We start from the raw sequence: 243,882 nt of genomic DNA, 5'->3' as shown, positions 1-243,882 counted from the left end.
AGAAAGTTGCCTCATAGAGGCATCATGATTGTTCTTTCCTGTGGCCTGATTTCCTCTTCAGATGTGTACTGAGCATCATTGTGTGAGTTTAGAAAAAGCCTGTATACAGTTTTAGAAGAATGATAGAATTAACATTTTAAACATTGACTGTGTGTTATTCAGGTTCCTTGTTTATGTAAATTTTAAAGGAAATAAGATTTAAAACAAAATTTACACTGTTCATTATTGCCCATGCTGTCTTGCCTAGTTCTGTTTAAAGCTTGCTTAGTGGTTTGTCACCGTATGTGTTGAAGCTGACTCACTTTCATCCTCACTAAAAAGGTGGTACAAATGAAAGTGTGGACTTTTGCGTCAGCCTATCTGCCCTGGAGTCAAATCCTGAGCGAGAGCTCTTGGAAGAAATAGAAACATATTGGGGACTATTAGTGTAAAATCTTTCCATTTTCTTCTCTTGGATGAAATAAGAAATTCTAATATCTTTACCAGAGATTTGATGAGATGAACACATTTAATTTCTCCTGAGCTGCTTAGGTCACTGTAATTATAGTGCTTACCAAAAGGTAGAGGTATAGTCATTGGAATGCAGGGTCAAGGTGAGCAATTGCATGAACCACAATTAGGAATGATTTTTTTTTGTAGTATATCTATAGTTTGACTTGTTATTTTTAAGTAAGCCCCCAAATAAAAGAATGTGCAAGAAGCAGTGTTTAACATGTGCAACAGCTGTATGATCTTCATTCATATATACCTCAGAAATCATTTTATTTTCCACAAGAAGTTTTCCTTGCTGCCTAGGATTGATGATTGATGCCAAGCAGGAAGCCACATAGCTAAATGGCCTACATGCACTCTTAGATACATGTTTTTAGGTTGTCCTGTGTGAAATCAGGTGTTGGACTCATTGATCCTTGTGGGTCTGTTCTAACTCAGAATATTCTATGTATTACTTGGTTCTGACTGACTAATGAATCTAAGTTTTCACTGAGTGCAGCATTTTTATCTCACTAAAGATATGTTTGGTAGTTTCCATCCTCTGATACGAGAATATTTTATAAACCATTGATTTTTGAGCATCTCTATGCGTCTTTGTTCTCCTCTGCAATAAGCCTCTTATACTGCTTTTTCTGCAGTAGAGAATATAGCTTAAATATCCTTTATGTTTTAGAGGAGTATTTTGCAAAACTTTAATAATAGAAGAAAATTGCCTTCAATTTTCTCCAAGAAGGCTGACCAGCAGTGGGGAGGTGGGCATCTGTCAATCCTTCTTTAGCCTGATGAAGACTCTAAATCCTGGTCCCCAGAAAATAAGTCCTCTGATATTTGTCAAACTCACCTGGAACATAGATGAGCAGTTTTCAAGTCTCTGGTTAGGCACAGCCTGTACCTACACTGATCAGCACACAGCTGGCTTTTCTACTGTCAGCTTCTCTCAGTTATATCTCATGGTGACACTGTTATTCCAAAAAGCAAGGAACTGGGACAAAAATAGCAGGAAGCCAGCTGATTGTTTGTGTGGCCCTGATGTACGATTGAGGTCCTTGCTTTGGTATAGGTTTAATTATTCAAAGCAGATGGGAAAGACCATCTTGGAACAGCAGTGCTGCAGCTGATGGGACAGCGCATGGAGCAGCCCCTGGAGGTGTGAAATCTAATGCTCATCAGGGAAGGCATGTGGATGTTCCGTGATTTCACATTTTCAGGTAATTGACTGTTCCAGGTTCCATTTTTCCCACATGGCTAAGAGTGTTCCCATGTGTACGATAAAAACTTGGCTCGCTTCTGATCTTCAGTGGGAAGAACCAGGCCCTGTCCCGATCTGCTTAGCAAGCCCTGGATGTGGGGTGTAAATTGCAGCTTGTGTTCACTGAAAGAACAGCCTCCCTTCTTTGCCCTTATCCCCTTAGGGGACAAAAGAGGATGAGTGATCAATGGCTGCCTCAAAGCTTCTGTGAAAGGTTTGCACTACCTCTTAATTTTTTCAGATGTGGATGATAAAGGTACGTTTTGTGATAGATACCAAATTCAAAGCTGTGGATGTGAATTGTGCTTGTTATTGTGTATCAGAATGCACACAACTAAAAGGATCCCTTCTTCTTACTGTGAAAGTGATCTACTTGGGGTCTTTCCCTGTTTAAGACCTGCTATATTGTGAATGACACAAATGGAGATGGTCCAAAAAATGCAGATTTATTGTATTTTTGATGGTATCTATTTTATTTTTATCCACTGTTTGAAACTGTGTAGCATAAAGGCTAAACATTGTACCGACAGTGCGATTATGGTGTGAATATGGAAATAATGCAATTTGCAAGCAGCAAGGCTTCTGTGCTTGCTGGCTATTTAAGGATGTTTGTGAGTGTGTATTTTTTTTTTCTCTGCCAGAGCTGGTTTTCATCACAGCAGAGACTTGGTTTTTAAGGATCTCCTGTTCATCCATGAGATCATGAAGTGTTATGTAGAACCGCATCTTTTAGTAATACTCAGGTTTTCACAAACACTTTTTTTTGTTTTTTTTTTTAAAGTAGGCATAAATCAATAGCATGCCATATGCTAAAATACATGTCTGAGAAACAAATGATGACATGAGTAACCTTGGGTTTTGTGTTGTGGATCCAGTGCTTAATTTTGCAGAGTATTCTGTCCAGTCCCAGAGACTTTACATGTATAAGCTAAATTAAAAATGGTTGTATATGAACTAAACTTGAGTCTGCTTGGCTATTTTGCTAAACAAAATCTCTACAGTATACCTCAGCTGTGCTGGTTTGGTCTGGAGCTTTGGATACATATGTGAAAAGAAAATCTACTTTCAGAGTAGAGGTGAGCAGATCTGTGTTACATTTATGGATTATCTTGCCCAGATTTCCATATTGTCAGATTTAAAGTTGTCAAATACCTGTCCAGATATGTAATCTTTGAAAAACAAAATGTGCGAGCAAGCTGAAGATCTAGGGGAAGAGATGTAGGGAGGTATCTCTTGTCACTAAGCGCAAAATGAATGATCAAATGTGCAAAATGACTGCGGGTATTTATGAAGATCTTTTTTACAAATAAATCCAGGGTTTGTACCTGTATGTATTTCCTGCTCTATATCACAAGTAATTTTTATTCATACATAGAAAGTCATCACATTCATTGTATTTCAGTAAACAATAAAAAATAAATGTCACTTGAGCCTTTAAATAAAAAGGATCCTTGCACAGGAAAATTATCCTAGGGCTGCTATCTGAGAGCTGCAGGGATGGCATGTGGAATATGCACCACAAATTTGTGTTCCTTGAAATTCATCCTTATATTATAATGTAAATATACAACACACAGAGAACTTTGTGTGCAATGTAAAGGACTACAAACAAAGAATGGTAAAATTGAACAAAAAGCCACACACTACTGGTTTCTCTGCTGTCATTGACACTGGCGCTGAAGCCTGGGTAGGTAGTGCAGAGGTGTTTCCTTGTGGGAGTAACAGGTGTCCATTGAGGACAAGGTCATAATCTGAGTTGGAATTCTGACCTCGGAGTACACCTGAGTTACCGTTCTGCTCCCTCTGCCACTGCCTGTGTGTGCTGCTGATATGTGGTCTGCAGGAAGCACCACATGTGAGCCTGCTGGAGAGGAGCTCCAGCACAGCCCAAATCATTGAAAGCAGCAAGCTGGATACTTGGTGGAGCATGTTGTTCTTGCCCTTAATGGAAATCTCATGGATAGTCATGCTTGCTGTCTCGACTGCTTGGGGAGGATACATGTTTCAGATGTACAACACTCCTGGGTCAGGGCATGGGGGGATTGAGCTGAAATGCAGTGGAAGGGCAGCCTGGTGAAAATGTAGCTTGCACTGGGACAGCTTGCTGTCCTCTTGAAACCTCAGACCCCAATAAATGCAGGAATTCAGATGCCTGATGCAGTTATTAGCACAGTACTAAGCATCTGTGAGTTTTCAGGACCATTTATTTCCAGATGTGTAGGAAAATGTCATTTATGTAAATTAATTTGACTTGGGGCTAATTCCTGGCCCTGAGCTGCTAGTTCAGCTGTCTCCTCCAGCACAGTTAGAATATTTAAGCAGCCAAATGTTCCAACCAGCTGAGTGGTCATGGGTGGTTTATAACGTGCGGCATTTCACGAGAGAAAATATTTGCCATGAATAGTAGTGTCATGGCTGTAATGCCATTATCTCTTCCTTCCCCCCTTGCAGACGCATCCCAGTGCTGTGCTGGTGTCTCTGCTGTTTGAAAAGGCATTTCCTTCTCAGACCTTTATGCTGAGTTCTGTTTATTTTTAGTGAGATGTTTACTTCTGCCTTTGGTTGCTCAAAATGTCTGTAGTGAGGTGCAGGGCTCTGGGTGATGCACAAGTGCTTTTGCCTTGTGTGCCAGGAGAGCTCTTGGTGTTTGTGGCTCCCCTGGCTGGGAGAAAGGATGCCCTCGTGGGAACACCTTAGAACTACTGCATACCACAGCAGCCAGGTCACAGAGTCGTCCTGAGCTTTGATTCAGGTTCTGCTCTGTCTCAGTGCCTGATGTAGAGAAGTTTGTTATGTTTTCCTGTTCTTTACTCCCCTAGGTATAAAAGAAATTGCATTATCTATAACATTTTGTGAGGTGCTGTTAGGCCATGGTTCCATAGGCACAAGTTGTACTTTTAGCAGCCATTGGTGACTTAACCCTGGAGAAGTTGAAACATGAACTGTTTCTTTCCACAGGGTAACAATAGGCAACAGCCAATGTGGATCACATTTTTATTTTCCTTGAAGCTCAAGTTTTATTTCTTAAGGTACTGTGTTATGACCTAAATACCATAATTAATATGCAAAAATAGCTAGACCGGGAGTTTCAAGGAGAGTGTAGATTAGATTTAAAATCTTGCTTGCTCACAAGAAAATTAGGACATAAAATTATTGGCCATTTATTTTTTTACAAATATTATTATTTTTCAGAGCATATCTGAAACTCATACAAATGAAATAATCAGGTAAAGAGATTGGGGAAATTTTTTTCTGTTCCTATCCATACTTTTTAAGATCTATGTCTTCAGTAATGGGAAATGATGGGATAATATCTCTAGAGACTTTTTTTTAGGCAATAAATTGATTATCTTTGGTTGTCTGGGTGAGTGTGCAGACTATGAGCTGGTGGGCTCTGTTGAACATTCTGTATGATTAGTTCCCATGAACTTGGGTGGAAGTTGGGAACTCCTATCTCTTATCTTGGGAACTCTTATCTCCCGTCTTTAGGTTGTGAGTAATTTCTGCATTAAATTTCAGTTTTCTGTATTTGAAAGGAGGGAATTGTATGAACAATTAAAACATATTCATTAACCTCTAATGAATGGTCAGTAAAGCTAGAAACTGGACTGAGTGACATGCATGTGGGATGTTTTGAACTGTACTCTTTGTAGGAATGAGAAAAAAAATCTTGAAGTAGATAAAAATTTTTCTGGGGGTCAGGACGTGCCTGTATCACAACCTAAAAAATAGAAGTATAATATTCTCTGGGTTTATCTGGTACTTCGTGATGAACCTTTCTGCTCTCACTATTTCATGAGGTCAGTGAAGGATTTTCAGCCTTGCCCTTCCACTCTGTACTCTCACATGTTTTCCTGAAAATGTGATAGTGTTCGTATTTGCCATTTTATAAACATTGATTTCTTAGGAAAAGAAAATTACAAAAAATGCAGAACACAGGACTTCTTTAAATATTTTATTAATATATTTGCCTTGCTTTACTTTTACAGTGTGGAGGAGAATAGATATTAAAGCATTAGCTTCTTTTTGCACATAACTGACAGGTAAATTTTTGGCAAATTTTTTCTTTTGCATTCTACTGTGCACTGCAAGACCAAAAAGAGCATAGTAATGGTCAGTAGCGGCCTGGGGGGGAGCTCTTTCCATGGGCATTACTTCCAGCTTACATGAGTCTTGCCAACAGCAGTCGGGAGCTCCAGTCATGGATGCCATCATCACTCTGCTGGGGTTTCAGTTAAAATAAGGAATTAATGATTTCTGTTGCCTCAGGGGGGCTTGAATATAAGAATAACATAGGTTGCAGCCAAGTCTGGCTAACGGTTGGCTTGTGTATACCCACAGCACAGAATCCCCCTTATCCCTCCTCCCAAAGGGGTGCCAGGTCACCCAGTGGAGATACTTCCCTCCCCAGAGACTAAGCCCGAGAGCACCTTCTGTTGAGACAGCCACGTTAGCAGTGGGGTCAGCAAGGCTGGAGACATCAGCCCTTGGAGTGGAAAGCAGAATCCAGCCTTGCAATTGTTGAGGTGTTGAGCCACGCCTTCATGGGACCTCTGCGACCTGCATTGTGCCACCCATCCTGGCTGTGTGGATTTTCCAAGAAGAGGGCAGGAAGTGGCGGTGGCAGCCAGCCAAAGAAATACTGGGAGAAACTGGGAAAAAACCCCAGGCTGGATGACAAGGATCCAGGGGCTGGTGACCAGAGGACACCTGACTGCCAAGAGGAAGTAATCTGGTTTGTTGTACTGCCTTCCACACACTGTTGAAGCAGAGGAGCAGCCTGGGGGACCACACAGAGGGCTGCCTCTCTCTCATGGGGTCACAAGCTCTCTGTCACAGTGCACAGGGAGGACATTCCTCCTCATGAAATCACCAGCCAGTCTCTGCTGCCTGCCCTTTGTGTTAGTGGAGTTTGAATTAGGGCATCGCTCTGAAACACCAACCTTTGTTTGGTAGGGACAGATGAGGAGATGCAAGTACAGTCAAAGGAGGAAATTAATCTGATCTGATTCATCTAATCTTGGTTTTAATGGAATGCTCCAAGGAGGCAACAGGGACTTGCCTTTCAGCATGTGCTGGAACGTGGGCTCTGGCTACAGAAGCATTTCCATCCAGCCCTGGAGCAAGGCTGACCAAGGGTATCTGCAGGGTCCAGGATGTAGAGTGAGAAGAGTAGCCAGGCTGCAGGCTGAACAGAGTCACCACCTTGCAGAGACCATATTTCCAATATGTTCCTGGGCTGAAGAGAGGAACAAATGGTCAAATTTCCACTACAAAATGGATGACTTTTTATATAGGTTTTGTGGTGATCAGGTTCAGGACTAAAGCAATAAGGGACCACAGAAATACAAAATGCTCTGCACGTTTGACAGAATCTCCCATTATCTACCCCAATAGGAGAGGAATAGGAGGACAACGGAGCTAAGTGGCCTCTCTGTCACCTGCCACGGGGAGGGAACAATAACCCTTCTAATTCCTCCCCTCTGATCTGTTAAGTCAGCCTAATATCTAGTTTTTCATGTTTATCTCTAATCATTATTTCGTATTCAAACAGATTGAATGAAAATGAAGAATATGTTGAACAGTTTCTTCTAGAATGTATGGAAAACTTTGTGCTTATATAAGCAGCCATTCTTCATTGTGCATTAAATACCTGCCTGGATATCAGTGAAAAGTCATTTACAGGCTTGGTGTATGTGTATTGTCTGTTGTTTACAATGCCTATTTTGTGAAAATTAGGCTGGTCCAAATAATTAGATGCAATGGAGTATTTGTGAGCACAATATTTGTGCTATAAAAAGGCTGAATGCACTTTGGAGGAAGAGTTAGAATTTCATTCCTCCCATTGCGGTCTCTAAGAGTAAAATAATCTGAAAAGGAAAGGGACTACTCTGACAAATTGCTTTTATTTTTGCTTCTCACAATAGCTCACGGACAAAAGACAGACCAGTTTTTTGATGCATTGTGTCAGAACATTCTCTCTTCTGACTCAGCCACCCTCCCCCAACCTTCATTTTACCCAAATGTCAATTTGATTGTACATGTATGCATCCCACCATCTTCCTAAATGTGGCCTCAAGGTTTACCTGAAGCACCATGGCCTGTATTTTCCCTGTAAAATTTAAAGGCCCCAAACAGTTCCACATGTACAGGAGGAGAGGTGGGATCAAATAGGTGGTGTTGCCCTTGCAACCAGCGGCCATCAGGCCATTTCCAGTGTCCCCTCGTGGTTCAATCATGTGCGCTTAACTGGAACAGACAAGGAAGAAACCTGAGCAAGGAATAAAGTGTCTGAAAATTGGATGTTTTTAGAACATTGGGGCATTTAGTCCAATATAGAAATGCAAAATGTCAGCCAGAAGCTAAATAATTCTGTCAGCCAGCTTGGAAGATAATTTCCCCTTCCCAAGGGAGAGGATGACCCACAATGTGGAGGGGACAAGAGGAAATGGTGAAGGTTCCAGTTTCCTGCAATTTTGCAAACAAGGTCATTAGGTTTTCTTCACAGCTTTGCTGTGAAGTTAACCATCTGCTGTGACACTATATAGCCTCCGTGTCACTGTGCTGTTTTAGGCTAGAAAGGAATATGACTGAAGCTTTCACAATTTCTCAAAGATGGGAAGGAATAAATCTCAAAATACAGAGGACGCTGTCATGACTGAGATAAAGAGAAGAGAACTGAAGCAATGGAAGCCCAGAACTGTTTCTGCAAAATACCAATGGATCAGACAAGGAGCAGTAAGGTGGCAGAGTCTGGCTTCAGTCACCAAAAAGGCAGTAAGGAAAAACTGACAGTGCAAGGAAGGATTGCCAAGAAACACCCTGAAACAAAATGTTGAAATCGAACCTTCTGTAAAAATATGCTTTGAAATAGTATGTCAAACAGTGAATTCAATTAGATACAAAAAACTCTGAAATAAGCTTTTGAAATGAAATCGATCAGTAAAGTGAGAAGGAAATTATTTCTTCCATAGAAAGTCAAATGTACTTTTTATTCCATAGAGACACGTATGTGCTCAGAGCCATTGCTATATGTGAACTCTCTCAGAAAGACATTTTTCTCCATCATAATCCATTTGCAAATTGAGTCAGTGAAGTACCAATTACCCTTAGGTCACTAACTTTAAATACACTACCCATTTTCTTTCTTTTTTTCCTTGCTTTTTCTTTTTTAAACTTATGTAAAGATCTGTGGGGAGTGTTGGGTCCTTAGCCTTAAACAGATCTTTTTTAATGCACCAATATCAGGGCTGAGATTGCCATTATCCTTGGTCTTAGTGCTGCTGAAGACATTTCTATACCTTTAGTTTTAGTGTTCATCCTCTACTTGCCTGCATGGGGTGCTGTGCGAAGGGCAGGAAATACTTCCAGCCCTTTTCTGTGTTGACAATGTGAGTTTATTTTGGGGTTTTTTGGGTGAACAGAAGAAGCAAGAGTTCAGCATCTATAAAAACAAATTCCTTTTGTTTCTTTAGTCTTATTATTTTATTCATCTTATTATTTTAATGTTACTTCCATATTGTAGGTTTTATATTTCAATTTTAGTTTAAGGTTTTTAAAATTTTTAATTGAAGGCTCAGAAGAATAGAATGTATGCTGTCTTTTATAATGTGCCAAGAGATCCTCTTCTGTGAGCTTCTTAAGCAGAATTGGAAGATTTGGCCATGGCTAAGTTTGCCCTAGGAGGGGCTTAATGAGGTTGACCTGACTGTTCTACCTTTTTTAAGCCCTTAGCAGTACTTTGTTAAGTACTTAGCAGTACTTATAGTAGTGCTGATAGAGGAATTGCTTTGTATAATGGGAAACTACACAATCCTTTGATTAGGCAGAAGCTCTATTTATTACCTTTAGGAGACCCACCCAGTGGGTTTCTAACCACTCAGCCCAGTTGCAAGCATGTCTAACACCATGAGGAGCTTCTCTGTGCAGGTCCTGAGCGCAGTCAAACACAGACCCTATGACCAAAGAGCTGCCCTGGAATGGATTCCTCTGCTTGTGAAAGAAGAATGATGCCCACCTGATTTTACTTCTTTTCTTATTAGCCATTTTAAAAGCCCAGGTGTTTAATCTTAAAAACTGACAACACCAAAATCTGGAAAAACACCATAACCCCAAGACTCTTCCAAAACAGATAAAATCCATATATTCATTCTGGAATTTTACCTGCATTCAATTTAGTAAAATAAATCTCATTCATGGAACAATGAGATAGGGATTAAAACATATTATGTCTAGAAAGGTGGGGTTAAAATGATTAAATTGACTACACCAAGCAGGTGTTGGGGATCCCAGATTTCTGGAAGGTATTGGAATTAGCATGCACAAGATCTCTAATATAGACATGTCTGCATGGGGGCTTTGGCAATCCTGTGCAAATCAAAATGAGTCCCTGTTATCTAAACTACATGTTAACCTCCACTGACTCTTCAATAGCTGTGAAAGAGAGCTGGCTCTGACCTTGCATACACATTTCCTGAAACTATCAGCAAATCCTCTGGATGATCAGGAATGTGTTGTTGTTTCTAAATGAATTTATGTTAGCAGAAGCAACATATGAAATGGATCTACCATTTGATTTAAGAACTTGAAAGATTGTTTCTCAGAAATGTATCTTAGAACTGCTAGTGTCTTTATACCTTGCAAAGGAAGGAGTTCTACTTGCAGTATGGAATTATAGCTTGTATAATTCCAGACTTACATTAGGAGCTGAAGCATGTTGTCTCAGTCAAAAACTGTTAAAACAGTTCTGAATAAAAATACTCCATCAATACTTTGAAATAAGCAGCACTTAAAAAAAATCCCAAATCACTCAATTTATGCATATTTCTTTGCTTCTTGTTTACAGTTTAAACCCCTAAGTTTTATGGTAGAATTTTTGAATTTTTATTAATATTAATTTATATTACAGTTTCCAGTTGCTTGGTAACTGGTGATAGGCTTATGCTTGTCATATTCATGAAGGATGTAGGAGAATATATAACACAAGCATGAGCAAATTGGACTGCCATCTACTCGAAACATGCTGTCCAGGGCAATTCTTCAAACTGCTCTACAGATTATTTCACTGTTGTCTTGATCCTAACCCCTTTTCTTTGTTCTACTTGCATGCTCCTTCTCTTACCTTTCTCCTTTTCTCTCCACTTCTTTGTTTATCAGGAGTAAAACTCCTGAAATGGCCAATTGCACTCAGATCTTGTGTGTGGAGTGAGTAACTCGTAGCTCTGACTTTGACTGCAGTGTGACAAAAGCTTCATTTGCCCAGTGGCTGCCAAGAAGCACCTTTGGCTTTTTCAGACACATTTTCTATGCAGTGCAAATGAGTCATTCTCTGCAATACAGTGGCATTTGAGAGTTTGAGACAACACAAAATAGATCCAATAACAATCTAATAACAGATTACTATTCATAAGACATGCTGCATAATTTGTCTGGGTGGGAGATCAGCTGGGGAAGCAACTTGTGGGCCAGAATGGAAATATTTAGGATAATTTTACTCTTATGCTCAAATTCCTTTTATAAGCAAAAAGGAGAACATACATATATGAAAAAATAAATGAAAAGTTTTTAGAGTCTCATCATAATAACATGATTAGTCTAGTTGCAATATTATATATTTGTATTCCATATATCTCACTCAAATTAATACTGGAGATCCTTGATAATAAAGTTAACATGTGATAAAATAAAATTTCCTTCTCAGTATATTTCTTATGTTCACCCTTGCAATGCTTCTCCAGTTGCCAGGCTGTGAGTTTCAGTGTGTGTACCTTTGGGTGGGTTATGAAGAGCTGCAGCATTCACCAGGGAAGAGAAATGTGTCCTGTCTCCATACTCTTTGCCAGGACAAACACAGTGGTAATTTTTCGTACACCTTTCTGTTGTGTTCCACTTGGGTTTATTTTGTTTGCTTTTTGTAGCAGTTTGTTTCAATGCTATTCACTGCTTTCCATTTACTTCGTTTTTTCTATTCTTTTTTCTTACGGTAAGAACTGTTTTTCCAGTGCAAAGCAAGGTTGCACTCCTGTAGGGACTGCTGACTTTATCAGCATGATTTGTTTTATAATTGGGACCTCCAGTATGATCCTGAACCTACCATCTTCCACACAAATTTCATTCCAGGCAGTTCAGAGGCACTTTGGTCCACACAACATAGGTATTCATTAAATTATAAACTGTAAGTCAACCAAAATAAGCTTAGGCAACAAGTGCCAGACAATTGGACTATTGTCACAGTTAAACAGCTAAATTCAGGCCTGCCCAAGTCAGAGCGTCAGGTTATGCAATTTCAGGCCAATAGAGAGCCTGTAAGTCATAATGGCAAAAATCTCATTTACTGCCATACGTTATTTGGATTCTTGTTCAGTCTTAGCATAATACCTTGACTTTGTTAGAAGCTATGTTGGTAGGCTTAGACAGAGCCAACTGTGGCTTTCAGGCAGGCCTTAATAAATAGGCTGGATAGTTTTTATTGGTGTTTGAGGGGGCTTTTAAATTGTGCATGATATATTGTGCAGCATAATTAGTTGTCAGATGGATAAGAATGGCATGCTCTGGAATCGCATGCAACTTTCTCATACTCACACAACAGACATGGCAAGCATTCTCTTTTACCATAGGAAAAAAAATATAGCTTTTTGTACTTCAGGCATTCTTCTCATAACAACAGCAAGTTTTAATAGAGGGTAAATTTGTATGTGCATAGTGGATTGCATCATTCTATGGGTTACAGTTGCATTTCTTCCCAAGATGGTTATTTATGTGTGCAAGCTGAATGGTAGCTATTGAAACAGGCCCAGTGCCTTGAGCACATAATACCATTAATTCTTCATGTTGATTGCGTTTTAAATAATGACTGCTGGAGTTGATCCGAAACGGAGTCAATGGACATGAAATCTTGACTCCTCAAAGTCTTTGTCTTTACCTGTAGGACACGGGTTCTGTGCGCTGTTTTGGTAATACAGAGAGTTCATAAGAAGGAAGAGCAATGCACCCAGAGCAAGCTCTTGTGGACTGCTCTCTACAGCTGATTCCTATTTTCCTCTCTGCAATCCCAGTTGCTGCTGTTGAAGCAGATATATTGATTCATTTCCTTCAGTAAAAGGATGCTTACTCTTCTGGGTCCATTTCCCTGGCAAGTTGTTTGGCTGTTCTGTGTGTTTACTGAGAGTAGGCAAGTTGGGAGCAGACAGACCATACGATGTTTTATGTTTCTGCTAGCAATGCAACTCTTGTTGGGTTTCAAACTGGAACTTCCCATGGAGCCCCAGAGAGAGAAACTAACCCTGGAAGCTCAGGCATGGCAAAGGCATCAAGCAAAAAATCCAACCCACAAAGCAGCAGATTTGTGGGAAAAAGCCTTCCCAGAAACCTTCCTTATGTAAAAGTCAACATATTGCTTATTTCTCAAATAATAAATGGTTCATTTTAAGACGAAAATTCAAAAGTATAAATTAATTCCAAATTGCTTTTTGATGCTTTGTGCAAAACTGCTTCAAGTGCATACATTTGTATAAAATTTGAATGTTTCATATCATACTATTTTCCTCATTATTGGAGTATATTTTGTCTCTGTTTCCACTTTATGTAAAGAAGAAGTAGCTCTGATGGCCACCGGCATGAAAGCAGCTTTTGCTATTCATTTGCACTTAGCCACGAAGTACTGCAGTGCGTGTTTCAAAATCTTCTGACTTTGTGCTGAAAGAGATGGGATCATTCCAGCAAGTAAATGTTTCTTTAGATACTTTGCTGAATCAGGGTAGGTTTGAATGAAGAAATGTTATATAATGATTGAGCTTCAGAACACTTTGTTGCGAAACACGTAGGCAATGTAAAACACAGCTATATTAAACACAGGTAACCAGTGACCTAGGGTGAATCAGGAGGCAAAACTTGAGTGAGGGCAGTGGCAGCAGCCCAGGTCTTTGGCATTGCTGGGCAGAGCAGCTTCCCTAGTCCTCTACTATGAGTTTTATCTTTATAATGCTACATGCATACAGGATGCCTTAGAGCCCCATAGGGCTAAGCCAGGCAGGAGTAACATGTCGTGGGAGAGGGCTGAACTCAGATGGTAAGCCCTGGGGCCAGTCTTCGCTGTCCTCTTTTTCTTATCGCTGTGCTCCTCTCCTGGTTGTTATGCACCTAATCCAAATTTTTCCATTTATGAAAGGCAAATGCAGAGTGTACTTCATTAAAGGATTCAAATATCAATATGCATTGCATATAAAAGCCTACAGTAATTTATCAGAGAGCATCCTGCAGAACAGAAAGCAGCTCCCCATTCAGGTGAGAGCAGGTCCCTTCAACATGCTTCATCCCAAGGACTTGGAGATGCTGCTGCCAGCACCTGCTGTCAGGCAGGATTTCAGATGCAGTTGTAGCAGGTAACATACAGGGAAAGGCCTGACTGAAGCAGTTGTGGGTAAAAATTGGGTGTAGGTAGATCCTATGAAACACAATGAGAGCACCATGAAGTAGCACAAGAGTCCTCTAATATTAGCTCCCATTGGAATGTTTACCATGGGGGATGGACTTACATGCTGCATTTTGATAACAATTTTCTAAGGTAATTTTTCAGATATAGAAATGTGACACTGCAATTTTGCTAGGAGTCAGAGAGATAATTTCTGCAAAACATGGTCATTTTTTCAACTCATCCTGCATATCCAGTGCATCCTCCCCCTAATGTTGTTTGTTGTCATTCACAGATGCCATTAAAACGTTTTCATTTCATATCTGGAAGTTGTGGGTGTCTTAAAACTATCCTCTTCTATTTTATCAGTCAACAGCAGAAATGAGGCCCTGGGGTCTTGAAGTGTAATTATGGGTGAGATTAGCCCAGCAAATGAAAAACCTGCTTATGCCTTCTGTAAACGGGCACTGCTTTTCTGTGGCAACTTGGATCATAATTGCAAAAATGAACCTCCTGTCATCTAACCAGAGTTTGGTGTGCTGCATGGTGGATTTCATCTCTTTATTTTCAAGATTTTAAAATGATGATTTGTTGGTGTCTCTAAGACCAAAGTGACCATTTTTCATTCATTTAATTTTGCTCAATAGCAGCTGTTAAGGACCAAAATAAAGGGACTTTAATTACATCTAATATATAACTGACAGTAAATGATATCTGAAATAAATTACTCTGAACAATCTAAATAATAGTAAAATCCATCAGGTTCTAAAGTACTAACACAGACTCACTAAAGTGAACTTGTCCAAAAGAGTCAGACACAGCCCACGACCTAAGTTCAGAAATTAGTGAGTGAATAAGAACTAAGTCCAAATCGTTTGAATAAGTCAACAGCAGTTTTTCCTTGATGTGCTTCAAGGCCAGAATTCTTGATTTTCTTCTGGCCCTCCTAAAATCTGCACCAGAAACCCTTTTTAGTCAGTGACTCAAAAACTGAGTCAACTGACCTCAGGCAGAGGTCCTGTTCAAAAATTAAACACAAACTCTTGCCATTTAATTTGGAATAAATATCCAGAAGTAGATGGACAATGAGGATGCAAGATCATGACCACAGCCTTTAGCTTTTAGCAGTTCTTCTGTTAGCAGTTCTTCTTAGATTCTTCTGTTTAATTCACAGCCCTGAAGTGTTGGAAAGGTTTGCTGTTCTGGCTCCTGGGTTACTGTGCACATAAATACTTGAAGAAATGTAAGCTTTTAAAGTAATTTACTGCCAGAAATTCAGTGCGTAGTCATGACAAATCTTCAGGACCAGAAGGGTTTTCAGGTTCTGCACTTTGAACTTAGGTGCTTAAAGTGGAGCTTAAAGAACTGTAGCAAGTTTTATAATTGATGCTTTCCTTTCTTACTGACAGTGGTAATAATATATTCCTTAGTTATTTCATATTTTATTTTGCCTGAAGAAATGCTCGTGTATTGTCATTCAGAGAATTACAGTATGTGCTTATGTAGAACTGTGCATCCTGAGACTCATATTGTAAATATAAATGCTTCTGTCATTGTATCAAACCCATTAAATTTTAAACCTACTGCAATAAAATTAATCAGCAATTTTTATGAGTCATAACATTCATAGTTGCTACAAATATTAATGAAAAAATGGAAGGAAGAAACTGCATGAGTGATAAAATTAATAACTTTTACTGGATTTAATTTCTGCATTGGCTATAAACTCATCCGTTTATAGATTCACCAGTTCTGTCTGCTCTGTTCTGAAAAACTTTTTCGAATGCTGGCATTATTGCAGTACTGCTGCTCCAAACACTGCTACTGCCGTTGTGGGGCCATTCTCTGTGGACATAAAGTAGTTTGGCTCAGACCTGAAGCTGTTAGCAACTGATTAACAAAATTAGAAATCTAAGGGCTCATGCTATTGGAACTGAGAATTCCCTGGGGATAAAAGATGCCCAGACATTTGGGTTGTGTTTTCAGATTTGTGTGTTTTTGAAGACTGTCTCATGTTATGATTCTGAAACATGAACTAGTGAAAGCTGGAAGAAACATCTTGACAATTTAGCCAAATTTTGAATCAAATGACTGGTAAAAGCTCATTGAGAACACCACCAGGCTCAGATTTTTCTTGTCATGGAGCTGAGAATGAAGGAGACGAGTAAGGAGGCTTCTGGGTGAACCTACCAAAGGTGTGTCTGCTGTTTTCTGGAACACTTCCAGGGAAACTTCAGAGTCGCTTTACATGTCTGGAAGTTTTTAGAAGGAAAAACATCCCCAAATCAAGAAAAAATGTCACAGTGCATGAAGTAAAATGGAAATACAGGCAACGTTTCCATGATGTGGAATAAAAGGTATTCATCCTTTTAATTCAATATTAAAATTCAATATAAATTCAGATACACCCTGTTTCTGAGACGTGAGTGCCACATCCTCTCACGGAGGAAGAGAAGTTTCCCTATGTAAATGTGAAGTAACATTCACAGATTTATTTTTAATTTGAAAAGGACTTAACACTAGCTGCCAAATCTCTGATATTTTACAATGACCATCATTTTTGGGATGCACAGAGGGTCCGCTGGTGGATTGGAAGTACCAGCTCAAAGAAAGTGTGGAGAACTTCTCTTTGCTACCTTGCCAGTCAAATGAAAATTTCAAGCCAGGTTTGTAACTTCAGTGGAAGGTCTAATATTTGTGATTTTGATATTTTATGATGTTCTCTCTATTTACAGGACTGTGTGCTGAAAAGTAAGGTGGTGAAGGACAGTCTGGGTTGAAAGAAAATCTCTCCCAGCTCAAAACCAAAGTATTTTCTAGTTCAAATATATTTATATGTTTTATTGTTATAAACTGGTAGGAACAGAAATGACTAGACATTAACAAAGTTAACTGAGTTCTTGTTCCATGAGTTAAAGCATATCTAGACTCTTGCATATTAAGCTTATTAACAGCTTAAGAACTACCAATTACCCACAACTCTACGAAATTGCCCTTAAGGTACTAGATTTGAAAGTCTGATAGGTAAGAATTTAGCTATTGTAAATTAAAATAGCCAAAAAGGGTGAGTCCTGTTTCTGGGAGTTTTGAATGCTTTTGAAACCTCCAGGCTACTTTATGATTAAATATTGGGGAAAAATACTTCTATAAAACTTCTCCATAAATCACTGTGATATGAGAGCTGGCGAGGACTGCTGGCTCTGGCACTGGGTTATTTCATGGCTCTCCAGCTTACTCACCACAGTGCCGAGTTCACCCCGGTTTCACATGGTGTTTCCATAGGTCATTGCTGTGTTTCTCTGGCAATGAAACATCTCAGCAGTGGGCATGAGCCTTGTGTGAGAGCTAGTGCATGCAGAAATGTCCAAGACTGTACTTATCACTACATGCAGCCTACCATTGCCCTGCCAATGCAGTTTGTAGCCATGCTAACCTGTATCAAAACACATCAGCAGTGGCTTTTTAAAAAATGAAATCCCTTTATCCTTTCAGCAGTATTCTCACTTCAGAGTTCAGTCAGTGTAGCTGTGTGGCTCAGGACAGGGTATGTGCAAAATGAGACCCTCACAGCTCTGTCCTAGACCTTTCCTCTGGTGCCAGCATTGACATATGCAAAGGTTTGCAAGGAGGCTCTGTAGTGAGTGGGCAACTTCTCTCTCTCCATCCTTTGCTGTCCCTCAGTCCTCTAAAACATCAAATCTGAATTGTCTGTCTTCACTTTGAGCCCAAGAAGCTCACCGTGACCACAATGCCAGCTCTCCTACTCATATTGACTGAATTTCAAATGACAGTCGTTGTGCTTTCTCCTGCTCTGTGCCTCATGTCTGGGGAAAAATGACTTACCAATAACAGTCTCTTGCTGACCATGCTGCTCTTCTGCAAATTGCTCCTTAAAATTCTTTCCTTTGCTTTCACATTTTCAAAACATAAGAAACTTACACTGTTCTTTATATGCCCTGAATAGTGTCTGTCATGGTGTCCAGCACTGTCTCCCTGGTTTCCTGAACCCCTTGTCTGTCTGTATTTGCCTTTCTATAGTGTTGAGAAGAGTGAATTCTTGTGACACCTACAAAACACAGCAATGCAGAAACAATAATAATTGTAAAATCTAGTAATTCACAACAACATTATAAAATAATGGAAGAACAGTTGAGATAAAAACATCCATTTAGGAGGTTAAGGGAAAAAATGGAAGAGCTTAGCTGTTTAGCTTGATTAAATAGCAAGTGGATAGAGCAGAGAACATAACCTGGGAGTACTTATCAAAGGATGACGGTGTGATGCAGATTAAAGGTCTGTACTTTGCTGGGACAACTGTCACCACCCAGATTCTTCTGGAGGAAGGCAGGTTCTTAAGAATGTTAGGAGCCTTGTTGAATAAGTTCCCTCTTTGTATACCATCCTTTTGCTACAGCTTAGCCACCATTTCTGACTATAAATCTCCCACTTGAGCACCTTGGGGAAGCCACTTTCTAGGTAGACACTGCTATAAGCCCATCTCTGTGCCATGAGCGTAATTGTGCCCTGTGATCCCTCCACCATGGGGGGGACAGGGTTCAGAGATAAATGGAGGTGCTTCATGTCAAGCAGCACGATTGAAGACTGAGTTCAATCTGTAAAAAGGAAATTGCAGATAGAAAAGAAAAAAACCCCATATTGCTGAAAAGGCATGAATGAAATGCATCATCAGAGAGGTTTGTGGTTCCCCAGCAAAACTGAGACATCTGACTGGGTGTGGCAGGGGCGACATGGAATCTACATAAAATCCATGCCTTTCTGGAGGGGCAGTCCCTGACCCCAGCATACCAATTTAGTATCTAACTTAGTATCTAGGTATGACTTTGTGCAATGAACAATAGACTTGCTTTCTTTTTGCTAGACCTCAGTTTTGGGTTTTAAACAAACAGGAGGTTTCACAGAAAAAAACCAAATAATTCTGTGAAATTGCCTTAGTAGTAAGGTTTTCAATCCACCAATATCTGTATGGAATTGTCATCTTTGATGAATGCTGTTTTCATGTGGCAATCATTAAAAGGCAGTTTAAGGATTTTTTGCTGAACCAAATATATATGATACTAAACATAGCTTCCTATGTTTATATGCTAATGTTTATATGTTAATTTTTATGTTAAAAATGCTTTTTGTAGCTTTCTGAATGCTTTTATATTCTCCTAGTTTTTTTTTTTTTTTTACTTTATTTTAAATACTTTTTTACTATTAGATAATTATTTAAATAACTTCACTGAAGCTGCTGAATGTGATAAATGACTTCCAGGACAAATTATAGTACTGTTAAATGCCTGGTTAAGCAATAGCTGTAATAATGAGAAGTTGAGCTTCATGCACGTTTAGGCAGGGGCTTAGGCAGCTGATTGAATAGATTCCTCTAGGACCCTGACACAGAATATTAAGGTAATTAATATTTCATTTTTTTTTACTCTGTGTGTATCAGTGTGTACAGAAGTAGCAGAAGAAGCGGAGAAAGGGCAAGAAGACATACAGAGCAGATGCATTGATGGCAACCTGGAAGCAGATAAAAGACTCAGAGTAAGTAGCTAACTTTTTGTGATAAGATGTTGCTGAAGGAGACATAGAATTAGGCAGAAAGGATCTACCTTGCCATGTCCATAAAAAAAAGGGGTAGGAGCATAGTCAGTCATCTTGCTTTATGAGAATGAACAGAAATTCTTCCTAAACCACATAAGCTGATGCTAGTCTTTTCTAAAGGGAGTGAGGGAATGAATTCTGATCTCCTGGTAATATAAGAAAAAAAAAAAAAAGAGCAAAGTCAGTGTCCTCTAACTTAGCCATGTAAAGTTAAGGGCTATGAGTAACCTCTAGTAACTCTGGAAATCTCTCTTCCCTCACTGTGAATGAAAGCTAGGTGGTTAATTTAGATTAGGTACAAAATAATGTGAACAGAGAGCTGATGTGAGGTGAAGATAGATCTCACATATGCCTCTTGCATGTCTGAAAGGATGATGTAAATCAGTAAGATCCTCTGAGTGGAGGAGTTTTAGTCTCTTCTGTGAGGACTGATGAATTATTTTTCTGTGTAAAGAAACATCACTTTGAATATTTCTTTTTCTTTTCAAGTTTCACTGTTCTCTTTGCAAAGTAAATATATATATGATGAAGTCTATCAGACTAGGCACTATTTGCTCTGCATTGCCTTACTCAGTTTGTTCCTGAGGGGAAGAAAAACTGAGTTATGACAGTACATCCTAAGGCTGTCTTCAACCTTTGTGAAAATGTGCTCATGAAAATGAATTTTAAAGAGCTGGTGGCCATCAGAATGTATACGCTGCAACATGACAAAGTCAGGCAACAACTTGCCATTGTCTGTATGCTGCATGGGGTGCTCTGACAGCTGTAGTAAGTTCATCTGCAGAAAAGGGAGCAATGTGCTCACTATGAGCCATGGGGGACTGAGCAAGGTGGGCCAGAGACATGTCCTGACTGCCACTTTTCCTGCCATGACAGACATCCCTGTGTTGAATATTGGTGAAAGCAGAGTCTGGCTCTGGGGAATTTTCAAGTAAACATTTTTATTTGACTATACAGTCAAACACGGATAAATGTCCAGTCATGTGGCCGTGTGCAAGGCCATAATTCTGTGCGACACAAACAACCACTTTTGTGCACAGGAGTCACTCGCAGCTGGTACAATTTATTTCTGAGAGGAAAGTACATTGCTTTCCCACGTTTTACAGTTACATGCTCAGCAACCTGTGCCCTGTGATGTGCTGCTTAGTTGCACACAGGAAGGTGACCAAGTAAATGTCAGACTTGTTGGCAAGGAGGAGGCAGCACCTGCATGGCCAGGTGGAGTCACACCTTGGTCCCAAACTGTTGCTGCCTTTGCAAATGGGACTGTTGCTGGGTCAGGCATGGCTACTGTGAACAAGGGCACAAAATTTAATTTCGTATTTGAGGCAGTCATCTAGTAAGGGTGTCCTCTATCAGCCTACCCTCTGAGAGGCAGGGAAGAGTTTAGGCAGCTTCTTACTTTCCTCTGGGCACTTGTGCACAGAAATGGACTCACTGCATTAGATAAATCCAAACTAGAGTGGCTCTCCTGTCAAATGGCAGCCCTCCAGAAGAAAGACTTATAAATTTTAGGATATTCCCAGTTAAAGTGATGGAACCAATGAGAGGAAGGCAGATTTAATGGAAAATTAGAAAATGCATCATTTGTCCCTGAGGTAGAAGGAATGGTAAAGGATTTCTCTTAACAAGCTAGAGGCACCTGGGATTTCTTTTCCCCGACATTTAAAAAGAATTATTCTTTCCAAGCCTTTCAACATATGGTGAAAAAATGAAATTAGCAAATATTGCTTTTCACATCAAATTTCTTCCTTTCAATCTACTTTTATAAGAAAAATATTTGATAGGGCAAGCAGTTCTGGAAGACAATTGCATGATTTATATTTCCTTATTTTTATCTACCATTTTTCCTCTGCAGATATCTGATAGATGAAGTGAAATTTTCTCTCATTTCAGCAAATATCTTCTGACAAGAGGATGATGAAGGAAAAAAATCACTGGAGTAATAGCACTCCAAAAAATGCCATAGTTTTAGTGGAGTCACTGTAGATTTGCCGGATGAGTCTTTGGGCAGTTTCTGAGGTGTTTACTCTGCCTTTTTATTAAATCTTTTTTTCTGTTAATTTTGGGAACATTTTTTGTGAGCCATGTGGGCTGCACCCCACACTCAAAAACACAAAAGGCCACTGCTGAAGTCAAGGAGATCTTACTTCCTCTTTGAACTAGGTAAAGACTTCAGGACATGAATTACAGCAATTTCTTTCCCTTGCCTCTAGGCAGGGAAAGTTAGCACATTTTACAGAACAATAGCATATTTAGAAATATAATAATTAGGGCCTCACTTAATTGAAGCACTTGGAAAAGTGCTTAGATAAGTTTTAAACTGAAAAAAAAAGAGTGTTTAAGGGTCACTACATTTGAAATCTGAACCAAACTATTAAATTAGCACCTTCTTTGAGTGGCAGGGTCAGTCTTCAAACCTGTGGCTTCAGATATATTGAATGAAGAACCAAACAGGGTGGGTGTTCCAAGGAACAATTCAGATTTTTGAATTATTGGTTATTATTATTATTATTATTGATTATTTTTCATAAATTACCAATTTTTTTAGGTAAATAAGTATTATTTAGCTTAAGAATTGTAGGTCTATAATTTTTCCTTACAGTCTTGCTGCACCAAGTGAACAGCTTTCCCAGGGTTTAACAGCCCTGGAAGCTGGAAGCTGCCCCCTTGTGCTGTTTGCTGCTAGAGCCATCAATCTTTATCTGAGTTGGCAAGCATACCATGCCTTTGTGCCATTGCCTGAAATAATATTCTGAACTGATTTGGTAACAGAGCCATTAGGGAAAATTTCTTGAGGACAAAATCAACAGCTTTTTCTCTTCGCCCCATTAATTAATATTGTTGCATTCTGCCTGTTAAGATGTTCTTTGAAGGCAATGGACAAATGGAAAGCTGATTTTTGCCCAAGGATGTATTAGATCCAAAAGAAATGTTACTGCACTTGCAGAGTGTTTCAGTCCTAAGGGTCTGTCCATTTGGCTGATTATAGAGTCAGGAAATGGAAATATTTTTCCTACACCTTGTCATTGAGTTTATCTATAAATGATCCAAAGACAGTAAACTTCCCCTATTCTTGGTAACTTTCGTGAAGCATATCAAATTTGCAAAGTTTCAGGGAAAGCCATTACTTGTCCTTAAAATGCCCTTCTGTTTTCATTTATTCTGCTGGTTATGGAATAGTTATTAAAGCTGTTTGTCCTGGTGTGATGTGCTTTTTACATAGGCACCAGAAGATATATGATCCCCTCATGTAAGCAATAAAATAAAAGCAATAAAATGGGCAATTGGATATAAAGCTGATGTAAAATAGGATTTTTTCCCTTTTCCCTGGTAGCATTTCCACTTGGTGCTTTATCCCACTCCACTTTGGTGCCCATGTTCCTGCACCCCTTTGCTTTAGGGAAACCTGTGGTTCTGACTACAGGTGAGGATGAACATGGACATATTACCTTCAAGCAGATCATAGGTCAGAAGGAAATAACAGGGGATGCTAACACAGAGGCAGCTGTAGAAGGGACTGCTTGTGTGTCTGGTGTTTTAGCTACACTCGCTGTTTTGGGAATGAATTGGCACAGCAAGAGCTTCGCTGAACTATTTAGACAACTCTCATTATCATTGTTTTTTCCCTAATATTAACTAACACTAATATTTGGTGCTGAATCTAGTGGATTTTTGAAGACAAGTGTGTTGCAAGGAGCAGAGCTAATTCTGCATGGTAGGACTCTGTGTTTGCATCACTCTTCAGCCCTCCTAGTGTTTGGCCAAATAAAGCCTTCAAAAGTGTATGTTTCTCTCTGCCTAGATATCTGCTTTCATTCTGTCTTTCTCGAGGGATAACATGTTTGTTTCTCTTAAAGGTGGGGAAAGAATGTAGGGTTTTCTTAAGAATAATCGAGCTCTTGGAGTAATGTTAAATGGCCTCAGAAGATTTTTTGCAGACAAAAATGTTCTACTTCTCTTTGATAAAAAGAAAATCAGACAACTGTAAAAGCAAATTTAAATCTATTCTGCTGAAAAAAGCGTAGTGTAGGTGTTCTTGCCATGTCTGCAACAGAAACCTGCACTGACAGTCTGATAATCTCATCCATCTGGTTTTCTGCTCACACTGCTGCACCAAATACCCTCTGTGTCTTTGGCTCCTGAGACCTTGTCAGGTTTATGAGGAGATATTTACTCGAGGTGCATCCAAGAGCTTTCTGGAGATTTTGAGAAAAGCCACTGGATCCTGTGGGGACATTACACTGAAAGGTTGTCTCTTACCTGCTTTCAGAGAAAAGATGGAATGTGCTTCTCAACTTAAATAAAGCTACAAAGACCTGTAACGTCAGGGTGGGTTGTGAATCCAGAGAGCCCATCACTTTAATACTTACTCCTGGAAACCTTAGATGAGAGCATCTTTGCTGAAGCGGCACAATGGGCTCCTGGACTTCACTAACTCCCAAGCAGGGATCTCTTAGCTCTGGACAGATTTGCAGCCCACTGGGCAAAAGATCAAATGTTTTCTTCCTGTTCTGTCAGCCCCATTTCCAAAGCAGGAGATACCACTATGGCTCCTATGTGCCTGTGTGACACTGTATTTCTCTTGTGTAGGAGTAAGGGCTCTGAGTCTCAGAAAAGATAACTTCCTGTCTTTTTCCTGCTCCTTCCTCTCTCCCACCAGATTTTAGAGGCCCTTACTTTTGCCATGGACTATCTGGCACAATGTGTGTGGGTCAGCAGGGATGGGAACAAGTGCTGTCAGTCAAAGATGAACTGTCTTGTTCGTAAATCACAGCGAGCTGGTCGGAGTGCCCTGTGACCATGAAACAGATTTGGGGGTTGTGCAGCACTGCAGGCAAGCTGCTTTGCCATGTCCCCTGATGGGATGTTTCCAGCTCCATACCTAGCCTGGAGTCAGCCCAGCCATCCTCCAGCTTGCTCCTCCCTAGTCTTACATACACTGGAATGAGTCAGGGATCTGCTTGCTCTGCTTTGTTGCAATGAAGCTTTGAGTTCCTGTGAGACGTGACTTTCATCTCAGGTGCAGTGCTGCTATCCAGGTCTCTTCTTTTCCTCTCTTACTGAACTCAATGCATTGCAGTGCAGCTGTAGATATTGGATCCTAATCTAACAATCTCCTCTCAAGCATGTGGAGTATTCACACTCTATCCTTTCTCAGGCTGTTGGAAAACAGGAGTCCATGTGAGGAAGTTAATCTCCAAAGGCCTAGGTGGGTACAGGCAAAGAGAAAGTGGCTTGGATACAACACTTCTCTTCATGTGTTTGAAATGGATTTCTTTCCTATGAGCAATTTATCCTAGATTATTTTACAACACTTCTGCTTCCTGTTCTACTGACTCAATGCTTTGAGGCCATGCCCGTGAAATAAAATACTCTAATTTTTATGTGTGTTTTCATTTCCCCATAAAAACTGCAATACAGATTTACAGACTTTTTCCTCCCCAGTCTCATTTGTGATACCTTTCCCTGGTGGTAGCCAAAAGCCTTACATAAGGCAGTAAAACCCTCCAGGGTTCAGCAACCAAGTAAAGTGCAGATGTTTATTTCCACCTGCTCAGAAACAGCACAGAAATTGCTCATGGATACACTTGTCCCACACGCAGCAAAGCAGGATTTGAGCAGGGAGCTGCTGAGAATGTTGCCAGGTTGCTGAGAGAGCTGCTAGGGCAGAGAGGCTTGGGGGACTGTGGCAAGGCTGGATGGGGTGCTGAGCAACTTGGTCTAGTGAGAGGGAGGTGGGAACTAGATGATCTTTGAAGTCCCTTCCCACCCCAACCATTCTATGATTCTGTGATTCTGGAGGAAATCCTGATTCCCACTTTAATCACAGCTGCTGTTCTTTTCCCTTGGTAGGATGGCTGGTGAATTACTCACTAATTCGCTTATTTACTTTACCCTAGCTCTGCCTCTGAGAATACTTCTCCAAAGTGAAATTCTTGCCGGAATTCAATGAGGGTTTTTTCCACTATATTTGCAAATGTTTGTTCCAAATAGTATGTCCTGTATTATAAATTATGTTATTATAATACATATTAATACTATAATAATGTACACATAGTATAATGACAAATTATATAGTATTCATTATATTTCTATTTCTATTTCTATTTAGTCTTCCTTGTGACACTATTCAAAGCAGATGTACCCAACCCAGACTCTGTTGAGAATTTGACCTATGAAAACCATAGCTCTTTTAAAGTAAAATCCAAGTCTGGGAACTCTATTTGCAGTAATCCAAAGTCACTATAAACTTCTGGAAAAAAACCTTCCTGTTTCTTCCTTTCTAAGACCTGCAGAAATATTTTTCCTTACACAAGGCAATCGTACAAGAATTTTCATTTGTTGTTTAGTTTCATGGTAAGCACATTTTTGTGGTGAATACTGTGTGTTTTGTTACCAAGGATAAAATACTGTTTATTGGCTTCCTTAGATTGATTTCTGAATAAGAGTAGTTGCCACTATTTATTTTCCAAATTATAGACATTTGGAGCATATAACCAAAATAATTATTGTATTAGCCTTCTGAAACAGAATTAAGAGTTTTCCTGTTTGGTTAAATGATTAAAAATATGTCCATAGAATATGTTTTTCTTATAGCATATACTAAACAATGTATAGTTTTATTTCCAAAATTATATATTCTGTTTATGTTATTTATACATGCATCAAGATGAGTGAAAGAAAAATATATCTATACATAGCTTCAGTTTTCTTGAACCTTATTTGAAAGAAAATTAATAGAATACACTTTTATCCCATGTATCACTTAAAGTGTTGACAATAATTTTCAGGCCTAAAGTCTGCAGTCTCTAAATCAGAGACAGTTCTTGCAACTTAGCCTGAGCCCTGAAATTGACAGTAGTTTGATTTAATGGTGACCAGGAAAAGGATATATTGATGTATCAGCTGTGGAGGCAGCCACATCTGCCAGAAGGATGGGTGGGCAACATGGGAATAATCATTTCTAGAGCTCTTCCAACAATCTCCTTAGTTTCAGTGCTTGGAAGCTGAACTAATTTTGGTCCTATCAGTCAGTCTGAATCTTCAGGGAATTTATAACATGGCTGTTACAGGGACACATGTTTCAGTTAATTCAGACTCCTGAAAATGGAGACAGCAGCAAACTGCAGACAGCCAATTAATCAAGTAGGTAGTTGAAAGGGTTATTCAGACTGCGACTCAGCCTTTCAGATAGATCCTCACTGTTTCAGTTATCAGTTGCAGAGACGTAAAATTCCTGTGCATCACTGTTATAGAATCCAATAGTTTTTTATCTCTGAGGCTTGTTTTGCTGAGATTGGCAGCTGTAATTCTTGGCATCAAAGACTTGAAGGCATAACTAACAGATTTGTAATTAGAACAATTGCTAAAGTTTTCATATCAGTGAAATTCTGGAGAGTAAGACCTTTTGCCATAAAGTATAGAACATTTATGTTAGAAATTAACCTAGACAGCATCCAGACTTCATGCTAGTGGGAAATGGAGAATGAGTGGCTTGCTGGGGTTTTCAACGGGACAAGAAATTAAAAGAGAAGCTTAGAAAAAGCAACACATTTTATTTTCAGGGAGAAAAACTTGTTTCCAAGTCCTTAGTGCTAAAATTTATAACCCTGTCTTCCAGATGAGCATGTAACAGGTGTTCCCTTCTGTGGATATTCTACGTTCAGTCAGAGAGAAAAAGAGAGGGTTTTCTAACCAGGTGAGAGCCTGGGAGACAGTTGGGAAAGAATGTAAATTATTGTCTAATCTCTCTTGTTCAAATTGTTCATAGATATGTTCTGCCACCGTGCGTCATTCACTGCACACCAATGGTGTGAGATGTTTTTACTCTAGGACCAATGAAATTAGTCCGCATGATGTTCTCCATAAATAGAGTGGTGCATTTGAAATAAAGAAGTGTTCAATTCTTTGCCTTCTAACTTGGAGTCTTTATGTTCCCGTCCTGCTCAACATCGACTCTTTGCTGCATGGGTTTTCAGTGATGAGAGCCTGTGAAACTCCCTTTCTCTTTGTAGTCTGTATGGTTAGGGTATGAAATACCTTCAAAAGCTGAGCTTGAGGATTAGAGTATTAAACACCAAACAACACGCTTTAACAGAAGCAGAGGTTTCAATTTACTGTGCATTTTTTCTCCATGCTCATCGTTTGTGGCCCCACCTTCTCTTTCACAGGTGGAATCAGCTCTTCTCTTGCTGCCATTCCCCCTGGGTCTGTTGGTGTGAAGTGTGCCTTCCTCTTCCTGACCATAACTGAGGAAAGATGTTCACCAGTTCATTGTTCAGTACAAAGGGAATTAAACACAGGAAGTGGATCTATTTTGCATTTTCTCTGGAAGCAAATCTGATGCCAGGGTCTTACTTTTCCCTCTCCTTCCCCACATTGCATTTTACCATCTCTTCACTACACTGTCCTCTACCACATCTGTCAAATGGCTGAAATAGATAAAGGAAAAAAAAATGGAGTGTGAAATTTATCTATTTATTTTTTTATAGTTAGAGAAAATAGTCAATTTTCTGTGATTCAAACTGGATGTGCAGAAGTGGCTAAAATGTAGAGAGAGGAGAGGAAGCACATCAGGTACTTTTATAATTGCCTTTTAACTGTGTATTAACAAATGATGTTATTTCTAGATAAGAAATCTTGCCTAAGAGGAGGGTGGACTAGTTTAGCACAAACCCAAATTAAATATCCAATATACTTGGAGCTCTAAGACAAAAATAAGATGTTGTTTAATTCATTAAAGACTATACTCCCCTGGCTGAGGCACAGTAAAAAAAAGATAACAGAGAAATTAATTAGGAAGTGAGAGATCTTAGAAAATAACAAAAATGCTTTTTAAAAGTGCCTCTGCTGGCACTTTTGTAAGACAAATCATGTCAGATGGAAAACCACCAAGCTGCATGCTGGGTGGGAGTCTGCGAGTAAGGCTCTCCTCCTTCCACTGCAGGGGCTATGAGCTCCTTGATCCAAGGTGCAGAACAAGTAAGAACAGCCCCAAATAAAAACAACAAAAACAAAAAACCCTCTAATACAATAGTTATTGTCAAAAAAGCTTCATTACATCGAAATACCATTTTAGTCAACACAAACCTCTTTGTTCATTTTGAGGATAGTTGGCTGCATAGCAGCCTAATTGCCTCCTGGTTTCTTCGCCTGCTCCAAACACAGCAGGTTCCTGGCATCCATTATCATTGAGGTGACAGGCACACACATTTAACAGTAAATATACATATATTTGTAACAAAACATGTAATTTTTTTTGGCCTTGCATTACTCCTGTGCTTTGCAGGCTGAATTCCTCAAAGTAGGAAGTACCCCATGCCAGGTCATCAGCCCTTTTCTCACCTGCCCTGTGTAACTTCAGCATGTGCTGTGAAAACAGTGTCTGTGGACAGACTCCTGAGCTCTTCAGAGAGCAGATTCTCCTCTTGACTTTGCCTTGCTGTACCCAGATAATGACACTTCTAGCCATTGCCTAGGATCTTTTGGCAATGAAAACCCTTAAATAAATAATAATCTTAATAAAGATGATGATTGTCTCAATCACAACTTAGAACCTGAAAGATGGCTATGAGCAGTGAAGGACTCTGTGAGCCTCATGTTTGGTAGCAGTACAGCAAATTTCATAATTTTCTATTGCTACTGGCCATCTGTAGAAAGACCCAAACCAAAGCAGTTAAGTTGAGAATAAATCCAAATAACTGCTAAAAAATTTGGATGCACTGAAGTGTTTTCTGGATTCTTTAGAGACATTTCTAAACTCAAACCGAAGAAAACCAGATCAACAGAAGCTTTGTCAACATTGTTTTCAGGCAGCCAAATTTTCTCTAAACAGCAATAATGCTAGTGGGATTTGAAAGATTTCTAGCCTGGCTTTTTTTTTTTTTTTTTTAATTCAAATGTGCTAACTCCTATATGTTCAGTTACAGTTGGATTGTCAGAAAAATTATAACCTTCCAAATCCCTCTATATATGGCTCAGTGGGGTTTTCTCAGCTTTAGAGAGGTTACTTATGACTTCTGCTTTAGCTCTGATGCTCTTTTTATGAAACCCTTCCAAGCCTAAGAAAAGAAGTAACCTCATAAGACATAGTATGGTGCCCCACAGCACACATTTTAGAGCAAGAAAAGCTAGAAAAGTTGTTTGCAATAGAGTTTCCTTCTTGTTTAGTGGTGCTGTAATTAAAGGGGCAAATACCATCTCTAGAGAAACTTGTAGCTTGCAGGGATTTAATATATATCCCCAGCTTTTTTTTTCCTTTCTTTCTTTTTTTTTTTTTTTTTCCTTTTCTTTTTGGCCTAGTCACTCTAATCTCTGTTATTTGGGGCTGAGAGGGAAAGTTTTTGCCTTTCACATTTTCCCTACAGCTGTGTAGGACCAGGACTTTCACCAGCAAAGAAATAGCAACAATCCCAACCCAGTCCTTCCCTTAGGGCAGTGAGAACATGAACCCAGAACCAAGCCAATAGGAAGACACATTTTCTCCCCTTTCAACACCCTCTTTCAATGTCAGAAGAGAAATGAATCTAATAGGGCATGCTTTCAGCAAGAAATCCAAGGAGTGAGGTGACCCTACTCATCATGCATAAGGCCTCCAGAAATCCTGGCACTTTCAAACCACATTTTGACAGAGTCAGTTTTAGCAGAGAATTTGAACAAGAGTGAAAGTTTTCTGAAAGATAGAGATGAAGAAATGAAAAGTTATTCTGTAAGAAAAATGTCCAAAGTGTGATTCTGGTATGAATTTTGCATTTTAAATTCTGTGCAAAAATTCAACTAGAATATGTATATTCTACCACCACAATCCATCATAGCTCCTCTTTAATCCCAGTTTCTTCTTAGTATCAACTGCAACATTGTATTTTGCTTATTGTAGTTTCCATCTTGGAAATTTAGGTTTAATATTTCAGCTGCTTCTAATTTGACCACACTGAAACTTGGCTTTAATCAGGTATGTTTCCTGAGGAATCCAATGAGCTATGTTTTTTGAAGTGTAACAAAAATAGCAAAACTCTGTTGATTTCAGATATATTTTCCAAGGTGCTGCATCTTGGTTTTGAGAAAATAGAAAACTGTAGGAAAATTGCTCTCAATCCATGTCTATTCTGGATCTCTCACAGCACAAAAATGGTGGAGATGGACTCCAAACCTAAAGACAGCTGATGGACATTAACCAAAACTTTTACTGCTGGGGTTCTTGCCAACGAAGGACAAAACCACACTTTCCATCAGAGATAGAATGTCCCCTTCATTTAATGCTGAATTAGCTGGAGAATGGCAAAAGGATGGAGGCTTTCCAGCATGAAACAGTGGCAATTTTTCAAGGCTTTAATGAAAAGGAATAGTTCAGGCTTTTAGGAGAAATAAGGTGGCTATTGGGGGCAGTGGGCAATGGCTGCAATCACAATCTATTATGAATACATTTTGCTATGGCAGATTAATCGGGGGGTTAAATTTAGACTTGCTGAAGTATTTACTGCCTTGTTCCTACACCATTAGGACCAGAGTCTTGGTTTGGAGATTATTTCTCTGACAGAAAGTTGATAAGCTTTTCAAGCTCTGCCACGTGGCATTGTGAAACTGTGATACTTAGCAGAACAAGGAAGAGTACAGACATTTGACCCACCAGAGGCAGAGGGAAAATTTTCTAAGACTGAGATCATCCTTAATGAATTTTAGAAATCCATGGTACTAAAACACCTTTGAATAGCTAGGCTTTCCCTGTTGCTGAAGCATATTAAAGACTTCATGTCCATTCTAAATGTCAGTGTCGTACAGTCTGAATACAAACCATTCCTTACCTATGTCCTTGAAATTCATATGAGCAGAAATGTTTGTTAGGGATTTTTTTGTCATTACAAAATCCATTCACACTCAAGAGCCACGCAGAGAAGAACCTCAGAGCAATATCTGAAAGCAGCAGAGAAATGTACAAAGTTCTGTGTGAAGCAGAGTGGTTTTTGATTTGTAAATGGAAAAAACATTTTTGGCTGTTGCTTTTAAATTGCATGGACACACACCATTATTCTGCATTTCAGCTCAGAACTACAAGCAACATTATGGGAAAGTACCTGTGGGGAGATGAAATCTGTTTTGATGGGCAATGAGTGCTTTGGTACCAGGAGAAATAAGCACCCCTCCAGAAGTAAAGTAAGTGTCTGAAGATTTGGGGCAGAGTTCCCACACTGAAAATGGAACATTGTTAACAAGCAATTACTTTTTTCCACGATATTCTCAAAGACAACAGTTTGGTACTTGTCTATCAGACCTGACTTTTTTTGCCTAATGTCATTAAAACACCTGCCAAGGTAGACACTCAGGTCTCCCTTGGGCCATTGCCCTCCTTGGGCCATTGTCATTCCCCAGATGGGGAAGACTTTCTATTTCTAAGGCAGATAATGTGTAACTGCTAACAGAAGTCCTTTAATCTTGTAATTCGTCTGGGGAATATGAAAATAAAATGGTTTCCCCCTTTTTCCTTGCAGATGTTGTTTAGGTACAGAAGATTCCATTACATAGATACTTAATTGATGCCAAGAAAGCATGTATCTGTAAAAGACATTTGCCAGCCCAATGATAGCAATGGTCCAGACTTTCCTGAGCAGCTTATTAATGCACCGAGCAAAATAACAAATGCAACTATATTTGGGAAGTGCCACTGAAAGTTTTTGTGCCTTGGCTGAATGAAAATATTCTTAGGACACATTTGAACACCACAGTGTCCCTTGCAGGTAGAATTGCCTAATGTTATTTGACTATACTGCTAATTGGTGGTGCTTCCTCTGAAGTGCAACGTTGCTTCAGAAGGAGCTCTCTCCCGGAAGCTTGACAAGCACTTCAGAAAAATTAAATTCTGCTGAAGAGCTGATATTTTTGATATTTGTAAACCAGTCTGGGTTTTGTCTTTCTCAGTGCTGCTGGCATTCACACACAGGTCAGGAATGCCTTGTCTATGTCCATTTTGCCCTTGTACAAACAGAGGCGGGTTCATCGGGTCATTGTGGCACAAAGGAGATTTTAACTTTCTCAGTAAATTGTCACTGGTGGTAGGCACAGGAGAAATTGCTTTGTTGAACAGAAATGGAGAAAATTAACATCAAAAGGTTGATAGCAAGGCCTGCAGATAATACTGTGTGGGTCACATGCATTTGATACACGGTTTTAATTTTTCTTTTTTTTAACATTTATATGGAGATTGATTTTATTCATGGAGAAGGGTTCAGCTCTCTCAACTACATGGACATTTAAAAATATGTCCAATATATCCAGGCTACATATGTACAGCATATCAGCTACACCTCAGCCCGGTAGCCACCCTTCAGCAAATGAGTTGCTGGAGCTCTGCATCAGGTATAGGAGCTGAATCACCTGCCTGCCCAGCAGCACCTGAAATTGCATCACTTAAACCCCAGTCAGATGACTGGAACTACAGGTATGGAGTCTATGTAAGTATTTTGTATTATATGTGAATGTATAAATATATGTATATGTGTGGGGTCTCTCTTAAGACTGGCCTCTTTCAGAAGAAATTGTTGAACGTATTTCCTTCTAACTCTTTGAAATGTTTTAAGTATTTAAAAAAATTCACTAACCAGAGGGAAGAAACTAATTAGTGCTCATGACCGATCACTATTGCAATGAAGGAGATTTTGGTACAAAATTCCTGTCAGAAAGCAGAAAGCAGAAAGCCAGGTCAGTCAGGAATATGTTGTTTGCAGGGATGGAGGGACAGCTTTTCCCCACTGACCTTCATGGGAACATTGATTAGGACTTAGAGACAATTTAGATGCATCTATAATAAAATAGTCTGACAGGTTGGGAATTTTCAACAATGAAAACATGCTTGGAGGAAAAGTCTAAATTTTGAGTATAAGCCCCCTAAATCTGTCAGTGGAAGTTTCAGTGGATTCAGTGAGTCTGGCACCTGGTTTGCAACCATTTTCTTAGGACCACACAGTATGTCTGTGGCAGGGACATGACCCAAACATAAGTCTGCTGAGTCCATGCAGGCCAGTGCCTTAACCACAGGTTTTTGATTGATTTTAGTAGGTATTTATTTAATGCTATTATTCTACTAGCTCATAGCTGTCAGAGATTTTCAGAAAGCTTCTCAGGGAGTGAGGGTTATTGAATTGTTTAAGAACTAGTGATTTGCTATTCATTTGTATCAGAATATCTCAAGAGAAGAAGACATTGCAACAATTTTAAAATGAGTCTGACTGTAATTGCAAGAAGAAGTCTCTCACAAAGCCAAAATTTCCCAAAGGTTCAGTTCTACACCAAGGAAATTGCATCTAATCCACTTCTGTTCAATATAAAATAGAAAGGGTGATTGACTGGCACTCAGCTTGACCAGGATCCCACCAGGCACTTCCTGACCCAAGGGCTGGAGCAGACCAAGATTTCCAAAGTCTCTGAAAACCCTTTCCAGAGCTACATCTTCCTGTATTTACTGTGACAGGAAATGTCAGAGCAAGGCTTAACTTCTGCATTGTTCCCTCCAGCCTTGCTCTTTGATCAACCTCCACAGCTCTTTGGGGGAATGACCTGAAAAGACAACAGCAGCCCCCATTTATTTGCAGCCCCTGTGGGTGACATGGCTGTTACAGATGCAGAACCAAGCCCTCCTTTCCCTGATCCATCCATAGCCTTTAACACTGGGAAAACAGTATCTGTAAAGGATGAAATCCTTCTTACAGCAGAACTCAATCAGCTGATGCTTCTGATTTCAGTAAGGTTGAGATTTCACTTATGTTTTTGCTGTAATTCACCACGTGTAGAAAATCTTCTTACAAAGAGATACTGACCAAAGTGCAGCTTATGTACAGGACACAAGGCTGTACATTATGTAGCAAATACTAAAGCATATAGTGAATTTCTTGGCTTGTATATGAAGAGAGGGATATAAAAAAATATATCCAAGTGTAATTGTCTTTTCATTAATATCAATCATGAACAATGAATTTGTGACTTATGAATGTGCCTCAGATTTGCCAACATGGGAAGTCTTGCTACATTTTCTAACCTTTTCATTTGTGTGAACCATGCATTTCAAGCATCACCCAATAAAAATTGTATAATGTTATTGTATGTGTTTTGATTACTGAAGGAATATTGCCAATTTGTGACGACTATATGTGCTGAGCATCAAATATATTTATTTTATTTCTTTGTCCTGATTGCATTCACTTCTTTTGCCAAAATGCATTGTTGGTAACTGATGCATCATTCTGCACTGAAGAGTTAGTACTTGTGTAATGTAAAACAAATGTCCAAAAAACAGAGCTCTTTGCTCATGACATCCTGATGTATAAAAAAAGTTGATACCAAGTTACTTCTACATGGGCCATAGCTAGAAAGGAGAAACATGATCTATTTTTTGGGGTTTTTTTTGCATTTACCAAAACTTGACAAGTCGTGACAAATTATTCATGGTGTAGGTGATGGTACATCTGGAGTGACTTCTGGACATCTGGAGCATATGTATGCATGCTATCTAGGCTTTCCAGATGGTTGTTTTTTTTTTTTTTTTTAGTGTCTTTTGTATAACTTTCAACTTCACAAGATTTGTTTAGATTTTTTTCTATTTTTAAAAAAATGTATTTAAATAACAGGATTGTATTCTGTCAAAAATAAAAAAAAGATAATGTTACTATGCTTCTGAAGACACTTGGTTGGTGTGCTCAGACTTTTATCCTTAACTTAGTTTTAAATCTGCACCTATCATTTCCATAATTCTGGTGGGTAGTTTTTAAAAGACAGTGTGGGCCAAGCACCTGAATTCTATAATCTGGTTTGGATCAAAATACACATTTTCCAGTCTGATTTTGGTGAGTAAATCTTGGACCAAGAGCAAGTCAGCATAACTTGCAAATTGTAAAAGAAAAATGTTTCTCCTGAAAATGTGTAGAAAGCACAGATTGGGAAATAAACAAGTCTTATGATAGTGATACTGAGGGGGGAGAGAAATGCAAAGCATATGAGGGAAGGAGCTGTATCTCTTTGACCATGTTATGCAAACCAACATCACCAGCACCTGGGTGTGGGAGAGTTGCATGTAGTCACGCATGGGCATGCATTGCATGTCACACAAAGTAACCTCCTGTAGTGTGGTCACTTTTCAAAGCTGCTTTTGCTTGCATTGAGAGAAAAAGGACCAGAGTCGTAAAACCAATGCTGATGTCCTTTAAATATTGGCTGAAGATAATTGTTTCTTTTAAAGAGAGGCTTGTGAGGTCCTGAAATTGGATTATGAAGAAAATCTTAAATGGCATATAAGGAGAGTTAAGTACCTTCCTGCTCCAGCAGAGCACAGTGCCCATCTTTGCTGCTATGAAATAATGGAAAATAAGTTTTGACAGAGATTCAGCAGGTCATCTAAAAGGTTCCTATGCCAAGGCAGGTGAGCTGGGCCTAAATCATCCCCAGTGCTGACTCTGCTGATTTGTGTTTCATGAGACTCATACCACAACCTGGTCAGTCATTTTACCCCAGTGCTTCCTTTTCCTGCAGCAGTAGGACATGCTCAGCAATGGGAGCCTTCTCAGCACTTGATTTCACTGCTAAAAACAGCTGTTCTTTATTAGGATGAGGGCAACATACTGATCTGTATTTGTGATGTTGAGATTTACTTTATTTTCTCAATTACACTCTGAATGCTCAGTAAAGAGGTTCCTAAATACAAATTTGGGATCCATGTGGAAGTACATAAAAAGTCGTGTAGAGGGCAGAGAGGGCATGTTCACACTGCAGGTTCTCATTGGCTTGGAATCAATTACTGTTTCCATGCAAATGACTTTTAGGTTACAAATCCTCAATTTTTTGAGCAGTATTTAGCTTCACAAAGACACCAAATTTTTAAAATTGCTAGCAGTGGAAATGTAGGTACCTTCACATTTTCAATGTTTCAGATTTCCATCTTTGTAAGTCTGCTCATAATTTGTTTATTGGGGCTGACAAAAAAATGGGAGAAGAGAACAGAAATTCACCACTTTTGCAGGGTTGTTCTTATCCCAGAGCAGAGTTATTTTGCTATGTGAGCACTTTGTAGTGTTTTAATTAAGGTAGCATTATTGTTAACAATTTTAATACAGAGAAAATTGCCTGTTCTACTTTTTTTGCTGTTTTATTTCAGATAAAATATATTTATTAGGTAAATAAAATAACAATCAAATCTTACTTTCAACATCCCATGCCACAACAAATATTTTAATTTGTGCTGTGTTTCTGTACCTCATAAAGAATAACAACCAGCATCCATCTAAATCCATCTAAACCTATCTTCCTGATAGATTTGGTTGCTCAGAGCAACCACACAAAACCTTCTGCCAGAGCAAATGCTCACTAAACTGGACTTTCATGTGTTGGGTGTGGTGTTTGAGAGAAAACAGATACTGCAGAGGTGATAAATGTGAGGTTGCTTTCCTCTTAAAATACACCTTGAATCCACTGATTCAAGTGTCAGCTCCTTCCATACTTTTTGATACACCGATACATTAATTATGTGTTTCTGCTGTTCTTGTGAAATCTATTAGAGTCAAATCACCCTAGTGTCGTATTTGGAATTATTGAGGTTGTATCAGCATTCTCAATATGACTGTCACTAGTGTATGGTGCTATTTATAAAGCAGAGAATAAAATGTACCTTATGTGTGCAATTATGGCATTTCAAACCATGTTGAGATGAAGAAAAATAGCATTTCCCATTGGAAAATATTTTTATTAGAAATTACTCAGTAAGTACCTTTGAAACTCAGCCTTTCCAACAAACCTAAGTGTGATGACAGCCCTAAACTCAGTGTGTATGTTATACCAAATTTTTTGTGGCTGGAAATCATCATCCCTTGACTGAAACCAAAGCTTCCATAAAGACTGACACAAGCACATTGAAGCTGCAAACAATATACTAAACCTCAGATCCTGAATCTGACTTTTCAGAGCACTCTACTAAACAGAGCAAGAAAATATCATTATAGAAGAAAGAAAACAATCATTATAATGGTAAAGCATTTCCATTTTGTACATCCACAGGAACGTAACTGACTGTGAAACAACTTGCACTTACATGTTGTAAACTTTACATTATTAAAACCGACATTTTCGTTATTAAACTCTCTATATTATGCACATTTCTTTTACAATCAGCTCATTTGTGTCTTTAGAAAGCAGGAATGCCTTCTTCAGCCCTCCTGGGAAGTGCAGTGTGCCCCAAAGCTATTCAGAATAATACAGATTCATAGCAGAGCCAGAGCCACTTTATTGTCTTTAACTGTTGACTCTTCTATTTCCTATTGTTCATGGTGAAAGTAGAAAGAGCAATATGACAAATACTGTTGTTTGAAAAAATAACTGTATTCCTTGAAGTCTGAAAAATAGATATATGTGGCTTGAACAAATACACATGGTGGTATTTTCCTGTGAGTGTTCCGCTGGATTGATCATGCGATGATCTGCACCGCCAGCAGACAATTCCTTCTTGTTCCCCAGCTCCTCTTTTGTTTTACAATGGCAGAGCTGGCAGCTTCCTCCTCACTCTGGGGACAATGTGTTGTGGTGCACAGCTGGTGGGTGTGCTGGTGGTGAAAACAGAGCAGCCTCCTTCCCTGCAGGCATTGCCTCATGTATGGACAGGGCAAATCTGGTCCGTTCTCATAGTGCTGGCTTTACAGCCCTGCCTCATGAACTCATTCCCGGAAGGGACTTTTCCAGTGAGATGGTGACTCATGTAGCTAGACACATACATTTTTCTCCATTTAAAATCTACAAATTGAGGGTAAAGCTTACAGTCTGGTTGTTTCAGGGAAAGAAAATCAGCCTGGATAAAATATTTAAAAATGGTTTCAAATCACTGTAGAGGAATTGCACTGTATTGCATAACTCATTCCTGAACATTGAAGAGAGTTTTTCATTGTTCATCCAGGTTAACAGGGATTATCGTGCTAATTTCAATTGAAGCAGAAATAGATCATGAAGATTTTTGGCAAGACTATCTAATGATTAGGAACTCAGGAGAGCAACCAGATTCTAAAAGTAGATTCTTCCTGTGCTAAGATATTGGTTCCTGATTTCTTTCATGGGAACATTTCCTGCCATGATCACAAATTTATAACAGAGACAAGCATTCATCTAGCACTCAACTCAGAATGCCTATTAGATAAAACATAGTTCCCAAACAAATCTCACAGCTTATTCAGAGTGAGACAATTGTGTCTCAATGATGAGTTTCTGGGCAAAGTAATAGGGTGACAATTTTTCCTATAAATAAATATTCTTGAACCACCTGCATTGGTAAATGAAATCTATTTTGAGATGCCTTCAGGACTTGTGTCATTAAACCTGAAGAATTGATTTGTTTCTCTGATGGTGTTTGAGATCTTGGTATGCAATGACTATTTCACCTTAATTTGCTTTAAGCCCCTGCCACTGGGATGATAATATTTTGGGATATCCTTTGGGGATGGTATTATTTTGTGGCATTCTTTGGAAAGCATCAAGATTTCAATACTTTGGAATGACTTTCTGCTGTTCATATGTTTGATTTTTATTGCAATGTGCAAAATATTTTAAGCAGTCATCAAGCTCAATAAAAGGGAAAAATAAAGGGCTCCAAGTCAGTTACACTTTGTGAAAGTTAATGATTTAAAATCTAGTGTTAAGGAAAAGTACCAAAAGCAAAAAGTGTTGAAAGTTTCCAATTGCCACATACTGGTTCTTTCTTTCCTGTTTGCTCTTGGCTACCTGGGGCTGTTACAAATGTCAGATGGTCACTTCATACAGGTATCAGGAGATGTGGAGGTTGCACAGCCTGGTGAGCAGGTCCATGTTCACTCTCTGCTGCAGGAAGAAATGCTGTTCCAGGTCTGCATCTCACTCCCTCTACATCACTGTTGTCAGAGCTTGATGTGGTTTGAATAGGATGTGTCCTTCTGCCTGGGCCTACACTCTGACAAAGCATCTTGGACTTCCACACTCTCACCCTTCTCCCCAGTGTTTTCACAAACAGAACATGAATCGATGTGTTTGCAGTGGCTGGTGCTGAGCTAGGCAGACGTGTCTCCAGATTTTAATGCAACGAGTTCAGAGTCCTCTCCGTATCTTCCATTCAACTGTTCATTGTTGGCATCATGATGGTACAGGTAAACAGGGACCTCAGTGATTGACGTGGCCGTGTAGGAGGTAGATCGTGTGGAACAGTGCTCTCGGCGCCTTTGGCCCCACTGGGTTTTGTACTGTGCCCATTGCCTCTTCAGAGCTCCTTGGACCTGCCAGGGAAACACACGGTTAGGGTGAGGCAAATTCCCAAGGAAAGGAAAGGAAAGGAAAGGAAAGGAAAGGAAAGGAAATTTCAAGGAAAGGAAATTTCAAGGAAAGGAAAGGAAAGGAAAGGAAATTTCAAGGAAAGGAAATTTCAAGGAAAGGAAATTTCAAGGAAAGGAAAGGAAATTTCAAGGAAAGGAAATTTCAAGGAAAGGAAAGGAAAGGAAAGGAAAGGAAAGGAAAGGAAAGGAAATTTCAAGGAAAGGAAATTTCAAGGAAAGGAAAGGAAATTTCAAGGAAAGGAAAGGAAATTTCAAGGAAAGGAAATTTCAAGGAAAGGGGAAATTTCAAGGAAAGGAAATTTCAAGGAAAGGAAATTTCAAGGAAAGGAAAGGAAAGGAAAGGAAAGGAAGGAAAGGAAAGGAAAGGGAAAGGAAAGGAAAGGAAAGGAAAGGAAAGAAAGGAAAGGAAAGGAAAGGAAAGGAAAGGAAAGGAAAGGAAAGGAAAGGAAAGGAAATTTCAAGGAAAGGAAATTTCAAGGAAAGGAAAGGAAATTTCAAGGAAAGGAAATTTCAAGGAAAGGAAAGGAAAGAAAGGAAAGGAAAGGAAAGGAAAGGAAAAGGAAAGGAAAGGAAAGGAAAGGAAAGGAAAGGAAAGGAAAGGAAAGGAAAGGAAAGGAAAGGAAAGGAAAGGAAAGGAAAGGAAAGGAAAGGAAAGGAAAGGAAAGGAAAGGAAAGGAAAGGAAAGGAAAGGAAAGGAAAAGGAAAGGAAAGGAAAGGAAAGGAAAGGAAAGGAAAGGAAAGGAAAAGGAAAGGAAAGGAAAGGAAAGGAAAGGAAAGGAAAAGCTGATGCTGCAGCTGGATTATTTCCCCTGAAATACCTAATGCATTTTGATACCTGAAGAAGTTCAGCCTTGAGTAATGAGACTTTGCCATGAATGGCAAAGTACAAGTACACTTCATGAGTTTGCCAGGACTAATTTTGTAGAAAGAGTTAGAGGATCAGGACAGCTAAACAGAGACTTTGTAAACAGGACAGCTAAACAGAGATTTTTGTGTTCTGGTAATTTAACAACAGATTCTGTGCTCACAAAATATAGAATGGTCATAACCCTCTGAATGCCGAGGATTTCAACCTTTGAATAGTCATTTGCTAAGAATAAGATATTTTATTGAACACTTACAGTAAGAGTTGTGTTATACATGGTTCTAGGAAATTATTTAAACTATTGAGTCCTGCCAGGGAATAAGAAGGACTTCTCCAGCTGCATGTCCATGCAAGGCAGCTCTTGATAGTGTTGTGATATGAGCAGAAAGTGGGCAAATCCTGGCTCTTTTTGTTTAGATCAGTGATTCTGAACAACACAAAATGAGAATAGCAGCAGTGTGGCACAATAATCTGACGTAAATGACCCTCTCCTCCAGAGGAAGGCAGGTGCAAGTAAGGTACTGTGATGACAGGAGCCTACAAGTTTCTGTGGTCCTGCTGAGGTGGGCACTGTTTGCCATTTGGAGAATGTATTGTTATTCACCTTCTCCGAACACATAAAGGAAAAAACCACACGGTTCTGTGGAGGTTAATTAGATATCGAGCATAAGAAAGGCATATGGTCCCAATGGAACTTTAATTACTTGGGCTGTGAGTAAGGTTTACTATGCCAGTGGTGAGAATTGAAGTGAAATAGCTGCATGTGGGGATGTTTTATCACACTATCACCCAAGTTTATTACTGAGAAATAATTACTGGGTCAAAGAGTAATGCAGTGGCAGCACTTGATAGACAAATATTACACAAGTTAAACTTTGTAAAGATTTTAGTCACTTTAAAATTGCCTTTTGATGTTACAGTATGAATATAGTAGCTTTGTTACCCCAGAAGCTATGGGGAGGGACTGTAAGAAGAAATCTTCAGAAGTACTAGGACAGTGACTTTCCCCATATCTCACTGGGGTGGTGGCATCTAGGGCAGACACAAGGAGGATAGTGCAGAAACCTTGTGTGTGCACAGCGGCTCTGCCTGCCCACAGCCACCTGTCCCCCAGTGCACCACAGTCATCAGCCATTGTGCACTTCTGGCCTTCACCTCTGCCCCAAGCTGACCACGTTTGCATTTCACAGCACTTCATCCATTCAGATTGATGTCAGCATCTTTAGTGAAGGCAGCAAGAGCCTGCTCTTAGAGACTTTCTGCTCCTTTCCTAGCCCTCTCCTTCCCCTGCCCCCTGCACAGACCCCAAGGCTTTGATCGCTCTTGCATGGGGAGAAGAGCTGCTGTGCAGGTGAGAAGCTCCTAATACGCTCCCCAGCTGCTCTCAGCTGAACTGGAGTCTGACAGTCCACCAGGGCAACCACAGGTCTGGAGATGGTTAACTGGAGAGGGAAGAACAATGTCACTGAGTCTTACAGAGCCTGTCATGAGGAGTTTATAATTTTGTTCTTCCGAGGGATTAATGCTTACATCATACATATAGTGAGTAGACAACAGCCACGACCCTTCAGTTCAGCTCATGGTCAGAAGTGCCATTATACAGGTCTAAAAGGCTCCAAAGAGCAGTGAGAGCACAAGGTTAAAGTGTCTTTTTTTTTCCTCTGCTGAACTGCTTGTTTGTACAAGGATCTGGCTGCAAATGGATAATGGTTTGTACAAGTTGCTGCATTTGAATAGAACTTGCTAATCTAGCTTTCTGCCACGATTCCAAGAATCTCAGATGATCATAACTCAGTGCCAACCAAAACCATTCAGGCATGGATTTTAAATATGTAAGCAGCATTACTGAAAATCACATGCATGGCCACAACATATTAATGACTGAAGAGGCACCTGGGGACCACAAGGCACACGGTGATGCTTGCCATGCTTTCCACTGTGATGGCAGATAAACGAAGGCAAAGACTTGAAGCAGTGAAGAGCCCAAGTTTATTTACTCTAGTCTTCAAGACTTTAAAGGTATTTCTGTTCTCTATTAGCCATTCACACCTCATTGGCATGTAAGATACATCATGGCTGTTTTTTCCCCAAATAGACTTTCCATTCCATTGTCCATCCTTGCAGTCTAGAAGCAATTCCAGGCTTGAAAATGTGGTCTGGTGAGCAGACTATTGCAGAGACCTTGTGTCATCTGTACAAAACTGTTGCTGTTGGACAGAGAAACTGCACTTCTACTGGACACCAAGATTTTATATGAAAATATACAAGAAGATTTTAGATTTCAAAAGTAAAAAAAAATTACATTGTTTATGTGTTCTTCCAGATGAATGAAGACATTAGTACAGCTTTTTATTATTAGATTCCTTTCTATAGATGCTCTCATGGTACTTAAGTGAGATTAGTGAGGCAGTAGTGATGAATGCACTATAAAACACACTAAAGTGATTCTGAGTTTAGCATTGTTTCTCCTGGCTAAGTTCATGTATTTCAGTCTTGAAGTTAAATGTTCCAGTAGGAAAAAGTAAATCCCAGATTAGCCAAGCTTCTGCAGTACTAAAATTAATCTCCTTGCCCCACACTGAATTTTCTCATGAGAAATACTTTTAGCCTCTATGGCAGCAGATGTATGCAGCAGCTTGTAAACAATCTTGTATCATGACTGAAGACTAGACTGTGTCTTTGATCTGTGTAGTTCTGCTTATTCCAGGACTGGGGGAAGTTAGCTCAATTTTCTTGGTCAAACTCAGATTAGTGCTGCCTTTGGAAGGCCCTAATACCAGCTTGGCATTAGTCTGTTGCTGGTTTTCTATAGGTTTTGTGCCTTATATATCTACATGTTGTGTAACTGCAGAGATAAATGGGAGGAAAGGATCACAATCCTTTCATCCTCTCCTGTCCCAGAACAGCCCAGCCCAGCTACTCTAGTGCATGAACTTTGCTGAGTGTTTATGGGTAATGTGCTGCTGCAAGTAGCACCAAACTTCCTTGAGTCTGTATTAGAGAGGTATCATCTTTGACGCTGCTCACCTTAATTGGAAATTCTAAAAAAAGCTTTCCTAAATAAAATTTCCTAGAAGAAAATAATGAGAGGGTTTTTCAGCACTCCTGCCACTGACAGTCTGCAAATCTGAAGCAGATGCAGTGATTTTGAAAATGGGTATAATGGTGAAAAGTACCCAAGTGCCAATAAAATCACTCTCAACAAGTCTGAGAAACCTGCATCCTTACAGTCATTTGTTTTTACTGCCTGACACTGATCCATGTTTCTGATCAGCTGTTCTACCAAGGAGTCATCAATCTTGCATATTGGCAAGCAGATGCTTCAGATGTGCATACCTTGAGAATTGTATTCCTGGGGTTGTAAAGGTGGACATGTTCTTCTGACATTGTACCATTGCCAAAAGTACTTTGGAATTAGAGCTAGTTGATGAAACTAAGAAACTAATGTACTTTAAGATACTTTATGTTTTCAGCACATTTTATTGCAACCTTTCCTCATTTTTAACATTGCTACAACCTTTAATCTAGACAAATCTGGGTATTCTCATTAGAGATGGAGAATCAACCTTTTGCACTAAAGCTATAAAACATTAATGGAATTAGTTTTGCAAAATCTAATCTGAAAAAAATGGAGGTGACACTGGGGGGAGAGAAGAAGGCAGTGTTCAAGACCAGGATTTTGGGGTAACACATTGTTTGGAGTCCAGTGAGGAGACACTGGAGTACTGCTTGTACACAGTGATGCAGCCACTCTTATAGGCAGAGGATGCTTCAAAACCTGCCTGACTGGTCTCTACTTTCTTCACAGTAGGTCCTCCATACTAGGGAGTATCAGAAGTTTTTCTTTGTTTCCAGGGCATGGATATTCAGCTGTGTCAGAGTGATGACAGTAAGGGAGAAGGAGAAAGGTGATAGTAGCCTGCAGATACCAGGGACAGAAATGTGTTAGGAAAAGAGTTCTACATGTCTTCAACTTTGTTTAGTTGCATGAAACCGTGAACTTCTGTAGCGTGATCTTTACAGCTCTCACTTTGTGTTAGGTTCTGATGTGATTAGCTGCACACATTTTGCCATTCTCTTTCATGCCTCCTGAGCCACACTACAGAACTGCAGCTGAGGCTTCTCATCTTTTTTATTCAGTTTCTCTGTACATTTACACAGGGAAAATGTACAGAGATGTTGACAAACTGTGGCAGAATTTAATACTCTCTGCTATCCTGAATGTTATCAAATCAGCCAGTAACACCTTATCAATAAGATAGCCTGCTTCCAGTTTATAGCAAAACATAGTGTGGTCATGTCACTACATGAAATTTATTAGTTTCTAATAATATACAGGGATAAAGAGGAGCACAAATGTCTCTCTAGGTTTACTTACTGAGTGCTAGCATCACAAAGTTTGTTCTGTACCTAATTAATCTGCTCTGGATTGAAAATGAACTTTTTAATGGACTTCCTAGCTTTGCTAAGATATATGGTATTTTATTTCGTTACAGTTGAATGCTCTTGATGTGTTGAAAAAGCTTTTTTCTGCCAACCATCTTTGGAAAATAGCTTACTGCAGGAATTTAAATGGTTCTTGAAGTATTTTAACCTCCTATTTTTTGTAAAAAAAAAAGAAGTAGTAAAGTGGATCTAAAACCCACTGTAGGTGTAAATTAATATATATGATCCAGCTGTAAGAGATTGGGAGAGATCTTTGCCTCAAGGGTTTTTATTTCTCAGTTGCTACACAAGAGACATTGACTGTAAAAAGGCCAGTGCTAATCCTCAAAGGAGGTCAAGCAATCGCACCTCCACCTCTGACAGTGCTACCAGGGATGGATTTGCCGTGGCTCTGGCCTGAGCTCCCCTCTGCATTCTTCAGACAGATCTCTGAATGTCTTCTCTGTTTCTTATTGAGTATTGTGGTCCTTCCTGCTGTTCTGGGGCAGGAAGGGGTTTAAAGCATTTTTCTCCTTTACTTAGACCTCCATCTCAAACTTGCAGATAGTAGGGCAAGAGTGTCATGCCTGTACCTCATTAGCTGCCATCTGCTTTGTAATGGTAACAGACCTGATTAATCTGCTTGGGGATATTCCAGTCACACTCTGTGCAGAGCTGTCAGAAATACACACCACTGCTCGTGTGTAGAGAGTAAAAGCAACTTGGTCTGGCTTCAAAGTTTGTACTGCCACATGCTTCACATCTGCATTAATGAACAGCAGGATGACTATTTTACAAGTTCTGCTCATTTTCTGCATTTCATGTACTTACCTCACCATTGAAGAAGCAGAATATGGTAGCCACAAGTAAGCCCTAAGAGAAGGAAAAGAAAAGAGTTTAGAGATCAGAATATATAGACTTCATCATGTTTTGGAAAATTGGACTTGATGGATACAGGACAAAAACATTACTCCACTTCCTCTGCATCACAGACACTCCCCATCTTTCACAGGTATGCTATTAAATGGATTTTTTGTCTTTTCATAATGTTTTCTGTTCCCCCACCCCGTATTACTATTTCATAGATTATCTGTTATGGTTATAAAGTTATTTATATATAAGAGATGTAGAGAAGGAAAATAAAAGGTAGGTATGTATTTTGCTTACAGAGGAGAACCACACTGCCACTAATTTTGCTGTAGAGATGGTAGAGGAATTTTGTCCTATATATTGCCACTCACTCACCAGAGTGTAGCTATCCAGACAAAAGTGTCAGACACAGAGAACCCAGCTGTCCCAGGAAGGTTTTAAATTGAACTGTATGTCAGGATAAGTGAACTGGTATGTTGGGCATCACAATGGATGGAGAGGATATGAGAAGAGGTGTAAGTGGTCAGAAAAAGGAAAAAACCTACCACAGCACATGAGTTAGAGAGTAGGGAGGCAGAAAAAAAGAGACACTGCATATCACAGCTTGGTTGTAAATGGCTTTAAGTTAATTTCATCATCACCAGAGCTGTTCAGATAGCATTTCACTGCTGCTATAAGATTTAACAGGGCCAAGGCAGGAATATGAGATGGCAAAGTGTGAAATTAATAATATTGCACAGAGAGCCTGCCATTCAGGATTATGTAGTTACACTGGTCCATGTCCTAACTGCATTTGCTCTTATTAAAATAGTGTTACATATCATCACTGGGAGCCAAATGCCTTAATTTTAAATTACTTAAAGTAGTTATTATAAACTAAACATATGGCAGTTTGTGAAATTGAGGGAAAACTGCAATGCAGCTTATGTTCCCAAGGGCTGCTTTGAAGAGCTTTACAGCTGTATCTTTTCCATAAAAGCTTCATTTAAATGATTACCAGTTGAATTGTAGATAATGCTTTGCAAAATGTCTTGGACTCTCAGATGTATATTTTGCACCACAAACAGGATAAACAATAATTTTTAAACAAAATGCTTATATAGAGATACACAGGCTGGTTTGGACAAGTGCTGACCACTTTAATAATGACAATTATTTTTCTGTAATAGGTTTTCTCTGATGCAGAATTTGTAATTCGACATAAATTCAAATATCAACATGAAACAGCACGTAGGAAGAGGATGAAGGGTAGACATAGTGAAAAATAAAAGTTTCCTTTCATATTTTGGCAAAGCAGTGAGTATTCTCAAAAAACTCCAATCACACCATGCAGTAAGCATGTCCACAATAGCTTGTCCATAAGTTTTGGGCTAAGAAGCTCCACAAATTCAAACAAAACCTTACAGCTCTGAAGCAGGACTTTGCCAGACCAGGCACTCCTAAATCAAAATTTTTGTAAAGGTAGAAAATGCACCAGTTCCTTGCAGCCTGCACCAATGCTGTTTGTGCTGTGCACAGTTGGGCACATCCTCTGCTCTTGAACTGCTCTGGGCACCCTTGCAGCAGGGGTCTGCTATTCTGCTAAATGTGGTTTCACTAACAGCAGTCAGCCTCAATGACAAAGCAGATGGATCTTGATCTTCTCTGGGAGCAGGGATGCTCAATGGACAGTCTACATGAGGCATGGAAAATCAGAAGACAGCACGGGGAGAGAAAGAAGCAGGGAATTTTTTTTCAAGTTTACTCTTTAGTGAGAGTGTTTAGGGGGAATGTGGGAACCTCAGTTTGCCTAAAGACAGAAATTGAACCTGAACTATTGAAGTGAAGCCATTTTCCATTTCAATTCCTGCACAGTATTGCAATTCTTCTGTTATGTCCTGCAATTGCTCCACTTTTCTGCTATTCAAGAGTGTTGTTACCTTAATGAATATTTTCTCCTGTCAACTTCTGACAGAAAAGCTAAAGAAGAAGGTGGAGTGATGCCTCGTATCCCTTTCAGTTTCTGTTCTAGTTTAGAGTGAGCTGAAAGCACACCTGGCTTCTTGCTATTTTGAGACTATGCATGTTATACATGTTCTGGCTGAAGAAATTATGTTCTGTAGTCTATTCCATGTATATCCCACTGCTCTTCTTTCACCTGCCACGGCCCTCTGGACTCTGCCATCTGCCTTTCTATTATTTCTATTTCGCTTTCTATTATTCCTATTTCTATTTCTGTTTCTGTTTCTTTTTCTTTTTTTTATACATAAAGTTTTGCCATAGTTCAGAGGGCTATTGTTATCTTCAGCTGTAAAGCCACAGAGATTTCATTAGCAAACACCAGCTTTGTCTCTCTGGAGCCAGGAGGGCTTGGGATGACCATAATTCCACAGCGTATCTATTAAAACATGTGACAGACTACGTGTAGGTTAATTATTTCATTTAAGGCCCATGGGTTATTTCTCATATCTCTTTGACACATATCTTCCAAATTCTAACTGTTACTAGTTTTTGCTCAGTATACAACTCTTGCTGAGGATGAAATGTTTAAGTCAATTATATCTCTCTGCCACTGTGTGGAGTTGTTAAACTAACCTGTGATATATTGTCTACTCCCAGCAAGATAATGTTGGCTGTGGTGTTGAAAGTGGAAATAAAGAATATATTTGTTTTAAGATGAGGACCTTTAATGACTTCATCTGAAATTCCTTATTTCTGAAACAATGTGAAGAACAAATGAATGTGGCTTTCACCTGAATCATGCCATAGGGATTGTCCAGAGACAGCAGCTCTCAGACCTTCACATACCTTACCTTATTAACACTGTAATGAGTTTTTTCCAGTGTTTAAGTGACTAAACTGGTCTAAGTAAATTCTTTGCTTGACAGGTATTTAATTTTTATATCACTCTCCTAGAAGACATGAGTGTGTTGAAGAGAAGTTTGAGTAATTTGCTCAGGTTAAAAATGAACAAATAAAAAATACCAATGCAGATACTGCAAAATTACCTAGGTTTCTCATACCTCTTTTAATTTTTTAATTTGAGCTTATGTCTCCATGAAACCAAGAAAGCATATATAGATACACTTATTCCTGCTGTTCCTGACCATGTCCAGGGCCCTAGTTCCTGTCCTAATCAACCATACACTGTGTTGCTGTTAAGATTTTAGTGGGGTTATATATTCTCTATTGATGGTAGAAGATAATGTACAGATGTACAGGGGGTCATAATATAAAAATCAGTTTTTGATTCTCTATGTGGACTTTGCTCTATGTCCATTCACTTCTAACTTCTCGAGCTGAATGAAAAAAAAAAAAAAAAAAAAAAAAAAGGTTGAGGATGCTATTACCACCTCTCTTATTTTGGCAAAATCAAATGCTTTGAGAAAAAACCAGCAGTGTGTTTCAGTGTGTTTCTCACCACCTTCACTCACAGCACACCCATACAGCATCTCTAAATGACTGCATTATGAATTTTTAATTTATGTTGCATGAAAAAAAAATAAGCAAAGCAAAGAACGTGTCTGTGCAGTTTCTGTTGCCACTGAGGTGGGGAGATTGTCATGAGAGGGCTGAAGACAGCAGCCCACCTGCTGCAAAATGATAGAGACATCCCATCAGCCAAAGCTTATGCTTTGCTTCTCCTGCTCTCTATGGGGATTTCATCACTGTCATTTTTTGCATGAAATTTTCATATAAAATTGGCACTTTATTGTATGCAGCTTACAAAATTGGCTTAAAATATTAAAAAGTTTTTAAACTACTAATAATTCAAAGAGAAAAAAAAAGAACAGAATATAAAGAAAAAAATGCTTGTGTTGTCAAAAACAGTCCTATAACCTGAAGTTTGAACAGAAGGAGAAAATATTTCTGCCTGGTTTGGCATTATAGAGGATATTTATTTCCTTTTAAACTCAGAAACAGATGGAATGAATACCTTCTAAAATACATTGAAATTTCTCACTATTTTTAACAGGCTACTTTTAAATGGGTTAATTTTGTTCTGTATAAGGCTGCATAGAGAGCTGAATTTAAAACTTTGAGGCAGTGTGGATATCTATGCAGTCCAAACCCAGGCTAAAAAGATTCAAAATATCCTTGTACCAGACCAGGCCCCTGTGAGCTGCATCCTCCTGCCTGGCAGGGCGGGTGCTGCAGTCCCGAGGGTGCTGCTTGGAAGTTGCTGAGTGGCACACAAGGGATCTCACTTGTGGAGAAAAAGACAGTGTTTATCCTCTGTTCAGCAGAAAAAACCCTTTTGATTTGCCAATAAAAACCAAGGCTCTTATGCTGAAGAGCATTTTAATTTCTCATTAGAGGTAGACTTACACATTTAGAGCCTCAGTCACCAAGGTATTGAGAGGAGTAGCGTTAGCTGCTTGTGTACTGCTGTTGATTCAGGGGCTGTTCTTCCACCCCTCCCTCACAGATCTCCACAGTGACAGTGCCATTTTATGTAACCTGGCAGACTCTAAAAACCTTGCTTGAAGGTGCTGGAATTCGAATGGGACAGTTGGTGTAGGGAGCTTGAAAGCCAAGGCTTATTCATCCCTGGGCTGGTTTGAGAGCTCTGGGAGGACACATATATATGTGTTTATATATGAGATTAGCTGCTGCATTATGCAGTTAATTTTCTACTCTTCCTTTTTTCTTGTGAGGCTTTCTGACCAATGTCAGAAATCAGAGGCTGGGGTAGTGGTCCTGAGGTAGCAGAACCTCTGACAGAAGCACAGCACCCCAATCTCTTTTCATCCTGGGACTCCTCAAAAGGTTTTCAGAGGTTCCAAGGATGAAGGAAGTGCCAGCTCCAGCCCCAGCACAAGCAGAGGTGCAGGAGGCCCTGCCAGGTCACCAGGCACAAGCCACATCTCTCTTGCTCTATCTTGGAATGGAGATCTGAATGCAGCTACATGCAGGACCAAGGGCTGTTGCTGTGCCACTCTTTCACAGGAGGCATTCCCTTTGCCCAGGTGTACCATTTTGTCTTCACTGGGCAGCATGATGGGGTTTTCAGGCTTATGTGCTTTCATACCAGAGGTGTGCAAGGAGCTGGCATATGCAGTGTCCTAATGCTTTAAAGCCTGAAGGAGTTTGCATCTTTCATGTGATTTCAGCATCACCGACCAAGTTTTGAAAATCAGGTCCTTTAAGGTAGATCTGCAACTCACTGGCTCTTGTGGAGTGCAAATGTTTGCTTTGTGGTGCCTAATTTAGGAGCTCTGTGAAATAGGATAGCTGTGTGTGTTCATCGATGCATCTACAGCATCCCAATCCATGCATTTACAGCATCCCAATCCATGCATGTCATTCCAGTTAAGGTGTGCTGGTTTTGTGTAGGGTAGAGATAATTTTCTTCACAGTAGCTGATGTGGGGCTCTGCTGTGGATGTGTGTTGGCTATAGTTTTGATAATGCAGGGTTGTTTTAGCTATGGCTGAGCAGGATCTCCAAAAGTCAAGGTCTTTGATGCTTTTCATCTCACGCCACCTTGAGAGGGCTAGGAGTGCACAAGGAATTGGGAGGGGACACAGTCAGGACAGCTAAACCCAGCTGATCCAAGGAATATCCCAGATCATATGGCATCATGAGCAGCATATAAAGTGGGAGAAGAAGAAAAAGAGGGATGTTAGGAGTGCTGGCTTTTTTGTTGTCCCAGGTAATTTATACGTGTGATGAAGCCCTACTTCCCTGAGGATGGCTGAACTACTGCCTGGCCACGAGAAGGTGAGAATGAGCTCTGTATTTTGCTTTGCTTGCATATGTGGTTTTTGCTTTATCTACTAAACTGTCTTTATGTCAGCTCATGAGTTTTCCCTGTTTTCACTTTTACCCTTCCAGTTCTCTCCTCCATGCCAGTGCAGGGAGCAAGTGAGTGGCTCTGTGGGGCTGAGTTGCCAGCTGGGGTTAAACCACAACATAATAGTTGAAATGTCTTTCTCTTGCCTGGTGTACTTTTCATTTCAATTTTCTGGAGACTAAAGAGCTGATATTGGTGATGGTGAGAAGATACATGAACCTCTGCATTTAGAGGATTAATGGGAAGTTGGTTAGCTGATCATGAAAAGTGTATGCATTCCCATTTGCAGCACAAAAGCCAGCCTTCCATTTTTTTATCATTTATGTATTTGTTCTTCAGATCTGTTAAGAAGAATTTGGTTGATTGTGTGAAAGACACAGTAGACATTCAGTGTTCATGAATTGTTCATACAACTATATTTGAAAAACCACTTCTGCTTAAAATGGTGAGCATTGATGACACCATCACAAAAAGAGTGGGACAGATCAAAACCAGATTTCTGCTGTTACTCAGAAATGACTTCAGCAGAAAAAACCTAGTTTGCTGATAAATAAAAAAAATGAAATGAAATGAAATGAAAGGAAATGAAATGAAATAAAAATAATAAAATACTGGTGTGTTTTTTTTCAGCCGGGAAAACCATTTTCTAAAAGAAATACCATTACATGTTTTTTTTTTTGTGAAAAAAATCTTTCTTATCTTCAATCCTCTGAGTTTTACAATAGACTGCAGTGTTTGTTTACACCATTTTTGTGTACATGAATTATATAACACATCAATCCTTCATGTTCACTTTAAGAAGTCATGTACTGTGAACACCTGCCTCTCTTTCTGTTCTAGAAAAGGCATAAAATTTTCTCATTTAAGCAGTGCAGAACTGAAGAATGTGTAACATTTTGCACCAAAAAAAGATGGGTAATTTTTCCCAGGATGCTTGCTTGTATATGACTGACATGCCATGAGCTGCAAAACCCCACAGACTCTTGCTGGTGTCTGCACAGGCTGGCTGTGCTGTGGGTCATGGGAGCACGATAGCTAGCAGGGAAACAGCCACTACACAAGCTAATACAGTATCTGCTAAGTACAGAACCAGCCCTAGAAGAAAATGAGCACCAGAGGAGTGATTATACAGCTGGCAATCAATCTTAAATATGCATAGAAGAAATGTTAGGGAAAGGATTAAGAATGCTTATTTTAGGTTACAGTTAAAAATCCAGTCTAAGTGGAAAAGGGAGGATTGCAGTTGGCTGCAGCCAGCAGGACAACTGCACAGCCCTTCCAAAAGGCCAAATTCTAGCAGGAAGCACACCAAGATGATACCACAGAGGTGTCAGGAGTTCTTCTGTGTGAGCAGAAGGAATCCATCAGGGATGAAACTTTCCTGCCTTGGATCCCTCCCTCACCCAACCCCCTTCATCAGTGCAGCCTCCATTTTAACCTCAGTTTGGTGATTTTCTGTTGCATAATGATCACAATTAGAATTTTTAATTTAGACAATTATAATTGGTTTTGAAATTCTCCAACAACTGCATGGAATTTAAAATATATTTTAAGAGTAAAGTGATTATTGTAACACTCTGTCTTATCCTAACTTGTTAGAATTGCAATCAAATAACTTGTCACCAAAAAACTAATTTGGAGATATTCCTTTTTAGCTCTTGTAAATGAAAAAGTAACAATACAGGCAACAATAGAAGAAACAAAGCTGTCATTCCTTTCAAGCAGAACTGTAATATAAGATGTCATACACTTCAAAAGTAGACCTATAACTTCAGTTAATCTACCCATGCAGCAGTAGGAGCACCCACAGTTTTGAAGGGATAAGGACGATAAGCAGGATATATAATCTGACAGGGTGAATAGATTTTGGTAGCCTTATTTATCATTTCATTTAAGGAAAAAGCACTACTGATTTTTAAGCTGTTTCTTATTAAAGCATTAAAATAATTTCTCCACTTACCTTCCATATGAATGGAAGCAAGAAAGTGGTCACCATATTCACTCATGTTCACCACTACTCACAAATGCACTGGAAACCTGCCTTTCCTAGTCAGTATAGGACTGGATATATTCCAGTCAGTCAACCACATAACCCAGCATTTAAATTCATTTTGGTTTGTCTAGTTTATTTTCCAGAGAAAATAAACTAGACTTACTGAATGATGCTGTATTTTCAGAGTGTTTTTGAAATCAAAATGTCAGTCTGATAATTTAAACTGCCTAATAATGGAATTATAACTCCCAAATGAAGCTTAGTTGCCTCTGGTTCTTCTTTTGTGTTTTGGCATTCACTCTGAACAACAGTTTGCTAACACTGCTTATTTTGATATTAAGGTCACAACACTAGTTTTAGTCAATTGGAGCACTTCAACAGAAGTTGTACTGGAACATAACAGCCCTCTGTGAACTCAGTTTTCTCTCCATTGTTTAGAAATACTGTAAACTGATAATTTTGGTGACTTATTACATTGTTTCCCCCTATCTTGTCTCTGTTCTTTACCCAGTGGTGTTGCTTGTGCAAATCCAGATAATCCAATACTGTAAAATGGTTGGAAAAGAATTGAAAACCCAGTTATTTTCAGTTTCAGGGAAAAACGCCTGGCAACAGTATCTTTGAGTAAATTAGCTTAACATCAAAGAATTCAACTGCACTGAAGCTGCTACATACCTGGTAATGCATTAGTATGTGCATAATGTAATCATATATTTCTCCAGCAAGTCGGTTTTCTGGTCTCCAGGGAATAATAACAAACTGAATTCCCAGTAAGGGCACCAAGATTAAAGTAGCTCTGACAGCTTTCATATACATGTTGGACTCAGCACGGTGGGTATCTCTCAGCTTTGTCACCAAAACTCGGACAATGTTCAGCAAAAAGAAAAAATTTACCTGCAAAAACAAAGCTATTCTACGTGAAAGCGTTCAAATTAAACAGACATTCAAAATAAAAATACAAAGCACATAAATGGCAGTAAACTGTAGCTTTCTAGCTTTATTGCATCTTATAATGGGCAGTTCCTTGGCAGTCAGATCTTGGAAAATATTTTGAATATTTTCTGGAAAGATCTGTTAAGCAGCTCTACATGCTTTGGAGCCTGCATGGATTCTTCAGGCAGGCAGGGGTTAGTTCTAGGATGCAATGGATGTTTTGACACTGATGTGGGCAGATTCAGGGTTTCCAGGGAACACTAAATATTATTTTAATATTGGAAGTTCAAATGGGGTGGACAATTTTTCCCCTAGAAATAACTATATCTCTGTCCTGAGTCTGACAGTTGCCAAGCTATCTTGCCAGGTGAGATAAACTCCAGCATGTCCCTGGGCACATGGGACCTACGGGAGCACACAATTTCCCTAAGGAATATGCTCCATGGACTAATGCTTCAGGCTTGTCTGTGAGCAGGGGTGTAAGGCTGTTCTTGAGGAAAACCTAGGTTATCTCTTGCCTCCACCAGGCTGCAGGGACCCTGTGGTACTGTACGCACAGGGAACAGGTAACAACTGCTGTCTCAGGGCAGAAAATTTTGCTGCTGATCCTTATGATCAGTGATACCAAATAGTTCAGCATCTCCTCTCCCCAGTTATTTCTAGAAATCTGATCTCAGCATAGAGTAACCTGCCCTTGACCCTGGCTTCACAGAGAGCTCCTGGTGGGATATGCTGAGAGCCTGCAGGAAGAGGGAGGGCAGACCCAGGCTGGTAATGAGCTCGGTGGTTACCCTGTGGACATCCCTGGATCACAGACCCCTCTGTCTCCAGTGTACCCAGACTGCTCTTTTCCACTCTGCTACAGTAAAAGCAGACACTGACACTTTGGAACTTTAATGTACTTTCTTTTTCTTGCTAATTTTTTGAAATAAGTATGTAAGTGTATAACTTCCATAGATATTTCAAGAGCTCAAATCATATATATATATATATATATATATATAAAAAACTTCCATAGATATTTCAAGAGATCAAATCATATATATATAACTATATATACCAGAAATTTCAGTTGAATTTTTTCAGAACAATGAATCAGCAAGCTCTGATAAAACATTTCATCACTTCTAAACTACACTGGGAGACCTTTCAACTGTTTTACATTTGTGCTCTACTAGAAAAGAGGAATAATAAATTACTTCTGAGGTCCCACTCAACATTAAATCTAAACTTTATTCTCCATCCTATTCCAACTTCACTCACTCTTCTTAGCCTTCACTTTTAGATTTTCTGAAAGAAACTGTGAAAAGTCAAAGAAAGACTACAAAGTTAAAAATCCTCAGCTCTTCTGAATCAGCCTGCCACTGATTTTTTTGTAGCAAATCAGGCAGGACATACTGCAGACATTGACATCTTCATAAGAAAAATAACACTGGAAATGACATAAGCACAACACAGAAATAATAATGTCTTATTTTGAAAACAGCTACAGATTGCTCTTTTTCCATAATAGTTGCTTCTTTTTTATTTGTGGCCAAGATGTACAGACTGGGATCACAATGACAAAAATAAAGGTTAAATGGCCTGTCTCAGATGGTAATTGGCATTACAATAGCAGATACAGCCAAGATTGAACCAACAAACCCAAAATAAATGTGATTCTATGGGACCAACAGACTACCTATAAGGCAGGGAAGGATGGGCTATTTCATATAGCTGATGCTAAAGACTCCTTCTCCAGAAAGGGTAGAAAAATTTTTTTGTTTTTTCAGCTATTATATGGGAAGTTGTTTATTCAAAGCTTTCCAAGTACTCACTGTTCTATTGTTTGATCTCTGAGGCAATTATTGCAGGTATGTCCACGCAGGTGTTTGCAAGTAAGAGGCAGATAAAAAGATGAAAGTGCATCTTGGGTGACACAATGAGATAAGCTTGGGGCTTGGGTTGAGTAAAAGCCTTTCTGCACCTGTCAGGAAGGTCAGGGTTACCCTGCCCGACTGCACGACTGGCATACCAGATGTTACATGTATGCACATTGCCAAGCTGTGCTTTGAATCTCATCCTCCTACTCAAACAGCCCAGTCTGAGTTCTTTCCCTGGACTCTTTTAGCTCCCTACCTTTGGAGCATACAAAGTCAGTGACCTGAATAACCCATGCTGATCAACCAGCTCACCCCAGTTAGGGTGCAGTTAAATGATTGATGTCACATAAATGCAGTGTATTCATCTCAAGTCTCACAGGAAAAAAGTGTTGTGAGCCTGTCCTTTGTAACACCGAGTAGAGAAACCCTCTAGTTACTTCTGGGTTTTGACCAAAATACTTATAGTACAGAAGCTTCTATTTTGTTTGGATTAGCAGCATTTCTAAAATACTTATTATACTGTTGATAGCAAACAATATTCTTACCAATAAAGCTGCCATTACAGGTCCATGAACAATATAAAGCAAGTGTGTGTCAACACTCATCCAGCAGCTGGAGGAGAAATACAGCATTAACATTTGTTATTAACTTGAATAAAATTTGCTGTACAGTTAAATAATTGTCTGTTCCTTCAAAAACAGACATGCTACTCACTTGTCATTGAAGTATCTGGCTCTTGCAGCTGCATGAATGGATGCTGGCACTAAAGGGAACCCTGCAATGATTAAAGTTATAGATCAGTCTTGATATTTGTTTAGCTTGAATTTCATGTGTGTCACACACTAAGTCTGTTGTTCACAAAACATAAAGATGTGAAATCACATCTCTCAGGAAAGAACTTATTCCATCACACCCAGATCCTGGCAACACCTCAATGGTGTTAATCCTCAAAGGGATTATCATTTAAGGCAGGCCAAAAGGAGAAGCAAAACCCACAGACCATGCTCTCCCAGGGTGTCTCAAAGCTGCTGCTAGGCTCCCCTGCACTGTGGCGTTTGCAGGGAAGGGTGTGAGCAGGGACTGTGGGAAGGATGTAGGGATCATTCTGTTCTCAGAGGAGTCTTCCCTCAGGAAACCAGGGACACTTGTTAAAATCATGTAAATAACTGTTGAGCAAGAGAAAGGCACATTGACTCGCATGCCAGGTTATGGAGCAATAAGAAACAGAGTGAAGGGTTTCTCTTTTGGAGCCAGTGGCATGAGAAAGTGTTTGGAGCCAGGAGGTTTTTCGGGGATAGGAATTTGTGATACGTTCTGTAGGTTCTCAGCATCTATGCAGCCAAGACCCCTCCATGCAGCTTTATCTCCACAGGGAGAAGAACTGTGAATACCATAAATCCACATATCCCAACTTATTTGTGACACCTCAGAGGAGGCTTTGACGGGGAGCTGATGGGAGCAAATTTGCACTGGGCTTGACAGCATGCCATGCTTAACAGAACGGAAAGCTCCAGTTCTTATTTCCAGCCTGACACTGAGAGTGACAGTCTGGTCCACTCCTTTTCATTTCCCTTCAGCTTGCTTAAATGTCATATCCTGTTGGGGAAGATGAAATAGGAAAACCTTATAAATATGATTGCCTGGCAAAAGATTTGGAAAATACAGACATTGAGATGAGAACTAGATTTGAAATAACAAACCTTGACTACTGAATAGCTAGAAAACAATAGTATAGCCAGGCTGAAAGCAATCCCCCTTTCTGATTAAACAATGTCCTTTACCTGCAGATAGGTCCAAGGGTCAAATGGAATGCTCTGTCTCACCCCAATGTATGGTTCATCCCACACCTGTAACCCTCCCCTGAAGTATCAGGTATCTGTGACCCCATTGGCCCAAGTTCTGTTCCAGCCCACCTTGAAGCCCCCTGATAAGGTGTGCCCAAGGGACCGGATGTTCTCTTGGACCTTCCCCTGGGACCCTCACCTGGAATCCTCGCTCTCTCTCTCTCCCTCTCCCTCTCTCCCTGGGCCTGCCACGAGTTGCGCCTGGCAACTCCAAGCAGGGCCTTTCCCCCTTTTAATAAACCACATTTTCTAAGACCTGACTTTAGAGATCTCTCATCCATCCAAACCGTCCTGGAGACTCGCGCTCGCTACAATATCCTTTCCCAATAGGCTAGAAACTTGGAACTGGGGAGCCTGCACCACAGTGCTGACCTGTTTGTACAGCCTTGCACATGCAGACAGCTGGACATGATCTGCTGCCTTGTCTGTCCTGTGCAGAGAGCTTGGCACTCACCTTTGGTGCTACTGCTGCCTGTTCTCTATGAACCACTGACCTTTCTACTGAGCTTTGGATATTCTACAATTATAAATTAAAATGTGTGAAAATATCCTATTGATACCATGATTAATCATGGAGGGATTAAAAGAACATAGCTCCTGGTTTTTTTTCACATGTTAGTAGTTTTATAAAAATATTTAGAAGAGATGGAGGATCCTTAGCCATATTGTGGGGAGTGAGAACAAGGTCCAAAAAGACATAAATAGGACACTCTTAAGTTTCCAGGCATTTTTAAGCAATAGCTATTTACTCTACTGCTAAAAAAAAGAGTTCTTATTGCAATTTACCTTGGGAGGACAATGCAGCTGTGGGAGAACAAACTGGATTGCCTTCTCCTTTATATGTTTTTAGAAAGTGATTCCTAGGCCTCTGGCTGCAGAATTACCTTTTTTGGGCGATGATGCACAGCAAAACAACAAAAAGCTCAGAATAGAAAGAAAGGACCTTATGACCTCAGGGTGAGCTCGTGAGATTGACAGCTTGAAAAAATAGTTTTGGTTGGGAAATGGAGCAAGTCTGGGCCAGTTTTGTCGGCAGATTGAAATGCAATTTTTAAAGGGCCTTTCTTTAATAGCAAAACTTCTTCAGCTGAAAACTATGGCCTGGAGTATTGCAAGTAGAACATGCCATATGATGTAAAAAGAGCTTTTTTCTTCTGCTAAATGCATTAGCCTAGGATATTTGGCTCAACAAACTCAAAAGCAAATCTCAAGAATGCAGTGGAAAGTCTTCATTAGCTAGTTACAGGCTAAGAAGCTCATGACTCTCTGAAGCTCAGATTTCCAGCTGCCGGCTGGATGGGCTCTTCTAGTGCTAGGTGCTGCCCTTGTAAAGGGCCAAAAAAGCAGAGAGTAGCAGAGGAGTGGAGCATCAAAGACTGTGGGGTCATGGTTACATGTATCAGAGTCCCACCTACACATGGTGAGCAGTGAATAAGGCAGAGAAGGTGCCCAACCATCCCAAGGACAGATACAACATATCCCTTTAGGTCATGCCAGGTCCTTTCCAGCACAAACTGGCAATTAGGTCAGTATTCCAGTACAATTTGGAAGGCACTCAGTTTCAGCACTGTCCAAATAAATGATTCCCTTTTCACTTTTATGTGAGTGAAGCTGCCTGAAGCAGCCAGAGTGAAGTGCACTGTTGCACACAGTTGACACTGTTTCCTTGTCCTGCCTAATGGTGATTTCCTGACCCAGGGAAACAATACCAAATAAGAAATGACATCCGCAGCAGTGGTTCCTAGACAAGGGGTCAGCTGATGGCATCAGCCTTGAAATACATCTGCCCATGCCAGATTCCATTCAATCGCCTCAAACCTTTTGTAGATGTTTTTATATTAGCTCAGATTTATATTTTTCTTCTAAAGCTATTTTTCAAATATCATTAGTAGTTTTTCCAAATAAAGTAGGCCAGATTTTCTTGCATAGAGATTAACAATAGCAATGAATAGTGAGCAACTTCGTTTTGGACATTTGCTTTTATCTCCTGAATTGTAATTCAGAGCACAGCCTGCTCTGGTTCCTCTGCATTGCCCTTTGGAGAAATGTGTCTCTGTCCATTGATTAACATAGATGGATGTTTAAAGTTAGACTGTGTTACTACTCCTTCTGGAATCAGTAGAATTACAATGATTCATACAAATGTATGAGATTGTCATAATCAGACCATTTTGCTAATAATAATATTTCTACTTTAGTTAGGAGATACTAATCTTTTTTTTTTTTTTTTTTTTTTTTTTTTTTTTTTGTGTGTGTGTGCGTGTGTAAGTATTCATCTAGTTTAGGCTGCAGACACCAGTGTCAAGAGTTATGTCCATTTCTAATAACTTATACCAGTGTCCTGTTACCACTTCCACTACCCTCTTTGTTTTTTGGGCAGCTCTGCAGATACTGATGTGCGTCTTATCAGGTAACTTCACAGAATTCCCCACTGTGCTGCTGGTGACATTCTCAGCACTACTACAGCTGGCTAGTTAGCTTTCATTGCAGGCTGGATGTCACAGGTGCATTAAATTGCACTGCCCAAATTGAATGTCACTAGAAAAAAAAAAAATGTCTATGACCATATTCCTCTTCCTTAATTGGGTATGGGGTGACACTGTTTTGGGAAGCCTTGTTCTGCGAGACATGAAAAAGCTTTGTCTGGAAGCAAGTGTTTAAAATGACTCGTCACATTGGGCTGCTGTTTCATAGCCCTGTGAGACTTTTTATATTGAAATATTCTGAGCTAGGAGATTTTTGTGATAGCACAACTGCTTTCTCCAAGAAGGCTCAGCTATTTGGATTGGCAAGGTCCAGAACCTCTAACTTGATTTAGGGCTCTTCAGGAAGGTTGTCTCCATTTAAGAGCTGATAATGTTTCATATACTTATAATTCCAAAAGCATTACAAGTATCTCTCTTCTTAGAGAAGATGCTACTCTCATAAGAAAAAAGAGTGCATGCTGGTGTTCTCATTAAGAAAAACTCAACAAACCAACAAAAACCACCAAAGGCAAATTATTACATGCCTGGAGACTGCTATCTGGCACTACAACATATATAAACTAGAAAATCATGTTAATTTTCTTGGTATCTAATGTAGGTATCCAGAGAGCTCCAAGCTTTTTATTGTAAGAGGAAAGTAAATGACCAGACTTTAAAATGAAAATCCAGATAGGGGATAACTGCTGTTACTGCCTATTTAGGATCAAATATTGGATGCCTAACTTGCATTTGAAGAAAGTGTTTTAAATTTCTGCAGAACATATATAATTGGGTAATTTTCCTCTGATCTAATTATCTAGTTATCTAATTATCCATTAATCTAATCTAAAAAACCCCTAATTTTTATTGGTTTAAGCAATAGGACTATTTTTCTATTTTCCTGCTGTAAATGAAATAATCTTGAGAAAGTACAACTTCACCAAAGAGGATGGCAAATATAGAATAAATTGTGTCTGCTTCAGACAGGATTGCAGGAGCATCCCTGTGTACAGTGGGACAATGGGTAAAGGTCCATTATTTGCTGCTTTGCTGCACCAGTGGTTTCAAGATAGGGGAGCTATCTTACCAGAAATTGGAATGAGGCCAGAGATTCATGGCTGCCAAATTGGAAAAAAAGCTCTTGATATGGATTTCCTGTCAATACTGATGTGGACTGGATTTAAAATAGTGATTTAAATGTAAAAGATTCACTGTAATATACTAATTATATTTATATAGTCTTTTATTGGACCAGATAGTCCAAAGGAAAAATATCTGCTGCTACCCATTAAAAAGGCAAGGGGTCCCTTAGTGAAAAGAGAAGAGATTGCATATTTGGAGATGAAGAACCAGACCTAGTCATGGTTCCTTGGGCAGTATGCATGCGACCACATGCAGCTGGACAAAACCAGTCCTGACAGCAAAGCCATTATCTACTAGTAGGCAAAATCAAATTTTTTTCCTTTAAAACAACATATGCCAAAATATATCTGATACTGTTTTATTTCCAGAGAAATTCTGGTTCCTCTTTGTATGCTGTATATTGCTTCACTTTATGAGACACAGATACTGATCTTTCGTCTTGATTCCAGGAAAATTATACTTTATATGTACTGTCACAAATTCATGCTTTTGCATATATGTGACAGAAATAAACAACTTTTCTTTCAGTAAATAGACAGACTTGAATAGAAATACATTTTCTCCCATAGCTTTTCTTAACAGAGCTTAAGCATTTCTTTCTGCAAATCCCAAGATGAAGCAAATAAAAAATACTTTTTTGTGATGTTTTTTATAAGTTTCTAAGCCCATGTAACTACATGCACTCAATTTAAGGGTCCAAGAACTCGGTCTTAAGCTATGAGCTAATGATATTAACTAGATCATAAGCGATACATAAGTGCTAGAAGAATTAAAAAAATCTGAGTGCACTGACCATCCTGCTACAAATGGTAACATACATACCCCAGCCCAAGAGGTAATACCAGTGCAAACGCTGTTCTTCGGCAAACACTGCCACCACGATCAGCGTGTGAAGATAAATGCCTTCGCAGAGCATCCAAAAGTAATTGCAGCCCAGCATGTACTGGTGAAAGAATTGCAGCACTTTGCAGCTTACCTGTTAGATAAATGAGAGAAAGTCACACACTTGACCAGCATTTTGCATTTAAGTAGGCAAAGATAAATGCTGCTAGGCTATAAGAAAGCAAAGGGGAGCAAAAATTCCCAGCTCTTTCTGTTTTTTGGGGTTTTTTTTTCAGCACCTATCAGTGAGAAGGATTTCAAACTTTAATGAATGAGATGAACTGAAGGAATTAAATTAAATTAAATTAAATTAGCCTGGAGAAAAAGAGACTCAGGAAAAAGTTTTTTATGGAAAGAGAGATAAAGTTCTGGAATGGCCTGCCCAGGGAGGTGGTGGAGTCACCATCCCTGGATATGTTTAAAAAAAGACTGAATGTGGCACTCAGTGCCATGGTTTAGTTGAGGTGTTAGGGCACGAGTTGGACTTGATAATTTTGAAGATCTTTTCCAACCTAGAGATTCTGTGATTCTGAAAATTAAATTAAAGTAAATAAAAGCCCACACAAAGTAGAAGAAAATTATGGTATCAGCACTCCAAAAAGTACCAAAAAATAAAAAAAATCCTTCAAAACTCAGTATGGGTTTTTTTTAGAACTGAAACAAACAACTTGTTCTAGAGGTCAAAGGAAGGCTGTGGAAAATACAGTAACATCGAGCTCCAATTCGAATTACTTCCTTTTGATCACACTTTTCTAAGTTTTTCAAGTCTCTCTTCTAAACCAAAGTCATTTACACTTTAAACAGCCACCAGCTCTGAATTAATTCCTTTGGAAAGTGCAAGTTTTGTGGCAGCAGAGATTCTTTTTGTAGGGTACCAGGGATACTGTCTTTACTACTTTACGAGGTGACAGCTTTGCTGTATTTTGTTGAAATAACAAATTGACATGTGGAGCTAAATGGAGCTGGAGAAGTGGTTCCCATGCATGGTTCAGACGAGGTTGCAGACAGACCTTGACAAGGGATTGTGGCTACACATTTCTGGGAAGCAGTGGGCAGATGGTGGAGGGAACCATGTTGTGTCCACTACTGGAGTGCCAGCTGGTGAGGGACGATGCTGCTCCTCTTCTGAATGTGTCTCATGTCCATTTGCTTTCTTAGGGAGGGCAGTGAGTCCTTCACCTGGACTTCCATGTCACCACAACCCAGGAGGACCAGGAGGAATGGTCAGGCATTGCTGTGCTGGCAGAGACCCACTGCTTCTGGGGGGCACCACATGCTACCTGAGAATCCGAGGTCATAGCAGTGATAGCAAAGTAACAGTCCCCCAAAGTAACATTGGCACAGGAGAATACTTCTTCCCCTTAACTTCTGCAGATGTTTTCCAAGCTGACTACCTGGGCTGTACAAGATGTCATTAGGACTGGTCTCTTTCAAGAGACACTTTTGCAGTTCAGCAGATAGGGGACTGCATGTTTTGCCTTTGTCTGGATTGCCTCTCTGGATCAGAAAATCTCTTCAGTCACAGTCCATCACCTTCTGTTCCCAATTCCCAATTGCCCAAACATGTGTATTTGTTCTGTTTCAATATTTGCAGTGCAGGTTGGTATTCATGAAAATACAAGTTTATTGATAGGTTAGGATATAGGATTCTGACAAGATTAGTGAGAAGAACTGTTCTTTATTTTCTGGTAATTCATGTTTTCTTCTCACCATGTAGGACAGAACAGACTGTTACATCTTTTTTCCACACTGTGGCTGAGCAGTTCTTAAAAGTGTGTCCAAAAAAGATTGTATACCGAACCCAGCCCAGCCCAACCAACCACCACTACCACCACCACCAAACCAAATAAGTGAATATGTATTTGCTCCTTTTTCTGTGGGCAAAAGTGTTCATTAAGGCTCTTATATAATTCCTGGACTGTTTTTCACAGGATTGGGTCAATATGTTTATTGCCTTGTTTCCTAGCCCAGACTCAATGCAGCCTCCTAGATGGTGGCTTACGTTTCTCCCTTCTCCTCTTATTGATAACCCATCCCTACAAGGGCTGCCTTGCCTGACAGGCATCAGCCAGCTACCTTGGCCTCTAAAACATAAGCAAACTTCCTGAGCCATCACAGTAGTTTTCTGTCTGAGGTTTGGGCTGGGCCAGCACTGTGTCCTCTTGTGGAGGAGCTGCAGGTCAGAGGGATCACCTGAGAGCTCAAGGCATCATTTTCCTGATGGCTTTAGTGGGAGTGACTCAGGGTGCCTGCATGTTGCACATGGGCTGGTCCTGCTCTTGCCAGGGCCAAATTGTCCCAGCGTTCCATCCAGCCACCTGGGCTTGAGGAACAACTAGAGGAGGAACTGAGCACAGATGGCGAGTTCAGCAATAAAATCCATGGTACTTCTCAAATCTGTCATTTTGACTTAATTCTTTCCCCGTTTCATACTGCCCAACTGAAAGGAAGGTGGCTATGGAGGATCCTTGCTCCTCTTTGCCTCTTCTCTGTATGCACTGCTCACCAGCCCTCTGAGCAGAGACTGACAGAACTTACCTTCCACTAGAACCAAGTCAGTTTTGCTGGAACTTGTTTCTGTAGCTAAAACAAATGCACACATAGAAAAACATTCCCTGACAGCTATAGACCTCCTTTTGTTTCATTTATCAACATTTCTTTCTTTTATGTACCCTCCATTTGAACTATGACTCGTGGCTTCAAAAATAAAATCTTTTACTTATCCTTTAGAGCAATGGACATGCAGACAACACATGACTCTTGAGGAACTTAATAACTTCTGATGTAATAAGTTAAAGAAGTAAGAAAACCCTTGGCAAAGAATAAAGGATTATTATGACTAGTACTTTCATACACATCACATTAATTTGAGAATTTATGTGAAAAAGTTATTATAAGGAGTTTAAAAAACAGTGCATTGAGATAAGATGTTAAATTCATGTTATTCAAAGGGAAACAAAAATCAGTCTGCTTTGGATGAGGTAATAAATGCAGTGTATTTCAGCTATAGCTAAGTGATGCAATGGAAATATTTCCCAACAATAAAGAAACTGTTTCTCTTTGGTCAGAGCAAGTAAAAGAGATTTTTCAGTAAAAGAGAACCTTTTACTGATTAGAATTGGATTGGTAAAAATAAAACATGACAAATGCAACCAATACCTTGGTGTATATTAATCTTAATTGAGATAATAGCAAAAATAGTAAGTTTTATATAGTGTTTATTTTTACAGAAACAAGTAAAATAAAACTGCAAGATGATACAGAAGCAAATTTTCCACTGCATAATCCTTGATAACTGATTATTTTCTTTACTATAATTTATAAAGACTGATATTTTTGCTATTAGTGTGGTGAAATACTCGAACAGGTTGCCCAGAGGGGTTGTAAACTCCCTATATCTGCAAGTGTTCAAGACCACATTGAGTGGGGCTCTAAGTAACCTGGTCTAAAGGAAGGTATCTCTGCCCATGGCAGGGATGTTGGAATTAGATGATCTTAAAGGTCCCTTCCAACCAAACCATTCCAAGATCTAGGATTTTGTGACTGCTAACTTTGAGATAAAAACATGTGAAGAAAATTTATTTTCTGCTGGAGACAAAAGTTTTGTTGTAAGTTCTGTGAGGCAGAGGCTCTGTCCTTGTTGTGTCTTGTACAATATGCAGCACGGTAAAATCCAGGAAAGGATCATTGCAGGACCTTCACACTCTGAAGGGGAGTTAAAAGTCATGAGCTTTTCTGTCTGCAGGTGTGCAGGTGACTGAAGCTAGGGAGTTTTAATTCATGAGCAGCACAGGCTGAGAGGAAATAGCAGGTCCTTTCTAGTGCAGCCCCATAACTGTTGCTCAACTTGGTCTCCTGAACAAAGGAATAAACAAATACTCCACTTTTTAACAGCCTGGAAACAGACACCACTGTCCTGCACTGTCCTGTTGATGGCTATAGCAAGGGGAAGTGTGAAAAAATTATCAGGAAAAAATGACCAGCCCTCAAAGTCAGGTAACCACCTAAAAAAGCAGCTCCTTTTGTGCTTCTGGAAGGATGGCCAAGAATGACCCTCTTTTGGCAGAATGCAGTGTGGAAATAAACTCAATCTGTGAGCAAGGAGGCTGCCTCTGGCCACATGTTTGCATTACATTGATGGGCACAGAAACAAAGAAAGGTTCTCTGCAGATCTGCAGGACAACACCCAAGAAAAAAAAGGTCCCTTATTTTCCTGATTCTCCTTGCGCATAAAAGCAAACTCCAGCGACTGTAATGATTGTGGCCTAATAACTCTGGGGCAAAAGGGGTCAATAGGAATACAGTCTGTCATATTCCTCTCATTTGCAAATCTTTCAGAGAGTTATGGAAATCTCATAAACACCACAGCTGCAGTATGCAACAAAAGCACTTCAAAAGGATTCTGGAACATTTCCCAGAGGAGAAATAAATCAATTTACTCTCCTTTTACAAGAAAGATATAGAAACAGTGTCTATGATGTTTTGCAGGGTATACTGGCATGTTATAAACACTTTTAATGTTCCAGTCCTGCCAAAGGAGTCCCAAAGGCCCTTCTGCCTATGCAGGACCCTGCAATTGCACAATAATGTAATTGGCATAGTGTTCTCCTCAGCTAATCCAGCAGGCTCTCATCACATGTGCTTGTCATTTCTCTGTTAAGCTCTCCTTGGTTATTGGTTAACAGCTTATGGACAGAAAACTGCACCATTAACTGCACCACTTACCCTCACTGGGGCAAGTCAAGTAAAAACTCAAACTGCATAAACCCCAGAACTCCACTTTGAATGATAATAACAAAATTTAAGATGAAATAAACCTGCTAGTTGTTTGAAGAAGGCTGACCTAATAATTCAGTCAGAGCAAAAGGCTTGACTCTGTTTTGACACAGTAAGGTTGTACAGATTCCCGTGTGTGCCCATTCCTGCACTGCTTTCCTGGGTAAAGGAGCTCAGGGTGCCAGGCTGGGAGGTCTGTATTTTACATCAGTCCTTGTCAACTGCAGAGATCCTGCCCTATGGAAAGCAAGTGTGGGAAAGCCCCTCAGTGTGCATAATGAAATGTCTCTTCTCCAAAGTTCACTATCCATTGAAATGCCCCCCACTGACATTTCAAATAAATTGCTGAGAACAGACCTGCCAAGGTTATCAGTTTTAAACCAAGCCAGCTATATGAGCCGTCACTACAGCTGTACACTTCTTTGTTTAAAGGGAAATAAACATATTTGACATTACTACCTTAGTTCCTCTTCACCTCTGGGAAACCTCCCCAGTGCATGGCAGCAGAGGACCCTCCTCGAAGAGATTACAGCTTGCCATGGAAGCCAGATATGATTTATTCCAATTCAGTTTGAAGGCAATACAATATGTTCTCAAACATTCTAAACATTTTAAAGGAGTAGCTTCAAGTTTGATTACTACTCTGCCTTAAAAAATGCTGGTTTTTTTTTCTGACTGTTAGAACACTGTTCTGTGAAAATATTCTTAAATTCCAAGTATCCATATGTTACACAAATAAGCAATAAAATTTTTTCCAAAGCAACACTGTGCTAAGTATTGTAGCTGTAAATCACTGGCTATCAGAACATCACACCATTATAAAATGTATCTGCAATGAGTCATCCATTAAACTGTGTTCCAGTCAGAAACTTGGCATACTGGGGTTTGGAAGAAGATTAACGTTTTAATATACTTTTTAACCATTTACAGAATGAAATGTACACAGTTCTCAGAAGGCTACCAGGTTTTGTGTTACAAGACAGCAAAATATGAAATTAAATAACAGCGGATATTCTCAACAGCATGTGTATCCATGTCTATGCTATAGCAAAGCAGCCAACCCAGATTTACACATTCTGGACAGGAATCAATAAGGCTACATCTGCACTTACCTGAGTCCTGGCTGCAGTAGCAATACTTCTCCCTGGGCTGCAGCTTTGAGCTCTGCAGGGCCAGAGGGGCTCTCACTGCACAACTGGCCCTGTCTCAGTGTGCAGTGGCCATTGGCTCCTCACCTGCAGGATGGCAAGTGTGATGCAGGGTTTGAGGCAAAGCAAAACAGCCTCACCATTCCCAAGGGGTTTTATCAGCTTGGTTTCTGAGTGGTGCTGCCAGAGAGAGGCAGCTTTTAAGGGAGTCATTGTAGATATGAGCCTGACTGATGGAGGAGAGCAGGTAGGCCAGCAAAGATGGAGAGAAAACAAGGGTGGGGCTGCGTAATAAAATAGCACAAGACAGTGCATCCTGCTGTTCATTTGGAAAGGATCTGCTGCCACCTTCTCCCAGTGGAGGGAGGCAATCCCTGACAAAAAAGGTTAAGAGCTCCTGCTATTCCAGGCACCTGTCCTCTATCATGGCACCCGAGCAAAAGCCACCAGGCACAGGATGATAGGACAAGGCAGAGGTTACTCAAATTTGCATCCAGGCATAGCTGAGCTCCGGGCATTGAGCCCTGAGCCAGGGTAGTTTACGTTTGCATGGAGTATATCTAACAGTCAAGTGCACCTACCTTATGTTTGACGTGAAAGATCTAGACCTACAAAAGCATTTCCTGGGGCCTAGGTACTCTTTGATGACATGGATATATCCACTCACATTTCAGTTAAGTGCTCCAGGAGTTTTCTAATTATACAACTGGGATTTGTGATACTAAATATAGATACCCAATCTGTCTCTCCTGTAATCAAAAGATAATGATAGAGATGATGGAGGTTATAGCAAAAATTACCTCATCCTAAACGATATATCTGAAATAAGCCAGATGGATAGTTCCCTGAATGTAACTTTGTCTATCTTTAGCATGGGGTGACAAGGTCAGCTGTACGTGTCTGCAAAACAGGTGTCCAAATGTAAGATGTGTCTGACCTTAAATGTTTATGACTGTTTTAATTCTCTGGATTTGCTCAGATGCTGCTCCAGTGTCTTTCCTGGGGTCACCTGCTGCTAGGTAGAGCTGCCAACCCTTCAAAGGACCAAAGGGCCAAGGGGATGCCAGAAAATCCTGAAGTCAGTCAATTTGGTGTATGCAAGCAGAAGCCACTCAGGGGTGAGATGGTGAGCAAAGGAGTTCAATTATCCAAACAACTGACCTATTATTGGCCAATAGCTCATTCTGCCAACGAAATTTCAAGGTCATGTGCTTAACTAACCCAAGCCTCTTGATGTTTGATTCCTGCTGAAAGTCATTGCTGTTTCTTCTTCCATACCCTTATTCCACATGTTTGGCTCTCATCTGTAAAGGCACTATGATGTTTCATTTTTTTTTCCCTCTTCTGATTCAAGCTACTTCTGTTTGGACTTAGATACCTTCAAGAAACACAGGGTAGCAGGGACATGGCTGAAAATGGGCAATACTGCTGGTCTGCACAGCAGTCATTGAAAAGCATGTCTGACTTTATGGTGTAGGTGTGCAGGATGATGCAATCCCCAGAAAGGAATGAACACTCTGCATTTAATTCACCTGACTTGTTTTAGCCACCAGCTTTAGAGTAAGAGGTAAATTGTCTTGGATTGAGACACAGCTGCCTCTACAGGAAGCACTGCCATTTAATCAGACAAATCACAGCAAGGAAAATAGCTGTGGCAGCATGGCACTGGGGGGAGTATTGTGTTTTGGAAACATTATGGTACTGTTCTTCTGAGGGGAATTCTTTTTTGAAGAATCCAATATTTTGAAGGATTTTGAAAAATCTTTTTGGGCAATTCATACTCAAATTTCTCACTTTTCAGTTAGAACCTTTAAAAGGCATACTGCAAGGAAAACTTGGAGAGACACCTTGAATATTTCTAGATATAATTGCTTTATATTCACAGAGAAATATCAACACCTAAGCTGCTTAAATGAGTGTGGGAGGCCTCGTGTGAAACAGAAGTTCATCAGGGTGTGACACATCCATACAGTGTAACACAGAATCCATCAAAAGGCAATTGTTAGCATCTGCACTTCTTGATCTGACATTTAAGGAGTGGCTACTTGACATTTTTCTAGGCCTGTGTTTTTAGGCACTAATGACATATTATCATCTGTTTAACTTTCAGTCTCTCAGATGCATTGGAGACAGCACAATTGACAGAAAGTTATGGTTGCCCAGGTACTATCCCAAATTTTTACACCATCTTCACTTTGTCATCTCTCCCATCTCTTAGGAAGACCAAAAGGAAAAATGAAAAAAGCCTCAGAAAGGCATCTAAGTCAAACACGGTTCAATACCGTGAAGATGAATAGCCTTTTGGAGACTGCTACAGTGCAGATCTGAGGGTAAAGTAAGCACACCTTCCTTGAGCAGCAGTTCTGGAGTCATGTCATGAATTTCAGCAAATCTGGAATGGATTCACTCATTTTGCATAAAGCAAAAGTGTGTGCTTTGCAGTGTGTGCTTTGCTTCCACAGCCTCATGGCTGCAAATGGCCACTGTGGCTAAACAGAAGAACGACAGCAAGAACTGGGCTGAGATTCTACTGATTTTGGGAACAACTATGCTGGGAGTGCTCACTTCTCACTGCCACAGTGGCAGAGCTTCAGGGTCCAAAGATGGTTCAGAGGAATAATGACTAGGCACAATGACAGGTTAAATCTGACTTTTCATCGATATTTACACCTGAAGTTTGGACTTGTACTGGGCATTTGAGTGCAGGTCTACCTCACCTGAGCAGAAAAGATGAGGACAGAAAACCTGGGAATGAGCTCTGGGATTTGATGCCTTCAGTCTCTGGGCAACAATGCATTTTGCATTTCAAGGTTCTTTCTGGAAACACATTTCTGGAGGAAATGGCACTCAGGCTCCTAAATAAGAGCCCATACACAGGATCTGATGGAGTCAAAGTTATTTTGACATGAAAATCTTTGCATTGAGCTACATGAACGCTATCATCCCTCCCTTTCTTTGTGGATGGGGGCACAGATAGATAGAGTAGGAATTTCCTTTCCCTGTCACCTCTGTGGTCACCCCTCTGCAGACACATGGACATCAGGAACTGTGCTTGCTTGCACCTCGTGGGCTCAGCCACCACAACTGTGAACCTCAGCAATGTGATATGGTGCTTTGTTCAATTCAGAAATTCTTCTTAGTGGGGACAACTTCTCTCTAACTTTCAACATTCATGCCAAATCTTCCTGTTCTTACTCTCATTCTATTGATTTCACAATTGCCCAGGCCCTGTGTCACCTCTTGGTGGCTAAACTGGCTGCTGAGGCTCCTATAAGTAACCTAATGGAAGGATGATGGAGGAATAGATGTACGAATAGAAAAGACTTCAGAGATGCTTTGACACTGACAGAAAAGTTGTGGAAATAGTCACATAGAAAAAGAATCAAATTATTTAACAAGAATGGCACCTCCTGAAGCTCTACCCCAAATATAATATATGAAACAACTCAGAAGATGGAAGCGCCCCTTTCCTTTGTGGATCTCCACCTTTGCTGTTTCCAGGGAGGTCTGCCCCATGAGGGGGACTGCTGGAACAACTAAGGAAAATAGGTCACATGGAGCAGCAGTTTTGCCATTTGTCCTCACTGATATAATTTTTGAGCACCACGTTTGATAAAAAGATGTTTTAAACCCCCCATGCTCTGCCAGGCTAGATCAGCAGGAAGTGAAAGCAAGAAGTGGTGAGAAGATAACATTTGTATGGTAAAAAATACCTAAATTGACACTCTTCCTGAAATGCTGCAAATCTCCTTTGCTTTCTTGTCTTACATCGCTTCTCTATTCCTTTGGGAACAGGGGAATACCAATATTGAAACCCCATAAATTACAGTAACCATTCTTTTACACTTGTCATCTGTCCACACAGCTCAGTGTTTTATTTCTACAGTTTTGCTGTAATTGTGGCAGGGAGGAAAACCTAGCACGACTGGGCAGTTGTGGTTTTCACTTTAATTTTTTAATGGATAGATCATTTATAGTGTTCTAGTGTCCACAAGAAAGCTAGAATTTTTAGTATTGCTACTACCATGGCCTTGCTTTAAAATTTTAATATTAGTGGGCACCAGACTTTGTGCTCTCTTAGTCTAACAAACAGTGCTGAAAGCAGTAAGATGCTTAGAAGACCTTAGTGCTTAGAAGCCTTGCTTGTTCCAGGAGATGGATTTTGGGCAGTACAGATAATCAGGTGCCCCTTGTCATCGCACCTCATGCCCACATTGTCAACAAGCTTAGTGAAATGCTTGCAAAGAGAAAGGGACTATGTACTCCGGCCAGAGACACAAGAGTGCATGTTGCACCATCAGCTAGGGTGGTAAACTGGCTCAAGATCTGTAAAATGTATCTACATCTACCCAAGGAGGGAAAAACAGCCTCCATCCTCTCACTCCTCATGTTCAAGGGCTGAGTTAGTTACAGATGCTGCCAGGAGGAAATGAAATCATGCTGTGTGTAATTAAACAGGGATTGCTTTGGGTTCTTCCATCCCAGGTCTGCTACTGAACCCATATAAGAGGGTACAGATTGTTTATACATTAAGGCCTAAAGAAGCTGTGTGGCAATGAGATGGGACTTGACTGTGAGATTGGTGTGCCTGAATGGATGCTGTGTCCTTACTCTCTGACATAACAGGGCCAAGCACGAGACCCCACACAGGGCTCCTAGGAATTACTAGGGGAGCACTGGCCCTTGCTATGGCCTATATAAAACTGCAATCAAAATATAAACTTACACACCATATAATGACAGAAGCAAGGGTGAAACTACCACATAAAAGGTGAAGAGGCTACAGAAGAACCTGCAGAAAGAAGAGAACAGATATCTCCACTAGAATGAGAAAGAGGAAAAAAAACTACAGTAAGATCTCTAAAAGCCTTTGTGAAAGAGGTTCTAATTACTGAGACATTACTAATTTGTGTCCAAATTTAGCTCCACCTAAAAGCATATTTATATGATGCCCATGGAGCTGATGAATTGCTCAGTTTCTCATTGGTAGAGCTGCCCCTTCAGGCATTAACTGTCGCTTCCTTTTACTCCCATCAGTACTGAGTATTAAAATTACTACTCTTGTGGAATACAGAAAATGAAAAATACAAATCTGATGTGTAAGACTATATTGAGAGATTTAGCAGAAAGAGTTTTATTTATATTTCTGGAGGTTTTAATGGAGTACATAATGTGCTGTCCATAGATCACCCTTCTACTGTAGGTCAGTCTCACTTAGGTGATAGATTATATCTCTTCCTATCAACGCAGTTCCAGTAACAGCATAATTAATTCAGTTCCTAGTTCAGATAAAACAGTCAAAATTTTCAGTATATGTAAATTAGTGTTCATACACATGTCCTGTTTATTTTTGTTTAAATGTCTTTGAACCTTGTCCATGGCTTCTTCATTTCTTGTATGGCCACCTGGACTCAGATCCTTCTTGTCCATGGTTTCAGATCCAGATAAATCTGACAGAAAGAGAAAACAGAGAGAGAGAGAGAATTGGATAACCAGAAAACATGAGGAAATAAGCAAGTTAAGATTATTATAAAAGTGGCTTGACTTACCATTTTACATGAGCAGAATGATCATCAAAGGATTTAACTCTTAGCAGCAATGTGAATAAGGATGTGGTACAGACTGTCCTCATGTAAATGATGCTTTGGATTTTCTCATGTTGTTTCTCCCAGGGTCACAGGGAGAGTGGGGTTGTCTTGGAGTTAGGAAGGAATTTCCTCTCTTGCTCCTCCTGACCTTTCTCCTTGTTATTTAAGAGATCATCCTTTCTTCTTTCAAAATTATATGAATTTGTTGAGATCATCATAAATTATGAATCACTAAAAGTATTTTCCCATGGCATTTCACATTTAAAATTTATTGTGAAACTTTAGGTAGGAAAAAAAAAAGCAGGAACTGTTGGGGTGGAAACATATTTATTATTTTGCAGAATAAATACCACCAACCTCATCTCAGTATATGGCTGCTATGTGAGTGGTATCCATTATTTCTTGAAATTCAATCTACACATTTCAGTATTTCTGTATACACAAAAGGTGAGAGCCATACATGCATGAACCTGTGAAGCTCCAAAGATGTGCACATAGAAAGTGAATAAGTGCAGCAAACTAGAGAAAGGCAGAAGCAGTAATCTCAAATTGACTTATTAAAGCGGAGGGTGCAGTAGAAGTAGAAAAAAACTGAGCTGTAAAGCTTTCATTTGCTCTGTTAATGGGCATCAGCATAAAAATATTATGGGAATTCTTGTGATTTTTTAAGCATTTTAAACTTAAGTCCTCTAAATCTTCATATACCCATATAGAGATTTTCTGTAATTTCATCATATGTTAAAAATGTACTCCTGTCTGTTTTCTTTTCCCAATCACAGAATTACAATTTTATTATGTTATTAAGGTAACAGGATACACTTTCTAGTAATGTTGGGAGGCTTTGAACATATTAGCAGGTCACCTTATCTCCATTTTATTTTTTTGTTTTGTTTTGTTTTATGGGAGGGAAATCTAAAATATGAGGCAAGATCAAGAAGTGAGTGTACCTTCGTCCCATACTTGATGGTGGGACAAAAATGAGAGACCCTAAGTCTTCTGGCTCCAAGTTTTATACTTTGTCTCTAGACAGCCTTTCCCTGCCGAGCCAAAGACATGCAAATTTGATTTGGAAGAAGAAATTGCAGAGCAATGGCTTTGCTCATCAAAACATCTACTTAGCCAATAACTGCACCCAATTTTATTAACAGGACACCGCTTGGGTCGTTTCCATGACTATATTGAGCATTCAGGCTCCTCTTCATATTCTGGGCAGAGACCTGGGAGCTGAGTGTGGCACATGAACCTCTGCATTGCTTTGGGGCTCCATGGCCTCCGAAGGCAACCACTGGTGTCACTTCTATACTAATTGTGCCACTGTAATGGAGGTTGGGGATATCATCATGTGATGCTCAGTGGGCTGGAACTGTTCTGTGGCTACATGGCCCTATGGGAGCCACTGAGGGCTTTTTCATTGACTTCACTGGTGTTGAGAGTTCACTTCCAATAAAGATCAGGCCAAAATACACTAGATACAGTTTTTAAATGAAATCTTAAAACACAAGACTCCTTCCCATGCCCTCAACTTTTAGGTTAAACTGTTTCAGATAATTTATTTGTGCTGTCAGAAAGTATCATTCTTAACCCTGAGGTAATGATTTTACTTCAATTTAGGTGCCTGATATCATCTGCCAGCTTTTTATCTTCAAATATCAAGTGTATTTTCATTGCATCTCTTGCACAGGCTATCTACGCATGATGCTATGCAACAAAGAGAAACAAAATGTGTGATTTTTAATTTATTCTTCTGCTCTTCTATTTTTTAATCTCCAGATGGTTTCTGAGACTGGTGATGTTTTCTTTAGGCTATATATTTTCTGCTTTAATTAACTTACTTAATCAGAACACATTTGAGAGACACACATGTGATCAGATAAAATCAGGTGCTAAGATTTAATTCCTTTCATGAAATTAGAGGCAGATAAATGTTTGAATTATAATTGAATGATCTTATTAGACTACAAGCTGATTAGTGTTAAAATGAAACTTGAGATTACCACGTTTGCATTAATTTCACATTGGCTGGGGCTGCTGTAAGGACTGAGCACAAAGTAATTGCTGGGTTAGGGAGCAAGAACTGGATGACTGAGATCTGCCATATATATTTACCAGCTGAGGGACTGGCACAAGCTGTATCTAAGAGCAGTGAAGGTAACTAATGCTTTGATTTACTGCCTCACAAGTTAAAAAATGCAGCAAATAGACCTTTTTGTGTGTTATATTGAAATAAGCCCTCTATCTTTTCATCCTGTCCCTCCCCAGTGTGTGGTTTGTGAAGAAGGACAAGCAGTCACCAGAGGCATCTATCACCTCAGGGGCTTTGCTGGGAATCATCAGGTAGTTATTGCTAGGAGCAGTGGAGGTCTGACACATGCTTGTATGGATGAGCTGCCTGGAACAAGTCAGGGGCTTGTACAAGATTCAAAGATTTTTATTGCTTGGTGAAAGATCTGAGCAAGTTTGAGTGAAATTCTCAGAATCTGCACCCTCTGTGTGTGTTTTCCCAGATGGCTATCATAAGCTGAGGAATGGGAATTCTAGGTTTTGGCATGGCCATAGTGATTTTACTTGGGTGTTAGGATGGAGAGCAGTCATGCAGTACTTACAGGGTCTCTTTTTACAAGGCCTGGGTTAGGGACGACAGCAATGAGGTGGGCAATTGTAAACATGGAGTTCAGCACATAGGAAAAGAACAAATTCTTATGCAGTGTTATCCTTTGACAGCTGAGGCTCCTGAAAAATATGTAACACATGTTGTAAATTAGTATTTTTCCTCTGATGTCACTTTAACAGGCTCTTTCTGGCAACAGTCTCTCAAGAATGTCTTTTGGCAAGGCATAATTGGAAAATACATGCCTTGCATTGCGGACATAACCTCTGAAAAATTTTTGGGTTTGTTTTTACACCTGTTTAGCACCACACGCTTTTTAGACCATGTTGTAAAGACCTATCCAGCTACATTCTTAGCTCTTGATGCCTTTCTTTAATTCATGGTAATTGAGATATTAAGTGGTGAAGCAGAACCCTGAGAATTTTTGGATGCGCATGATGCAAGTAATGAATATCAGGAATACTGCTTTATAAGTAACTGTTCCCTGGAGACTCAATTTCTCAAATACTCAGATGAAAATTATTTTCTACTTCAGGAATTAGTAGTGGGACAGGATGGGAATTTGGACAGAAATCTCCTTAAATTACAGGGGGATTTGGGTTGGTATCCTGCATATTTCTAACTTCAGCTGAGATCCCAAACCAGAGGAGGTTGTTTTCCTGCTCAGAAGGAGAAGAAATCTCTTGAGATCACTGGTTTTAGGGAAGGTAGGACTGATGCTATTGTAGGTAGCAGAGTTTCATAATTTTCAGAATACCTGTGAAACCAAATCATGACTGCAGTTTCAGACCTGAAACATCTCCCATTTCTAATTCATACCCAAATCCTCATCTCACCTCCTCATACATCCTTGAGGCAAAGGCCCTTGCAGCTCCCCATGCCCCAGAGCATAGCTCTAGGCTGACAGAGGGTGACTGCAAAAAGGCAGTCCTGGAGCTGTTAGATAATGATGTGCTGTCCAGTGATCACTGAAAGCAAGGAGGCAAAACTGCTAAGTAAAGAACAGATAAGAAATGCTGCTGTCTTGCTGGGATAAGCTCAGCACTAGGAGTCTTTTGCAGTCTGGAATGGGACACAGGATGTGGCTTCCTTCTCCTCTGCTTGGGGAGGCCAATGCACAGTGCACACTCTTCAAAAAGAGAGAGCTAATCTAGCCAATTGAACTATTTTCTGCTTATTTTGCTTGCTTGCTTGATTTATTTCTCTTCTTTAGCCCCTGCTATTTATTTTTTGTTTTCCTTACACCTACTTTCCAAGTCATTGCATAGAGTTCTTTAGCTTGAGCTCATCTTTCTGATTATGGTTATCAGCATCCAGCAATACTTATCACTTCTTTAGACTTCCTTACTTATCAAGTCACCATTTTCTGTTCAGGATGTCTATAAGATGCAGATCCTGGTGGCTAGGAATGAGAGTATGTCTGTACACTTGGCCTTGATTTTATAGCCCTCCTTTAGCATCAGCTATTGGCAAATATTGAGCACCAGATACAGGGCTGGGTTAATGAACTTTCAGTTTGATTCACTGTAGGACATGGTATTGGAAAAAGCAGACCATTCTTTGGAGCTACTTTTGCTACACTACATTCTTGTGCTTACTCCACCTGTATTTGTCCCCATCACCAATCTAGTCTGATGTCCCTTTTCTGCTCCTAAGCTCTGGTGATATTTATTCAGTCCTGAGTCTTCCTTTCTCCCCATACTCCCTCACAATACTTTGACTATGCCACTTAATCCCACTTTTTTTTGGGACACTATGACATGCTTATTACTGTCTATCTTTCTTTTGCAGCCCTGGGAACAGGACTGGTGTGACATCAGTTCTGTTCCCTAGAAATAAAAAATTTCCTTATTACTGGGAATAATCTCTTCAGCTCCTGGCCACAGAAATGCAGACCCTTGTTTCTTGAGGTGCCTTTCTATGTGGTTTCTGGTACAGGGAGTCTTTTGTGATAATCTCAGCCAGGTAAGTGTGTCCCAACTCCCATTCCTGTCCTTCCTCATTACTCTACTTGACTTTTGGCAGTCTTATTCATCTATTAAATTGGACTGTCCTTCAGTACATGTTGCCTTTGTGTGCCACCCAGCCTCCTTTCCCTACCTGCCTTCCTGTCTTAGTTTTATTTTCTCATTCATTTCCCTCAGTATTCCCTTTTTCCCTTGATGATAGCTCTCTTGTTAAAGATCTACCTGTAGAATTAGCATTTATTTCCACACCCTCACTTTCTAATTTGAGCTTCAGCATTTGCCATCACATTGGCATCAACACCTGCCTGACTTGGTCCACACCAAGAGGAGAAAATGGAACCAAACCCCTGCTTGATCAATCCTTTCTGATGGTTTTGACAATCATTTGCAATCTTCTCCTTTGACCTGTTTTAGCTTTCTTCCTGGCCCTTTTCATGTTATTAATCATTCCTTTGTGATGTTTTTGGAGGCTCCTTGGCATTGTCCCCACCATCCTTCTGTATTCTCTCTACTCTGCTTCACTCTTGGGCACATGGTGTGACTCTTGGGGATGGTGCTATGCAGGGCCAGGAGTTGGAATTGATGATCCTTGAGGGTCCCTTTCAACATGACATATTCTGTGATTCTGTGTGATTCTGATAAATCAGTATGCAAGAAGGCATAACTAAGCCAGTTATCCGTGTCAAAAACTTGTGAGCTTTTTGCATCTCCAAGCCTCTATCCATTGTCTCTAGAGTTTCCATCTCCTATTTTTCTTGTGCCTCCCCTGTGTTTCACATTGACTCTGTCTCCTACATTTCCTTTTTTAGATAGGTTCTCTTACTTACTGTCAGTCACCCTTACTTTACTGCTCTTACCTCTACTTCCCTATCACAACTACAATGTTTTCCTCATAGAACTGCTCTGCGAATCTGTTATTTTTCTCATGTATGAATACTGAGAATATTGATTTTCACGCCTAGACACTTATTTTCTTCTCCTCCCCCATTGTTTAGTTATCAAATTATTTTCATGCTTTGTACCATGTCCTCCCTTGCCCCCCTTTCCCTTGGGAAAACTCCCCAAAAATTTCACAAAATGTCCTTCCATCCATTACCCCTCAACTCCTTTTAAAAGCCTTGGCAGCAACTAGACTGCAGATGCATTCATAACACACTATCTATTATTCTGGCAAATATAGATTAGTTGTACTCCCCATCTGTCTTTAAACAAATGTCTTTGTTTTAATAATTCAATTGGAAGTGATTTGGAGGTAGGAGTACCTCTTTATTTTGTTTTTTATTAAATGAGATAATGGGGTGTCACTCTGCAATTATAAAAATCTTGCAATAATGTGATGATGCATAAAGCTGTTAGACACTCTACTTTATTAATACTTTCTCCTGTTATGAGTTAGCAGTGCTTAGTGATGCTCATCACTACGGATTCATTATTCCCTTCTGAAAGTACTGCAACATCTGTGATGCCAGATCATTATGAATCTTGATACCCAAAAGTGAACTGAAAATAAATCTCTGCCAGCGAAAACTTATATGTGGGAAACTGCAATCCCTGCAAGCTGCCTCTAAAGTCAAAGGCTATTACGCAGCCCTGAAATCATCTCTTGCTGTCTGATGGACTGTCTGATTGACAGCTTCCCTTCAGCTGAAGGTCAAATAATCTATTGCTGTCATAGCCAGATGATAAAAAACAGCTTAAGGTTACACGAGCCCTGCTCCCACATAGCTTCACTCTCACTTTCCTATGACTGTAGTTTGGTTTCCTCTTTGTCTTCCCATTATGAAGCACTTTGGTTTAATTCCTTTCTCTCTTCTCCCTGTAACCTTTGTGTCATGGCTTAGTCATGGCAGGGGAAGGAGAAGACGAGGAGGAAAGTGAGGAGGAGGTGTGTTACTGTCTGGAAGGCTGCTGGAAAGACCATTCTTTCAGTGCAGCCTGGGACTGTTGTTCATGACTCAGAGGTCACAGTGAGTCAGACAGACTGACCCTGCCTTGCTTGCTGCAAGGAGTCACTTGCGGGTCCTTTTAGCATACCGAATTTGACCAGATCCTGCCCTTACTGTCCCGATGCACTCAAACCAGGGTATGGGGTTCCAGATCAGGTAAAACTGTGCTCTTTCCAGTTTTATCAAAGCTTTACTTTGGCTATGGTTCTGTGCTATTTATCTGCTTAGATGTGAAGGGAATTCATCAGTTCATTTGGCAGAGTTTCTAGCTATCTCTGTAGCTGATTTAGACGTTTTATCACAGGCACACATCAAATTACCTCTTTGGAAATTACCAGAATTCACAGCCTGTATTTGGATCCACATATTTGGAGGTTGCAATCTTACAGAATCTTATAATCTATTAAAAGTCCAACCATTTAATTTTCCTGTGTTTCCTAGTCTTATTCTTGGTGATGGTGATGTTGGGGACTTGATCTTTTACTACTCTTCCTGTTTGGCAGTTGAGGCAGAGGCATGTAATTGACAGTAGACAGGTTCACTAAAGAACAAGATTGAAATGCTCTAGTTAAGCTGCCATACAGTAGCTGTAGTGCTTTCAGTGAAAATCAGTCTCCTTTAAAATTCTGATACAGCAGTATTCTGTTTTTATTTTAATGAGGGTAACAGGCTGCACACTAGTGCAGGATTTACTCTTAGGGCTGAGTCCTGTAAGCACCTACTCAGGTCAATAGCTCAGTCCTTCAGCCTCAGATGTAGGTAGTCCTGTTCTTCAGGAGCTTAGAGCTCCCAGTCACTGCCCCATGCCCCAGTCACGGTGCCTGGCAAGCTCTGGACATGCTCTTAAGGAACACAAGGCAATAGGTAAATAAAAGGCCTTACTGCATCTCCAGTTGCACCATTTCCCCAAGGGCTGCACTTTCACACCAGTCCCGACAAACATAACAATATGGTCTTGGCTATACTCCGCTGGGAGAGGTCCCATTGGTGAGAGGAGCCTGTGCTCAGACTTCTTTATCAGGATTATATAAAAAGACACTCAGAAGAGCTCCTTCTCACTGCCATGACAACTTCCAAGATTTCTTTTGGTTGAGATGCCTCAGGGAAAGAAGAGAGTGTCTGTAAGAAACACTTACTTGAAATAGAAGAAAATTGCCAAGGAAATCAACAGGGATGTTATGGACAAACCGTGGCCAACGATTGCCATATAATAAAGTATGAACGCCATCTGCAATTTAACAAAAAGAAAAGGCAAGCATGAACAATTTGCAGGCACTTCATTTGTTTTCTCATTAAGGAAGAATCTACAAAATAAACCTCCAATTTTGTATTTTTTTCTTTCAAACATTCTTTTTCCATATATTTTTAATATCAGCCATCTATTAAATAGGATGACTCATGATCTAAAGATGTGTTTCTTACATATGCAGATCTGTTCCTGATATATTGAAGTAACTGGTGAGATCCCTGCTCACACTGTGTCACTAACTTTCCCAAGCTCTAGGACAGTGCAGCAGATGTAATAGATTTAGATTTTTAATATGCCCATGACAAGTTTTCGCACATAAGTAAAAAAAACAATTAAATAAAATAGGTTGCTGCAGGATTGGTAGAAAACTTTTATGGGTTGAAAGCAGCTTAAACAACAGGGATCAAAAGCTTGATGGTCACTTTTGGAGATGAGTCAGTACTTAACTGCCCTCAGGACTTGTATTAGGGCTGGGTTTTTGTTCAATTTATTCATCAATGAGCTGATCCAGAAAATCTTCTAAATTTCTAGGTGATACTTAGGTCTTCCAGATTATAGTGAGGCACTCACAAAGGGCCTCATTCGACTGAGGGGACAAGAAGATATCAGCTTTAATACATGAAAAAAAAAGTGGGCTGACAGACCTAGGACAAGTGATCTAAATCCTGTCTACACAATGCTAAAGTTAGGACTGGAAACAAAACTCAGAAAAGAGATCTTGGAGTCATCCAGGCCAATTCTCTGAATCATTGACTTACTGTGCAATGATAGCCAAAAAGCCAGCAAAATATTGATTATGATGAAAAAAAGGCACTGAGGGTAGAGCAACAAATGTTTGAAATTTACAGCACTAACCTGAAATGCATATGTGCTTCTAGTCTCCATACCCCATGAACACAGAATAGCAAAGAAAGGTGAAAAAGGCAACTAAAACAGCTGAGGTTGAGTTTCTGCAGGTACAAAGGCTGGGATTCTCCTTTCTGGAGAGGAGAAGTCAGAGGGGTCTTAAGACCAAGGCCTTCAGAGTCATGAAAGCAGCAGCTGAGGTTACCATTATCCTCAATGCACACCACACAAGGACAGCACATCCTGAGACAAATTCTGGTTCACATTAGTGTGAACCTTGGTGCTGGGCAACTCAGTGGACTGACGGTGCTGTGAATCCAGTACCCATGGACAGATAATTGGGCTTTCACTGTGACTCATGGCAGGGAAATCTAAGAGAGGCTGATCCAAACTTTTTATGCCAGTTGTAAAATAAAATTGCTGGACAGCACACCTGGGTATCAGAATGTTGAGGTATTTAAATATCACACTCTGGTCTCAGCTAAGCTCTTAAGCATCAGCCATGTGTCATAGAAGTGAGTGAAGGAGGCTAAATGCCATGCCAGGCTTCACCACTGCCTCCTTTCTGAAAGCAAGGACATAGTAGCATCCTGTCCAGGAAAAAAGACAGGAAGTCTTAGATCCTCTGCTGGGTTTATTCTCTTTTTAGCTCTATTTTGTTCATGTTTCTTTTGCTATGCATGAGCAATTTTCCTCTTCTCAGTGATTAGATGATTTGCTTTTTGTAGCCTGAAGTTTTGACACACATATTTTTTGGTGTTTCCAAGTAATTTTAAACTTTCCCTTGAGAACAAATATGAAAACAATTCAGAAAGCAAAGCCATTCCTCTTAGTAAAGGTGCACATCTTATGTAATTTGGTCTCGAGACATTTTACAACTTTCAAATAAGCTTCTGCATTCATTAACCTAGGTGGTGGTGGCTGGCCTGATTCAGATTTACACTAGAGTCACATTTATACTGATCTGACCATGCAGAAGAGACATGATCTGAATATAAGTACCATTCACCAAGTTATGGAAAATGATTCATGTTTACTGAAAATACCCTAGGTCTCCTGGATCTCCTTCACAAAGACTAACCACTGCATTGTTAGTGATCACAAATATTTGATAACCTGTTCTGAGAGCACCTGCAATTCCAGAGAGGACAGCCTGAGAGTGAAAGAGATGAGACAAATTTCTCCTATAAAGAGTAGCAGGAGAGGTTTTCCTGTGTACGTGTGACTTTTGTTCCATTTATACGACATGATTGCTGTGTTTTTCAATGACATTAAATGGATATATTAAAGCCTGAACTTAATTTACAGATGATCTGTTCAAAAATATATTTTTCTACCTATTTTTTATACAACCTATAACCTGAAATATCTAGAAGTAGGAAAGATTCCCCGGACAGTTACATGCAAGTTTACGTACACCCCGGAGGATTTTTGTTATTCAACCTATCTAACTTTCTGTGCTCAAGTACTAAAGCAACTACATTTGGGATTCAGCAACTGCTTTTTTACTGCATCCTGCAAGTTTACTATGCCAAATGCTTAAAAAAAGCCTTAAAATATAACAATGGTGAAAGATCAAAATGGACTAAAATGTCAGCTAACAAAGCATATGATCTATCATTATGTTTTTAAGAACTGGCTATAATTTTTTTTCAATGATCTGTCTCAAAAGTTTAGCATATTGGTATTTTCAGTTAACTTCAAATAAATAATGTGCACTTTTACTAATTTCTGCATTCCATGATACATGTCATCACATGCTGACTCATTACATTTTTTGTTTGTTCAGATTTTTTAACCTGGATTTAGAAAACTTAAATGTTCTTCCTTGTTCCTCTAGAACTTTTGAGGGAAGAGAATTCTCTAAGAGCAATACCTTTGACTCAGTAAAGTAAATATATTATGTGTAGGTAAGTGGAAACAGTCTACAAATGAAGCACATTTCTGTTTACTGAAGACTTGGTTTAAAGGTCATAATCTAACTTGGCATTTCTGTAAAGACAGATTCTTTCTGCATTTTCCAAAACTTTTTGTTTCAGAAAAATCATGACGTGCATATAATTTTCCTTTCTATTCTATCTGTTCTCTGCATGAATGATGTTCAAAATTCTTCTTCTGGAAGGCATGGATAATAGGTAACAGAACCACATTTTTTGCCTCCTTACATGTGCCAACATCTGGAAAAATTATATATTTATGGTGCTTCCACGTAATGCCTTTGTAAGCTAATATTGTTACTATTATTCTTGCCTCGTCACATATAAGATCCTCATTTTACCATGGTGGTTTGTCATGCTGTAAAAACGCTTAGAATTCACCTCCTGCCTAGTCAAACAGATTTTTCCAAGGCCCTTTGGGCTGAGTTACTACTAAATATACCTGCATACTGCTTTTTGGCTGCATAAGAAGAGGTCCTCCAACACAAACCCTAAATCAAATCACTTCTTGAATCTTTTCCTTCCACTGTTCCAAGCAGTCACAAATTATTCTGTCACAAATCTGTAATCAGATTTTCCTGGACCTCCACTCGTATTTGAGAAATATATTTATTTTTATGAGTTTCCCTAACTTAATTTAAAAGCTTTTCTCAGCTTTCTGTCTCCTTATTTCTTTTGGTGCTTTTATATTTAGTTCTTCTCTTTCAATTTAGCACCTTGATTTTGGAAATATTGATGCAAATGCTTAATTCATTATTGTAAATACTCTCAATTACTTCAGTAAAAGTCAAAGTTAAATGTGTTCATGCTTGTAAGATTTTCTGGATTAATGGTACCTTCATAAATAATTTTTTCAAAGAGTGTGAGTACAGGGTAATACTATTTGCTTAAGAAAAACAATTTTCACTTACATTAATATTACTAGCCCTGCAGAGAGGACATCAACATCTTGGAATATTATTGTTACAGAAAGCAAAATTGAGACTCTAAAAGATTATTTTATAACTGTAGGTCAATCAGGGAAAATCATAGGAATTAAAAATGCATCTGAAAAATACTGCAAAACTTGTCACATGAATAACCACTAAATTATCCGCTCCACAGCAAACCAATATTGAGGCTTGAGCACTCAAATAATTTGCACTCAAATAATGAGCACTTAAATAATTTGAATAAGCTAAAATGACAAGAACAATGTTATTTAAGTCTTGTGCAACAAATAAATCTGAGATGGGCTATTCTGGTCTCTCTGACATGTATTATTGCTAGCCCATACCCAAAACACTGCCAAACAACCACTGCCTCTTTAAGTTCAGCATACCTTCAATTTTTCAGAGGTGAAAGAGTTGCACAGGGTGTAGTTGGACCAAGTTCGGTTGCTCTCAGGATGGCGGAACCAATTTCCAGTTTCATCACAATATTTTGAGGCCCTCTCTGATGATAAATTGCAATAATAGTTATTTTAATATATGCATATTATGAATTAAAAAAAAATCTAAAATAATTTCTTTTTTTTTGGGGATAAAATGTCTGTGTAGTAAAATCCAAATTATTTTCAACCTGTGTAATTAATATACACCTTGCTGTTTTGTTGTTTTGATTTTTTTTCTGAGACTTATCTGGTGGTAAACTTGTTTAGTGGTCTCCTTTTTCACTGCACCCACTAGGTGCAGCCTTTATCTAGACACAATATTTAGCTGATAATAATCCATTTAAAGAAGCTGTTGACAGCAGCTTATGGAAGAGAAAATAACCACAGGTGCTGATGCCAGACCTGAAGGAAGTGTACAGGTTTCAAGTATCAGGGTTAAACGAGTTAAAAATACTGTGTAGATAAAGGCAGTCGGTAATGTATAAAGCAGAGCCTGGGTGCTGGAGATGCCAACAGCCCCAGCCCAGCCCAGGGCTCTCTCTGTGCAGAGGAGTGGAAAAGTCTCTCCCAGCCTCCCCAGCGGTGGAGTCCTGACATGCAGAGTCAGAGCATTGCTTGCTCTCCTCAGGGTCTGCACAGCACGCAGGCACAGAGACAAGCAGCCTCACAAACATTTTGGCACTGGTCCCATGTATCCAGTTTAATTTAAGATGGCTGCACAGCTCTCTCTTTCAATAATCTGATGAGTCTTTGGCCTCTACACAGGTGTCTCTGGTGCTGGCTCCTTCGCCGCAGGTGGCTCTGGTGTCCTTCCTGACAGCCCTGCCATATGGATGGTGCTCCAGGCGTGTGCTCCTCTGCACGTCCTTTTGCTGTGGCGCGGGGACAGCGGGGCCTGAGCAGCGCACAGCTCTGCAGGATGCCTGGAGCCGCAGGTGTGGGCTGTGGCCGCGCGTCCCCGTCAGGCTCACGCTCCTGCTGGGGACACCCTGGACGCTGAGGTGCAGATGGTCACTCCTAATCATCTGTCAAGTTTTGGACAAGTTCTTTTGGCCTTTCCTCAAGCATTAGCCACATGGGAGTTGCAGGAATGTTTGCCCAAGTAACAAAGGCAGGATAAGATCATAAACTTATAAAATAATAAACAATTATTTGATGTTTTCTTAGATAGTGACACAGTGACTTATGAAAAACATGTTTCTTAATTCTGTTTAATTGCTCTGACTTTTAAAATAGTCTGAAAAGTGTATCTTGAATTTCCTTTGCCTTTTCTAGCTCTATGATTTGATTTGATTTATATTTAGATCATCAGCATTTCCAGTCAATACACTTTTACAGAGTCCATAGGCATTTGAACATACACATTTTCATTATTTGTGGTTAACATTTCCACTTACTTTTCTTCGTCTGATGATTAATAGTTCTATTAATTTGCAAGATTCATACTCCTAAAGCCTAAAGAAAGGAACTGATCATATGGGTAAGGTGAAGATAGTACAGACTGAGCTATTTTATTCTGACTACAAATGTACTTTATAGTGACCTTGCAGAAAAAAGAAAAAAAATAATCCTCCAGAACACAACATATTTTTGCAATTATTGTGGATTTCAACTCATTGTTTTGAGGGACTTGTTAAATATCAATACGTGCATCAACAATACCAAGAGGAACAGTACATGTTATTTTAGCCTTCCATAGCTAAAGCTTGGAGATAATCTCAGACTGCCCATGTAGCAATGTTCCCTTTTACGCATTGCCAGATGCTATCAAAAGCTGGAAAAAGTTTTCAGTCACAGATGAAAGATTAATGCTTATGCTACCATGGAACACAGTGTGCAAGCGTTGCACTGATCAACCTGTGCACTTTGCGAAGTGCACGGCTTCTGTTAATCTGCTACAGAGAACGTATGGCAATGTCATCCATCATCTCTGTACTTCAGTGCCTGGGTAGGCACTCTGCCAGAGTATAATGTGGCCTCTGTCATTTAGAGACAAATCTTTCACCTTATACTTTTCCTTGGAGCCAGACAAACACTGATCCTACTAAAAACCGATCCTACTCTGAAAGTGCTGATGTGCCATGGATTTCTCGCTGTTATGTGAGAATAGACAACTGGGGAATAAGCGCTGTTTACTGCCCATCCGAGTGACTCAAACAGGTCAAACATCTCTTCTAAATCTGTTTTATACAGAAACAGAGCTGCAATCCAACCACTGTTCTACTGCAAGTTATTCTAGAGTGACCCAGTAGCAGGTGGAGGATATTGAACCTGGGCATGTGTTGGTTCTTTGTGCTAGCCAGAAGAATATGGTAAAGTCTGAAAAAATACATACGTGCAAGGATGGGTAAGACAACACTATCAAGGCAAAATGGAAGGTTGGGCTTTGAGATTATTAAAATACTGTGTAAAAACTAATTTTTAGGCTCTGTCTGTACCCTATCAGCTTGGATGGGACACCACTTGGACATTGCATTCTTCAAAGTGGAAGAACAGTGACATCACATTGTACTGATCTCACCTGATTGTAGGAACCTTAGAGCTACATCATTCATAGACAGCTGTGCAGAATCTTCGCAGTTAACTGAGAGAGATAGGCACTTCAAGAACTGTCTGGGCAAAATGGATGAGAGCAATCTCATCCACAAAGGAAGTTTCATGGGAGCAGTGAAGTGTCTTGAAAGATTAACAAGTAGCAATTATTTCCATGGGTATTATTTGTGCTTTTATGAATCATATGCTTATTAAAAACCTTCAGTCATCTATATGTAACAAATATCTTAATATTTCTGGAACAACATGATAGCTCTATCAATCAGGCTTTTCACAATTAGACCAGAGCTATAGCTAGCACATGTTAAAGGAGCCAACATCAGTTTTATGTTTATTGGTGAGTTATAAGATGGAAGAAGAAAGTTCTCCCGTTGCAGTCATGCTCAGCACATACCAGACACTGAATTCTTTGCCATTGTTTGGATAGACCTGTGTGTGCTTCATTTTGCTGACGAAGGAATAGTTGATGTTGTACATCTGATTTACTTACATCTTCAGTAAAATATTCTGGAAGAAACTTTTGCAAAAATGAAAAAAAATTATCTCATATAATGCAATGAAGATCCTAGAAAACTTCAATTCCAGTATCCTAGTAAATGAAGGATTATCACTGTCTTCAGAGTGTCTTAGTGAGCAGAACTAGAATCTTTATAACTGTGATATTGGGCAGTATGGGGATAAGAATTGATTTTTAAAACACAGCTGTCAAACTTGCTAAGGAGCAGGACAGAAATACACAGAAGGGTAAGGAGAAAAGAAACAGCTGGACAAAGAGTTCAAATTTGTCTTTTTTATAATTGTCTAAATTATATCCTTCAAGACAAGAAAACAGGACCAGCAGAAATCCAGAACTATTTTAGTTAAATGCAGCCAAAATTTAGATTTTGTGGCAGCAAGAGAAGTGCTCTCCCAGTGTCACAGCAGGAAAGCAAGGCATGTTCTTCAATTTTAAGAGGCAACAGCACATTAATCATCATCTGATTAATAATCATCTAATTGCTTATGGATGCATATGGATTTGCTTCCAAATTGCACTTCTAGAAACTCATCTCCTGGAGCTACATGAAGAGTTATGAGTAACAGCTTACAAAAGGAAACTAAAGACAGAAACCCAACAAAACAGAGAACTGAGGGGAGTTTTGCTAAATGCACCTTTGGTTCACAAAGTGGGGTGGATACTGCTCTTAAACACTGCTTTCTGCCAAAAAGTGAAGAGAGTGAAACTGAGATGAAAAGGGGCGTCAGCCACAAAAAACTTCCACTTTTGGCTCCCTTGCTATATGACCACACCAAAATAATCCTGACTAAATGCACTGTACAGGGACAGTGAGGTGGGCAATGTAAGACTCCCCAGCCACAAACCCAGCAGCCCACAGGTGGCACAGGGCAAGGCTCAGCTCCTCTTGTTGCCCTCGGCAAACCCGCCTTGATAGAAGGCCATTATATCAAAAATGTACTTTCTTTTGTTCCATTAGTAAGAATGTTGCCAGCATGAATTACATACTGCATTCCTCAAAAACTAAACTCCTACCCATTTCAGTGTGACCTGGAACCATTTCAGAGGGATTATACCAAAGATTAACCTGTCTAAATTATGAATATAAATTACAATTTGAGAGAATTACATGTTGCCTGAATAGGAGCATATAAAACAGCCCTGCTCAGAGCTTCACAGCCAGAAGTGGATGAGACAATGAATTTCCTGCTGTCACTGGCATTAAAGCAGTAGGTCTTGTTATGTTTTCCAGACAAATTGATTTGTTTTTATGCATTATCACATTGTGCATGATGTGCACTGCGAGAAAGAGATTGCTTCTTTCAGAGCACAGATTCCTGTCTAGTAAGAACTGATCTAAGTTCAGTGAAATAGGTGGGACCGCACTTGGTAGCTAACTGTGAAGTTGTCAGACAGAAAATGAACAGAGCATGTTCTCCTGAGCATGTTCACTGAGCATGTTCTCCTTCACTTTGTTTCTGTGTTCTTTTCTTCAGAATACAATTTCATCTTGTTTATTTTCTAACATACTCCATCAATTTCTTCTTGGCATCAATGCTGAATATTGCTGGGAATCAGATACAGAGGGCTGGTATTTGGCACCCACAGATATGGATGGGAGGAGGACTCAATACTATGCTGACAATAATGTTTCACTTTTCCAATTATGAACGATGTAAGTATCAAAGCAAAAAAATGCAGAGGAAAGACATTATTTTACTTCAGTCTCAAAGATATACATGGCCTCTTAGTGAAGTGACATAGCCATCAATTAGCTGATATACAGTGGTTTTGAAGATCATGGTGCAGCCCAAAACAATGCAGCATTAAATATTTGTTTTAGAAATCCATGGGGTTACTTGCATGCCTAAAATACATACTGAGGTATTGGGATGTCAGAGACTTGATGGGGAGGAAATCTGAAAGTCACTGCAGTTTTCTCATGGAAAATTGCTATTTTTTAGCATGAAGTCTCTGTTTCTCAGCAGAAAAGCTGGGTGTTTTTTGTTTAACAGGAATAAGGTACCAAAGGAAATAATGACTTGTGATACAAAACCTGATAGACTTCTCCGGACAGTTCAGTTTGTGGCTTTTGGCCACCTGTTAGTGGCAGCCACTTTCATTAGCAGTTGACAGACTTGTAGACACCCCCCTTATTTCTTGTCTCCCTCCTACTTTATTAAGTGTCCATGTGACAACCAGCCACCTGTAAAACAAGGCTGACTACCCGCTGGTTTGATGCCACATCTGTAACACATGCTGGGTTTCTCAACAGCTATTCTAGGAAAGCAGCTCTGGCTCAACCAGGAAATGCTGAACTGCTGGCAAAACTGGGAAACAGGGTTGACTGACCAGGATGCAGGCAAAGAGGCTGACAGGAGAAGAGAAATGTGCCAGAGGAAAATACTGCTCCAGACGACCACAGGTATTGTTCCTAAAGAGGACAGCAGAGAGAACAGTAGGAAATTAATTACTGGAGGAGGCTTTTCTTCCTATGGCTGTGTACAGAGAACAGGAATACTAAAAAATTCACAAATTTCAACCTTTAAATCTTGCCAGAAAGTGTAACTGCAGTATGCACACTGTGGGCCAGACTTCATGACAAGCATTTGTACATTAAGGAGTGATTTGCAATCAGTGTATAAGCCACAGGCCTTGGCATTAATGAACATTAGCAAGTGGAGTGAGATGCTTCTCCATGGATGGCTTCAAGTGTTTCTTTGAAGAGTGCTGTTGTAACAGAGAAGTTAATTCAGAACAAGTCACTGGAGACAGACAAGAGGAAAAGCTGAGAATAGATGGTAGGTGAGCAAGTAGGAGAGTGGCTCTGGAATCACACCCATCTATGAAGGATGAGGACCTTTAGTAATGGGAAACTTCTGTGATCACAAAGCTGCCCAACACCCACCTTTGCAGGCACTAGCTGAGCATTGCATGGATTATATAAATATAAGACATAAACTAAGACTGTTAGTGCCATATACTTTTTTTCTTCATTGAAAACCATGGAAGCAGGGAAAGGAAAAGACTTGTAGATCTTCCTACTCATAAAGAGAGCTGTTGCTGTGTGGGAAGGATATAATGAGTAAAATGGGGTCTGAAGCAGAAGGTGCAGACCACATCTTAGAGGCACTTCTAATACTCATGCAGGAAAAATCTTGTGCAACCTCAGGATCCAGAGTCTCAGGCTCTCTCCTGAATGCAGGCACTTCTGTCTGGGAACTGAACCAAGTTTGGCCAATTCTTCTAAAATGCTCTTTTAGAATCTTTTGTGCAAATAGTCTAATGGTTGAAGTATTGGTCCACAGAGAGGGAGACCTGAGTGAAAGGCAATCCTGCAGTTAAGGGTATCAGCTTCTTGTTCTGTTGTCCCCAGGTGCTCCAATGATGGGCCATGAGCATGACCCTGCTCCAAGACTCCTTCTTGAAAACTATGACACTGTACCAAAAAGAGATCAAGTCTTGTGAAGAAAGGGCACAAAAGCCAAGACCTTGTGATTTGGTACCCATTTTCTGTTTCAGGGGTGTAACTTGCTGTAAAGATATGTTGGGTTGGTCTCAGGGTGTTTCCATGGGAAGTGGATAGTGCCCTTGCCACATAAGCTCACTTCCCAAGCACAGGATTCCCGAGCAAACCAATTTCCTTTGAACCATCTTGTCCAAAGCCTACTTTCCCTAGAAAGAGGAGCGTTCCTTCACCAAAGATTGAATGGAGATCAGGCTGGATCTGATATTGGAAATTTGCACCTTGCTGTGTGAATTCTGTAATTATGGACAGCTTGATTTATGAAGAACAGAAATAACAATCAATCTGGCTACTGTTGTAAATTGGATTCAAAAATGTGTATGGAACTTGATTCAACCTGGAAACTCCTCAGTTTCTAAATAAGCAATAAGCTCAAGAAAATTAACAATTTTAGTTAATGGTGCTGGATAATTAACTCACAGCTATGCAATAGTTTGTTTCCTTCATTTCCAGTTGGGCACATGCATTTTAGGCTAAGCTTTTTGAAAATTTTCAGATTTATGCACCCTCCCTCCCAAATGTTTAATTTCATATATTTTAACTGCAATTGGTACATTGTGACTATCTGGAATTTAGCAGTGTGACATTAAGGACCACCTATAAGTAACATGTCCTGAGCAAGGAACACACAATTGTGTCTCTCTTCAAACAGTACTCTTTGCAGAATTAAACGTGTGTCTAAAATTTCCTCATATCTATTTAAAAATACTTCCACTGATTTTTCATTTTTCCTTTTAAACATTCTTCAATTACTTCTCTCAGTCTACTTCTAGTATTTGTATGTATATTTCAGTTAAGAACTGAAACTCAGAGACTGCAAGAACATTATTTCTGCTCATCTTCTTTCATAAAATTATTCCAAAATTTCCAATAGAAACTGAACAAAGAACATACTGATACATATTTCAAGCACATAAGCATCTTCATTTCATTATAAAAAACTTAGAATGAGGTGCCAAGAATATTTTGATGTTGCAATTCAGAAGCTGACATTTTCATAAACTAGATTCCATAAATCCATGGGTTATATTTACATAAATATAAATACATATAAAATATTTTAAAAATGAAAATATGCTAATTACCTAACCTGAAAGCTTGATGTGTTTTATTTTCTACCAAACTTTCTAAGATTTCACAGAGCTGCAAAAATGCCACTGGATTGAGCCCATCCACACAATGGTACAAATGTTCTGAAGACATCCTTTGGAAGATAAAATGATAAAATATAAATACTCTACCAGTTGGATCGAAGTCTGGAAAATAATCTGGACAATTCTGAGCAGTGAGCTTTCCAGCAGGTGTGTCATCCCAGCACAACCAGCCATCCCATGTTCGGTTGCAGAACAGACCTGGACATTTAAGAGGATTGCAAGAGTTAATTCCACAAAAATAGTTAATTCCCTCCTGAACCATTCTGTTCTAGCCTCTTGAGGATTATTGCTCCTGCAGACATTCAAGTTTTCTTTTTGTAATATATCCTTTTATTTTTGTCACATTTAGAGTGGCATTCAGGTGCTATAAGGTACTTGTTTTTACTGACCTGATGTTAGTGGCGTTCATTTAACCAGAAAGTTACATTTTAAAGCATGTTGAACTGGACTTTGAATGTATGGTCCAATCCTACAAATTTCTCTTCTTGATTCTCTTTCTGTCAGCTCTAAGCATGTACACTAGTGGTACCCAAAGACCTGTGAGACATCCATTTTTCATTTCACCTTTTGCTGCTTAGTAGGTCTGAAAATCAGACATTTGAAATGTAAAGATAGGAAGCATTTGTGGAGACATCCCAGCAAAAAGCAACATTAGCAGAGACAGGTCCCTGTCAGGCTGTTGCCTCGTTCAACACCAGAGATCAGTGATGTAACTACAAATCCAGTGAAGCAGGTGCAAGACTGATGTGTAGCAGGCAGATTCTGCCTGCTGATGCTGTCTAGGTAGGCATGCTGTGACCTTGTCCTCATCATGCCCCTTCTGGGAAGGTGGTGCTGTTGAGGCTGTGGGATGTTCCCAGCCCCCAAAGAGCAGCAATGCCAGGAAACAGAGCACAGCTCATTGCTGATCCCCGTTACAGAGCCTGTACATGCCATGGTCCTCAGAAATTGTGCTCTAAGACTTCTAGCTGTAACGTGTAACATGACTCATTGTGCATTTATAGAAGAAACACATTAAACCCCCCCCTACAATTCCTGTCTATTTTCTATTCAAAAGCAGTTTGTGTTGGGGAAAAAATATTTATCACCAAGACCATCAGGTTAAAGTGAAATAGAATGAGAAGATACATTCTAGCTTCTTTTTCATACTGGGTCTGAGGAAGTATTAAAATGAAGGCTGTTTTTGAAGGAATCATAATAGAAGAAACAGAAGCAAGTTATTAACATATGGGTAGTTAGTTGTTTCTAGAGGTTTTGAAACTATCCACAGATAAACTTTCTTACTGAAGCAAGAATGCAGTAAAAAGACACCTGAATGGTGCCAATTTGCACCAATAACTGTTTGTATGTCAAGTAGTTGTTGATTAAAAATAAAAAGCATAAAAATTCCAAAGTTTTTTTCCAGATTAAATATTTTTCAGAAAAGAAATTTTTAATGTACACTTTTTCTTCATTAACTAAGATTTTATGCACATATATTTTTCAGTTATCAAGTTAAATGTGCTAATGTTACTTGTTCACTTAATTAACCAATCATCATATCAGCAGTTTGTTATCTTTCCTTCAGGCATTGTCATGTTCTTCTATATCTTTGAAATGTATCTGAATAACTTTTAGGAACTTTTTTTTTAATATCAAAGAAGAAGAAGAGTAGAAAATTATTGCAATTTGAGCTTGTTTTTGAAAAGTACTGCCAAATGGAGTTGGAGAGAATATCTAGTTTTAGAACTTTACATCCTTTGCCTGGCCTGATAAAGAAAAATAATCACATAGGTCAATTTATGCATCAATCTATGCATTGTTTTCATTGTTTTTCTTCCAAGGTAATCATCAGGATATATATATATATACATATATATATATATATATATATATATATATATGCTCACATTTATCTTTATCTGTCTATCTATGCATGCATATATACACACATATATATACACACACTGAGCTGTTCTGGAGGGGTGGTCATGGGCTTCCATGCGCCTGAGCTCCTCATTTTATTTATACCTTCAGTTCAGAACACAACTTCAGTGGTGCTGGCACCATTGTGTAGTCCCCCATTATCTTCTTTCTGAGTTGTAAATGAGTTAAGTGCATGTTGCCATGAACCCACCGCCCCCAGTGGCATCACTTAAGTCTAGCTGCCAGCTGAAGGAATGCAGACACTTCCCTGCTGTCCTCCTGTGACAGCACTGCCCTTGAGAACACTACTAGGAATTCACATCTTGATACATATGAATTCCCAGCTCATGCTGGAAAATCAACCCTTTGCAACTTATCACACAAGGAAAGTGCAAAAGAAGGGTGAATCCAGTGGTTACTCTCAATGGATGCAAAAATCAGGTGTTTACAGAGCTGGAGACTAAAAAAAGAAGTCTAACAAGAAACAGTGAGTTACTTCACCTACAAGTCCAGCAACTAAAAGGCTTATTTATGCCTGAAACATCATTCTTTCTATCCAATGACCCTGTTTAACTGCTTGTGGGTATTCCTCATTATTCACCTGAATTAAAGCCTATTTTAAGCAGTGGGAATCTCTATATTAATTCCCAAATATTTCTACATAAAGATCTGATTATCTTAACATCTAACTCTTCTTTGAGTCTTACAGAGCCCAGTAAATTTTTTAAGATAAGAGCTGTAGAAATGTCTTTATTCCTGTATTACAAAAAATCCCACATTATCTCCAACACCACTATTAGGTTAGCTATTTTTGTTAATTGTTTAAAATATATTTTCATTTTAAACTATGTCCTCAGTATCTGTTGTTTACTTGCATAAGTCTCACACTTGCTGTGATATTTTTTCTCTAGCTCCTTACATCTTCATTCATATCTTCTGTGAGAAAAAGTGACCAGAACTCTCAGTCCCAAACAGAAATGCTTCTTTAAATGCAATTGCAGCACCACTATTATTTGTCATTTCCCTTTTTATTAATTTTCACATATGCTTTGTATTCAATAAGGATGTTTTATAAACTTTTTCCTATTGCTGCTGAATATAGAATACATGGAACTCATGCTGGTGTGGATATTCTCAGTTCAGTCAGGGAGAAAAAGAGAAGGTTTTCTAACCAGGCGAAGAGCCTGAGAGACAGTTGGAAAGGAATGTAAATAATTCTCTAATCTATTTTGTTGTTCACATTGTTTGTAGATATGTTCTGCCACTGTGCATCATTCACTGCACACCAATGGTGTGAGATGTTTTTACTCTAGGACCAATGAAATTAGTTTGCACGATGTTCCCTATAAATAGAGCGGTGCATTTGAAATAAATCAGAGTTCATTCTCTAGCCTTTGACTTGGAGTCATTCTCATTCCCGTCCTTCTCAACAGCGACAGTGCTGGTACACAGCACAACACCCCGCAGTCAATAGATAAATGGCAAAAAATTGAAACACTGAGTGGAGCAAACAGAACAACATTTATATTTAGGATTCACAATCAGGTGTGACCTTGCTGAGAGGTTCAGGAAAATTTCCCAAGCAAGAACAAGAGAGATTTGAGCAGCAAAGTACTGAGCCAGAAATGTAGGGGACAGAGGAAGGAAGAGCTGTCCATTCCCTGGGCTCGTTCCAGGCTTTTTCTTTTCTTTGCACTTAGGAGGATTCTAAGTAAGTATGAATGTGATTATTGCTTGTGGAAAGGAAACTGCACCCCGAGGAAGACTATGGGTTAATATAGAGAAGAAAATATTTATTTATAGTTATATAACCACAGATGGCAAAATACAGACTCTTAAAAAACCCTTTTTACCTTTTTTCTTGTATGGAGGAGCTCTGTTCATCCTCTCATAACATTTGAACTGTGAATCTATAATCTTCTGCCGTATGACTGAATTTTCAGTTACTACAGGCTCTAATGTAGGATCAGTATAATTTACAGTAGAAGAAAGACTTGGAACAATTCTCTGTATGGAAAGGAAAAGCTGTTAGTACAACTAGATAAGCAAAGAGAATTAAATTTAAAAAAAAGTGCGGATCAGAAATTTCTATTACTCATTCTTGAAAGGCATTTTATTTGTATATATGTTTATCATTATGATGGGCCTTGCATTACTGAAAAAGTAAATGCAGAATTTTATTAGTTTACCTCATGAAAACATACTATTTTAACCAAGCAATTTTTCTTGGTGAAGAGAAGGTCACTAAATACTTGATAAAGTCATCAAAATCTTTTCATTTAATTTAGTGTCTGCAAGAGAATTTTCTGTCATCCCAAAATTAAACCCATGTAATTCTGTTTACTTGTGCTGATTTAACTCTAGACAGTGCAGACAAAATACCTCAGTGCCACAACCTTTGCTTTCAACTGATTATTTAATGTTTTATGTCACCAGCTTTGAGCTTCTGCAACAGTTCATAGAAACACCAGGTAGAGTTTAAACCTCGATAGCTGACCTTAGCTCCTAGTTAAGTACCTAAAAAGATTCCCTAAATTTGGCAGTCTAAATAGCAAGGTCCTCTTTGATATAGTGGCATCTTCTGAATTATCTCATTCTGAGCTTCCTGTCAGTTAAAGGAAAGGATCACTGCCTCTGGAAGGCAAAGATCTCAGCTAGAGAGGTCAGTTATGTTCTTTTGCCTGCCATCCATCCATCCATCCATCCATCCATCCATCCATCCATCCATCCATCCTTCCATCCCTCCCTCCCTCCTTCCCTCCCCGCCTTGTACAGCCGAGGTCTGTGAGGGGAAATGAAAGTGTGGAGCTTTAGTTTGTTCTGTTCTGCCTCAGTCCTGTATCATGACTTCTTTGCTTGAAGGTGATAGTAAAAGATGAGTTCCTCTGCTTCCCTACTCAAAAGCAACATTGCTGTAGCACTTTCCTATCATGACCCTCTGTTTTCCCCTACACTAAATGTTACTAAAGACATCACAAATGCATTCAGATTCATTTGCAGTCTGTTTCAAAATTTAGGACTCTGATAAACACACAAACTTGACCTTTTTAGCAGCAAATGCTAATACAGAGATCTTTAGGCATGCATTTGTAGTTGTTTGAACTTAAAGCATGACAGGTTTGAAAGTTCAAATATTGGCTTATTTCTTTTTATGTCACATCACAGACAATTGTAGTCCATCAATACATTACTATCCCCCCCATTTGCATACTAAACCACTCTTGTAAAAACACAACAAAACCACAGTGTGTTTGACTTCATTAAAAAAAGCCATTACTTTTATCCTGATACTTCTGTACCAAACCATGTCAATTTAATCTTTTTACACTCTTATATCAAATCAATTATGTTTTTCTAGTCTGATCTGATCTGATCTCATCTCTTTTGACACAGATGTTTTCAACTGTATACACCTGCTAGCTGGAGGACATGGAGGCAGTCAATCTTGTTGTACTTAAGTGGGTGCTTGAAATAAAGTAGGAAGAGTAAGAATGAAAATATTTTCTGGCAGAGATAATTGTATATAAATTTCAGATATATGTATACGTCATCCTCTCCCCCTCCCCCCAAGTTAACTTTGGACAATGAAGCCATTTGGAACATTTCATCTGGCCATCCAAGTGAAAAATTAAATATCTAGAAAGTCAGAACAGGAAATACAGAAGCAAAGCCAAACATCACAGTTCCCTTAGTTTTAGAAAGACTAAGAGGAGCCGCTGGAGTCCCCAAGAACCATTTCAAAACCAGCCAAGCAAAATCCTAAATCCAGCACAGGAAAGTGCAGATGAGGTTCTTCAGACAGCCTCAGCTTTGTCTTAGCCCTTCGTGTCCATGTCCATGACACAGGCTCTGGTGTTTCTCTGAAGTGATTAGTAGATACTGCATGCTAATTTTCCCCTTTCTTATTTTGAATAACACCTCAGTTCCAAGCAGTTTGTACTCAAGACAGAAATAACAGTTTCATCACAGGATGCTAGGAGGACTTCTGTGGCAATGTCTTTCTTCTTGATAATTTCTCTGCAATTCTGGGCCAGTTTGGGAACACATCCATGTGTGGGATGATGGTTTTGAGGGGTGAAACACAATTTGGACACTAAAGTCACCTTACTCTTTTACATAGTTTTGTTACTTGCAGTGTATAATTCCTGAAGAAGTAAGCTCTTATTGGGTACAGTTTAATGAGAATATTCTGATACTTGAAGGTAGACATTGCCTGTGGTGGTGAATAGATTAAGTGTCTTGCATTGTGTAAAAAATTATGTAGGAGCGCTCAGCCATGTAACCAGGATGCCCATTCTACTGCCCCTGCACAAGGCAATTGTGGAGCAGCTGAAATTGCTAGCAAAATTTCTACTGCCCACATTTAGGTCAGCAATTCACTCAGACAGATAAAAATATTAATTAGTTGTGTCACTAAAACTCATCAGTGGAAATCACTAAATGGCCTCCAGTAAAATGAAAGCAAGTTTGGATAAAAGTTGGAATAATAACACTGGATTTGTACTTTTCTCTTAAATGATTTTTATTCTTTTAAGTTTTGTTTTCTTTTTTTTCTTTTTCTTTCTACTAAACACAATGACTCAGATTTTCAAAGTTAATTGCCCAAAAATCTTTCTGGGCACTTTTTATGTAATTGAATAGTTTGTGTGTGAAATCAAATTAAGGGGTTATACATAGGTATGTCACTGGGATTATTAATCTGTGATATGCCCTTTAAATCTACTCTTTCCTTTGATTGCTATTCCTCATTTTTTTTGCCTAGATTTGAAAAGCTGGCCTTGGAATCTTGAACACGATTTTCTTTTCCATTTAAATCAAATTATCACTTCAGCAGATTAATGAAATATAAATTTTGTGGCTTGCTGGAGTTGGAGAAGTCATATCCCTGTTTCAAATACTGGATTTTTACCATGCAAAAGAGAATCCCATATGTCCACCACCCAGAATTTAAAACCTGACCTCCCAAAGTCAGTCCAGTGGACTGATGATCCAGCCTTTATATACCTGCAGTTCAGTCAGACAAGAATTTTGATGTAGTTTGTCATGTCAGAAGTTATTATTTGTTTTAGTCTTCCTCACTTCTTACTGTAGTGGTCAGAAAAGGCAAATGGGGTAGGAAGACATCTCTGTGTCATTATTCTCTTTTCAGAAATAGCAGGAGCTTGGATATGGCTACATGGGAAAGTTTAGTCTGTATCATGTTAATGGAAGAGTCTGGGAATGTCCCATGAATATCTGTGTATCAGCATTTGTATAAGATCTCGTGGAATTCATGATTTCGACTCATCTCTGCTACAATGTTTTAATTGTTATGTCAATGTATTTTAGAAATTAAGACTTAAAAGACACATTTGTACCACAAAAAACCCAAGGTCAATTAATCTTTGCCTGGCAACTACTTACAGATATTGAACCTATAAAATATGGAATAAATTTTAAACTTTCAGACTCCATTACTGCACATTAAAAAGCCTTCCCATCCATTCATCAGCTACTTCAGATGGAAATATAGATGATGTTTATACAATAAAGGAATACCTCATTCATTTATTAACACTCTTTATTAAGGAGAAATAAATAATTTACAATTGTCAATGTGATCATTGCGTAAAAATGCACTGAGTTCTTCAGAAGAAAACAGTTTACGTGATGTCCCATGCAGCAGTTTAGCAGCCGTACATATGATGTCACTCCTAAAAGTCCAAGTAAATGACGTCATACATACGACCACCAAGCCACCACGTGACAAATGACTGACACAAGAAAGTCAATTATCATTACAAAGAGAAATTACAGGCTGCTGGGAATGCTGAAGTTCACTTTATACCTAGAATGAATAAAGGATTCTGAGAATGCAATTTGGCTTCATTATTAAACTATACAGGAATGAACAAACAGTGCCCTGGTTTCTGTAAGAGAAACTGCTGTAAACTGTGCCAGGCTGTGCCGGTTTCTGCAAGGGAGAATCCAGATAAAGTAAGCATAAGCCTTTCACTATTTCTTCCCCACAAAATATTGGACATGATGAACAAGTATCCCCAAATATTTTTCTTCTGCCATCAAGGGGCTTGCAGGACACTAACACTAACTGTACATGACATTTAGGAAAAGAAGGCATTTGTAGCTGTCTTTTTTTCTCCCCCTCTTCCACTAAATATAGTAATTTAGCAACAATTATTGGTGAGCTCAGACTAGTAGAAATTCTGGATGCTCCAACTGTTTTTTATTGATTTCAACAGCTCAAACATTCACTTGGTATAATTCTTTTAAAACTGGTGTGTGCAGTCATCTCTTTGTGGATCACTAAACTCCTACTCTTCAATACATCACATTTTAGAGCAAGAGATCAGCAGGATTTAGATGAGTTGCAGAATCCTTCTCATAGTTTGATTATTTTTGAACTTTTCACAACTGTTAGTGTTGGGACAGATAAGAAAACAACTGTGATACCTTAGGAAGGTCATTAGCATATGATATTCAGTAAACATAATCATTTCTATTCATCAGAAGTGTGCTAGGAAGCAGCAGGCAATTTCTTTGGGGAAATACTGCAACATGACATGTTTTGCTTAATCACTGAATGTTAGAATTTTCCCATAATCTACCTCTGTTGGAGCAGGATGGTAATTATCTCAGTGAGATCCCATATGACTAACATGGCAGATTTTGGCAGCTGTTTAAACAAGCATGAGATTATCAGGTGCAGTAGATGAAGACAAGGTTGTTGTAATGAAAAGCAAGTCACAAATCTTACAGTTCTTTTCCATTTCTACAAGATTTACTTACAGAAGAAGCTTTACTTTCATTTTAGCCTGATAAAAACTGTGGGCTAATCCAGAATACTTCATGGATATTTTCTTGCAGCCCTGATTATCCTCTTGTGAGAGGCCTCTTTGCTGCAATCAGCTGCATAGCAACAGCCTTGTTTTTTAAAAAACCAAGATGTAGTCAAAATGTCCTGATCATCCCCGAAACTGGGTGAATAGAACAGAATACAGCATTCCTATTTCTTGGGAAATGATGAGCAGCTTGACTCCCAAATTCTCACACTAATTCTTGCCACCTTAAAATATCAGCAGTTTGCTTTCCAGAGCTTCCCTTGTGTGAGAACAGGTTCAGATCAGAACTTCTGAGTGCACACACAGCATGAAGCAACCCATAAGTAGTTACACAGGGAAGTGTACATGCAGAACAGCAGCTTCCAAAGGCATGGTCTAAGGTGATGAGACCCAGGGGGATCTCACCATCCAAGGCTGAGGAAGACCCTGGGCTGTCAGAGGTGCCAGACAGCAAGAGGTCTCAGAAGAAGCAAGACAAAGGAGGCAGTGACAGATCTTCAGCAGCTCTTCTGGCCCATGGGAGATCTGCTCTGGACCAGATGCTGGAAGAGATGCTGTCTAAGCAGGAAAAGGCTTGTTTTCACAGTACCTGCACACACATGGGTTTCAGAGATGCACAGTGAAAGCCACTGAGCTGAGCAGGAGCAGGAGCCCAGCAGAGTTTGTGGCCACACCACTCCACTGGTGTGTGTTGCCCTCCCAGCTGTGAGGATCAAACAGGTGCACCATGGGCAGCTCCCCCATCGCAGTGGCACATGCTTGACTAATGGTTCTGGAGGCTTGAACCTACCCTACCACAGCTGTATTCCAAAATACAGCAGTTTATGCCGTTACTGAAAATTACATTTAGGTTTTCATATAATTAATTTTCAATGTTTTGTGAACAGGAATTATTCACAAGTCTTTTAGGTGTTGGAAAGAAGTACCAGAGTCTGCATATCTTTGTGATTGAGACTTGGTAACAATTTAACAGATTTGGACTCGGTGAATGTGCACAATTTGTTTTTCACTCAAAATGAATTTATTTTAAAATAGAATCTTGGTCTAGTGGGCCTAATTGAAAATAGTGCAGCCTTCAGCTGCAGCATCTGTTTAGTCCTTACTATGCACGTTGTGGTTGGCTCAGGACACAAAATTGGTGTATGTGGGAAAAACTACTTCATCAATCCTCATTTCTAGGGCCATTTGTAGGCACAGTTCTTACTTGACAAAATAAAGCAGAGAATAGAAATCTCTTCCGTCAATGTCCTGAAAAATTGATCGGTCACACAGGAAAGAGACCCAAAACTTCTTCTTCTTCCTCATTTTCAGAAGTTTGCTGCTGCTGGGCACACTGTGCTGATGCTCCATCTTTCTTGTGAAGAGAAGTGTGCACTGAGGATATGAACTAATTGCTCCAGCATACCAGGGCTCACGTACTTGAGGAAACAAATCTCAGTCACATTCTGTGGCTCTCAATAATTGCAAAAAACTAGAGAGCATCAGTATAAAGTGAACTATGACATAATGAACAATTAAATTTTCTAGTGGAATTCCCTTTTTATAGTAGAGGACTATATGGTGGTGCATTATCCTGCATCCAAAAGCAAGGGAATCCACCAAAGGATCGATGGATTATTGGAGTTGCTTGTATTTCTAAATTAGGTTTTGGAACAACTGATGCTTCAGGATTTTTTGGCAAAGATGGGTTATTATGGATTTGTACATGGAAGTGCTATCAATTCTATGCAAAAAATTACATGCATAAAAGAGATGGTTTCTGTCAAAAGGTACCAAAAGCCCTTGGTGACAAGTCTAAAGGAGGTGGTGGGAAGGAAGTGTCTGTGCACACCAAGTAAGTAATTTTTTGTCTGTGACAAAAAATTGAAGGGGAGATATGAGAAGAATCTGAGGAATTCTTCTGCAAAGCACGAACTCTGTATAGAGGGCAGGGTGTGCTCCAGCTCTGAGATTGTGTTAGGGAATCACAGCTACACTAAGAAAAGAGATTTCAGGTAAAAGTCTCCCCTACTCAATAGGGGTGACCACCACAGGGGAACCATCAGCACCTACAGTGGGCCGAACAGCACAAACAGAGAGCCTGGAGCCCAGAGGAGAAAAAAAGGACCTCAAAAGGTTGTGCTGCTTTGCAACAGCTCGCAGTGACCAACTGGGAGTGCAGGTCACAATTGACATGATGACAGAAAACCATGAAAGTCATCAAAGAAGGGAGATATAGAGGGTGTCTTGTGGGGCGGGTAGAGGAGAGGCATGGGAGATCACTCCTGTCTGTTTCACAAATCACCTTAATTACTGTATTTTCCTCAGCCTCAGATAATGGCTGACATGTCTCACAGTTCTTGGAACGAAGGAGTGATTTGAAGAACCAACAGAGTGGGAACAGCCTTTTTGAAAGAGAGACACCCTTTACTCATTACAAACAATAAATAAAATGCAAAAAATGAATGGCTTCTACCATCTGCAGATGGGGAAGTTTTTGGAAAAATGACTGAGGCAAAATATTTTTCATAGTTGGCCTCACAGCAGTATTCTGGATAAGTTTCATGAAGGAAAGAAAAGCTTGTTCACAGTCTACTTCTGTGACTGTGGCTTCTTCCCTACCAAAAGGGAAATTAAAACCTAAGAGATGTCAAAGTAGAGCACAATATGCCCACTGCAGTGGGGAAGGAAGGCACATAAAGATTGGAAGCGTGAAAATGTAAGTTAAGTTATCCATTGAGGTCAGAATATGAAGTGCTCTTAGGTGCAAAGATATATAAAATGAATGCAGATGCAGATCTCACTGAAGAGTTTTTAAAAGAAATCCTATCCCTGGGGTGCTGCAGGAATGAGCACAGATCTAACATTGCACACGTGCTCTCATGGGTGAGAGATTTAAAAGATCTGGGGACAGCAGGGCAAGGATCAGTGCTCCAGGGCTGACCTACAAACCCATACTGTAGGTCAAAGCACCTCAAGTGCTCAGAAGTGCTGTTAACAATTTTAGTTACCAGAATATTTGCAGTCCTGTCACTTGACTGGGAGCAATATAAGCTGGATCTATTTCTTCATTTGGCATTGGCTTTTTATAGGAAGAATTGCTGTTCTTTGTCAAGACCCCTATCAGGCTATGCAGATCAGATGGGATTCAAACCAGAAGAAAGCTGGACTCTCTCAGGCTCTTTGTTACAGACATCTCTGTCCATGGGTGATTTCACAGCCAGTGCATTGTCACATGCACCCTTGTAGGATAGGTAGAGCAGCCTACCGAAATGGTCAGAAATGCCAGAATACTCTAGTATATCTCAGGGTAGAAGACTGCTCTCATGCATGGAGATCATTCCTCAAATCATTAACTAATTCTGGACAAATTTTTTTGGGACCAAGTTAGCAGAAATGTATTAACTCTCTTAAATTATTTCTCCATCTCTTCAGCTCTTCTTTGATGAAGGGTCCTAATCCTGAACCATGAATTCAATATTTTACTGAAATAATGTGTTCTTTGCTGTTCTCCTGGATTCTCCATGATCTCATTTAATTGTTTTCTTTTTATCTCCTTATATCCATCATTCTCTTACTGTTCTCTCCTTTCCTTTTTTATCTATATAAATTTAAGTGGCAAACAGCATTGTGGATAAACTCTGCTAGTAAATTACTCGTACCACATCAGGGTAGTGAGGTGCTTACTCCCAGCAGCATCATTCAGATAAATGCTGATCATTCTGTAACTTAGGCTCTGGGCAGTATTCTCAATTCTGACTGCCTGTAATGTCTATGATTTTATGATGATCAATAATAATTTGAGGTTTCACAAGTAGAGATCAGCAAAAGGATTCAATTTATATGAGAGATATTTAGTCAGGCAGAAATTAATTTACTACATGTTTAGAACCACAATTACTCAACAATGTTGTATACATTAAAATAAACGTAATGTTGATATGAAACAGCTGAAAATAGCCTTTGAACTAATAAACAGATTTGTAAGATTATTTTTCATTTTGGTTGCTTTCCTAATAGCAGATCAACTATAAACAGTGAAAATCCATCACTACTTAACTCAGTTTGTTTCACAGAACAACATTAAGGGCAGTTTTCAAACACACATGTTCCCATGATATGCTGTAGCCTGTAAAACACAGAAATGAAAAGTCATATGCATAACCCTCTTCAGACTTGCAGTTCTGTCTCACCAAGAAACAATGCTTTCAAGTTCAAACTTTTATTAGAAAATCTTATTCATCTTCTTTTGAAATTTATTAGTAAGGAAACTCTTCCTTCACCTGTGGAGTATAGCAAATATAACTCGGTACCCATTTTTCTCAACATCACCACAAGTTTAAATGCAGCAGGTGTCATGAGCAGTTCAGTTTTCTTGTACTTACAGTTAGAAGGATGATGAGTAAGAAGCAACTCTGGGTTGTTTTTTTCATTGTGGAGTCTTCTTGGAGAGTCACGCTGTATATGACCCTTCTGGGAATTAAACAACAAAAATAAAAGCATTATTGGACTTTTCCTTTTATGATAAATTCCTTGTCTTTGTGTATGAGCATATTTTTAGACTTAGTCTAGACTCTGTGTGCGTGGTTGTTTAGCACCCCCAGACTTACATGTGATCAAGTCTAATTGGACATTGGTACACTTTAAATTTAGTCTCCTCTGTGGATCTCTGGTGGTGAGTACAGATGGTGTGGGGTACAGCTCCATGTTACTGGGTCACCAGCAGCAGATCTGTGTTAAACCCTGTGCCTTTGTCAGCTGAGGCTACCTTTTTCAGCTGCTTCTAACCTAATATAGAGCTGCAGAGCTATGAACAATCTGGATATTTTAAACCTGACTTGCAAAACCCAGAAAGATCCAGTTTGCAAATAAGTGTTATAGCAGCTCAAAAGATGTTTATGAGGCTAGGGAAAGCCAGAGTTTGAGTAATCTCTAGCTAGGTGAACAAGCCCGTGTGGCAGGAAAAGAGAAACTGGGAACAACACGGTGGGATTACGCGCTCCATAATACAGCTGGGTGGCAGAGCTGTGGATAGACAAACAGCAGTGTGAGCCTCAGGCCATGGAGCATGACTGCTTCAGCACAAAGTACTGGGGAGGCAGAGCATGGACACGACTCCACAGGTTTGAAGGGAACTGGATCAGCAACTTTTTGGTTTTCTGGGTTTTTCCTACATCAACACCTATCCAGTCTTTCTGGAAAAAATATCCAGGTATAATCTTATTGCTTCACAGTTGTGGGAGTTCAAACAAGTGGAGATCTTTGCAATAACACATCATTTAAGTTTTACATAAATGTAAGTTCTCTATTAAAGTGAGAAATGCAGCTTTTTGTCAAAACACATTGTGCCTTCTGGTGTCTCACAGACCACTCGTGGTGTATGTGCTGAGCAACACAGGACATGTGGTTGTGATCACCTTCAGTCTGTGAGTGCACAGGGAGCACTCACACACCTTCATTTTTCAGACAGCTTAAAAACTAGAAGTTAGGTGCTTTCTACCAGGACAAACAATCCTGTGAGCACCCTACACATTTGAAACCCATTAATTTAATGAGAAAAAGGCACAGGGACTTGGATGTTTAGTCTAGTTGACATGCAGTGAATAACACAATCACTCGTGTAACATTTGTCTCAGCAACAGCATTGTAACAGCTTTTCTCATCTTACTCATTTTCAGAGGGGAAATGAAATATTGTCTTCATCTAAAGCAGAAATGCATAATGTCAAAATGTGATAAAGGTTTGGCACTTCCACTTAAAAGTAGTGCATGTGATTCAGTTATGTGTAGCACATGTTGCAGTGTTGTGTGGAGATTAGATAAAACATAAAGTGATGGCAAAGAGGGCTCAGAGGATTTGTCTCTATGAGGAAGTAGTCTTATTACTATCTGAATCTTCCCATAACCATTCTGCTGTGCCAGAAGTAATGCAAGATGCAAATGATACACTGTGGGCCACAAACTTTCATTTGATTATTCATGGTAGACAACTCAATTGAAGCAAAAACTGGACATCTGGATCAGAGAAAAATGTCTGGAATTGTCTGCATATTTTTCAGTCTCTTCCCTGCAGTCTGTATTGGTTCAAACTGACAATAAAGATTAATGTAGAACATATAAACAATAGCTCTTGGACAGCTGTACAGTGAGTACAAGCATGAGTATGGTGTTCATCCAGTTACTCACTGTACTGCAAAGTGCTCTGCAGTGTGGTGTAAAGCCAGACTAGTAGGTGCCTCTATTCTTGTGTGCATCATTGCTTCTGCTGCATATGTAGGTATTTGGTATCAAGTTGGCAAAAGGAGCACTTTGCCTTACAAACTGTCAACAGCTTTAAAATACACAACAGTTTCTTCCAATGGCAGAGAGATTAACACAATACTGTGACCTAGAAAGCATAAGCAAGATCAAAATCAGCTGAATTTATCTGCTATATGTCTGCTTTTCCTGCACTTTGTGCCAAGAGTGCCTGCAGCACGAGGTTGGGTTACAGCTGTAGATGCAGGTAAATCTTATCCTCATGAGATTTTGTGAACATTTGTTATTGTGTACTGAAAGAGCTATTTAAAATGTTTCTTTCTCCTGTCTCTCCTAATTAAAAAAAAGCAATCTGTAAAATATTTAACACATTATTTCCCCTTGTGTTAACTAAAATGACTGCACCATATATTACATATGAGTAAATGAGTAAGAACTATTTCCCATGCTGAATCCTAGCCAGTCTATTTATTTCTAGTAATTTTTATTTTAGCCAGCTGTAACCATAAGAATGGCTGATATGCCAGATAAAATCCAGCACCTTTTTTGTCTTTTTCACAGAAATCTTTTCCACTGGCAAAAATTTCAAGAATAGTTGAACAACAATATTTTAACTATCAAACTATAAAGCCCCTGACTAAGAAGAGTTTTTTTTCTACTTTAACTGTAAGTCTGGCCCATAACACTACAGCACACTTAAGCTGGCATCAGTACTGGATCAAGGATAATGATCTCATTGAAATTAAAAAATACACCAAAATACAAAGTGTTGGTCAATGGGCAGGGCAGAAACAACAGGGAGGCAGAAAGACTCACACACGGGGAACCTCAGGAGATGGATCCTGTCAGCCTCCAGACAGAGGAACAAACTAACACCTCCATGGCTCTGACCCCATCTTCAGTGATCCAGGTTCAGGTGTGACATGCCAGACAAGCTGGGATGTGCAAAGCAGTATGCTCAAGTGCCTGCTGTTTTGGGTCTTTTGTGTTAGACCGATCACCTTTTGACATGGATGCTACAGCCCGTGGGCAGCATGCCTGCAGCTAAAGGAAGGCTGGACAGCCCAGAGTGCTGCAGCTGTGCTACCAGGGACAGAGGGTGGAACCAGAAATGAGTCTGCTCCCCAGTGTGTGCTCGCACCATGACTTAAGCACACATAGGCTTCCATGGCAGTACCCACAGGAAGCTGTTCTCCATGCCTTCTCCTGGCTGCTCAGGACCACCTGACTTGTGCTAACTCCACAGCCACACTATAGGGCCACACTATGAAGAGATCAGGAAATTAGCTTTCAGCTGTACAATTTAAAAATCTATTTAAATGGGATTTTTTTTTTTTTTTACAATTACAGATGGAGAAACAATAATATTTCAAGCTGTTTTAAGAACAGTATTGCAGATGTTTTAAGGTACGCATGAGTTTTTCTGAGATGATGCTTATGACCATAAACAACAGGAATTACAGATGATGTACGGATAGTTCTTGGGATCACTGGAGCTTATATAAGAATGATTATTAGGACAATGTAATACAGTATAAAATTACACCAAAATTTGTTTCCTTTGCTGAAGTTCCCAAGCAGGTTTTAGGGGCTATGCTTATTCCTGTTCCTATAATATTTAGCCTTTTTCCCTAAGTCCAAAGACATACTTATTCAATGTTAAGTTAGTATAACATGCTGCATGCATTTCAATTTTAGAATATCCATATTTAGGGACTGATCATAAAAACATTGCTAAAGCTCACTACTTTTCCATAAATGTATTAATTCTTCAGCCCCAGTTACTTATAATAGTTGCATACAACATCCCTGACTCTTATTTAAACTAGAATATTGTTCTTTCTTTCTTTGCAAAAGTAGCATTTATGTAGCTCGTTGTATGCTAAGGTATTTCTACTGCTTCAGCTATAATAGCAATACCACTGACACCTTGGGATTATTCCTGAAACTTATCTGAGGATGAATACAGCATCCTACTCAGTAATGACATCTCTTTTGTCTCTGTCCAGTTGTCTACAGGTGTAGTACTGTGCTGAATGTGCTGAACAGGTCTTCAATTACAATTACCACTGGGTTATCCAGAAAATGGGACAACCCTCTTTGCACAGCAATTTGCACAAGGCCAAAAAGGGAAGTCAGATTTAGTCAGAAAGAACGGTGCAAGAGGAAGATTTAAAAGAAGGCAGTAGAGCAACAATTCTCTGCCATGTAGAAAGAAAGAAAGAAAGAAAGAAAGAAAGAAAGAAAGAGAAAGACTGGAAAAAACTTCTTTAATTATTCTGCTCTGATAAATCTGCAGTGCTGTCTTTCCCAATACTGCTGACATACCTTTAGATAAAGAAATTATTTTAAAAATTATTTTCAAAATAGGAATTTGAGGAGTTGTGGCTAAGTACAGAAGTATAATGCAAAAATATCTCTCTCAGTGTATTTATTATACTCAGAATTTTTGAAACTTCACTTGCAACCTCCCTACTAGGCTGCAAGTTTATTTGGGAGCTTCTTCTCCACCCCATGCAGCTTTCTTGGGGTGACTAGCTGGGTACACACCTCAAACCACAAGGTCTCTATGTTTTCTTATTTAGATAAGGCTTGCAGACCCTCCTGGGGAGTGCCTTGCCACTCAGCACAGAAGGCACCAACCTGCTCTGCCTGCATTAACACTGGACTGGGAAACACTGGGCAGACACCACTGAGCAAGGCACAGGCAAGCCAGCAGATCCTGCTGCTGAGTGTTTAAGGATTTTGGATCCAGGGTGGAGGTTGCAGGTCGGTGTGTGTACCTAAACATGCAGATAGTTTTGAGGAAAGTATTAAAATTATCCCCTCACTCCCAGTGGGACATTTTACCCCTGGGTTCCTAATTTAGGCTACTGCTTTGGGAGTGAGCCGTACATCACCCTTCTACAATCCCAGGTCTTGTGCAGACCAGAATTGTAGTTACAACCCCATCAGGAGAGGAAATGCCAGGCTTTTAATCCCCATCCCTGAGATGGTAGTAGAGCCAGTCCCTCCTATTTCCCCAGCACATTCTCTAGCCATCAGCCCGCAATAGTCTTGAAACAGTTTTAAGTGGCATCAGGATCTCCTGGCACTTCCAATAGAAATCATGATTGCTCCTCAGATATTTCTCATATGCCAAAAACTGGTGACCATCAGTCTCAGGCAAAGATGGGTCTTCTTACAGCCTCTAGTCAAGTGTCCAGGGAGATGAGGTAAGGCAGGAGATGTATCTACTGTCTTCTACTCCTGTACTCCCTGTGGCTTACCTTTGTACAGTACTTCAATGTTTTGTCTAACCTTCCTTTTCATACAGGAATCCCCTGAGAAATAAAAATTCCACATTCTCAGTTTCTCGTGTCAGGCACATAAAGACATTGCAACATTAAAACTGCAGGTATCCAGGACACTTGCAGCTTATCTCATTTATTTTGGAAGTCTTGGAGACCCAAATGCTAAGTTGTGTGATGACTACTCAGTTGTTATTGTAACAGATCACAGTTTCCATTAGCTTGCCTGGTGGAGATTGTGAACTGCATCTTGAGTGTGTGCTATGTTAACAAACTGAAACTATCAGCCATGGCAAATAGGCAATTTCAGATTTACACAGAGGAAATGACCAAATAATTCTGCTTTATTGATCCATTTGGATTACATGGGAGCTGCAATGCTTGCTACTTCATTTTTCCATTTAAAACCAGTCAACAAAAAGGGGTTATTTTACCTTAGGTTTCCCTTTAACCAAATCCTTTCCAATAAACCAGATGAAAATAGGAAGAAAGTAGCTACAGAATTGTCTGTGTCTATTTTTAAGGTAATCACAAATTTTCTAACTCCCACATTACATATCTGAGCAGCCAATATGATCGTACACACCAGTGAGGAAACTGAAGACGGTGGTTCTTAGGTTGGGTAATACAACAGAGACAAGTATACTTTGAAAAAACAACAACAAAAAAGCGCCAATAAATATGCTTTGAATAAGAATTATTTATCTAGGAGTTTAAAAATATACAAGCAAAATTATCCAGAAGATTTTCAGGAAAGGCTGAACATTTTATGAAACAAAAGATAGTAAAGTATCAAAGAAGTTAGAGGAGCTGATTCCTTCCACCTGCCAGGGCATAACTTAGGAGGAGAGTGCTGAGGTATCTGGCTGAGCACTGATACAAATCCCATTTGTATTACATGTAGATATGGGTGGGTGTAGCACTTCTGCATCCTCTAACGACTGTATATTGAGGGTGGGGCCTACTGCTTCTTAGTAGCCAAAAAAAATCCCAGCAGCCAAAACTCCCCCTAATTCTTCATAGCTTAGAAAGCCATTGCTAATGACCCTCTTGGATGTTGGATGAGGGGTTTTATGAGGTTGCAAGTAAAAGCAAATAAATTTTCAGGAAGAGGTTAGCAAAGTATTTCAGCAGACTTGTTGGCAGACAATGTGTGGGATACTTACACAAACCAGACTGTGTAATTAGTTTCAAAAAACTTAGTTTCAGAGTTTTGCAAATGCCTTCTATGAAATATTTTAGCCCAAAATGTAAACAGCATTATGTGAAGAGTTGCATACCAAGAAATTCTGGAATTCAGCATCTACAGGAGCCTCTGTACCTTGTTGCATTTTTCTGAATTTGTCAATATTATACCATTTTACCCAGAAATAGTACCCGAGGGAAAAGATTTTATGCCTTTCCACCACAGACTCTCCAGATACAAACAGTGGTTAAAGGAAGGGGTTTAGAGATGGAGGAGATGGTGAGTAACAACAGCACATCTGCCCCTGCATAGATCAATTTAAGTTTTTGTGGAATTGAAATTAAAAGAAAAGTTATTTTTATGCTTTTGTAGTGAAAGAAGAAACAACACATGCAATTATGCTTTTACTTCAGCCATAATGCAGGACAGAGAGTAGATCACACCATGACTCTGGAAAATGAGTTCATTGCCTTCTGTCACTATTCAGAGGATACACTCTTGAAATAATCTCATTATTACAAAACAATGATTGCTCACATAAGAATTATGTCGGGCTCTCAGAACCCATCAGAGTATCATAGGGTGGTTTGGACTGGAAGGGACCTTTAAATATTATCTAGGTCAAAACCCCTCTGCCATGGACAGGGACACCTTCTACTAGTCCAAGTTGCTCAGGGCTGGTCTTGAACACTTTGGGGGATGGGGCATCCAAAACTACTGGGCAACTTGTTCATCTCCGTCACAGTAAAAATTCTTCCTAACATACAGTCAAAATCTAACTTCTTTCAGTTTAAAACCATTGATCTTTTTCTGTTACTACACACCCTGGTGAAAACCTTTCCCTATCTTTCTTGTAAGACCCTGTTAGCTACTGAAAGGCTACAATAAATTCTACCTAGAGCCTTCTCTCCTCCAGGGTCATGACCTCCAGCTCTTTCAGGTTTTATTCATAGGAGACAGCTCCAGCTCTCTGATCATCTTCATAGCCTCCTCTGGACTCATTCCAACAGCTTCACATCCTTCTTATGCTGGGGCCCTCAGATTTGGGTGCAGCACTCCAGGTGGAGTCTCATCAGAGGTAGCAGAGGGGCAGAATCCCCTCGCTCGATTGACTCGCCATGCGGCATTGGACACAGCCCAGGATACAATTGCCATGTCACAATGTTCACACTTGATGATGAAGGCTTTAATTTTTTTTTAGTTCTTATGATCAAATTTGAAATACTGAAGTTGAATTCAAACCTTACAATTCTGAAGCAATTCAGGATTTTACTAGCTCTGCTTTCAGTAATGGATAACAAGATAAAATCAGCAGTATTTTAAAAATCTTGCTAAGTGCCAGAAAACATTACCATGTTAAAGTCAAATATTTCCAATCTGTGGAACAAAGAAGGAGAAAAAAAACCAGAAAGCTGTGTAACAAAGCAGAGGAATAAAATCCATAGCACAGCATTCCTGCTATTCAGAATGTTGGGAGAGTGGGACTAATGGAAACGGCTTTGGCCACTGGTCCACATTCAACAGATGAAAGCAAGCACACTGCAGGAGTGCCTAGTTCATCACTGAACATTCCTCAAAGCAGAACACTTCCTTGCCATTTTGCTGCATCATTATGAATCTCTGGCTTAGCATGTCCCACAGTAGCACAGTATAATTTTAGCCTTTTAGGCCCAGCTGCCAAATGTCTTTTGAAAAGTGCTTGCAATTTCTGGAGGACTTTGCAGTAGTGCTTGTACAATAAGAAAATATGCAATTATCAAATCTTAGAGACAGTGCAGTTTGGACACAGCCAAAAGATTGGGATGAATACTACCCTGCTGTAAAACAAAGGTTTCAAAAGAATTGCATACATTTATGTCAGACTAAAATCTTTCACACAGCCTGCAAAATTAAAGCAGAAATTTAGAATTATTCTCTATATATGTAATATTTTAACAGGGAATACAGCTTTCACAGTCCTTATCACCTTTGTGGATAAGATTTATATTAGTATAATTTAAAAAGAAGAATTGTAAGGGTAGAGGCAAATACACATTGCTAAAGAAACTGAAACTTGCTACACAGTTTCAGTCAAACTTTTTAGTTTGAGGAAAAAGCCATATGCATGGTTGCCTTATAACTTTAGCTGGAACACCATCCCAAATGTACTGTACATGCAGCCTAGACCTTACATACCAAACATAACTGTCAATGCATTTAAAAATACTCTAACAAATACTTGAGATCAGTGGAGCAGGAATATAATGACAAGGCAGACCTGGATGGACTTTGAAAGCGCACATAAAGAGTTAGGAAGAAGTAAGAAAAACTGCAGGGTAAGAGGTGAATATAAGGTAATTTTTCCAATTACCAAATTCTTTCTGAATCTCACCGAAAGAATCTTCAAATAATTGGATAAACGTAACATCATACATTACATTCTTCCCTCTTGGATCTACATTTGTTTTGGTCAATCCTTTCTTGATTTCACATATTATGTTTTTTGTTATTTTTTTCTTTTGGTTGCAGCACATACTGCAAAGAAAAATAGTTATTTAATATTTATTTTCAGCCAGTTCCCTCTCAGTTTTCCATTCAATCCTTCCTCAGGCAAACTCCCACTGGTCTTTTTTTTTTTTATCCTAAGCATACATTCCTATAAATTATTAGAAGAAAGTGAATATTTTATGGGATGGGCAAAAAACCAAGAAAAATATTATAAGTTCTTATTATGTCAATGTTTATATATGAGTCATATAAAGTGTGAAAATCCAGTGAATAGATTGTTTTAAATCAAATGCACATGACATAAATTTAAAGCATTTTGTTTTCACTTGGCAGAATAGCCCATTCTACAGCTGGATATAGGTTTCAATTCAACCTCAAAAATATGAGCCTATGTGGAAATAATGCATTTTTCTTGAGTCTGGTTCTGATTTTGTAGCAGTTTTGCTAATAATGAATGAAAATATTGATTTTGATTTGAGGTCATGGTATATAATTGTTGATCTCTAAGGATTGTATCTAAAGCATTATGAGGGTATTTTAAATTCTGTAATAAAACGAGACACGTTTTGGGACATTCAAACCCTCTTGTGACAGTCTCTGGAAAAGGCTTTGCGTGTTTGAGGTCTCAATCAACTTTTAAAGATACACCAGTTGGTTTACCTAAAGATTTCTTACCTCTGCTGATACATCTTGCTTTACCTATGCTCTTAAATTATTATATCTACTACAACACTGATACGTCTGTATTACACCTACCCTATAATGAGTAGATAAGTGACCCAAAGCTGTCACTGCATTTTAAACTATTTTTACATCTAATCTAAAGATGAATAAAGATACAATAATGTAGTGATTGATGGAGATATAGGAAAAAATGGTAAATCAGTAAAAATAAGATTATCTGCATCAGTTATTACAGATTATTTGAATATTACAGCTGTAGTGCTTGGATATTTTGTTGTCCCTGTCAGGAAATATGGCACCATTACTATAAAAGGTTAAATCGAATGTAACCATCTAAACTTCCATAATTTCAGAAGTTCAACAGGGCAATTTACATATAGTAAAGTACTATGAACTGACTTTTTCCCAAGAGGTAGTTATTAGCAACTAAAAATTCTGTGGAAGGCTTCCAGACTAACACACATGAAGAGATGTACTTTCAATGATAAATAGGCAGGTGAAGTTCACAGTGCTTAGGTTAAAATAAAGGGTAAAATGGGTCTTTGCTAAGACCTGCCTAAAGAAGGTTACTGTTTTTTTCATGGTTCCTCTTTTTATCTGTAAATTAGAGGGGATTAGTGAGTAATACAGATGAGGGAATGGGAATCACCTGAACAGTGAGAGAAGTCATTACTGGTGTAACTCACTCATATGCTACAAGAACATTTTATAAAAAGCCTTGGTTCTTTGTCCTAAACATTGCTCTGGGCTTGCAGTCTGGAGCCCAGGTTCATCCAAGTGTCCCAGAGGAACAGCTGAATCCAGATGAGACACTATTTGCAGGAAAACAAGATGAGGAGATGGTTAAAATAGATGGTGGCTGAAACATGTGAATGCACCTTGTGAGCTGAAAGGTCAGTCATTGCTCGCTACCAATATTAACGATGACCTTTTAGGGACACCAGCTGCCAGCCATGCAAACAGAAGCTCTGGTGACCTCTTCCTCTGCATATAAATATTAATAAGCAGAAGAATTTTCATAACCACTTGTGGGGTTCAGAGTCTCAGCAATATGGTCCACAGATCCTAAATACACATGGTTAAGAATGATCAGCCAGTTATCACAGAGGTTTCACTGGAACCCAAGTATTCAGGTCCATGGGGAAAAAAGCTTCATTTTCTGGCAGATCAGTAGTGGATGTAATATGTAAAAAAAACCCCAACAAACAAAAACGAAAAACAAACAACTAAAAAAAGACCCAGAAAAATGGTGAAGCATGAGAAAGCCATACAAAGGAGAAACAAGGTCTTTCACCACAACCTTCCCAGCCAGGAGGAGCAGAGCAGAGGCTTTGGATCTGTAAGTCTTCATCTTACTGCCAAGATGAGCTATCATGAATATGTTCTTGAGAAGTTAGTGAAATAAGCTTAGTGTATTAACCTGCATTTATTGAAGATATGTTCTACCTTGCATTCTGAGGGCAACAACGAGAGTTTAGGCTGACTGTCACAGATTGTCATTTTGCTTTTGCTGTCCATTGTTCAGGGAGTAAGATCAGAGCCAGATCCTCAAAGTGTCAAGGTTCTTACTGCCTTCAGCAGAACTGCCCTTCTGTGAGCCATGGCTTTTTCTTCTTCCATTATACACGTTGAGTGGAGCTCTGAGACAGCACTGGGAAGTGAACCAACTCACCTTGAAAAGGAAAATGGCCTAACATGGGAATGATTTCTTGTCACTTATGTTGGCTCTTCAGAGCCCATTAAATGGTATACTGATTTTTTTTTTTTTATTAGCCTCTTGGCAATGTCACTGTATCTTTGATATTACTGTTATTATTTTAAAGTTCATTTATTTGATTTTGTTGTCTTTTCATGTGTTATTTCGTATATGGCATTCTAAAAATAATGTGTAGCCTAATTTTGTGGGCACCAGTGGGGAGCAGGGCCTCTCAAAAGCATCTTGTTAGCCAGGGCCAGTAAGACAGGCTGGGGGTAAAGCATCGTGTGGTCTGGCTCCCACCTGCTCCACTGTTAGCACTGGAAGCCCCTGGGGCCACTGCAATTCTAAAGCAAGTCAGTTGAAGTCCAATTACAATCACTTATAATGTATTTCTTAACTCCAAAAGCTTCCTTATGCCAAGGTTTGCTTTTGGTAAAGTCTTGATATACACTGGCTGAAGAATGTTGTTAGCAGGGTTTTATTTTGCTGTGGCAGATGAAATTAATTTCTGGCTCCGGTACTCAAAGGATTCAGAACCAACCCCAGAATGACACCTGAAGTCACAAAGGACAAGCCTCCAAGTTTTGAGTCAGCTGAAAACAGAGTCAATTTTCTTTTCTGAGCACATTCCAGACCCATGCAGGTGCCAGAGGACTGCTCTTAGTTTAGCATATAGCGCTGGAACTTGGATGCTTATGTAACAGCTAGGCTTAGAGTTTCCCCAAATCTTCCTACCAAATCCAGCTGCAGAGACAAAGGATAATTTGGATCACAAATGATAAAGCTAAACAAGAAAATAAATGCCTCCAATGTAGCAGCCTATTTGTAAGACTTTACAAAATAAACCCCTGGAAGTAGTCTGTAATTCTCAGCAAGATTTTTCCTCTTACACCATAGGTTGCCAACTTTAGTATTTATTTCACTGGCAATAAATTAAATGAATTGAAACTTTAGACTCTCTGTGATGTTAAAAACTTCAAATATCCATCCATGATCTAAAGCTTCATGTGGAAAAATAATAGACAGTCTCTTCCATAAATTACATCGCCAGACAAAGTGCCTTCATATGGAAAGTACTTCAAATAGCAGACAAAGGACAAAAGGGAAGCACATTTGGATGAGTAATGAGATTCAGAAAAGATTTCTGATGGTTCTGGAAAGAAATCAGAACAGTCTTTTCAGCAGCAGCTACAGCTGACCTTGTTTCTCATCCCGACTGTCTCATTAAATCCAAATGTATGAGTGTCTATGGGTATGTGTGTAAACTTCTGCAGAGGGGTATAAAATCTCAAGATTTAGGGAATTTAACACAGCCTGGCTATTATGAGATCTGTAGAGATCATGTCTTGAGGCCTTTTGCCCCTCTAGTGTTTATTTGGCCTTCTGGTGATGGAAAGATCCCAGGCTTTTATTTGCTTATTAGTAACTTGGAGCTTTTTCCTAAAGCTTGCCAAATATTCATCCTGATGAAGCACTTGACCTTTCTATGAAGTATATTTTTCAGACACCATCAATTTAAAAAGCACCTAAAGAGTATTTTTTTCTTTAACAATCAAAATAGTTTTAGTTATGTCTGCATTTTGGATCTTCTGCATTGTACTTAGTGCTTCACCAAGGAAGTGAAAGGCCCAGCTCTGGTTTCTTAGAGCAAAATCTGGATTTACATATCACATAGCTCACAAATTGCACATACACAAGCAAAAATGCAATGCAAAAGCCATGTACTTTATTTGTGGACGACAAACAGACTCTGTATAGTTTTTTCTTTATAAAGATAAAAATATCCATAATATTTTAAGTATTGGGGGTTCTTATTAATTCATTTTTTATTAGTATGTGCAAGAAAATACCACTTTTTTAGCCTCATTCAATGATCCCATTTGAGCACGTGTTTCACATATCTACAAGGAAAAGAAAAAACAATTCTTTGATTGAGGAAGACATCACTGTGAAATTAATAGTACAGTTTAATAGTACAGTTCACAGCAAAGACACAAATAGCAGAACGTGCTTTACTGTGCCTATATGTTCTAAAACTTCTTCTTCCAGAACTTATAGTCATAGTTCCCTTCCCTACATTTAGCACTTTCCCACTATTCTTTACTTCCTTTCACTCTTGCATTTTTTTCCAGAAGATACTATTTCCATGTTCTTTAAATATAGTTATAATGCTATAATGATAGCACAGACTTCCAAAGTATAGAATGGAAAATCTGGTGCAATATAAATTTAGTTTACTTTCACAGAATATTGTGCTAAGTGCTTCCCATACTGTTTCAGTAAAACACTCATATGGAATTTATCTCAAAGCTTTACACCCTGCCTAGCTGGCTGTATTATGTCTCAAAATCCCCAGCCCTTTGTTATAGAATTAGGATAGGCTTCTGGAGTTCTGGTTATATATTTCTGTTCCAGGGATCACATCATGACAAACTCATTCAACTTTAATTTCCCTCTTAATGAAAAGAGTTGGTAATCCAGGTTCAAATCATGAATTCCACAATCCCTTTGAAAAGACCTTAAAAGAAACAGCAAAAATACAAACAGAGAAAAAAAAAAAAAAAAGCAAACAAAATTCCCCAAACCAAAACCAAAACAACCCACTCTAAAATGAACAAGCAAATTAACAACTCCACAAAAGCTACTTTGGGAAGTGAGTTCTGCAAGAACCACTATAAGAGGGATTAAATGCATTCAGATTGTACAGTTCAAACAGCTGATAAGAAAAGAATGACTCAGCCCGTGCATCCATCTGGGTCAGACTTGTTTAGGCACAGCTTCAGAAATGTTCCCCCCAGCAAGCTGCATCTGGACACCCACTGCATCCTGTCACCAACATGCAATTACACATTGCAACACAGGCAGAGGAGCTGCTGGGCAGGGGATTGGGTACATGCTGCTGAATACCTTTATGTTAAATATTTTCATTCACTGCAACTGGTATAAAATAACAAACTTTCACTTGTTGTGGTTTCTGGGCAGTAACAAATGCATGAAACTCCACTTTTACTCCAGTGTCATCAAAATATGGGGAGTGGTCAATGACAATAACCAGATGTGTGGATTTTGCTGGTTTGAAGTGTTTTAATCATGACAATCATTCACTGATCTCCTGTAATCATATTGATAGTAATGGAAAAGGATGTGAAAAATCATACTGCTCCTATGATGCAACAACAGTTGCTCCTTGAATTTTTGTATTAACTCTTGTCCAGCTATTCATCTTATTTGAATAATTCTAATAGATTGGCTTGCTTATTTGATAGTCAAATTAGAATGGGACAAAAATCAAATAATGGACTAATTTTCTGACTCGCATAATACGGTTTGATACCATTTCCTTCTTGTGTGATCTGATCTATGTCCAGTAAAACCAGCTTTTGGTACAGCACCTCAATGGCACTTAAGCTAATGGGCAGATCTTGAATCCTGCTCTGGGTATCATTTTTCTCAGCAGATCTAGGTTTGGACTCAAAAGTTTTGATATCTGTAACTAGATCATTAACTTGGTTATCTGTAACTTGATCATGAGCAGCACAAATCTGGCTTTACTTTCATGAGTTCTGCCGGGAAAAGCAGAATATATGAGGAAAAAATAATCTGTGCGTGAACCGAACTATGAACATTACCTTTGACATAAGAGGCAGCATAAAAGATGAAACACTTATTCCATTCTGGCTGTCAAACTGCAAAAGTCAGGAGAGGACTTCAAACGTAAAGTAGAATCCTTGCCAAGAGCTGCTTTCACTAGATCAGAAAGGATTGGGCTAAAGCCAACACACTGACCTCCACAGAGAAATTCAGATGCATAAGTCATGCAAGATGATGAGAGGAAGACATGCTTGGAGCTCTTGAAACTAGCTCCCAGCTACTACCAGGACTTCTGCTAACAGATACTGAACCTATTCCTTAGTCTGATGACAGATACTGAACCAACTCCTCAATCTGATGATTCAGCCAAAAGGATGTAACACAGACTTGTATCCTGGCACTGCCAGTATTCCTGTGTCCAAGAGGAATACACAGCATTTACCTGGTTTACAGTGTTCATATTTCAAGAGATGCAGACATAGCACACAGGGGTGCTGTATGCTATGTTAGCTTTCTGAAGTGAGTGACCCCTAGTCCACATTATGAGTGCTATCCCATTTGAGCTATGCATCCACAGACCTTCTGGAGGCAAAGGAGCAGATCAGCAGCAGAAGGCCATCTACACCCTGAACAGTTTGGCAGAAGGTTTCTGTGGCTTCTGGTGACATCTGGTGTCTCTTACCTGATGTCAATGGATGTGTATGTTGCGGGCTGCTCTCTCCTATTACTGGATGGGACACCTCCCTTCTTAAATTCTTTGCCCACAAAGGAATCAACAGTGGCTTGACAGCGGTCAGTTGTCTGTGTACCAGGGTGGAAGAACTTTAATACTATCCTGCAGGACATTTAACTAAAGACACTCCGAAATATGCACATGAAATAAATCCTCTGTGCTTTGTCTTGGTATAGAAAGGTGCTGCACTCAGGGGTCCCACCTGTACAAAAGAGCTCCTGGGAAAAGACCCAAGTACATTTAGGACAGTGTCAAAGCTCTGAACTCTGACCCTAGGCAATCATATTTCAGTTCCTACTTTCAAGGAAAGTATTAGTCATGTGCCATAACAAAATTAGCTGTTTGAGTTAAAAAAAAAATAACATATTTTATGTTGCATTTTTCATTTTATATAATTTAGGTTCTCATTTAAGCTACAAGTATCATATATATCAAGCAAATCTTGACTAATATCTCCTACCTGAAAGACCAGGAAATGTTTGTTTCTATATGATCAAATGCTGCTGATTAAAATATGAAGCAAAGCTTAGATGAAAATAAATATTCTACTTGGAAGATCAGGACTTTTTTACATCTCTTCTGGAATATAGCAGCAACAGTCTTTTCATTAAAACTAATGGCTTAAAGTTATTTAAAGGGTCTGTTTCTTGTTTCTAGCAGGTGCACCTTATTTTAATTTATTTCTATAGCTGTTGGTCAGAAAACTGTCAAATTGCTCTGCTATGGTGAGATAATTAAGGAGTTACCAGAAGATATACAAAAGAGCCTAAACCCCCCTTTGCCTATTAAGTGACCTTGGAATTATTTTATAAATCTTCTGTTTGGATGTATTGAAAATCAATGACCTATCTCTAGTGTTGTAATTTTAACTCCCATTACACTGCATTTGCATTTCAGCTTTCATTTTCAAAAGAAAGACAATGAAGTGATGATATTGTTTTGGAGCTGGTCTGGGTGCTGGATGCTCAGCAATGCATAGATCCTTCTTAGCAAAACGCACCAGTGCTCCATCATTATTTAACGTGGGGTCGCTTTTCCAACAGTTGCAGTGACAGTTCCTTGGAAAAAATTGCTTATTTGTAAGCAATTGTTCCTTGCTTATTTTGTAGTACTCAATTTTTTGGAAGACCAGGATTGTGGCTTTTCAGACTTTTCTGTATCTTTCTGTTTGCACAGGACTTAACCATTGTAAAAAAAAGTGATACTGTCAGCAGTGGGTACAATAGCGTCTCACTGAGAATTCTTGTGCCAGGATAGAGGTCAGTGGTTCAAGCAGATGTCTATAGCTAAATAAATATCTCATATAAGATTTTAATTCTACTTTTGGGAAAGATTGTTTGTTAACTTCATTTTTGACATCAGGTTCTTCAGTGTGGGAATTTAAGCATTGGATTGCAGCATTTATAACAAATGACCATATGAGACAGTGAAATACAGACTGAGACCTAAAATATCTGAAATAGGCAAAATTTTCTGGGAGAAATTGTTGTTCTATTTATTTTCACGTGAATCAATGAACTCAATTAAACTGATTTTTAAATGAAAAATATTTTAAAGTAGCTTAATTTTTGAGTGTGGATTCAAGGCTTAATTCCAGGACTAAGTCATTAATAATATTATATACTGCCGATTGAACAGGAATAAACCTCTGGCCCATAAATGTAAATTACATGTAACAACTGTTAAATTGCTATCAATTTTAAAGATGCAAGCAATATTTTTTCTGATTTAACTTTGGCCTTACTTTGGGCAAATAGTACTGTTCAAACAAAGTCAACATTTGGTATTGATTTCAATGAAAAGAAGTTTGAAGCAGACAGAGAAAAAGAAGGCTGCTGCAAAGAGAAGGGCAGTCTCCCACAGAGAGCAAAGTTGACAAAAAGACAAATCTCTTTACTCATCCTGGATTTCTAGCTTAAACATCCTCCCTGGTAATTGCAATTCTGAGCTACAGTACACAGCACTGTCCACACAAACAATGCCTTGCTCAAATCAAATTAATAATGAGGGCTTAGGAATAAGTTTACTGCCCTGCTTAATTAGAAGTCTTATAAAATTCAACAAAACCTTCATACAGACTTGTTACTACCACACTCTGACATGTGTGCTTTCCTGATCCAATCTCCTTTCATAGGTTGCACAACCTGAAGCTCCAACAAAGCCCAACACGTGTTCTGATGTCAAAAGAGATTTTAAACTCCACAATTTGCTAAATCATGGGGTAAAGCTGTCTCCAGGGATGCAGGTTCTGAGTCTATATGAATATTGGGCTATTTATTGAAATTTTGTTTCAGAAGCCAAGCTCATGTGTTGGCAGCTCACCCAAGTTAGTTGTCAGACACAGAAATAAATTTTTGTTCTGAAGAGACAGAATGAAAAAGCCTGTGGATTGTGACACTGTAATACCAAAAAGAACAGCCATGATTTCTAATGCCAGCACAGAAGATAAGCTGTTTCTTTTTGTTTTCCTGGATATAAATTAAGTACTTTTTTCACTTTACTATATATGACTTGAACAGGACATTGTCCTTACTTGAAGTTAAGTTAGAAAAAGAGAGTGGAAAATCTTCCCTAACTAGTTTTAAGATCGAAAAAAGATACCAAAATGGGAATGAGGTAGTGCAAAAATTAATGCAATTCTCTACTGATAAAGTTTCATCAGATAATAGCATCAAAGACACTCTATTGGTACTAGAATTTAAAGCAATTTCACCTGAGCCTTCTAAATTCATATGTATGGACTATCATTTCTGCCTTCAGGCTTATTTTTTATTGAAACTATGCAAAATTTTTATATTCCATTGAAAATAGAAGCAAAGAATTATTTTCATACTCAAAGTAAACCTAAGAGCAACTGCACTTTCAAAAAAAAAAAAAAAAAGCCTGGCAAAGACAGTCAGACAGAGATATACATAAAGACAGTCAGACAGAGATATACATCTTTGCTATGTACAGCAGTCTACCTAAAGATTTTGGTCACTAAACACATTTGAGGAATTAAATCATTGACATTTGCATCATTATAACACTATTTAGGGACTTCCAGAGATAAACATTTGCTTTGGGATGCATAAAAATACATCAGGCAGTTCTTGTGCGATTATTATAAAAATTGCACTCTTTTAGAAAATGCACAGGATTCAAGTGCACCAATAGCTCTTTGAAGTTATGAATGCTGACAGGAGAATGCCTTCTCCACTATGGTGACAGGTATTTCACACCAAAACATAGGATGTTCTCTCTTTCCCCACAGTTCAAATCATGCATACTTTTTTTTACAAATATGCAGTGTGCCGTAATGGTATCACAAACAGGTACACCCAAGGAGAGTAAACTTTCAAAACAGAAGTCATAGTGGTATCTGCAAGCTTCCTTGTCAATTCATGCTTTCTACAGTGTTTTCTCCTCTTTCTGTCTCTATGTGTAATGTAAGATCTGTATATCCTACCATCCTTGGTACAGTTAGAGAACAAAAGGTATGAAGAGGGGACTAGACTCTAGATGTAAAATTTTCTGTATTCTGGAAAGAGCTATGTGGGAAACTTCATACTTTCTCAAGCACAACAAATGTCCTTGACTAGCACTGCTGCAAATTACCACTCAAACATTTAATTCCCATTTATTTTGTCAGAATGAGGGGAAACAGTAAAGGTCTCCAGTGTCTTTGGCATTTACAGATTTAGAAATTATTGTCAAGACAAGTGTAATCCCCTCTGTAAGTGTGCACAGAACAGAAGCAAGGAAATATTTGTCAGCCTAAGACCTGAATTGCAGCTTTCTGTACTCTGTGGAGAAGTGTTAATAGGTTTTTCATATAAAAACAAGAACAGTATCTCCTTCATTATCTAAGCCACAATGAAAAATTAAAGGAATTTTCAGTCTTGGGATGGAGCACACAAACTATCTGTAGCCTTCATAATGCAACAGCCTTAAACTTTTCACAGTTCTCTCTATAGAAGAAAAGCAATAGGCTATTTCAGGACAGGATATTGAGGCACAGTGCTAGCTACAGGTTTTGACTGAGGAAGGAATGCTGTTGGGAAAGGTGGTACATTTTTTTACATTTTTGTAAAAAATTTTTGTGGAATTTTTGTACATTTACAAGAACATTTGTGCAAAAATAAGGGACAGGATACAAATAGTTATAAATTTTGATGACAAACCTAAAACTAAGACCAGAGAATATGAAAATTATCATTAAATAATAATCTTTTAATTAACTATACAGCTGTTATGAATAGCATTTCTATATTTTAGGCAATGTAAGGAATTGCAAAATCTGTTTTCTATCCCTCCTTGAAAAAATATTCCAGCATACTCTTTAGAAGTAGTGAATATTCTGGTCTTATTTAACAGCCTCACACTATACAAAAACTTATTTTTGTTTGATAAGACTGGGAAAGGCACAGGGAATGACTGTGAAAAGAGATTTGGGGTTAATTCTAGAGGAAAGGATCCAGTTTACATTGTGCATACAGAGGTTCTGGTACAAGTTGCAGAGCAAGGCACAGGCATCAGCAAGACTCTTGCCCTTTTGGACACAATATGAATGAAATCAGCATATGTCTTTCTGTATGTCTCTTGTCCATTAAACTGTTTTCCTGGGGAAGAGTAACCATTGCTTCCCCTGAAACGAGTACTGCAGGTACAAGGTGCAGACAAGCCACCAGAGTAGAAGAAACAGATCTGAGCTAGTGCAGCAAAGTATGAATTACTAATCCTGATACAAATTGTTTTGTCTCCTTTGTGTGGGCTATGTAAGAATGACTCAGTTTTGAATCCGCAGTCCTCCCTACTGCTGGCAAGAGAAATATTGCCCAGATCACCTTTATCCACAGTGGAAAACAGGATACACATCATAAGGTGCCTCAAGAACAAGAGGATAATCCAGTACTTTTGGGGACCAACCAATTATCTTCTCCTTTTCCTCATCTAGGAAATTTGCCTCCTGATCTGGTTTCTTCCTGCATCGTGTGATGGAGAAGTCAGGAGCCAGCACTAGGACTGAGCATCTGTGTATGGTATAAATTCACACCTATATGGAAGCAGCTTATCAGTGCTTCCTCCCAGAACAAGCAGTCCCAGAAAAGAGCTGTATAAGCAGAGTAAAAGTGGGCTGCCCATGCCATGGAAGTGAATGCAAAACAGTGAGGCCACCCTGGGCTGATCACCATGTGGATTGCTACCACTGCAACTGGGATGGGAAGCCTCTCACACACAGGAGACTCAGACCAAGACAGAGAAGACTTCCTTCTGGCAGAAGATCAAAGAAAGCTGAACAGTTACTAAAAGCATTTCTTTTTTATTAGACTCTTTCTCACTAACATTTTTTCTAATTCATCTGTCAGAGTCTCAAGATCAATTTATTTATAAATGTAGTTATGCAGTTATCAATCAGATAACTGTATTCTCTGTATGTCCAGGCTAAAGTGAATCACTATCACAGAAATCTTGCTTCAGTGGATTTATGAAATACACTAATGTGCTTTATTTGTTTTCGTGTCAGTACAGCTGTCCAGCCAAATTGTACTCTTCAGAAGCTTCACAGTTCAATGTCAAAGTCTTTTTAAACAAATCAATGCTGTAGCCTTTAACAAAGAACCAGTCCTTCAGTTCCACACAGAATCCTTGTCTTGAAGACACAGAACATGAACAATTTAAAATACAACAGGACAGATCCTCATCCTTTACTGTAAGTAAGTGGGAGTTACTCCCATACACGGCAGTGTTACCACTGCAGACATTTACCTTTTAAACTCAAGAGAAGAACAGCCAGGCTAAGGTACACAACCCATAGAGTGCCTGGTCTCTTAATTAAACCTTAATTTCACTAAGAATATGCATGTTTATGTTGACCAATCCCTGGAAGTTTTCAAGGCTGGGTTAGATGGGCCTCTGAGCAATCTGGTTTTGTCAGAGTCCCTGACAAAAGGGGCAGTAGACCTGGGTGATCTTTAAGGTCCCATCCACACAAAAGCCATTCTACGATTCTATGATTAATGAAAGTATTATGAGCAGTCATCAAAAATCTGCCTTGGGGTTTAAATACAAACTCTGAAACTAAACTGTACATGGAGGCTGCTGTTTCCAAGACCAGTTTCTGCACTCCCCTGGAAATGTTAAGCATGTTGTAACCCATTCATTATACACCGGAGGATTTTCCTGGCCAAGAAAGGAAACGGCTAAACCATATTTTTGTTCAGAATAAAAATGTAAATCATGCTAGTTCAACATCTTGGTTCCTGTATCATAGCTATGATATGTATTCTATCCCAAATAATTTTCATTCCAAATGCCCAGGAATACACCTACTCATAAAATAATGGTAATTTTATTTTACCCATCCCTTATTGCTATATTGCATGGGAGAAAGGGATATAATTGGTGCTGGAATTCCTAACAGGAAGTCATAGCAAGCAAAACCTTGGCAAAGGGAATAGCCTAAAAATTTGTAATAGCAATGCAATGCAAATTAGTGTCAAAAGTTGGCTCTCACAAAAGGCTCCATTATCTCAGTGGCAGAAAAACCTATGTGGCAACACTTGATTTTGGCAGATGTATGAGGGTCTAATATGACTAAGATTTTTACATCCCTTGTTCTTTTAAGTGTTTTTTCATTTGCTTTCATTTTGAATACCACCTCTGAAAACATAGAGCTCTACCTTTTGTCATGCTGGTGGTGTTGTTACATCATTGCTCAGACACAGGAAGAAAAGAAATATTCAAACCTTTTCCTTTTAAAAGAATTGAGTGTGGAACTTGGAGACTCATCTAGAGCATTTCAGTGGACCAGCAGCAATGTCCTGTCCAAGATGAAGGAAAAAACCCACTCATGTGCAGGGTTGCAAAAAATTTCTTCTCAAGAGCAAGCAAATTAGACTGGTAGGTATGGTTAGTCTGAGTCACTACTGCATCCCTCTGTGAGAAAACTGATATTGTCCTTGCCCAGAAATAAGTGTGCAGGTGTTACCTAATTCTTAATGAAGATGACTAATCAACATAATAAACCTGACCCTCACTCTGAATTGTGACACTCCTATAAAGAGGCTTTTACTTGCCAAGAAGACACATTGGCTTCAATGACACCATTCAAGAGATGAAGGTCAGCTCAGCATGAACACAAGTAGCATCTAGATAGCATTCCTTTCCTTTTGGTGCTTCAGAAATTCAGAGTAATCAGATATTAAAAGGAGCACAATTCCCTTCAATAAAAGCCCTTCTTAGAACTGGTCCGATATCACTAGTGATACAAATTGCAGTAGTAAGCAAATACCTGAAGTGCAGGTGGCAAAGCATATGTTTCACTCTGAGGAAAAGTAAAGTATTGTAAAAAAAGGAAATTATTCTTTTATTTTGGTAGCTGTTATGTTCTTATATGTGAACACTTACTAGCAATTTAAGATTTAGAACACAAAGCCACTGATTCTTTTAGAATATTATGAGAACGTGCACTTTCCTACTCAGCATCTTCTCTTCTCTCTGCAAAGACACTCTCAAAGGATGCCTGAAGGTAAGAGATGGGCCAAGGAATATTAAATGTCCCTCTCTGAATGACACTTGAAAAGTCTGGTCTTTTCATGTTAATATTCTTTTTAAGAATGGGAATGTTAAAAACACTATAGCTTCCAGGTGGTCTCTGGGCTGTACACACATTTTTCATTTCATACTCAGCAAGAGAAACAGGTACCTGTAGGACACAATACATTAATACATTTAAATGTCTGTTTTTACATAATCTATGCATTTCTCCATTGGTTCCATGAACATCATATCATGGTTTTGATGAAATTGACAAAGATCTTCTACTGGGGAACAACAACAACAAGCACTGCAAGCATTGCCCTTCCTTGATACTTTGAGGTGCTTTAGTACATTCCAAACCAATATTTGCAAATCAAAAATCATGATGACATCAAACTAGAGCTTGTCCAAGTCAAAGACTCAGTCCAAAAGAATAGCCCAAAACTCTGTGTCACCTGCATGGTTAGAAATACAGCCATGTGAGGTTCCCTATATATACATGAGGTTCCCATGTATACAAGTTCCCTATTAGGGCAACAAAGACAAAAGCAGCAGGTCACTCCAGTGGTGTTTACTTCCTGATACCTGCTGTCTTTAATTGCTGTCTCCTGGCTCTTGACTGTGATACTACTACCTAAACCACAAAGAGAAAACCCTTATGATAGGCAACTGGGGAAGGCAAGGCATCTGACTACTTAATTTTTCTTTCTCTTAATCTGAATCATTATTGTTGTGAATTTAAATGTTGTTGCTACATTGAGTTTGAGCTCCAGAGGCAGTGACGAGCCTACAGCCTGTTGTTCTCCACTGAACAAAAATGCAGCCTGAGAACCTTTCAGGACGGACTGAAGAATCATCTCTCATAGAAATGTTAAGGTCACTTGAATGGAGAATGATTGGGAATATCTAGGTTTAGAAGCACTGGAATGGACAACTTCCAGGAAAGGTGTAGCAGTCACCAGGATTCCAAGTTATTTATGTGCATCTTCTCAGGGCACCCAGCACCAAGGACACAAAGGACAGACTGAAAGAAAGGATGTACTAAAATAAAGGCTGTTTACAAGCAGTCTAAAGCAGACTCGGTGCATTTAGAGATGGTGGTGAGAGAGTAGGAACCACAATGACAGAGTAGGAACCACAAGAGACCAATATAATCATATAAAAAGCAGTGTACACATAGCGCTGAGGGTTTCCAAGCTAAGGAGCAGCAAGAAGAAGGGAGAAGGGCTCAGTGACTTCCATCCCTTATCCTCCAAGCAACATCAAGAAAGCCTGGACAGGCAACCTGGGTACAATGTGATATCTGTGTGCTGAAGCCATGACTCAGGCAGATGTATCTTGTGTCTTTGTAAATATGTGCTACAAGAGTGTGAATGAGTAAAACAGATTTTGCTTGAAAATAAAACCACATTGCCTTCACTTGAGGGCTCATATTTGGCCTTGCTGTGCTACAGTCCTACAGCCATGAGACTCAGACTCTCTAAATTGGTTCAATAATATTTTTTAACTCATAGGAACAGTGAGAGCTGCAGCAATGAGGACTGGCTAAGACCTGTGTTTAGCACATGCTCAGTAAGGCCCTTATGCTCATTCAGCACTTCAAATTAGAAACTTAAAATCTCTTTCCTCCTATGCTTAGCAAAGATATACAGTCTTTCTATCCTTTTCTTTTTGTTTGCAAGTAACCTGTTCTGAACCTGATTTAGTTATCCATGTAAGAACATTATTGAAATGTATATGTTGCTGCATGCTTTTACCTCAAAAATTGGCACTGTCCCTCAAAAGTATGAATCAGAAAAAATATTTTGATACAAAAACCCCAAGCAACATTAGAAATAACAGAATGGGTCAATGCCAGTTATGTCTGATTCAGACTAGGAATACATTTACACTCTTATCTATATACAGCTTTTCAGAAAACAAAAAATAAATTGTAGTAATTTACTATAATGCAGTTTAATGACATTAAATCCCTCAAATGAGCTACCTGTAGATCACATGTGAAAAAAAAAAAAAAATTGCATTGTATCACCAGAGTATTTTCAAAGGGTTAAGCAACAATTTCTTGTTTACATTAAAAATGCCAGTTTATTTTTTTAAAGACTTTTAAAAGACTCTATACCAAAGAAGCTGCTTTTCTAGCTAACATTTCCAATATCCTTGTGAAGAATTTTCAGCTGAGATATTTTTCATTCCTTTTACCTGGCCTACTATCTTCCTAGTGCAAACAATTTCCCTTACAAGCACATTTTTAGGAGTGTTGCAGGAAGGAAGCTCCAATAAACAAACAGCACCCCAAATTTCTCAGTATTTGTTTACAAGGCCTGGAATTCCAGTATTTTACAGATAATTCACTTAAATACAAAAAATGCATGACTTGTCAATGTACTTCTTTATTATTTAATGGCGATAGAGTCATTATGTTGCAGTTATATATTGTATGTTTTGTGACAGTTTACCCTTCTTCTCACAGATATGTTTGTTTTCAGCAACAATGCATTAGGAGCGCACTGGGGTTTGCAACCTGAAAAAGGGGTACCGTGGCATTGATGGCATTAAGTTTCTCAGGAAGGCCAAAATATGCAAAGGGGTGAAAATGGCTGATAAGACAAGATCAAAGACATATCTGCCTTCCTCTGGGATAAATGTGGGAACAATTTGCAACTTTCCATTTACGAGAATATTTTGGGGCCGTTTGGCTGAGGTCTCCCCAGTCATTCCTAGGGTGGAAATGGCAGCTGAAGGAGTTTCAGCAGGGGCTCCATAGCCCCGCTTTCTCATGGCACACAGAAGCTGCCACAGTGACATGAGACTAAGGTGCATATCATAAGCCATAAAATGTTGTGCTAATTTTCTAGACATGGTTCACATTTCAGTCTTGGAAAAAACAGCAAAACATTCTACATCCATTTTTCAGGTGTGGAATGTGAGGTCCAACAAAAGAACAATTTGATATCCTAAACCAGTGTCCTGGGTTGGCAGAAACCAGGACAACCAGCATCAAGTACAGGACAGAGCTGCTGGCAAGACTGACTCCAGGACAGGTGTTTCATTCTCGTACACTTACTTCCTTCTTGTGACAGTCTTTATTGGAAAAGGGTTGCAGTTTGGAAAGGTTTATTAGCAATTTTTGAGGGAACAGTTTATTACAGAGAGCTCCACTATGGAAGTATGGACTTTGGATATGATTCCGTTTCTAGAATGGCACTTGAATACTAGAAAGATGCTGTCTGGATTTTCACAGACTGAAAAGCAAAGGTTGCCAGACTATTTAAAAATATATATTTAAAAAATAATCATTTCTTATGAATCTTTCTTACTCTTGCTCCCTTCTTCAACTGCTTTGTAAGAATGGAAGTTTTGAAAAGCATAACAATAATGCTGAACTTCAACAGATGCTGAAAGCGCCTGAGAAAATAAATTGGTGTTGCCTTCTGTTGATTTCCAACTCCATCTTGGTCAGTCAACAGAGATTGCTCTTGTAACAAAAAAGTAAGCAAGCTATTTCTGATTGTATTTCATGAAATTTGCAAAGCAAAACATTAAAGAAAAAATCTAAGACATAAATTGCCTTTTAATACTGCTATTTTTACCTGAGACTCAAGTGGCCCCTCTCTGTGTTTCACAATAAACTGTGACTGAAGAACTCATGCTTTAGTCAGCCTGCATGTGTAGGCAGCCTTTCCTGAATGCTCTGCTTTTATGAAAATAGTGGTTTCTAGCTCTCTTTGCTGCAGATGAAGAGGATATAAGACATGGTGTCTGGGCAAATAGTTGTACATGAAGATATTGGCAGCCTTCAGATATACTTTCATCATTTGGTTGACAGAGGTTAGTGCATGACATTGATTGTAGCACATTCTTGCAAGTACACTTGTGAGATCTATCTGTGAATATGTGAATGGTTTGTGAACAGTTCTTTTCACTCTGTCAGATCAGATCAAGACCAGAAGTAAAGGCAGTGCTGCTAACTTGTGGTAAAAATCTATGTACTATATGGTAAAATCTATATACTGCTTCACACGTATCTGTATTGATTTGTAGCATACTGCTCATCCCTATAATTACATACCTCTAAAATCTGAGTCACAGATAGGATTCTATGATATACAGATAAGCAGTGTGTTACAAACTACCATGAAATGCATGGCAAACCTCATATTCTGGGTTTATGTGTTTATAACTGATGCTTTCCCTCACTGCCAAATGAGTATGATCAAAGGTCTGTGTTGCTCTGACTTCATTGCAGTTGCAAGGATGTGGATGCCAGCCTGGTCAGGGAGAGAGAAACGGCAATCGTTTCTCACAGTGGCTTATGAGAATTTTTCAGGAGTTGTAGGAATGTTAGTGTAAGCAATCTGCAGGTGGTGTTTTTCCACTTTGTTTTTCTTTTCTTCTCAAGGATGGTGTGTAAGAAAGATGTTTTTATTAACTAGCCATTCAAGTAGAATGTATCGTATTGGTCTATATAAGCTGGAGAATCCTTTGTATTAAAGCTTCTTTTTCTCCTCTTGCAGTTTGGTCTCTCGTCTGTTCTTGTGTCATTCTTGGCACAAGGGTGACACAAGGATGCCATTTTTAGGCAGGTATTACTCATAATCCAAGTGGAAGTCTTGCCTATTATCTGAAGAAACCTGTGGATGAATGTGCAAGGCTTCAAAGAGCAAGATTTTGCAAGACAGACCTGGTGTGAGCCCCTGCTAGCAGGGAGCAGACAAGACTGTGACTCAAGCCATCAGCAGTGTTAGTTCCTCTCTTACCACAGAATTAGGCTCCAACACTGTGTGTTTGCCCTCAAGACACCTAAACCACCTTAGTATTCTTCAGTGGAATCTGGTTCTGAATTTCCAGTTTTCTTCATAGATGCATGGGGAGCCATGCATGACACAGGACAACATGATGTCCTACAGGGGTTCAGGTGTAAATCTCTCAAGATATGCCTTGAGAAGGAATACTCCAAAGCAGGCCTACAATAAATGTCTTTCTTGCTCATTTGAATTGTTGTCATCTGGGGAATATTTGTGCAACATCTACGTAAGTTATTGACTTAATTTTAAAGAATTATTTAATTTCTTCAGTCAGTCCCTCTTCTTCACTGAGTTTGGGATGGTGGAGGTTATGACAAGAAATGTGAGACAATCATTTGATCATAGATATGTGAGTCTTCTCAAATATCCAGAGAGAAGACAGCTTTATCAGAACTTCTACCCAGTTACTTTGAGCCTTGTCTTGCAGTCAGTGGTGTGTAGCATACATAGATATTAGGAATATGCCCCCACCTGCATCTCTAGGGAGCAGCGCTTTTCTTTTATCCTGTTAGGATTTAATTAGGTGAAACACTAGACTAAAATTCTCTAGTGCATAAACTCATCAATATATTTTCATCTGTAACTGGCCCTATCTCAGGAGAATTACAGGAACCCAATAAGATACACATAAATTCATTTCTTATTTGCTAATAAGGGTGTAAAGCTGAACTACCATATCAGTAGTATCAGTAAGTAAATTCTCACCTTTTTTCATCTTCCTTAGTCTTTGGTTTTCTCTTGAAGTCTAATCTCTGCCTTTCAGAAACTTAACTTATGTCAAGAAGTTGCAAACAGTGAAAGGCAAACACAGCTAACTGACAGCTGTACTCCAGAGTACTGCAATATCCATTCTGGAACCAGTCACTACATTTCAAGATTCAGTCAAGTACTCTCCCAGGAGCCCCTGGTTCAGTCTAGCCTTGGGTATATTTGTTTTGATATAAACAGGAGAACATATGTTAAACCACTAAACAGCAGCACTTCCTAGATGAACAGACCCTAACAGAAAACTCTTGTACTTGTGCATTTGCACATGGGACTGAGCTGTGCCATCTAACACCATCTCTATTTCTGAGTTCTTGAAATCATAGACTAAGCTGTGCCCCAGCTGGGAGCCTGGAAGGTAAAACCTCGAGTCATATAAGCTCTCCAGGAATATGTTGGGCTTCTCCTTTGAATAGAACAAATTCTATAATGAAGTCCTAGTCTGGTCTGATTATTTGCAAGTAGTTGTTCATAATGTCACTTTGTACTCTGACGAATAAGGCTGTGTGACAAGGTCCAATCTTTACGCTATGCAGTAGAAACAGCAGTAGTTCCACAAAATCTGTAAAGGATGAATAGAATTTAGGCAAGAGCATTTTCAGGCCTCAAATCGGCAAGAACTTTTCTCTCTACTTAATATTATGAACATGAACAGTTGTGGAGATAGCAAAATCTAGTTGGAGTGGTTTTTTTTTAATTGTGGGTTTCACCTTTTTCAAAGTATCGACTGTTTCTGACCTGTGGTTGGTACTTCTTCTTAGTTTAAATCTTTGTCACCATGTCATTATTAATTACTATTGGTGAACTTAATTAAATTAAATTTAAATTTAATTTGAAAGAAGCTTGTTTTCCTCTATTTTTTGCCTAATATTTTAATCCTTTACATATCATCAGCAAAAATTTTTGTTGGTCCAAACTCCTGCAGTTCATCATTAATCTATATCATCTGAGAACTTGAAATCATAAATTAATTCAAATTACATATTTTATAAGAACAGATACACATCACAGATTGCTGCAGCACTGTACTGATTACTGACTTCCTAGTTTTATTATAACTATATGTAGATTTATAATTACAATGAAAAACTATGACAGTTTACCTGATATCTTTGCTAATTAAATATGGCATTCATAATACAGTACTTTGATGGAATCATTTATAATAATATATCATCTCCAAATGGTTGGAAGCACTAAAGAAAATTAATTAAAAAATTAGTAAATTGATCTTCATTGAATAAAACCATTCAAATATGCAGCTAATCTCCTGCTAGTTTTTCAAAACCAATTGTAATAATTATATCCATAAGCAAAATCTAAAAAAGGAAAGCATGAGAAATAAGAGGGCCCAAAGTACAAGATTTTGCACATGGATATCCAGACTGTTCCTAAGAATGGCAATGTAGTATTTTTGTGTTGTTTTGGCAGGGAATAATTATTCCGTTGTTGGACTAATCACATGTGGTGGATGACTACTAATAATCCCATGAAGTGTTAAAAAATTAATTAATTAAGAAAACCTAAGCATTTCCAGAAAAACTGATGATATATTTTTGTACATAAACTGCATGATCACATGCCCACCAATTTCATGCAGTCTTGGCTATTAATCATCTAATCAGGGAAATACTGGACTTGTGCCTGACATGTCCACCTGTATAGCCATCTTTGAAAAATGGGGAATTGTTTAATTCCTAAAAGTACAGCTCAGAGGCATAAAAGCAGCCAGTGAAATATTTGTATCCCATTATGTGGGAAGGTCATTTTACACAAACTCTTCTTTGGTCAAACGGCTCTTTGCTTCACTCTTTTTCATTCTAGCCTATGACCAGGACTGTCTCCTTCACTCATCCTTGCCTCTAGGCTTTTCCTGGGTCTATGGGACTGTTCCACCCAGACAGAGACCTGGATAGCTGGACTTGCCCATCAAGGTAAGGTAATCAATGAAGGGAAGGAGGCATTAAAAATTTTAGCTGCCTCTAAAGCTCACTTCGCTTCCCCAATCCTCTTATTGTACCTTCAGAAAGGCACCCAATAATAATCCCTTGAGAACCTTGAAATATTTGAAAATAAGGCAAAATAGAACCTGCCTTTCCTTAAAGACTGACTCCACCTTTCTGATTTTACCAGCCCAATATGCCCACAGAACAGAAAAACAAAGATTATAAATTAATTACTTTATTTATGGAAATAGCTTATCATTCTATTAAATTTCCAATTTGTTATCTGCCTGAATGATAAAGACATTTAGCTCACGACTGCTTTTGCTTCAGGAAGGAAAGAAACAGGAGCAGGACAGGAACTGCTGACTTATTAATCTTCACTATTTAATGACATGGGCTCTCAAAATTAGGGCCACAGCCTCACCATGATAACTGCAGTGCAAACTGGTACAGCATCTTGTTCAAGAGAGTGCCAAGGAATGCACAGGACTCAGGTTACAAAAGTGGAAAAAAGTGAAGGAAGAAAAGAGCATGATAAGACAACCACAGCTCACAGCTCACCAGATGCTTCAATGCAACTTAACAGGAATATTCAGTTCAGGTCATTTGAATTGTTTAGTACTACACACAGAGGACTAATTTCACAGCTGCTTGGAACACTGTTATCTATGCTGTCTTTGTATTTACTCTGCTATCTTGGGAGGCTTGAAGGATGGAGAGGCTAGATGGAATGAAATTAAATGTTTAGTTACAACTTTTATCTGTCTGGGTGTGCATATAATTCTTTCAAGATAAAAAACTGACAAATTTGCTCTAGATTATTTACCTGAACTTCCTTTAATTTGTAATCAAAAGGTATATAGAAAATGGAAGTGTGGCAGATCTCATTTTGAAAATGAAGTCATAGCCTTTATAGAGGATTTCAAACTGAGACACAGTATCAGAATAACTGTAGTTAGCTGACATATTTTACAGAAACAGTACCTCCCTCCAAACCCTCAGAAAAAGACAGAATGGTTTACACAGAGAGAGAGCCCTCCCTGACAATGCCTGTGAACAAAGTTAAAGGGACTTTTTGACCTCTGGAAGACCAGCTCCTGAAAGAGTGCCTCTGTGTGTGTGTGTGTGTGTGTGTGTGTGTGTGTGTTTGTGACTCTGCCACACAAGAGTTTTCTTCATGAATTCATGAATTCAGGCTAACTCATAAGAAATTAGAATTCATGTCTTGTCTCTAAACTACAGCCAACACAAGGTCTGAGTTGCCTATTTCAGAGAATAATCTCATAAAAAGTAATCACTAACAGCATTACAAACATTTCCTTGTGCCAGACCTGCAAACATTTTCTTTGAGGTTGGTTCCAAAAAACATCCAGGTAAATGTTAGCCTAGCCCTAGAAGAGTATTGGAGCAGATAGGAGAATGATGTAAAAGAACTAAAATCAGATTTGCTTAGTACATTATCCTTCTTTTGACACTCTTGGAGACTTAGTGGGACTCTGGAGAGGGATAATAGCAGCAAAATATAGCAGTAAGCTGAGTTTTCAACAGCTATTGATCTGTGCCTTCGAGTTCAGCACTAAGGCCTCTATTTTGAAAACATCCTGCCTCTTAAGACCTCTTTCCCAGCACTTAAACACCCCTGAAAAAAGGAAGAAAAGTGTCTCAGCAGCAGGTTAAGATGAGGTTTCAAGGGAAAAGGGGTGGATGAGAGCCTTCAGACAAGGTACAAATAGGTGAAGTAGAAGCAATGCATCTAGCTGTTCATGCTTTAAAACACTACATCCTTTTTCCAGAACTCACCCTTCTAACTTGGGCCACAGAAGTCAATGGTATTTTACGTTGCATTGCTGGAGTTTTCACTTGTTATCTGCAGCAGAGCAGGGAAATAGCTCTCTGCCTTCACAGGTCAAATCAACCCCTCTGCTACAAGACTATCTTTCACCATACGCTGATGTAACATTCATCCTTTTCCTACTCCCATCACAGCCCAATTCAGTCCTATTGCAATAGGCACATTGAAAGGACTGAATTGCTGGAACATATTGGAGCTCAGTATATTTAGACTGATGTCTTTTGAGTTTGTTATTTTTGAATGTCATAGAAATACTTTGCTGCACCACTTAGTCTGTAATTTTAGTACTAAATATGACAGCAATAATTCTAGGAATGAGAGAGGTATTTACTATAAACAAATCCAAAGAATAATAAGACCTACCACCCTCCAGAATCCATTTTTCTATTAGTTATGCATATATTACTGACAGTATAATCAGAAGCTATGGAGTGTGTGCCATCTACAGAGCTGGAAGCAGCAGAAGGGACATTTCTGTCAAGTTGGAGTCCTAGGAACAGAATTCAGCTCCTCAAAGTAGATGCACTCATCTACTTCTTCAGCTACACAGAAAGCCCAGGGTGTCCCTGAGCCTGAGACTGTAGGAATGGCCTCAGCAGTAGGAAGCTCAAGCCCTCCTGAAGCAGGTGAGCAGAATGTGTCGCATCAGTGAGTTTGCACCAGAGACTGATAGGTTCTACAGGAACCAGCACCCTACAATGCACAGAAGAAGGTATAGCCAGAGGCTGAGAATGGGATCTTCTAGCACAACTGGAGATAAAAATCTGTGCCTTCTGAAAGCAAGGATGCTCCCTCTCCAACTGCAGATATTTATTGCAAAACTGTTGAAGACAAGAGGAAAAACTTTATTAAAGAAGTCGGATGGAAGAGGAAAGAAACATGTTTGTAACTTATGAACTGGAAAAGATAAGTGTTAGAAATATTAAAATCATCGGGGAAGAGAATTAGGGAAGAAGTTCAAGTATAAGCACTGTATGAAGTAGCGTAGCCAAACAGTCAAAACAGGACACACTAAAGGCTGGCATCAAAACAACCTGATCACCATGGACTAACTGAAGGAGAAGTCACAACCTGGATGTCTGCAGCAAGCAGTGGAGGACTCAAAGCCACTGCCTGTCCTCTGTTGGCCTCCTGCATTGACCTGTGAGGATGAACAACAGCTTGGTGTGGGCCCAAAGCCACCATCAAAGCTTACTGCTGCTCCCCTGGTACCCTGTCAAGCTTTTTTCTCCTTGAAACCACTTACTACTGTCCTGACACCAAAGCCTAAGGGCATTCACAGAAAGTTGTCATTTCCACCACCTTTGAAGATCTCCTGAGGATTGAGGCAGACTGAGGGCTGCCATGTTTGCTTTGTTCATGTGTTGGGTGCCTTTCAACCACAACTTTCATGTTCTTTCTTCCTTTTCTCTTCCCTCTCCAGCATGTCCTCAGCTGTGAGGCTCCAGCATAGCTTCCTGGTCCATACCCTTCTGAATATTTGCAGCAGCATGGAGACAACATGCTGAAGCAAAGAAAAGGGAAAGTGCAGCTCCTTTGACTCAACTGTCCATCAGAGAGAGAGAGAAGGAAGCTGGTGTATACTTAAGTGTCTGAGGGACTACACAGCATTCCTCCACTGGTTGTTTTCAGCCATGGCTGAACAGACCCCAGGTTATCCAGGACTCAGTTCAGGCAGGGTAGGGCCCACTGCTCTTGCCAGAGCAGCTGGTGTGAAGGGCAGAAGGAGTTGGGCTCCAAAAGGGCAACTTTCACCCCCACATCCCCCACAGCAGGAGTGGGCAATGGGCAGCTACCAGGATCCTGCTGTGCCCCAGGGACTCTGTATCCTGTGAGCTGCTGTCCTCTGTGAGGAGAGAAGGAGCAGTCTCAGCCATTGGAGTGGTGAAGAACAGCAGGGTAAAAATTTCATACTAAGCAGTGAGAGTGGAAGGAGCAGGCTCCTAGAGGGAAATTGCTCCCTCATGTTGAATTTTTGTGTGCACTGAACAGAGAGTGGGCCAGAGCTTCCTGCTGCTCCAAGAGCCCTGGATGTCTATGAGGCCTGTGCACAGCAGACATGTCCCTGTGGGTTCCATGACTGTGCTCTCACCCTTGGCTGCCTGTACAAACTGAGCAAAAACTGAGTTCCTGAGCTACACAGGTTCTGCACGACATTGGGATGACAATTTGGTGGGTACACCAACCCAGACCACAGTTTGTCTTCATCCCCTGCTCTGCAGAGAGAAGATCAGTGTCCTCCCATGAAACCCCAGCTCCACTGCCATGACTATTCCTTGCCAAGAGATGCCTGGGATTATGAGAATAGGTGAGGAAGCCTCTGGAACAAGACTGCAACTTTTCTGCACATATTCAGCCACAGGCTAAAGACAGGCAGCCCTGGCACTTTCCAACAGAGTGCTGTTTGTGCCACTCTGTGTAGTCAGCTCTCTGAAACGACGAAGGCCTCTGAAACTGCTTGTTTCTCTGGATGTTCATGTGGCAAGACAGGGTGTGCAGTATAACTGGATATTGTATCATGTCATCAGCCCTTTGTGATGTGCTTCTGCCAAAGGCATCTTCAAATTCTCCATAGCTGGCACATCTGTTATTTCAGCCCAAAAGTATAGTGCAATGTTTCATCTTCAAGAATGCAACTTTCTCACTGTATCTATCAGATATCACATATGAAGGCTGTGAAAAGACTGTCCTGAAGTGCTAGACCCTGGCCTTTTTGCACTATGGTCATTTTACTATATCCTATGAAGTCAGTGAAAGCCTGCAAATTGTAATAGGCCCCAGGTTTCATGCTCACTCATTCTGAGGCCAGCATCTATCCCTGTGTAACTGATTCAAAGCAGTGATGCCATAGATAGAAATGTAGTTTGGGGAAGTGAATGTCTTCACAGTGTGACAATAGCCATGAATACAAATTGAGTCCCTTGCTGACTAAATACTGATTAATGTAAAAGCAGATACATAAAGCCATTTGCATGTTCCAGGGCCAAACTACTCTTGCAGTCAAAAAGTGAGCTTAAGACTTCTTCTTACCTTGTTAATTCACTGACTACTGGCTACAAAGAAATCCATATGCAAACATTCCTCATTCCAAGATTGTCTTTTATGAATTGGCATAATTTATAGGAAAAGATAGATCAGGTTTATAGATTCTGGGTTCACAAAGCCAGTTTCTACATACTGTGACTAATAGTCCTTTTCAGGAAAATTTTATTCAGAAGAAGATATAAATACATATGTAAATGTGAGTGTGCATTGAAGTCTCATCACAATCAGCAAAGCCAGAGATAATTTAAGGGAGTCAGACTTAGGTCTGCATTTTCATGTTTTCCTAAATTGAAACCAATGGGAGACAAATTTTAACAGGTCCACTGACCATGACTTGGGCCATTATTACATATTTCGGAACATTATCTGCTGTGCACTTTAGGTTATCACGTTTACGCTGCACATCTTTCCTTGTACGTGCAACATGAGGAATTTTAAGCACCAATTAATAGATAACAGTAGTGGAGATGACAAATGGCTTAATTTAGAAATAGGAAATATTTAACATCCACATAAAGCATCATTCTGCTCAGCTGTCACTCTTGATCACTCCTCTCTTCATACATCTAAAGTATCACAGTTACACATACCTGTTTAACTAGAAGGCATGCACATTGTTGATATTAGCTGAACCTAAGCCAGCTTTTAAATTAGTTGCAACTCAGGGTTTCTACACTATGTCTCACAGACTCCTAGATCCCTATCAGAGCTTAGAAATTCAAGGCAGGATTTCTCTGTGTTAGGTAGTAACTCAGTCACCTGACAGTAGTAGTAGTAGTAGTAGTAACTAGTATTAAAAATGGCAACAAGTTCAGCTTCAAAAGAATACTTTTATATTGATCCTTAATTGCTCTCTCAGATCCTTTATCACTTTCTCAGAAGAATACTGGCAAGCATTTTGCTTTCACAGTTTCATGTCACCACAAACCTGTATTTCCTAGATAGAAGCACACAGTGCACAAAGTGATGGCGAGCTTGTGGAGATGCCAGCTGCAGCTCTGGGGTGCAGGTGTGCACAGGCAGAGAACAGTTCTTCTCAAAATGCCTCTCTTTAGACCTTATCAACAGTTTAAAATGTCACATTTGTGGACAATAGTTAAATGATACCAGATAAAATAAGTTCTTTTCAAAAATTATCATAGAAGCATTAATAAAAAGTTAGAATTTGATGCTCAAAGTGTAGCAAGTTTCTGCTGAAGTTATAACCAAGTCACTTAAGCTCTAATTTGCTTTCAAATATGAACCATGGCATTAGATGAGCATTTGACCTTTGTCTTCCATATTAAAAGTCTCAAACTAAATATTTGCAATTCCAACATGTGATGAAACAAAACAAAACAGAAAAAGCTCTATGAACAGCATTTAAGTACAAATCTTGATTCAGGCTTTTCATATCCTCTTATTAAGGAGATGTAAGTTTGCAGGGCAATGGATTATACAGTAACATCTAGTCCTTCTTCTACCAAGACAATAACCCACCCATTTTCAGGTATATCCTGTATCAAACTACTGAAACCAATAGACTTCTATACACTACTTCACCTTAGATGTTTCCTCAAGATTTGATGGAGATCTGATTACTGAGACAGACAATTAATTAGGAACAGTGTTCAGTGAATGCTACATGCTATATTTTTTATTTCTGTTTTCATACTGCTTTCTTATTATTTCTACTACAAATGGTAATATTGTGCACGGAGGCCTGACTAAGGGACTTGTCATTACAATTACATATTTATATGCAAAGGAATATGTATTAGAAAGGAAATTGGCAGTTTTCAGGTCACTTTAGCTTGGATATGCCTAGAAAAAAGTATTTCCTATTTTTGTATTAACTGAAGAAGAAAGATTCCTTTTAACTAGATTCCTCACACAAACTTTATTAATAGTTTGATGTCCTTAGTGTCCATAACACTGTAATAAATGTAAATTTAGAAATGGCTAGCACACTTCAGGAGGCTGAATGGTTGTTGACAAAGTACTTGCACAGATTTGCATGATTCTATGTTGCTGTGAGAGCACTTAAAGAGAAAGGGGAGCCATGAAGTCCATTAAAACTGCAAACTTAAACTGACGCAAATATTGATACTAAATGACATTAGTGAGATAACACATGGAAGAGAGGACAAAGGCAAAGGAAATGGATTTCATATCTTCTACTTGCAAATCACAAGAGTGAATTAATTCTCAAGGAAAAAACTGTAATTTCTATCATATGGAGGACTAGGAGGAGCAAAAATGGTAACTCCACTAGAGATCTCAAATATCTCTTTTTAGCCAAATGACATCCTTCTCTCCTCTTCCTTGGCATGCTTTATTTCAAGACTTGCACCTCCACAGGTGCCAGTTGTCCTAGAGTGCAGGTGGGAAGGGAGGAATGCCCACAAGGGAAGGGCTCAACTGTGGCACACATCCTACCTCCGGCAGTGGGGAGTGCACCATTGCTCACACAGCCAAGAAGAACAACAAACCTGCCCCATACGTTTGCTGTTTAGTTAGTCAGTATATTTAGTTATTCAGTATATTTACTTATTAATGTCATATTTTATATTTAGTTCTTAATTTTCATATTTTAGTTATTAATTTAATTTCCTATTGAAATGTTGCAGTTCTTGTCAATCTTCCTGCTTCTCAGGATGAACATGACCATGTTGAAATTGACATATAGTTACACTAAGTCCTTGATATTGCTCCCCAAGCAACCCAAAACATGTTTCCAGTTTTCAGTGGAAAGGAATGGGAAAAACTAAAGAGAATTTTAAACTTCTCATTTTAGCATGGAAAACTGAGACCATAATGCTGTTCAACAGCATGACATTTAGGAAAAGAGAGGAATGCTGCTGAGTGGACTGGTCAAAGACACTGCTAAAACAAAATATTATTAATCCTTAACCTTTCTGAAATAGAACATTGATTTTGAATTCATTCTTTCTTGTGAGTGGAAAGCACTGTAATTTACTTCTCTAGTCATGAATACTGAGTTCATGACCAAAGGATTTGGGTGGAGAATAGAAAGTGAATTTTAGCTGAAAATAAACTTGCTAAAATTGCACAACACCAATCACAAATCAAAAATTCACCAGAAATATGCATTTTGGTTCTCTGAAACTTCATGCAAAACTGTCATTTAGTTTAGGCTGAAAAAAATGGGAAATGTGAGATTTTGTTCCTTTTTTATAAAAAATCGTGGTTTTTCTCCACCATTTGCTTAAAGATCATGATAATAAACCACTGTCCCTCCAAAAACCCACAAAACCCAGGAAAATAAGTTTCCATCAGTCCACTACAACAGGTTAGCTCAGCTGATGTTCCTTTTCTATTCTCAGGTCAACTTCAAATATTTTTTAGGTCTTATTTTCTAAGGACTGTGACTTACATACCCTGATTTTTTTGTGTGCCAACATTTAGGATAAAATCACATTTGTCTTCAGGTAACACAGATTTTAGAATAATGACAAAAGGAAAGAATTTTAAAATGACTGGCCTGTATTTCAGGGGATGTGGGAAAGATACTAGCTATCACTGCCTAGCTGAAATGTTCTACAGACTAGACCCCAGATATAAGAGATGCAACCCCTCTGTAACAGGAACTACACAGAGCCTGGAAGATCCACTTTTTAATCTTCTATCTGGTGCCCTTTTCAGCTGGCCTGGGGATGTACCTCTCAATTCCTAACAGTTCCATCACTGCTGATAGTCTGCCTTAGAAGAAAGATTGAAAATAATGGTTCATCAAGGAGATACAGGCACAAATCAGTTTACATTACCTCTGGCTTGCAGCAGTAACAGCTCTTTTTACATTTCCAGTCTCTACTTTTACTAAAAGCCCTATCCTTCAGAAATGTGGCTGCTGTTTCAGCACATGCCGTGCAATGTTTGAAATCCTATGTTTCAACATCTCTCCTGGGAAGACAACATAAATGAAGAGTCAGACTAGACTAGCATTTCACCTGCAGTCAGGCAGGGGAGCTAAAACACTGGGTATGGCACAATAGGAGCACAGGCCTAACCTGCATTGCTCATTTTCACTGCTGTTCCCACTAGTGACACTGGTGAATGACCCACTGCAGCCATTCCTGATGCCATCTAGGGAGCATTGACTGGGAATGAGAACTGGTCTCTTTTGGCAAACACTCCCAGGGAACCAGAAGTGAGAATCCCAGAGTACTTCCAGGCAAGAATTAAAATTTAGATCAGGGTTTATTTATTTATAATGATTCAGTCTTTGGACTACAAACATATGCAGCTGACTAGCATCAGTCATGTATGTAGAACTCAGAAACACATATCTGATTGAAAATGGAAATCCTGATTAAAGCACTGTCCTAAAACCAGCAAGGAACTACCTTAACTAATTTTGAAAAATTCCCCATATTATTGAGTCAGAGGCATGCCACATTTTTCCTCATTAATTTGTTGTGGAGACTGAAAGAAGCCTTCTTAGTATTGCCACGACAATGCATTAAAATAATTTGTCAACAATGTCACTTTTATTCTGTAGCAAATTTGCATGTTATTTGCAATTGCTCTATACACAGGAATTTGAAAACTAGTCCATGCTTCTCTATTACCAGGAAAAAAGGAATATATGTCTCAGATAAAAGCAAAATAAACAAAGCAAAAACTTTTGGAATCTATTTGCTTTCGAAATGCAAATCTCTGAGATGGGTAACAAATTCAAGTGTTCAAGGATCTTTCCAGCTCAGAATTTTTTTTAATTACACAAATAATGTTCTTCTCAATTTCCATAAAGAGAGGTCATTTTTCACAAAGGATAATCAAGAAACTTGGATTGGCCAATCCAAACCTGCCGTTGTCTATACATTTTAAAGAATGAGAGTGATTGAAACCTTGGGCAAACTTGAAACCTCTCAGTTAAGTCTATTAAGGGAATATATTTCCATCGATATTTTGATTCCAATGATGTAAAATTTTCTTAACAAGGAAAATGAAAAATGACTTAATGAAAATTTCATGAAAAATGTTTAAGAGATGCCTACAAAGACATTTCATCCAACTGTTTCTTAGATCACATGAATAATAACATTTTTAAACCAAATCAGAACAGTGTTATAAATTAGTTTTAAAGTTTTTACAATAACTTTTTAGGGAATAAAAAAATCTTGAGGAATAAATGAGCAGCTTTGCATTTTAACATTAGCATTGAAAAACAGAGAAGGGATACTGAAGAATGAAAACACTGTTCCACTGCAGAAAATAAATTGTTCAAGCTACCATCATCATTTCAGCATGTTTGCTGTGCTTTTAACTCAAAATAAATGAATTTAGAACAGTCTGCAATAGTAAATAATTGGAAATTTGTTCTATGTCTAAATGACTGTTAGAGGAGATACAGCTGTGTTGGAAACAAGCCATACTAATATTGTATTCTGATTTTTGCAACACTTGAAAAGATATAGAACCATAACTTATTTTCTCTCTTTCAGGAAGATGAATTTGTGCTCTTTTTTTAAAAAAATAAAAAACTATTTTACTTAGAACAGTGAAACACAGTATTTTGTGCCATCTTTGACATTTAGCAAATAATGGAAAGATTGTGTTTCTAGAACTGCATAGTGCCATAAAACAGGAAAAAAAGTCAATGGTGATTGATAGATTTAAAAGGAATATTTACTTTAATGACTGTCACAATAATTCTTGGAAGCCAAAATATAGATAGGAAACAAGATTAAACATAGATGCCATAAGAAGGAGAAACATTTTTCCTTTGAGGAATATTACTAAATTTGTGTATTTCAATGACATATTTTAGTACTGTTAGGAGATGATTTTCTTAAATTATATAGAAGCTTTGAAATGTCACGTAATAGCTCGTTTAACTGATTTATAGACCTTAAGTTTTATGTTAGGAGGATAGTATGCTTTATTCAAGAAAATGAGTATGGGAATCTAGAATTCTGAAAGAATTCAAAATACATTTTTTTCAAGAAAGATGTATTATGGCTAGCAGTGTATTTTTAACACACATTGGAGCAATTAATCAATACCTCTATTTTGAATTTGCATTTTATTTGTATTTTGGTTTTTATTTTACTATGAAACTATGAGAACTAAAATATTAAGAAAGTTACCGCAGCCATATTTTGTTTTTACCTTGTAGGTTGGTTCCTTAAATCCTACTCTGTCATTAACCATTATGTATACTATGACAATACCCAGGAGACCTTGTCGCAGATCAGTAACGCATTGTGTTGAGCAAAGTAGGAAAACATGCAAAGGAAAATATATCCGTGCAAGGAAACTTAGCTATATGACAGGAGAAATGGGTCAATACAGAGGGAGAATGGAGTAAAAGGAAGAAGATCTCCAACCAACAGCCTCAACAGACTGACCACTGCTGAGGTCAATAAAAATCATAGAACAAGAGGGTTTTTAGGGGAACAGCAAAGTGGTTATTCACCAGGGGCTACTCCCAACTATGTGAGGTGGCCAAGGAAAGAGAAAGAAGGGTTTTCCCTAACAACAAATGGTTGGTGCATTAGTGAGCTACACCAGGGTTATTTACTAGTAGAGAGAGAGGCTGACTAACTGGTAATGCCCGAGATATGTGACTGTCAAGTGACCCTTAGCACAGAGCAGGCTAGAAGAGCCCCATGAGTGTAGGAAAAGAGACTGTGAGCCTAAGGAGGCTGAGCTTCCAGAGGGATACAGGGGCATGGCTGATGCCCCTGAAGATGATGGATGACCCAGTCATAAAAAAGGGAAATGAGATGATACTGGAGACATTAAACAACTCAGCCTAACTTCAATATACAAAATGATACTGAACTGTGATAGAAGACAAACAATTTATGACTACCTAGTAAATAATACACTGATAAGAAACAATCTTTGTGAGTGTGTCAAGAAGAAATTGTATTGAGCCAGACTAATTTCATGCCAGGTTATCTAACCATTGAGACTGCTGTTGGTGTGACTTGAACATGATTTTTCTAACACAGTCCCCAAAAACTTCTCACAAAAAAAGCTGGGAAACATGGTCTAGATGACAGCACTATAAGATGGATGCAGACCCAGTTGAAAAATAAGATTTAAGGACTTGGTACAAAATGTTTCCTGTCAGCAAAGTGAGGCACATCAATGCTGTGGGGCTCTCTCCAGAGCCCGATATTTTTTCAATTTTAAAATCCAAACTTTCTCCTCACCCATATGTGAAGTTGTCTTTGGAGTATAATGTCCCCTTTTGAAAACTTTTGAAATCAGCTTTTTAATAAAGCTGGGGACAAATTAATGTCCAGAGGAGAGTAACATAAAATCTGTGTGAGAAAGCTGCCTCAAGAAATGTGGGAAAAGATGTCTAAATATGGAAAAGGTTCAGCAGCATTTTGAAATATGGGAAAGAGGTTGTCCATGATTTCCAATCTCTGTTGTCCACAAATGACAGGAAAAGAGACAATGTGCATAGCATTCCAGAGGGAAGATCTGGTTGCACATCAGAAAAAGCAAATTTAGAAAGCACTCAGATAGGTACCCTGGTGTCTTTATAGAAAATCTTTTATTATTCTGCAGCAATAGGAAGAGAGAGGCATTTGCTCATGACAGAAGAGATGATGACAATATCTGAGAAGTAAGTCCAGTGTTACTGGAATAAGGCTGTTTCGAACAGATCTCCTCATCCCTGTTTAATTCCCAACAGTCTATCAGCTCACTCTCTGTTAATTTGTCCAATCCCTCTTGGAAAACCTGCCAATACTCTGCTTTTCACAGATTCCTGTGGCAACAGTGAACTTCCATTGGCTCACCAGTTGCTTTTATCTGTTTTAAACTACAGCTCCCTATTTCCAGTCTTGTGGGACTTGGTGAATAAGACTTTGGCATGCATTTATCTCATTAACCACTTCATGATTTTGTAAACCTGGAGCACATCCCTTTGGCTTTCCCCTCTCCAAACTGCAGACTGTGTTTCCACTTCTACTTCTTCATAAAAGGTGGATACTTCAGCCATTTAGGTCTTACACTTACTTTTGGGGTAATGGATCTTCATTATAGGCAGGAAGGGAACACAGCTTACCCTTTCAGGTTTCACATTTACCATGTGATTTTACACTTCAAGCAAAACCTGACAAGAAAAAATGGTGCCAGATCCCCACTTATAATGCCAATGAATGCAAATATGCTGGCTTATCTAATATCTACTGGTTTTATTTTAAAAATGCTGTTATTTAAATCTGCCTTCTGTTACCCATGCTCTTGCCTTGTAGCTGCATATCAGAGGAACACCTCATATAATCCATTTCAATGGTCACTTTTGTAACTGACAGCTGAAAGTTATTTGCTTTTGGCCTTCTGTTTGCAATACCAATTGAGCCATCTTCCTAAAGAAAAAATGGCCATTTTTGTCTCTTCACTAAGACATGGTAGGAGAGGCCACTGCATTACTATAGCCAGATGCAGAATTACACCTGGACAATGGGAGTGAAGCTAATGGGCTCCACAATAGCCCTCCCCCATCAACATTTTTGGTTCAGACAAAGAAATGGCTAACTCTTTTCCTTAATTCCCTGAACATTTAAAGTGGTTCTGTTCATAACTTCCACTTTAATTGTAATTTTACATTCAGCTTTCTACACTGCATATTTTCAGTTCTTTGGTAAGCAGTTCAGATATTACATGAAAGGTGCCTTCAGGTGGTGACTTCTCAGTACACAAGATGATGAGATGCCCGTTATCTTAAAATTTAGGAAACTTTATGCTTAATGAAAAGCAAATCCCAGAACTGATATGAGACAAAAACACTAGAATAACAAGCAACATCATTAGAAAAAAATCTTAAAAAATTACTGAAGTATTTGCTCCATTATACAAAGGGTCTGACAGTGAAAGGAGTTATTTCTACAATACTGTATTGGGATAATGTTGACAACTCCATGGAGAAGCAAAACTAGAAGTTTAAAGTACCATCTCTAAAAATCTTCTAAAAGAAAAGTAAACAGTAAAAGGAAGTGGATGTATCACTACGGTTATGGAGGGTATCATAAAAGCATGGGTCTACTTGGAGAGGCAGCTCAGACAACTGACAGGGTTCTGGTTTTCCTGATTGACATCACAGTCAGAGCCATCTCACATGCTGGAAGGAGGAGATGGCACTGTTGTGCAAGTCCCTTTCAGGAGCAGGCAGTTACACTACCAGTGGTGGTGTAAATTTTCTTTTTGTTCCCTATTGTGATGACAACTGTAGCAGAGCATCTTTGTGGTGGTTGAATGCACAGCGATGACATAATCTTTTGTTTATCTTCATAAACAAAAATGATAAATGATGGATAAATCCAACAGATTGTGAGAGCTTCCCTCAGCAGCAGTAGCAGCTTATAAACAACATTATGTCTACCAGAATATCAAGTTTTTACGTCTCAAAATCACTAAGCAGATTGATTAATTAACTCTGTTATACTTAGAATAAACTAGTACATACACACCTGGCAGTTTTACTCCTAATTTACAGGACTGCTTTTTTAAAGTATCTGCATTTTTTTTTAAATTGCCAATGACACAAGTATGGCATGATACTCGGTGATTTTGTGCCAGTTCCTAAGGGTTGAAAGCATTTGAATGCTGATTTCATGGTGAAATACCTACAGCCTTGAAGGTGAATGATCAAGTAAAGGACTGACATGTACTGGCGAGGATTAAAGTGTGATGCCTCACACAGTTCTAAAATAAATGGGAAATAATTTTCTGTCTCCACAGGTGGCAGACAGTTACCGAGATCTTTAGTTGCGTGGTTTTTTTAGAAGCCCAGAGGTTATGCATAATATCTAAGCTAGAATAAACCAAGTGAATAATAGAATGTTTGCCACTGGCTAGCATGTACTGGGAGATTTTTTGTAATGTTAAAAAATTCTCAGTGATCAGGCATTAAGGAATGTCTAGCATCAAAAGATCATGGAAAGGGTCAATTAAAGACTTTTTTAAAAGAAAGAAAAGTATTGTGCTTCTAGGCGAAATGTACTTGTCATTTCTTTAAAAGCTGAGGGGCAGGAAGGTAGAAAGAAGCCAAATGATGCTGCACAGTACCATCATATTTTGAACAGTATTAAAACTCTTGAAAACCAGTAATTTTAGAACTATTAAATTGCCAGTTTTGTCCACCAAAACAATCTGTAACAATTATTAGCAACCATTTAATCTAACAAAATTTAGGAAGGATGAAATACAGAAAGACAATCTGTTGTACTGCTGTCCTAATCTTCTGTGAGCATTATTTTTAATGGCAAAGTTTTATGGAATTTTGTGATGATAAAATGTTTGGCTTTGGAAGTACATAAAACAACAACCAATTTTTGTTTCATCTTATGATTTTGCACTTTATATCTTTCATCAATCTTCACATAATTGCATTTTAGCCACTATGCGTATTCTTTGAGATATGTGTATCTTTAACCTGTAACTCTGATGGAAAGACATATAGTTGTAAAAAAAAAAAAAAAATATAATAAACAAACACAACACATTTACAAAGTTAGAATAATGGAATCATTAAGGCTAGAAAAGACATCTAGAGAAGACTGAGTCCAACCATTAACCTACTACTGCTTTGCTCACTATTAAAGTATACCACCAAGTGCCACATTCGCATGCCAAATGAACACTTCCAGGCATGGAGATTCCACTCTGGGCAGCCTAATCCAATTGTGAAGTGAAGTGAAGCTTGATAAGTGAACATTTGTCAGATTTTGTGGTTTCCAGAGTCCTATTTGGCTGAGGCTTTTATTCTGACGCAGTTGGTTTAAATGTTTTCTTTACCTAATTTTCCTCTACCCAGTAAGAGTTGTTGTATACAAAGTCTTGTCATCTTCTGTTTCATCAATGACAACTGGCAATTTAGAAATATATCTGTTATTTGCTGAGACCTGTAAATGCTATTCCATGCTCAGGTTGATAAAGATCCACTACCACAAAAGACTGAAGCAGTGGGAAAAATAAAATGATCAAGATCCTTATCAAAAGCTCATCCAGGTGAGCTGGAAAACTTCCTCTGATTTTAAATCTGATTTTGTTAACAAGCACCCTTTCCCTATCTGTACTGCTACTTATACTGGGGAAAAAGAACTAGACAGTAAGGGAAGTAAGGATTTAGATAACCAAATAAGGATCCAGTTGGAATTTAAATACTTTTTTTGGGGGGCACATAAAAAATTGCCTTTCCAAGAAGTACCTAAACTTCATATTTATATGTGCTTTACAAGTTCCCACATACCTAAAACTCTCTCAGAGCTAAGCCTCTAAAATTATCAATTACTCTGTCAGAATCCATTGCAACTATATCCATATTTTCAATTAATATAGTTTGAGGGTATGGTGCAAGCAACAAGTTTACAATCATCCTTCCTCTTATCTGTTTGAATGTGTTCTGGCATGATTTCAACCCATATCAACTAATGCTGTCTTTGAGACTGTTTTGGTGCAGATGACCTTGCATTTCAGGCCCAAAGCAATTTTCAGTAGGCAGTGCAGGAATAAATATGTTGTTTTATGGCAAAGAGAAACAGGAAAAAACCCATCCAATCCCCCCTTTTATTTTCATAGGGAAATGTAAACATCTATTTTCTTAGCCTGTAGACTGTTTTGGACTGGCAACTCAGTGTTCTTCCTACAGAAATATGCCATGGTGTGCAGTGCTTAGTAGTGAGGTCACCTACTTGGCTATTCTAGAATCTATGTAGTTTCTACATTTCTACCTTCTATACAATCCTAACTTATGTGGACTGACCAAAGGAGCAAAACAGAAAATATGCACAGACTAAAAATTATGACTTGTTTTTATTGCCCCCCGAGCTGTAGGCATGGAGGTTCACCTTTGATTCATGTGTTCTTCTCTGAATAGGAATCCAGCCTCAGCACCTTTACTGTTACCACCAGTCCCAAATGGGTGATATGACACATGTATTGCAATACCAAAACAACAAAACTTTACAAGGAGAGGCCAGCAAAAAGCCTGGACCCTTTGCAAAGCAGTAATGATACAGAAATTTTGAGTAATTCTAACATTTTAAAGGGAATTAGCCACAATCAATTCTTGAATGACAGAGGAGAAAAAAAGAGTTAACTGGAATCTATACCCAAAAAAACCATCCCAACTCTATATGCCCACTGGGGAGCAATTCCTTCCTGCACATTCTCAAATTCAGTGTGCTGACTGTACCTAGTCCTAAGAAGGTTGACTGCTCATCCTACAACACTATTTTTAAGTGCAACTTTTCATAATCAAGCCTTTCCACACTGTCCCTAGTAAACAAACTAGAACTTTATAGACGGGGTGAGAGGACAGTTGGAGGGGCCAAAACCTATTTGGGCAGTCAGGCTTGGAGGTTGGCTCACACACTACTAGAAGGCTGCAACAAGTGCACTGTTGCATGGCTCTGTTCCAGGACCTGTGCTGTCCAACACCTTGCCAGTGACCCGGAGGAGGTGACTGAGTACAGTTCCATCAAACTTGCACATGACGCCAAATTGGGAAGAACAGCCTTAAGGGCAAGTCCGTCATGCAGAGGGACACAGACAGACTGGAGGAACGGGCTGACACAAGAACATAATGAAATTTTTTGGTAATCTGTGCAAAGTTCTGCACCTGGGAGTCTTGACAGATGGCAAGATGAGCCAGCATGAGCCAGCAGCATGGTCTGGCAGTCAAGATGGACAACAGCATCCTGGGCTGTACTAAGCACAGACAGAAGATTCAGGGACATGATTATTACTCTCTACTTGGTACTTGTTAGATCACATTTGGAACACTGCATACATTTTCAGGTTCTCCACAAAAAATGCAGTGTTAATAAAATGAAGCGAGTTCAGCAGAGAGCCACCAAGACTGTAGGAGGACAAGTGACAATGAACATAAATTGAAACTAAAAATTTCTGACAGGATATAAGAAAAAACTTTTTCACTCTAAGGGCAGTCACTCATTGGAGCAGGTTTTCTAGAGAGATCTTACAGTCTCCATCCTTGCAGTTTTTCAAGACTCAGCTGAAGAAAGCCACAAGAAACCTTGTTCTCCTAGCTGATATGACTTCAAGTTTAAATATGTTGGACTGGAGACATTCTTATGTCTCCAAGCTCCACTCAGCTGTGGTTCTATGGTTCTCTGAATCCTGGTTCCATTAAAGTTAAAGTTTTACAACACAATTTTTTGAGCTTTACTGAAAAAATTATAATTCTTCTGGTTTCTTTTGGGTCATGCACTTTGAATTACCTTATTGTTCCAAGACTCATCTGAACTATTCATTGTCACAAAGATGACTAGAAGTGCTAATTAAGTTGATGAGCTGTGAATTGTCAATTTGGATCTCTCAGCCATTACAGTTATGTTGAAATAAATTATATGCATTATTAAAGGGTGAATATCATAACACCCATGTTATAACTAAGGAAGTCTCAGAAGAGAAGACTTAATTTTCTCATTTTCCTGAGGAAAATTAGTTGTATTCCCATACCACAAAACATGAATTTGAAACCACTCACACAATTTACCAAACTTAAATATGTCAGGGGTGGTGTGAAAGAAATGAAGAATGTTTTCTTAGTAATTCTGTCATATTTTTTAAAGTAACAAAACTTGCTGATATTAGCACATGTATTTATGTATAACATTTGTGTCACCTAAAAATCAGTATCTGGGAAAAAGAAAAACCAAGGCTTTTCTCAATGCAGATCTGACAGATATCATGACATCTAGGAAATAAAAGTATCTTTCAAGTTTTTTGTTACTGAATTCAAAATGAAAACATCCACTGTTGACCATGTGAACAGAATTGTGTGCAAGGTTGTTACTTTCTTTAGTGTGATGTTACTGCTACTATTTATCTATGAGAAAATAAGTAAGACCAGCAATACAAGGTAGATTCTCCAGAATTTTGCACTGAGACAGTTCATTCAACCAGTATTAAAGCCACACAAGAATCCAATGTGTCACACCCAACAGTGACATCAGGAGAGTCTGCACAGGAATTGTGTGTGGTGAAAGAACTGTTCTCATGCCTTGTTCTGCTGCAGATTGCAGGGTACCTGCTGTAGATCCAGTATGCAGAGCACACTGAGAGCTGTGTGTTGCGAGCACAAAGAAGACCTTACAGATAAAATATTTAAAAAATAGAGATAAAAACATTGTACTGTCTGAACACAGCAAGCAAGCAGTTAATTAATGGGTCTAAATGAGGGACCCAGGCTATTCTACACAAATTTTATAACAGCAAGCAGATATTGAACATAGGAACCCCTTAAACAGAGGGCAGTATAGACCTATCTCTGACTTATGTTCTTTTCTTTCAAAGAGAGAGACAGGGAAGAAAAGTTAATGTCAGTTAAGGTAATTGTAGATGAGACCAAATAATTGCAAATGGTTGAACGCAGAAGCTGCAGGATGTACTTTACTATCAAGTGGGTACTTGTTAGAAGCTATTTATGTATCAAGTGTTGCATGAGAGGACCCACAGGGAAAAAAAGTGCCAGAGTGCTAGAGATGCAGCTGGAAATCAGGATGGAATTCAGGCGAGACCCAAGGTCAGGAAGGATGAAGGGAAGGAGGAGGTCAGCAAAGAATACCTGATGAGAACAGCTGAACACGATCATGAGGAAGAAGAGACAGGCATGGAGGAAGGAATGAAAAACAATAAAAACTTTTAGAATGGGCTTGTTGCTCCAGAACACGAAGATAAGAAAAGAAGAAAAAACAGAAGGGATAAGGAGAGGGAGAACTAGTGTGTCAGGAAGAGCAGATAGGGATACTGGGAGACTAGAAAAATATGTGGGAATAGGATAATACACTGAAGTCTCAGTAGGAGAATTGAAAAAAATAATTTAAAAAAGGGGAGAAAAGAACAGAGATCCACTGCAACAACATGAAAAAACAATTTTCAAAGGGACGCACTGGTCTTATCTGTATAAGCATTTTGTTTTAGAGCAAATTAATTCTGAAAGAGATTACTTCAATGTTTCCACTTAGAGCATGTCAGTTTTGTTGGTGGAGTTGCTTGGCTTCCACCTTAGGGAGAAAACTATTCCAGAAGTTTTGCTCTTAAGTGTAAATGAAAAGCATGCTTGCCCTGAAGAAGGACTAAAGGGCCAATCCAAAGTGGGCTGTATTGTCACAAAGTTCTACCCCACATGCATGAACGTCAGAAATTTCTTAAACACCAAAGTGTTTCTGTCACAATCTGAGGTCTTTTGGCACCTATAAAATGAACCAAATGCTGTGTATCTGCTGCCATATTTATCATCAACAGTCAGCCCTTGACTCTGAATCTCTAGCACTCCTTCCCCCATAATCTTCTCTAATCCTAGCTTGGAACCCTCATTTAACTTCCCTATGTCAGTTGTTGTCCATCCACCCTTTCTGATCTTTTACTATTGACTTTTATCTCTTTTGTAGTGGTGAGGTGCAAAACTCCAGAAGGTGCTAATTATGCTGTGCCATAAAAGGGCTGAAGGTTTCCTGAGGAGCAGCCTAGCACTGGCAGGCTTACAGGGCTGCATCATGACTGATGAGTGAAGAGGACTGATGAGCCAAACAATGTTAAATTTGAAAGGATGAAAATCATTCTTGATGAGCAAGGGCGATAACCACCTTTTGGGAGCAGCACAGCAGGGGTATCCATATTCTGGAGAGCTTGAATTGGTCTCCTGGTGAGAACTGTCATTGATTATGTTGCCCATTTGGCTGTCTGTGCTCTGGGATACAGGACAACATATCTCCAAGCACACTCTTCAGCCACTCTGGGATCCTGTCCATGCATCTCACGAGTATTTTGAAGAACACTTCAAAAGCAGAAACAGCAGCGACTCTCTGGCTTGCGTCTAGTGCTTTTGCAAAGCAAAACTGTGTCAGCATTCCAGAGTCCAATTCAGACCAGTATACTGTGCCTGTGCAGGCCATCATAGTGGAATGGGAGTAACATGATGTTTCTGACACTTGGATCATGACTGAGACGAAATGATGTATGTTACAGACTGTTGTACTTTAATAAATGTCTGTGGTTATGAGTTGTGGGTGAACTCCTCCATGTGACATCAGAAGCTCCCCTCCTAGTCCCAGCCTGTACAAGTGTCAAGCTGTGTGCCAGTGACTGTCCAGCTGTGCATGCAGCATGCCACAACACAGCTCTGCTGAGTCCCAGACAGAGACTTGTGCCATTCAGCACCCAGAGGTATGGGAACTGGGGAAAGCTTGTGCACTGGGAGGAATACCAGATAGCAGATTGCCTGGGGACCAGGGAGAGCCAGCCCAGGCTGATGCAGAGTCTCTATAGAACATGACCTCTGTTGTTCCTCAGTGTGGACAGGCAGTCAGGGATAGGAGAGGAATCACAGAAAACACCTGTTGGGACATTTCTACTGTGCTCAGGCCTCGTCTGCTGCCCCAGGTGCTCTTGCAACAGCAGGAAGCTCTGGTCCACTCTCCATTCAGTGGGGAAAATAAAAACAACCGACCAAAAAAACCACCACCACCACCAAAAAATCAACATGAGGGAGTAATTTCCCTCTAGGAGCCTTTTTCTCCCAGTTTCACTCCTTAATGCCACCTCTCCACCTTGCTGTTCTCTGGCTGCTGCCAGCCTTTGTGATCATGCATAGGAACAGAGGGATCAGTTTAGTTTGAGGAACCAGAGTAACCCTAGGCTGGAGTAAAATATTCACACGTGCATAATGAATATGTGACAAACATAAGCACCAACTGCTTTGATCTTCTGCTTTGCTTCTGTTGTACCAAATTATGTACTAAGATAGACACAGATAGCAGTACAAGAGCTGACAGGTCTGTTGTTGCAGTGGATGCAGGAAATGAAGTATAGGTTTGTTGTGTGTCAGAAGAACAGATAAAAAAATGGGGTCTTTTTAGAGAAGTTAATAATTCCTATAGCTGCAAAACATAACTGGTACGAAAACCAGCTGTAATTACTGTTCTTCTTAAGGTATTTAAAAGATACTTTACTTATCTGTTTGTTTAGACAGAAGGAAAACACAGATCTACACCTGTATCCTCTGCAAACATAAACCAGAATCAATGTCAACACAGCTATATAGATATACATCAGTTGTCTATTTTCAGCAACGCTGTCAGGGTCAGCTATAAATTATAGAGAACTTTTCTACAAATATCTTGGAAAGTGACAAAATTAATGTGTGCCAGTATCAGGAAGAAATAAAGGGGGTGTGGATGGAGGAAAGTGGGAGCTGGCAGTGAATGCTGAAATACCAGCTGTAATTATAAAAAGATAAAAACAATTTTCACATGCATTACAGAGTTTAGTCACAGAACTAGGGCATCTTTATTTTATGAGCTTCCCAACTATCAAGCTGTGCAGCCCAGCCATGAAATTAACAGTCAAATAAAGAACTTAATCCTCACACAAACAACATTCCCACAGACAGTACTGGGAGATTTGTCAGAAAAGTGTGTTCAGAACTTGCCCTCTAAAATGAATACAGTGTTGGTGGGTTCCTAATTATAACAACTCATTTAGCTACCAGAGTAAGGCAACTGAAGCAGTAAGAAGTACAAGGAAGTCAGTTGTTGACAGATGGCTTGCTCTTTGCAGCCATTACTCACAGAAAATAATATTTGCTCACACAAGGTGGCCCACAGCATTCACTGGAGTGTAACGCAACTTATCAGAGGAATTCAAGTTTCATGATAAATCTTTCTAAAAACAACTTGTGGCAGAGAATCAATCCATTTTTTCCCCAAGTGCAGTTTTTATGGGTAAAATCACTACTTTGCATTAAAGTAATCATGGACAAATTACTTGTTTCAGCGACTTTAAGAGCCTGTAATTAATTCAGGAAAACCTTGTGTCTTTTTAAACTAAACAGCTAGCTTGCAATCTGAAGTCATGAACAACAAAATTCACCAAAAACATGGATGTTTTAATGACTGTCAAATGAGTTTTTATGCTTTGTAAGCAATTTTCTAACATATATGAAAGTTGTTATTTGGCTTTATGCTGGAACTGCTCAAACCTAATTCAAAGTCTACTGACACCAGCAGGAATCTTTTTTGTGACTTCAGTAGCTTTCAGATTACAGCTGGTACTTCTGCAGCAATAATGGCACCACTCGACCCCAAAGAGCAATGAGACCTCACCAGCTGAAGGATGAAGATCATAGTTCTGGACTGAGATCAAAATATGCTAAGAAAGCTACCACAGCTGTCAGAAAGAGACTTTAGCTGACTGGTATTTCGCAGGTGTGAGAAAAGAAAAATATCAGAGGCTTCTGATATTTCCCACGAAACCTATTTAATAATGGACATACAGAAATGCACAGAACCTTTATTGCATAGACACTTTTTGAGGTTTCTGGTTTTTACTGATACCAAAGAAACTAAAGCCCACTAGAAAAATCAACTTAATTAATTAAGAAAGCATACACTCACAGGAAGGCTTTATGATCTTATTTGTCCTAGAAAATTAATTATTTTTAATCAATAGAACTGTAACCATAGCGCTGTCATGAGCAGCAAAAGAAAACAGAGCAACCCATGAGTGCAGCAGTTTTAGTAATTGCAAATTTGAAGCACATTTCTTTCCCATTATGTTTGAATATCCAAACTACTGTGCAGTAAATTTGGAGTTTAGGCATGATATCACAGTCTTGCTTCTCTTTTACAGAGAACTATCCAATTCAGCATCAGTATGAAAGGAAGAACAAATACTACTCTCTTCAGTGAGATATGAATATCAAAATATGATTAAAGCATTACCTCCTGAATTTATTCTAAAGGAATGCAATAGATTAGACTCCAGATTCATTCCCAGGGCATTAGAAAGACTGCATACTTGAAACAGGAATAGTCAGGAAAAGCAAAAATAACCATTCCAAACCTTATTCATCCCCATTGCCCATTAGGTATTTTATTTTCTTGTTTACAGTTATACTGCAATCAGATTTCAGCAGCAGTATAACTGGAATTCAGCAGCACTGTATTTTGTCCTGATGTCTATATAATTGCCAGAGGAAGGTATTTTATTTACACAGCTGTGATGTGTTTTGTAAACAGGTTGATAATGACTTCTGAAAGCTCATGGAGTATTATTGCAAAGGAAAAAAAGAAAAGCTGACATAAGCTCCCACGTGTTTGACTTCTTGCCATGTTTAGAGATAGGACCACAAAATAGTGCTTCTGTCTGTTTTTTCCGGAAAGGGGCCAAAGCTATTTAAGGACAAGCAGCCCAACAGGCTCCTATCTGAGCACAGCTGCACCAACCACTGCTTTAAAGTCCCAAAGTACTATGACCAGTCCCAAAGCAGTAAGAACGGTTCCCCCTCTGGAATTAATAAAACTCCTGTGTTAAACATCATCTAATAAATTTTAAAAAAGCTGAATTAATTTACAAAATAAAGGCAGCTTCTCCATCATTTTTATAATGGCAACGGTATGACAGATACTGCTGTCATTACTTCTGCTGTCAACACAGCTTCTGAGTGGAAAAGCAAGATTTTCTCCTCAAGTTGTATTTGCTTTCCTCAGATAACCACATTCTTTAGCAGAACTGCTTTCTTTTCATCATGCATTATCAATAATCTTACACTAGACTTTCCTCACAACAGCTTATACACAAACAGTGCATAACAAAATCCCCAGTTATATTTGTTTAGCATATTGCATAGTGGAAAGTTTTAACTCAATCTGTTAGCTGAAGTTCTCTTGGACAGCTGAGTCACACATGATTAATTCTAACAATATTTTAATTTCCTTCATGATTAGGTAACTAATGATTTGAAATGAGATTAGGTGTTCTAAAGTGAATGAGAATTATCTTTTTTTTGATGAATGAACTATAATTGATTTATGAAGTGGAACTCTCTAGGGCCTGACTTTGTAGTGCTTATTGATGAGGCTAAATTCCCATTGAAACCAATGAGCAATTTTCCTCAATAAGCATTGAAGGATCTGGCCCTTATGATGTAGAAGTTATAACTAGCTCTAGCTTTTGAGCCACTCTTAGGACTGCAATTACAAACACTCCAGAGCCATAATCCCCAAAACAAATTTTGCTAAGAATTATACCAGAATTTCTGAGTAATGTGTACATGGAGTTATCCCAAGGGTTTTATGTCTTTCCATGACTACAGTATTTTGCTAGCACAATAAACAACAGAAACCTGAGTTGGAAGAACTTGGGCAGTATACTTCTAAAGTGTTCTCCACCAAAACAACTCTCGATACACTATGCAGATGCAATTCAGTTTTTTCCATAATAATCATTCCTCTTCATCTTTTTCTTGTAATTTCTCAATGAGCTCTCACAAACAAAATGAAGAATCTGACTGTATTTGGAGGTCTAGGAAGGGATTAAAAGTCACACAAATAAGGTGTTTTGTTGTTTTCTTAGTGGATGCTTCTCATTATTAAATAAAACTATTTGTTTTTTCTAGACCGAATGCACAAATGCTATTTTTCCCAATAAATAATTTTTTTAAAAAACCTTCTGTTTCATGTTACAATGAAATATTTTGTGTTTTTTTCTTCTTTCTATTTTTTAAAATCAAGATGTTGTCCTTTCAAGATCCTCTTCTTTATAGACTTGTGTCAAGAAGCAAGTCTCTCAAAAATGAACACATTTTCAAACCCTTTTACTGAAATAATTTCACATTGCTTTTTAAAGCAATTTGGCAAACATTTTTTATGAAAAATCTCCTAAACAAAAGTGCCTGCACTTCTAACATTACTACTATAGAACAATTTAAAAAGGCAATTTATTATATATTAGTACATATTGATTTTTGAAGCAGCTGTTGTATTAAATCTGCACATGAGTTAAAGCACCTGTCATCTCCTGATGTCATGAAGTTGCTATGTTAGAATCTGAATGGACTTTTCTCTGCTGGCATCAGTGAGAGCTGAATCTGCCATGAAGCCTCTGTTTTGTCAGGGCTCAGGTTCAACAGACTAAGAATGACCCCACATGTCTGTACACAACTTTGATTTGAGTTTGGAAGCCTGGAGAGATTTCAGCTTTTATAGGATTTTGCCAGGAGACAGACTGGGTTTTCACTAATATTTCTTAATGGCATATCAAGGAGTTTTAGGAAATGATGGAATATCTACTAGTTTCCTGCAAAAAACAACTATTTCAATAGTGACCTTGAAAACCAAATTAGGAAAGAGAGGTATCTCCCTATTGAGTGGGAATAAATGAGGAAAGCACCTGAAACTGGAAGAGAATAATTTTCTGAACTGTCAGTGTGAATATTTAGTGTAAAATATGAATCTTCTAGAAGCTTCATGGAAAATTAACATTTTTCCTCTTGTTCATTATGCAACCAGGTACTTTTCATTGCTTTCAGAAAAATGGTTATTGTTGTTCATTTCTATAGAAGCACTCATATATCACATAGTAGTAGATAGCTGTGCAAGCAATGCTAAGGTAGAAATTTTCTATGACAATAAGAAATTTTCTGAGACAATGGTACAGTCTCAAACCCAGTAGTATATTTAAAGATACATACTTATGTTCTCTGATAAAAACAATCTTATATCACATCAAAAATATAATCCAGAAAATCTTCTGAAATATGCCAGGAAACTGCAAAGATGCTGCAAAGATGACAAATGTCTCAGTTTTGTGTTGTTACTGTAATTTTTGGAGGCATAACTCTCTGAAGATGTGTAAGTATCCTTTAGTTTATCTCTCTGGATGGTGCTGATTGACTGCCTCCTGGTACCAATCGATGCACGCACAGAAAAATCTTTTGTCTCTTTAGTTGTGGAAGAAAGGAATTAAGGTTTATGCTCTTTTCCCTAACAGATCAGAGACTACACTCAAGTAAAACAGACAAAGGACCAAACGCTGGCTACAGTAACCACTTCAAGCCAGATTTTACCAATGTCCCCTGTTGAATTTGTAGCACCATATTCTGTCTGAATCCAGTAGGACTTGCACAAAGAGATCCTGCTCAGTAAGTTCTCTGGGATCTAGGAAAACCACATCTAAGTTCTCTCAGGGGTGCCAACATCAACCAGAGCTCCCCTGCCTTCAGCCTTGGCCCCAGGGAGTACAGGCAGAGTGAACTGCATCATTGAGGACAAGAGTTTGCTTTTCCTAAGTGTGCTGGGATCTCCCAACACTAATTCAGAATCAATTAAATTATTCATCTGCTGATGCATTACCCATCTCACTGCAGCTGAAGATTCACTCAGGTGAGCTTTATTTACCAACCAGTTTCTGACATAGACAGGGCTGTGCTGGCTGGTTTCTCCACACTAATGTACACTGTCACTAGTAAATGCCACTTGCCAAGAGCCGTTTGTCTTGCAATTGTAACACTACCATCCTAGCCATGATATAGGACTTCAGGAAATATGAAAAGTCCCCTACAAGGGACTATAGTGACTCATAATCTTTGTAAACCAGACCACAAATTCAGGAGATGGTGGCACACCTTCCCATTCAAAAAATCCCTTGTCCCAGTTATCTATGGCAAACTGATAAGTAACAAATAAGTCCCCACTACTGGGAATGGCTGTTTTCCTGGCCAACACATCAGGCATTGGACCAGGGATTCTGAAGGTCAAGAAAATGAACACAAGTTTAAAAATTATTTCTGAGCAGTAAACTGCAAAAATTAATACCTAGCACAGGGTGAGCTCTGCAAACATTGTTGTCAGAAAAGCAATTCAGGAACTCTGAAGAGGATCCTACTTAGATGCTATATAGATTGAGGAAGCTTGTTCCACACTTACAGTTTCTCCCTAAAAAACCCTATTATTATGCTTTCTGTCACAAGTGTCCATTATCTAGATGTCTCCTTTGCTTGGGTTTTGTGTGATTTAGATATTAATCTGAGTGCTGACATTTAAAATCTACAGCTTGAGTTGTGTTTTAATATTCCAAACATTCAAGGAAAAATATTGGGTTCTGTAATCCAAATGTTATTTTGGCTTTCTGAAAAGCATTGGGATGAATTCTGATCAGCACTTCTGCATTAGCTTCAAGTTGAGTTTTATAACCATATGTAAAGATGAAAGAACTGATCAAATGCAGAAACTGCTGATTTAGAAGCTCAGTATTACAATGGGTACGTTATCTATGAACAAATTTGCTTTTTCAGTCTCGTATTGGTCTGCAAAATCAGATCTCAGTAAAAGCGTGAATAAAGCACATTCTCCCAGTGGCCTGTTTGTTGAGTGAAGCTGGCTGAGGAGTAGCATTTCTGATTTGTGAAAAAGTTTTGGTGGGAAGCAGAGAGGGTTATTTGGGTTTACTCCGAATCAAACAACAAATCCCTTTTTTAATTTCCCACGAACTGGAAACTGAGAGAGTATTTCATTCTGACAATCCCAGCACATGAAACTTCCTCCAGGAAATAACCTCACTGCACGCCGCAGCTGCTCAGTGAAATCAACATTCCTGGTACTGTCACGCTTGCTAATCACCCACCTTGCTGTCCCCAGCAGCTGCCAGGCACCCCAGCCCCACGCTCGCACAGCGCCCCGGCTCCCTGCTCACAGCCCTGCAGCTACACCCAGCCATTCCTCCACAACTGGCTGCAAATCCCTCATTTCCACAGCTTTCAGGCTCCAGCCTATGGAGCCAGAACCTGCCAAGACTCTCAGCTCGACAGCAGAATTTTGGGAAGCCCTGGAGCATGTGGGTTTCCCAGGGCCTTGGCTATTGGGAGTGCTGGTCCACCCTGGTCCACCAATACACCTGACTAAATGTTTATATAACATAAATATTTGCAAAAAAACATTTTGATTTAGGGAAAAAATTATTAGTTCCCAGGTCTCTGGTATGCACAAGTCATTCATCTTTAGAGTGCAAAACATGAGAAACCATAAGTGGCAGGCCGACCTCTCTGTCTCACAATGCCCTTATTTTCCCTGCTGTTCTCTGGTATGCACAAGTCATTCATCTTTAGAGTGCAAAACATGAGAAACCATAAGTGGCAGGCCAACCTCTCTGTCTCACAATGCCCTTATTTTCCCTGACAGCAGGTATGTATCTATATGGACACAGAGAAGAGAAATGGATCTCCATTATTGTTGCCTTTGAGTGAAACAGACTCCCATTAAAGGCAATGTTTTTTGTTAGATGCCAGTGCATGAATTATTCCATCATGGAAAAATCTGCCTTTCCTAAGCTTATGAGAAAGATACTATCAGTGTAGTCCTTGATTTAGAATCATAAACTGCTGTATTTCATGGCATACTTAGACTGACTTCAGATTAATATTACCGAGATGCATTTAAAATGATGAATTTACACATACATGTTGTAAAACAATACTACAGTTGTTCTTTTCTAAAGTATAGCTTATAGAAATAGGAAATTCTTAATGAAACTTCAGAATGAATGCCACACAAAATGTAGCACATTCAAGAAAGACACTGAGATTACATTTATACTACTGATCCAAACATGCCCAAAACAGTTTCCTGGCACTAAGGCATGCAATAGCTCCCACATATACTTTTCAACTGTCTTCTCTTTGAAAACAGAGTATCCACATTCCAGCTGCCTATTGTGCACATCCCAGGCCCATGCCAGCTCCCAGACTTCATCCAGCAGTTCTTGGGAGAGCTGTAAATCAGCTGAGGCTGAGTGTGCCAGAGGCTTCTCCAACAGTTTTGAAGTATGGTGGTATTGCTGTGATTGGGAATGTAGCCTGAGATATACACACACACTTACAAAGCCTTAAAACTCTCAGTTATTTATTGGAGAGAACTGCATAAATACCACTCCAGTGTGCAGTTTTTATGGTGTCAGAGAGCCACTGGAGTCTGGTATGTATAACCTGGATCAGTCACTAATGAGGGCAAAGCCAAATGAGAGGCTTGTTTAAGAGCAGCCTGTTGACTAGGAGCCTTAATTCCAGTATTTCAGGATTCTTCTGTCATATAAAGGCAGTTACCGATAAACAGACTAGATGTATGCTAGAATGGCAAGTCTTGAATCTATATTCAAATTTTTGGCCAAGGGAAAATAATTTCACTGAAGTGTTTTGGTTTTCCATTGGAAAGTGTCATGATTCCATTAGGAAAAGCTTTTTTTGAGGCAACACATGGGGGGGGGAAAGAATGATCATAATATTTCTGCTGTTAAACTGAGATGACATACTTTTGTCTGATTCCTTAGATAATTTTCTGTAGTTACCTGAGCTGCTATATAGTCTCATGTGAACTGAGTCTGCATTCCCTCGTTCACATTTTTCCTCTATCAGCTAATTAATACCATTCAACAAATGATTAAAAAATATTATAGGTTCAATTAAAATGCCCTGTATCTGCCTAACATTTCTTATTTGGGATACTTTTGAACTTTTTATTCCCTGTAAACTTCTTGCTATATTTGAAATTAACAAAATTTTCCACAACAGGGATTGATTGCTGAACATTTTTATAACCCCATTTTTCTTATTCCTCAGATGAAACTGAAAATGGAAATTAACACACCTCAAAATTATTGATTCTATTGTGACACTATACATTGTTTAAAATTATTATTGCTATTATACCTATGATACTTCAGAAAAGTCAAATAAGGTTAATATTTTCAGTCCAAATTATTTTTCTCTTTGAACAATATCAATACCAATATTAAATTATGAACTAGTACAGAAATAGTACTGCAAATTTTACCCGCATAAACATGCACATATTATTTGGAGGACAGACCAGAAGACATCAGAATTGACAAAGGTGCTAAAATTTTACTCACAGAACTTCCAACAATCTATTAAATACATGGTCACAAGCCTTCTTTCAGCACAAGGAATAACTGACAGGCTTGAGGTAATGAAATTATTTGTGTAAAGTGATAAAGCAAATCAAATCTAAATCATGTTACTCTTAATCCCAATCAGATATGCTGGCATATATTCACTGTCTATGTAAGCACACAGAGGTCATAAGGAAGACAAACAACTATACACATTTAGCTAGTCATTAATGACAACGTTTATTGGATTCTGACGTACGAAATTCATCAAAGTAACTTTTTGCTCTGGAGTTTCACAAGGACATGAGCAAAAACTTGTACAGAAGCCTTTTGTCTGCGCTGCACACAACCCATACATTTAAAAAAAATTGAAAGAAAAATCTTTCATTGTTGCAAATTTAATGTGTTGTACTTTTTATTATGAAGATATGTTCATTTCATTGATACCACTATGTACAATGCAAATCTTTCACAATGCCTGCAGACTCTTTCAGTATTCTTGTCAGACCAACATATATACTTACATAATAAGCACCTGGATAATTATAAGGAAGACAAATTTTACACGAGTAGTAGTTGTCATTAGAGAAACACAAGCTATAGTGCCTCTTGATACTCCAATAATATTACACACAGTACAAAATGTAAAACATTTTGCTACCTATTCCCTAGAGAATCTTCTTAAAATCAGGCTCCATTAGATATTCTGAATTTATTAATTTTGCCTTACTGTGCATTATATTATACTTATATAGTTCCTTTTCATCCCATAATGGGATTTTAGGAAACTATTCCCACATTCTGTTAATGCCATTTCAAAAAATTAGTTTGCAGTCAAACACTCAGTCAAACCTGAGTGCAAATGCTACTGCTGAGAAGTCTCTATCACAGTCACAATAAATTTAACCAGCAGAATTTGCTAAGGAAAAAGTTGCTCTTATTATCAAACTGAAAATGAAGAATTCTGTCAAGCTAGCAGGAAGTATAGCTATAATCCTAAATGTGATGATTACTTCTTCAGACAGTTGTACACAGAACTGCTTAAACTACACCATTGCTCCTCTGTATCATAAATATTGAGAAAAAAAAATGTGAATTTTGAGAATTTTTTTCTATGTAGCTATTTCACTAACAACCAGCATTATATCTCAACATCAAATATGCTTACATAGTCTGGATCTGAAATTCTGAACTACTTATCCCCTAAGTATTTTACTGCATAATATTAATTCAAGAAATTGTCAATAAATTGTATTTAAGACTAAGTTTTGATACACCATCAAAAGGAAGTTTTGGGTAACATGAAATGTTTTCATTCTAATTGTACTTATTATAAGTTATGATATAGTCAGGCTCCCACTCCTCACCTTGCATTAATAACAATATCCTATTTTTCAAGGCTAAGGGTGTCCTGTGTAAGTAGTGCAGAAATATGATTAATGAATAACTCTGTAGTAACATTTTAGAAAAGAATACACTCAAAAATCCATGTTTGAAAAGGGTCGCCACAACAAAATTGTTCTCCAAGTTTGTTGTTTTGGTTTGCATTTTTTGGTAAAAATCAGTCATGCCCTTGTAAGTGTGAGGGCACAGCTTACAAAAAAGCACCACTGAAACATTCTAAGCATATTTTTGTTATTTTATTAAAATTTATCCTAAGAAGTTAATGTCAATTTAATCTGTAATTAAACTGCAGTAACCAACAAATATTGTGGAGTTGTAATGCTTTACAGCACAAGAATAGAATGCAGTATAGATTCAATACAATGATATACAATGGAACTAACAAGTAAAAGAATAAAGGAAAAGCAGACTACAAGGGAGAGGCTGGAGTCCATAAAATATAAGCTACACATGGAGATTAGGAGTCCACAGAATGAAGAGGAACTATTAATGCAGGCATCTACATGAATATAACATATAGGCAGGCATGACAGGCTAGACAGAGATGTGTGATGCACAGACTGACCCTCAAATTAAGGACCAAATGGTCACATGGAAGGCAACCTTTTTACACACATCCTTTCTGAATAACATTGTCTTTTTAAATGGAAAGAAAGCCAGTTGTGTTCAAGTTGCACCAGAGTCACTAGCTGGGATGATCTGGTGCAAGACCTGAACTGGTTTGCACTCTTGGTCAGCAAAGGAGCACTAGGGTTCAAGAATCGCTGGGCAATTGAGGAACACCTTTATGGCAAGACACAGAGCAGTTCCCTTGGATAGATAAGAAAATTGAGTCCCTTTTATAAAAGCAAGAACTTCCAAACTTAGAAACTGACAGAAGTTTTCAGAAAGGCTGACTTAAGGGGATAGTTATAATTTCTACAAGTTTTACTAAAGGAGTACTTGTTGTACTGCTGTGTATTATTTGAACACAACTGCAAAGTGATGCAGTAATGCCCAGGTTGTTTCTAATGGAGATTTTGATGGGAGAAGCTTGCTAATAATTGAGACTCAATTGCAACTCAACACCCAGAACAGATGCCAGAAATACAGCAGAACTTCCCTTCTGATCAGGAACCAGTCTGACTTTTATTGCTGCAGTGACTGATTTATCAAGAACTGCATGCATTAATATGGTGGCACACAAGAGTTGCATCTCTTGACGCAACTCAAAAGTGAAGCAGAGCAGGGGAAGAACTTCCCTGCACCCAGTGCAGCCACAACAGCTACTGCTTGTATGTTGAACAAGGCCTTCCTTCTGCACATAAATTAGACAGGCACTTTTGATTTCAGGTTTTTATGCCACAATAATTATTTCCTTTTCCGTGAACAAATTTTAACTAAAAGAGAATCTGCACACATCTTCCCTTTCCCTGTGTGATCTGAAATAAAAACTATTCCCCTGCAGAACTTCACAGAACTTATTTTCCTTCATTTCTTAGATCTGAGATCTACATTACAACTCTGTTTTCAATACCAAAACCCAGTTCTGTTTCTCCTCAGAATCCCATTTTACCCCATATCAGTTGCTTACATGAAAAGGACTAATACCAGGAAACTAATATATTTTTAGCTGAGTTTAATGTGACTTAGCAGCTGGAAACAAGGACAGTTTGTTCCATGAGAATGCCACACAGTACTCCATGGGCACTAGTTTGGAAAGTATTGGTAGAACTTTAAATAACCTTATCCAGCTGGACATGTTTTCCAGGAAACTTTGCCACATTCAGAGCTCCAGTCGGCCTTCACATGCCATGTAATTTTGATTGCAACATATCCCTCACACTCAGAACAGAGTTGTCAGCAAGAAAAAGCCCCCACATCAAGAGGGAGACAACCCAAGCCAGTAGAAGCAGTGGGAGGTTCTGCAGGCTCTGCATTGTAGTGATGCAAGGAGATGCAGAAAACAAGAAAATGATAGGAGTCATACATTTAATCATTCCCTAAAGAGAATAAAAATAATCAGTTTACAATTGTCCACAAGCAAAATTACATATAATATTTTCATTGTGCAGTTGGATTAATGATAAGGGAGTGAGGAACTGAAGCAAGTTTTCCAGAGAAGTGGTGGATGTGCCATCCCTGGAAGTTTTCAAGGCCAGGTTGGATGGAGCTCTGAGCAACCTGTTCTAGTGAAAGGTGTCCCTGCCCTTGGCAGGGGGTTTGGAACTAGACAACGTTTAAGGTCCCTGCCAACCCAAATTTTTCTGTGATTCTATGATTCTATAACTTTAAGCCTCCAGACTGTAAGATCCTTTTCACTTAATCCAAGAAACGGTGTTGTGGAGTTTATGGCAGCATTTCTTAACCTATGCTACACAAAGGACCACTTTACTCTTTTGAAAAATACCTGTAGATCATCGTGATACTCTTTCTTTTCCTGCAAAAACAGCTGGAAATTTCCATGTTCATGCATTTTTCCCAGTTGGTTTCTTCTACATGTGTGAGGCCCTGGGGTAGAGTTAAGTGGTTTTTTAAGAGTCTGAGGAACTGCAAGCCATAGGCTTCAATTAACAAACATAGAAACAGTTATAATCCTACAAAATAACTTTTGCAATGTCCCATAGCAATATACAACATGCAAACTACTAACAAGCTATCTACACCATTGAAGTGAGGCCTTTGCAGATGATTCCTGATGCCAAGCTAAGAAGTACAAAAAGCCAAAGCATAATAAAACAATCAGGTAGGAAGGATTTTTTTCTGTTTCTTTGGTGTTTCTATTGAGTTTTTTTCACTTCTATGATTTGGAAAATTTCTCAAATTAATCATAGTCTGAAAGGGGCAAGATTTTCAGTTCCATGCCCTAAAAGTGTTGACATTTACTATCCCCATTTTTCTGACATTCAGTAAATTAACCAGTGTAAGTTTAAAACTACTTTCCAGCCACTAGAAATGAGCAAAACAGAAAAGTCATTCTGGTTGATTACTGTTTTGAAATTATCCTATTTTCCTCCTAACACAGGTCAGTGCTAGCCAGCACTCCCCTTTCCACACCAGGGAGAAAAGCATCCATCAATCCCAGCAGTAACTTCAGTGGCATTTGTATTTCCATCATATAAGCAGAGTCTGTTTCCTCATTAGCTGGGATACCTGCAGCACCGTGGGAATGCAAAGCATTCTGTACTGCTGAGCTCCACCACTGACTCACAAGGGCAGCAAGTGTTGTTTTTTGCAGACCTTTGAGCAGGACATCAGAATAAAACAAAATGCCCTGCCTCCTTATACTTGTTTATTTTTATACTATAAATATAGTTAAGTTCATTGGGGAGCTTTTGAGTTCACCTTCACTTCACTATGAGTGATTTAGCTCCCATGCAACTCAGGTAAAACCAGAGATAATGGAAAGATCAGCTTTGTGCCATATCTGCCTGATAGCCATGCATGAGTTAATTCAGGCGACATTAAGACCCAGAGACGCTTCAGCAAACAACCTAAAGGAGATGTAAAGCCTAGTACACAAAGCTAAACATATAACCTATTTTTAGCAGAATATGCAGTCATATTTCAAGCTTGTATTATTGTACAGGAGAGCTAAAGAGCATATTAACTTCCCTCTAGTGAGCCTAATTTCATTTTCAACTGCTTTTCCTCACTTCAAATTTGCAATTCAATGCAATCAATTTCACTTTGGTTAAACAGTTTAATGTGCTCTAATAAAAACAGGCAATTGATATTCTAATTCTGTTGTATTGAAACTAGCACTGTATTATGAACACACATGACAAAATATAGCAAGTACTATGGCAGCTACTTAAGAATAATTTTTCTTCAGTTGTTTGTTTGAGATATAACAGCAGCCTTTATCGCACTTTTAATTTCAAAGGACTAGAAGGTACTTTACAAATGACACCTTTAAATACCAAATAATCCTAATTTCTGTTTCTGATATACATCAGGGTAGTCTTCCAACACTTCGCAGCAGTATCATATCATAATTTAAGGACCAGTCTTGTAAATACTTTTTGTGTACTAAATGTTTCACTGGGAGCTGCTGACAGGATCTTGGTCAGCAGGTAAAGACTGCCATTCTAGTTTTATTGATGCTGCATGGAGAAAGACTATATAGAGGTACAATATAATTGAAATATCTGGATTCGATAATTTTTCAGAAAATCTTTTCTGAGGAAGTCTCAAAAACTTCTTGCCTTCTATTGACAGGGGAGGAATGAAGTGTTTTCCAAATTTTTGTTGTGTGATTTGTTGTGGTGCTGCAAATTGTTTTATACAGCATAGTTATCTGTCTAAATAATCTCACAAAGAAATAAACAAACAGGAACACTAAGTAATGTCCTTAATTACCATTAACTAATGAGCAGAATCTTGTTTTTGACTGTTCTCTGTGTTTAGTCATCAAACATACCTGCAGTATTGGTTCAGTATTGATTCTGGACAAAGACTATCATCTAAGAAAACACCCATTACACTCTAGTATTCCTTGCTGACTTTCCAGCATGATTTCAACAATCTTGAAGCTTATAAATCTTGAAATCTGATTAAATCACCATCTGATACATCAGATGTCAAATCAGGCCAGTGCTTTACCTTCTGGGGCTTGACCTTTCTTGACAAAGTTTCATTAATAGCAGAGGCAATCCTGCTGGAAAGGGCTGAAAAAACATGGAGCACTAAAATGCCCAAAGGAAACCTGAGTATACCCATCACTTAATGCATTTGGAGAAATCCTTAATTTGTGTGTTTGAAGCCAGATCTTCTGAGAATCTAAATCTTGACTCCCACTCTAATTTTCCAAACAAATTTTTTGACGCATTCCTTTGTTGCCCTCAGAAATTATGAAAGCTCATGAAAACATCAAATAGATTTAGAGTTGGTTTACTTGTCTAGGTTTCTTTTCCAGGCAGATCATTATATTCAATGCAAAGGTTTTTGAATTATATTTGCAAATGTGAGCAGGATCACCTTCAGAAGGATTAGTGGATTTGCATTGATGAAATATTGAAATACACAAGACATGTAATTATTAGTCTCACAGTTGATATTTCTCTCCCTTACAAGTGCTACCTGCTAGCATTGATTTAATTTTTTTTCTTCTGAATTAAGGCCAGATTAATTATCTTACAGAAAGCCAAGCTTATTTATGAATCAATTACCTCCTATGTGTGTTTTATGCTGTTATTTTTCTGCATTTCTCAATAAATGAGAAGCTATTAAATTTGGACAAACATTTTTACAGATCAGTTGGTAGGCAGGCAACAATGACAGTATTGAATTATTTCCATAGAAATGAGCTAATTACCTCTGTCTGTTTGTGGCAAAATAGTTTTAAAAGTGTTTTGCATATGTGTTGCCAATCTGGTAGGCAGAGATAGTTGCAGGAAATGCAATTAATAGATAAACATGAAACCAAGTATGGGCACAATACAGTTGTGTTCTGAACTGCTCAGTTATTTTGTTAACTTATCCCTTGTGTAATTCTTAATCAATAAATCAAGAATAACATCAATATTTTTTTCTCAGAATTGCCCACTCCGGGTATTTCACAGGATTATTAAGAATTTTTCTGATCTCTGTTGGTTTTAGTGGTGATTTCAGCTGAAGCACAATTAGATCCTGAGGGCTTGTCCAAATATCAAGTCAGGTATGTGAGCAGAAATCACATAAATCATGCCTAAAAAAGGAGCATGACATACCCAAGTTGGTATAGTAAGCAATAACTATTAAACACCTAGAGTGTGTCACAATATGAAAAAAAAATGCACTTGCTCAAGCAAATATTCACTTCTTCAAACCACACATTGCTTTGCAACTTCACCATCAATAACTCTCTTCCCTGAGTCAAGACCACCTCATTTTCAGTAAAAAGACAAAGCAACTGAAAGGTGCTTCAAGTTAGTAGGTTCAAAAGCTAAACCAGGATCAAATGCTAATTATAAAGCAGTAGCTGCTCTATAATTAAGCATTAACACACATGAAGCTTGCTTTCTTTTTACAAGTTTTATATTTTAAAGGACATAAGGGAGGACACATTTGGGGGGCATTTACAAACAAACAAAATAGAAAGAAACCCAGTAATCTACTGGATAACCAGACACCAATACAGCAATCCAGCCACAAATCTATCTAAATACAAATGTAATCTAAAGAAATATTGTCATCAAGCAAAAAGTATAAGAGGAAAAGGCCACAGATGGGCCTTCACAGTTCTATTTTTGGTCATCTTATCCAGTGCAGCTATATATTGTGACCCATTACAAGACTCAAGCTCCAGGACTGAGCTGTCTAAAGAGACGTTTGCCAACTTGAAGACGCATACCTATTTATATATTCTCTTTTTAAAAATTTCATCAACATACAATTAAAAAAATGTTTTAAAAATTAATTTCAATCTTTCCATATACTTACTCCAGTCTATCTTCTGGATCTCTTCCATATTTTCTCTTTTAATATCAGGATTTCTTTTGAAACCATGTTTTCTTCTACTATCTAATAACTATAAGTCTGCCATATCTTCTTTATTCATACTGGACTATGCTGTGTCAAAAGCCTACTTGACTCATCTACTGTCTATTTTCCTGCCCTCTCAGTCTCTCACCTTTACTCACACTTCTGGTTTCAAAGTTGATCTATAAAAAACGTTCCCTTCCTGATTATAGCTCCTAATTTCATTCAGTGCCTGCTATAATTCTTAATTACCTAACTATAAATTAAACTTTACCACATTTTCTGAAACATCTGCCACAAAAGAAGTGCTCCAAATAAACTTGTAGTATTACTGAATATGTTGCTATTAACTACAGTCTCTCACACAACTATCTCCATTTCTATCCACATGGAGTACATCTTTCTCTTGGATTAGCTGGTAAATCTTCTGGGATGGGAACAGTGTTTTGGTTTGGTGTTTGAAGAACTCTGAAGAGTAGGTTTCAACTACTCTGAGACAGATGATAGTTTAATTTAAAGAAACTTTAATAATTCATAGGGATAAAGGTTCCCTATAGAATCTGACATAATTAATTCTGCACTGAGGCATTCAAAAATTCTTCCTTTCTTCAAACTGGACCTCAGTTTGCTTAAATATGGGGCGAGTCTGTCCCACAGACCACTTAGTAGCAAGCAATAAAACCAAACTTTATTGGAAAGAAATTTCCCTACATGACCCTCCTCATGTACCTGCTCAGCAATGCTGAGCTCTGCACCCCTCAGCCAGATCTAGGACCAAGTTGCAACATTTGAAGACGCGAAACATCCCTGGGGGCTGTGTGAGCACAGGTCTCCATGCCTGCACAGTAAGCTGTCACAGATGCACTGAACAGGCTGCTGATTAGTTAAGCAATTGCCACAGAGCTCGAGTTATGATTACAGACAGTCCTTGCTACCAGACACCTACTGCTTTAACATCAGCAATGAAGATGAGTCACTAAAACTTGGGAGCATCATTGAGCAAGGGCTGAGACAAATATCGATGTCTGCTGCAATGGTGTATGCTCTGACAACTAAGAGAGCACTGCCCTGGGGTGTTCTCTGCATTATTATCTCTCCCCCATGTCTATCTCAAATATTGAAACTCCATTCCTGCTGAGGGTTCAAAGGAAGAAGGAATTTTGCCCCTTCACTTTCCTCCAGCAGCCTGCTTATTTCAGAAGACTTTATCAATCTATCCAGGCCTGAAACATTATTTACTGGGGTCCTTCCCCTGACATTACTAATTCAGCTCCTCTGAGCTTTTCCCAAGAAGCAGCAGCAGATTTATAAATTGGCTTGATTCATACACTGCCACTCACACTCTGAAGGGTGGCTATGATCCTATCATATGAATTTCAGCGTGGTACAACCTGGGAAAGTTATGGTTAGCAGCAGATAAACAGAGATGGTCTGTCTGCATATTTGGGAAGACAACTTTGCACTTCACATTTGGTTAGAAAATTATCCTTGTAGTCCTCAGACATATTCATTCAATGTGGTACTACTTTTTGACAATTGCACCAAAAAAAGTTTTCCCATACTATTTTTTTAAATGGGATTTTTCTAGCTCTGGAAATATTGTTTCTATTTATATATTTACCAGCAATAATCCACATCCTTTTTTTACTTTTGTCTTTTGGGGAGTTTTCCCTGGGATAGATTGTCCCAGGCAAAGTAGGCAGGGATGGAAGAAGTTATAGAGGTAGAATCTCTGATTGGTGTGTACGTGAAAAGCACAAAACTGAGCACACATGTATAAAGAATATAAAAACAGCTGTATTCCCCTTAAAACAACGTCTTCAACACAATTTTGGATTAAATATGTATTCAGAACAAATAACAGAAAAAATTAAATAGGCCAGTATCTTAAACTCACTTTTTTTAAACTTCTCAGTGATGTCTCAGTCTGATGCAAATTGACAATATAATTGATTTATTACAGTACCAGGACTTGTAGATAAAACTAGACCTCTGCAGATTGGCAGAGGACACTATGGCATCTTTATCCCCATGTCAATCCACAAATCTCAGAGTAGTAAATTGCAGAAAAATGTTTAAAAACTCCCACTATGTTCCATTTGACACAGATCTGTCAATCCTGTTCTGTGCAAAGATGGCTTTAGAACTAGTGAGACTTGTTCAGCCACCAAGTATATTTATTTCAGATCCTGTATTACTAGACAGTGACAGAGAACTTTTTTTGTTGGTCTTGTTTCCAGCCACAATGAACTTCTCCCGCTTTTCTCCTCCAAGCAAGGTGAACCTTCAGGCAGACCAGGAGGTGAAATTGAAGAACAGCTCTTTGGAAACACTTTCTCAAGACATCCCCAGATATCCCTGGCTACTCAACATTCTGATCCGCGACGTGTTTCTGAACAAGTTAAGGAGATTTGTTTTCCACCTGCAATCAGCCTGTGAATTACCTGTGTGCTTTCAGTGAATTATCTGTGTGCTTTCACTGCTTTAATTGAATGGATAGTTGGCACCTGATACTGATGCCCTGTGCCAAACACTAACAGCCCAAAGCTTGTTCAAACTACATCTGATGACATCATTCTCAAGTAGAACTGTGTGCAAACACTGAAGCAGAGATGGGTTTGCGATAACACAGACTTCCCCAGCTATCATGAGCATTATTTCTTAGGAAGAAAAAATGAATACATTCCAAAAATGAACAAGATGTAACAGAGGCAAATTAAATGCAGATGACAAGATGTCACAATTTCAGGCATCAATTGCTCAAATGTAAATGCGATATCCTAATCACCACGTTCTGCTAACAAGTCTTTAATTTAAACCAGAGCCCTCAAGTCAGAAAACACAGAGTGATTTCAGTAGGTGCTGTGAACATGTAGCTCATTGTAAACTCCCTCAGAAACTTGTTCTGAACCAACGAGGAAAAACACTTTCTCCCTCTCTTTCTTCCATTTAGATTCCTAAATAGAGATTTTTTTGAAGCTTGGAAATACCAAGTTTGAGAACCTTGAATAAAAGTTCTCACAAAAATATAACTTCTGCATGTGCCAATTCTGTGATAATCCATTCAAATTCTGCAAAAAAAGATGCATTTAACAAAAACAAAACAAAAACAAAACAAAACAAAACACCCCAAAACCAAAACAACCTCACCAACTGATGCCAGCACTGTGTTAAAAGGATGCCACCTACCGGGCACCTCATCAACCTCTAGCAAGAGATCCGGAGAGGTAGGTGAAGTAGATCTGACAAAACTGAAAAAGACTGCTTTTTAGGGTAGCTCCCTAAAACTGGACTAAGAAAATTCAAAACTAAAACCTCTCAGTGCTCCTTAAGCTTGGGGTTTCCCACAAACTCAAAGTTTTCTTTTATTTTCTGTCAGCTTTCTTATGCCTCTTTTTTTCTCTTGTAGTAGTAGTAGCAGCAGCAATAGCCATATTTCATGAGCATTTATTCTTTTATTTTCCTATTAACTCTTTCCCCCTGGTGCTTCTATTCCTGATGAGAAGGCTGCATCTTAAAATCTGTTTACCATTCTTTCTGTTCTCCTCCATTAGCCTAACGGGTACTGTCCAGGCTTTCCATTGAAAATGGAACAAATAAACAATTAAAAAATGCAATATATGCACAGACATGCAGAGATGCACACAAGCAAACATGATGGAATTAATATCAAGTTTTAGGGGAAAATCAGGCTTTGCTTTAGGCTTTGCTTGGTGTGGTCAAAAATAAAAGTTAAAAAAGAAGTTTCATCTTTGAGTATATATTTCCTGAGTTTGTGAGATCATTTCAACCCTGTTATTTAATGGTTCAGCCACTACATTCTGCCTCAGCTATTGGGTTTCCTTCTTATTTACAATATTGTTTTCTAGTGGGAAACTGCCAAGTATACTTATGTCTAGCATCCTTTCCAATTGTGGAGTGCAAGATACCAGAAAAATCCTCAGAACTGGAATGAGTTTATAGTCTCCATTATTAAACATAAACCTTCAGAAAATTGTGTAGCTGTTGCCCATGTCTTGTTAAAGAGTACCAACAAAACAGAGGGACACATTCTCATTTACCATTGAGATCAATTTATTTTATTCTAGCAGAGTCAAAAGACTTTGAAGCAAACATGGATTACATTTATAACTACTTTCTCTGGATTCCTTTTCACTAACAGATTAATGCAAAGCAATATTAATTATATAAGTAGATTTTAGTGTTGTGTTAGATCCTCATTTTCACAATCTTCACTGTTTGCTACATTGACAGTACAAAGAGGACTTCATATGAATCAACTCTTTTTAAGTAAGAGTTAAGGCTTTAATATAAGAAGTGTGATATACAAGGGGTCACAAAGTTGGTTTACTTAGTTTTAATAGAAGTATCAGTATGCCTTCTAAGAGTATCCTTCTTTTTGTAATTGGAAGAAGTATTTGGTGCAGTAACTGATGTGGTAACAGTACAGATGTGCTTTTTATCCACCAACACACATTTACTTCTTCTCACCCAAACCAGGGTGTGCCTACTTACCTTGTTCAAACTTTCACACTCCTTGGGAGCTCTATGATATTTTGCTATTTCATTCCTTTGATGTAGCACAGCATATAGACCATACTTTAAGAGTGTATTTCCTAGCTACAGAAACCCCTAGTTCTACCTCAATAAACAATGTAGATAGATTTCCCTTTTTCTGCTCTTGGGAAAAGTCACATCACAGGAGTTAGCTTGTTTACTCAAAAGTTTTTTGTTTCTCCTGTCTGTTTGGCAGTGCTTCTTACTTGCTCTTTTTGCCTTAAAATTTCACATAAGATGAGGATACTATGGAAAATAGTTTGTGAAATGTTGTTTTAATAAAATTATAAGAAAAAAAATCTAAATTGCTGATTTTAAAGAACACCAAATATACCTTCTCAAACTTCCCACCCTCATGCTTTGTCCATACCTAAGGATTATCCTGAAATATGAAAGACAATTAAGAAAGAGGAAACTGCTCAGGAATAATCATGTACAAATTAAGCAAAATGGAGAAAGAGGAAAGGCAGTTTATGACCAGATCTCTCTCTCAAATAGATGTGTGGATATCTTAAGGGGTCTCCAAAAGTCTCTCTCTCCTGTTTTACTTTTAACTGGGAGCTCTTCATACATAATCCTATTGCTTTGGGATTCAGCAGATTTTGAGGAAGTCAGTGTACCAAACAGGATTTCACCACTATGATATTCCTCTCTTTATAAACAGACATTGACACAGGTATGAAAGCCTATGAGAATTCTAGAGTTGTCTTAAGTATGGTAAACAAGTATCTTAAGATATTTTAAGGATAGCCTATTTTAAATACTTTGAATAAGAGATCACATCTTGTATTAGTTCCTGTCACAGAAAAACCTGCCCCTGACACATTTCAGTCTCTCTGATAGGATGGCAGTTCTTTCAGCTATGGGAACTACCTCATGCCCTAGCAGCATTTCATTTCTTTTGCAGTATGTAAAATCTGCTCTTAAAAAAAATAGCTTAAAAGGAATCAAAGTATGAAGAACAGAGATGTACTTCTTTTATCAGGCTAATGGTAATGACCCTTAGAGAAAATGTAAGTTCTTCATGGACTAGGATTAAACCTAAACACTAACAGATTGGCTGTCAGACTGCCACCTTCTTGAAGATTGATGAGTTTTATTCAGCAGCATTAAGATCACTTTAACATAAGCCCTCAATAGTATTCTAAGTATGACAGCTTTAGCTTATGGGGTTTTTTTAAGTCTAAGGTACTTAAAATACTGTATTGTTTTCCCTTTCCACCTTTGCTTTTATTAATGGATTACATTTTTACCAAAGACTCTGAGTTCAATGTTGCTAAAAGATCTTCAAAAGGAAAACATGGCACTTGCCTGTAACACTTTATGTGTTTGTAAATCACTGGCATCTATATGTCATATAAGGTCTCTTCTTTTGGAATTAAATTCATAAAACCAAATTTGTGTAATAAAATCATAATTAAAGTCTCCCCAGATTATAAAGGTAACTCCAAAGTTAGAAACCACTTGCATAACCTTTATTTAGCCTTTTTGGGAATAGTTACTACAGTTTTAAATGCTAGTTCTCACACTTCTTTTGCCCTTGGAATCCTTCTTCCCTGGGTTTTTAAGGATGAACAGTGCCCACTTAAAGAAAAGTGATTCAATACTTTATCACTGGTAGTCAGTGGATCTCATTTATTGTACCACATAAAACATTTCATGGTAAACAGATTTATTAATTTCTCTACATGGCTTTTTCCTTGGTGCTCATTTCTGCAGTATAAATGCTTCACTGACAAATAATTAACCTCCAAACTACTGCTGTTTGGTGAGAGATAGCATTATTATGATTCCACAATGTTGCATTGATGGGTTGGCTTTTTTTTCCTTAATCAAAGACTTCTAAAACTTATTACCTACTTTCAGTAGCTCAGCATGTCATACACATGAAGGATGAAGAAGCAATATCTAAGACATGGAAGGAAAAACATTTAAAAGATAGCTGACAGTGAATTGTGCTTTTGTTAATATTGCATAAATGTACATCACTATTGCAATGTCCACAGCTCATGGAGCACATCCTATAGACGTATTTTCCCATGGAATGTTGCCTTTTATTTCAAGATAAACTGTGTCTATTTTCTAAATTTCCTAGGCCATTTTTAAATTGTGCTAAAAAGCTTATTCCTCCTTCAGGTTCCTGCAGAGATGACATAATTTCTGCTATTTAGCAGATGAGTTGCTTACCCTACTCTGAGTTTAATTTCCTTTGGAGAGATCAGTGCTTTCAGCTCTTTTCCTTTTTTTCCATTTTTGGATATGCCTGGATGCCTCCTTTCGAGACCATGGTAATTCCCTGAGTCATAGAACAAAACTGGCTGTAACGGACCTCTGGAGATAATCTACTAAGCCTCCTGCTCAAAGCAGGGCTAACTTCAAAGCTAGATCTGCCTATTCTGGTCATATCCAGCCTAGTTTGAATCTCCACAAGGAGGGGAATTCCACAGCTTCTCTGGGCAATCCATTCCAGTGCTCTACTGTTACCACTCATCTGCTTGCTAATGATTTGGATCTGACTGTGATTTCTAAATGTCCCCAGTATCATGTGATTAACACTATTGGATTTTGGTGGCATTCACTCTGGTAAGAGTGTGAGACATTCTGCTATTCCAAGACCTTTCTTCTTTGATATATCATGTGCAAACAATTTACCAGCAGATTTTCTGAAACACTGCCTTCTGGATAAAGTGTTGGAAAGCACTAATTAGCTGCTCTCCTTGTCCTATCAGGCTTTCTAGTATCAAACTGTGCATCTAACATAAGGAATGTGGTTGTTACAGAGGGCCTGGAAGTGATGACATTTAGCATTAGTGGGTTTTGTTCCTGCATGATTGCATGATTGTTCTTGTGTTGGTTTGTTCTTGATTCACTACCCTAAAGATCTTTAATATCTATGACTACATGGGACACCCTATCATTTTTCTTCTCTACTGCCATCATCGAGTGCACCCTTTCCCATGGCTTCTTCACTTTTCTAATTAACATCTTTATTTTCACGGGGCTCACAGAGGAAATAGCTATCACAGAGCAGTGCAATTCTAGTACTGCCTTCTAGGTAGATTCTGCAGCAAGAAGTTGACATCCTCTGTTTTCAAACACACTCATAAACCATTACACAGACCTGCCAGGCCAAATATTCTTTTCCAGTTTTTTCTGCTTTTAATGTATTTATCAAATTTAATGTAGAGCTAACCTTTCTATGCAAAATTATTTCTGCAGGAGTGTCAGTTATAGAGATATCTGGATGTTTACTTGTATCTTTGGACTTTCACCTGCAGAGAATAAATGTTCTTGTATATTACTAGCCATGCTGTATGCCACAGATTCATTTTTTCCTAAAGTTAGTCCCAAAGCTTGTCCCAAATATTGATGCTCATTTTTATGGCTACTTTTTCCTAATTTATTGGAAAAGATGTATATCTCACCACTATAAATCTCCATTTTTTTAACATCAACATTTGTGTTGGCTGCTTTCCCCAGCAACATTCTTCAGCTGCACACTTTTCACCTTTGATCTCCTTGGTTTGCTTTGCAGTATTTAGCACACATATTCTTAAACACCTGCTTTTCATTTTTCATTTTATGATACTCCCATGGTCACTGGCAACTTGCTGGTTTTGTGGCTCTGGACCATGCTTCTAACACGAACTTTGGTTGGTGCTTCTCTCTGGGACTGTGCACACGAATGACAGCTGACCCACATTTTTTCATCTACATGTCATCTCCAAATGTGCCCTCATCTGATCTGTATCTTTTATTCTCTAGTTATTATACTGGTATTCTAGGATGTTCAAGTCTCCTCTGCTAACAGACATACTTTTATTTCATTTTTACCTCTCCTCAGCAAAAACTATTTTTAATCAGTTTCAGCTGGTTGATTCTCTCACACCAAAGGACACAGGAGGTCTTCAGCTTTCCTAAGATTTCTTTGCTCAACAGAGAATTTCTCTTTCTGAAACCATATACTTCAAATTGTTCCAACTGTCTATCCACATTTCCTCTGCCAGCTTCAAAACTTTTGCCTTATAGACATCTACAAATCTTCTCCTCTCTCTGTATAAAATCATATGAGAAGCAGGATCTTCCTCATTCTTTGCTTGAAGTCCAGCAAAAACAAGATTCCATCAACCAAACCTGTACATTAAATGAAACTTTCTTCTTTCAAAAGGTCTACACTACTAGCCTTTCTCTGTGTGAGTAACATAAAATTTTCTCCAGTTTCTGTCTGTGAGCTTGGTTTAAATTACTACCATAAAGACTGGTACATAGCTTACAGTCTGCCAGCCCTGCTCACACACTGAATGCATTGAACTTAAGAGCTGCTAAAATTAATTAGCTTCCCAGATAGCTTCTGTACCCTACCCACTGAACCTGACACAATAAACACATTACACCAGTGTTTCAACTACACATGGTGAAAATGGCTCATGTGAGACACTAGAGCATTTAAACACTGACACAAAAGTTCTTCACCAAAAATCTTCACAGATGTGTGCTGACAGCAGAATATGGGTAAGGTTCTGGCAGGTCATGTATGACTGGTGCATTGTCAAGGATACTGCTCTTTCTACTCTGAGCTTCTCCATCATGAACTTTTTTCTGTTGTACTCCTGTCTCCTCCCAGACATTAGCTGTTTCTTCTCATCTCTTTCCACTCCCTATTCTTTCAGTACCATTTACAATACCTAATCAGACCTAGTTCCTTCTCAGCTTTCTGCCACTGCAGTTTGAATGTCTTTCCCAGGCATTCACTTTCTCCCCTTCTTAACGCTCTCATTTTTCCCAGCTTCATAACTCCAGTATATTTAGTGGGGAAAGGGGGAGGTAATTCTCTCTTTTCCAATACATCTTTCTCCTGATATTCTAATGTCCTGCAAGTTCCTAGCCCCATCTAGTCTCTAAATGCCTGTTTCTGGAAATGTTAATTTCTCCCTCAGTATCTAATGTGTTGTACAAGCTTGTCCTTCTCAAATGACTTCTGCCCCAAACACCAGACTCTACCGGTTCTCAGTACTAATTCCCAATTCTAGTATCCCCCTTCCATGTGTGAAACCATTTCCATCTTTCTATACTGTTTATACCTCTTTCTGCTCTTTTTTTGTACTTTAGGCATGTTCTCTCAGCTCTCTCTTAGGCTTATGCTACCTCAAAACTGTGACTGTAGTTGGAATCTCTAGAAGATCTGGGCTGTACATGTGTGGGTGTGTTCTTACACAAATGTAGAAGGTTCAGTCTTGACTCAGAAACCATCTACTGCCAAGTCCATTTTCCACTGCATGCTAGCACAAGGACTTCTCAGGCACAAAGGGCGACCAGAACTTGTGAATGTAAGCAAAGGAATATATCATGCACTGCAGGAGAACTTCAGAGATCGTGAAAATTATCTGGCTAAAACTTTCCAAATAAATCCAATAGACTGAAGATAGATTAAAAAAAAAAAAAAAAAAAAAGCGTGCACTGTGAATAAGGCTGTTTTCTCTCCCAATATCTCCTCCAGTCTGTTGCATCCTTGTCCATCCAAACCATATACGCTATTGAGTTCAAGAGACTTGTTACAGTGAAATTTAAAAAATTAAAATAGTATTTAATATAAATTTTTTACATATAACTGAAATTTTGATCACTTGCAAAAGTATTTTATAATGATAGTAAACCAAATATTTTATTTTAAAAATCCTGTAATCAATTCATATGTTTAATTTTCACTTCTGAAAAAATGGAACATTTCCAACAGTAAAATTAGTTCTGAAATTTCTTAAATTCTATACTGAAGTAATTGGCATATATTTCTTTAAATATTAAACCTGTGTGATTTCTCCATGTGGAATTACACATCAGTTGAAAAAAAATATAACTCATCACTTCAAGAAACCTCTCATCAAACTTGTTCTTTGATGTGGTATGTGATATGTCTGTAGCATTTGATGATTCACATTACAGTAAATAATATACTGACCATGTGTTGCAAGTTACGTAAATAAGTAGATAAATTATAGGCTTTGATGCTAATAAAGCACTGTCCCAATATTTTGTAAGGGGATGGAGATATTTTCAGTTAATATTTGAGGTTCCTCAGGACCCTTTCTGCATACAGTGCATACATATCTCCTTCTGGCTTAATCACACTCATTTCTTATGACTATAGGCCATTTAAGCCCCACTTCTTTTCCTTTTACTAAAGGGGAGACTGCTAGTTTAAATGCAAAGATTTGTGTGATTTCTGTCACTGCAGACAACTCAGACAGCTACAACAATGACAAAGTGCTGGAGTGGGCTTGGCTTATTATTCTGCATTTAAATTTGAACAGCAGATGAAAAAGAAGTGATAAATTTATTTGGTGGCTACCTACTGGTTTCTCCAGTGAGGACCTCTGACTACATCAGGCATTTAATGGGATAAAAACTTTTCTTCCAAAACATTTCAGATCTGATTGCCAATAAAGTCAGCAGGTATTTAAACACTTATAAATCCACACATATTTTCTTTTCAGTGCTGAAATTACCCCAGTCTTTAGGAAGTATACACTATCAAATACCCTGAGACAATAAAAGCAAAAAATGCAAGAAAAAACAGCTGACAAGAAAACACTGGGTCTGCTTTATCTGTGAGAACACATGGTAACAATGATTATTATTTATTACTTGATCCTGCTTCAACCCAAAACGTACTTGGCAACATTTGAACACAGAAGAAAACATTGTATTCTAACACAAAATAGCTCAAAGGCTTAAAAGAGTCAGACACTTCAGCAGTCTGTAGTTGTGGAAATGGTCCCGAGAACATTAAAGGAAATCTCCACTCACACCATTTGCTCCCCATCACCGAGTTTTAATCAAGACCAGAGCTCAGAGGACTTGCTAAATTCCAAGCACTACAACTGTGCACAGTAAGGAGCCTGTGATCAGCTGTCTATGGCTTACTCTTTCACTTTCTCAATGTTCTTAAACACCCTGAAGCAAAGCCAAAGATTTACCAGAGATTCTCTAAGCTAGTTTGACTAAACTGCCCTTTGAAATGTAAATGGAATTTCCCCTGCTACGATATAGGTAAATGGAGGACAGTGCTGTCTATTAGTTAATCAGGCATTTTGTAGTATAACTTCCCAGTTTATCTCTACCACCAAACGCTCAGCTGCACATAGCATTCAAAACACCTCTTTCTTCTGAGTATTACCTTTCCTCCAAAACATTTCAGTCTTTAAATTTCGTGTTATTTGATAAAATTTCTACATCCCATACCCTTCAGTCCAGTGTTTCCACCTCTGCAGTAACAGCACAGCTGAGGATAACAGCAGTAAACCTACCTTCCCTTTCTGTATTATTTTGAAGAAAAAAGAAAATGAAGATCCCATTAGGAGCTGGATTGGCTGGTGAGAACAAAAGGAGTTCTTATCCAGAGGGATCCAACTTGTAGTCAATGAACACTCATCAGTCATAGACACCTTTTTTTACCAAATCCAATAAACTTCACAAAGTTTCTCTAAGCAATCTAAGTAGTGAAGGTGTGAGCATCCTCTCTCTCCTGACCTTCAATATTTAAGGCTGGATGAGATTGCACACAGCATATTTAAGAGTATGAAATGCTCCTCCTGTTTAGTGAGCTAGTATAGCTAATATGTGTGTATAGTTTATACATGGCAATGTAAAGATCGTCTAATATCTTCTGTGCTCATTTTACTACAATGGATGACACTAGCCCATAACATAGAAAGAGATGTAACTTTATGGGACAGCATTCATACCTCTTGCATGAGGAATCATACTTATCCACTAAGAGATGCCTACCATCCGCTTTTTAGCTGGCATATGGCAAATCATGTTTCAACAATGAAAAGGAAGTGCAAAGCAAGAGAGGGAACTAGTGATGAAGCGCCTGCACAGTACAGGTAACTAAGACTACAGAACACAAGCTACAGACTAAGGCTACAGGTCACTAAGATTATGTGAACAGAGATATATATCAAATAAAGCTGGAAAAAAATCACATGGTGATAGGTCTGCTCAAAGAACATAGCTTGTGCAAAAGTGAGACAAATAGATTTTGTACTGAAGGAAGAGTAAAACATCACCAGTTTGGCACTGAACCATAATGGGGGTAAATTTAAACAGAAAAATCATTTTGAGGACTCATGTTGCATCTTCACAGATCACAAGCCACATCCAGCTTGGCCTTGAATACTTCCAAGTATGCAGCATCCGCAACTTCTCTGGGCAGCTCATTGTAGTGTCTCACCACACTTATCTAAAGTTTTTCCTGTGATGCAATCTAAATCTGCCCTCTTTCAGTTTAAAGCCATTCCCCTTTGTCCTATCACTACATGCCCTTGTAGAATGTCACTCTCCAGCCCTCTTGTCGACCCATTTTAAGTACTGGAGGGCTGCTATAAGGTCTCTTGGAGCTTTCTCTTCTCCAGGCTGAACAGTCCCAACTCTCTCAGTCTGTCCTGACAACAGAGGTGTTCCAGCCCTCTGATCAAATTCACATTCCTCCTCCAGAACTGCTCCAAGAGACTCACATCCTTCTTTGTTGGTGGTCCCAGAGCTGGATGCAGCACTGCAGGCGGGGTCTCACAAGTGCAGAACAGAGTGGGAGAATCACGTCCCTTGACCTCACACTGCTTTCTGTGCAGCCCAGGACACGTCTGACTTTCTGGGCTGCATGAGCACATGGCCAGCTTATGTTGAGCTTCTCTTCAACCTGGTATTCAATGATTCCCTTAAATTGTCATAGCTAGATTTGCTACGGATAACTGCTCTGGCATACGAAACTTGTAGGGAACATCAAGATACAAATAAAATACAACTGAAGAGCAACCTGTGATTTTTCTAAGTAGTTAACACTCATTGCTGATATCAGCTGGAGGGAAATCAAGACTCAAAAAGAGTAATCTATCTGCATACATCATAGCTTAGATGCTACAGTCACTTGAGCTTTCTCATGTTAGATAATGCCTCAGTGCTGCCTGAGAGAAACAGAAGTGGCTAATTCACTCTATGAAATTATTCAGTCTGTGGTTACCTTTCTCTGTCTTCCATCAAACTTTAAACAGTGCCATGAATTACAGAAGTTTTTGTTATGTGAGCACTGAAAAGCAAGTAAATTTTTCATTATTAAAAAAACACAAGCAGAAAATGTAGTTGACCTTTGAAGGGACACTGCCAAATGCGGAGTCTCATTCCACTCACTAATAAAAGGTAAAATAGAAGTTTAGTTTGTTTTTCTTTTACAAGTATATCACAGCACAGTCTTAATCATGAAGCTTTGACATCTTTGTAAGGCAATACTGTGTTTTCAGAGGCATGTAATATATTTAAAAGAGATATTTTTAATTGTCAGCTTAATTCTGAGAAGACAACTCTGAAGACATGGCACAATTCATCTTGACTCAAACGACCTCCAAATATGACTGTAAACTCACTTGCCATTGCCTGAAGGATGTTCAATTTCTAGAAGAAATAACCAGAATAAAAATATTTTTTTCTAATTTTTAAGGGGCAGTTAAGCACTTTGTAGACCACCCAGGAAGAGAAAGGCATTTCAAACACCTCCTTTTGAATAATAACAATTTTATAACTCCTGCTTTACCTCGAGGTAATGAGGACATCACAAAATAGACATGTCAAAGCCACCAAAAATTTACATCATATCTTAATACTCCTTGAAAATACATACCATTAGGGCTATCTTGAATAAAATGCAGTAAAACCATAAATTTCAAAATACTGCTTATTTATTTGAATGTGTCGAATGTATTATTCACCTAACTCTTGGTAATAGTTAACATTATTCATCAGAAACCACAGGTAAAGTGATTTGGTTCTTATATACACTGCTGGATATGACCAAGCAGGAAATTATTTGCTGAACAGTGTCACATTAAACTGCAACACTGAAATGTGACATATTAAACTGAAATGCTTGCCTTTTCAAAAAACACTCCTAAGAGTGTGGTGAGAATAGCCATTCTGCCAAATCAGTGTCAGGTCTTCTATATTAAAAATGATAAAAAAGCCACGGTTCAGACGCCACACTATGTCACCTTTCCTGAACCCCACATGATAACTTTGGAAAAAGGATTATGGAAATCATGTTGAGGTGCAGCAGATAAGGTGCACTTACATGAACTGCATTTTTCAGTTGGTTTTGTGTACAATATTGACAGGTAAAAAAATGAGTACTGCACCATCCGTCCACTCCCTGGACCCAGGAGTCTTCCTCCACACATTTCCTCAGTCTCTGGTACACAGGTTAATCTGATCCTTGTAGAAAGCCACCTTTCAGGACTACACTTCAGCATGTAACTTGCTAAAACCAGTTCCAGTTCTCCTATCTACCTAATGATTCTAATTCCGAAGGCATTTTGGGAACCACGGAAAAACACACGGCAGCACACCTCTGAGGTGCTTGATATGTACTTGTGTTCCCAGTGCTATTCCCTATCAACTATGACCAATGACTACACTTGCTTCTTATGGCTGAACACCCAAATTTCTTGTACTTCCTTGGTTAAGTGGTAAATCTTTGCATACATCCATAGAAAGCAGCACAAAGAGTCAAAAGGAGCTCACTGCCAGAGGGCAACTACCATCCCCAGGTCCTTCTCATGCTCCTTAACTGAGAGTCACCCCAAAAGCATGGTGCCAACTGAACAGCTCACAGCTTCTCTGGTAAGGCAAGACCATATCCTTGGTTTGTTCAGAAGATGCCCTGAAGAAAGATTCCTGTGGTATCTGTGGATACCACCTTGATTAAAAAGGTGTCCATCTGAAATGGCTATAACTACACTTAGCAGGAAACTTGGATTTTCCAGTTGTAACTTCCAGGTGACTACCAAGCCCAACACTGTAAGCAGTGCTCCTTCTTAACTGAGACGTGGACAATTCCCTCTGCTATTGTTATCTTATATTAGTTCTTCATGTGAGCAATTCAATGTGTCTCTTCATTTAAGTTACTTTGAAATTCACTCAATTGAAGTGACTAAAAGCAATGTCAAATGGAAATCGGGTATAAGAGCAAAAACCAATATAAAACAATGTGTAATTACATGCTGTTCTATGGAAGTCCAATATTACTAAATATAGAGATTAATACTGAAGAAAATAAGATCAGTGGGAAATAACATACTACCTTAAGGTATTGGTCATTCATTTCTGGGTACCTTTATCAAAGAATCAATTAATCTTTTAAGAATTTAATCTTCTTAAAAGGTACACAGTCTACCGTTGTTACATACAGAGTATTCATGTTTCAGACCGAGATCATCGTCTGGCTGCTGGCTAGATGTCTTAGACCTTCTTGGCTATTTACACTGCAAATTTTTCAAGAGAGTGAATTTAACTCTATGTGTGTAGTTCTAGGTAGGGAGCTGACTGGATGCCACTCTAACACAAACAATCGTTGAAAGTGCTCAGCACGTAGCAGGATCGCTCCTGAAAGGTCCAGGTAGGGTCTGTGCTGGCATTAATATGAGTTTCCATACTGACAAATGACAACAGTTAGGACCCAAAACATATTACCAGAAATAAAACAAAACTGAGTTTACCAGCTTACTAATACATAGAACCAACTATCACTTTCAAAACTGAATTTTATTGTATTTGCTAGCGTAACTTGCAGTCAAGTATAGCTCAATTATTTAGTTGCTTATTTCCCCAAAACTCCTATTTGCATGCATTAAAAAAAAAAAAAAAAAAAAAAAAAAAAAAAAAAAAAGCAAAACACCCAAACCTAGAAAAGTCTTTTTTCCTATCTAATGATTTTTCAGGAACTTTGAGTCTCTCTTCCTCCATTTTCACTCATACAAAACTAGTAGGAATTACTGACAGATATGCTGGTCACACCGCTATTATTATGTAACAGGACTTGCATGTAGCTTCTTATAGGTCTGCAGATACAGATTTAAAATTAACTGGTTAGGTTTTAAATATCCCATTTTATCTCGATCTACAAGAGAGCTGGAATAAAAATAATTCATCAAACTCTCTATAGAACATTGTTTTCACCATTAATGAAAATTCTCAACTTTTTCAGATGCTTTTCAAAATCACTCAGCTGTAGTTTGCTAAACTAGATTCTGTCAGGTTTTGAAGCTAATAATTGTAAGCATATTCATTACTATTTCATTTAGATTTTTAGAAAAGATGCTTCTGTTCATTCATCTCTCAACAAAGCTTAGAAACTACACAGAACTTAACTGTAACATGGCTCAATTGTTTGCTGAGATTTTTATAGTAGCTCAAATATTTAGCAGTTTACTTGTAAACTTCTTTGCCACAAATGAAATAATCAGAAAATATTATTTGCTGCTTGAATACCTTGGTTAAAAGTTTGCATATGCAAACTGCAATCCAAATTTTTTATGAAAAAGTGATTGAGTCTGATGAAACATAAAAACTGGAGTGTGAGACAAATCTGAACTGCCTATTTCCTCCTGAAAGCACAATACAGTTTATTCTATATAGCTTTTTAAAACAACTATTAAGACCTGTGTGGCTCTTATCCATGATTCTAAAGCAGTAATGTGTAGAGATGTTTGAAGTGCCATCACTAGCCAGACTTAAACATTGCCACTTGAATTTCTAAGTAAATTTGGCTGGCACTCACTATAAATGATAATGAAGACGTATGGTGAAACCCGCCCTTTGGAGGGGTTAATTGGGGTTTTGCCATTTATTTTAACAGGACCAACATCTACCCAAGATTTATAAAGTTCACATGCTCTAATACATACCAGTAGACACAGAAACACAGTATTTTAGCTCATTCAGAACTATTTCATGTCAGCTAGCATATGACAGCTATAGTAAGCATCAGAGTGGTAGCTTAGCAAAAGTTGCCTACATGCAAAGGTTATCATATGTCTGAAAAAATTACACTGAAGTATTAGCTCTCCTGTATTTTATTTACCTACTTGACAATTATGCCTAGGATTCTGAGAGGTGAATTAAATTCCCTCTTCAGCTCAATTCCACCTGCAGTTTGAGCTGTTGGCAGCGATGAAATGTCATCCTGGTCAGCCCTGATACACTCAGCCCTAAAGCAGCATAGGACCCTTTCACTGACCAAACACAAGGGTTCCCCCCACACTATCATCCTTCAACCACTGAGGGGGCAAAAGGAGCAGAAGCAAGACCTTAATTTCATTCAGTGTCTATGAAAAAGCAAAGGCATTTTTTTTTATTGTGATGTCTGTTTAATTCATTCTAAACTCCCTCTAATCAGACTACTTAACTCTAAAGTGCACAGTCCTGAGAAGAATATCACACACTGCATTACCCTTAAGAAGTTCAAGGGTTACCAGTGTATCTAAAAGCTTGTCAGGAAGACAATATTGACTTTGAGACGTCTTAGGATGCACATCTTTCTATTTACTCTTTTTTTATGAATGATTTTTTCATTCATCATTTCAGCTACAATTGCCATTCTGTAACTAAAATAAACCAAAAGTTTTTCTTTCCTTTGCAAATTGTCAACGGCATTAACCTTGTCAAAAAAACCTACAAGAATGAAATCAATATAGCAATTTAAAGACAAAATTGGCAGGCACTATATTGTACTTGGACGCATTCAGTAAATATCCTCATATATCAATCTACCGTCATCAATGGCAATATTCTGAAACCTACTAATGTTGTTTATTACATTTGCGGTGTGAAACGCCAAAGTAAGTACAGATATCGGTCCAGCAGATGAAAAATAACACGGAGATAATATCTGACGTGCCTGAGAAGCACGAACTAGTGACTCAGGTGTCATTTAAACGCGCTGTACTTCCAGCACGGAGAGCGGCTGCTCTATAACCGATACGCTACCGGCAGTGACTTGCTCGCCAGTGCAGAAGCCGCAGCGGAAACTCCGGGATCCACCGTGCCCCGTCCCCGCGCTGCGCCCCGACCGCCAGCTCCGGGCAGCAGCGGCCGTCCCTCGCCCCTTCCCACGGGGTGCACCGCACACGCCGCCGCAGCGGGTCGGATCTCCTACAACCCACTCCCTCTCCCACCTAAATTTTTGGGTGCAGTGCCAGCCAGAGACTGTGTTCCCCCCTGTACCCCGCTCCCGCCTGCCCCGCGGGTTCGCTGGACCCCGGCGCCTCTCCCGCCCCGCCTGCCCCGGGGCCGCTCTCCCGGGGGCGGCGGGTGGGAAGGGCAGGCGGCGAAGTTGCCGGGACTTACGGTGGCAGCGCTACCGACGCTGGTGCGGCACCTCTCCCGGCCTCCCGTCACCTCGGGCCACCTCCGCGGCGGCTCCGTGCCCACACCGGAGCAGCCCGGCCGCCCCTTCACTCCTCGGAGGGGCGCATGGCGCTGCCCGCTCCCCGACACCCGCCCGGTGGGTCTCCGCGTCCCGGAGGAGGCGGACAGGCACTAGCCAGGGTCGAGCCCCTCCGGCGGGGCTGCGCCTCGGGAAGCATCTGCCTCCTCTCTCCCGCGACGCGCCCACTCCCCGCTCCACCCCGGGCGCGGCGGGGCTTCGCGCCGACGTCGGTGCGGGGCGGCCGGAGCCCGCCCGGCGGCGGCGGCGGAGGCGGCAGCGCCTCCCCCGCCCCCGCCTCCCCGCGGCTCCCGGCGCTGCTGCCGGCGGGGCGACCGTGCCGGAGCCGCCGCTGCGGGGGCGGCGGGGAGCGGGGCCGTGCGGCGCTCCCGGCACAGCGCCCGAGGAACGGGGGTCCTGCTGCGCGGGGCCGAGAGACTCCCGGCCCAGGGGCAGGGACGCGTCCCCCCTGCCCCTCGTCCCCGCGGGGGAGGCGGGGTCGGCAGCCCGGCCGACTGCCCTCTGTACCGGGGGTCCCTTCCGTGCGCGGCCGGGAGGTCCCGCTCCGCCATGGGCCGGGCTCTCTCCGCAGCGAGGGTGCGTCGCCCCGCAGGAGCTCGGACCCTGCGATGTCAGAGGCCCGGCCGGCGACCTCGCCTCCTCCTCCTCTTGGAGGAGAAGGTCTTCAGATCCCAGCCAGCGTTGAGCTTCTATCGCGGGCATCTTTTGGAAAGGAAAGCCTGGGGAACATGGGGCGTGGAGTGTGGGACCCCTGCGATCCGCACCTGGGCGGGCGGGGCGCTGCCCCCGCAGCGGATCGAGCGTAGCTGGGGCCCCTGGCCGCCCCGGGGAGGTTGTCCCGCGTCCTCCCGTCTGCCCCGTCTCCTCTGATGCTCTTCCAGCTTGCATGAACCATCTACCTACCGTCCACCAAGCTGGGGAGGATGAGCAAGAGGTGGCCGCAGCATTCATCCGACGGCAGAGTCACCTAAATTCCCGTTTCTGCTCCAGAAGTCATGTAAATGTTTTAAACTAACTAACTCTAAGAAGAGGCCGAGAAAGACCTGGTTCCAAGCACCTCTGGGCACCTCTGGTCTCCTCAGAAAAGCAGACCCCAGCTACACGGGCATCCAGGGGCAATTGAATCAACACCCCGCCCCCACCCCGCGGAGAGCGTCGAGTGGTGGTGCATGAAGTAGTGCAGGGGAGGACTTTTCTGCTATGACTGTTGCAGGCTGCCCAATATTTAAATATCCAGAGAGCCTCAGTGAGGGTGGGAGCCGGAGCGAACGCGCGGTGATTCACCTCAGCACTCCCGACGAACATGTCAGCGCGGAGAGCAGGTAGCGGGGTGTCTTCCCAGCAGGTGGAGTCAGGAGGCAAACAAACTTGCTCAAAAGGTACCGCCACCCGGCTGAGGACAGCTTTTTTCTTTCGGGTTTTTTTTTTGTGTGAAGGATGTTGCTGCCATCAAATAAAGTGAACTCTGGCTTTGAAGTCGCCTGGCTTACTTCAGAACGGAAAGTTGGCACCTACTGAAGCGGTTCTCAGGTGTTTGTATTCGATCTGCCACTTTCTCTTACAGACTGCAGCCAAATTTTGCAGCTTGCCTTTCTTACAGAAAGCTGTGTTCAAAAGCAGCTGGCTACCTTTTTGCAGCTCAAGCCATTCTGAGATGGGTGAGAGGGACAGGAACAAGGGAGCTTAGTGCTCAGAAGGAGGTGCTGGGCTTAGCATGCACCAAGGTCCAAGAAAAAGGAACTTCTTGCCACTTTTCACAGCAGATGATAAAAGAGTTTCTCCAGATAATACCATTGAAGAAAATTTGTCCTACATGACATTGGGGTGGGGGGGGCAACCATAATAAGAGTTGCGGCACTCAAAGAATACTGATGTAAATTGTTATCCCTTTAGGATTTAAACTTTCACTGTTGGTTTTATCCTTTTATCCTTTTATCTCTTGTGGAGACAGCAAAGAGAAACAGTGGAAGCTGCTTTTATGAGGTCTCATAGTGCCACAATTGCTTCACTCTTCACAGCATTCTCTGGTAGGAGAAGTTACATCAGGGGATGCTCTCATTAGCTGCACTAGGTCTGGCACCACGGAGCAGCACCCCTATGGACTCACTGCAGTCGTGTCCCTCTCATGCTACAGCTGCCCCGAGGTGGGCTTGGGTGAGTCACAGTTCTAAATGCTTCAGATGTTTGTGGAAGAGGAGCTGCTCAGAAGCAAAACCTTATGCTGAGAGCCTAGGGAAAGCAGGAGGCTCCCCCTTCCTGCCACTGCAGCAGTAAATTGAAAGAGGTAAAATAGAGAGCCAGTTTCTCCCAAGGTCCACCTATTTAGGATTGTTTTGTATGTTATCCAGCTAATGTTGCTCATTCTATGATTGGAATGCATCACATTTTCACTGATGGGTTTTATATTTATTTCAAAACAGATTGCATGTTGCTCTGTTTTCTTAGTGAATAGTGTTCATCTGCTTAAGTATAAATCTGTCATCCTGTAATCTGGAAATAGCTTTCCTAAGGTTTGGGAGTTTTTTTAATAAACTCCCATTTTTTTAACCATCACCTTGACACAGAAGCAGCAATTTCCCCTGTGCCCCATGGGACTGCAAGCACGAGTACTTACTTCTTAGAATGTGTGTGAAATACTGATCCCACCCATAAATAACTACTGGAAATTATTAACTGTACCTCAATGGTTTTTTTTTCTGCTTGTGCTCAGGAATCATTAGAACATTGAATTCTGCAGAGAAGAGGTTGAGCTAGTGTTTTATATTGGGATATTATAATTTTGCTTTGTATTTGAAAAGTGAAGAAAGTCCAAACCTTCCAAAATTTCAGTGATTTTTTTCTGTCATGAGGGAAAATATTTTTCCACACAGTATGTAAAGTTTTGCAGTTGTGTAGTTTGTTTCATTTCCACCATCTTTTATTCTTTAAATATATTTTGTTTGCCTTTAATGGTTCTAGAAGTAAGGATGCCACTTGTGACAGGCACTGTCCTTATTTTCTTGGTCAGGTGAAGAATTTGAAAGAAAACTTCCCAGCTGGACCATTTCCACCATCTTTTATTCTTTAAATATATTTTGTTTGCCTTTAATGGTTCTAGAAGTAAGGATGCCACTTGTGACAGGCACTGTCCTTATTTTCTTGGTCAGGTGAAGAATTTGAAAGAAAACTTCCCAGCTGGACCTATGAATTGTGTAGAGATATTTCCGAAATCTTTTGCAGATGCCTGCATTGCAAGCTGTTTGGAGACAAGTTATTTCCTGTCATACTTTATATCTCGTTTTTGCTTGGCATGGTGTACCCCATAGGAATTACTCTGAGCACAGTATTATCAAAGAAGAGGTTGTTCAGATTTAGTTTGTTTGAAGCATGGGAAATGTGAGCATTGAGCTGTCTACAGGAGACTGTAAAGGCATGCTGTATCTTTTGATAAAAGGATTGTAAATAATGCATTTGAGTGAGGTCTACATTCACCACTTGGATAAAATACTGGAATTTGTAAAACACAGCATTTAAATATAAAGGGTAATACATCCACCCTAATCCAGTTCAGGGTCAAAAGAATGGGAATTGCCATTAGCTTTAGCATAAGTTACATCAGTACCTATAAGGCTTCCATAGGAATATTTAATTATTTACATACAACTTGGTAATCTTCACTCCTGGAAGTGACTTGACTGAAAACTCTGAGAACAGTTACAGCACTATCAGCAGCAATGCAGGCTTCCAAAGACTGCCTGCTGGAAAACACATCAGCTCTGTGAGGGGGAAATTCATGGAGTGATTATAGCTGTTGTTCAGACCAAGCATTCCTAATGAGATAATTTTTCTTTTAATTTTCAGGAAAAGAGATCACTCTGGAATTAGGGGTTTGCAGAGTGACAGGTAAACATATTTAAGAAGCTACTGCTGGTTGCAGATGTCCATTCCCAACATGAAAGGCAACATCAGGAGAACTACAGAAATGCTCGAGTGGCTGGAAAACATATGAACAGTTTAGACTAGGATTATTTAAACAATAAATAATAATAAAGAAAAGTGTTTTATTTCTAATCCCAGAAGCTATCAAATTATTAAAGAACTGTCTTTTTAAGACAGCTCTATCCAAAATTAATGATTGCTTAATTTTTTTGTCAGCTTTGTTTTGTAGAAACCTGAAAAATTAGGACTTGTGTGTTTATCCAACATCAGGCATCTCATTAGAATGATGTAAAATTGTTTTAATGTCACAATAGATTTATTTAAATCAGTTGCTTAATGCACAATAATCTCAGTATCTTTCTTAATGTACAAAAAAGGCATGGGTAATTACATTTGCCTCTTTGCTTAAATTTATATTTTTTTTTTATATTATGTCATATAATCTCCCCGAGTTGATTCTTCAGTTCACAACTCAGGACATTCTAAGAGGATCTCCAAAACATTTTGAAGTGAAGGAAAAAAAACTCCTGACATATGCCTCTAGAAGAAAATTTGTTGGGTTTTAGTAGGCTTTTTGGATTTTTTAAAGAACAATGCATTCAGTCAGTAATTCAGAGACACAAAAGCAAAGAAACAGAAAATGAAAAATACAAAAAAATTACTTGTATGCAAGTTTTCAAAGAATAAACAAAAACAAATAGAGACATTCCAGTTGTTAGTGTTTATGCCACATTCAATTTTCTCTAGAAGAGGCTATTTTAATTTAGCAATACTTGTTTTTATTAGTACAACGCTCAGTAATTATCCATATTGGTAGCAGAAACGCAGTGGGCTTTGCTCGCACTGTGTAGAGGAGGGAAAGGGAAAGCAAATAAGATAATGAAAATCTAGGGATTGTTTCCAAAGAGTGGGCATCTGATTCCCTCAGAATGAACAAGTATTTTCTATCTTCACTTGGAATCCAGCACCCTAGGCTTCATTAAGCCAGTGTGTAGCTGTACATGAGTCTAGAGAGAACCTCAGCCAAGCATCACAAAGAAAAACTCTTCAGAAGAATTAAATGCACTGGCAGTTACAAGACATGTCCTCTCTGGTGCTTGCACAGTACATAAATCATAAAATATTCTAGATTACACAAAATTTCCCTGGAAACTATTTAAGAGCCTTATGAGATGTCTACAAAGCACCAGCAGGCATATTTAATAAATCGTACATACTTACAAAGTCCCATCAATGTAAATTTTAACTTAATTCAAAAACGTAGTTTAAAACAAGAAATTTCACATTATTTGAAGTTCCAGGTACTGTAAGAATCTATTAAAACTCAAGACACAATGATGTATTTTCATACAGATTAAATTTTCTATCTTTGCAAGAGTGGCCTGGGGTCTATGTGTCATTAAGGCTTTGCTTACCCCCTCAGTCTACTTTTTAAACTAAACTAAAGCAGTGCTAAAAGTTAATACTGGTTTTGTAAAAAAAGGTGAATTTTGGTTCAAATCCTGACTCTGCTAGACAGAAATTCATATTTCTGATTAGCATGGCATTTTAAAAACTCTTCTTGCCTGAAAAATATAACTGTAATAGACACATAATTGATTAAAGCCCGGCTTTTGACAGTAAATGTAGGCTTAATCATTCTCATTATCATCATTTGTTTGTCACTCAGTTTGACATGTGTAAAATTAGGTTGTGGCCCTCCAAACAAGTTGGTGTGTAGAAATCTCCTTGTGTTGGGTGTGGAAGTTCTCCCACAGCATCATGACAAGTGACTGACATAGAGTTCCTTGAGTGCAGAGATGTTTTCAGCGTGGAGGTGTTAACTGTAGTCTTTAGAGGGAGGCGCTGCTGTCTCCCACCCACAGAATGCCTGCCAGAGCCTTGGGATCACACATCCATGCATGTACTTGAGCACTGAGGGGCCTTACACATGCTTGGCCATAATGGCATGTAGTACAGGGAAGCTGGGAAATGTTTCAACTGCCTTTATGGCTGGTTATCACAAAGATCCATTAGAGAAGAAATCTAATTGATTTTTCTGAGCTTTTTAAGCAAAGATGATATTGGCAGAATTCATTGGAAATGGGTAACCACCTTTATGTGATATTTAGAGACAGCAGCTGAAGAGGAAAAACTTCAGATAGTTTTGTCCAGATACATCTTATTTCCCCTATAGTCTTCTCCTTTATTCTGCAGCCTGTAAGGAATCTGCAGAGTAGGGATTAATTTTCATCCAGCACCATAATTATAATCCATGTGAGTCTAGAGGGTTTGATTAGCATGAGAACATCAGCTACTACTTTTATAGTTAAACTTACTGTAAGGAATGGGGAGCAGAATTATGAGTAGATTTCTAAATATACAGGACATATTAAAGAAAGTACGATGAGAATGTTTGCATCTCAAAGAACTTAAATATAGGTTCTGATGACAAAACAAGTAAGTGATTGCATGCAGTTGGGGCCAAACACTAGCCTGGAATAGAGATCTAGCAGGAAAGCACTACAGAGACAAAATTCATACTTATCATGTTGATTCACAAGACAAATTCACCTTCTCACTTCCACTGTTATTCTGCTCTCACTGCCCTTCACACATGCACACAACTGACATATTTATTCCAGTATGGTTAGTAATTGAATATATTTGACACTGTTTTTCCCGTAACAGCTGCCCGTTTAAATCTCACCAACCAAATTTCCAATAGAAATTAAGTGTAGTTATTGAGGATCAGATGCTCAGAGAGAGCTGCAAATCACAGAACACAAGTCTTGAGGGAAATGTCTGAGCGTAAAAACGTTGCCTACCTTCGTCTGAACCTAATGATTCACTTTGTACAGCAGAGGCATAGTACAACCCTTTCCTTACCTCTTTATCATCAGGAAGCTTTTGGATGCAGTCATGTCTAAAATACTCCTCTATGTTTTGTTTTTAAACACTCTGCTATTTCAAAGAGAAAAATAAATCCTAGGAAGAGAGGAGATGCAGTAGTTATCACCTTCGTAAGTCCAAACCGGTTATTTTAGTTATTGCTGAATATCAAAAAGCAAGAATATTAGAAGTTTTCAATCAGAGGACTGTCAATGCACTTCATTGTTTTGGACCTTATCTCTAGAACAGATTTGGAAGATGATTTAGAGGTTTCTTTCAGATGACAGTGAAAAATCTGAATTTTGCACAGAAATAACAAATGTCTCAGACAATAAATTGCAATCCTGTAACTTCCTGTATGTTGTGGTTTTAGCAATTTTTTTAATGCTGAAACCTTTCTTATACTGTTACTTTTTGCTGCCAGGACCTAAAAATAAAAATATGGCATAGTTTTCCATACTGTTATGTCTGAGTTTTCCATACTGTTATGTTCTGAGTTGTGCTTCTCCCCACAGGGGCTTAACAAGGTCCTTCTTTTCTAATTCTTCATAGCCTGATTTTTGTCGCTTACAGAATGTGAAAATAATTCAAATTCAGGCAGTCAATATATCCAGAACTGTCACTTCTTTCCATACTACTCAGGCATACACATGTATACAATTGCATCTTTATTCTTTAGTGATATTGATCCAATTGTTGTCCAGTGTAATGTTCCCCTCTGAACTGTAAGCACAAGTTAAATGTTAGCTGAGTACTCAAAGAAGTCTGCAAATCACAGAAAATAATTTGAGACAGATGTGCTTAAAATTTCTGGTCCCAGTTTGAGCACATGGTGTGAATTCATTAATTATAATTTCCATACATCCTTTCTAAAGAGGGTGAATTCTAAGGCTATCATTAGAGGTGTGGTGGGACCAGTTTGACTGCAAGTTAATCTTATGCAAATCCTGGTCTTTTTTGAGGCTGGCATAATTTTTCTAAAGGTAACATCACTGAACTCAGTTTGCAAGGAGATTTTTCCTAGTGATTGATGAATTTTGTTGGGGCATGGAACCTGGCTCACCACATGTCTCTATGAGCATGAAGATGAGTTGGAAACTGAGGGTCAGTAACTTTTAAAACATAAAGAGTTTAACACTTATATTATTTCCATATTTATTAAACCATAGTCAAAACTAAAACCTTTGTGGGTTTCATTCTTCTAACAGTGATTCTATTTACTGCAAATGCATGAGATGATGTGTGGTATGAGTTGTATATTTCAGATGACACAATTCTTGTTAAGGATTTAGGACATTCATTTAAAGGTGTTTCCAATCCCTTCCAAAGAAAGTCAGACAGGACATAATTCCCTTCTTCCCAGAGTAACTTCAGTCACACATCACAGTGTCATATATGTCATTTAATAACAAGAAGCGCATCATGTCCTGATGGCTGAACTTGTTTCTGCAAGCTCATTTTACTTTCCAGTATAAAATGTTAATGAGATATTCTTTCAGCTGTTTAAGATTTAATAAATCATATTCCTGTGAAATGGTGAAGGAATCTGCTCTTTTTGATATGTGTTTTCATTGATGTTTTCTTTGCTATATGGTTTGATTTTTTTTCAGGATGAGGTTGAGAATGCAAAAAATAATTGAAAGACAGGGCTACAGATTTTGATTATTTGTCTGTTTCTTTTTTGCAGCTATTATTAAGCTGCTAGAGATTTTTGTGCCCAGAGAAAAACCATTATATCAAGATGAATTTTCTTACTATAGAATGTATTTAGTTCAGAAAATAAAGCAATCCAAATAGTGAAGATTTGTTAGTGGAACCATGTCTGCAGTCTCTTGGAAAGGATTCTTTCCTCTGAGTTTACAGCATTCAAGTTGGGAGTCTATCTTTTGTTTCAGCAGCTATTACAAGAAGGATGTATAGCATCAGCCTCATGAGGCAAATGAAAAATGTCTAACTGGAATAGCTCAGTGAAAGTTGACAGTGATTCTTTCATTGGCATCACTGCTAGGTAACTTCTGAAAACAAATGGCACTTACCTAGTTGTCTAAAACTGGGTCCGAGTACCCTACTGAATATTTGCTCAAGAACTCAGTTCCTAGTGCTCTTTTATATCTGTAGAGAAGAGTGACGAGAGACAAGCAGAAGTGCTGAGCAGAGTTTTGCAATGCTTTTGTGTATATTATGCTGTTTGTAGGAAACCGATGACAAAATTGGTTGGATTTTTTTTTTTGAGACTGAATATATTGTACCAGCTAATTTCTGAGTGTTCTAACTGCACACATGCTGTACTATCTAGTTATCTAGGTGACTGAAAGAATAGTTGTAACAAAGAATTATATTGAAGTTGCAAATTTCATAATTTGTGAGGAATATAAGTACTAGATGAGGAACCAGGCAAAATACTACTTTGAGAAGGAAGACTGGGGAGGAGAGAAATCTCCTCCTACTTGTCACCATTTTTCTGCTTCATAACTTTGAGATGAAATCAAAACTATTTTTCTGGTAATTTCTAAGAGACAGGATGATGTGGGATGCTGCCTTGGCCCCAACATGCAGGAAAGTTCATCTGATGTACTTATTGTGCTAAATACTCACTTCTAGGTTTAGATACACTGATTTCCTCAAAAGTCATTTAGGCCATGCAAAAGGCAAGACAATTCTCTCCATTGCAAAAGCACAGTAAGCTATGTGGCAAAAAAGGTTTAGAAATTGTCCCAGACATCTGTATTTTCCTGAAAGATAGTTAAAGGCTGTTTCACACTGAGGAGAGTGAATATGATGGCTCCCTGTTTATCTTTGCATCTGCTTTGATGTCCTGATCTGGATGTGATAGAAGGGAACTTGCATGAGTTGCGCTCCAGGAGCCTAAAAGTCCTTTTCTGATTCTACTTCTGGTATTTCTGTGGTAGATTTTGGTGTGCTTTTAAAATAAAAGTTTATTTTCTTCCAATTTGGCACTCATAGATTGAAAACCCATCACCTTTCTTTTTTTTTTCTTTTCGCCAAACATGTCTCTAGAATCTCTTTGTCATTGTATTTGAATTATTTTTTTATTTAATCGTCTTCATGCACTTTTTTCTCCCCTGCTGTCTTTTGGAGCTATTTGAGATAGATAGATAGATAGATAGATAGATAGATAGATAGATAGTGTGCTAGCAATGAGCAAGAGGAGCTCTTGGGAAAGTTAAGAATTAAGTAAGAGAAGATTATTTTTTTCACAGCTTAAGTATTTTTTTTCCCCTACCTGAAGATGATTTGTGATTCCTGACCCACAACTACTCAGTGTCCTGCTTTGGGCAGTTAGTATGGAAACCACTAGGAAGAGCACAGCCAAATCAAGGAGAGCCCAGGAAATGCTTCAGCTTGTATTTGCCTCTAGAGGTCTCCCAACTCTTCTTACTTTTGAAAGCCCAAAGGAATGCATTTGTCACCTCTGTCAACTGCCTTCAGCCTGTGGTCTCTCTCTTTCTGGCCATTCCATCATGCCCTTCCCCTCAAAATCAGCTTTGTAACATTTGTGTTTCGTAGTTCACAAATACAATTTTATCTTGTTGCTACTTAGCATTACTATACCCTGTCAACTGACCGCAGCGCAGCTCAGGCAGAAAGATTTGTTGCTATTTTGAGGAAAAATACTGGGTAGTGCAGACAGTTTGTGTCATAATAAAATCTGGTGACTATAAATGAGCATTTAATTGGTGTACTCCATGAAAACATTTCCAAGCAAAGTGTATGCAAAACTGAGTGGCATTAAAATGCCTTTGCGGTACTTGTCAGCAGAAAAATGGAATCCCCACAAAGATTTGATAATGCTCTTGCTCCACTGCTTATAGCATCTCAGAATGTGTCAGCTGGAAAAGCATCTCTTCCATACTTCTTTCTTGGGGCTGATGGCTGGCTGACTGCCCCAGCTTTTTCAAATGGGATTCAGGAGTTATTTGGTAGGGGTTACTCATCCTTCTTCATACTGTTGTTTCACTTAGGTGTGACTTCCAAGTGTTTTTGTCGAATTTGCATCAGTGAGAAGACAGATTCACTCACTGAATCAGTCCAGTATAACACTTTCCTGTTAACATGATCCAGGAGCAGACTGAAGCAGAACAGGGTGGCATATCATACCACCCATTTCAATGTGAATTTAGACGTATTTTCACCCTCTGTGGGAGAAGAACATGGCTGCATTCAGAATGCCAGCAGCAACTCAGCAGGAGCTGCTGCTCTCACACAAAAGACAGAGGCAATCAGGTGCTTCCTGCAGGTGCTGTGGAGCTGCTTGCTTTGGATTGCTTCCTCTCACACCAGCAGGATGCTTTTGCTCCTGTCCTGAGAAAAGTGGGTGCTGGCTCACAGCCAGCAGCCTGGCAGCAGCAAATATCTCTCATGCCCCGTGTCCCTGGGAATGAAGGATTTCTGCTCACTCTCACATTTTAAACACCAAATGTAAAAGATTAAAATGGCCAGCCTAATTTAAACAAAGGAGACTCTGAGGCATCCAGGCAATCAAAAAAAAAAAAAAAAAAAACAAAAAAACAAAACAAAAAAAAAACTACATTTAAAGGGCAGTCAGCTAGGAGAGCAAGTTTTGCAGGTTTTTGTGAAAAATTGGAGGAAAACAGGAACATAGAACATGCAGCATCTCAAACACATAGTAATGCTGTTGTACCCCAACTGATGTTTCATATCTAGAGCCCTGGGATGGAGACAGATTTAGTTAACTAATTATTGTGTGGGGACTGGGAAAATGCTATTTATAAATATCTATCCTGTTTCAGTAGAAAATAATTAGAAATTTGGAGACGTTAGGGTTTTTCATAGGGTACAACGTGCTATGAAGAAAATTTGTTCCCAAATCACTAGAAAATCTGCATAATTCTGCAGATTATCTCAATAATCTGCATAATAAATCTTTAAAATAATGTAATATTATTTTAAATATATATATTGGATGTCTTAAAGAATGACATTTGAAATTCATTTCAGAAGTAATTTTGGGGCTAGGAATTTCCTAGATTTTAAAAATTTTTCATTAAAATATTAAGAAGCATGTGGCCATGGCCATTTTTAGTCTAATGCAAATAAATCAAATTTTGGTTGTTATTTAACAATGTTTTAAAGTAGAGTTTTTTCTTGGTAAATGAATTTGGGTGGGCACTTTAAACTTTTGAATGATCCCTAAAATTAATAATACTTGATTTAACTTAGGGAAAATTTATTTAAGAAAGAAGTGGATTCAAGCCTTTCTGCAACAATGAAAAGAGGCTGCTAAGTAACTATAACTATAAGGTTAGTGTAGTAAGGAATTCTCACTCTTCCATGTTCATTTAGCTTTCAAATTTCAGACCTGGATGGGGAGCAATGAAGACTGTTGCTCTGGCTTTAAATAAGACAGATGCTTCTTTCTGAACAACTGTATTCAACCATTAAGCAGCAGCTAGATAAAAAAGAGACCAACAATAAGCTGTGAGAGGGATCAGCTGCCAAACAAGTGTGGTCTAAGAAGATGTAAGGTAATCTGCTCAGTCTGAAAAATACCAGGGATCATTAAAAAGGAAAGCAGATGCTGATCACTTAGTTGCTCCAGGTAAGAAGTCAGATGTCACAGTATTAACTATGAGTAACCAAGATTTAGGGATTCATATCAGGAAGGTTTTTCTGGTGGTTAGGAGGGTAAAGGAGAGGAAGAGATTGTCTGTAATGTGTCAAATCTTTCTCACTGGAAGATCTGAAGAGGACCCCATGGAGTCCAAAATAGCCTGTATAGTCTAGTCTCCTATGACTAGGTAAGTCCTCGCTGTGCCCAATCATCTCAGACCAAATAAACACCTCCTTCCCATTCTTAATCATCTCCTTCCCATTCCCTACCCTGTTTTCCAGGAAAAGTAAAACAAGGTGTAAGCCACAAAGCCTAGAAATAAAAATTTCTTGCAGCAGATCTCTGGTTCAGCTGATATGGAAGGGTGCAATGGTGAACTTCCATCAGAGGTTGCAACTATTTGCCAGCAGCCGTCATGGATTAGGTAGAGAGATAAACTGCCTGGCTTCTCTACAGATTCTTTTCAGTCCTATTTTTTGGTGATCTGCTGCAGAAAATAATCAGAGACAGGTTTGAACTGACAGCCAAACTGGTTGATCATCATCATGCTCCTTCATACAGAAAAGTGGAAAACACATCCTAGCACAATATTGGTGCCCCATAATGGAGCTGTGTGGAGGTGAAAAGGTATTGTCAGTTGTAGAATTAGGCACCTAGTAGCACAGGTAATATTCTGACCCACCAGTCCAGAATGCCAAATGTTATGTGAAGCTTTCACAGCCCTGGGGATGATGGGATAGGAACAGAAAGAAGGTAACTAACAACTTTCTCAAGTGCTTGCTTGAGTATGGAGACACTTGATAAAACAACATTTCAGATTCTCCTGTTAAAACTTTGCCTTTGAGTGAGAAATGAATTCATTTTGATAGTTCCAATGGAGATGGGAAGATAGGCCTTGAGCTGCTTAACCCTTTTTCTCTTGCTCCCTTTCTTTCCCTTGATAAACTTGTGCCTGCCCACCAGCTCTAGAGGGATGAATATATGAAGTATTTAGATACTTCAGCAATGGCATGAGTCCCCTAGTGCCCTTGGAAATGTCTCTATGGGCTTCTCCTTCACTGTCCTCTATACTTCAGGAGTTGACTCCGAACAGAAAATTCTTGTAAACTGAATTTTCAGTTCTTCTAAATTGAAAAAAATGTGCTGAAGCTGTAAAATTCCATCTTCAGAGCTGGTGTGAGTATCTGCTCTTGGAGACTTTTCCATAACTATGCCATAGGTAAAAAATAAGGCACTGAAGAAACACTCAGAATAATATTCTCATTTCCTAGCTATCATTTTAAAAACAGCTCTGAGTATTATGCATTGCATGTTAGACATAAGAAAAAAAATCATCTGCCAGCACAATTTAGAAAAGCTGATGACTTTAAAGACTTTCTACACAAGGCTGCCACTGATAAAAACTTACTGTGACTCAGCTTTGCTTTGCGTAAGAGCAGGTCATTTTGCTACTTACTGTTGATTACTGGATTTAAACCCCTCTGAGATCTTCCAAATGTCTGTGAACTGTTACTGTTAGGAAGTGCATGTTAAATTGCAGATCTATTAACAGGAAAAGTGATTTTCAAGGACTGGTTGATAAAATTTAAAATATAATTAAAGATGCTCAGGTCCATGGATATAATAAATGACCCATAATAAATGGATATAATAAATATTTTTTCTTATTCTACTGTAAAGCAAAACAGCATTCAAGTCCAGGGTAAAACCAGGTGAAAATATTTTCTTTAGTTAAGGCTATAAAAGGTTCACCTACTTCTGTATACAAAGCAGGAGAGATTATCTGCTTTTGTGTTCAGTATTACACCAAAGAGTAAAACAAGCATGTTAAGAGATTAAAGTCATTAAAAGGCTCCAGAAAAAAACTATTTGTTCCAAATCAGCTCATGCACATATATCTAAATATAAATATTATATAAAGACTATTCTATACTATATATATTTAATAAATGAGTGTATGTGAATAATTCCATACTAGACAGAATAATGCAGCTGGGTGCAAACTGGGCCGATGGGGACCAGGTCTGGGTGCGTCCATGGACAGCAAGTTGAGTACCAGTCAGCAGTGTGTCCTTGCAAGCAATGAACATAACCAGCAGGTCAAGGAATAGGCACATTCCTGGAAGGCACTTCCAAGGCCACACTGGGAGCGCTGTGTCCAGATCTCTCTCTTACAAGGTCGGACTTACAAGAGAAGGAATGACAATTTTGAGACTCCAGCAGAAAACCTCTACAGTGGGCTGGAGATGGAGGACTGAAGGAGCTGGTTTTGCTCAGCCTGGAGAAGAGAAGACTACAGAGGGACCTGATGTTTTTCTCCAACTTCCTAAAAGTGTATTACAGAGAAGATGAAACTCAACTTTCCTCCAATTGGCATATCTATTAGTCAGGATCCTGCAAAACATGATCTAAAGTGGAAATTACACTTCCTGTGGACAATTCTATGATTCTTTTGTATTCATCTGGTCTGCTTTCAAAGTTTTTTTAATGATGTAAAATCTACTATCTGCCCAGAAAATCTATTGCAGTGCTTTCTACAGGAGTGAAAAAAGTGCTCAAAGCAACTGTATATTGTGAGTGCACTAAATCAGCTTCTTGAAATATTTGCAACCTTTAAATTGCAGTGCTGTGACAATGCCTATCAGCCAGAGGGTGAAACTAAATACACTGTATTTTTTCTAACTGGCTTGAAGGAAATGGAAATAGTAATTTAAATAATGGAATTACATTATCTAATGCAGGAGTTAGCAGCCTATTCCTTGCGAGAAATGGGATATGTATTTCAAACCCCTTTGTCAGTCACAGTGTTAAAGCTTTAAAAAATTAATGATTAAAATAGATATGGCTGAAGAACATATGAAATTATTTCATTCCTTCAAGTAGTTCTCCATTTCTATGTTCATAAGACAGGTAAAAATATACTTGAAATACATTATTCCTGATTTATGATATTCTAGGAAGTTAATTGCCAAAAATCCAATGTTGTATTGCCCAAAGATTGTTTATTTGGATATTTAAGATGAACCCCAAAAGCACATGTTTCTGAAAAAAAAAAAAGCTGTAGAATCTTAATCTTAAGAAGTACAGGTTTTTTCCTCATTTTTTTGATTTTTCACTGCATTAGATGGTATTCCAGCACCTAATTCTCCTAGTTCTCACAGGAGTACTAACAAACCTTTCATAAACTTCCAGCTAATTTCGACTTCATTGCCCATCCTCTTGCTCACTTTTTTTTCATGTTTGTTTTAAAAGTAATGCAGATCAACCTCTTTCTGTATAAGAATGACTTTTATTTATATCATTATATCTGGAACATGTAGTTTGTTCTCTTGCCCTCAATAACAGGCAGATACCATCAGCTCAGTGGTCTCCAGAGTCTCATATTCAGCATGTAAGTTGAAATGCCATTGTAAACAAAACAGAAATGTTGTTGAAGAGAAAATAATGTTGTACAGAAAGTGAGTATATGAAGTGTGTATCTTCAGTAATCACTGAAGTCTATGTTCATCAGATGTGTGTATGTCATCTCTTTATACTTCCAAGTCTCATTTAATTTCCACTGTTAGTGACTGTGGCTGAAAGATTTTTGTCTGTAGTCACTGAAAGGACATTGTTTCTACAGAGGATCAAGACTCATCTTTTCAAGTTCCCCAGTTGCGTGCTTAAATTTAGTAGTATTATTCTACCAAATAAAATGCTTATATTAAGAATGGCAGAATCAAGTTGTCAGTTCCCAAGAGAAATTAGATAGCTGATTGGGGTTTTTTTCCTAATAAATCCATCTCTGGCACTCCCCGGATTTAGAGTATTATCCTTGTCTACAGCTTGATCCACTCAAGAATCCTGTGTGCCATGCAAGTTTGAGGTTAAGCTCACCCTTCACAGGTGTATAGTTCTCTGTTCACACAGGGTAATCATGAAGTGCTGGCACAGCACTTAGAAGATGTGGAATTGAGACCTCTAAAAGTGAATCTTACCTTTATCTGTTGCTAAAATATTTTTCTAAGGCTGCTACTTATCTAGATTTTACATTTCTTGCAACTGTTTTCATGAACAAGAACACATTCAGCCTAACTTTCAAAAGTGTACAAAGACTAAATGCAAATAAACATTACAGTCCTTGAAGTGGCAACAATCAGATGTATTCTACAAACAGTGAAAAATTTCCTTCCCGGGGTAGTATTTCCAAACTTTAGAGGAAAAACTAAAAAACAAGTTTTGGTTTATAGACAGAATCCTCTCCACTTAGTTTATACCCAGGACATGGTGTGACAGGAAAACTAGTCTGTGTTGGCCTGAGAGACTTTCTGACCATTGGACTGTAACTTATTATGTTTCACAAAAGGTAGATAAGGTGTTTAATGAGAACATGACTGTGGTGCACGACTTCCCTCATGTCTCCTAAATTCTCTTCAGGGTATTTCTATGAGTGTAGGTCTGTAAAAGCTGCAGAGGCTCATATGTGGCTTTGCTGAGGGCTGATCTATCTCCCTTTGTGGCAGAATGGTGCTCTAGAGCTGCTGTAGGAAATGTGTGCATTTGCATGGAGAGGCAGAGAACAGTATACAGGAGTGCTGTGAAGGTAATGCTTCTGCAGGTTTTGTGTTTCAGCTCTCAACACAACCAAGCTGAAGATAAAACTGGGAATTACATTGACAATTTTTGTGTGTTACTGAAGTTAATTCAACATGGATCTAATTTCTCATAAGAGTTGCTCAAGTCAGACCTGTCAGGTCTGTATATTTATACATCTAAATTTATAAGGCATTTTTCAAAAATATTGATTTGACAGTGATTATCCAAGTCAAAGCATCACAGACCCGTCACCTCTTCACAGGATTTTAAGTGCTTACTTCTAACAAGCATCCTAGAAGATTAGTGTTCTCTTACAGCTTGTGAAAGGAATGTGCTGAATTGCCCCTGTCTGGACACCAGCTGCACACCAAAGCTGCTCTATCACTCATCTCTTCATCTGGACAAAGATAAGGGCAGGGAGCGATCACCCAGCTGTTAATGTCACAGGCAAAACAGATTTGACTTGGGGAAATAAATTTAATTTATTACCAATCAAATCAGAGTAGTTTAATAAGAAATAAAACCAAAAATTAAAAATGCCTTTCCCCACCCCTCTTCTCTCCCTAGGCTTTACTTTATTCCTGATTCTCTGCCTCCTCCTCCTCTCAGCAGTGCAGGGGACTGAGGAATGGAGTTTAGAGTCAATGCATGACATTGTTTCTGATGCTGCTTCCTCTTCTCAATCTTCCCCTGCTCCAACATGGGTCCTTCCTAGGGGATCCAGTTCTTCAGAAACAGACTGCTCCACCTCCAGTCCCTTCCACAGGGTCACAAGTCCTGCCAACAAATTTCCTCCAGCATGGAGTCCCATCTCCACAGCTTCAGAGGTCCAGCCAGGAGCCTGCCCCAGCATGGGCTTTCCAGGGGATCACAACCTCCTTTGGGCATTCCCTTGCTCCATGGTGAGGTCCTCCACTGGCTGCAGGTGAATCTCTGCTCTACCGTGGTCCTCCATGGGTTGGGCTCTGGAGGGACCACTGCTTCACCATGACTGCAGGGGAATCTTTTCCCTGGTGCCCAGAATACTTTCTCCTCCTTCTCCTTCTTCACCATTGTTATAAACATTGAAGCCATGACCTGACCCATTTCAGACTTAATTTCCAATGAACTAAGTTGCCCACAAGAGGGTCCTGACAAGATCTTGATTAATGTTAAACATGGCTCCCTGGGATTGAGTGGGGTGTATGTAGTCAGTGTTCGTTGCATAGAGTTTCCAAGTCTGAGGAGCCCCTTTCACAACAGGCTAATTTAGGTTTATTGTCTTTTTTTCAGTGCTGATTTAAGGTCTTGAGCTGTTTCTAACTTTGATGCATACATTTACTCTCTTCTCAGCTTTGTACACTGATTCACCACTTAGAATCTTCAGCTTGAACAGCAGACTGAAAGGCTTAACTAAAAGATTTTAATTTCAGTTTTGTGGTAATCCCATACGGAAGAAGTGCTTGAGGTGTAGCAAGGTGCTGAAGGCAGCTGAAGAATTGCACAACATGGCCCAGTCACACTTTTACAGACACTGGCTTCTCACTAAAATGCTTAGGTGTATCTATAGAGATGTAACTGCTCTGGCAGCAAAAGTCCCCTTCTCCAATCAAAAAGAATTCTCTTTAGTGCATTATTGGAATTTGTACCTGATGTTAAGCAGTTAAATACTTATCTAGTGGTGATGTGCTATTGTCACCAGTAGCACAAGGCACATAGTCTGACCCATTGATGCTTGTGATACTAAAGGAGATATTCAGAGCACATACCTTTGTGATCAGAGACCTTTTCACGGCCCTAGCCCTATCTAGGTACTTTCAGCCACCTTCAGTTTATTTATTATAATTTCCTTTCACATGTCACCCTTCCTTTTCCCACAAGTACTTCTGAGCCTTTCCTCACGCTACTGTTCTCTAATGAGCCCTCTGCCATTAGAGTTTCCATTCTGTCCTTCAAAAGACTGTCATCAAACCCCTTTTATCACTTATTTTTTTATGTTCAGGACATGCTACTATCTCAAGTAAATAGAAAAAATAGCATAATCAAGAAAATACTAAGAAAAACATCCTCTATACAAATCTCTAGATGTCACCATATTTTCTTTTTCTTTGGAAATTTTACCTCCAGCTGATGTTCTGTCTTCATTATCTCCATCACAGGGTACTCAGAGAGGCCAGGGCCGATCTTTGCTGTGCCAGTAAGACATCTGAACCTTGAACTTAGAAAGTGTTTGGCTCCTAGTCAACTTTGGGATTTTCAGTCCTAAACTTAGATATTCAGTCAGTGCTTTGCAATATCAGCATTGTATAATGAGGGCTGATGCTGTCTGGCCCTCAGCCGCTGTCCTTGGCCTAGCAAGCAAAAATTACTTTGTAAGGTAAATATTTTATATGGGATGAAGGTGTGAAAACTGTTGATGCCTGAGCCAGTCAGGACAGCAAATAATGCTTCTAGCATTTCTATGTTTTCTGTGCTGATGATAGGGAGCTGCAGTTCAGTCGGAGGAAGTGAATTGTAACAGGGAAGTGTGAAGATGCTCAAGAATATTTTGAATAATTTCTCTGCTTAGTTCCCTAAGAGAAGAAGATTCTGTTTCTAAATTCATTAGCCCATTTCTTTACCTTTTGTAGTAAAGTAATTAGTTAATTTCAGCCAAAGTTGACAGTGGATGGGATTTTCCAAAATGTTCAGTTCTAAAAACTATGATGAGGACCAGTGACTGGATAAACAAGCAAGATCCAAATGTATCATACCACTAAAGAAAATTATTTAGTTCTGTCAAATATAAATCCTTCAGGGGAGCAACAGATCATTTAGTGGTTCTAGCTTTGAACTAGTCCTAACTATGTTGCCACTTACTCATCCCAGTAGGTGTGGATCATTTGATGGATCTGAAGGCACCCTGGGAGGCAGGACACAGAAAAGCTTCAGTGATACTGTGTGTGGGTGGAGATGTACAGGAGGTGCAGGACATGGAGTCAGCAGGAGCTGGGATCTGTTGCTACCACTGCCTGTAGACAACGGGTGGTATATTTTTGATATTCAACCCTGGAACACTGAAGGAGAAATTATTTGAAGGAGAAATCATTTAAAGGAGAAATACAGTGAGCATAATGTTGCCTTAAATTTCATTGTTGTTACTACTGTTTTTACTGGGATTTCTCTAAGCATCCTTATTGTAGTTTTTCTAACACCTTTGACACAAATACCTTTGAGAATGACATCTGAGAATCAATCAGTTTGTGGCACTGAATTCTGCCTGTCTAGATCTTCTACATGAAGATCCAGAAGATCTCATGTAGAAGATCCAGATCTTCATCTTCTTGTATTCAGCTAGATGAGTTAAGCGAGTCTGTAAATGTTTAGGATATTAGGTATTCAAAGTTTGTAATAAACATATCATAAGTTGTTCTCTTCTGGGCAGTCGGAAATGTATGGAGTAGGATACACTTTAAAAGGATTGGAAAGTCTTCGCGTCCAGCTGAATTTATTAAATACACAGAGCAGATCGGAAAGGGATTTGATAACTTGAAGAACAGCTTTTGCAATATAGGTTTACCTAATCTGTCACAAGTTTATATAATCCTCACGTTCCTGCAGCAGAAATGATACATTAAGTAATTCCATTTTGCAATTATTTTCAGAATTCATTAAAGTTAAAAAAAAAAAAAGAGGTAACACTGTTAGTAGTTGAGAGTTCCACTTTCATACAACTCAATGAAACTCTACGCTCTAATTACTTTTATACCAGTAGTTTGTGCATTTTGCCTCAAAACTAAAATGTTGGATGAGGATGGGAATCTCACTTTGTTTATACCTTGGACTAAAGCTGACTTCACAGATTTCAGGTAAGTAAGATCATATAATCTTGTTCAATGGGTTTATTGTCTTGGAATATGGTAAGTATTGTTATGATGCACTTTAATGAAAAGTATCATAATAGAATTATGCATAAGAGCCTTTTTCTGTGAGATGCAAACCATATTTACTCCATGTCCCCAAATGCTAGGTATCCTCTCTCAAGCTGCCTTAATTTGATTAATGTCACCCCTTCAACTCAGAGCAATTTGTGCTTTGCTCAAAAAGTGTTTCTTCTATGCTATAATATGTAATTTTCTTTAAACATGGAAAAGCATTCTTCTTCTTCCAATGGTATTATTTAGTCTAATATAAAATACAGTTTAAAAAGGCTGCCTTACTCCCACTTGTATCTCTAATCATAAACACTAAGAATCTGCCTTATCATACACATCAATGCACACAAGTTGCCACTTATCCAGTGTACTAATTCAAATGTGGTTTTCCGAGCAAGCAAACTAGTCTGCAGCTTCTAGTATGGATTTCCACTCACAGCACAGGCCAGGAAGCACCTCACCACTTTTAGAAGGAACACTGGAATAATGACTTTTTGCCTTTAGAACAACTTTGTAGGGTATGTGCTTTCAATTAACTTTGACATGTCTGACAACATTACCTTGGCAGTTTTAAAATCTCATTAAAATGCTAGTTAAATACAGATGCCACTCCTCAAATAATGGCTTTCTCACTTTATTTAGAAAGAAACCACCAAAATATTTATGTTCAATTTATCTTCTGTTCATTTCATTTTGATAGAAAACACAGTGCCATGATGGCATCATGCTGCTCATGTCATTGTGTGATCAGTTTGATGAAGGAAAAAGCAGGTGAGCCAACAAAAAGGCATGTATTTGAAATGTCTTTTTTCTTATGTTACTTTAATTTTAAATAACCATTTTCAGCTTCCATTTTTAACAGGCTGTTATGGTGTGCCAATTCTCTCCTTTCTTTCTTGTGCAAGCATCCTGCTGCCAGCTGACTCTACTAACTGTGTGCAGGTTTGATGGCATTGATCTAAGGACCATGTGCAGGTTCTGTTTCTGCAGATCTGGTCACATTTTATCAATAGATTTTATCATTGAAAGGGATGGGACTGCGTTGCAAGACACCATAATATTTACTTGCATTCTTCCATTTTTCAATATTCAACTATTTGCTTTTGGCTTTCAGGGTCAGATCATCAAAAAGCTGTAAATCTGAACAGTCTCATCAAATACAATGGAAAAAGAGATTGATTTCTCAAGCTTCTGTTTAAATTACAAAGAACACAATTTTTCAGGGCTACTGCCCTCTGCTTATTCCCTTGACAAACTTCTGTCAATGAAGAGACACATCTTCCTCCCTAATGCAAACAGTGACATTGATCATAAATGAAAAAATCTCAAATTAGAGAAATTAAAAAGATTATCAACCGTAAACTGGTTCAGACAGGGATTTGGCTCTTTTTACTTGGCAGGTTTTTTTGCTACCATGTCTTCAGGTAACAATTACTGTGTTGGATATTCTTTACTGTGATGAGGCACTGGAAGAGTTGCCCAGAAAAGTTATGGATGCCCCATCTCTGGAAATGTTCAAGTCCAGGCTGGATGGGGCTTTGAGGAACTTGGTGCAGTTGTAGGTGTCCCTGCTTATGTCAGGGGGGGTAGAACTAGATGATCTTTAAAGTCCCTCCCAACACAAAACATTCTCTGATGTATTATCTGAAATTTACTATTATGCAGTTCTATCTGGAAGTGGACTGCGTGGTATTCAGCTGCTGAGGTTCAGCTGTATCTGGACTGCATTTTTCTTCCTGCCTGTTCTCTTTGTAATTTTCTAAACTACTCATTTAATGACATGCAAATGCCTGAACATTAATTGCAGAGGAGGAAATATTTTATTTCAAGGGTCAGGGGACTTTGTTATTTTATTTTCTTGATTCACAAGTTTATGTATGAATTAACTAAGAACAAATATTTTAGTACCAGTTTGTTCCTTACCTGTTGGTGGATTAATTTTCAATGGCTTTTGTATCTCAGATGTATTTGCTTTGTTTTAATATGAAAGATACAGTGGAGCAATTTTCACATTATATCAATTTTCTCTAGTCTATCTTTGGAAAAATCAATAAAATGAGGTGAAAATAAAGGCTGTGACTCACTGGCTGATATACACAGAAAAATGGCACTTTGCAATGCATTTTTTAAAAACAATTATGTAAAGATTCCCTATGGTTTGGGTCAGATTTGCTCTCCCAACAGATCTAAAATCCATGGTGACCACTAACATTGTCACATGGAAATTTCATGCAAACCAGCTGGAGCAGGATGCCACAGTGTCTCTTTTTCAGCTTTAGACTGCATTTCTATGGAAATGGTCTTCAGATGCTGCAAGCTGACACTGATATCCAAGAACTGAAAGCCTTTTTATGCCCTGGAAGCTCAGAATTTCCTCTGGCAGGTTTCTGTCCTGCTGCTCAGGGCAAGCTGGACCTGGGGGGCTGCAGGGTGGATTGATGGTGTCTGCCTGCATCATCAATCCACCTACAGTGCTTTTAGACCAATGTGTGCTCGTTTTAAAAGTCACAGACATACTTGGAGTGGTTTTAATATAGATGAATTTGCTGCCTGTCTTTCAGTGGGGTGATGAGTAATTTGATTTTCTTTTCCTCCAGTTAAAATGAAATGCATATTTTATGGCAAGGCTGTGGAATCCTTTCAAAATTGGTATTTTTCATCACAGCTTATCCTGATCCTAATAGGAGCATGTTGCTCCTAATAAAACATTGACATTTTATTTGCAAGAGTGTTTGCAGTCTTCAAAAAGAGATATTCATTGGCTCTTAGCCACTCTTCAGTGCAGCACTACTTGCCCTTGGATTGCTATTATGTATAGAATTGTTGTTATTATCATCTACCACAATTACTGCTGCTCAGACATGAGATGAGCTGTGTTAAGGGCTGTCTGCTACAGACTAATGTAAGGCTTCTGACTTCAAATATTCTGCAGTAATTAGATGTTTTAGCCAAAGTTTTTGTTCTACCTTTCAAAGAACATTATGCTCCAAATATAATGAACCATGGATATTTTAACTTCCACATTGATATCTTCAAAAATATTCTCCTTTCTGTTTCTTGATCTTGTTTTGGGCCACAGAATTACTTTCCTCTTCATTACTCCCTGTGGAGAGTGAATTATTTCTTCACATCTGTCTTGTCCCACAGGCTCTTCCGTTCATCAGGTATTCACAGTGGGTTTGTATCTCTTCTCCTTGATCCAACAACTAGACTTCCTGTAATTTCTCAAATTTTGCTTTAACGAAGTTGATTGCAAATCAAGAATGCAAGGAGTATAGACTGTGATTAGACACATGGAGATCAGACCCACAAATGTAAGTGTGCTTAGACTATACTTGTATAATCAAGATATTCTGTGAAACATCAAGTAGATCTTAGAGCAGCAGTGGCAATTTCTGTGAGAAACATTATATGAGCAGTTAAAAATGCTCCAAAACAGGGTCTGATATAACACAGCAGCTGCCCCATGCTGCTCCATCCTGCTCCTGTCATTTTTAAAAGAGATTGTTACCATTTAGGAAATAGAGCAAGAAACAAAAATTAGGTATAGCAAGATATCACAAAAAAAGACTTTCTATATTGAATTAGATTCAACATTAGATTCTTTTACTCTGGATGCATTTGTACCTGTTTTACTATCTGTAACAGAAGTTTTTTACTCAGAGGTCAGGTTGGGATGGATTTTGTTCACATTTTCCCCTAGATTTTCAAAACCATTTTAAATCCTGAATTCCATGGCAAAGGAAAAAGTACCCACATAATTCACTTCTTGAGCACTTTGTTCTCAAACTACAGATCAGCTTTCAAAAGGAACCGGCATGCAGTTGCACATGTGCAATTATATATATTTATAAATTTGTTATGTACATATATATTCTGTAAGTGCAGGCTGTATTAAAAGATCTAGCATTTACTGCTACATTATTCCTCTCTTTATTCTAGCACATCTGGTATCTTCCACAGAAAAACTATGCCTTTTTAAAAATATCAACTTAAAAAATGTTGATGACAGAGTACCTGCGTGTAATCACTACTATAATTTGCAAAATTAAAAGAAAATGAGTGACATGGAAAATAAATGTAAGGTCATTAAAATTATTAGGATAAGGCACATTGAGATAGCCCCTTCAAATTGCAATGCAATGGTGCTGTCAGCCTCACAAGTGCCTCCCTTGGCAATAAGATCTTGTGAAGAACTCCGGTAGGAGGAAATGGGTATGACAGAAATGTAGCCTCTAGTTCTGACCCATGACACAATAAACTAATTCAAACTGGCACAGGGAAATAAGTTGTTAAAATGTGGGCAGCCTGAACTTCTTATTTTTAAAGCAAGACAGTGCATTTTATACCCATAGCTGCCTCAACAGTATTCCAATGGTAGGTCCCTAAGTGTCAAGAGAAGGCATGGAAAGCAAGAAAAAAAACAGGGAGTGGAAGGTTATGCTTTACCATGCTGACTGAATTTTTTATAGCCCTCTGTGTTGAAAGAAATAATCTAGAGATTCATGGAGGATTGGAGCAGGAATATAATGAAAATACTAATACATTCTGGAAACTACTGAACTGTATATTTCTGAATGGTCTTTTTATTTCCTGCATATTTTCCTTCCTGTCTCAAGTTTCTATTCTGCAATAAATCCTTATGCTAATTGAGAGAGGCAGGAATACTTATATGCCTTTGAATCAATGAGGATGTTTGTGCAATGCAGAATGGGATGCTGTGATTTATATTGGTTTTCTGTGCTGTAGTTTTATTTTAGCATGAAAGAGCCTTGGTTCTGGTTTGAGTGCTTAGTGATAGACTGGGCTGGAAGGAGCTTTCAAATAGCATTCCTCTTTTGTATAATAAGGGAGTATGTCATGTTGACAGTTTTGATAGCTCAGCAGGTGTTCCAGTCTCATACTTCTATGGCAGAGGGAAAAAATGCACGTTAACTGAAGGTTGCCACTGTAATTGGAGTGTGTCTGTGAGTTACAGTTAGTCCATAAGGCAATCCTATATAATTTTGCTTGTGAGAAGTATTTCAATGTTTATTGTCTTTTTTTTTTTTTTTGTTCTAGTTTGTCTTGCTCTAGTGTTTTCTTCTCAGTCACTTCCTGATTACACTGTTAAAGTAAGTCATGAAGTCTAAGCCTTCATTTCAATGAGTTATGGGGATGTATATACGGATTACAGTCAATATCGAAATTCAGTAAAAAAGCAATTACAGATAAGCATGTCTGCCAGCTTCTGCTTGCAAGCTGTAAATAGCTGATCAGAGACTGATTTCATCTAGTGAGTCAGATGCTTTTCTTACAGTTAATTGGTTCAGATAATATTTTTTGTAGGATGAACCTCACTCCCCAAATGAAGTGAAACAATTGTTCCATTTTGACAAGGTCTCAAACCTCTGCTTACCATTTCGTGCTGGGTTTGGCTGAGGTAGAGTTACTTTCTTCATGGTGGCTGGCATGGGGCTGTGTTTTGGATTTGTGCTGGACACATGATGATAAAACAGAGATGATTTTGTTATTGCTGAGCAGAATTTATACAGGGCCAAGGCCTTTCCTGCTTTTCATTCTGCCATGTTGGCAAGGGGATCAGGGGATAGGAGGTTGGGAGGAGGCACAGCCAGGACAGGTGACTCCAACTGACCAAAGGGATATTCCAGACCATGGGACATCATGGTCATACATACTAAGCGGAGGGAAAAAGGAGGAACCTGGGGAACTTCTGGAGTGATGGTGTTTGTAATCACAAGTCACCTTTACACATGATGGGGCCCTGCTCTCCTGGGCGTGGCTGAACACCTGCCTGCTCATGGGAAGGATTGAATTAATTCCTTGTTTTGCTTTGCTTGTGTTTGTGGCTTTTTCTTTCCCTATTAAACTGTTTTTATCTCAACCTACATGCTTTATTTTGATTCTCCTCCCAGTTCCATCAGGTTGGTTGGGGAGAGGAGGGTTGAATGAGCTGCTGTGTGGTGCTTAATTTTCAGCTAGGCTTAAACTGTGACATATTTCCAGAGATACTGTAGAAAACATTATTGCAAGGGCTTAATTCAGCTTTAGCAGTTTCGCTGATCCCACCATCTGCATTGTAATCTCTTTCATCTCTATCGAAATTAAAGAAGATCCTGAGCAAGATCATCATCTGTGCACAAGGTTACTAGCAAGGACAAATTCTTAAGACTTTCGGTGCCATCTTCAGCATCTGAAAGTCTGTATGTCTTCTTCTGAGCTGAAAGCTCCTTTCCAAATGTCACTCATGCTCTTGTCACTGTAGCATCTCTTGTCAGGGAGCTCACTTTGGGATTTCCCATCCATGTATTTTGACACATGATACTATACAGCTATATCTATGGGTAATGTAATAAACAAAGGGATTAGTAAACATCTAGGAGCATGTAAGTACGTTTCCATTCCAAATTATTTAACAACTCACTACATATTTTATTAGCAGAATCTACCTAATATTAGTTCCATTTTCTTTTTGAGATCCTTACAAACACTGAATTTTTATTGATCATGTTGCTTACAGCTCATTGTTTGCTTTATTTATGACCTTCATATCCACTGTATAGAATTTGATTGAATATATGGAAGATAAATCTGAAAAAAAAAAACACTTAAATGTCCTATGACTTTAAATTAAGAAGTTAAACTCAGTGACTGGTTGACCTTCTGTTCTATCCACTTTTAGGGCGGCAAGAAGTTATATTTCTAAGTAAAGATTTGTTTATCAAGGATGAAGTTGAGACTGAGCTCACTGGAAAAAAAAAACAACATTTTTGTTTCTTCATTGTCTTACATGTTTATGGCTGGCTGTCTACAGCTAGAAGTAAAAAAAATTCCTTTTGAGCTTGTATTAGATTTGGCAACCAAAGGCATTTTATAGATTTACCATAAAAATTGCTGCCATTTATCAAAGATGCTAACAACCATCTCTTAATGATACTGATAAGGGTGTTAAGAGTCTCTGATGACCAAATGATAACCAGGTTCTAGGAAATTACTGGGAAAATGCAAAAGCATGACAACTTTTTTACTCCACACAGAAAGTCATGGACCAAAGCAAGAAAAATCCCTGCTTCATTCAAATGCTTGCAAAGAAAATAAATGGCTTTTCTTTTTTCCCTTTTTTTTTTTTTAATCAGGTAATTTAATAGGTTGTTAGTGATAAAACTGGCAGAAAAGTAAACAGAATACTTTGACAAGTACTGTGGTTGAAAGACTCCAGTCAATTTATTGTATCCTATATGTCAGAAACTCATCCAAATCATGACAAACATTGGATGCTCAGTTTGGGCCTCACACTGAAGCCTGCTGGCAGTAATTTATTGTAGCTGGCCCTTACAGAGTTACTGACAGAAGGGTTCTTTCCTCAGCTGTAACAAACAGAGCCTTTTCAGCAGCATATAGATAAATACATAAAATCTATTTCCTGGCTTAAAGAGGATACGGGATCAGTTTTCAAATATTAATGCCTAAATTCTGCACAGATAGGCCAGTGTACAAACTAGGTATGCTTTGTGCACTTAATAAAGAGAACTCCAAGGGAAAAATTCATGTTACAGATACAAAGCTGTTGTTTCTGCAACAGCCCATTAATGAAAAGTTTCATTAATTAGCACACAAAGTTCATTCAGAAGAAATTAATCACATTTTCTGGATACAGGCTACTAACAGGCCTTCTGAGGGCTAATCTGCTTTTTAAATACAATTCTCCATCATATGCAGCCATTTGCACCTTCTTGATCTCTGTTCAGATGTGGAGAACACAGAGCAGCTCATGCAGAGTTAATGAATTCAAAGCCATAAAACTGGATTTCACATTTTTGACAAAATTTTGAAAGGGAAAAAGCCTAATTTATGACTATTTTTAATAAAAAAATACTTAAGAATTGTCAGAGCTTTTAGGGATTTATAAATTTCTTTACATCCTACCAGCACTAGTTTTTGCATCTTTTTATCTGTACCTTGAGAATGTCTTTCATGGACAAACTATAGCTTTTTGGGGAGGAGTTTAAGGGTGGAAACATTACAGACCAAACAAAATAAAACCCACACAACAAAAAACCCCCAAGATAATTAATAGGTTATTGCTCTACATTACTGTAAATTGTTTTTTGTTGTTCGTGATCATTATCCACCTTCAAAACTTTTTCATCCTGCAGACAAGGGTTTTGCTACAAGAAATCTTTCAGAAAGAAGACTTCAGATGGCTGAGGGATGTCAGAGTTCAAATATCTCATGATATAGAATGAATGAGTGCTCACTTATAGGTCCATTTGGGTGCTCATTTCTTCTTTATACAGGAGTTTGTTTTATTGGTCACTTTCATGTTCAAAGTTCCTTTTATCCTTATCCTGATCCGTTCTTTTTGAATACACAGACTCATTTCTTTCTGGTTTAACCTTCACAATTCTCTTTAGAAGTATTTCTTTACACGGTCCCTTGCTTTGCCATAGTAGGAGAAGCAAGATTTTTGTGGCTGTGAGTGTTTAGAACCTGATAAAGGTGCAGCAGCATCTTTGCCAAGCTGCTCACAGTCACTACACCCTAAAAGAGCTGCTCCAACAGGAGCCTTTGCCTTTAATTACTTCAAATGCCTGGAGGCTAATATAATATAATAGGCTTATAAAATACATCAATACAAAGAACTTCTCAGGGGGGGTCTGAGTAGCAGAAGATGTGTACAGTCATATCAGTCAGAAATCATGGCATGAGAATAAAATAGAGCTCTATGAAAACTTCCCATTAAACAAGATGATGCACTGGCTTTCCTAAAAACCATAAGAAATCTAAAATATTTCCTCAATAAAAGGAAAGACAAATCTAGACTTCCAAGGGAGCAGTGCACAATATGTATTTCTTCTGCTACTTTCACAGTTGGAACTGGGAAAGAAGAATACTAATTTCCATAAAGTCATAGAAAAAATATGGAAAAGAAAAGGATTTTTCCATAAGGAAAGAAAATTGTAACTGAGATTCACACACAGTTATAAATGGGAAAAAGTTAATAATGAGTGGGCACTGTTCAGCCTAAAATATGGTGAAGCAAAGAATCTTTGGAAGTTTTTTGATTGCTCCAGTTTAAATTAGAAAAAGACAAACAAAATGTTATGTATATGTGTATAGATATTCAATTGTAGAGAACAGATTATTGACAGTATCTTATTCTTCAAAGAGATTTCTTAAAACAGCCAGTTTTGTTAGTATAGATTTGAGGATTTACTTGCAAAGGAACCAAAACAAAAGGAAGACACTCTTTTAAATATTAATTTTTCTATGAACCTTTGGGCACATTTTGAAGTGGAAAAACCATCCTTATATATTGGTGTTACCAATGTCGAAAACGGGACATGCCTTGGCTTGTCTGGCCCCTGCTGCTGAACCAAATAGTGGCCACTGTGGTGTTTCATACCAGAGACACTTTTGGCTAGCTGGATGCTGCAGATGGGCACATGGAGACAAGTCCAGGCATGCCGGAACTCCGGTGACAGCGGGATGGATCTTCCTCTCACTGAGGGTCTGCTCCTCAGGTTTCCAGCTGCTGGAGAAGTCTTTAAGGCTATGGTGAAGGAAAGGAGTCAATTCTGATGGAGGTTTTAATCCAGAGCTTTTATTCTGGCCCGCAGGCCTCTGAATGTAGCAACAGCTCCAAGAGAACTCCTGGGCCGTGTGGTTGCTTACCCTTTTTCACATGGGGGAGGGAAGTGGGGAAGGGATAGGGAGCCCACCAACCAGGTACGGGAGAGGAGGTCCCTGGGGACAAAGGACACCTGCGTGGCCCAATGCCCCCTCAGGAGTGGAGGGCATCTTTTGAATCTGCCCAATCACTCAACGCACTTCTGGAATGCCCGGAGTGACAGACAGTGCTGGCACGGGTCAGGGTGGGGAAAGGAGGAGTGATTGACACACCTGGGAGGACATCTTCAGGGGAGGAACCAGAGTTCCGGGGCAAACCATGAAGGCACACCGCAACACTTATACATTATGTTTTTTCCTTTTTGCTAAAAAAAAAAAATAGTCTGAAAATTTTTATTAGCCCCAGTTGAAAAAAAAATTATTCCCCTATTCATTAATAATCACTTCTTGCTATTAAAATTCATTTTTATTCATCCAACAGCAAATTTATTAATAAAATTTCAAAATGAGGAAGCTTGGTTATCTCTCATCCTCAGCCACCATCATGATTTCAGCAAGACTCAGTAGAGATTGAAGCATCAGTTCACACAGAACTTGTAGCAGGGCAGGGTCCCGAGGGGAGAGAGCTGGGATCCAAGTGCTCTACTGTGATCCAAGCTAAGCTCTATAACCAAAGTGGTGATGGTAGCATGGTCACTGCTTCGGATGCTAAGACTGGACCTGGGAAGGAAAGTATCTGATTCAAGGGCTTCTTAACTGGTAAGCTTCTTCCCTGAAATTCTAATTAGAACAGTCAACTATCAATGTTTTAAGAACTTTGTATAATTACCAGATATAATCAAAGGTTCCAGGCATGTCAGAAGCATTTTCTCAGACAAGAAAGTGAGAGAAACTTATAAGTGAGCTTGTTTTTATTTCTTTACAATGTCATCTCATTGCATGGAACAGGTTTTCCAAATCCAAGAGAGATTATCAAGATAGCTGCCACCAGGGATTCCTGTATGAGGTAGTTATTCACTGTGTTGCCTTTCTAATGAATTGGTTGTAGAATTAAAGCTTGAATCTGGAAAGAATTTATGTATATTGACACCAATATCAGCTCTGAGGAGAAATGCTCATCCTCAGTTGATAGAGAAGGTCACTGTTCTCAAAACTGTTGCCATACAGTTTTGAGAGCTACTGCTATTAAAAGCCCCAAGTAACTTGTACTTCTCATTACTAGAAAGTGAAAGAAGATCACTTTGTGTTCAGGCATTTTGTATTCATAGAGTGAAATTTTACTAACAGGGCAACCTTTTCAAATTGGGGTGTTCATCCACCTTTTCATTCAGTGCATTTCATGGCTGACGTAGTTTTTTGAAGATAAACACAAAAAACCAAAAGCAAGATTCATTGAAGGATGTAGATGAAATAGAGAGTCCTGGAAAAAACACTGTGCAAAATACACAGGAAAAGACTGATGCCTCAGGACAGGAGCAGAGCATCCATCCCCCATTGAATGGGATGATTATAAAAATTAAGCACCAAGACTTAAACCACTGCTGGCTCTGCTGTACAATATCCAACACTCTATGGATGGTGAAGGTTCAATTTTACTTCATCATGAGAGAGTTCAGCCTCAGCTTTTTCACCCCACAGGACAGTGTATTGGTCAGTAGGCTGTATTCTATGGGTAGTCCTTCATTTTCCACTGGGGTCACCAGAAGCGCAGAACATAAGGTCTACTGAGCCAGCAAGAGAACATGTAAGAGGGGACTGGATTCTGTAAATTAAAAATTAGGAAGTGAAGCAAGACAGCTACATCAAAAAGAAAATATGTCAGACAGGTTCTTGAATAAACTGTTATAAGGAAATTATCTCCATAACCCCCCTTAAGGCAAATGATATGTAGCCTCTCAGCCACATTATCTTGTAACAAATACATTACTACAGATTCAGAGGATCCTGATCTGATGGCTGTATGTGAGGTGCAATCTGGCAACACCTTCTGGATCTGATCTAGATCTAATCCCATAGGAAACTTAGAGGGTGGGGCATTAGCTGTGCTTAGGGGTAGGCTGCAAGGTGGTATGACTGGGGACATTTTGGAGAATAGGTCTAGGCAACTGGAGAGCCTGAGTCAGGGAGGTATCCGAGGAGTTAATTTCATAATTGTATGGTGTCTGTCTGGGATGACAATCTATTTTTCACGTGTCTTAAATCCCCCTTCTACCTTGTTCCAGGCACTGGTGTGGAATAGAACCCCGAGACTTGTGAGTTTTAAGGTTTCAACATCACATCATGCAAATCAGGACTAACAAATTCCTGCCACTATCATTTGGAAGGTTGTGCTTAATATTTCTGATTGTGTTCCCAACTGTGAAGTCGGGAGATATAGCGAGGAATTCAGATGCACTCTTCAGCAACCAGAGACACACTCGAATGAATTACTAATCTCCCTAGACACCTGGAATGCAGATAATGAATTTGTATGTTCAGCCTGATCATCCACCAGAGCAAATCAAATCATTCTTCACTCTGCTGTGACAGGAGAATTTTAAAGCCCCTATTCTGAAACTCCCCTCTTGCTCTTGGCATGGCTAGATCCTCCAGAGTACTAACAGCTGTGCTGCTTTTCAACAGCCTTTCCTTCCAAAAGGAGAAATGACAAATTCAGTATCACTGGGCTAAGCTGATAAAACATACAGGCATACATGACAGTCCAAAACCATACTTCAAAGCAGCAGCTGACTTACGATTCATGATATAAAGCCCAGTGGCTTGGCTGTGTGAGATTTCTAGTTGTTGTGGATTTGGTCAGGTCTCCCAGCTTTGGGCCAGCACTATGCCAGGCTGGGACACCCAGCTTTCAGTAAAATGAGCACTGCAGCAACATCAACATATACGTAAGAGATGCCATGTTCCTCTAGGGCTGGCAGCATCCTGCTCTACTCTCACTTTGAGTGACAGCAGTTGTGATTGCCAGGAGCTTTCTCTGCCTCCAGCAGCAGCCTGGTTCTTTGCTGGATTTGCTCCCAGCTGGGCCATAGCACACCTGCAGCACACCAGGCTGTCCCCAAACATCATCCTTGAGTCATGCAGATGTTGTACTTCTGTGTTTATAGAGAAGCAAATTCTGGGGGTGGCTATAGCTGTCTCCAGCAAACACACAGTACTAGAAAGGGATGTTCTAGAAGTCCCTTTTCCTGTGCATGACTGTAAGTCCAGATGAAGGAAGAGGCACTGGCAAACAGTTGGACAAAGAGGGGGAAAGTGCATACAGAGAAAGTGGTGAAAATCTCCCCAATGTGCTAAGGTTCACAGTCTGTTGTGTCTGGAGAAACAAATAAGCTCACATCACCAAGAAACCGCTGGGTCTGCACAAGGCCGTGAGCACACTTTAATGTCAACAGAGACTTGTTTGCATCCACAAGGGCAGTGGCTGCTCTGTGCAAACAAAGCCTGAAGGATGATACACATATATCATAGACAAAAGCATCCTCTGAAAGGCTTTCAAAAATCTGACCTCAAAGCCACTAGTGTGGCAGTCCAGCCTGCCTCTTCTCTATATAGAGCTGGAGCTGTCTCCCAGCTCCTGCTCCAGCTGGGCAACAACAACAAAAGTATGGTTGAATTAGATCACCTCATCCGTCTCTCCTTGAAAAGGGAGTTTTCAACAGGGAGAATGAGTTGTCCAAAAATTCTATGTTTGCTCAGAAAATAGAATGATGAGGAAGGCTCACAGTTCTTACATCTTTCCTTATTGGTCCACTTTTTTATTATAGAATGTCATACTTGATCCCAACATTTCTTTCTTAACTTTCCAGCAAATTCGCCATCCTACAACTTTGTCAGTGCATCGCAAATGAAGGATCATGCAGTTGAGGTTGTGGACAGTTTACTTTGCTTTGAAGAGATAAAACTTACAGCTTTTTTCACTCTTTTCTTATACAATCTTTATGTTTCTTATTGCTGATGTGTTCTGTGGCAAGGTGAGAGTATTTTGTAGGTTACAATTCATGTATGAGAACAAGAGAGAGAATAAATCAGTAGTATTGTTCTTTCCTTAGAACTCGAAGAACTTAATTTCTGCTAAAACTCAGGCAAGATCCAGGGGTGAAATTGAATGAGACATGATTAATAAATAACCTTAGTAAGAATTTTGCATTTACCTTTCAAGTAGCCATTAAAGCAGTTCACACAAATGTTCCTTTTAGTCTTCCCTTAAATTACTCCATTTTCCTCTGCTCTACTCTTAGCCCTGAGGTTTGAAAGGGTTTTTATAAACTTATGCAAGGAGGGAACATAGTCAATTCTAGTGCTGTCTTTGTCTTTTTGCAGGTCCTTGTATTTGCAAAGTATAAACCAACAACTGGCAAACATGCAAAGACTATCCGTCTTCCACTCTGGATAAATCACTTGAAACGAAAGAGTGTTTCTTTGGTTTCCTTTTTTTAAAAGATCTTATACTAGCTTTTCTTTTCAAGTGTGTTTTGAAGAGGAGGCCATCATTAGGGAATTATGTATGAGTTTATTTTATGTTTGTTTATAAGACATTTTCTATAAGAAACTGCTAATTAATTGCTGATTGATAAAAATTAAAGAGGCAGCTAGAATTCCCTGAAGCAGCAAGCAGCAGCTGAATCCAGTGCTTTGGGGAAGAAGCTTTTCCAGGGACTGCAGGTCTAATGAATACATTGACACAGGAGGTCAATTACCTCTGATCATGTGGAATTTTCTTCATTGCTCTAACATTGCCGAAACACCGAGGATACAGGTGCCTCTCTATATATTGTTAACTCCTGATGTTTCTGTTCTCATCCACTCTAGTAGTTTGCCTCTGAATATGTCAGCATTCTGATGAAAAATTTGATTTTTATGTGATTTGTTTTGGTAGTATAATTTTGATTATTTGGTCCCATTTACCAAATGGGGCTAATGGCAGCCAGTTAAAAATGGCTGATCTCTACACCGTGACAAAATATCTTCCGAAGTACCAAGTTCACCTATTAATAAAAAAGACTTGGTTTGGGCTGGGTTGTTTGGTTTTTTTAATCCTCTTTCCCTCTTCAGTAGAATAAAATTACATTAAGCCACTCCTTTAAGTGGGACTCCAGAGGGACAGAAACCTTTAGAAGAACAGCTGTTCCTTTAGTGCAGAAACCTCTGCCAAGTAACATCATGGGCTCAAGCTCTTTCTTTTTGGCTTAATAGGAATTAAATCAGTGCCATGCCAAATGGTCACAGGTTCATCAGCTGGCCGGAAAATAAATTGTCCTATGAAGTGTCCATTTTCTGTTTGCTGGAAGTGTCTTGATTTTTAGGATAACAATGGGAGGCATTGTTATCGTAAAACCTATTCAGCATTTAAAAAAATATACTGGAGGCACTTTTTTTTTCTCATCTATTTTAAGACTGAAATTCCAAGAGGACCTAATCATGTGCTAAAGCCATGTAGGTACTTGTGCTGAAGCCATGTAGGTACTTTGAATAAAGATGCAATTATGTATGTATTACATATGTAATTATGTTCTGATTGGATCACGGCCAAAGTGTGTATGTGTTCACTTACAGATTTTTAAATTAAAGCGGATAAATGAAGGAATGATAAGGCATGACACTTCTTTGGAGGTGTATGGCTGATTTTTTTTCCAGTTTGGTAACCACGCAAAAGAATAATTCCTGAAGATCTGACCTGACCAAAAAAAAAAAACCAAAAAAAAAAAAAACAAACCTACTAAACTTTAACTCTTTAAATGGAAAGGTAAACTATCTCCTACCTTCTTTTTTTTTTTGACTTTCAAATTTAGGCAAATCACTTATCAAAAATGTCACATCAAGAGAGTAAAAGAAAATATTTCAATAAATGTTAAGAAATGCTCCTTAATTGCATTGTAAAGTTATTTTTCTTGTTGACAGAAGATCGAAATACAGCATGAATTTATGAACAATTTTCATAAGCTGGTAGGTGCATTACTTTTGAAAATGAGTAGTGAAATAAAATTTTTACTTCCAGATCCAGCTTTATTTTAAACCTACTTAATATTTCTCACTACTAATCCTTTTTCAGTTATATAACTTTTCCAGAATTTAAGCATTTGAAATTAAATTATCTTTTTAAGCATCTACCACAGACTGAATATTTTAATTTAATTTCTGATGACATACTTCACCTATTTTTTAATATAAAGTTCAATGTAAAATATACTGTCCTGATTACCTAAAATAAAAGTTGTTGCTTTGTTTTATGTTTGGGGTTTTTTGATTTTTTTTTCCTTGTTTTAGAGCAAAAAATAGAAACATGGAAAAGAATACAATGGAGATATACCTTTTCTTATCGCTGCTCATGTATTTTTTACAGACTATTATTTACTAAAGCTTGCCAGGTATATTTCCTAAAAAGTAAAATAAATAATAAAGCTAAGCAAGACTTTCTATGGGGGAGCACACAGCCAGGTACACTTCATTTAGATCCAGAATTTACCATTTGCATCCCAAAATGCATTTGCCTATCAATCTCAGCATCAAAGCTCAGTTGGTGCAGAGGAACTGACCAATAAAGAGGGATGAAGGGCCAGAGTTGGGAGGGGCTGAATTGGGGATGACTTTATAGTGTCTATATTTTGCCTTTCCTTGGGAAAAAAAACAGTTTCCAAAGTTCATTTCTTTCTGGTAGAAGAAAGGGTCCTCCCTTCCTGTTCCTCAAGGAGGATGACAATGCATTACTGAAGGTTCATTCGACCAAGCAACAGTGAACCAGAATGTTTCTGGTGCGAAAGATACTTGTCAATATGATGAAATTATGGGATTTTCTTCAGTTTGCTCCAATGAACAAGCAAAAGATGACATGCCCAGATTTCAAAGTCTGAGACTCCTTGTCCTAAATAGCTACTGTATTTTTGTTTGGTTGAGGATTTTGTTTCTAATAGAATATTTTTTTTTTCAAAACATAGAGAAGTTCTGGAGAAAATTACAATTTTAGAAATTGCATTGTGTATGGTCATTGTGATCTTTAACTTCAGGACTTCCTTGTATGCTGTGCAGTGTAGAACTGGTTTGGGAATGAATCAGGAGCTCAACTTGTTTTAGTACACAGACACTGAGCTGAGGATCAGGCAGGTACTAAAGGGAAAGGAGTCACCATATGCAGAGAGCATTGCCCCAGAAACTTGGGCCGAGTTCTAATTTACCCGCTGATGCTTTGTGTAGCCCTGGACAGATCAGGTAAATCTAAGTTTTCACAGGCGGTCTTTGAGATTGTTTTCTTTTTACCCATTTTCCAGCTGACTTGGGAGCTCTGGTTTATAAAAGCATAAATAGCAACCACAGGTGGAGTCTCTGCAATTTGTCTTATTTTGAACACATATTTCTAAATAGCACAAAGCTCTCTGGAAATTCAGACCCTACTTCTTCAAACAGAACATTCAAATTAATAAATATTTACCCTTACTGCTCTGTGCCTAAATTCCCCATTTTATATTGGGAATAATACCTTCTGTCCCTGTTCTCCCTGCCAGCTCACACACAGAAGGAAATAATAATCTTGTTGTGAGAACAGGGCTCAAATCACACCTGCAAAATGCAAAACATATGTTTTCCATGCAAAGGAGTTCCTGGCCCTCCTTGTGTTAAAAGATGACGGTTGTTAACCAGGACAGAAATTTGGAAAGGTCCAGGTCTTCAGGCTATAGGGGTGGCTGTCCTGGCAGGTGCTGGGTGTGACTGCTCGTGACTGTTGAAATTAGAGCAAATTTAGACTTTGGCCTGGGTTCAGAGTAGGGATTTCTTTCTAAGGCTTTTAATTCTTTAATGACATGGGTTGATGAGTTCCTGTTGGATATACTCTTTAAATCAAATCTTTGATTGTGAATGGTCCAAATGAAGCTGGCTGCAATGGTTCAGGGAGAAGAGTTTTTAAGCTGCCTCTGGTAAACATTTGGTGTAATGTCTTATTTCATCACCTCCTGTGTATTGTTGCAAGGACCACGTAACAAACAGAAAACGAGTCATTCTGCTGTCCTTACCAAAGTTGTATGGCACTTCACTCTGAGGACCTAATTATTTTCAGTGTGAAGAAGAGGACTAAATAAGGCTCTAGAGAAATACTTTACATGTTTTAGAACATAATGATTGCATGTCCGTTTTGTTTAATCAGCATACTTTGTAAAGATGCGTTTGAAATACTTTATCGACCTTACTGGAGGTGAAAATCACTGGTTAATTTGCAGAACAAGTGTTTGGGTAACAACCATGTGATGAGCAACTTTTTTCTTTAGAAAGCTGAAGCTAGTAAAGAGGATTCAAGTTTTACAGAAGTTGTCTGCTTTGTGTTGTGATGTTGCTCTGATTTAGACTACTCACATGTCAGGGTATATGACATGTCTTCTCTCATCCCATACTTCTACTTTGCAAAATAGCTACAGTTTCAGTCTGTAAAGTTAATATCTAATGGCTTGTCTTACTCTCTGCAGTACTGTATAAGTAGTGCTGAGAGCCAGGAAGGAAGGGACCACATTGCTTCAGTCAATGCAGACAGGGAAAATAAATTCTGTTGTTGCCAAGCATCAAATGAAGAGGAGCAAAAAATAGCTGACAGCAGAATGGAGAAAAATATGTGGTCTGTTTCATTACAAGCTCCAATATCAGAAATATAAAAATACCCCACTTTTCTTCTTCTGAAGCACGATGGTTGACTCTGCATATTAGGTGTATATCCCTAAAGATTTTGCAAAGGCTTTTTGCAAAACCCAAATAAAAATGGTGCAGATCTAGCATAATTTTAGATGTGCTATTAAAAATTGTATAATTTTTTTCTGGCCAGAAGACAGCATCTTTGTCTTAACTCTGTAACAGACAAAGATCGATTTTGTAAGATCAGATTTACTTGGTAACAAAGTAATTTTTTTTTTACCTGAACTACATAATCCAGAAAGTATTCAAACATACCTCGGGTTTGCCATCCCTGGTATGTGATAAGGGGATCGTGATGCTCTGATACAATTAATAAATGGTGTTTGCGAATTACAGGCATGCAGGCGTATTTGCATGTCATATTCATATGCCTCTTATTTTGTATTTTAGTCTTAATCCCCAGCTACTCTTGTTGTTTATATGATTGTATCCCTTTTCTGTCTGTTTTGACAGGAAGTGAAATCTTCCTTTGCCAAAGGCCCTTGAGTGCAGAAAAAACCCATGCACTAAAGCCTTGTCACATCACACAATATGGGCGGAATCATTTCAGCTTCCTTCTCCTTGTTCTCCAGATCTCTGGTGGAATTCTGGTGCCCTTCTCTCTCCACTTCACTGTGGCCTTTCTTGCACAGAATTCTGGGAGCAGTGCTGGAGTGCATTCTCAACAGATTACATGTGCTGCAGTGAGAACCCATACCTGAGTATAAATAAGTGCAGATCTGCAGGATCTGCAGGATATGTGAGGCAGGAGGAGAAAGGGTAAGTGGGCAGCTGTCTTGTGTCTTCCAGGTGGAAGATAGGAACAGAGGAACAGAAGTAGAAGACTTTGGCTGTAGCAGGTCATTCTCCTATGGCAATTTGTTTTCCCAATAAATAATTGAAGGAATGCAAGGTTAGAGCCATTCATCCTCAGGTTTGCCCAAGTAGTGACATGGGCACATTTAAAAGGTCATATGAGTAGAGAAATGGCAGATTTGGAAACTCTCCTGTTCATTCACAAGATGCAGCAATTCTGCTCACCTTTGCTTATGTTGCCCGCTGTAAATAAGCAATGTTGATGCTAACTTTTGGACCACATATCATGCTTGGATCATGTTCTGGACTAGGACCATCCATAGTTTCTGTTAATAAAACACATGTTTTATGCTGCAATTTTTTCAGAAATACAGTCTTCCACACATGGTATGGATCCTTGTCTCACAGACCTCCTTGGAGCATACCGTGTTTGAGATGTTTAATATGCTAGAGATTTTATCCTGATGTTTGATGTTCTGTTCACAATCAGACTTTCTGATTTTACACTTTGTGAAATTGTTTTTCATATGCTTCAGATATACTGCATCTGCTCCCTGCAGTTTTACAGTGCAGAGAGCTGCTAATAAAATGTTATTGTTGACAGTTCATTCACAATATAAAATTCTTACAGCTGTTAAACATTTAAATATGTTTAATTGGTTTTTGATGAGTATTTTGGTACTTAACTTTGAATAGAATATTGTAAAAAAAAACTGAAATAACAGGTTTTAATTGTGGATGCCTTGGATACTAGAAGTTTCATCAGGGCTGCTGTGCACCTACCGGCTTATTCTTTTAGGAGTACTGCTAAGAAAGTTTTCTAGAAAAAAAATCCAAAGCCACAGCAACAACAAAATACAAAATATTAGCAGTAAAATATCTGATAAAAAAATCAAACCTGCAATAGTACCAGAAGCAACAAAAAAGGCTGGATCTAAAACTTAAAATGGCAAGACAATATTATATGCTCTTAACTGTGCTCAGTCAATCAAACCTGGCAGCAGGATTTTTTCCTGTAAATATATCTAACCACTAAAGAAAAAGGCCAAAAATCTGGCTTTGGATTTGTAGCTGCCTGCATGATGTCAGCACTTTAGAACTGCTCAGGGCCAGCACCACCTTTCTGCTGCTGGGCTGTCCCTCATCCACCCAGCACACGTGGTACATGTGAGACCAGCCCAGCCCTGCTCTGAGCTTGTTGGCACCTCTGAGGGCAGCTGGGGCTCTGCTGCTGGGACAGCCAGCCAGAGCCAACTTCTTCCTCCTGGCTTTTGTCCCAGTCTGTTGCTTTGTTGTTCAAGTAATAATGCCACATTTTCTGTGTACCTTTCTGCTGCAGCCTGCACATCGATTTCAGGTAAGCCATCTGAAGAGCTGTTATTGGTTATCTGGTTTCTGCCCAGGTGGTTGTAAGCTGAGAGATGCGGTAGAATCCAGCATCCATTGTTTTTTGTCCTGGTGGAATTCAGAATCATTCTTTTTCTGGCAAAAGGTTTTTCTTTGTATCCTGGTTCTGGCCAGGAGAGAGTTAATTTTAACCCTGTCCTGGCTGGAACCAGGGCACTGACATGAATCACTGCACTCACATCTCGTATTTAATCTAAATAGCACCATAAGTGAAATGTTAGGTAAGTATGTATTTGAAAAGAGACAGATACTCTGAAAATTAGATAAGGGACATGCTTAAAGGAGTTCAGTAATCAAAAGCAAATGTGTCAGATATCACAGAGTGAAATAACAAAATGGAAAGGAGCAAACTAGGTGTGACTCAGTGGGTGGCTTTCATCAGAGTGGGATTTTTTTCATAGGTATTTTCTTGTTGCTTATGCCTGACAACATGACACAGGGAAATGTCTTTGTGTAGTCTAGAAGTCTGAAAAAGCCTCACTTAGAAATGGAAATCAGAACTTTCTTTTTTCAAGTATGTAAACAAAACATTTGAAGTTTTGAAATTTGTTTATTTTCTATCAAAAATATTTAAAGGTATTCTTCTTTAAAATAAATATATTTAAAGCTATTCCCAAGTAGTTTGGGTTGAGGATAAATCAATTATTTAAATTTTATTATTTTCAAAACAAACACAGTATCTATATACTTAAGTGCATGAAAATTCCAAAGGTATCCAGTCCTCAACTATAGAATATTTTATAATGCTACTAAATTAGTAAATTTTGAAAATTACTGGAAGAGGAGAAGATTAATCAAGTTGATTTTTATTTCAGCAGTGATCTTGACAATAAAAGAAGCCACAAGGGTTGAAGAACAAGTATGGTAGTGAAGGGTATAGAGTAAAAGAATTAGCCTTTCTTTACGCAATCTCTATGAAAAACTTACAAATATGAGTCCTTGTGTCACCTGGAAACCAGTCTCTCAATGACAATTCCTTACTTCCATTTGATTTTTTAAACACACAGTCAATTGCATTTTATATTAGTACTATCAGGTAACATAAATTCCATAATGCATTGGAAAATAAATTCCAAAATAAGTTTACTTATTTCTAAACAATGTCCCTGTATTTTGTCTTAAAGATGATTTGGACCTCCTTTCATTGCAGTTATTCACAGAGATGTGTATTTATGCTGCATTAGCTAATGGCTAGGAGAAGAGATGCAGGCCCAAAATGCAAAACTGAAATATATTTCTGTGGGTGGTTTTTAAAAGACATTGGTTTTTATTCACCATCTGTCACATTGGTTCGCAGCCAAAATCCATCAGCGAGTTTTGTGATTAATGGGGTACTGAAGAAGCAATAAAGAATTGCACAGTTGTTAAACTTGTTGCTTTATTTTTCCGTTTGCATTAGTATTATCATCCTACAGCATCTGTTGTTAATGCTAAGCATAATAAATATGCTGGATATAGCACGCATTGCTATCAATAGTAATAATAACTAACAGACTACACCACAGACTTCTGAAAAAATGAGGCAAAGCCTCTCTGCCTATAACTTTGAAAATTCTTCACTCTCTTTAGGCTGTCCCAGAGCCACTTGTGGCTCCTTGGGAGCCAAGGAAAGCCAGCAGCATCTCTTGTACAAATACCTCAGCTCCAGGTCTGGCCCCTGCCCTCTGTCTCCAGCTCCAGACAGCTGCAAGTCAGCTGTTGTTACCTGACAGGTTATCCAAAATCTGGGCATCTCTATCTGATAAAGGTCTTCCAGCGCTCCTCAGCAGAAAATTGCTTCTTGTTCATAATATTTCAGATTTTTAAATCAATAAAAAAGTGCAAAATCATGGTACTTGAAACACATATAGTTGATATAACAGCAAATAATGATGCAATACTTATTTGAAGTCTTGTTGATAACAGATGATATCCCTATCAAGTATAAAAGAATGAATTTTCCATAGTGATTCCATGCATCATAAATTACAATTTTCCTGCCCTGTTCTCATCCATAATGCCTTCAGTTTCCACATTGCATGGATCAACAATCCAACAACAGCAACAATCAAATCAAGTATTTCTGTCTTCAGTTGCCTCACATGCTTTACACTGCAGATGAATTACATAGATACCTCAGTGCGACTCAGTAGCTTCAAAAATGTCAGCAAGCCTTTGGAGTTGCCATAATTTTGAGGGATTTGGAGAATAATGCTTGAAAATGTTTTTGAAGTATATTCAGACTTTGTGAAATTCATAAGAGCAAACAATCTGAGATGACAGAATGGTGGGGTTTTTTGAAGTATGGCCTGTGAACTATTAGAATGTGCATCACTTTCTTGACCTAGAGGTAGAGTTAATCAACTCAGGCTCTTTTACAACACTAAGTGTCTAGACTTCAAAATACCCTAAAAAAGTTGCAAATCTGCTTTACATGGTACAATGTGGTTTTTATAAGTAAATCAAATATAAGACTTTTGTGTCTGCAGCTAATGGGTATTTTCACAGTCCTTCATGATATTTAGGAATCATCTTAACAATATGAAGTTGGCAAGCACTGTTTTTTTGTCTCCTCTCACAGAAAACAAATGAAAGGTTTCTTGTTTTCATGTGTCCATGTGTCTGTGCTTTCCTGCAGTTCACTAACAAAAATAGATTCTAAAAATTTGACACCTAGAAAAGAATATGTCTTCATATGCTACATATGCTTCATATGCAAAGCCACTAGAGAATGATCTATTGAAGGGACTGATTGCTAATTACAATCTTCTCTAAATTTTTGAGAACTGGAAGTGTGCTGCACAGAAATTTCTTCAGATTAAAATTCCTGCATTCCAGAAATTTAAAACTCCATAAAATCATGGAGAGCACAGGGACAAAGTGAACCAGGCACTGTTTATTTTCTGGCTTTTTCAGTTAAAGAACAGGGGACATCAAAGGAAACCAAAAGGAGACATATTCAAAACAAATTTTGGAAAACTTGGGATGTGAATGGTCTGGCTGCAGGGTGTTGTGAAGCTAAAAGTTTGCATGGGGTCATGGGAGGCTGGAGTTTAAAACAATCTGCTCCTTAAGAGTTCCTGAATACACAGAAGCCACTCTGGTCTCCGAAGCCCTGGGACCCATGGCTGTGCCTGGCACATCCAGCGTGGTCCTGGGCTCTCCTGTGTCTGTGCTCCCCTTCAGTCACTTGCTCTGGGACCCAGCTAGAGAGAGGATATTGAGCTGTACAGAAGGTCTGTACAGACCTTCAGAATCATCTCCTGTGGCCTTTCATTCTTATCTTCTTTCTAGTGATTCTAGATTGTGGTGGAAAACAATGATATTGCAAAACTTCTAATATGCTAAAATATGATATGATGTCTTTCTCTTGTACAGAAAAATCTTATGTTTTATATAAATGTCTATATATTGCATATATGGCCAAAGTTATCTTTTATAGGCAACCAGCATCTATATAGGTGAATGATAATAGCTTCTAAAACTGCTGTATGAACATAGAAGCATTTATTTTGTTAGGTTTAAGAAGTTTCCATTAACTTTACTTAGATTCATTATGAAGTGCAAAAGATTGTATGCTCATTACATTAGGTATGAAGTTAAAATCAGTATTTAATATAGTAATAGTAATAAGTAATAATAATAGTAATATAGTAATGGTAATATAGTAATATGGTAAAAAGAAATGGATCAAGATGACTCTGTAGAAATTAAAACTTCCAATTATTATATCAAGCCTTTTCATTCCAACTAACTTGATTGTACAATGCATTTAAAGTTTTATAAAACTGCACATATTCTCAGAACTATTTAGTGCTAGTATGCTTTCACAGTGAATTTTTTTGAAACTCTGTGTTTGGAGGTATTAAAACTGCCTAAACATGAAACTTACCATTTGTGTCCATCTTGGAAGTGTTTTTGGGTTTTTATTTTTCCAGGGAATATGGGGCAAGAGCTTTTCGAGGTTGTGATTCAGGGCAGGGCTCTGAATTTCTTCTTGTATCGTCCCCATCATCCAGTGCCTATGGAATAAATTAATCTTCTAAACCTTGGCACATGGATTGAGTTTTTTATGTGAATACGCCTTTGTGCCATTTTCCTGAGTTACTCCACACCATACTTATATATTTCACAGGCTAAATTGCCCCAGGTTCTGCTAGCGTAAGTCTGTAAATTATTATAATCAGGACTACCGCTGAAAGGTCCATGAATCCTTCAGAGCAGGACACTCCAGCTGTGCTCGTTCAATGCCCATCACAATCAGGCCTGATTCTTGCCTGGAATTTTTGGGCACCGTAACAATACAGAAAGTAATGCTAATAGCCTTTGTCTGTTGTCTGAAGATGTTGAACCCAGGAGGCAAGGCTCTGCATGCAGGAAGTACTAAAATACCCCATTTTCCTAGGACAGCAGTGACAGATTGTTGAACTCGTGTGTTCCCAGATCAGAAAGACACAGAAAAATCATGAAAAAAGAGGAGAGCACAAATCAGAAACCAATGTGGCTGAAAGATTTCAGCCAGTTTCTGCTTTCCACTAAGCTGCAAAAAGTACCATCACCAGTGGGATCCAGGGAACTTTTAGCAATTTTCTAGTATGATACTGAGTGAAAAGATATTTACACATTTCTACTATGCTTTTTGGAAAAGTTTTTAGTGTGGAGTAAGAGTGCTTTCTGTTAAGGCTGTTGCAACAGCTGCTTGCAATCCTGTTCATTCAAATGTAGCCAGCAGGTAAGAGAATCACGATTTATCAGCCTCTTGTTTTCCTTGCCAGGTATGAAAAAAATAGCTAATGATACATACAAGGACACTTCTGGTTGGATTAGCCAGAACAAACTGCCTCTGTTTCAAACAAGGCAATTGGTAGCTTTCATTTCTAGATCAGCAGAGGAAGTTCACCAGAAAGTCTTAGAATGTCATTTACACAACAGACCCAAAAACCCCAAAAAGGTCAGAAAAAACTTAGCACATTTTTTAAGAGGGACTCAACCATTCTTGTCTAAATAACAGGACAGAAAATGGCTCCATTTTTCTCTAGGCTGTAGCACATCAGTACCTCTTCAAGCACTTAGGATACCACTTTACTCTTGCAGGCTAGAAACATTTCTCCCATTTTCATGACTTACCTGCGCTCTGCAGTATCTGCAGGCTGAGAGTAGCTGTACAAGCATCCACAGGAAAGCAGAAAACTCTGCTCTGGGGCATCATACACAGTTCTGAGAGTGAACTCAAAATTCTGAATCACAGCTGTGGCAATGGTAGGTGAATTGTAAATCAGCTTCCAGCATCCTGGTTTTACTGTTGTGTTTAAGGAAGACAACCATTTGTCTCCAACTTGAAACAGTTGTAGAAAACAACATAACTCACTTTCCAGTGGTTTGTACAAATTTATTTTTCATTTGCCAGATTAATTTTTGGCATCTCCAACTGTCCATATATCTCCAACCAAAACCAAGTTAGAGCTTCTCTACGAAACTCAGACAAAACAACAAAGTTGTCATAGTTTTAGAAGGACACTGGCAGGGCCCTCTGCATTGATTTGTTTTGTTGTGAGAATTATGACTTTTTAAGGACAGTTTTGATTTCTCCTTCTTTGATGCACTGTGTGTTCCACACAGTTAGACAGGAGAAGTACATCATGTCTAGGAAGCACAAAATCTTGTGGACCCTTTGTCTGGGAGCTTCCATTCTGCCTAACATGCAGAGGGGGGTACCAGCACTGGTGACTTCATGGAAGTTGAAAGATAATGTCTTGGCACTAGGTAGAAAATTCCTAATATCATAGCTCACTACAGGTCACTCAAGGATGTTACATCAACGATCTTAATGATACCTTTATGTTTTATCCCCTCCCAGCTGCCAGAAAAACTGATCAATGATGGACATCCTCTTTCTAGTAAAACCTCAGTCTAGCTCCATGTTCTTTTTTTCAAAGGAAACTGTTTCATCTCAAACTTTATTCCATAGCAGGAAGTCTTGGAGAATAAAGGAGATTTTGAATTAATCTCAACTTTGAATGAAGTTATTTCCAAGTATGATTGAACTAAACAGTAATAGATTAAAGTTAGATACTCAGGATCCTCCTACTTTTTGATCAAATGACATTGAAAGGGGCAATGAAAAATTACAATACTTTGATCAACAAAGACTGAAGCATACAATTTCAAAATGTTTTATGCTCTTCAGTTTTTCTTTTTTGTATAAATTTTTGTCAAAAAATCTGTTAAATGTATTCAAACAACTTATGAAGTAAAATGAAATCTTTTTTGGTTCCTTTTTTCCTAGAAGTTGTGATTCTGAAACCCTTGGTCTCCATGGCTTCATGGCCGATTGACATGTTCCAGCTGCTGAAACAAACAAAAATCACAACTGCTTCATTTTGTGTGATGCATTTTAATAGGAGCATATTGTCTGAGGATGTACACTGTCTGGAGATACCAATAATGTTGTTAGGTGTTAATATAGATTGAGAGTCCAGCCATACGTTTTCTTGGTGTTTGTATTTACAAGTCTGAGCTCATTCACTAAATAGTCCGAGTAAATCAGTAGCAGATGATAAAACTGCAGATCTTGAGTCACTCTGTCATATTCATACTGCTGGATGTTTCTCTTCCTGCAAAGACAGAAGTGTGCTTCCCAGCTGGGGACTTTTATGGACCAGTAAAAAAAAATATTTGATTTTTAAAATGTACATAAGGGTCATACAAAAATATCCTGGCAACTAAACAACATTGCAATAAAATATTTCTTACAAACAAATAATTGTAGAGCCTGCATAACCAGCTAGTCAACATAATGAAATACATCTTCAAATGCTATCCTTTTTTTTAAAGTATAAATTCTGCCATTTTTGTTCTTTTTAAGGGGTGCTTATCTGTTATAGACAAAAAGATCTGGAAGATTTTCTGCTTTGAAGATATATCCATTTTGTTTGCATGAATCCAAGAAAATTTGGATCTTCTCAAGGCCACATCAATGAGTTTATCATGTTCATGCATCAAAAAAAGTAGTGATAGAGATGCACTTTTAAGAGCAAAGCCTGTAGCTTCATTTTTGTCTTTATATTTAAATGGGACTTTCAAAAGGAGGAAAAATTACGAGAAAAGGCAATTTTTCACAAAAGGAAAATACTCATCTTTAAAATGACTTTTCAATTTAACTGAAAATTAAATACATCTTTCTAAAATAAAGGATTCCAATTAGGAATAAAAAAAATCTATTCAGCATTCTATGATTAATTTAAGCTTTGAAGAACAGTAAGCAATGTTTTTTCCTTGAAACATGAAATAATATTTAATCTTTAAAGAAACT

At 38.8% G+C, this 243,882-nt stretch overlaps 1 protein-coding gene and 1 long non-coding RNA gene across 4 annotated transcripts; one reads left to right on the top strand and one right to left on the bottom strand.

The window, feature by feature from the left end:
- Positions 1 to 37,351: 37,351 nt before the first annotated feature.
- CALCR (calcitonin receptor) lies at positions 37,352 to 196,260 on the bottom strand. 2 transcript variants are annotated; one of them, XM_068211045.1, is made up of 13 exons: positions 196,143 to 196,260; positions 107,410 to 107,497; positions 98,060 to 98,213; positions 94,389 to 94,499; positions 86,522 to 86,634; positions 82,305 to 82,396; positions 77,251 to 77,377; positions 63,076 to 63,229; positions 57,516 to 57,576; positions 57,347 to 57,413; positions 54,682 to 54,900; positions 46,200 to 46,241; positions 37,352 to 40,021 (listed from the first exon to the last, which is right to left on the bottom strand). In XM_068211045.1, the coding sequence occupies exons 1-13, from the start codon at positions 196,184 to 196,186 to the stop codon at positions 39,800 to 39,802; spliced, it is 1,494 nt and encodes a 497-aa protein (XP_068067146.1). In that variant the 5' UTR covers positions 196,187 to 196,260; the 3' UTR covers positions 37,352 to 39,799. The 2 variants fall into 2 exon arrangements, with proteins under 2 accessions (XP_068067146.1, XP_068067154.1); XM_068211053.1 differs by lacking the exon at positions 196,143 to 196,260 and adding an exon at positions 195,140 to 195,259.
- Positions 196,261 to 214,676: 18,416 nt separating this feature from the next.
- On the top strand, positions 214,677 to 230,581 carry LOC137483685 (uncharacterized). 2 transcript variants are annotated; one of them, XR_011004617.1, is made up of 3 exons: positions 214,677 to 215,279; positions 216,790 to 216,860; positions 230,040 to 230,581. It is a non-coding gene; the product is annotated as an uncharacterized lncRNA (long non-coding RNA). The 2 variants fall into 2 exon arrangements; XR_011004625.1 differs by lacking the exon at positions 230,040 to 230,581 and adding an exon at positions 218,817 to 219,557.
- Positions 230,582 to 243,882: the final 13,301 nt, after the last annotated feature.

The sequence above is a fragment of the Anomalospiza imberbis genome, chromosome 1 (assembly GCF_031753505.1).
Source record: "Anomalospiza imberbis isolate Cuckoo-Finch-1a 21T00152 chromosome 1, ASM3175350v1, whole genome shotgun sequence".
Classification (NCBI taxonomy): Eukaryota; Metazoa; Chordata; class Aves; order Passeriformes; family Viduidae; genus Anomalospiza; species Anomalospiza imberbis.
The sequence above is the reverse complement of the archived record's forward strand: the minus strand, read 5'-3'. Positions and strand labels throughout refer to the sequence as shown.

What these genes read in the sequence shown, in the direction of transcription:
- CALCR (XM_068211045.1), bottom strand. Translation starts at nt 196,186, where the DNA reads ATGCTGCGGCCACCTCTTGCTCATCCTCCCCAGCTTGGTGGACG. An exon ending in GTATTACCTCTTGGGCTGGG is followed by an intron (nt 57,577 to 63,075) that starts GTATGTATGTTA and finishes TAATCATTGCAG; the next exon opens with GGTTCCCTTTAGTGCCAGCA. An exon ending in CTGTAATGGCAGCTTTATTG is followed by an intron (nt 54,901 to 57,346) that starts GTAAGAATATTG and finishes TTGTTTTTGCAG; the next exon opens with GTAAATTTTTTCTTTTTGCT.